Raw genomic sequence first — 205519 nt, forward strand, 5'->3', positions numbered from 1 at the left:
AAGCAAAGGAGCTGCTGAACATTAGCTTGGTTGAGGGGAGGAGGTAAATTAGATGAAGCCTTTCCCCTGCCTTCTCATGATTAGTCCTGCTTACCTGGTGATCGAGGGTTTGAAGATATGAGATTCTCAGCAGACAACAACAACAAATTACATTTGTCTAGCACCTTTCACATCGAGCGGACGTCCCAAGGCGCTGAACAGTCAGGGATTTCGACCTGAGCTGGGGTTGGGATCGGGGGTGGGGGCGGGGGTGGTGGAGGGCAGCGGGTAGGAGGGCGATCAAAGGTGTGGTCGGAGAGGAGGGTCTTGAGATAGGAATTCTTAAGGCTAATGAAGTTTTTTAACCGTGATCTTGAGTTTCATGAATTCCAAGACTTCAGGCCACCTCAGCAGAATCACATGTTGACCACTAAAAGTGATCTCTGCCTCCCAGTCCACCAACACTCTCTAAATATTATTCTTCCAGGGTAATACTTTTAAAAAGAGTGTTTGATTGATTCCCTTGTTGCCGGTATCCTGACAGTCGCTGTTTGCACAGGGTGTGACAGAGCCAGGGAGCCCACGTACTTGGTTACTAACCAGTAATCTCCAGATTCAGTAGACAAACAGAGAGGACGTCTCGGCCAGGTCACCCCAAGGACCCCGGTCACGGCAATTGCAGACTGTTTTGGAATTCTTCACGTTAGGAGAACTGATCCCCCAAAATATAGGATAATATGGCTTCGGATTACCTGTCATTTCTTTCCCTACTGAGTTCATGTCATCTGCAGATCTGACAGATTTTGAGAAATGGTCGTGTGTTAACATAACAGCTGCCCCATAAAAAGGCACCAAAATTGGTAGACGGCAACAAGGCTGACAACACATGAGCAAGTGATGAAGAAGAGGATAATAGTTAAATACACAAAGGCTGATTGCTGTGTCGGGGTGAACAGTAAGTCACACATCATGGGCAAAGATGGGCAGTCACACAAAGACTTGTGTTACAGGCCAAACCTAAACGTGAAAGCATTAAAACTATAGTTCAGTGAAACGTTCAACATTAACTTGCTTCATGTGGGGTAGCGCCTCCGAGCGTGTAGATCTGCGCTGAGTCAGGGAGATGGGGTCCTGAACTATAGATTTATAATAGATTAAACTGCGATGAAACAGGATATTTGGCCAAACTAGTCTGTGCTGGTGTTTATTCTCCACATGAGACTCCATCCACTCCTTATCCTGCTCATACCTTTCCCTCTTAAATGTATCTATACTATTTACTTCAACTACAGCTTGGGGGAGTGAGTTCCACATTCTCACTATCCTCCTCATGAAGCATTCCTCCTAAAGTCTAACATGGGACTTTGAACCCACAACTTTCTGACTCGGAAGCGAGTCCTACAGAGAGTTCTGCTATTCCCTTCTGCTTCATGTGTGTATCTAGCTTCCTCTTTAAATAGGTCTTAAGGTGGGCTTTAAAGTAGGGGAGGGAGGGAGCAAGGCACAGGGCCAACAGAATGGAGTTCCAGAGACAGGATAACCCGCAGTCACTATCTTATAACAGCTATCTGGATAGGGAAAGAAAAATGGCTGGATTCAGTGGCCAGTCTCTGGTTTATTCTACTGGGACAGTCAGATTGAGCGTTGAGAGAGGAGATGGAGGAATGAACCATGAACAATGCTGATTAATGGTTGCAGCAAGGAATCTGGAAGGCTCTGGGGGACACGTTGAAAATGAAACGGAACCATGAAAATGCGATGATTTTTATGGAGTTGACCTCTTCCTCCAGGGAGAAGGTGAGATTTGTCAACAGAAACATGCTCAGCCTGAGCCAGGCTTTAGGCACTCAATATGTACAAATTTCACGTTTTGTTCCAGATTTTAATTTCCACCCCGCCCCCTCCCGCTTTTGACGATGATCACATTCAAGGCAACACTGTCAACTGTTTCTCCAGTAAATCAAGGTCAGCCAGCTCTCTTGGGGTCAGTCTTTCTGGTACTTGAGGAGAGGCATAGTTTTTAGCGTTCTGATATGCAGCCCAGCTCAGCTTGGAGCCTCCTTGTCTCTGGATCTGAAGATCTTGGGTTCGAGCCACAGGTCGGAAGTTGATCGCACAGTACAGCCTGGCACTCCAATGCAGTACAGCAGCAATTTACTTTTACATATACTGTAGCACCTTTCACATCAGAGGGTGTCTTGAGGAGCTTCACACAACTGACTGGGAGCCCCAGCTGGGAGGAGGGTGATAATAATTATAATTCTTGCATTTGATAAAGCGCCTTATCACATAGTTGAGATGTCTTGAGGCACTTCAAAGAATAAACTGTAATGTGTAGTTGACTCTGATGTCACTTTGTGAAGCAAGGAACATCAGAAGCACTTATTATTATAATCCTTGCATTTGCTACAACGCCTTGCACATTGGGAGGACATCTCAAAGTGCTTCGCAGGGGTTAACTGTGAAGTTAACTGACTGCGTTTTGCAGGCAAACACAACAGCTAATTTGTCCACAAACAGCTGTGAGGCGATTGAGCCATTTTATCAGGGGTCTTGTTGACCACCTGGAGAAATTCCCTTCAGTAACCCTAAAATGATCCTTGAAAATCCAGCAATACTATCCCAAGCCGCCCAGAGAGCTTCTGAATGCCATTGACGTTACTCGCCTTCAATCAGCTCCTTTGTTGACCTGTCGCAGCCTGATTTACTCCCCATGGCTGTTCTGTACCCTGCCTGAGACAAGTTGAGGTCAGGTCAAGGAGGGAGACCATGGATGATTATAACTACATTACCGCAGTTCATAGAGTAATACTATCTCCTGGACTGGTTACTTCCTAGTGTGGTGTCTTTAAGTCATCTGGGTGGTAGAGAACCTCTTAAGCTGTCAAAGGTCATTAAGCCTATGGATTTATGGAGAGGAAAGGGATAATCACAACTATTTAAGGGGAAAAGGTGATGTTACTGTGCGGACCGTGTTGTACAGCTTTCTGCACACAAATATGTATGTGTGTTTGGAGATGGATAACCATTACTGATCTGAAAGATGAATTGGAGAACTTTTTGCAGAGTTAAAACTATTTATCAATTTTTTGATAAAAATTGTTTCAGCTGCACTTATTTCTCACGCAGCTGTGTCGACCTGTAATATTTATGTCAAATGTCTTTGGGACACAGACCTACCAAAGGGATTGTTAGCCCTGGAAAGCAATCCTCCAATCGACTAACAACTGGGTTCCAACTTACTGCTAGGTAAACAGGGGTGTGTGGAGTAAGGAAACTTGCCTAAGGTTTCGCCCTGCCCAGGAATAGAACCTGGGTCCTCTCACTTGCGAGGTGAGTGCTCTAACCAATACACTACAGGACTCCATTGAGCCATTAATGTTCTATCTGAACATTGATGGCTCACTTCCTTTATCCCATCAATTGCCGCCACAAGGCCCTTCACGAGACGTCCCTTTTCAAAGCTGGATTGTAGCATAAATTGGTGTTTCCAGACCTGATGCGTCTCCAGAGCTTTGTTTCACTGTTAATACCTGATTTGTGTTACGGCATTATAACCAACTCTGCACTGGCCTTTCTAAAGCTGCTCAACACCTGCCTGACCCAGGGGACAGTAGAAGTGTAAATATCCTCTGTGGCATTTAAGTACGGAGCCTCAACATCTGTACGGGTTAAATCCCCTCTGCAAATCCCGCTGCTTAAACATAAACATTTTCACAGATGACGAGCAAAACAAAAGCCCCCCAAAGTAAAATGTTAGCGTTCTCTGAAGGACCTTCTGATATTTCCCTGCTCTATAGACACAACAGCACGTGCAGAAGCAGTTTGAAAATACTTTCAGATCTCTCGTGTATTGTTCAATGTTCGGAGCGGGGACGTTTCATCAATTTGAAGCTTTAGGGATGTCAGCTTGTATTCGGGGCTTTGATAGTGCATGGGCTTCCATGCCAGCCTATTGTGCCATTTGATGCCTTGTTCCTACCTTTACCTGCTGTGAGACACTATTTCACACTGTCAATTAACATTCATCTCTCCTTATAATGTTTTAGTTCATCCACATTGACATGTCTCGCTCAGTGTGCTACAAAATATTCCCTTCTCGGTTCCACATGAGACAACTGAGCATAGGAAGACTTAGAAGCCTTCAGAATAGTGAATTATGTAGCACGAAAACAAGCCATACAGTCCTACTCCATATGAGGCTTCCCCCAACCCCCTTCTTTTTCTTTCTTTTCTACCTCTGTATTCCTTCCTCCCTTATATGCATTTAGTTTCATCTTAAATACATTGATGCTTTTTCTGTCAACAATAGCTTCTGGCAGCTCCACATGCTCGCCACCCTCTGTGTGAAAAAGTTACCCCTAATCTCCCTTTTAGATCTGTTACTGACTATCTATGTTGTCTCGCTTTGGACTCACCAGCAAGTGGAAACAAGCTATTTCTGAATACAATTTAAGAAGACACATCACCAAGAGGTATTGCACAATTTTATGTTCTTTGCTTGTAGGTCCACCATGTTTTCTTCTTCACAGGAAAAGTTCAAAGGAGCCTTACTTAGATTCAGCCTGAATAGGATAGAAAGAGAGAGAGAGAGAGGTGGACTAGATAGATAGATAGATAGATAGATAGATAGATAGATAGATAGATAGATAGATAGATAGATAGATAGATAGATAGATAGATAGATAGATAGATAGATAGATAGATAGATAGATAGATAGATAGATAGATAGATAGATAGATAGATAGATAGATAGATAGATAGATAGATAGATAGATAGATAGATAGATAGATAGATAGATACATAGATAGATAGATACATAGATAGATAGATACATAGATAGATAGATACATAGATAGATAGATACATAGATAGATACATAGATAGAGAGAGAGGATGGGAGCAAGGAAGGGTTTGCTCCGTGAGCCTTGAACTGAGACTTTAGAGGGATCTTATAGAATTATACAAGGTTCTAAATGGGATTGAGAAAGTTAACCCAGAACATTACTCTCAGATCTAACAAGGCAGCAGAAAAAGAGGGCACAGGTTCAAGGTTTTAAATTTCAGGGCAGATGCCAGGAAGCATTTTTTTTCCCCCAGAAGGTAATTAAAGCCTGGAATGGGTTACCAGGAAAGTAATTGAGACCAGGAATATCTGGATCATTTAAGAAACAGCTCAATGTTGCAAAGGTAGGGTGGTAGGGCAGATAGTTTGGAAGGATAAAATCAAATAGGACTTCTTCATCCGAACCGATCTGTGTGAACTAGTAGCGACCATTCATCCCATCAAGCTCACTGTGCTGTTTCTTTGGTTCAAGTTGACCTTTTTTCTTTGTTTCCTCCTTTTCCCAAACTTTTCTCCACCTTGTCTCTTCCTTCCTAACTATCTACTTTATTTCCCTTTTTAAACACCTCAATTGACTCTGTGTTGCTGGCCTCCTGAGGCGGTGCAGTGCACATTTACACTGGATGGTTTTCTCAGATGTTCTGTCAGTACAGATCAGGGCTTAGAGCTGATGAGAATTTAACTTAAAAGATTCCCCTTTACACAGAATGGATTCAGTGCGTCTCCCCTCATGTACCATCTTTTCCTGGCTTATCCTCTGCTGTAGGAAGGGTGGTGGTGTCAGCAAGGTTAAGAAGGGAGAAGCTGGTTAAACATAGAAGCTCTTTTATGATTTTGATCCTTCAGGTGACATTGTAAGGCTGCTTCCTGAGAGCGGAGGACTAGACGTCAATGTCATGCCCTCTCTCAGCGCTGTCACCTGCTCAATTACTTTTCTCTCTGGCCTCAGTGGTGCTGGTTTGTACATTAATGCCTTCAGGCGCTAAAGGTTAAAACACTGGCAAGTGAAAATACTTGTATCAAATAGACACCTTGCAACAACTAATCACCAGAGTAATACTTCCAGAAGTATGGGATCTATCACATGCCAATCACCAACTGATGATAATCCTAGAAGCTCTTACATTGAAAACATCTCAACATACTTCCCAGCACTTCCCCAACACTTGGCAACAGCAATGCAGGGAAGGGATACGATGATGATAATAATAGTAATAACCCTTGCATTTGATATCGTGTCTTATCATGTTTTTGAGATGTCTCAAAGCGCTTCACAGAATATACTGTAAAGTGAGTTGACTGCATATTTTGTGGGCAAAACATGGCAGCCAATTCCACACAGGAATGTCCCACAAATAGTCGTGGATTGAGTGACTATGTTTTTTTTAATGGATTATTACCCCGGAATAGTGGTGAAGGGGAAAATTTGCTATCAACAAAATACACAGTCAGTACACGTTACAGTAAATCCTGGGAAAGCGCTTTGAGACATCCTCCGGGCAGGAAAGGCGATGTGTCAAATGGAAGGATTATTATTATCCATCTTGCGCCCAATTTCTAGCCTTGCTTACCTTTCATGGTTGGTTGTTGGATGTTGCTGTGTGCAGATTGGGAGGCAGGATACAACCTGTGCCACCCATGCTCAGTTTTTCATCCTTGGCAATTGGCCATAGCACAGAGTCTAAGGGCAGAGATCAGAGGTGAAAAGCTAATCATACATTCCTCTGATTGACTTCCCCCCTCCCCCACCAACTACAATGACTTTAATGGCTTCCCAACAGATGTCACTGGACAGAAAGACTTGTAACTTGCAAGATGGGCAAGAATTTTACAATGTTGCGCCTTAGTAATAACCTCTTTGGGCAACCTGCCTTAAGGTAAAGTCTTGACTATTCTTCATGTGTTAATTGCAGCTGCCATCTTGTGTGTCAACCTGTCTCAGTTGGTACTGTTGTTGCCTCTGAGCTACGAGGTTGTGACTTCAAGCACCATGTCTGGTCTTCGAGTTCACAGTCTAGGCTGATACTCCAATGCAGTGCTGGGGAAGTACTGCATTGTTGGAGGTGCTGTCCTGTCGATGAAATGTTAAACTAAGGTCCCACCTGCCAGTTCAGTTGGATGTTAAAGATCTCATGGCGCTATTCAAAAAGAGAAGGGATTTTCCCCTGGTATCCTGGCCAACAATCCTTCAAGCTGGATAGGAAATTAACTTCATGGCTGTTTGTGGGATGTCACTTTGTGCAAATTGGCTCCCATGTTTACCTACAAAAGTACACTGTCATTGTACTTTGCAGTAAATGATGCAAAGCGTTTTGAGACATCCTCCTGACATGAAAGGCACTATTGGTGTAAAAATTATTATAATAGCTTGATGCTATGATGGGAGGATGGAGGGTGGATCTTTTGGAGGGGGTAGATCAAATAGGGAGAAGGGGCATCTCCATCTGAACCCATCCCGTGAAGAGGCAGATGGTTCTGTTCTGCGCCCTCACCATTCTATTCTGTGGAAAAATGACTTGTCCTTTCTGGACACCGTTCTCTCCTCCCTTGATGAAATAGAGAACTCGCTACTTAGGACCATCTCCAAAAAAAAAATACTTGTGCAGATTCAGTGTATATGTGGCAGAGGATCTCTACTGTATGAGTCTTGGGCGAAAGAGTTTGAAGTTCCTTAGACGTTGTGGAGGAGAGAGAGAGACAAAAGACTACGAAGAAACTGGCACTCAGAGGGTTAACGGCAGAGTGCCTGTGGGGTTGTAAACATGGTTCCACAGTAAGCGATTTGCTTCCAAGTTTCTTTTAGTCGATGTGCTCTTGCCTTTCACTTCGGCAGCTGGTGTGAAAATTATTTTTGAATTGGAAGCTTTCCAAAGTATCGGGCTCGTCCGGCACATTTTCTGCCCTGGCTTCAGGTTTCTCAGCCCTGCTTAAGAAATGTCTCCTGTAGCTTTGCCTGTAATCGTGGCTCATTAACCCTCTTGCAGGTGTGATCTTCCAGACGGTTAATGTTTCGAAAGACCTGAGGTTTCTCCACCAGCTTGCAAGCCTAGGACGTTCGTGCTCTGGGACCCTACCCTGCGTGAGAGGCGTTATATGACTGCAAGTTGTTGTTGTTGTAGCAAGGTGCCTGGCAGTGAGTAGGAACCTGGTTGTTAGTCGATTGGTGTATCACTTTCTGGGGATAATAATCCCTCAAAAAAAATTTGGTCACTCAGTCCACGAATGTTTCTTGGACACTGCTGTGTGTAATTGGCTGCCGCATTTCGCCCACAAATATACAGTGAATTCACTTTATATTCAGTGAAGAGGTTTGAGATGTCTAAACGATGTAATAAGGTGCTATATTAAATGCAAGGATTATTATTACTATTATTATTAACACACCTGAACAGCTTAATCAGTGAGCTGTTAAACTGAGAATCATTGAATGATGGGCTTCAAACATTTTAGCTGAACCACATTGTCACTCACAGTGGGGTAGAGAGATCCAGGCTTTTCAGCAGCCTGGATCCCGCTCTGTGTGACTATGCTCCTTGTGGGGGGAGGTAATTGGGTCTCAAGCTGACCTGGTACCGCAATGACTTGCTTGGCAAAAGGTCAGAATCAAGTCAACCCCCTGTAGAGGTATCAGTAGTCCAGGTGGATCTGCAGGACTCCAGAGCACTGCCTATGACACCACAATCATTGGCAGGGCTGGGCAAGGCAGACTGGTCATTGGGAGCAGAGATTTTTCTAACTTGGCTCCTGTTTATCCTGCAAGCCAAAGCCTAGCTGAATAGGGTAGCCCTGGCCGGACAAGCAATGGGAAGCTCGCCAGAAGTGTTCTCAATGGCAAGCTATACATAAACCTTCCATTTGATATAGTGCCTTATCAAATTATTATAGCCATGCAGTTTTAGTTGGTTAAACCTGTTCAGGTGGATGTTAAAGATCGCGTGGCATTATTGAAACGAGAAGGGAATTTCTCCAATAATTCCTCAGATCAAATTGGTCCTTCACTTTATAGCAGTTTGTGGAACATTACTCTGTGCAAAACTGTCTTGTTGTGTTCATCTACAAGATACAGGTCATTACACTTTACAGTACATCCTGTGAAGTGCTTTGAGACCTCCTTCCAATGTGAAAGGTATTGTCCCAAATGCAAGGATTATTATTATTTAGATCCGAGTCCTGTCTACAGCCCACTCATCTCTTTAACAAAAAATATTTCCCTGTTGACTACTGTCCATGGCCAGCTATAATCCTGTATCTTCTATTATAACCCCAACTCTTGGGCAATTGCTGTCTATAGCTCTTGTCTGTGGGCCAGAACCTTCCTTGGCCTGTTATATGCATCATTTCCCAATCCTCACCTATTGGCTTCAGTATCTCCAGCTACCTGCAGACAGTCCTCACCTGTCCTTCCTGTGGAAACCCAAGGCTTGTTCAGGTGCCTCAATGAATAAGACACTCAAAGAACTTCAGGAGTAGTTTTTATTTTGAAGTGTTTTATTAACAATCCTAAAAATCTACATCTTAAATAGCCCCTTTCTTAACGTCGACCTGAACAGGCAGATGGGGCCTCAGTTTAACGTCTCATTCGACGAACGGCACCTCCAACAATGCAGCGCACTCCCAACAATGCATTGAAGTATCAGTCTAGATCCAAGTCCCAACTTGAGGCTTGAACCCACAACCTTCCAACTCAGCTTTATCAAATGTAAGGATTATTATTAATAAAAAGTTATTTTGGGAGCAGAATACAATTTCACCAACTTGTGGTGCACAATGTCACCTGTGATGATACAGCGAACCTGCTAGACCTGCAGTGTCAGTTTTAAGCGCTCTGAGACACTATCCTGCGAGGAGGAGCTATATAAGTGCAAGTTGTTGTTGTTGTCGTCAACATAAACTTTTAGCTAAAAGTCTCCAAGGTGCTTCTGTGCACAGGAAATAGTTCATTTGACTCCTGCATGTGTCTACATCACACTGTCTATCTCTTAAGTTTAGATATAGGTTTCCTCAACTCTCTTATCGGGATACCATTGTGTAAGTGTATAATATAATACGCTTTGAGCATAGCACACCGTGCTTTAGGCCTTATATAAGCGCTCTGGGACGATACCCTGTGTGATGGATGCTATATAAATGGAAGTTGTTATACCTCACTGCTCATATGCACTTAGATCACCGAAGGCCATTTCCAGGTAATGTTGAAATTCACCTTTAATTTGTTCTGGAAAGTAGAATGAGCTGAGCTGAGATGTGTTTGGATGGGCCAGCCTTCCTTTCCCTGACCCACTGGTAGAGGAATGGTGTTTACTGCTATCAGGCAGCTGGCCCTATGACTGACTGGCATTTGAGCGTGCTTTGCTGCTTCTTTCCAGCTCGCTTCTGTTTCGCAGCCTATGTCGTCACGTAAACTGCAGCTGTCTCTGGGATGAAGAAGCTACTTTTGGGGTGCCAGCCAGTCTGACTGCCTGCAACAAGAGAAACCCAGGGGCCCTCACGGCCTTTGGAACACCATCCAAATCCTGCTGGGCTGGAGATTCAGCTCCCTCTACGGGTGGGTCAGAAAAATGTAGTAGAGAAGATTTCTCTATGAAGGCTCCATTTATAATCATATTAATAATAATAATCCTTGCATTTGATATAACATCTTATTACGTCTTAGATATGTCTCAAAGCACTTCAGAGAATATAATAAAAATAATAATCCTTGCATTTGATATAGCGCCTCATCATGTCTTCGAGGTGTCTCAAAGCGCTTCACAGGATATACTGTAAAGTGAATTGACTGAATATTTTGTGGTTGAAACGTGGCAGCCAATTGCGGACATCAGTGTCCCACAAACAGTCGTGGGTTGGGTGACCAAATTATTGTTATTTTGCAAGCGAAAGGACGCAGGTTGGATTCCCAGGCGAAGCTAAACCTTAGGCAAGTTTCCTTACACCACATGCCTCTGTTTACCTAGCAATGAATAGAAACCCGGTTATTAGTCAATTGGTGGATCGCTTTCTGGGGTTAATAATCTCTCAAAAAAATAATAATTTGGTGGTTGTTGACTGGTTGTGGGACACTGCTGTGCGCAATTGGCTGCCGAGTTTCGCCCATTCATTTCAAAGCCGATTTTCTGTACATTGGTTTCAAGGACTACAGGAAACCAGGTTTAAAGATGAGAGTGATTTCAACTAGTTGCCAAATTGTGGACGGCTCAGGGCAGATCTCTTCTGGCAGCGCTAACGCGACCATTTACTTTTACTCAATCATTTCGATTCCAGCTGAATCATATGGGAATCTGATCCATCTCACATGGTGGTTGGAAGGTGTAGTGAGGTGTCATGTCTCCATTACCTCCACCTGCGTAGTGTTGGCTGGTTAGGGAGGTGTGATAAATATCCTGGACATGGCTCTTCGTGAACTGGATTAGATTCTGCTTATTCGCAAACATAATCGAATCCTGTTTATGAGCACACAGTTGAGGCAGACCTGGAGGATGAAGTCATTGCATCATGCTCTGTGGATTTTCTACATAGTTAGAGGGAGTGATATTGTACTGAAACAGGCCCTTTGATCCAACTAGTCAGTACCGCTGCTTCTATTGCTGTACCTGAACTCAGAGTGAGCATGACTTGCTGGAAGTACCAGTAATGTTCCACATTGGGACTTGGAACTCGTAGTGTCGGCTGATATTCCAGCACAGTACTGGGTGAGCACTGCAGTACTGGAGGCGATGAGACGTTAAATCGAGGTCTGGTGTTCAGGTGAACATTAAACACCCCATTGAGTTTCTCCCAGTGTCCTGTCATGACCCCCCCCAACTGAAATTTGGTCACTCACGGCTGTTTTGTGGGACATTGCTGTGCGTAAATTGGCTATTGGGTCCAGCTACATAATGCACAGTCACCGCACCTGACGGCATTAACTATGAAGGGCTTTGACATGCCCTGACATTATAGGTGCTACATCAAATGTAAGAATTATTAATAGAACGTTTGTTGAGTTCCCCCCCACCTCCACATGCACACGTTGCCTAATGAAACATAAATAGGCACATGGAGTCTGTCTCAAGTTGTCATTAAACGTTTTAAAAACTGCTCAATCATTACCGTACGAGCCAGCGGGTGCTCTCTCCCCCTCACCTCCCCCCCAAAGAGAAATGTAACACTTCTACAAGTGTGCAGTGCTGGGCATTGATCATGGGGGCGAGGCGTACACACAAAGGCCCTCTTGAGTTGTGGCCAAAGCTGTGCCTCCCCCCAAGTGCTGATCTGCCAGGGAGATTTTCTTTTCTTCTGTTCTTTTCTTGAGTGCCTGGCCTGACAGCTGGGCCTTGATATTTTGGTTGCGGCCCAACAGGTTTGCAGACCTCAGCTGCTACAGTGACTCTCTACGTCAGCACAGCCTGCACACCGAGAGACGTGGAGGTTTGAGAGCGTTGGTTAACAAGGCCAATGGGCCTCATTGTTTCAACAAGAGACCAGTTGTTGTTGGTTGAAGGAGGGGAGAGGAGGGAAGGGAGAGGGAAATAGGATACAGGTTTGAATGGGAGGGTGTGTGTGCGTGTGTGTGGGGAGGGGGTAGGGTGTTGGGGAGTCTATCCAGCATTGTGTTTGCAACATCTCACACCCTCCACTGCCAAGTGGAAAATTAATTCATCTTCAGCTAACCCTGAGGACTCGAGCATAGCGTTTTTGTAAGGTTAAAAAAACATAGTGAAAATCAGATGAAAGATCTCCCAAACCACAGGCTGGCTCACAGAATCTCCGCCAGGCAACCAATTCAGTTGTTTTGCAAAACCTATCATCGCCCCGGTGGTGGAAGCATGAATTCTAAGTCCGTGATTGACGGGTGAGAGTTTGGCCTTTAAATCTGTTGAGCCCCAACTTTGTGGAGCAGAAGTTAGAATGATAGAATCCTACAGCACAGAAGGAGACCGTTTGGCCCATCCTGCCTGTGCCAGTTCTTTGAAAGAGCTACCCAATTAGTCCCACTCCCCCACCCTTTCCCCATAGTAACAACACCCTGCAATTTTTTCTTTTCAAGTAGATATCCAATTCCCTTTTGAAAGTTATTATTCAATTTGCTCCACCACCCTTTCAGGCAGTGCATTCCAGATCGTACCAACTCGCTGCATCTAACAGTTTCTCCTTAGTTATTCTGTCAAAACCCTTCATAATTTGAACGCTTCTTTTAAATCTCCCTATAACTCTAAGATAGTGTCAACAATTGCATTGAAATCAAAGATCATATAATTGTCATAGAAAATCGGAATTGGCTTTTAGTACAGTGTTTTTTTGATCAGCCAGGTGTCTGACATGTGGAATCCTATCTCCATCCAAAGAAGACTGAGAGTTCTATGCATCACACCTAACTACACATGAAAATTCCCACATTTGGAATGGGATCCGCACTTTCTCCCCAGTGGAATGCGTCCTACTTATTTCATTCCGGAGAGTATTAGGCGCAAATTGATGATGGCCAAGACTTGGGGATCCCAGAGTGTACGTTAGGGTATTCCTGGAGTCTAACCTGTTAAAACCATATAGCTTGCCATTGAGTGCATTGTCTGACAAGCTTCTGCGGCCTGTCCAGCTAGGACCACCCTACCAGTTAGGGCTTTAGTTTGCAGGGTTAACAAAGCCCTGAGTGGGAAGTATCTTTGCTCCCAGTTACCCTCCAAGACCTGCCAATTGCCAATGAGCCAGAATAGCTGGGCTGTCATCAGCAGTGTCCTGCAGTACTGTGGATCCACCTGTCTCAGGAACCGGATTACTGATCCTGCCACAGAGGTTGGCTTGTGTTTGCCTACTAGGACAGCTCAGGGGTGATTTAACTACATGGTCAGTGCAGATAAGAGGCACAAGACTGATCCTTATTGTTTAAAGGGGTGAGCTCTCAGGAGCGACTAGATAAGATAAGGTGTCATTTTGGCTCAGTTGGTGTTACTCTTGCCTCTGGTTGAGAAAGTGTGGGTTCAAATCTCAAATACGGACTTTGAGACTCATTGTTTAGACTGACACGCTGAGTTGAGCTTCTCCTAATGGAGGTGCAGTCCTTCAAATGTGATGTTAAATTGAAGTCCTGTCAACCTGTCCAGGAGGACATTAAAGGTTCTCCTGCTCTAAGTGGGTTTCTCCTGGTGTCCTGGCCAGTAGTCCTCCAGATAAATTGACCATTTACTTTATGAGTATTTGTGGGACATTGCTGTATGCAAAGTCACTGCTGTGTTTGCCTACAAGAAGATTTACTTTTGTATAGCCCTGTTCATGTCGGGAGGACGACCCAAGGTGCTTAACAAGTCAATACACTTGATTGGGTAGATATTCAAGGCAAGGTGGGGTTTCAAACACTGTTTGTCAAAATCTCTCTATCTCTCTGCTGAACCAACAACTACTTTCATTTATATAGCATCCTTCACAAAGACATGTCTTAGAGCACCTCACAGAGGCAGAGTGGGGTTAAGTCGAAGGGGAGGAGGTGATTATTGGCATTGTCAAAGAGGTAGGTTTTAAGGAAGGGGTAACTGGAAGAGAACAGAATCAGAGCCTTCTCAGAAGACAGTAATAATAATAATAATAATCCTTGCATTTGATATAGCGCTTTTCACGTCAGGAGGACGTCCCAAAGCGCTTCACAGAACACACTGTAAAGTGAATTGACTGTATATTTGTGGGCGAACGCGGCAGCCAATTGCGCACAGCAATGTCCCACAAACAGTCGTAGATTGAAAATGACCAATTTAATTATTGTTTTTATTTTTTGGAGGGATTATTATTAGGCGTGTGGAGTAAGGAAACTTGCCCAAGGTTTCACCCTCTGCCTGGAATTGAACTCAGGTCTCTCACTTGCAAAGCGAGTGCTCTAACCACTGAGCTACAGGACTCCACGAGTAGTTGAGCAAATTGCTGTACATGTGACACATGGTGGCTTTCAAGTGTAAATAAGGGAAAATACAGAGAAAGGTTGTGTGGTGCCCGTATAGACTAAATACGAGTGGCACTGGGTGAATGTGTGTGAAATCTGCTTCCGAACTGAGAGATCTTTATATCTGAGTTCTGGGGATCCTCTCGCCTGGCTAAGTGAGAAAGATACGTGATAGCTCATGAAACAGCTGTGGCCATTAGCCTCTGACTCGTCTGTCATGAAATAGAGCAGAACTGAGACACACTGCGGACTCGAAGTGAAACCATCAAAACAAACACACGGCTGTAAATGCCTCTTGTTTTGCTGGTGTCTATGTTCAGTTAGAATGTCTTCTTCGCAGCTTCCTGTTCCTCCGCACATCTCACAACTAGTAAAGTGCAGTCCCTGACGTTATTCTAAAAAGTTTCCACTTCAGATGATGATCCTGGGTGTGACACTTTGGAAAAGGGGAGGGAGTTTCGCCCAGTGCCCCCCGGCTAACAATCCACATTTCGTCCACAAAATGGACAGTCCATTCATTTTACGATATATTCTGTGAAATGCTTTGAGACGTCTCAACTAGGTGATAGGACACTATATCAAATGCAAGAATTATTATATTTATTATTATTATTGATAAATCAGTGTTCACCTCTCGGCTACTTGTAGGACCTTGTTGAAGCATGTGCCAGTCACGTTTGGTTACAAAAACAGTCCCTAGAGTGTTCACTGGTTCAATGTTCAAAATCTTCAATTGGTTACAAAAATAATACCAATCCATTTCACCGTATTAATAACCGCACGGACACTGCCGGATTATTGCCCAGGTCATGGTCATCTCTCTGTTGTTAGGGTCAGGATAGAAGTAAATGGTGATTGACAGCAACGGCAGATGTCTGTGGAGTGCTCCCAGTCGGGATTCTATTCCTCCACCTGTTTGCTGCCGCCTTGTATCACTCTCTGACCTGCTGACCAGCGGATGCTCCCTTGGGCATCTAAGTTCAAGCATCCTCTCACACATGGTCTCTGAGAGGCTTTGACAGCCTTTGAATTGCTGTGTGAAGACAGCACGGTCTGGTCTGCATTCTTGTCTGATAGATTCTTGTCTAATAGGAAAAGGAATCAACCTATTTAAGAGGAAACTTGATTCGTGCACAAGGGAGAAGGGAATAGACGGGTGTAGGAAAGAGGAATAGGAGATTTGGAGGCAAGGACTAGTTGGGCTGAATGGCCTGTTTCCGTGCTGTAATGCTCTATTTAATTCTACGTAGTGTAATCCTAAGTGTTTTACGACATAAGTGCTAGTCTTAGAAATATTTATATATAAAATATATATATAGAAAATATACAGTAAATTCCTGAAAACTCATCAATCCAAAGGAAAATACCTCAGTGACTAGTGAGCAGGAGTGGTGAGTTAGGCATATGCATAAATACATAAATGAATGTGGCTGGAATATTGACAGCATGATTGCTTAAGTGGTACTGCCAAGTTAAGCCATGGTCGAGTTATGAGGAGGTTTTACCAACCAGGAAAAACAAATTGGTGTCTTGTTCTACAATTAAATGTAATCACTTTATTAACATCCTTCAAGGAGAAGTATTAAATTCAAAAATATTCTTGATTTTTTTTACCCGAAGGGCAATGAATGACTGGAATGGTGTTAGTACCAAGGACTTGAGACTTTCAAATGCCTCCACGTCCTCGCTTCATTCTATCTCCGCCGTCTCCTCCAGCCTCACTCCCCCACCTACTCCTTTCTTTTTACAAAATCAGGCCTGAAGCATGATAACCCACATCTTCATTGTCAGCAGAGCCACTCTGTGCACACTTTCTCCCTCCTGATATCCCTCCTCTCTTTTTGAACTCTAACCGTACTTTCAGTTAACTCCCTCACAAGAGAGGTTTGGATCAAGAAGGCCCTTCATTTGATTTGATCTCATCCTTCCACAACACCCATCTGACCCTTTTCCTGTGCCAGCTCCTTCCCACTTTCATCGGGTTTCCACTCAGTTTCTCTAAAGTGCTTTGCGGTATTATCTTATTTGGAATAAGCTATATAAGTCCAAGTTGTCATTGGTGAAGATGTACGAACACTCTTTTGGGATTATTAGGAGCGAATGCACTCACGGGATGCTGACCATGTATCGAAGAAGCGAAGCGATGGAAGTGTGCGTTTGTGTGTGTGTGTGTGTGTGTGTGCCTGTGTGTGTGTTTGTGTTAAAAGTGGGCTCACCGCAGAGAAGTCCTCAGTACAAGGTGAGGGAAAAGACACTTGTGGTCAATACCTTCATGGCCTAGTCCCAGATACACTGAACCACCATTTCATTTACAACTTTCCAAAGCTGGAAATTTGAGCTGTGCTTGAAAATTCCATTGAGGATCTGTTATTCCCTAATTTTGGAAAGTGGCTTTGGTTGAGCCCAAGTGAGTGTGCTAGGAGGGCCTAGTGTGTCCCAATAACGCGAGGAGTGAGTGTTCGTGCAAGGAACCCGCTTCCATTCGGACTTTTCGTTTGTTTCATAAGCAGAAAATCCAACTTGTTGAAACGGAAGGGGCCCAATTACACCTCTCTGGTAAAAATCGCTCACAATATCAAGAATCTCCATCAGAGAACCATACATCAGCCAGGGTATTGTTTTACTCCCTGAAGCAGCACAATAGCAGCCAGGGGGATAATGCATTGGGTGCTAACACATCTCTGCATTTTAGTGAAATCAGCAGTTTTGTCTTACATAACAACTTGCAGTATTTTACTCCGAGTGATACACGATCTGGGGAAGATTTACAACGAGACCGGGAGCTGGGCTTTAGAGTGTACACGTAATGCACCTTTATTATTAGTTTGGGGAGGTCTGCCTGGCTCTTTCCATCAGGAGTCTGCTCCCGTACACTGCTCTGGGACTGACCCTGACAATCGTGTTAATTACCCTGAAAGAGTGGGTCCCAAACCTCAGCAGTGCTCACAAGATCGTAAGAGAGGTTTGAGTGAAGAAGTCTCGTTGGGCCATTTGTTATCCATCCTACCAACCTCAGGCAGTTGCTGCTGAAGCTCTGCACTCCCAACTGGTGGAACTGTTGCTCATTAAATAGGGTGTGTGTCCAAGCTGTATGTATGAGGTGTAATGCTCCGTCAGTATTTTCAGGGGCGCATGATGAATTCTTGGTATGTGCTATCCAACTAGTGAGGGTTCACACCTGTGCTTGTCATATGTCTTCCACAAGAAGCCAAGCCAGCTCCAAGGTGAGGTCTTTGAAGTCCATGGAATATTGGAATTGAGTTGATCCTCTATGATAATAATAATAATAATCCTTGCATTTGATATAGTTCCTTATTATGTCTTTGAGACGTCTAAAAAGTGCTTTACAGAATATACTGTAAAGTCAATTGACTATATATGATGGGCGAAATGATGGACATTGATCTCACAAGCAGGAGGACCTGGGTTTGATTCATGGGCAGGGAGAAACATTGGGCAAGTTTCCTTACTCCACACGCCTCTGATTGCCTAGCAGTAAATAGGAACCCGGTTGTTAGTCGATTGGTGGATCGTTTTTCTGGGAGTAATAATCCCTTTAAAAAAAATAATGATTTGGTCTATCAATCCATTGATGTGCGCAATTGGCTGCCGCGTTTCGCCCACAAAATATGCAGTAAATTCACTTTACAGTATATTCTGTGAAGTGCTTTGAGCATCTCGAAAGTGTGATCAGGCAGTATATCAAATGCAAGGATTCTTATCATTATGATTACTTTTATTGTCTGGCTCCTAAGCCAGGCATACTGGGTGTCAGCCTAGCGCAGTTGGTAGCACTCTCATCTCTGAGTCAGAAGGTTGTGGGTTCAAGCTCCAGCCAGGACTTTGAGCTTACACTAATACAAAAATGCAGTGCTGGGGTGGAGCGCTCCATTGTTGCAAATGTCGTCCTTCAGTTGAAATGTTAAACCAAGGTCTTTGCCCGCTGTGGCTCCAATGGCACTATTCAAAAAGGAAGGGAATTTCCCCCAGTGTCCTGGACAACAATCCCCTAAATAAAATTGGTTATTTGTTCCATGGGTGTACAAACATTGGGCTGAATGGTCTAGTTTTGTACTGTAACAGTCTGTAATTCAGTTGAACTCAAGAGCACACTTTACTGTTTATTTACCAAATGGCTGTTCCTCTCCCCAGTAAGCACAGTGAAGATTGGTTCACATGGGCTCTGCCCAATGCAAGCATCTGGTCCTGGGTAGATGAACGCGATGGATTCATTGTAATTTTAATCCTGCTCTTCCTCCCCTTTGAGATGCCCACTGCTCTGGACGCCCTCTAACATATTGCCTGTGATCAGCAGATGGAAGCTGTTAGCTCCGGTGAATGAAACCAGGGCACAGACCCGCTGCTCACCCACACAGGTTGGAACAATCTGTCATTTAAGTAGCATGACTTTCCTGTGGCCAATTCTGTAATCCCGCAGCAATGTGATACTGAACAAGGAATCCAGTGTTATCCAATCGGCCCAGCTCAGAAATTTCCCTGTTTGGTGGCATCGCTGCCAAAAAAACCTCCTCTCACTTGGTAGGAAACAATCCGAAACACGAGCCAAAATGACACTTCGGCTTCACAGATCCATGGGCTATCTGACCCGCGTTTAACACTGCTGATCTCCGCTGTGCTGGCGATCACCCTTCTAGTGTCACTGGCCGTTCCCCCGCACCTCCCCCCACCTTAATTCAACCGCCACCCCCACCACTCCTCCCGTCCGTCTTGTCGGAGCGGATGTGGGGGGAGGGAAGGAAAAGAAAAGAGAAAAGATTTTTTTAAAAAAAAGAGTGTTTGGGTTGGAAGCCGTGTGCATTGGCCTTCTCTGAGCTCGGAAAGCTGATCTGCCGTCAAGTTTTTGCTATTATAAACAATAGGCCCATTCCTCATCAGCACAGTTGCTGCTCCGCTGTCACAAGGCGATAGGTTCAAATTAACTCACTTCTCACTTGGCAAATAATCTTTCTGAAACCTGTGGGGGCAGTGCCGACATAATGCACTGCCCTTACATTGCACACTGGGCTTCAGATCTCTCACACTTTTTATTAATTCTAGTGAAATCCAGCTTGCGAAGTGTTGCGAAGTTAACCTGATTTAAAATCCCAACACAATAATCCTTTACAAGGAATGAGGTATGTTGGGAATTATTTTGCAATGTTTTTCAACTGAGCTTTAGAATGCATTCTAAACACAACGAGACAATACAATAGGAATCAGTGAAAGGTTTGCACCCATGTTGGGGGTTGGAATCAAGAGGGGTCAAGGACAAGGGATTGGGAAGATGACCGAATGCATGGTCGAAAAGGAAGATCTGGAGATGAACCTTGAAGGAGGCAAGGGAGGGGGTGAGGCTGAAAGGCTCTGGGGTGGAATTTCAGAGGGTGGGGGCAGAAAGGCTGATGGCCCGAACACTGATGGTAGAGCAAGCAGGGCGGGGGATGTGGAGCAGGTGAGTGCCTGCCAGGCGGAGGGAGTTGACAGGTTGATAAAGATTTAGTAGGTCACAGAGGTAGGGAGGTGCAAGACCATGGAGAGCTTTAAATGTGAGGTTTACAGGCGTGAGAGACAGATACTTAGGTTGTAGATGGATAAAGGGGTAAAAGGGCATTGGGATTTATAATAATAATCCTTACATTTGGTTTAGCGCCTTTCACATCAGGAGGACAAATCAAAGTAATTTACAGGATTTACTGTAAAGTGTAGTGACTTTGTCGGCAAATCAACAGATAACTTGCACATGCCAATATCCCACAAGCAACCACAAAGTGAATGATTAATTTTATCTGGGGGATTGTTGGCCAGGACACCGGGAGAAACTCCCTTCACTTTTCCAGTAGCGCCACAGGATCTTTAACATCCACCTGAACAAGCAGCTGGAACTTCAGTTTAATGTCTCACCCGAAGGACGGTACCTCCGACAATACAGTGCTCCCCCAGCACTGCACTGGAGTGTCAGCCTAGACTATGAACTCAAAGTCCTGATGTAGGGTCTGTAATGACTGTCAAGTGCTGATAGTATTTATAGGCAAAAGCAGTGGCCAATTTGCACCCAACAATATCCCACTAACAGCACTTTATTCTAAGAGTGTCACGTGACCTTTAATCTCTACTTGGTTCACAATGAGAGTTATTCCGTTAAAGTGAGGCTTTCCATCCTCTGCCTCTGGTTAGTCACAGATGGAGCTGGGGCTACAGCTGTGTGGTATTCAAAGACATAGCAAGTATTTGGTAGTCATAAAACTTTATTCCTCCATTTAATCTGGATTCTTTTTTGAAGGCTAATATCAGGCTAATGTCCAGCGAGCTATTTGATGAGGACACAACAGATTAATAGAAATCAAAGCTTAGAGAATGTGTGTGATACTCACAATGTGCCTGTGAGTTGGTTATGCAGGTTTGGAAGCGCTCTGGGACGCTACCCTGTGTGAAGGGCTCTATATAAATGCAAGTTGTTGTTTTTGTTGGTCTAGCTAGGATGAATCATTCAGGCTTGTCTCTGTAAAAAGGATATCTGATATACTTTAACCCATTCGCATGAATGGTAATTCATCTTTCAAATGGCGCCCATTGTAACAAAATGGTGTAAAATTCTTTATTTTCTTTATCATGCTTCCTACGTTTTAAATTTGTTTCAGCTTCCCGTTAATCATCCCACCTCCCACCATACTATGTCCCTTCCTGCCCCACTGTCATTTGCTCCACTCCCCAACCTCCCCCCATCCCCCAACTGGCTCTATGAGTTACTGGTTGAAAGGCCTGCTCCTTAGTTTTTTGTCAAGGAGTTCCAAATAACTGTGGCCTGAGGTTTCTTCCTCTTCTTCCCCTTAGAGATGGACAGAACTTCTCCTTGAGAGGCACACTGAGGACCTAGATACACTGTGTAAGGGCAGTCTTTGATCAGTGTTACTTCAGCCTGGCTGTAACTGTTGATAATTCCAATTGTACAGTAAAGCGTTGGTGTCAGAATTTCAAGCTTCACCTTGGGTTTTCCTATTCCCTTCCCCTTCCTCCCAATTTAGAAAGGATGACCCAAGATCACAGAACCTTTTTGGTATCACTTCATATGAACCTTGGAATATGATCTATCTGGCTAATCTCATTCCCTTTTGCTGTTAAAGAGTTCTTGCACTATCAGCATACTGTATTTTTGTTTGAAGTAATTGAAAGAAAGAGATTTGCAAAGACTACATTCTGTTTACTGCAGGAAGTGGCGTGCAAGTGCATCTCAGTCACATCTCTGAAATCCCCAGTGAGGAACTTCCAAACGTCTACAGATAACACTGACTTAGGAGGTAAGAACCCATAAGTGGATGGGGAGGGGAAAGATGACCCAAAGCGTAGTCTAAAAAGTCTTGAGTTGGACCTTGAATGAGGGAAGGAATCAAGTTGGAGGGACTCTGAGATTGTACTTGTGAGACGTGACAAATGAAGAGTGCATCATTTTAAAAGAACAGCCTCACCTTCCTTCAGTAACAGTACTGATCTATCAAGAGCCAAGTGTTAAATGGAGCACACGTTCTGCAATGCACATCAGAGTTCATCAACACTTGCTCTCACTGAAAGCACAAACTTGGGCTTGTCACAGACAGAGAGAGAGAAACATAGAAACAGGAGTAGGTCCTTCAGCCCCTCGAGCCTGTTCCACCATTCTATAAGATTATGGCTGATCTGTACCTCAAGTCCAATTACCTGCTCTTGTCCCATGTCACTTAATACCACAACCTAACAAAGTTCCACAAACAAATCACTGACCCACAGCACTGACCAGGGACTACCTGATTCCTCTTATCTGTGATGCACTTTGTTTTCCATTTTGTTTGTGTATGACACATGCGGAAACCCATCACCGTGCTTACGAGTATCCAAACCAAACAAATCCACTCCATTAAGCATGCCATTTCACTTACAAATGCATAGTCTCCACACTTCACAGTAAAACCTTGTGAAGTGCTTTGAGATGTCTTGACAATGATATCGACACTATATCAAATGTACAGAATATTGTTATTTAAATCTTCCTTTAATCATTCTGTAAACTCGATTGTAAATCGACAGATTTGGAAGTCTGTACAATACTGGCAGCAGGTCCCGATTAAGAAAATGCCCTATGCCCTGATATTACACTGACATCTCTACACCATGATATTAAACTGACGTCTCTATACCCTGAAATGACACTGACTAATCTGTACTCATGTATGACAGTGTAATCTGTATATGACCACCTCTGTACACTGTGCTAAATCCTCCAGTTGGAGCATCTCTCTGCGTATAGCCACCGATGGGAGAAAAGCTGCTCTGTGTTATGACAACATGGAAAAAGATGAAATCAAAGCCCAAGCTTCTTTAAGCAAAACAATTAATTAAGTTGCTGTTTGGAAATGTGATAATGAACATTTTTGCTGCACGATTGACAGAGCAGTTTTACAGAGAGCAGGATGCAGCCCCTCTGGGACGAGCAGTTTGCCATGAGGAGTTGAAGGTCACACAAACAGCACACGCAGGGCTCTGTTTTTTGACTGTTTTAGCTAATTCGGTCCCAGCGCACCTCTTTTGCTGTTCGTTAACCTGAAGTTTGACAGAGAGTAAGCCTGGCTCCCTGAAGAGCTTGGGGTTGAATTCCTGACCGCAAAGGTTAGCCCTGCAATGTGTTGCTGTTTATTGCACTATAAATGCTTCGCACTTACCATGTCCTTTGAAGTCGCTTGTGGAGGATTTTCACAGCACCATCAGCAAAAGCAAAACATTTAGAAGCAGAGTCCATCACTATATAATCCAAATATTTGCACTTCCCTCTTTATACTCTGGTATTAACACTGCCCCTCTTCATACCCTGGCATTAACACTGCCCCTCTTCATACCCTGGTATTAACACTGCCCATCTATATACCCTGATATTAGCACTGCCCCTCTTCATACCTTGGTATTAACACTGCCCATCTATATACCCTGATATTAGCACTGCCCCTCTTCATACCTTGGTATTAACACTGCCCATCTATATACCCTGATATTAACACTGCCCCTCTTTATATCCTGGTATTAATACTGCCCCTCTTTCAACACTTTGGGATGTCCTCCTGACGTGAAAGGCGCTATACAAATGTAATTTGTTGTTTGTTGTTGTGATACCTTGGTTTTAACACTGCAGTAACATAGGGACTACCCAGACTCTAGATCAGTGGTTCTCAAACAAATTGTTTTGGTGGCTTCAGTGTGTGGCCACCAACACTTATTGGTGGCAGTGTTGCTAGTTTTACATAAAATACTTAGTTAATCGTATGAAAAATAAAGGAAATGTCAACATGACACATCTCAAACAGTTTTCATTTATTTATGTATGTTTGACAAACTGCATTTGAGAAAATACTTTTTTTGCATATAACCTTGCACAAACAGTAACAAGATAGGAGCAGCACAATAACCGAAAACCATTTGAGATGCGCATACACATTATTATTAGGGACCAGAATTGTTGGTACAGTTGTAATAGGTTTAGTGGTTATGGGACCCATCAGATGGGTCGAAGAGCCATTTTCATCCAAACCGCTCATGATGTTTTAAATCAGCCGGGTGTGTGCCACCTGCGGGAACCCATCGCCATGTTTAAGAGCATCCAAACCAAACAGAGTTCTGCATCCCACCTATACATGGAAATTGCAGAGATAGATTATTGGAATGGAATAGTTGCTTGATCAGCACTATAAAGGACTTCAGAGTGGCCAATAGCAGCTGCACACCTCCCGTGGGGAGGAGCTGATGTGGGGCCAGTGTTTCCAATTTAGTGATTTTGTCGCTAAATCTAGAGACTTTTTACGTCTATTGGAGCCTAATATGCGTAATTTCTCTCCTTCTCAAGACAGCGGGGGAAAATGGAGAGGGAGAGAGAAACAGTGTCGCCAACTGCCACTCAGTGAAAGTTGTCAGATGGATCTTGTAAAGTTGGTAGATGAAGCAACAAATCTGCATTATCAGAGTGTCGGGTTGAGTATGTGTGTGGAGCACAGTGCAAGCTGGTCCTTGAGATTCGAGTGTGTGTTGGGCCCACTGCTGCGGAGGGGGGCAGCTGGACAATAGCTCCCAGGCAGTGCGTGAAGGTGGGTAGGCCATTGACCAGGCCGGCATATGTGGCATTTGTGGCCACACAAACCACATTTGAGAAACGTTGCCCGAGATCCGTGAGATGGATCTGATAAGAGACCAATGAGTCTGGTGCATGTGTGAGAGGAATGAACTGTGAGCAATGATTAGACGAACAAGTCTTCAAAAGTCCCATGTCAGGACTTGAACTCACATAATCTAAGATAACACTCAAATGCAATGGTAAGGGTGCATTGTTGGAGGTGGGTTCCTTCGGATGAGCTGTTAAACCGAGGCCGCATCTGCTTGTTTATGTGGGTGTTAAAGTTCTGATGGCACTATTTGAAATGAAAAGACCAATAAATCCCCAAACTAAAAATTGGTCACTCACTACATGGCTGTTTGTGGGACGATGCTGTATGCAATTGGCTGCCGCGTTCGCCCACAAGATATAGCCAAGTCACTTGACAGTACATCTTGTGAAGTGCTTTGAGTCATCTCACCAACTTGGTAAGGCATTATATCAAATCCAAGGATTATTATTATTGTTACGTTAGCGATAAGATGATTTGCAAAATATGAATTGCTGCTCCATCTGCTCTGACTTTCTTCGCAAAGAAACGAGTAAAATTGCAAACAATCGGAATTGTTTTAAATCATTTCTAAACTTTTCCTTCGGGAGTCGGTGGGGTGGAGGGAGGGTTGCAGAGGGGAGGAGGGGATGTTAGCATCAACTGTGGAAAAGTAAAGATGTCGCACATCAGACACTGTCAACTGCCTTTGGAGGAGGAACAAAAAAGCTGGGCTGACATCTGCTGCTTATCAAACAGCGAACGATTTTCCTCCCTCTCCCGCACCTCCCCATCCTGCTCCCCCACCCCCACGCCCTGAACATCGAGCCGCTCCAGTCCAGTCGAGCTCGGCTTTTATTTCAAACAGCTCCCAGAATTACATCCTTAAAATTTGTCAGAATCTCCGTGTGCAGTTGGAATTGAGAGTGGGCTTTGAAATCGGAGCAGCTCCCAGCCTGCTGGCGTGCCTGTTACAAGTGGCTGCTGGTGAAATGGACAGCGCTAATTAACACACAGCCACATTACTCTGGACTCCTTACTGCCCAGCCAGGCCTGCTCTGCATCTGTCTCCCCCCCACCCCAACTCCCTTCCTCTCGCCTCCCCTTCCCCTCCCTTTCTTTTTCTTTCGTTTGAAAACATTTTAAGGGGGCTTTTGTTTTTAAAGTCGCAGAATAATTGGCCGTCAGAGTGTTTTGATCTACATCTCAGACCCTGCACGTGCCATGCACCCTCCTGCCATTGGGTTGGTAGAATAACAGAAATTCACAGCACAGGAGGAGGCCATTTGGCTCATGGTGTCTGCACCAACAACAACAACAACAACAACAAGATTCCATTTATAGAGCGCCTTTCACGTCAGGAGGACGTCCCAAGGCGCTGCACAGTTGGGTCATGACCCGAGCAGGGGGGGAAATGGTCAGGGTGAGGGGAGGGAAGGGAGGGAGAGAGGAGGGGGGAAATGGTCAGGGTGAGGGGAGGGAAGGGAGGGAGAGAGGAGGGGGAAATGGTCAGGGTGAGGGGAGGGAAGGGAGGGAGCGAGGAGGAGGAAGAGAGTCGAGAGGGGAGCTGAAGGCACGGTCAAAGAGAAAGGTTTTGAGACCGGCCTTGAAGGAGGAAAGGGAGGAAGCAAGGCGAAGGCACTGGGGGATGGAGTTCCAGAGCCTCGGGGCTGAGAGGCTGAAGGCCCGACCACCGATAGTAGGGCGGTTGGGGCGGGGGACGTGGAGCAGACCGGAGCCAGAGGAACGGAGGGTACGGGCAGGTAGGTAGGGGGATAGTAGGTTGGAGAGGTAGGAGGGAGCAAGGCCGTGAATGGCCTTGTAGGTGAGGATGAGGATCTTGAAATCAATCCTCTGGGGGATGGGGAGCCAGTGGAGGCGAGCGAGGGTGGGAGTGATGTGGTCCCGAAGCCTGGTGCGGGACAGTACACGAGCTGCAGAGTTCTGAATGACCTGCAGCTTGTGGAGGGAGGTGGCGGGAAGGCCGGCGAGGAGAGAGTTCCCATAGTCCAGCCTTGAGGTGACAAAGGCGTGAACCAGGGTTTCAGCAGCGTGAGGGGTGAGGTAGTGCCGTAATCTGGCGATATTCCGGAGGTGATGGAAGGCGGTGCCAGTTGTGGTGCGGATGTGAGGGAGAAAGGACAGCTCAGGGTCGAACAAAACGCCGAGGTTCCTGACTGGCTTTGAGAGGTGGAGAGTGCAGCCTTGGATGCTGATGGTGTCAGCGCCTGAGGTGCGGAGGCGCTGACGTGAGCCAATCAGGAGGGCCTCGGTTTTTTGCACGTTGAGCTGAAGAAAGTTGTCTCTCGTCCAGGACTCGATGTCGGACAGGCAGGCTGTCAGGACATCGGTGGTCGTGGAGTTGAGAGTAGAGGAGGAAAGGTAGAGTTGGGTGTCATCCGCATACATGTGGAAGTTAACCCCATGTTTGCGGATGATGTCACCAAGGGGGAGCATATAGAGGGTGAAGAGGAGGGGACCGAGGACAGAGCCCTGAGGGACACCACATGAGACAGTACGGGGGGTGGAGGAGAAGCCATTCGTTGAGACGAAGTGAAGACGGTGAGAAAGGTACGACCTAAACCATTCAAGGACAGTGCCTTGAAAGTTGAGGTGGGAGGACAAGCGGTGGAGTAGGATAGTGTGGTCGACCGTATCGAATGCTGCCGATAGGTCGAGGAGGACGAGGAGACAGAGGGAGCCCTGGTCACTCAGATGCGGAGCACTCAGAGCAAGTTGTCCATTCAATCCCACTGGCCTGGCCTCTCCCCACATCCCTTCAAGCCTCTATCCTTTATATATTTGTCGACTTCCCACAATTTATTTTTGGTCAGCCAGGTGTCTGACACATGCGGAAACTCATCACCGTGATTAAGAACAGAATTGCATGCAACCAACCTACACATTGGAAATCCCAGAGATAGATTGTTGGAATGGAATGTGCAGTCTCTCCCTGGAGAGATGCATCCTGCTTGCCTAATTCCAGAAAGTATTAAGCACAGGTTGGCAAGAGCCAAGACTTGGGTACCCCCGAGTGTGTGTGTTGGAGTACTGCTGGAGTATACCCAGCTAAATACGCATAGCTTGCCACTGATAGCATTGTCTGGCAAGCTTTGCCCCCGGCTTGCATTGGCTTGTAGAGTTAATAGGAGCGTAGTGGAACGATTCCTTGCCCCCAATTCCTACGATGGACTCTGCCTCTACCACCTTACTTGGCGGGGCATTCCATATCCCAACAATTCTCTGTGTGAAAAAATTATCCTAAATTTCCCCTTTCATTCTTGCATGCTAACATGGCAGAAGATTTGAGCATTACAATGTCCCACAAACAGTCATGCAGTCATGAATTTTAACCGGGGGATTGTTGGCCAGGGACACTGAGAGAAACTTCCTTCTTTTTTTCAATAGTGTCGTGGGATCTTTAATGTCCACCTGAACAGGCAGATGGGACCTTGGTTTAATATCTGATTCAAAGGATGGGATTTGCACTTACAGAACATCTTAGTTTGGGTTATGGTTGCCAAAGAGACTGCAATGTGGCTAAGAGTCCCTTGAAGCCTTAACAACAGGCAGAGGAGGTTTGATGATCAAAACTCAGTCATTCTGGACATGGGATTGGTAAAGTTATTTAAAAAAATCTTCACTCTCGGTTCATAAGAAAATACACTACCCCGCCCCACAATGTGAACCTGAGACTTGACCTGCCTTATAATATTGAGCCAGACTGAAGTGTTAGTAAGGCACATTTGTTTGTTTGGGGTCAGCACTATTGACCCAGACTGGAGTGTTAGTTATTTGACCTCTCTGGTCTGTGGTCAGGACCATTGACCCTGCTTGAAGTGTTGGTGATTCCTGTTTGCTGTTCTGGGGTCTGAAGTGCCGGCCACTCCTGTTTAATGAGCTGGGGCTTGGTGCTGTTGACATTCCCCTGGTGGTTATGTGGTTCAGTTCCGGAGGGACTGCGGAGTGTTCGAAAGCAAGCCGGTCGCTTGTTTGCCATTCCCCAATTAGTGCTGCCTCTTATTGTCTCATCAACTCTCTCTTACTTGGTAACCGCATCACCCCCACCCCCCCCCCAAAAAAGCTGGAGCCTACAGGTTTCTTTGTGTTCAGGGGGCATTTCTTATGTAAAAGCAAGATGGTTCATAAAGATTAACACCCTCTATCCCACTAGAGGAGCCGGGTTTGCAACCGGGCCATAGGGGGAGGGTGTCAGTCATTCTCTCGATTCCACCCCTCCCAACCCAGACCTCCGCCATTGCTTTATCCTAGATACTGTATCATTGATGTTTGTGTCTTTGTTGTTCTGCATAAGTTCTTAAATAATCCCTGTGTTTCATTTAGCACCTTATATCGTCAAACTGTCTCAAAAGATTTACTGTGAAATGTAGTGACTTTTTTTTTGCAGGCCAACATGGCAGCCAATTTTTGTACAGAAATATCTCACAAATGTCCATGAAGTGAATGATCAATATTATTTGGAGGATTATTGGCCTGGGCACCAGGGAACCTCACTTCTCTTTTTGAACAGAGTTAGGGGATCTTTATTGACTTCAGGACAGGAGCTTGGTTTAACATCTCATCTAAAGGATGGCATCTCTGACAATTCAGCACATCTCCAGCACTCCACTGGAGTTTCAGCCTAGAATGTGAGTTCAAAGTCCCGACATGAGGTTTGAACCCACTGACTCGGAGGAGAGATTGCTACCGATTGAGTCAGGCTGATTCTGATATCCGATGCAATTGAGAAAGAGGAAGGGGGTTGCTGGAGAAAGACCTTGAACACTGCGCAGTGACACAGCGCTTACTTTGCCATTGATCATCTGCACATTCAGCCCACGATTAGTTGCAGTTGACTTTAGCTGCATGTTTCTATGTGTAACGACAGCTCAGTTCCCTCGGAGTACACCACCTCTGCTTCACAGAGACGTGTTTCAAACAGCTTGCAGAACTCAGGGAACAGTGCTTTGTACAGATGGACACGGTATTAATCTCCACATGGAATGTTTTGCTGTGTTGTGTGGAAGAGAAATGGTCGGTGTACCAATTGCACGATGGAATAAAGTGACAGAACAGGCTCGATGGGTTGAATGGCCATTGTTCTGAGCCTCCTATACATTCAGCCTCTTTGAAATTGCTGATGCCAGCTGGTTATCGATAATGCCAACCTTCAGATTAGATGTTAAACCGCTTTTTCACTGTGTATTATGTAGGTGAAACGTGGCAGCCAGTTTTGAGCACTGCAATGTCCCACTGACATGGCTGTCCGTGGGACATTGCTGAGCTCAAAACTGGAGCCTCGTTTCACCTACATAATATACAGTCAATCCACTTTCAATATATCCTGTGAAGCACTTTAAGGCATCTGAACAATGTAATAAGGCACTATACCAAATGCGAAGATTATTTATTATTATTTTTATTACTATATTGACTAAGAGTGAGTACGCGCAGCTGGTTAGTGGAGTAAGCACATTGGTAAGTAAATTCATGCTTGCAACCGTTCAATGGGCTGATCGTATAGATCACCAGTGCTAAACTGAGTGCTGCGGCTGGCTCACAGTCACCACTGCTCAGCTGTTAAGGATATTTCTGCTCCCCTCTTCCTCCCCTCCTAACCCCACTGTTTCTCAATGCTCCCCCCGCCCGACGTCAACTCAGCTTGAGATTCCCATCGCAGCGTGCACACCAACTTTCCATCAGGGTCAACTTCAAAGAGGAGGCAGCCTGGCACGCAAGCCCCATTGCACCTCAGAGAATACCCTCCACAAATTGTTTCAATAATTGGCTGCGGCGGAGGCAGAGAAAGGTAATTATCCTCACATCCCGACCCCTTTTATCTGCAGAGTGGAAGCATTATTCTTGGCAATATAAAGGAAAAAATGTTAATGAACCGATTGGCAAAGCGTGGATTCAGTTCTGAAAGCGATCCCCTAGCGGGATTAGAAAGTAATAACGAGATTTAAGAAAGGATGTGACTAATAATGATTTTTCTCCAGTCTTTAAGCCCCGACATCTGTGATCACCAATTGTAATATATTTACAATTAATTATTGCTTATGGCCAGCCTTTTATTTCATGAGAATATTGCCCGGGTGTGTTTTTCTTTTCTTTGGCCCCGTCGTATCATTTACACTTCCCACAGATGATGGTATGTAAGTGCGTTAGCCTGTCAGGCTTCTTGAAGAGCTTTGTTTCGTACTCCCATCCCACAAAGACTAAGCTCTATTTACACAGAAGTCAGTAAATCAGACGTAAGCAAAACAAATCGATGCCATTCGAATCGATCCACATCGCAGTGCACCACCGCACAGGCTTACTAGTTCAAAGCTGAGAAGGTGTTAGTTTCCAATCCTGAGTTTGATTCCACTGGAGATGATAATAATAATAATCCTTGCGTTTGATACAGCGCCTTGTCATGTCGATGAGACGTCTCAAAGAGCTTCACATAATATACTGTAAAGTGGATTGACTGTGTATTTCGTGGACATTATGTAGAGTGATCTGCAGATTTGATTGTAAGAGTGACAGAATCCCCCCAACCCAGATTGATGACAATCTCCCCCCACCCAACCCCCCCCCACACCCACCACCCAGAGTGATGACCCGCACTCACCTGGAGAGATCTTCCACCAACTCAGAGTGAAGCTTTCCCCGACTCTGTAGCTGACACTATTACTATACGAATTGTTGCTACCTTTGATTTATTGCTCCAGAGAACAATACAAATTTCTGTTCTTTATAGTCTGCGTCCAGGTGTGTGGACCCTTTCACCTCTCCAGCCTCTTGGTCATGCTTCGAAAGCTCCCAGCCCCTGTTTTCCGTGCTTTGGCTGCTCTGTGACCAGCAGAGGGAGCGCTGACACCAGACACTGCCCATCTTTCACTGCACCTGAATCCCAGCGTCCCGTCCTGGCACACACAGGCAGACCCATTGCAGTGAGCACTACGCACTTGATCCCACTCTTCTGACCAGAGAAGATGCGTTGCATTGCACAGTATGTACGTTGGACATGTAAATGGTCAGTGCCAAACAGCCCTGACAATTAAGAAGAAAAGTGTTGCATTTTTATAGTGTCTATGATATTAATAATAATAACAATCCTTGCATTTGATACAGTGCCTTATCAAGTCATTGAGATGTATCGCGTGGAGTCCTGTAGCTCAGTGGTTAGAGCACTCGCTTTGCAAGTGAGAGACCTGAGTTCAATTCCAGGCAGAGGGCGAAACCTTGGGCAAGTTTCCTTACTCCACACAGAGCCTAATAATAATCCCTCCAAAACCAAAAACAATAATAAATTGGTCATTTTCAATCCATGACTGTTTGTGGGACACTGCTGTGCGCAATTGGCTGCCACGTTCACCCACAAATATACAGTCGATTCATTTTACAGTATATTCTGCAACGTCCTCCCAACGTGAAAAGCGTTATATCAAATGCAAGGATTATTATTATTATTATTATTGCTTCACAGAATATATTGTAAAGTGGATTGATGTGTGTTTTGTAGGTGAAACGCAGCAGCCAATTGCATACAGCAGTGTTCCACAAACAGTCGTGGATTGAGTGACTATTTTTTTCCTTCTTTTGAAGGATTATAACTCCCGGAAAGCGATCTGACTAACAACCGGGCAATCGACTAACAGCCGGGTTCCTACTTATGGTTCAGTAAACAGAGGCATGTGGCGTAAGGAAACTTGCCTAAAGCTTTCACCCTGCCTGGGAATCGAACCCGGGTCTTCTCGCTTGTGGGGCCAGCGTGCTAACCAGTACGCTACAGACTCCACAGTGCATGTCTGACAATAATGTCTATCAAAAGCAACACTTGACAGTAAACCCAGTGAAGCACTTAAAGAAGTCCTCCAAGTGACTGCAGTACATAGCTGTTGTACAGATTGTGTATCTCAGTGACCTGTTATTGTAATCATGTTCCTTTATTTGTTGCATTTGATACAGCGACTTTCATGTCAGAAGGGCATCTCAAAGTGCTTCACAGGATTTACTGTAAAGTGTTAGACTGTGTTTGTAGGATGAATGTTCCGTTTGTTTATTTTTAACATGGTAGTCAATTTACTCTCAACAATGTCCCACAAACAGCCATGAGGTGAATGATCAATTTTATCTTTGGGCTAAAAGAACTCTCTTTCTCGAAATAGTGCTATAAGATCTTTAACATCTGCCTGAGTGGGCAGACAGACTATGAGCTCAAGGTTCCAAGGCAGGCACTCTTGATAACAGGACATTTTGCAGGATTTCAGCAATAAATGCACCATAGGTTCACGGGGTTCATACTGGAGATGAATTTGATATCAGTTCACTTTAAGCACCATCATCGTATCAGGTAACAGCAGAACCTCAATGCTCAGTCTGTTCAAACGCATCACCCAAACTTCACCTGATATATTCATTCTACCCCTAGTCTGGTGTTTCTTCTTCACACGAGCCACCTGCTTCATTGACTGCCTGAAATTCACCTTGTCTTAGCTATCAGACCATTTGGACTTTAAAATTGAGCATTGCTTGTTTGAGCAGACGTTAAATGACACCGGTGGAAAAGGGAAGGGAGCTTGTCCCGGCTAACATTCCCCCAGATAGAATTTATTAGTCGCTTCATAGCTGTTTGGGGAACATTTACTGTGGGGTGCAGATTAATAACAATAATCCGTTTTAGCCCGTTTGAGTGCGGTTCCCCCGTTCCCCCACCCCTGTGTCGCTTCCTGTTGGTTCAGTTGCTGCAAGCTGACCTTGGGGGTTTCAGTGTCAGCACAGGGAGTACATTTCCAGAACAGAGCTGAGCGCCTTAATATACGTCCATAAATTCTCAAAATGATGACGCCTGCTGATGGCATTATCGGGTTTCTGAGTGCGCATTCCCGCAGAACAGTGATTCTGAGCTGTCATTTTAAGCTTATGCAGTAAGCTCAGCCGATGCACAAATTTCAGCACTGCGAGCGAGCCACCGAGCACTGCACAGTGCATTCCAGGGCTGAATTATACTCGGCTTCCTCTCCTGCACGCTGACACATTTTCACCGCTTATAAATATCCGTGCTGGATCAGCTCCGCATTGTAAAAAAGAAACAACTTTGACCGGCTCAATGAGACTCCCAACGGTACCTCGCCGGCTAAGCGCTTACGGTTGAATATTATAATAGTAATATAATAATAATCCTTGCATTTGAGATAGTGCTTCCGGGCCGCAACCCCGCGTGAAGGGCGCTATATAAATGCAAGTTGTTGATGTTGCCTTATAAAGTCGCTGATACCTCTCAAAGCTTTTCACAGATTATAGTGTAAAGTGGATTGATTGTGTATTTTGTGGACCAATGTGGCAGTCAGTTGTGCACAGTAATGGCCTACAGACAGCATGGAGTGAATGAACAATTTTATTTGGGGGATTTGTTGTCCAGGACACCAGGAGAAACTCACTTCTCTTTTTGACTAGTGCCATGGGATCTTTAACATCTACCTGCACAGGCAGACAGAACTACGGTTTAACGTCTGATCCGAATAACAGCACCTCCGACAATGCGTTGGAGTGCCAGCTTAGACTGTGATTCCAAGTCCTGTTGTGGAGCTTGAACCCACAACCTTCTAACTCAGGGATGAGAGTGCTACCAACTGAGCGCAGATTGATAGTTTTCTGTATGTTGCTGTAACACACTGGCTATAAGCAAATAGGGATTTAATAGTTCCTTCTTAATCTGAGATGTCAAGACTAGAAAGATCCCAGATCTTAGCTGAGATGTTGATGGGATAGAAAAATTTGGTTTCAAAACAACCTCTGTACCATTCCCTCACCCTCTTGTTCCCTCTGCCCCCTCAAAGTAATGAAGGGTACATCACCAGCCAGTATAGAAGATTGATTGAGGGACTCAGTAGTAGTAATAAATAGTCCTTGCATCTGATATAGCACCTTTCATGTCAGGAGGATAATTCAAAGTGCTTGAAAGTGCAGTTACTGTACTTTTGCAAGGGAAAGTGGCAGCCAATTTCCACGTAGCAACATATCACAAAACTTCCATTGAAGTGAATGAGTGAACTGATATTTTTTCTCTGTGGGGATTGGTTGCTATGGGATCTTTAACATCCACCTGAACAGACAAACAGGATCGCGATTTAAAGTCTCATCAAAGGACGTCACCTCCGACAATGCAGCGCACCCCCACCACACTGCACTGGAGTGTCAGCCAAGATTATGTGAATCCTCACAGGATTTTCTGACGTGGAGGTGAGAGTGCGACCGACTGAGCCAGGCTGACACCTGACTCATTATGTTCATTGGAAACCTTATGTTATTTTGAAAGGGAGAAAGTGAGAGTGAAAATGTGCCTTCATTATGGTGACAAGTGTCTCGGGCGATTCTGAGGATGCGTTTAATGTGTGGACAAAAGAAAAAGTATTTTTAAAGCTCTGTACACCAAGGGCCCTCCCCTTTAAAGTGCAATTGAGTTCACCGGGCAGCCTCATGCCAAACAGCGATCAAACTTCTAAAGCATTTTTGCAACTACAGTCGCTTGTAAAACAGAACTTGAGACTCACTGTTGAGCATAGATTCTGCCAGTGCTGATCTGTGCACCATTCCCAACCTGAGATTAAGAGCTAATTATATCTTCCATCCACCAGTGAGAGACTGGGCACTTCACTTATGCAAAATACATTGCCTGCTACATATCTTTAACACAGCCTTTCTTTGTGCTTCCATCTGACAAAAAGGCCATCATCTTACACAATTTACATTACTTGTGTCTCAAAGTGCAAATTGATGCTCTGTTCATCCACGAAAACATAGTCACTACATTTCACACTGCTGGCCGGACAGCACCTCCGGCAATGCAGCCACATTCCCAGCATCGCACTGGAATGTCAAACTAGACCAGTGACGGCCAATCTTTATGGTCGGCCAACGCAATCAATTTTCTTTTGACTGAATGTTTCTTGGTTTATGCCATAAATCAAAAAATATTCAATCAAGAAAAAAACTGGATACACACTGACGATCGAACACGGACGTACCTAGACTCGTGTGAATGTTCGGAGAGCTGCTTCTTGATGGCCTGAAGGCCACTTCTGGCCCGCTGGACGCAGATTGGCCACCACTGGCCAAGACTATGGTGAGTTCAAAGACGCCGACATGAGGCTTGAACTCACAACTTTGTGACTCGGAAACAAGAGAGTTACTAACCAACCAGACTGGCAGCTGTTTAGGGGAGGAAGGTGATATATTTTGAGTAAACTTCTCCTCTGTATTTGCAATGTATAATATACACATATTTACAGGGAAATCAGGAATTTGCTGCTGAGCATACAGCAAGGTTTGCACAGGACGTGTGCCCTGCACTGGAGTTCCAACATAGATCAGTTAATGGAACTCACAGCTCTGCGTCATGTGGTCGAGGGTTCAAGTCCCACTTTGGGACTTTGTAACTTCAGGTGGGCTTGGCGAGGCGAATGCTGCTGACTTTTCTATCAAAACCAGACAACGAGTTAGAATTTCACTTCACAAAATATTGCCCGCTGTGCACTGCAGTGATGTAGATGGGGACCAGAGCTGTGAGTGTCAATACAATTAGCCTATGCTATAACACTGTAGACACTGCTCTTGCAATGACACGGGGGCCCTTAACCTCCAAGTGCTATTGCCTTGACAGAATTACTCCACTATAATTAATGTTGTTTTTCTGTTCATTTATTTGCAACCCAAGGTATTGAGTTTCGGAGTGAAGGGCCCCCCCTAATCCCCGGGAATCTCTTGCCCGGCCTCGTTCGTGGGCAACCCATGGCTGTAGCTGTAAGACAATCCTTCAAATTAGTCAGTTACCGAGGGATGGCACTATTTTAGGGGACGGGGAACTGATACCAGAGAAGTGAAGATTGTGTCTCACCATATCTCAAATAGCTCAGCATCAGGAAAAATGCACACTGGATGACAGAAATATGTTAATTAGTTTTCAAAACACAAGCCTCGCAGACATAGGAGGACTTGTAAGCTATTAGTACATCTGTCTCTTAGGCTTCTGATATTCTGCATCTGGTCTTTGGAACTCCATCCCACAGTCCTTTTGCCTCGTTGCTTTCTTTGCCTCTTTAAAGGCACGTCTCTAAATCCTCCTCTTCGACCACTCCTTCGGTCACCCTCCTATCCCGAGCCTCCCTGCCCTCCACCCCACCTGACCCTAACCTCCAGCTTGAGTCCAAATCCCTGATTGTCCAGCACCTTGGGATGTCCTCCCGACATGAAAGGCGCTCTACAAATGTAAGTTGTTGGTCTTCAGCATAAAGTGCCATAATATAGACCAGGGAGCCGTGTTCCCTGATCTGGCAAACCATGATCTCAAAGTCTTCACTCCATAATTCCCTTGGAGAACATGTGGCCCCCACAGGGTGTCAGTTTGGCTCAGTTGGTAGCAATCTCAGCTCTGGATCTTGTAGTTGAGGGTTCAAGCCCGACTTTAGGATTTTGAGCCTGTAGTCTAGGCTGACAGCAAAACCAGGAACTGGTTGTAACCCACAGTAGAGTGATAACACAACTACTCTTTGAGTGCGTCACCCTGGATCAGTAATAACCTCGGAGTCAGAGGTTGCGGGTACAAGCCGCACGTCAGGACTTGGAGCGTAAGTTGAATGCAATGCTGGGAGGGGGGGGGGGTCGCTGCATTGCTGGAGGTACCATTGGTCGGATGAGACGCTAAATTGAGGTCCCTTCTGCCTGTTCAGGCGCTGTTCGAAAAGAGAAGGGAGTTTTTTCCCAGTGCCAACAATCCCCCAAAATAAAATTGGTCATTCACTCCATGGTTATTTGTGGGACACTGCTATGTGTAAACTGGCTACCGTGTTTTTGCTCACAAAATACTGTTGAATGCACTTTACAGTATATCATGTGAAGTGCTTTGAGACGTTCTTGATGATGTAATAAGGCACTATGTCAAATGCAACGGTTATTACGATTATGAAAATATGCAATTGGTCCACTTTACGTTATGTCTTTTGAAACACTTTGAGATGTCTCCATGACGTGAGAAGGCACTATATGAAATAGAAGCATTATTATTAAAATAAGCAATGAATCCACTTTACAGTATATCCTTTGAAGCGCTTTGAGATGTCTGATGACACGATAAGGCTCTATGTTAAATGCAAGGATTATTTGATTATGATTATAACAGTAGAATGGTAACCGCAGTGAGATGCCACATGCCCACAAGGTGAGAGCGGCCTGATAGGAAAAGATACCAATCAGCCCATGGGTCCAGCAAAAGCCAGCAAGTGTACAGTGGCGTGTTCAAACTCCGGCCAATACACAGCCGGCTTCAGGACTGTTTGTGCAACTGCTCCACTTCAGTAGCAGCTTGCAGCTGAATAAACTCTGAGGCAGTTGTTTGAAATGGAGAAAGTGACTATAATTCGAGTCCGATTTGACCAGTTGATGCGATGGAATGTTGCTGAGCTTCTCCCCCTGTGGGTTCAAGCACTATGTCAGGACTTAGAGCTCAGAGACTAGGCTGATACTCCAATGCAGTGCTGGGAGGTGTTGCATTGTCGGAGGTGTTATCTTTCGGGTGAGCCGACAGACTGATGCCCTGTCTGTCTGTTCAGGTGGATGCTAAAGATCCAGCGACACTATTCAAAAAAACTGTTCCTGTCATTAATCCCCTTATGGGTGAAGGATGAGTGAAGGTTGAGTTTAAGCCTTTAACTACTACAATTTCAGCCACTGCGCCCCAAAACTATGGTACTCTTTCCTCAATCTCTCTGCCTTGCCTCCTCCTTCCCCATTTTCAGATCACAACTGAAGATCTTCCTATTCCACTTTGCTTACGGTCACCTCCCCCTGTTCCTCAGCTTGGCATCAAGTTCTGCCACTGTTAAGCGCTTCAAGGCACTGCCCTGTATGAAGGGTTCTCCATAAATGCAAATTGTTCTTCATGTTTGATGCAAGCCTAAACACAGGTAAACAAAATTGACAATGCAATGGGGAAAAGCCTCCAAAATGTGTGGAATCTCATTAAGACACATTCCACAATGTAGGTTTTGCCCACGAAATATACTGTCAATTCACTTTACAGTATATTCTGTAAAGTGCTTTGAGAAGTCTCAAAGATGTGATGAAGTACTATATCAAATGCAAGGATTTTTATTATTATTGTATTCCGCTTGCAATAGGAAAACAGGAGGCAATTCAGTCTACTGAATCTGTTCCACCAGTATCCCCAACCCCCCTTTTCAGCTCCCTGCACCAACTTGAGTTCCCGGCCACAATGTAAAGCACTCTGAGACATCCTCCTGACGTAAAAGGTGCTTTACAAATGTAAATTGTAAGGTAGAGCTTATTAGGTCTTGGCAGAGCTTTTAATTCTCAATGTCATACCCTTTTGCCATGGCCTTTAATACCTCCAGGACCCAAACTTCTGTCTATTTCTGTTTGTGGAGTCCTGTACTGCATTGGTTTGGAGCATTCGCCTCGCAAGCAAGAGGACCTGGGTTTGATTTCCGGGCAGGGCGAAACCTTAGGCAAATTTCCTTACTCCATCCTTACTCTGTTTACCTAGCAGTTGGTAGGAACCCAGGTGTTAGTCGATTGTCAGATGGCTTTCTGGGGGTAATAATCCCTTAAAAAAAATTGGTCACTCAATTCACCACTGTTTGTGGGACACTGCTGTGCGCAACTGGTTGCCCGTTTCACCCACAAAATATACAGTCAATTCACCTTACAGTATATTGTGTGAAGCGCTTTGAGATGTCTTAATGACATGATGAGTTGCTATATCAAATGCAAGGATTATTATCATTATTATTACAAACTTTCTGTTGAATCCGTCTCTACAGTGTGCTGGGGCAATGGAAAATGAGCACTACCCAATTCAACCTTGATCGCTTCTCAATTTTCTTGCTGAATCTAAAAAGCAAACATCACCGAGCCAGAGTATGCACCATGAGCAAAGTGTCCACAGGGTCATCAAGACTCCAGCTCACCTCCAGCTGTTATTTTTAACCGGATGAAACCTTAGCAAGCTGTAATGTGCGTAATGGCTCTTAATTTTTTTTGCCCGAAGTGTTAAATCAGCTTTCTAAAATAGATCCAGGATTCAGAGGAACACAGATGGCAGGAGCCAAGGGTTTAGAACGCGCTGACAAGAGAATAATCGAGATGGAAAGTCCCTATTACCCGAGAATTTCTCTCAACATGCCTCCGCAATTGAGCAGAGCTCATCTCATATTCGCCGGTGACTTTAAATCTTCCACAATGGCAGTTGAGTGCAGCCTTATCCACTGTGTTAGCACTGGATTTCTATTCCCAGAACCTCCTCATATTTTGCCACGTTACACTATGTATTGCCCACAAGAAAGAGATATAAATATAACTCGCAACCGATATACTTAGTGTAAATGACAAGTCGCTTCTCATGGTTCAAATGTTATGACAGAATTTGTTTTCTTTGCATCGCCAAAGTGCCAGGGCGTCCTAAATTCCACCTGGATTTAGCCTTCCAAGTGTTCTTTTCCCTAGAATTCTCAGATCTTAAAATAACTTGGAGAAAAATAGCTTCAAAGTTAAGGCTGGATTAAAGAATCTGCCACGTTCTGAATCCTATGAAATAATGGTAATAAATAATCCTTCCAGTTTATTCAGTGCTTTGTCACATCATTGAGGCATCTCAAAATGCTTCAGGAGACTTCACTGTAAAGTGTAGTGACTGTGTTTGTAGTCGAATGCAGCAGCCAGGCTGAAATGCTAAGCAAATGGAGAAGAAGCACTAATGGATTTAAAGACCCCATTATGGATTGCACGGCAGATAATGATTCTGCGCTATGTTTCGGTCCGACATCTGTAACAGGAATAGAGTGACGAGGAAGTTACTGGTATTGGACATTGTTACAATCGACTCATCTGCAACAGAAAATAAAAATTCATTTTTGGAAAAAAAACAGGTAGGGCGGGTAACAAGGCTTTGTGGACAATAACAGCACAGAGATACCTTTAATGAGTTGCTTAAACCAAGCGCTGGGAAAAATGCACCTTTAAGGATCCTCATGTGGTTTCTTTGTGACTGGAAGGAGTTTACGATATCAAAGGGGAGTTGTACCAGACCATATGGAGAAATTCCACCCGTGGATAGTTTGACTCTATTCATGTAGCATTTCAGAGCATCCAGAATTTTTACAGCAGTATATCATGTGAAGCACTTTGGGGCGTCTTCCTAATGTGAAAGGCGTAAAACCAAATGTAAAGTTATTATTAATTTTGAAGCCAATTTTTTAAAGTTTCTTTAAACCGCTTCCGGAAAAAGAAAAACAGCTTCAAAGTTAAGACTGAGTTCAACAATTTGCCAAATTCTGTGGACGTTCTGAAATGCGACCTAAATAGAGTCAATCTAGACTTGTGTGGAATTTCTCCCTCAAGTATCAGTACCTGTTGTTGTCCTAGGTACTGGAACCATGTACTGGAATCTCTTGACTGAATCCAGATCCAGCCAAGACTATTGCACTGTTCCACAGGCTTTTTGTCTCTCAGAGCTCAGTAATTCCTAATTGTAATCAGCAAAGTTTACCAGCGTGATCGGATTCAGTTTCCAGGAAAGGTCATTGTGAAAGGATTTCAAGGGTATTGGTAGCTATCGTCAGAGAGTACGTCACCACATTGCAAGACGTTGGCAGATGCAGTTATTTAGTTCAATGTATCTGGACGTTTGTTATTTTAGAACTGTTCATCCAATCAACAGATCGCATCTATGACTGATGAATTGACATCAGTCAGAAATGAGATCAATTGTTTAACCACCCTCCTGTTGCAACTCGCTCTCTGATCCTCAACCCTGACAAAATCAGGAATTCTACCAATGATCCTTGCATTTCACACACGACCGAGTGAGTCGAAATGCTACGAAGTGCTTCACAGAAATTACTGTCAAATCAATTGCTGACTGTGTATACGAAATAAAAAAAAGTAATCCTTGCATTTCATACAGAGCCTCATCGCGTCGTTCAGATTTCTCAAAACACTTCACAGAATATACTATAAAGTGAATTGACTGTGTATTTTGTGGGCAAAATGCAGCAGCAAAAGCCATGAAGGAAAAGACCAATTTATCTGGAGGGTTGTGGCACAAGCCTCTGGGAAGAACAGGCTTCAAATAGTATCTGAAAAGGTAGAGGGTACCTTAGCTTTAGTTATCCAGGTTCTGGTCAGGCTGCACCGGGATGAACCATCTTCTCCATTCAAATATTGTTACATAATAATTCACGGGTGAGGTTTTAAACTGAGGTCACATCCACCTGAGCAGGCAGAATGTGACAATGGTTCAATATCTCTGGTATTCAAAAGAGACATCTTAAAATTTACAATTTTAAAGGGGACTGAACAAATAAACTATGCAACAATGCTTTTGGATGCACCGAGAAACACAAAACAAGAGTACAAGAGGTTTAGAGATGTAAAGGGTAATTTCAGGACAGAAACTAAGGTAATAAACGACTAGAACAGGGTTACCAGGAAGAATGATTCAGGGCAGAACGCTGCATTCATTTAAAAAGCAACTTGATACAGTGATGGGGAGATTGTAGGGTGGGTATTTATTCACCTATGGTGGACTGTCGGCCGAGCCTTGAGGCCATGTCCTAATTTAGGACTTGAACCCACAACTTGCTGACCCAATGGTGAGAGAGCTATTGACTGAGCCAGGCTGACAGCCATTCTCTGAGCCAGTTGCCCTGGAAATGACACCCGATTTCAAAATTTAATATTCAAAAAGGGTAAATCCTGTGCGATGTTTCAGTGACGTGACAACAACATTTAGTTCACTTTATGCAGGGCAGCTTCGGAGCACTTATAGCGATAAGACCCGATATCAAATGCAAGAATTATTACTATTAATAATAATAGAAGTCTTTCCCAAATTAAGATTGAATTTCAGTTTTTTTTTAACCCCTTCCAAATCTGCCAATCTTGCATTTCAATGCAAATACTTTTGCAGGCTGCGTCTAGATAGAATCCCATTATAGTGGTCAGAGGATCTTCTGAATCTCAACACACTTAGAACCACGACGGCATTGCTGCCCACAATGCACAGGGTGTTACAAAGTCCTCTTACCCCCTCTGTTACAAAACAGCGATGTGAGACGACAGAGGAGCTGAAACAAGCCTTGGCACTCCATCATGGTACGGAAGATGTTGCACTGAACGTGATGACGAATCATGACCTGCCATGAAAATGATGGCAATCACTCACACTGATCCTCTGGACGTCTAAGTACAGTCAAACACTTGTACTGAATACAATCAAGTACTTCTAAGTACAATTATCATCATTCTTCCACGTGTTTCAGTTGTTGGTCAGTGTAATGTAGGGGGAGAGAGAAAAAAAAACAAGACTTTGTGAACACCTTGTACTTTGTTCACTAATCCACTTTTATTCCTGATGGTGCTGAGCTGTTCAGTTGTGACAGAAGCAGGGATGTTTTTTTTAACATAAATATATAATTTATGCACACAAAGGATTCATTCTTTGCGAGGAACGCTTTGTTTAACAGCTTGGGTCCATTGCCTTCAAAGCTCGGACCTTTCAAGAGTGTAGGCCGAGAGGTTCGTTGGAGTCGGGGTTTAAAGACATAAGCATTCTTCTCCCACACCGCCTTTCAAAATGTCTTTACGGTTTATCTTTTTGCTTAATTCTCTGCAGCTGTGGGGAATTTTTTAAAAAATTGTACAGAGTCAACACTGGCGGCACTGTAAATGCAGATTCGGGGGCAAGACTGAATAATTTTTTCATTACTCGCTTTCTGTAGATAATCCCCTTCACTGGCAGGAATCCCGAGAGCGGCCCATGACAACAGATGGCAGTAACTGATATATCCAGTAATTGTAGCCAGTTAATGACTCTGGGATAATAGCTGGATAAGGCCTGGCCGATCTGACTGGCTCAAACCACCTGCTGCATCTCACTGAATGAGTGAACGGTTTCTGGGGGGATTGGGGGGCGAGTTGCAGGAGAGAACCCTCCCCCGGGCGTTCAGCAATGTCATTTTGCGCCCTCAGTATTATCTGGGTGCATTCTGCTGTCAAAACTCTTGTGCGGACACCAGGGATTTTATAGGAAAAAAAAAAGCTGGATCAAAAGACAATGGAGAGGTTCCCTGCTCCTTCGTTCCCTCCAAGATGTGAAAGGGGACAATTCTTGGGTAAAATATGGTTTCGCTGGTATATGTGCACACCAGGAGCTGTCCACCTCTGGCCACTGAGGCAGCCATTTCCACCTCTACGCTTGTCCATACAGTTGCTCCTTCCTCAACAGTTTGTTACCGCTATTCGCTTTTTGAAGTTCCATTTGGTCCTAATGATTCAAAACTCTGCCGCCCGTTCCTCACATGCACACCCCAGGTCTTGACAGACCCCACTGTCTCCCTGTTGCAGAATAATTCGTTTTTAAGATCTTCGCTCTCACTTTCAAATCTCCTCACGGCCTCCCTAACTCTCTGATCTTCTAACACCGCACTCCACTGTCTGCCGCCTTCACTCAGTGGCCTTGGGTCTTCTGCACATCCCCCGTCCCTTTCACTGTGCACTATTCCCCAAATCTATGGAACTCCCTGAATCAATCCCTCCGTCTTTCCCCCTCTTTGCCCATTAGCAAATCACACCTGAAAACTTTTCTCTTCGATCGTCCCTTCGGTCATCTCCCTTCTTTCCAGTTTGGTGTCAAACCACACACACTGCCACCAGAGTGAAGGGCCTTATATAAATTGTTGTTTGTGCACACAACTTATTGTTACAAGCTGGGGCTCAGCCTGGCTCAGATGGTAGCTGTCTCTGAGACAGAAAATAAATAAATAATAATCCTTGCATTTCATATAGCACCTTATCATGTTGTTGAGAAGTCTCAAAGCGCTTCACAAAATATATTGTGAAGTAAATTGAATTGAATTTGACTGTGTATTTTATGGGGGAAACGGGCAGCATTTTGGGCACAGCAGTGTCCCAAAAACAAAAGGGGAATGAGTGACCAATTTATTTTGAGGGATTTGGGATATCTGGGGAGGACAAATTTGAAGGGCTATGGGGAGAGAGTGGGGGAGTGGGATTAATTTGTGGGATATTGCTGTGAGCAAAGTGGATAGTGACTACACTTTACAATGATTCAGGTAAAGTACTTTGAAACCTCCTCCTGATGTAAATGGTGGTATATAACATGCTACATTATTATTAATAATAATTTCATTTGGTAGTTCTCTCTATTGCTGAATAATTTTACTTTTAAAATTCTTATCCATTTCCCGTTCAAGTGATTCTTTTGACCCAGCCTCAATAACAACATTTGTTTATTGCAAAACCAATTTCAAGAAAGACACCAGGAAGTGTTTCTTTACCCAAAGGGTAATTAACAACTGAAACTATTCCCTTTTATTGAAAAGAAAAGGAAGTTTCTCCCAATGTCCCTGCTAACACTCTCCCGAATAAAATTGATCACTCACTTCAAGGCTGCTTGTGGGGGCATTTCTGTGCCCATTTTGGCTGCCGAGATTGCCTACAAAGTGCGGTTACTGCACTTTACAGAGTATCCTGTGAAGCACTTTGAGATGTCCTCCTGATGTGAAAAGCACCGTATCAAATGCAAGGATTAATATTTTATTATTTATGACATCCTTCCTGTAATGGGGCCCTTAAACCTGAACACGCAATTTCAACTGCAGCTTAACTGACAGCCAATGTCATTTCCACATGTCTTTCCTACTTTAAAATTCCATCTCTAATTTAGATATTCTGGATCCACATTTGTCTTTCTGATCACTTTAGTACCTGTTGATTGATCTACTAGAGGAGGAAGACTTAGAAAAATTGACGCAAATGAGCCCTTGTTAAAATAATTGTGTTGGATTTTAGATCTTTGAGATGAGAAGACACTATAAAAAGGAACAATAGGGATTTGTTATTTACAACTCCTTTTGAAAATTGGACCTCATTGTCTTTCCTCCACACACTTGAAAACTTGTCGCTCCAAAGGAAAAGGTCTCAGTGGTGAGTTATCTGGAATGGTGAGTTAGGCATATGTATGAATACATACGTATACGGCCAGGATATCGACAGCATGATGACTTAAGTGGCAAGTGACAAGTTAAGCCAGGGTCGAGTTATCAGGAGTTGACTTGTGTTCTCCTTGATTTCAGTCTCCCTGCATCACATAATGTTCCCTAGCCCTGGACAGTTAACCCACTCCCTGTATTTTGCCTACAAAATACACAGTCACTACGCTTTACAGTATATCCTTTGATATGTCCTTCCAAATGACAAAGGTGAAGGTGCTATATCAAATGAGTGCTCTTTTTAAAATTATTTTTAATAATAAGGGCCTCTGATAAAAATGCAATCTCACAAGATTAGTTCAGATGAAGAAGGCCCCATCAGCTCATTTGTTCCCATCCTTACAGATATACCCACCCATCACTACATCAAGTTTATTTTGTTTAAATGAGCCCAGGGTCCTGGCCTCAACCACCCTTTCTGGTAACCCTTAATTACCCGTTGGGTAAAAAAATACTTCCTGGTATCTGTCCTAAAATTGAGCTTTACGGCTCTAAACGTCGGTCCTCCTGTTCTGCTGACTTGGTGAATCTGACAGTGTTATTCTCAATCCTATGCAGAATCTTATTTACCTGTAGAAGGTCCCCTCTGACTGACGTGGAGAGATGCATAACATCTCCTACTGGATTTAGCAAAAACAACCCAGCTCCCCAGAAATGTGCGTTTTCACATTCTCCTTAATGTGAAAAGGATCTGTGACTTTCTCATTTCAGCCGGTTTCTGCAAACTGGTTTCTACCAGGATTGAAGCTGTAATTCTCTAAGTAGTTGGATGTCAAAATGGGACTGAACTGTAACAGTTGAGTCAGTGTACGCCTGTTTTAATTCTGAAACGCTTTTCATTAGCAGCGATGCGATCATTCCACTTGGCTATAAACCTCTGTCCAGATTCGCTCTACCCACACTCTTCCCCCCTCGCACGCCCGGGATGGTTCAGACAATAACCCAGTGCCGGCCTCACGTGCCCCAAGCTGGGCGAGCCGAAGGCTGCGGTTTTGAACATCTTGTTTATTCATTTGTTACGGACATTTGTCCGTGCAGCTGACTCCCCGCGAAGGACAATCTGCCTATGTTCCAGCAGCAGACAGCTGCAGTCCAAGTTGTAGCCGAGCCCCACTCCTGGGATTAAGCAACCCCCTGTGCAGTGTGTGCTAGGACAGTGCCACACTCTTAGTGCAACACACTACCCTCAAATGGCTTTATTGCCGTGCTCCTCCGCTCTGTGGTATCGCCTTTCAACATTGTCTCTGGAATCCCCGTGACGATTGTGATTCGATGGGGTGGGAGGGAGGGGGTTGCAACTGGCTTAAACATTCAGTTCAAATCATTACGCCACAATGTATGTATTGATTGGATAATACTTTGAACAGGAAGTGGCTTAAGCACATTACAAATATCATATCAGTAACTCAAATCTCTGCTCCAGGGAAATGGGATTGAGTGGTATTGAAGAAGACTGGCTCTTCCGTATGTAGTTAACACATTAGATCTGGATAAGGATGTTGTGTGAGCCTCTTCTTCTGCACATCTGACCTGACCTGAAATGCTGGACTGATGTTGTGTGCTACAATTCCACCTCAATGCCATTAACCCTTTGTTAAACGTTGGCCACGAGTCACGCCCCCCAACTGAATAATTGCTCTTTGATGGAGGTGCTACCAACTGAGACATTAAACTGAGATCCCATCCCATCCGCCTGTTTTCAAGTGAATGTTAATGATCTTGTTCGAAAAGAGAAGGGAGTTTCTCCAGGCGTCCCTGGTGCACAACCTTCAATATTGATTGGTTATTCAGCTCATTATTGTTTGTGGTACCTGAGGACGCCCCAATTTTCAAAAGAGACATCTCAGAGGGGACCTTGTAGATATATATGAGATTTTGAACGGGATTTATATTTCCAGAAGGCATTCAACAAGGTGCCACATAAAAGACTGTTGCATAAGATTAGAGCCCATGGAATTAAAGGAATATATTAGCATGGATTGGAGAGTGACTAACAGGAAGAAAACATGAGAGTAGGGATAAACGGGTCCTTCTCAGATTGGCAGGATGTGACGAGTGGAGTGCCACAAGGATCAGTGCTTGGGCCTCAATTATTTACAGTCTATATCAACGATTTAGGTGAGGAAATAGAACTTAACATATCTAAATTCGCGGACAATACGAAGATAGGTGGGAGAGTAAGCTGTGAGGATGACACGCGAAGATTGCAAAGGGAAATAGACAGGCTAGGTGAGTGGGCAAGAAGGTGGCAGATCGAGTATAATGTGGGGAAGTGTGAAGTTATTCACCTGGGTAGTGAAAATAGAAACATAGATTATTTTCTAGAGGGGGAGAGACTAGGTAGTGTTAGCTCAGAGGGATTTGGGTGTCCTTGTACACCAGTCACAAAAGGTTAGTATGCAGGTACAGCAAGCAACTAGGAAGGCTTAATGCCATGTTGGTGTTCATTGCAAAAGGGTTAGAGTACAAGAGTAGGGCAGACTTGCTGCAGTTGTTAAGGCCTTAGTGAGACCGCACCTAGAGTATTTTGTGCAGTTTTGGTCTCCTTATTTAAGAAAGGACATACTCACCTTAGAGGAGGTGCAGCGTAAATTCACTAGGTTGGTTCCTGGGATGAGGGGGTTGACCTAGGTTGAGTAAACTAGGCCTATATGCTCTAGAATACACAACAACAACAGCAACAAGTTTATATTTGTATAGCGCCTTTCACGTCAGGAGGACATCCCAATTATAGAAGAATTAGAGGTGATCTTATAGAAACCTATAAGATTCTTAAGGGTCTTGACAGGGTAGATGCCGTGAGACTGTTTTCCCTGGTTGGAGAATCTAAAACTAGGGGTCATACTCTCAAGATTAAGGGTCAGCCTTTTCGAACTGAGTTGAGGAAACATTTCTTTACTCAGAGGGTAGTGATTTTGTGGAATTCTCTACCCCAGAAGGCTGCGGATGCTCAGCCCTTGAACATATTCAAGACTGAGGTTGATAGATTTCTAAACGATAGAGGGATTAAGGGATATGGGGATAGGGCGGGTAAATGGAATTAGATTAGAAGATCAGCCATGATCTTGTTAAATGGCGGGGCAGGTTTGAGGGGCTGAATGGCCTACTCCTGCTCCAACTTCTTATGGTCTTATGGATTGAGAAAGTAAGCCCAGAACAATACTTTTGGATGCAGCAAGACGATATAAAAAGAGGTCACAGGTTTAGTTTGCTCTTTAGAATTGCAAAACCATTTCAGAACAGATACCAGGAAGTGTTTCTTTACCCAGAGGGTAATTAGCAACTGAAACAAGGTTACCAGGAAGTGTGGCTGAAACCAGGACATTGGACTCATGGGAAGATGGTAGAGTGGGTATTCAGGAAGGATGAGATCAAAGGGCTTTCTTCATTTAAACCCTTTGTGATCTTGTCACCTTGATATGTGCAAATTGACTGCCAACAAAACAAGAGTCACTGTACTTACTTGAGAAGTGCTTTGAGATATTTCAACAGGATAAGTTTTAAGGATAATAAGGTGTAAGCAAATTCTTTCCTCATTCTTGAAATCTGATCTTGAAATCTGAAATTAGCAGTCAGATTTAAGACAATAAATCTATATCTTTGCATTTGATATAGTGCTTTATCACGTCATCTAGATGCCTCAAAGGCACTTCACAGGATCTTACTGAAAATTTTGTAGGAAAATGCAGCTGCCATATTGCACACAGCAACGTCCCACAAACAGGCATGAAATGCATGAATATTTTATCAAATGTTTTCAAAGAAAATCAATCAAATGCTGTCAGAAACTGAGAGGGAGACAGCAGCAAAAATCCAGTAAGAATCTAAGGTTGTAAATTTCACGCAGTCTTTAACCTGAAAGACCACTTTTGTCTCAAAATTTAACATCACCATAAATTCGTGGAAAATTCTTTACTTCAGCCTTAATCTGGAAGTTGGTTCTAATTAAATGCGGAAAGTCTGCTTCAATGAAGACTGGATTTAACAATGTTCGTCTGACTGTGGTTACCATTGTATCACCAGTAGATAAAGTTAACCTGGGCCATCACAGTCTAAACCCATCACATTTCCTTTTAGTGGGTGAACAATCCGACCCTTGGTGATGTTTGCTTCACAATGATAGGAAAAGCTGACTTTGAGGAATCAACAGCCTTTCTACCAACCAGTCTTCCCAGGACTGTGGTTTCTGACATCTGCTATCTAACTCCCCAAATGATTGAGGATCTGAGCTGTTTTAACTTTTGGTCTTACAGACTGAAACTAGGTTGAATTTTAAGCCTTATAAATATTTAGTTGAGATTTTAAGGGAGACAGTGACCTGAGATACTGCATAAAAGAGAGTCTGAGGGCTGCATTTCATACACTCAGAAAGTTCTAAGGCACATTTGTAGGTGAGGATGTGGACCTGGAAGTTGATCCGCTGAGCCCTGAGTTGGTAGAGCTTTGTTCCCAGCACTGTTTTGGAGTGTCAGCCTAGACTGTGAGCTAGAAGCCCTAACATGGGATTTGAACTCACTATCTTCTGACTCAGAGGCGAGAGTGCTACCAACTGAGCCAGGCTGACATGCACAAAAAGGTTAATGGAACACAGTTAATGGTGCCCTAACGAGTGGACTTTACATGTGGAAATAATTGTATTGGACAGAAGTTGAATTCCTTGAAGCACAAGAACCAAGCAATGCAGTTGTGATTAATGTTTCACACGCACATTTACTGGTATCTGCACAGATCCAGAGAATGAAACGGTGGTAAGAAGATTTATACAGGACATGCGGAGGCTGATTCCTTGTATAATTGCCCGTAACTTTGCATGCTCCCTGCACACAGTCCTGGTGGAAACCCCTTGGGAGGCGAACCAAGGCTGATCTTCCTTTGTAATCGACAAAGCATTCAGCTTGGAAAACCGTAGTAAATTTCTGAATGAGTCTTTGTGCTTAGGATTTAGCAGTAAATCCTCTGCATGTGTTTGTGGTCTTTCTCGCTCTCCCTCTCTCTCCGAGTACCATCGGCAGGTCAGGCATTACATCAGTGCATTTTATTACACATTGGGTCTGATCATGATCATGGCATGAAAACAACACTTCTGAGTGAATGTAGCTATCTCTGAGAATGTTACGTACGGTTAAATAGAGTGATGAGGCACGGAAACAGACCATTTATCTCAACCAGTCCAAACTGATGTTTATACCTCCATATCAATCCCCTCACCAATACCTTTCTATGCCTTTCTCCCTCAGATATGCATTAAGTATGAAGGTGTATGGTGTTCTGGGCATATACTAAGGCACAGGCCATATCCATAGCACCTTGTTATAATACAGGTGTGCGTGGACACTTGAGAACTTGTCAGGTTTCTTGCAAACTGTGCATACACACAGGGAGTGATGCCAGTAGCGACCATTTTCAAAGGAAGTGAGATCCTCTTTGGCCCTTTTTTTACTGGAAGTTATGTCAGCAATGGCCATTTTCAGGAAACCAGCTGCCCCAGTCCCATGGTTCATTACTTATTCTCTTATCTGGCCCTAAAGGGAGTTTAACACTCCAATTCAGTATCGGGACATGAGTAGCGGATGAAATATTTAAACGAGTTGCCCTCAGCCTGTTCAAGTAGATGTTAAATATCCCATGCATTGATTGACAACCAGATTCCTACTTACTGCTAGGTAAACAGAGGCACGTGGAGTAAGGTTGATAAACCAGCTGGTATTTTATTATTAATAATAATAATAATATTTGATATTAGTGCCTTTCACATTCAGCAGACATTTCAAAGTACTTCACAGGATATACAGTAAAATGGAGTGACTGTATTTTGTAGGTAAAAAATGGCCCCTTCATTTGTGTACATCAAGTCCTACACACAGCCATGAAGTGAATGGTCAGTTTTATTTGGAGGATTGTTGGTCAGGACACCAGGGGAAACTCCCTTCTCTTTTCAGGATCTTTAATGTTCCCCTGGGCAGATGGATGGGGCCTCAATTTAATGTCTCACCAGAGATTGTTTTTGATGTGAACCAGACAGATTTTTGCTTGCATCTTGGATTTCTTATTAAGTAAATGTCGGCATCCGTAACCCAATAAGCAAACCCTCGCTGTTTGCAAGGCTTCGATTTGATGCAATTTATGTTCATTTTTAATCATCTAATTTTTTTTATTATTAATAGTATCCATATAGTGACTTACAGAAATTGCCAGCAAATCCCTTTGAAGAGCTTTGAGCTGTTTTGACAAAACAAGCGCGATATCAAATCCAAGGATCATTACAATCATTATTATTATTAGACAGGGGTAATCTGAGACAAACATTCACTGATTGGTAGATCAGTCAGGCCCAGGTGCCTCTTAACTCCCCATGTTCCCAGAGTTCAGACTCTCCTTTAGGAGACATCAGATGAAAGAACCCACTAATGAGACCCTCTTGACTTGCGAAGCCTCTGAAGCTGAAATGGTCACCAAGGAGAAAGGCTCACTTCCCTGCAATTCAATCAGCTTCCTCAAAACCCAGGCAGAAAAGAAGCCAGCTCTGGGGCCCCGGGAAGCTTTGAAGTGCGAGGGGATGGAGCGGATCAGGACGGTGGGGGGATACATTTGCTTCCGATGCCAATAAAACAGGTCTGCAGCAGAGTCTGACTGAACTCCACTGTGGACAGGACAGGCACAGCATTGTACTGCACTCAGGCCTGGAAAAGAACACACACTCAACCACTCAGTAAGTGTAGACTTACTTGTGAAGGACAGTTGTTGAGTAAGGCACTGCCATTTGTCAGTAAAACTACTCTTAGTCCATATAATCAAGATCCTTGTCCCCACCTTTAAAGCCTTCCACATTCTTGCTACTCCCTACCTATATGACCTATTAAAACTTCACCATCCTGTCCACTCCTTCTGCTCTGCAGGCACTGCCTTCTCCACATCTCGTGCCCTGCCTGCTCCATTATTTGGCAGTTGGGTCTTTAGACTCTCTGCCCCCACCCTCTGGAACTCCATCCTAGAGCCTCTCAGTCTTGCCCCCTCCCTAGCCTACTTTAAAGCCCATCTCAAGACCTTCCTTTTTGACTTTGTCAACGGTCATCTTCCCTCCTCCACCCACCCTTGCCCTCCACCCTCTCTGACTTGTGCAGGGACAGACCTGAAATATCTGTGCTGTTGTTTTTCACCGAGTCCAATCCCACTCTCCTGCTCGCTCCCCATTCCCTCTTTTCTAATCAACTATTTAATTCCCTTTCAGAAAAATTCATGGTTTTCTTCTAGGAAGCGACACAGAATAGCGATCAGGACAGCACTGACCTCCAATGGTCAGCATATATATAGGGAAATAACGTAAGTAAATTATAGAGTAATAGCAGACTTCACTTATGTTTTAGGGAATAGTATAAAACGACCCAGATATTTATAATCCTTGTATTTGATACAGCACCTTTCACACCTCAAAGAGCTTCACAGGATTTCTTGTCAAGTCTAGTGACTGTGAATCTTGTCACCAAATGCTCCGACATTTATATTGCTGGGACAAATGTGCACAAATGTAAAGAAAGTTTTAATTTATTTTATTGTTTAAATAAAGTGCACCGAAATATACAGCTGATTGCCAGGTTATGCATATGAACAAATCTACCCAGACAGCTAGTCTCAACTAGATTACTTTTTTTTCAGTTAAAGAGTTTAATTGTTGCCTGGTCTAAGTGTGATCTTACAAATTATTTCCAAAAAAAAACTTGTGAACAAAAAACAATCGAGCGAGGCAAAGGCTTCAGTATCTACGTTAAAACTTAAAAACAAAGGAAAATCTAATTTGAACAGAAAAATACAATATTCCAACACATCTGTAACAGCGATCGAAAAAAATAATCTGTACAAAACAGGTCCAATGCAGGGACTCGTGTAGAAATCTGCATTTTTTTTAAATTTAAAACTACTTTTTTTTAAGTTTAAAAAGAATTCTGCCAATGGGATGAGGTTTGGAGTGTGGGCCAAACCTTTCAGGCTCTCTCAGATTAAACAGTGTGGCACAGGTACCTGCTTAACAAGTTTATTTGATACTAGTTGTCAGTGTGACTTCTGAATGCAGTTTTCACTGTGAACTGTCCGTTGGTGAAGTTGAGGGTGTGCAAAGAGGTTGAATGGATGGGGGTAACGACACACACACACACACACGAACCACCTTTTCCTCATTAATTGAAAATAAAATAAAAATGAAGATTTCTACGGGGAGATCGGGGACCAGTGAAGTAGTGTGGGTCTGGTCGCAGACGACAGACCTTGATAAACCTCGGTGGCTGAAGTATCTTTTTAAACCAATCATTAATTATAATAATAATAAAAATCCTTGCATTTGATATAGCACCTAATCACATCATTGAGAAGTCTCAAAGCGCTTCATAGAACATATTGTAAAATGGATTGACTGTGTATTTTGTGGGCAAAATGTGGCAGCCAATTGCACACAGCAGTGTCCCACAAACGGTCATGGATTGAGTGACTAATTTTTTTGTTTGGGAGGGATTATTCCCGGAAAGCAATCTGCCAAAGGGCTAACAACCAGGTTCCTATTTACTGTGAGGTAAACAGAAGCACGTGGAGTAAGGAAGCTTGCCTAAGGTTTCACCCTGCTCGCGAATCGAACTCCGGTCCTCTCGCTTGCGAAAGTGAGTGCTCTAACCACTATCCTACAGGAGTCCAAATCCACTTTACAAAACGTTCTGTGAAGCGTTTCCAGATGTATTGTGAAGTGATAAGGCTTTGAATTATTCCCCACTCGGTGTCTTACTGGCCATGTTTAGGACCACTGACAGGAACACTCTGTCGGTTCCTGGATGGTGTAATTGACCCAGGTGGAGTTGCCGCTGCAGTAAAGCTGTACTGTGCGCTTCTGCAGCCCAATTTCCCGGCAGCACTTGCAGAACCTGGCGTGCGTGTTAATGCTGTAGTTGTAAATACTGGCGGAGGGGCACTTCCCATCACAGGAGACTATGTTCACCTGTAGTAAAAGGGAAAAAGTTGTTTGATGGTTAAATAGATAAATAGTAATAATAATCCTTACTTATTACATTTTGCCCACAAAATACACAGTTGATCCACTTTTAATAAGACAATAATAATCCTTGCATTTGGTATAGAGCCTTATCGCATCATTGAGATATCTCAAAAGTGCTTCACAGAATATATTGTCAAGTAAATTGACTATATATTTTATGTTGAGGGTGAAATGTGGCAACCAATTGCACAGAGCAATGTCCCACAAACAGTGGTGGATTGAGTGACTGATTTTTTTTTGAGGGATTATTACCCCCGGAAAGCAATCCGCCTATCAACTAACAACTGAGTTTCTACGTACTGCTGGGTAAACAGAAGCATGTGGAGTAAGGAAACTTGCCTAAGGTTTACCCATCCCAGGAATCGAACCCGGGATCTCTCATTTGCAAGGCGAGTGCTCTGACTACTTTGCTATGGGACTCTATTTTATAGTATATCCTCTGAATCACTTTTAAGACGAGAACATTTTTTGGTGTTGGGCCGACCGACCTTGTGTAATGGCTTGGGACATCCACCCGACATGAAAGGCGCTATACAAATGTAATCTTGTTGTTGTTGCTGTTGTTGTAACGACTGCTGCAGATTGTGCTGGTCTGTTTGATTTTAAAAACGGAAGCGGAGTGTGATGTAGGTGAGGAACGCAGTGCCTTTTAGCAGTGGCAGAAGCAATTGGGCTTCCCTTTCCTGGTTACTCACAGGTCTGTTACTCCTGCAGTCATTCTTCCGTATCGTCATCCGAACAACCACCTTCTGGCAAGATTTCACGTCTTCTTTACCTGTGAAGCACACTTTAGTTCCCATGCCTTAACCCCTGAGAATACAGCCCTATGTATTTACAGTAAGGTGCTCTTTATGCCTGGCTCATTCTCACGTGTGTAAGTTTTACCTACATGACAACATTCTGTATTCAATACAAGTTCATCACTTATTTATTTCCAGATCAGCGTCTTCTTCAACTGAGACATTGATTTAGGTGTTGCCCGCGTTGTGACCCCCACCTCCCACCCTGCATTATAAACACAATGGTTTTGCCTCATTTTATTAGCTTGTATTTCCTCCTTAATGTAAGTTCAGTCCAAATTCAAATAAATTGTTCACTCTTCTTACTGCTTGTAAAACGTTGCTGGAAGCAAACTACCCACCATGTTTGCTTCTGTAACAACTTTTACTTTGTTTCTCTGTGCACATTAATCTCTTTGTTGGTGCTCACCCCCCCACTGAAACACTCTACTCTAATCCCATTCTCCTGCACTCTCCCCATCGAGTCTGTGTTGGTGCTTGCTCCCCCACTGGGGCTCTCTTCTCAAACGCCATTCTGCTGCTCTCTTCCCTCCCTACTGGAGATCTTCCCTCCAAACCCAGATTCCCTTTAATATTACATTCCTTCAAATATCTATCCAATTCCCATTTAAATGCTGTTACGGACTTGGCCGGACTGTGTTCTCACATCCCAACAACCACTGTTCTTAGAACAAGGAGATCTTCAAGCAGTGATTTTTATTCCTGCTTTTTGATTGTATTTCACATTAAAGCTGGCGGGACCTCACTTCAGCACGCTACTGATTTGTACTGGGTTCAGATCAGTGCTTTTATTTAAACATGTACTCACAGCTTTTACAGCAGCCATGCAAGTAGGTTATGACTGAGCCTCCAATCTGAGGAAGAAAGATTTTGGTTTGTGTTGGTCATTAACAGAAATAGCAATAATAAATCTTTTGGTAGAGCAAGTTTCACAGCAGGAGGACATCTCGAAGCACTTCACTGTTGTGTATTTTGTAGAGGAACACAGCAGCCAATCTGTGCACAGCAATGTCCCACAAACAAAACGTGACAATGTGTTTTATAACATGATGCTATGTGTAAAAATATGATGTCTTGTGTCTGTGTTTGTGTGTGTTGGAATGTATTATCAATGACTGGAACAGGTAATCTGGAAGGGTGGTTGAGGCTTGGACACTGGAATCGTTGGAAAATATAGTTTGATGCTGTGATGGGGTTGCAGTGGGGTGGATGTTTTGGAGGGATGAGATTGGATGGGCTGAAGAGCCTCCTTCATCCAGACCAATCTTGTGTTGGTGTGCTTGTGCTGTGACTGACATGATGTGACACACTGACCTTCAGACACTCTGTCTCGTTGAAAGGAGGGCAGCTGAGAGGCGAGATGATCAAGGTGGGACCAGAAGCCATCTCGGTGCAGTTGTGCATGACACAATTAAACATCCACGATGCTCCGGGCTTGAGGAGGGCACAATAATAAAACGATGTCAAACAATAATTAGACATGGTTTGTTCCTGAGAGCAGTCATGCTTTCTTGGTAGTTGCAGGACTGTTCACTATGAACAACTTCCTGTGTCTTAGTGCTGGCATTTTACTAAACAAAAGAAATATGGCATCTCACTAATAAGCACAGGACCCTTTTATGTCAGGGGAACATCTCAAAACGTTTCCCAGGATTTACGGTAAAGTACTGTGTATTTTGTAGGCGAATGTGGCAGGCAATTTGCACACAATAATATCCCACAAAACTGCCATGAAGTAAATGATAAATTTATTTGTGGGGATTGTTGGCCGGACACCGGGAGAAACTCCCTTCTCTTTTTGAGTAGCGCCATGCATTCTTTAATGTCTTCCTGAGCAGGCAGATAGGACCTTGGTTTATTGTCTCCCAACTGAGACACACTACATTTTTTTTCAAAATCCCTCATTGAGGCTTGCTCCCCCCCTCACCTCGAACATGGCTGTGGTCCCATTTTCCATATTAAACAGGCAAGAAATGTTCTTACAGATTCCACAACACCTTGTCAGGTCCGTCGGGGGAATGTAAACCTGGTTCTGTTGATGGTAAAGGGAATGAAAGGACGAGGTTAACTGGATGTCATCTTGTGTGTAATATGCTGCTGCTCGTGCAGACAGATCAAAGCTAATCACTGGAACAAATGTGTGTTATTGTTACAACTGGCATTTGATTTAACTGCTTAAAAAAAAGGAGATAGATGAAGAATCCTGGAAATTCCCAACAAAGAGTGACACCAAAATGTGTCACTCCAACCTCCCAGTGGTGGATGGGAGAAGGTGGAAATCAAAGTTCAAGAAAAATATTGGAGTAAGTAGAAATTAGTTTAGAAATAAAATCACTGACGATAGGAAGAAAATCTGACCCTTGTCAATTATCGCCAAGTAGTGTTTAAAATGAAATTGTTCGTTTGCCTTAAAGGCAAATCGTGAGGGTTCTCAGCTGCCACTTAGACACGTGTGTTATTACCGTGTTACAATGTGACGAGCAGTTGACTGCAGTGACTATGAGCTGATAGAAGCCGGTCACGTTGTCATGATGATGTGTGCATTGCGTGGTGTGGCACACACTGTCCGCCATGTGCTCCACAATGGTCTGTCCGGGACGCAGCACGCCTCTCCCTCCGTCCACGCACACGTGGTCATTCACTGCGACAGACAAGACAATAAGAACATATAAAACCAAGCTCCATCTCATCCACCTTCCTCCTTCCTGGCGGTCGCATGCACATACGTCCCGATCTACCTATGTATTATATCCCATCATGTTATCTCCTAACCGAAAACTATCTAATCTGTGTTTGAAGGAATCAAGGTTTCATAAGTACCGTAATATGTATTAACACCCAATTTCCTGCTTAGAATTGAACCCCTCCAGTCTATGTTACATCCCATTTAAAAGTACTCGCTGTTGTGCGGTGTGGTGGTACCTTGTCGTAAACTTCTTAATTGTGGGTCAACTTCAAAATCCTCATGCTCACCTACTTATCCTTTCATGCCTTTACACCTCCCTAACTCCATGACCCCCTACTGCTCGCTGAGACTCCAGCCTCCCCCTACTGCTCGCTGCTCCACTCAGCAAACTCAGGCATGCTGCACTTCCCCGCCAGCCTCCCCACCCCCCCACCCCGCTATTACCAGTTAGGTTTTCAGTCACTATTCTCCCACCTTCTGGAACTCCCTCCATCTACCATTCCATCTTGCCTAATCTCTTTCTGTCTTCAAGTCCCACCTCATATCCTACCTCTTCGAACCTACCTCACCTGTGGCCCCTTCCCACCTTTCGCTTATTTGCCATCTCACCCCCTCCTTGCAAAGTGCTCCGCGATGTTACCCCATGTGAAAGACATGGGTAATGACATGGTGGTGGTGTTGTCTGTTCAGTGCAGATCAGAGCAGTAGATTGGCACCTACCACACTTGTACTTCGGGCAAACACACTGATCCACTGTGGTCTCTCTGTGCTGCTCGTCCATCTGCAAGACCTCACCCTACAAACATCAGACAGACTGTTACAACTCTGCACATAAGAGAGGCACGTTCAATAAACCAAGGCTCAGGATGCCTCACTTACCACTTGGCACTGAGGTTTCAGAAGCGTATCGCACGCACATTCTGAAAGAAAGGAAAGTGCACAAGTCACTGATGAGCTTGCAGCATGTCCTAGAGACTGCCAATCTGTTACAATGATAAACGCGACATTGCCATACCACAGGAACGTAGTGGACAGCACTGGTCGGGTCTCCAAGACTGGACCATCTTCGTTCCATGGGGGCATTTGAACTCCGGGCAACGATAGGTCTCGCAAACTGGAGAAAAGAGATTATGAGAGATGATGTGATTTGACGTACGGCATGTGGTTTGTGAAGCACACTGTTGAGGTCTCTCTTGGGAACGCGATTGATGAGCTGCGTTTTCAATGGTTAATGGATTAATCTTACCACAGTGATAGGACGGGCAGCACTTCTCAGTGGTGGTGTCGTTCACGGTGAGGATTTCACCCTCCTGGCAGCTGGGAATCTCATCCGAGCAGGAACCACACACTAGGTCAGAGGGGATAGACAGCACCTATTAGATCTACAGTCATTGCTACACTATTATCCATTTCAGGAGTCAAGTTTCCTAACTTCACATGTCTCTGTTTACCCAGTAGTAAGTAGGGAATCCGGTTGTTGGTCGATTGGCGGATTGTTTTCTGGGGATAATGGTTTCTGCCAGTGCGGTTAGCAAGTGGTCTAGTCTTCTCGGATATTCCTTGACACTAGGTTACACTGCTCGCTATCTACTAATGTGGTTGCTGTGCAGGCAGCAGCTTCTACACTATAAACAAATTCACACACGTACCGTGGTGTACATATTGTGTGAACAGCCATCCTTACATTCAAAGGGCAACCATTATTATCCATTTTAGGTTCACAAGAGGCTCAGATGAAGAAGGCCCTTTGTCCCAATTGATCCCACCCTACTGTCTTCCCTTGTATACTCTCAATGAGTCCTATCTTCTGACTATATCACCCATGCTGGTAATAGAATATAATACAATTGATATTTATATAGTGCCTTTCACACCATGGACGTCTCAATGAGCTTCAAGTAATTATCAATTGCTGGCACTATTTGCCTCCACTGCCTTTCCTTATTGATGTCTGTTCCAAAACAAGATGGGAGGATGGTAGGCTGGTTGTTCTGGAAGGATGAGAAGAAATGGTCTGAAGGACCTTTTTTTACTTCATCCAAACTGTTCTTGTGATCTTGTGAATGCAAGTGCGAATCAAAACAAAAGAAGCTATCAGAGGTTGCTAGTTCAGTTATTTATAAGTTATTTATAATCACACATGTGACTTACTGCAAATATATGCCAGGCAGCAGCTTCCATCGGTGCGGGTCGCAATCAAAGTTTGGTCCTCTTGACAAACTGGGATATCTGACTCACACTTGTCTGGATCACACTCTGCAGAGAGTACGCAGTTTGTCAGATCAGGGAATAATAATAATCTTGGTTTGATAACAATAGTAATCCTTGTATTTTATATTTGATCCAATGATGTCAAAATATCTCGGAACGCTTCACACAAATAAAATTGGTCACTCACTTTACGCCGTTTGTGGGACATTGCTGCGTGCAAATTGACCGCCACGATCATTGGGAAAATACATAGTGACTACACTTTACAGTGAAATCCTGTGAAGCATTTTGAGATGTTGTGATGATGTGATAATGTGTCAATGGGAGGATCACTGAACTATCGTAATTTTGACCCCGTTGTTCGTGCACGGTGGGGCTGAGATCAAGTCCTCGTGTTGACATTGTGAGTAAACTTACCGCAAAAGTAATCGGGGCAGCAGGAATTTGACTTGTAGAGAGAGACGAGCCTCTCTCCATCTCCACACTGGGGAGCAAAACGCTCACACACTGTCTGATTGCAAACTGAAGGCAGGAGAGAACGATGGTCACATTAGTGTAAGACTGAGAGATACATCGGCAGCAAACCCATGACAGCCGCACTTCACTGGCTAGCTTTAGTATTCTTTTTTATCTTAAAGTGGAAGGAGTGTGAAATACATCACTCCCTGACTTCGTCCCTCCTTCATTCCCTCCCTCTCTTCTATCCTTTACTCTATCCCTCTAACCCTTACTCTCACTTTCATTCCCTCCCTACCCCACTCTCTCCCTCCCTCTCTCCCGCCCTCATTCCCTCCCTCGCGCCCTTATTTCCTCCCTCCCTCCTTCTCTCCCTCACAGAGGAACAACTCAGATCACTGGTGACGTTGCTGGCTGATCTCTGTGGGGCTCCAGCATTGCTCAGTGCAGAGCTGCCCCACTGCTGTCTGAGCTGTGGATGGACCTTGCAGTCAGTTCCTTTTGCCTGCTCCTTCAGGCCACCCTCGGTGCTGCCCTCAGACACTGCAGACTTTGGGAAAAGTGCAGCAACAGCTGTGATCTGCACTTTCCCTGCAATCGTCCGCCAACACTCACGCATGAATAATGGCCAGTGGGGGAGGCTGCCCCAGTACACCTGAGGAAGGAGGGGGAGCTTTTCAGCAGACTTACCGCAGATTTTCTGTGGGCAGCAGCTTCTATCACTGGCCAGGTTGACCATCACCTCCCCTAAGCGGTGGCAGGCCAAGACGGGGACAGACGAGCAGTTCAGGTCCACCGTGTTGATGGTCCCATTCTCCAGACACCGGTAGGTGCAGCAGCCGTCCAGCGACGCGCTCCACGTCTCGCCGGCGGCTCGAGGAAGCCCCCAGCTATCAGTGCAGGCTGCAAATACACCGCGGGGCAGATAGATTAGCACTGTCAACCGTGGGCTTTCACCCCAAGACAGAGGGGATTTCACCCCAAGATAGAGGGGATTTCACCCGATTAGCCTTTTCGAACAATGTCACGAGGACACGCTCTCTGACCTCTGACTCCCGACCTTGCCAGGTCTCCAATGAAGCATCACAAATGTACAATATAATAAACAGCATGATAATAACAATAATAATAAAAACATTTGCCGCAGCCTGTGGGCCAGGACTGTCCCTACCGCACTTCTCCTCGGGCACGCAAAGGGTGGAGTCAGGCCGGTGGAGAATGGTGCCCTGGGGGCAGACACAGCCCTCACTCAGGATGGAGCAGGTCGAATCCTCCGAGGGGAAGAAGATCCTGTTCTGGCAGGTCTTGGCCTCACAGGTTGGCACGCATGCCTGGTACATCAGGTGGGCCGGGCACAGGAAGGCTGCAAAAGCAACAGAAAAGATTCAATCCATACACGTTTCTCACAGACAAAATCCATCAGTGACTGTGCTGGACTCTGTATAAACTACCCCAATTCCCTGCTCTTTCCCCATACTCTTTTAAGTACCTGTTAAATTCCTGTGAGACCATTTTGTCTTAAAACTTAAGAGCCATGTTAAATTTTCTGACCAAATAAATGACTAATTTTAATTGGGGGATTGCTGGCCAGCTTCTCTTTTTGAACAGTGCCACAGGATCTTTAAACTCCATCTGAACAGGCAGATTAATATCTAATTTGAAGGACAGCACTTCAGACAATAATCCTTGGTTTGATCAGCACGCCTTTCACATCAGGATGTCTCAAAGTGTTTCCTAGGATATACTGTAAAGTGTTGTGACTGTTTATATGTGGGCATTTTGTACAGTGCCCTTCACTTAGCCTAATGTCTCGAAGTGCTTCACAGTGGTGAGGTATGGACAGTGAGCTAGGAGGAAGGGGGTGTCCAGCTGTTACTTACGGCAATAATCCGATTTCCTCCACTCGATGCAAATGTTGAACTTGTTGCAGACCGCGACGTAGGCAGCGAGAGCCGAGCAGGGATTGCTCACGAAGACGGAGTCCCTCACCCAGAGTTCACAGAACATCTCGGGAGAAACCTGGTCATTGAAACGAAAGGGGAGCGTTCACCATTACATGACTTTGAGCTGTGTGAGGACTCAAATTAGCTGGTGGCAAGTTATAACAATCCTTACATTTGATACAGTACTTCATCACATCATTGAGACGTCTCAAAGCGCTTCACAGAATAGATTGTAGGTGGATTGATTGTATGTTTTGTGGGCGAAACGCAGCAGCCAATCGTGCACAGCAGAGTTCTACAAATAGTTGTGTACTTTAAAGTGCAGGATTTACTTAAGAGTGCAGTCAGTTTGCACACAGCAACGTCCCTCAAACAGTCATGAAGTGAGTGACCGGTTATGTCTGGTGGGGGGTGGATGCTGTGCACTAATTGGCTGCCACAGAACACACAGTCACTGCACAGCCAGTCCTGTGAAGTGTCGGGAGTTTGAACGCCGTTTGGTGTTTCAGTCTCGGGGTCAGCACCTGGGAGTGGCAGACACTGAAGGTCTCGTTGCGAAGCATCCTGAAGCACTCAGAGCAGTCGCTGGTCGTGCAGTTGACCTCAAGCCGCCGACTCATTCTCATCCCGGTTCTTGTGCTGGGCACCGTCCAGTCATCCACGAAGGTCACGGGGTCGTCCGTCTCCTTCAAGACCGTCCCATTTTTCAAGGTCAGGTCATTTGTGGGATTTCCATCGCAGTAACCTGAAAAATCATGTCAATAGGTTCAGCGAAACATGACAAGCTATGGGACAAGTGGGGAAGAAAATCCACCCAAAGCTAGATCGGCCCTATTTTTGTGGCATTTCAGAGCATCCAGAATTGATAGAACAATAATAATCCTTGCATTTGATATAGAACCTTATCATGTCGTCAATGCCTCAAAGCACTTTGAAGGACTCACTGGGTGACCACAGCAGCCAATATGCATTCAGCAATGTCCCCCAGCATTGTATTGAATCGCTCTTTCAAAGAGGCAGCTTGGACATGATGGGCCAAAGGGCCTTCTTCTGCGTTGTATATTTTTAAGGATGTAATGGATTTCCGTCCCAAACAAAGTGATGGTTGGTACATACCACACAGCCCCACGGTGGTGAGCTTTTTGTTAGGAGTGCCAGTTTCGATGACCATAATTCCTGTGCTGTGAAACCACTGGATGCTCACGCCAGCTGGGGTGAGGATGGTATACATACTCCCGGTGTCTACGATTTCAAAATCAAACCTCCGGAAGGGAGTGTAGCCGTAGCGCGAATTAACGATCAGCTGCAGAGAAACAGACAGAGGCCACCTTCACACACTGTTCATCATTAAGAAAAAAAACACTGAAGTTTTGCTCATAAACTTTAATGGATACTTTGGAAATTGCACATCGAGCACTGGACTGGAGTGTCAGCCTAGACTTTATTTCCTTATCCACAAGGTAATTCAGGTCTGGAAGGGTGGTTGAGAGCACCTTTGGGACAATGTCCCAAGTGTCTTCACAGAATATATTGTAAAGTGGATTGAATGTGTATTTTGTGGGTGAAACGTGGCTGTGGAATGAGTGACCACATTGTTTTTTGAGGGATTACCCTTAAAAGCAATCCGCCAATTGACTAACAATTGGGCTCCTATTTATTGCTAGGTAATCAGAGGCATGTGAAGTAAGGAAATCAAACCTGGGTCCTCTTGCTTGCAAAGCAAGCATGCTAACCACTAACTACAGGACTCCTTGATAACACACCTTAGTCAATAGCTACAGCAGAACATCGCTTACTCAAGTGATCACCAGTGCTAGGCTCCTTTCTGTGAACTTCAAATCTCCTCAAAACAGGCTGAGGTGGTTAGAAGATTGATTTTAATAATATAGGTGGTTATAAAGTAGAAACCCTTACCCTTCTCAGCTCCCGGTCGACAATGACATGGTTTGATCGATGAGTTATATTGAGCTTCGTTAGACACAGAGAGGTGGAGTTCATTAAGGACTGGTTTGCCGTGATCTGGTTAGGGAAAGAAATTGTTTTCCAATGAATACTGCGATTTCTGATTTTGCATCATATCATACCAGCAAACCACTTTTTTCTGAACACTTTGTACTCACAATGAGATAAAATGGTTGGATGCATTGCATGGAATAAGCGTAAATTTTAAACACTGTTGATTTAAGGCAGGTAAGTAGACAGCGCAATAATAATAATGATCAGAATAATACATGTGATACAGTGACTTCCTCATCAGGAGGAGCTCTCAAAGTGCTTCACAGATCTACTGTAAAGTGCAGTGATTGTGTATTTTATAGGCAAACATGGCAACCAATTTGCGCACTGGAAATGTCCCACAAACATCTGTGAATGACCAATTTTATCAGGGGGATTGTTGGCCAGGAGACTGGGAGAAACTCACATCTCTTTTTGAATAGTGCAATGGGTCTACCCATAACATCCACCTGAACAGGCAAACAGAACCTGAATTTAAAGTCATATCTGAAGGACAGCACCTACAGCTGCACACTTCATTGAGTTTCGGTCTAGGCTGTAAATTCAAAGTCCGTACACGGTTTGAACCCGCAACCTTTTGACTTGAAGGCGAGAGTTCTACCATCTGAGTCAGACTGACACCCATAACCTCTTTTATCCTGTGAAAAACTAGCAGGGGAAGATTTTGAGTGTAACTATAGTAATGCACTGTTTATAGGTCGGAGCACGCTCCAATATTGCTGAGGAATTACAAAAATGTATTGTATATCCTGTCAAATAAAAGGAAGGACGAAGTATTCACATAGAACTTAGACAAAACCTGATCTTTTTTCAATAAACCAGTGACTGTGTGAACGTGGATAACTTAATTAAAGGCTCCACATTTTTCCCTCGACAGGGTATCAAACTTCCCGTCTTTTTGCACAAATATTGGTAATGGATTCACAGGAATCAATGGGAGCCCCCCCTTCACACTGCTTTGTTACATTATACTAGACATCAGAGTCATTTAATAACACTCAATTAAGCCCTAATTTGCGCAGCGCACCAGATGTTCCTTCTAAGCAAACACGTCAGCGCTGAAACCAGGCTTGAACTGGTTTGGGTCTTGTTTAGATCAACCATTGGACGTGACCGTAACCCCTGGTATGAGGTCCCCTGGAAATTAGTCCCGCTGGAAATCAGGTCCCTGGCAATCTCCTCTCTAACAATCTCGTCCCTAGCAAGCTCACTCTTGTTAACATCCAAGAGGCAACTTCCTGCTGCTTGTCAAGCTAGGACCACCCTATCTGTTGGGCCTTTGGTTTGCAGGATTAACAACTTTATCTAATGTTGAATTATTTAATGTTGGATACTTTGTTACAAACAGTGCGATGACAGTTAATTTGCAGAGCAATGACAAAGCATTCGATAATTCCATATTCTTTTCAGGATTTGCTGCTACAGTTGTTGATCTTGTTATTCCAATTCTCAGTCTTTCTCGCTGAAGGTTTTAATATAGACAAGTTCACAAGTAAGTGGGTTCTGAAAATCTTGCTATTCAAATGCTTGCAAGAACTGTCCACGCACATTGATAAATTGACTGCTTTCATCAACATTAATCAAACTGTATTTCCTTGGGGGTTCTACAAAAGACTAGGAGCAGGGATTCTTTCCACTCAGCTCCAGTTAATCCTCCAAGCCAAAACCTTAATAGGCCCTAACTGGACAAGGCAGCGGGAAGCTTGCCAGATAGTGATTACAATGACAACCCATGTGGTTTTAAGTGGTTAAAATTCAGTAGTTATCGCAATGCGCACTCTGGGGTCTTCAAGCCTTGGCTTTTGCCAACCTGCTCTCTGGAATTAGGTAAGAATTTTGTTCCAGACAGGGAAATTTCCATGTGTAGGTGGCATACATATGTGTAGAACTCTCACTCTGGTTTGACGACTGTTAAGCCCGGTAACTGTTCAGATCCTTTATTTTACCTTTATTGTTTTGGGATTTTTAGCGACTTACTTGACTACAAAATGGCCGACTCATTACAGTAATAAAGCTATCTAGATGTTGAGTTCCTTTATTACTGTAATAGTGCTTTTGTCAGGTGCTGAACAGAGTAGTGTCTCTATAGACCTGTGCACAATGAAGCAATGCAGTTTCATGCATGCCATTCATTGGGCACGTGTGCAGTTGGCCCGAAGGAAACACTTCCAAGTTAGCCCCAATGTCACTCCCGGTGTGTTGCACAAGTGCACAGGAAGCGATGCCAGCAAAGATTGTTCCCACACAAACAAAATGGCTGACTTCCAGTTCAGCAAGCCACCACAGAGATCACGTCCTGCTTTGCGCATGGAGCGTCACATCCTGGCTGCATACAGTTTGATAACTACTGGCTGCCCTTATCAAGGTTTGCCTCAGCGCATACTGGCATTTTACGTTCCCGCTGACGGTCAGCACTCACCAGTTGCTGGGAGAAACAATTGCTGGTTTCGACGGTAACGGTTTCGTTCATCAAAGAGACAACAACATACGAAGCTGCTCCAGAGATACCAAAGTAGCTTCCGTCAAATGTGATCACGTGCAGGTTGGCAAAAATGGAACAGCGGCCTGCAGAAAAGAGGAGATCGGCGGGCATTAAAAGCTTGTAAATTGATGGAATGCCCTTTCATCTAGGATCAATGTCTCAAAACACATCCCAACAACTGGGATCACCAAGGTGGAGAGAGGGATATTGAGAGAGTTGTAACTATGAGTTGTAACCAAATTCACAGGCAAAGAGAGAATTCCTTACGAGGGTTTTTGAAAACCGGAGAATTATAATGTACATACATTTGAAATAGTGCCTTTTATGTCAAGAGGGAGTCTCAATGTCAACACAGTCAACTGGGCCTTAGAGCTGGTTCATGGTTGGTGTAGGGAAAGTAAATGAAAATACAGTCGAAAAAAGAAAGCATGGGTTTTGCTGTTTTCAAGCTGGGTATAATTTAGCTAACAGTCTTTGAAACAGCTCACAGAAAACTGACTTCAAAATGAATTTGCCAAATTCTGGACGCTACATAAATTGACTCAATCCAGACCTTTGTGGAATTTCCACCCTCGAGTACTCATAATAATAATACGCCTCATATTTAGCTCCCCGGCAACACTATGATACTGACAGCAAGCTGCCTTCCAACGTAGTTCTCAAAGTGTCAAGGGCTTTGATTTTGTGTTTCAGTAATTGCTGAAAGCTTTGAATCTCTCTGCGACCGACACGTTTCAATTAAGGCTGAAATGAGGCCCGGAACGCTAATGCCAACAGCTGGTTTAATAAACCGTGATCTTTCTCGCTATCTTTCATCGTGTCTGCCCAATTAGTTTGCAATTAAAAGTGTTTGTGGAAAGATGCCATGAATGGTATGTTCTGGCAATAATGACAATCCAGCCCTCTTGTGCACCTTCACTATGTGCTTGTTCTCTCAATAAACAATAAGGCAGAGAAATATCATTAGCGGGTCTCCTGAGTTAGTATTTTTTTTAAAAAAAGGAGGTATCATCAATGCCTAAAACACAACATCCAGTGTTGAACTAAGTAAATAATCGTTGAATTTCATACAGTACATCAGCAGCAACCTGACAAGCTGGAAGTTGTCCATTTTATAGCATGGGGAGCCAGCTAGCCATAGCCAGAACCCAGGTGTACTGCATTTCCAATGAGCACAGGCATGAGACACCAGGTGTACAAGCGAAACCGCGCTATGCTGAGGGGTAATAAACAGTGGCGCCTTGTAATTCTAATAATACGTGAAACTCTTAAGATTTAAAGAAGTGGAACAAAGCCAGGCAATTCTTACATGGGCAATCCCACTGTGGACAGCATTTATCACCGTTCACCTGCACAGCAAATCCCAGGAAGCCACAGCTTGGTGGAGTCACATTGTACTGGCAGTTCTGTGACCTGTTCACTTGGATTAAGTGCCCGTCTACACAAATGTGCTGAATGCAGTCGTCCTGTTGCTGGAGAAAGGGTGTCTGCAGCAAACATTTCAGACAAGGGGTTAATTCACAGCATTAACATCCTGAATTTATCTACTGAAATGTCAACCCTCAATACTCAACCTCACAGAACACTGAATTAACTAAAGACCAAAGGCAACAAGTTACGACCTTGGTTAAGGCATTAGGTAGAATAATACAGAATAATGCTTGCATTTGATACAGTGGCCTTAATATCAAAACAGCTCGTAGCGTTTCACAGGGAATTACTCTCAGTTGTAGTGACTGAATTTGTAGCCAAATGCATCAGCCAATTTGCGCACAACAAGGTTCCACAAATAGCCTTCAGCTCCCCTCTCGACTCTCTTCCCCCTCCTCGCTCCCTCCCTTCCCTCCCCTCACCCTGACCATTTCCCCCCTCCTTGCTCCCTCCCTTCCCTCACCCTGACCATTTCCCCCCTGCTCGGGTCATGACCCAACTGTGCAGCGCCTTGGGACGTCCTCCTGACGTGAAAGGCGCTTTATAAATGGAATCTTGTTGTTGTTGTTGTTGTAGCCATGAAGTGACTGACTATTTTATCTATGGGATTATCAGTCAGGTACCAGGAAAAATTCCCTTCCTTTTTTTCAAATAGTGTCACAGGATCTTTAATACTGACCTGAATAGCAACAGAGTGGTGAGAACATGGAACTTGCTGCTATAAACTGTGGTTGAAGCAAAGGGCATCGATGTATTTAAGAGAAAGCTTGATGCATACATGAGCGAGAAAGGAATAGAGGGGTATAGGCGGGGGATTAGGAGAAGGGGTTGTGGCTCATATGGAGTATAAACACACTGACTAGTTGGGCAGAATGTCCTGTTTCTGGGCTATATCATTCTATGTGACTATGTCACAGGCAGAAACAATGTGACAAAAAGGATTAAACTTATTCATATTTACACAATGGTGCGTTGCAAGTGAATTTGCGAGGGACAAGTTATTTGTTGACCATCATTCACTGCCATGTCACTTACCGTGCATGGACTGGTCGGAGGGACAGTCAAAGCTGTCATGTGAGTCGTTGAGTGTGTTGTTGTGCCTGCAACAGGTTTAGACGTACTCAAATAGGCTGCAGGACTAGTTTCACTTGGACGGGTGGCTCTGGAAGCTGTGAATGCGGTGGGCGAAGGGGTTAGGACAGTGCTAGGAGCAATGATCGTCACTGTGGTGGCATTAGGCAGAGGCAAAGCGTGAGGTGTGGAAGGAATGGCTGGTGAGGTGCTGATAGTGGACGGCTGCCACTTGGAAGCGACGGACGTGCTTGGGGTCTCTTTGTGTGACACGGTCCAATATTCGGAGGAAACAGCCCCACCATGACTCAAAGGTCGGGTGATGCTAATGAGCTGTCCAGATGTTGGGGCTGGAGTAATTGGTGTAACAGTGCTACGTGCTGCTGGCGCTGTGGTTATCTTTGCAATAGTTTTGATCGTTGTCAGGTACAATCCTGTGCTTCGGGATGTTTCGGTCACCGCTGCTGTTGAGGGTTTGGTTGCCACAGACACCCTGGCTGCAGGCTCTGTTATACCTAGCGGCTCCAATGCTGTGGCCACCCATCCTGGACGAGCGCTGGTGGTGACTGGTCTTGTGGGGGCTCCTGTGTGTAAAGTCCTCCCGGACAGAGAGGCCGTGGCAGACAGTGTGACCTTCTCCGTGATGGAGATGCTTGTGGAAGCAGTGGTGCCTGGGGTGCCCGGTGGTGATGACAATGAAACCCTGAGGGTGGCTGCACTTGTTCGACGTGGAGTGACTGTGACTCGGGACACCGTTGTTTTGGAGATGATCTCTGACGCGGGAGTGGTGTGAGGTGTTACTGCCGTTACTCCAGGCCCAGGCGCCACAGGTCCAACTGTAGCTTTTGCTTCTGAAAATGTAGTCGAGATGGTTGTCTCAGGCATCGGAGAAGAAGCATGGGATGTTTTCACAGAGCTCGGGGTTGCTGTGAGTGACCCACGTGGAGTTCCCCAGCCTGTTATGCTTGGACTCACAGCGGAAGTGCCCACGGTGGGCTTGGGTGTAGAGCTTGATTCTTTAGGTGTTGATGGTGGGGTTATCATTGTAACAAAGCTCAGTCCACTCCACACGGGTAACGCTGTGGAACCGGCGCTTGTCGATGGGATTGACACACTTCTCGTGGAGGAGCTTGTTTGTGTCCCCTTAGTAGACAATGATGTACGGTTTGAGAACGCAGGGTAAGTTTTAGTTACCCACATTGTTGTGAATGAAGCTGGATGGGTTTTTAGGGTTGTTGTTGTACTAACTCTGGTTGGAGTCGGGTATGTTGTAGCTGATGTGGTTGAGCTGGGTTTCGCTGATGTTGGGTAATCAGGGGTGGTAATCAAGACTAGTTCTGTGGAGCTTGTATATTCGACGCTTTTCTGTATTGAAGCTGTCCCTGTTGATCTTGGGTACCCTCTAGCTGGTGCAGACGTTGAGGCCGAATAGGCTGTCGATATTATTGATGGCGCTTCTGTCAAGAGGGGGTAGACGGTAGTTTTAGAAGGTGAGGGTGCTGGGGAGGACTCTTTGGTGGCTGCACTACCTTTGGCCATCGCTGTTGACATTGGATATATGCCACCTGGTGTTTGGGTCGTGATGGTGGTCCTTTCCGTCCCACCGGTGTGTGCTGTGGTTGCCGAGCTCATTTCGCTACGTTCTGCCGAGACCCTAGCAGAAGTGGTCACCGTCGCTCCCTCAGTGGTTGACCGCAGCATAGCGTGCGTAGATAAAGCCGCCCCAAGATAGGATGTTGGTGCTGAGGTTGTAAGCTTAGATGGTGGCTCTGCCTTTCCAGTGGACTGTGATGTGGTGAAAGGGTAGCTTGTCGTTTTACCTGTTGCAGATGTTGGATGACGGGAAGCCACCACTCCTGTGAGGGTAGGAACCTCTCCAGTTGATGTTGTCACTATTTCTGACAAGGCTGTGTATGCTGTAGTTTTCGAGGTGCTCGCGGATGGTTCCTTAGACGTTTGAAGTGCTGATGTTCTCGACGTCACTGGTCCACTTTCTGTTGATGGAGAGATTGCCTTGGTGGAAAGGGTCATCTTCTCTGTCAACGCTTCTGTTTCAGGAGACGTCGCTCTCCCTGGGGGAGGAACTCTTGACCCAGTTTCAGGTCTATCTGATGTTTTCCACCCAGCAATGGATGAAGACTGAGGCCGTGTTTCGAGCTTGGTTGGTGAGGTGGACTTTGTTGTGAATAGGGCAATGTGAGGCTCGGTTATAGAACGAGATGAAGCAATTTCCACTAATGTAAATGGAAAACCTGGCTAGTGGGCAGTTTGGTAGGACTTGTGCTTCCTGCTATTGTAGTGGGTTTCGGCAAGTGGGTCACTGAGGTGGTTATCACCTTGGCTGAAGAGGCGGCCGATTCCAACACTTGCTCTGTCGTCGGTCTTGTCTGTGACATTACCTTTGGAGATGTGAAGATTGTGGTGCCCGTCAGTTCCGGAGCGGAGGGAGAGGTGGTCACAGTAGAGAGAGACCTTGCACTTGTGACTGAGGGAGATTGTGTGGTTGCGGTTGAGCGAGAGGTAATGGAAGAAGGAAAAGCTCCCATTGTCTTTCCTGAGACTGAGGAAGAGCTTGTGGTCATCACGGTTGACGGTGAGAATGTGGAGATGGTGGAGTGAGAGGATACAATTGAGGCTGAGGTCGAGGTAGAGCTTTTGGTGGTCCCCGAGGTTGAAGGAGACCCCGTGGTAATGGTCACACCTGAGAATGAGGAAGAGCTTACGGCAGTGGTTGCTGAAGATGTGGGAGAAGAGATGATCTTCACCGCTGAGGATGAAGGGGAGATTATGGTTGTGGCTTTTGAGGTCGATGAAGATACAGCCATTGTGGAAGGAGAGGTTGTGGCTGTTCTGACCGAGGAGGATAAACTGGTTCCTTCAGGCACTACTGAGGTTGTTCCAGATTGTTCTGTCGGTAGCTGAGTTATCACAGGAGCTTCTACAATTATGGTGGAAACAAGAGTCTTTGAGGAGGTGGTTTCAGCGCTCAATGTTCCCTGTGAAGGTCCAGGCTGAGTGCTGAACGCAGGGGTTGTGGCAGAGGAAGTACTAGGAATCCTCGATGGTTCAACTGAAGCATTGAAGGCTGATGTCGTAGACGTCCCATGTAGTGAAGGGATGGGTGCGGAGGGTTGAACAGAGACTGCTGGCTCCACACCTGGGGAGAACCCATTATTCAGATTTAGTTTGTTTGTGATCCTTATCATTAACATGTAGGTAGAAGGTCATAGTTATAAAATATAGTAGACACAAGAGTCAAATAATAATAATCCTTGCATTTGATATAGCGCCTTATCACATCGTTGAGACGTCTCAAAGTGCTTCACAGGATATACCGTAAAGTGGATTGACTGTGTATTTTGTGGACACATTTTTTCACTCAGAGAGTTGTTGGGACATGGAACGGCCTGCCAAGCAAAGTGGTAGAGCCAGAGTTCATTGTGGGTTTCAAGAGTAGATAGGTATATGAAAGATAGAGGCTTGAAATGGTTTGGGGATAAGGCAGTGAGATTGAATGAACACCTTGCTCTGAGAGTCGGTGCAGACTCGATGGGCTGAATGGCCTCCTTCTATGATTCTATCAAGCGGCATACTTAAAACTAAGTGAAATGGAAGTTAAATATATCTTCAGTTTAATGTTTCATCTGAAGGACGATACCTGCACTGCTCCCTCCAGCACTGCACTGGAGCGTCAGCTAAGACTGTCAGCTCAAAGTCCCAACATCAGCTTTGAACCCACATACAATATACAAGGAACTTACAGTCCTCTGGATAAACACATCTTTGTGTATCTTCATCCAGCATCATGTTGTGTGGACACCGCGGTACACAGCCTTCAACACTGCAGGAGAAAAAAAAGTCATGTTACTCAGTTTCTCTAACATTTCACTTAATGTACGCGATTCAGATCAATACATACAGTAGTAGGTTCTCATCAACTGAGCTTCGGCGATCAATATTCAGATAATATCGGGGTTGGGTGGTGACGGATTCTCTCCTGTGAGTGACTTGGAAAATAGTTATGTCCCTCGTGTTGCAATCTATTTTTCCATCAGTGTAACTTTGAAATGGTTGTGGCAATGGATTGACGGAATCAAATCGTCCCCCCCACATGTGTCAGGCTCAGTAGTCCATTTCCTAAGCCAGATGGGACCAAGGCACTGCCAGCGCAGCTCATCAGTTGGACTTGGAGCAGCAGACCAGTTACTGGGGGTGAGGATTATTTCTACTCAGCTCCTATTAACCCTGCAAATGGATAGGTGATCCTAGCTATGGCAGGCTATATGGTTTTAGCTGGTTAGATTCTAGCAGTACGCAATGCACACTGTACAGTTCCCAAGCCTTGACTCTTGCCAACCTGCATCTAATACTCTCTGGAAATAAGTGAGCAGAGTTCATTCCTCCATGGAGAGAGTAGGCATCCCATTCCAGACACAATGTGTATGCAGCATATATATGTGGAACTCAGTCTGGTTTGGATACTCTTTAAGGACAGTGATGGGTTTCTGCATGTGTCAGACACTCATCTGACCAAAACACTATTTCCTGAGATGCTATTCTCCTGAAAGGCACTGTATCAGTGGTGGCCAACCAGAAAGTGTCCCCCCAAACATTCTCACGAGTCTAGGTAAGTCCGTGTTCGATCATTAGTGTGTTTTTTTTGATTGAATATTTCTTCATTTATGGCATAAATACAAGTTATTGTAGTTGTAATGTATCTCCTTCGTTGCTACTTGCCTCTTGGCTGTGCTGTTTATAAAAATCATAGAAAACTTCAGCACACATTTGCCTGTGCCTGTGTTAGCCTTCCACTGGAGCTATCCACTCTAATCCCTTTCCCCTCAAGGCCTACTCAAGGCCTTTATTTAATCTTTAGTCCATAAATGTTTATCTCATCTCCATTTGATTGATGCATCTCAAATAGCCACTGTAGCAAAGCATTCCACATTATAATACCTCAGATCCCAACCGCCCAAGCTTTACTTCCACTAAAAATATTCAGTTATATGCCCCCTCTGTGGGAAGAAAATCTATCACTATTTAACGCCTCACGCAATCTGGGGTCTGAAATTTCACCTGGTCTTACCCTTAAAACCATCTTTATTATTATTATTATTATCTTGTCTTAAAATTTAAGCTCGTGCAGAATTGGGGACGATTCTCAGTCTCCATTTGGAAGCTGTTTTTTCACTCCTTTTAATTGGATTAAGGTGAAATTTAAGAATTTTCCATTATTCTTCCTGATTATATTTTAATATTAACATGCGCATCCGTTGGACGAATTCCTCAAAGCGCTTCACAGGATGTAATGTGAAGTGTAGCAATTGGGTCATTTTTAGACGAAAGGCGTTTATAGCCTGACCTTTATAGGCCAGGTGGAATTTAAGCCTCTGAGCGTTTCCTTTAGATCATGTCTTAACCAGTGAGTACAGCCCCATTTCTTTGAAAACTTGCACCAAAACAACAAACTTGTATTTATATAACGCCCCTCATGCAGGGTAGCGTCTCAGAGCGCTTAATTGTATCTTTGCCTGAAATGACTTGTGCTTTGTCTATTCCGACTTTATTCAGCCATTTTTGATGGAAATATTCTGTGACTGTGCTTCAAGAGACAAGTGCTGGCAGATGACTAGAGGGCTTACATTACTCTCTGAGAGCCCAGAATAGCCCCCAAAAAACCACCGAGACCAGAATGAAATGCTGTGAATGTGCACAGATGCATGGGGGCATGGATCTGGCTCATGGTCACTTAAACCCCCTTAAATTCTCAGACATTGCATGAATGCATGCATACCATGCCTAAGGTTTTGTGTATCAATTTTTGAATCATGAGCTGAGAAAATTGACTTTGGATTGAGAGACTAACCTTGCAACTACTTTTTATTTGAGAGTGAGAAGAGCAAAATATGAATATTGGGGTGAATATTGTGATGTCCCATGATTATTACGAGGTAAATAAAATAAGTAATTAATCCTTGTTATTCGATACAGCATCTTTCACATTGGGAGGACTTCTCCAAGCGCTTTAGAGAATTTATTAAGTTTAGTGACTGTATTTTGCAGGTGAACACCACAGCCAATTTGCTCACAGCAATTTCCCACAAAGAGCTATGGAGTGAATGACCAATTTTATCTGGGGAATGGGGGGAGGAGGAGATTGTGCAGTTAGTGGCACTTACATAATAATTGTAATTATATATTATATAATTACATATTATATAATTGTGGAGTGGAGGGCGCTATATAAATCCAAGTTGTTGTTGTTGTTGATTGTTGTCCAGGAGAGTGGTGCTTTGTTACTGTGACTTTTGTTCCATCCCATTTCCCCAACTTACAAGAATAACTTTTTATAATGTAGAAGCCAGGATGACATTTTTCAGAACTTAAGCAAACTTTGAATTCCTGTTTTCTTGTGTCGTTATTTAAAAATTTTGGTTCCTCAGGCAGGAGGGGTTGGAGAGATGAACATGTTCCACCCCCCACCCCACCCCTCCTCTCTCTTATACGTACTTTGGTAGCGTTAGACAAGTCTTGCCTGTTGGGTCTCGGCAGGTTCGGAAACAAGGGCTGGCGCATGTCTCGTACCGCCACTCACAGGTGGAATGTGCTGGGGACAGAATATCTGCATCTGCAAAAATACACAGTTAACACTGATGAGCATTATAATCCTTGCATTTGTTATAGGACCTTTCATATCGGGAGGACGTCTCAAAGTGCTTTGCAGCATATAATAATAATCAAGTGAATTGACTGCATATTTGGTGGGCGAAAAGCAGCAGCCAATTGCGCCCAGCAGCGTCCCACAAACAGTCATGGATTGAGTGATCAAATTATTATTACTATTATATTTTGTTTTGAAGGATTACCCCCCGAAAGCGATTCGCCAATTGACTAACAACGGGTTCTTACTTATTGCGGGGCGTGCAGAGTAGGAAACTTGCCTAAGGTTTTGCCCCACCTGGGAATCGAACCCTGGTCCTCTTGTTTGCTAGGCGGGATGCTTTAACTAATACACTACAGTATTCCCAATTGACTGTAAATGGTAGTTTTTTGGGGTTTTTGCTTGTTGGTCCTAATCCCACCTCTTTAATGCACCCTGACCACCCCTTGTTCCGTGTTTATCCATTATTAAATGTGCATGGATATAGGCTATTCTTTTAGCATGTGGTAACAGAGGATTTATGCCCAGCACACAATGCCACAGCTGGAGTGTGGCGACCTGAAGCTGTGCAACGGTGGAAATGAATAGCATCTGTTCAAAAATATCTTCTAACGCTGCTCTCCATGCATCCCAGTAAAGTAAAAAGTTATCACCAAATTCATTCATCGTGGATCCTAATCTATTTTTAATACCTCTTTTGCCCTCTTCAGCACAAAATCCACACCGTTTGGGGTCTAAATTGTGATATTGGTAAAAGGAGTTCCAGTTTGGGCATTTTGCTCTTTTCGGACTTTACTGGCCTAGAATTGGCAGTTCGGAATTCTTCGCAATAATCCTTGCATCCAATATAGTGTCTTTCACATCAGGAGTACGCTTCAAAGGATATTTTGTAAATTGTAGTGGCTGTATTTTTTTAGACAAATGCAACAGTCAATTTGCACACAGCAACGTCCCACAAACATCCATGAAGTGAGTGACCAATTTTATACAGGGGCTGGGATACTGGGAGAAACGCCCTTCTCTTTTCAAACAGTGCCCCAGGAATGTATTTTGCGCTGCGTGCAAGCAATGTGTACAAAGGTAATTGCAGGAGAGACCGTATTTGTGTAATTACCTATCAATGGAAAGGGTTGGTTGTCAAATACAGAATTATAGATACATGTAATTTTCACATGATTTACACAAGGTGACAGTTGTTACACCTGGATTGCAAATCGTGTACCTATAACCACAGAATAGATTCCAGTAATTTCACAAACTTTAGGATTTGGGCCCAATGACCTTCTTCTGTGCTGTGAAGTTCTATGGGTCATAAAATACTTGGTTTGCACGTGGGTCACATGTAACCTCACACAATGCGAACCCAATAATATCACAACACATGATTGTGTTCTCATATTCAAGAATTATGCTGTACATCAGAGCTTGTTCCCATTCATTAACCTTATTTTAATTTCTCCTGGTGTCTTTGCCAACAATCACCCAGATAAAACTAGTCATTCACTTCATGGCTGTTTGTGGGATGTTGCTGTGTGCAAATTGGCTGTCATGTCCAACTGCAAAATACACAGTCACTACACTTTAAAGTAAAATCTTGTGAGGCGTTGTGTGATTTTCTTTCCTCCTGCCGTTAAAGCCATTATATATTTTGTAAGATTATTATTGTTTAGCAGGTCTGTTTTACCATCCGATAACATTACTCAATGAAATTTGTTGGGTACTTTATTAGACAGTGGTGGAGCTATTTTCTCAGGCACCTAAAAAGGGGGCCTTCCTGGATAAAAGTCATGCTACGATTTTAGCAGGATCTAAAAAGACATACGTATTGGAATGTAACAAAACCAAGTCTCGGGAATTTACCAAACCGTGTTGAATTAAGTGCTTTGTTACAGTTGAATTCATAACATATGGAAGCAGAGAAGATAAATGCTCGTTCATTCCTCATACCTCATTCTTCTGCCAAGATTACTGTGGAACCCGTGTAACATTCATTGAACTTCTGACCTTCTTTGTCCATTACGTCGCCCAGCTTGGAAATATAGCCGCTCATAGGTGCCTTATATCATCGAATGTTAAAATTATCTTGACACTATGCATGGACTGTACTCTCTACCAAGCCAGGCCCCACAAGCCCGTCAAACCACTTCCCCACCACCCCCATTCTTGCTCAGTTCCACTGGCTCCCCATTCCACCACCAACAACAACAACATGATTCCATTTATTGAGCGCCTTTCACGTCGGGAGGCCGTCCCAAGGCGCTGTACAGTTGGGTCAGGACCCGAGCAGGGGGGAAATTGTCAGGGTGAGGGGAGGGAAGGGAGGGAGCGAGGAGGGGGTAGAGAGTTGAGAGGGGAGCTGAAGGCACGGTTAAAGAGAAAGGTCTTGAGACCGGCCTTGAAGGAGGAAAGGGAGGAGGCGGCGAAGGCACTGGGGGATGGAGTTCCAGAGCCTAGGGCTGAGAGGCTGAAGGCCCGGCCACCGATGGTAGGGCGGTTGGGGCGGGGGATGTGGAGCAGACCGGAGCCAGAGGAACGGAGGGTACGGGCAGGTAGGTAGGGGGATCAAATTTGATCCAGTGGATCAAATTCAAGATCCTCGTCCTCGTGAACATTCAGTTCCTTCTGCAACCTCATCCCCCTTACCTTACTACCTTACCTATGCGAGCCTCTTATTCCCCCACCCAGCTTGGGCTCTCAGTCAGCTGTAATGCTTTGTACTGCAGTCATCGTGCCCTATTCTGGTGTCATTGCGACTTGTGTGATCTTTAGCCAGAGTTCTGCAGCAACCCTCAAGTGTACTGAGTGTACCTCTGCTCACCCCATCCGTCATTCAAACTAGTGGGGTTAAAATTCCACCTGAGTCTGGATTTAATCCATTTCCTGAACATTTCAGAATTGAACACAATTTGGGAATTCAGACTGAACTTTATGACGGTGGTTGTCTTCAGTTTTTCAAAGGAACTTACAGATAAAAGGAGCTTCAGAATTCAGGCGAACTCAAGAATTTGCCAAATTCTGGACATCCTGAAATGTGACATAAATAGAGTGAACCTGGACCTGGTGGAATTTCTACACGCTGATCACTTACTCTTCACCTTTCTAGATCCCAGCAAGTCAGGAACCATCAAACACTTCACAAGCAAATGTCCTGTCAAGCATTTCTTGGGGGTTGGGGGTAGGGTGGGGGAGTAGAAGGGAGAGGATCATGTTCTGTAGCCTCTTGTCTCACACAAGGCCCAAAATTCCACCTAGGTTTAGCCTCTAGGCTATTCCGTCTTCAAGTTCAAGTTACAGTAAACCTGGAGTTCAGCCTTTGGAAACTGGGTGTGGGACTATGTGTGTTTTGTGGGAGAACGCACTAGCCAGTTTGCACACAGCACGGTCCCACAAACAACCACGGAATGAATTTTATCTGGGAGATTATTGGCTTTGAGCTCCCTTCTCGTTTTGAATAGTACCAAGGGATCTTTAACATCCACTTGAACAGGCAGTCGGGGCCTCGGTATAACATCTCTTCCAAAGGACTCCACCTCCAACAATGAAGCACACCCCTAGCACTACGTTGGAGTGTCATCTTAGACAAGATGAGTCTCAAGTCCCAGCAATGGGCTTGAACCCACAAACTTCTGACTCAGAGGCGAGAGAGCTACCAACTGAGCCAGCCACAGTCTAGTGGCATTTCACTTCCACTTCTGTTTTGTCACAGAGGCATTTTGAAGCTCAGAGTCCAAGTTCAACAACCTGTGCAGCTCTACGTTATCGCATAACCTCCCAGCGTTTATAACAGCTGCGTCACATCCCCTTCTCAATTCCATTCAGTTCTCAATGTAACTAAGAGCCCGACATTCCAGAGCCCCTTTTGAACTCTTCCCCAGTCCTCTGCCGTTTCTTTCAAAGGTGCAATCCGAATTTCAGCTCATTTTTGTGGCAACAGCTGATGGCATCCGACAAAAGGTTGTTATTATTTCAGAAGCGTGCAGGCAGGTTAGAGTAAGATTAGGAGTTATTCCAGCAATGCCACGCGCAGTTTGCCGAGGGAATAACGAGTACAAAGCAGTGTTTCTAAAGGATGGCTTTGAACTCGGGTCCACTAATGTTTCAGAGAGCAGAAGGGAAATAATTAGGAGCAGACGATCGAGGAGATCATGCACCAGGCTGACATTTACTAGCCAATTCCACCCAGACTCCGTGTACTCGCAGGGGGTGGGGAGGTGGGCAACAAACCATGAAACATTACAACATGTACACTGCCATCTGCTGGCTGCAGATGAACATGACTTGCGTGGAACGAATGTATTCGATGCGACTGTAATAACTCCCAGTGAGAGTCGCGGCACACAATATTCATAGCACAGGAGGAGTACGTTCAAGTCTGTGCTGGTATTCACTCCCCTACTGGAGCTCTCTAATCCCATTCCCCTACTCTTTCCCCATTGTGTCTGAGCTAGTGCTCGCCTCCCCCTCACTAGATCTTCTACTTTAATCCCATTCACCTACTCATTCCCCACTGTGTCTGTGCTGATACTCACTCCCCCACTGGAGTTATTTACTCTTATCCCCATTTTATTGCTTCTCCCAACATATCTAGGCTTGTTCTCATCACCCCACTACATCTCTCTATTTCAGTTCCATTTCCCTATTCAAACTCCTTCAACATCATTTTTTACCTTAGGTATTTATCCAATATTCTTTAAAATCATGTTACAAACTCAGCCTCAACAGCCATTATAGGTCTTAAAAATATGCAGTAATGATAAGAATGGGTGGAACAGTGAGTACACATTTGAGCAAGCTTTGTTAAGAACTTCTGTAACAACCCCTGTTTGAACATGCGACTTCCACTTTCCACCACAACAACAACAACAAGATTCCATTTATAAAGCGCCTTTCACATCAGGAGGACGTCCCAAGGCGCTGCACAGTTGGGTCAGGACCCGAGCAGGGGGAATGGTCAGGGTGAGGGGAGGGAAGGGAGGGGAGAGCGAAGAGCAAGTCTATATTGAAATACAGACTTCAAGGCAAGACAAATGCTATTGAAAGTGACAGCTTTGTGTGTGTGTATGCTCATAACATCTTCTCAGAATTACTTTTTCAGTCTTCATCTTTCTACATCATGATAATCCTTGCTTTTGATATCACACCTTTCACATCAGGTGGACATCTCAAAACGCTTCACAGGATAGTGCCATTGGATGTTTAAAGTCCACCTGACCAAGCAGGTGGGACCCCAGTTTAATGTTTCATCCGAAGGATGGCACTTTCAACAGTACAGCGCTCCCCCAGCATTGTACTGGAGTATCAATTTAGACCGTGAGCCCAAAGTCTCGAGGTGGGGCTTGAACTCACAACCTTCTGACTCAGATGTGAGAGTGCTACCAACTGAGTTAGACTGTTACTCTGTTGTATTACATTGTTACAAAGGCAAAATATAAAAGTTAGGCTATTATATTATATATAGGGATTAATAAGTTTTCCATATTTATAAGCATGATGGTTTTAATACAATAGATCATTGGATCTAAGAGCTTTTGACTTGTGGAAGACCTGTCTATTATTTTGTTCATTGCACTCATCCCCTCATTGCCTTTGGGACCACCATTCCCCAGTTGGGCTTTCTCTGATCTAATATGCCAGGCATTCGCAACAGTCAGCATGAAACCCAATCTGTCGTTGCCTCTGCACTCTGTAGCCGGTGTAACTTTTCCATTAACTTAAACAAATGTTGCTGTATTTTTAGAATGTGTAATTACCCTGCATCAGCAAGCCAGGGCTGAGACTGTGTGCCTGCGATAATGCAGGGGGAGAGAGAGAGGGAGGGAGGGGGGAAATGAGTCAAGTCCGTTGGTGCTATGCTTATAAAATGCTAAAACCTGAAACCTTTGGAGGTGGTGATTAATGAAATGCCTCTCGACCATTTGATCTGATCCCAGTGGCTGAGGTAAATTGTTTTGGTTTTCATATGCGGCATAGATAGGATTTTTAACACGAATGGATGAAGGTCAAAATTAAACACTTTGAACTACATGAAGCCAGGTCCACGCAATGCACCACCACCAGAATTACAACATGCTCTTGGGCGCTTCATCTCAAACTTAAGTGACACAGGAACAAGTGTGCTTCAGCAACAGCTCAAGGCGAGCTGCTCCCTGGTGTTACTTGCCTCCTCTGCTGGGCAGCCCAGTAAGCAGGCAAAGCCTCCTCGATGAACGTCAACACTTGAAAATTCTTTGTTGCTGGACAACAGGCACTTAGCAATGACAAAAGCTGTCATTTCACTGAAGTTGGAGCGTGCCAGTCAACAGCTGTGTCTGCCTGCCATTCTTACGCACTGAAAACATTGTGAGGGCCACAATGCGACCATTAACTCTTCCGACTCAAGTGTTTTGTTAACATTGGAATCTTGAAGCGAATGCAACCAGGGCATTGAACCTAATCCTAAACTTTGCATTTGATGTTGCGCCTTTCACGTCAGGAGGACGTATCAAAACACTTCACAGGATTTATTGTAAAATGTAACAACTCCACCATTTGTGGACAAACTCGGCAACTAATGTGCGCACAGCAATGCCCCACAAACAATCATGAGTGAATGACCAATTTTAGCTGGGGGATAATTGGCCAGGACACTGGAAAAATTCTTTTCGAACTTACCTAACCTATATCTAACCGCCTTCCTCTTGCCCCCTAACCTGTCTGAACTTTTATAATGGAACAAAAACAACCTTTCCAGTATGCTGAATGCTGAAACCACCTCCCCCCAATCCCCCAAGGCCCTGAGTGGCTCCGCCATGACCTCACCTGCCAGCCGGAAGAGCGTGGAATGCCTGAAGCCCTCTGAGTGATTGTACCTCATGAGATGGAGTGAGGTTTTCATCTGGTGGACAAAGAACCCTGGCTTCGCATATGATTCGAAAGTATTGAACCCTGAGACCCAGGCGTCCCTGTGGATCGTGAACGTGGCCTCCCTGTGAAATGTTTGGTTCTTTTGCCACTTAGTGAGGTGCAGGCTCCCCTCTGACCCAGCGCGAAGGAAATAATTTGGTCTGTCAGCTGCTTCCAGTGAGACGAGAGATCCATCTGTTGAAATCAAACAAGAAAATTCTATAATACATTAACAATAATCCTTACATTTGATAAAGCGTCTTTCAGGATGTCCCAAAGCGCTTCACATGATATACTGTATACTATCTTTTTATGTGTGAATTCAGTAGCTAGTATGCGTACATGAATGTTCCACAAACAGCCATGAAGTGAATGATCAATTTTATCTTAATTATCTTAAACCTGGACTCATGGTAGAATTGTTCTCTCGTGTTTATGCATCAATGGGACAGATGGCAACCAAAATCTGTGAGATATGTAAAATGAGTGCTGGGTGTCAGTGATGTGGGTCTTGGAGGTTACAGGCATACTAACCTTGTAGTTTAGGTGAGTACAGTCCTGGAGTCAGCATAAATAGGGACATTATTCCTAGACTGGAGAATTCTCCTGTCGCTGGAAAAACACCACCTGACGAATCGGCCGCCACCACTGTGTCTTTGTCCAAGTAAGTGACCAGTGTGTAAGGACCATTTCCCAACACTGCAGAAGGAATAGAGTATTCAGATCCACTGGGAAAAATGAAGCACCCCATAGAAGTGGACATCATCTGCTCCTGCATTATTATGGGAATTAAGATTTTACTAACATTTTTCCCTTCCTAATAAGAACAAATCTACATTTTTTTAGCACTTTATCAAAGCCCTTACTGTCAAATGTAGTGACTCATTCTATAGGCACAGTAAACACCAACAAGGTCCCACAAACAGGTTTGTGGTAGATGATCATTTAATTTGCACATTGCTGGCCAGAACGACAGGAGACACTTGTTCTTTGAACAAGTCCATGGATCTTTAACATCCATCCGGAGGGCAGAGCTTTTAGTTTAAGTAAAACCAATTGTATCCCCTTAGTTTGTTGTGTTAATTTATCTTTCGGCATTGAAGTCTGGTTCCAAATCCATTGAGTAGCATACAGTTCTTTATAGACAAGTGCTCAGCTGCCTAGTTGTAATAAACAATGTGGTTTTAGCTATCGCTGTGTAGCTTTTCTAGTGGATCCTCAGCACCCTCTAGGGGCTTAGGCTGATCAGCACTCGATTAACTGATACTCCATTACCCAACATCTCACGTAGTAACAAGTTCACTTCAAAATGCATCTCTCTCTGCCTTGTTTAGCATTCGCTGACCTCATGTATGCAGTAAGGAACTAATATACAGTAGGGTGTGACCCTGAGTCAGGTTATGGGTTCAAGGCTCTCATTGCTGACCATCCAATGAAGTGCCGACAACGGAGATCAGTCAGAGACCTAAACATAGAGGTACATTTAAACCAAGATGATAGAAAACTGTGCAGGTGTCCGGACTAGCTCTCCGCAGATGAGTCTTACCTTTGTTATAATATTCGCAATCATAAGCTGAAAGAAAGGAGAACAACAGGTCACTTAATGGAGCAAGTTGGATTTCTCAAGTCTCGGCATTACTTTTCTCAATGTCAGGGCAAACGAGCCATGAGCAGCAATTAAATAAAATAAGGTTCTTCAGTTTTGAAAGAGGATGTCGCACAGGGGATGGGATTAAGAAAGTAAACCCAGAACAATACTTTCGGATGCACCGAGACAGTAGAGGCTGCACTCTCCACCTCTCAAAGCCAGTCAGGAACCTCGGCGTTTTGTTCGACCCTGAGCTGTCCTTTCTCCCTCACATCCGCACCACAACTGGCACCGCCTTCCATCACCTCCGGAACATCGCCAGACTACGCCATTACTTCACCCCTCACGCTGCTGAAACCCTGGTCCACGCCTTTGTCACCTCAAGGCTGGACTATGGGAACTCTCTCCTCGCCGGCCTTCCCGCCACCTCCCTCCACAAGCTGCAGGTCATTCAGAACTCTGCAGCTCGTGTACTGTCCCGCACCAGGCTTCGGGACCACATCACTCCCACCCTCGCTCGCCTCCACTGGCTCCCCATCCCCCAGAGGATTGATTTCAAGATCCTCATCCTCACCTACAAGGCCATTCACGGCCTTGCTCCCTCCTACCTCTCCAACCTACTATCCCCCTACCTACCTGCCCGTACCCTCCGTTCCTCCGGCTCTGGTCTGCTCCACGTCCCCCGCCCCAATCGCCCTACCATCGGTGGTCGGGCCTTCAGTCTCTCAGCCCCGAGGCTCTGGAACTCCATCCCCCAGTGCCTTCGCCTTGCTTCCTCCCTCTCCTCCTTCAAGGCCGGTCTCAAAACCTTTCTCTTTGACCGAGCCTTCAGCTCCTCTCGACTCTCTTCCCCCTTCTCGCTCCCTCCCATCCCTCCCCTCACCCTGACCATTTCCCCCCTCCTCGCTCCCTCCCCTCACCCTGACCATTTCCCCCCTGCTCGGGTCATGACCCAACTGTGCAGCGCCTTGGGACGTCCTCCTGACGTGAAAGGCGCTTTATAAATGGAATCTTGTTGTTGTTGTTGTTGTAGAAAATAAGGACATAGTTTTAGGCAAAGAGCAATTTTAGGATTGACACCGGGAAGTAATTCTTTAGCCAAAGGGCAATTAATAACTGGAACATGCTGCTCAGAACGATGGTTGAGACCAGGTCATTGGACACATTAAGCACATAATTAACAATGCAAGGGGACGATAGTCAGATATGTGGTCTGGAATGAGGAGATCAAATTGGCCAAAGGGCCTTCTTCAAATCTCTCTTGTGATCTCTGGTCATGGGTTTTTTAAGGTGCTCATTTTTCCCTTCCTCTCTGTAACCTACAGGCTTTCAAAACTCAAGCCAAGCTTGGTGAACTAAGCATGGCTTTAAATTTTATTGCTCCTTCTTTAGCATTTCTAGTGATGACACATGCTATTGGACTTGATCCTTTATCTAGGTCCTCTAGTGTGATCACACAATCTCAAGATTGGCTCAGACGAAGGAGGCCATTCTGCCCATTAGATCTCATCCTTCCAGAATGCCCACCGTCGACCATCATCCCATCCCAGCAGCAAGGTGTTATCTTAAATAAGTCCCACATCCTGGCCTCAACCACCCTTCCCATTAAGGTATTGCCTGAGTTCATTTATAACCATTTACAACCAATTATAAACAAACTCTCCACTTCCCAGCATTGCAGTACTCACGGCAGACTGTAGGTGATCTCCAGTCAATGGGAACGCCATGCTGGCAGCACAGATGGGCATACGCTAACACACTGGTGCAGAAACACTGGCAGTCTCCTCCCCGGTTGCAGGCACACGTGTCCGTCAGGCAATTGGAATAAAACCAGGTAACATCAACCTAGAGTCATAGAAAAAATACAAGTGAGGCACAATTAAATATCTGGGGAAGGCAGTTTTACTCCAGTAAAGTCCTATAAACAACCATGAGAAACTCACTTCTCTACCTACAAAAAAATAAAAAGAGCAAAAAGTCACATTGGCTCAATTGCTCAGCTTCCTCTCCCCCCATCTTTAGATTTCTGATGTCCCTGCAGTCAGCCTGGCTCAGCTAGTAGCACACTCGCTTCTGGGCTGGAAGGATAGGAACATAAGACAAAAAAAGACCAAGGTCCATCTAGTTCGCCTTCCACCTTCCTGGTGGTCACATGCCCATATGTCCCAAACTACCTATGTATTATATCCCATAATGTCAGCTCCTAAAAGAAATCTATCTAATCTGTGTTGAAAGAATCAACACTTTGACGTGGGTATGGGCTGAAGCTCCCTGTTGGTCCATGAGTTTACAGTGTAGGTCGCTACTCTAGTACTCTCAGTAATAAGGAGGGGGTGTGCTGCATTGTCAGAGCTGCTATTCTTCATATGAGACATTAAACCATGATCTCTATCTGCCCATTTCACATCCCCACTTATTCAAAAAGAGAGTTGAGTTTCTGCTGGTATCCTGGCCAACAAATCCTACAGATTAGCCTGTCTGCCAATAAAAAAAAGGCAGTCACTAGACTTGACAATAATTGCTCTAGAGAACTTTGAGACATTCTAAAGTATATAAGCTGCTATGAAAATGTGAGGTCTCTCTCTTTACTCAATCAATCAATAGTGCAATAATAGATGAAGAATAATAAAACTTCTCGTAATTGTGTGCACTCACCACAGGATGGCACAACTCAAAGGCCGAACTCAATAATATCCCACATTCCTTCTTGGCGAATGGCTCTCTGAGTGGGTTTACGTTGCATGGGTTGCGGATGTCTGGGCTGTTCACACACTAGAAAATAAGGAAATGATTGATTGGTAGTTTGCTCACTTTGCAATATCACTTCTGTGGATTGACAACTCTGACCCTGGACCATGTGATTGACAATTCTGATCCTGGTCTCGTAGACGTAGATTTCACAGGATTGAAATAAATCTATCCCATTGATTGTCTCACATCCAAAATTACCCACCATACCGTCATCTTAGATTAGGCTCCCGTTCCGTCTGATAAAGCATTTTGCAATATTTTCGTATATGAACCCCAAAACGCTATATCCCTTATTATTTAGGAAGGCATGAGTAGACTTGCATTTTATGTCATTTTGTCTGAAATCTATTTACCTCCATCGCAGTCCAGCTGTTGCCAAATTCCTGGGGGTTTGGTGATTCCATGTGGTCTGGCGTCTTCATTTCATTAGCTGTTTTTGAGTCAAAATTCCCACACAGCCCTGATAGCTTGCCCTGCCGAAAAAATAGAAGACTCAATGTGATTGTCACTGCCTGGGGGCCCTCTGTGTCCAACGCTTTCTCCTCTCAAGGCATCCAGATTGGCTTTCCACAAAGATAAAGTTCATCACTAACCAAACTTCCCATCCTGGCTGGCACTAAATTCCTGCTCAACATAATGAAAATAAAGTCCAGTGGAGTCCAGTGCTGAATATCTCTTACCTGCCACCTGGGGCCAACCTGAACATGTATCGTGGTCCCTTGGTCCCACAGTAAAGTGATCTCTTCAGTGGGGAAATGCACCACGGTGAAAGAACCTGCTTTCCACACGTGAACGTTCTCCCGTGGGTCGATCACACTGGAAGGATTCTAGGCAAATCCACACCAAATGATTAATGAAACATTCAATAAAGAGCAGGAATTAAAGAATCTTTCCCCCCGCCCACCACCACCACGTCCGCCCCTTTCCCCCACCAGTGGAAGAAAGAACATCAAGCCTGAGTTCCTATCCTGGATCTTTTTAGAATCTGGGGAAAAATGGTTTGTGACTATTCACTAAGTCCACCAACTGCATGTATTCCTCCCATGTTCAATGGGGCGGTAATGGGAAATTCATTAGAAACAGGATCCAAGCTAATAGGTCAAACTCTCATAAATGTTTAGCGACCAATGTTTAGTTCCTGATTGTATTCCTCTCCGCCAATTCCCAATTACAGGTTACTTAAATTTCCATATTTGGCTGATGGAAACAATGTTTATTTAAAGATGTTTTTGCATTCTGACCCTGTGAAAGTATCTCTGGCACATTCCAAAGATGTTGACATAAACCATAGGTTTAGAAAGTTGTGACACTGCGCCTCGCACATGGTTTCTGTTCGGTTTTCCACATCTTTACAATACAATACAAGCCTACATTTGTACAGAGCCTTTCATGTTTGGAGGACATCCCAAGGTGTTGAACAGTCAGGGATTAGGGATTAGGATCCGAGCCGGGGGCAGGTGGGCGTTGGGTTCAGGGAGGGTGGAGTACAGAGAGAGTAGGAGGGTGGCTGAAGGCATGGTCTTGAGCCGTGCCTTGAAGGGAATGTGTACTTACAGCATGTCCAGTGTCATCGTCAAACACCAGGAAAGTACGACCGATAGAGACAGACAGAGCCTTCCTACAAATAGCTCCGTTGTAACAGTCAGTGTTTTCAGAAATGATAGACAGGTGTGAATCTCCAAGGCTCTGAGAGAAGGAAAGTTCTTTGTTAGTGTGTGTTAGAGATGTGGGATAACAAGAGCACAGATCAATTTGTATGGTATAATTTACACTGTAGTGACAAGAAGATCACAATAGAGAGATCTAAGAGCTGAGCTGGATCCAAGATGATGTGCTTGGCAGTGGAATGTTGGAATCAAGTCAACCTCCGTTGTGATCTTGGTAGCCCGGTTCCTGAGCCAGGTGGGTCTGCAGTACTGCAGGCCACTGTTTATAACAGACTAGCCAGCCTGACTCATTGCAGTACTTGGAGGGGCAAACAAATCACTGAGAGCATTGACTCAGTTCCTGTTAACTCTACAAACCAAAGCCCTAAAGGGTAGGTTATGAGGGAGAGAAAGGACATTCCGTTCCAGACACAGAATTGTCCACATGTAGGTGACATACATTTGTGCAGCTCTCAGTCTGGTTTGGATGCTCTTAAACAACGATGATGGGTTTCTGCAAGTGTTAAGACACCCCTCAGGCTGGGCAAAATAAAAATAGATTAAGACTAGATGGAATTTTGAACTTCCATTAGTGTAAAAGGAATTGAGGGATGCAAAGCAACAATAATTCACAACCAAAAAAGTAAATCTTTTACCTTCACCAGATAAACCTTGCAAGCACCGATAAAGTCATAAAGGAGTCCATCAAAAGTCTTATAATGGCGATCACCATAAGCTGTACACATCGAAGGGCAGGGCTGAAACGTGCACTGGAATGTTCCCTGCTGGCAAACACTGAAAGGTACGTCACCAATAAGGAGAGTAAGTATTTGACTCATCAGTATATGTATTTTGTTTGTTGTTTACAGTGAAGTACTCGCTATCATTAAACATTTAGCAAAAGCGATCTTTTAATTGCGTCATGGGGGAGAAGGGAGTAGAGGCTTGGGAGAGAAGATTAGGAGTAGTGGAGGGCTTGTATGGAGTATAAATATCAGGATGGACTAGTTTGGCCAAATGGCCTGTTTCAATGTTGTAATGTCCCATGTAAATTTATGTAATTACGATTGGATGAAGTTTGAGACACTTCAGTATCCGAGTTGGATAATGGGGATTCTTTGAAGCATATCCCACCAAACTGCTGTTAGCAATGTGAGTGTTGCATATCTCGACTGCCTAGGCCTGAAATCCCAGCTAGTTTTGTTGGTCTTTACAAAGCCTGAATTCTGGACTTTGGACATTGGCTTACAATTTGACTTCCAAATTCACACTGGATTCAAGAATTTGCCACAATTCTGTGCCATTTTCAATTTGAAGACTAACGACAAGGTGGAATTTCAAGCCTTTTGTCCGTAACTGCTGACATGCTGAGAGTCTGTTAATCTCCCATATAACTGTGCGCGTCTCCACCCAATGTGAGGAGTCATTGTTGAACAAAAGCCCTGGCCCTCGCGTTAAAGGCAAACACTGTACTGGTTTAAGAACCAGCATGACGGAGCTACCACTGTCATTGTCTCACTTACCAGGAATGACAGGGTGATGTGACCAGGTCACCAGGAAAATATTCCTTTCCCTTCCACAGGCAGGGGCATTCATCTGGCTTAAAGCATTCATCTTCATGTCTCACGAGGCTGATAAAAGATACATGCAGCGCACGGTAAATAACAGGCTTATTTTATCCCTCCTCTTTTGCCGCCTACGGTGTTTGCCAATGTCACCTCCAGCGCAGGTAAATTTAACAAGGGAATTGGATCGTCTTTCTTTGAGTGAAGTCCTGCCAGGTACTTTTAAAGGGATTTGTCTACACGCATGCCTGAGAGATGGGAGAAAACTAGCCAATATTTCACTCTAGCAAAAAAATGTATGTGTAAATAACAAGCCTCTTGTAACACATGTCATGTGCCAACGTGCTCATGTGTCTCCCCTTCATTACATACATGCCTTGTTCACAGAGTGCTTTTGTATATGTGCTTTATGCAGAGTTGTCTCTATGTCAACTCTGCTCTTCTACTTGTGTACTCTTTCTCTTTCTCTTTCTAGCGATGTTAGTTCTATGTGACGATAACAGGGAAATCCCATTATTAGCTGACAAGGCACTGTGAGTACTACTGAACGGAATTTTTACCTCAGTGGTTTTAGAAAGCATACAGGACTTTCATTGCCCCAATCCACTGTGTTTGGAGCTCGAATAACTGAATTGAAGGGACTGTATCTCAGCAGCTCTCTTCAGCCACATCTAATCTTCCTGGGGCTTAGCAGGGTCAAGTTTGCCTTATTCCTTAACAGGATTCCTCAAGAAGCGATCCTGATTTGCCACTACATAGAGACTCCTGACAGTACATCTCCCCATCTCGTAGGAATTGGCCTCTGACTTAAATTATGCCTGGGATTCTAATGGAATTCCTTATTAAGGAACGCTGTCATTTAATGTCTCAAATTATACTCTTCTAAAGTCATGGTGATTTGAGCTCTATACATGCATTTGAGTCACAAATCACAAGGTCGGTTTGGAAGAAGAAACCCCTTTGGCGCGTCTGATCTCATCCTTCCAGAACACTCATCCTAACCATCCTCCCATCCCAACATCAACCTTTTTTTTAAAAGATTTAATCCAGTTTCCTGACCTTGACCACCTTTCCTGGTAACCTGTTCCAGTGATTAATTACCCTTTGGGTAAAGAAAACCCTCTTGGTGTCTGTTCTGAACTCGCCCTTTGTAAATCTAAACCTGTGTTCTATTCTTCTTGGTGCATCCTAAAGTAAATGTCATGTGTTAGGAATACCAGTCACCTCCACCGCAAGCTTAAAACAAAGGTGATACCAGATGTGCAGTATAACTTAACCAACAGTGGCCAGATGTTGTGGGAAACAGCATTATTGAGCTGATATATGTACAGTAGTGCTTGGGAATACATTTCACAGAACACAAATGTGAAACTCTTTGAAGTACACGATGAGTGAATACTCACCAGCCACATGTGAAAAGGCTGGTTTAAAAAAAAATCAGCTACATTTCTGCTTTTCATTTGCTCTCTTTTTTTTGGAAGCCATTCTTGCTAATAACCCAGGGACATTCAGTTGCGTTTTATTCCCACCGGTGTGTGACACTCAGGCTCAGAACTGTTCAAAGAATATACAGCAACACATTCAGAGAAGAAGCATAACACAGGAGTTTCATCTGTGTAATGTTACCCGGCAGATAGAGCAGGCATTAACAGATTCCTTTGCTAACAAGCCACCAAGATAGGATCACTTTCTGCAATCAAAGAATTCATAACAACTCCCCATTCACTCTGCCGCTGAGGCAGCAGATTAAACACTTCTAAAAAGATGAGAATGTTAAATCTAAGATTAATAACAAAAGTGCTTTGCCAAGTATGATCTATCAAAGAGCAGACTGTAACTTCCGAATCTGTGTGCAACTACATAGTATAGTATGAGCATGCGTAGTTCATGTAGTATGTGTCTAAGTGTCTGACATTTTGATCATTTACTTGGTAAAGGCCAGCCCATGCTTTGGCTACTGAATATACTACAGTAATAATACTACTACTACTAATTAATGATAATCTTTGTATTTGATATAAGGTGTATAATGCCGACAGGTCTCAAAGTGCTTTACAGTGCTTTACTGGTCGGTGTAGTGACTGTATTTGTTGTCTCTCTCCCTGCGGCTGAAGCTAAATCTAAATCCCTGCGGAGAAAGCTGTGATGCCTTGGGCTTGCTTTAATTAAACAGTGCTGATGTGCTGTGTACTCTTCCAGGATTCGGTTAATCTTCTTAGAAGCGACCTGATCCACAGGCTGCTTATTTGTTACTTCAGACAAAATATACAGCAACTTACTGAGAGAAGCTAATGGATGAGCCACGTCTCTCATTGCTGCTGGAATACCACATTCTACACTCGTAATACTAATAATAACAATAATAATCCTTGCATTTGTTGTAGTGCCTTATCACATTGTCAAGATGTCTTAAAGCACTTAGGAACATAGGAACAGGCCAACTGTCCAGCGCCTTGGGACGTCCTCCCAACGTGAAAGGCGCTCTATAAATGAAATCTTATAGTTGTTGTTGTAGGGCATTCAGCCCCTCGAGCCTACAAACTCACAGTCACTACAATTTACAATAAATCATGTGAAGCGCTTTGAGACGTCCTCCCAATATGAATGGCAGAATATCAAATGTTCAAATTATTATTATTGATATATTTTGGTAATAAAGACCCATTGTCTGTGATGCTAATCTTTATTACTTTGAATATTTCTCTTCATTTCACTTCCAACGATTACTCCAAGTTTCCATATCAGTGAGGAAGAGCAAAGGGACCACAGCAAAACTCCACTTTTCATCCATCAGCCTCTTCTGTTTACTATTCTCCAGCTCACTTGGCCATTAAAACCCTACACCTTCATTTAAATGCCGAATCCTATCAAATGCCTTCTGAAAACAGCAGTATATTATTTCCACTTGGTATTCCCGGTGCACTAATTAAGCCATTTTCTCAGAGAATACCAATGCAGTTGAGAATAATGATTCATTGTTGCCAAAAAGATGTTGCCCCTCTTTGTGGCCTCCATAGTCTTCAGATACAAGCTGATAACATTCCATAGAATGCTCCTTAGCATTTGCCCTACCAGCATTGTTGGACTAAATGATAAATTCCATACTTCAGTATGTCAGGCTAACGCAGGTTACCCTTCCCTCCACAAGGCTGCATCCGTGGAAGTTCATAGAGAATTAACCCAAATCCTCCTGTTCCTTCACTATGTGCTCCACTCTAAATATCCGTCCTTCAGATGAGGCAAGGTCTCATCTGCCTGTTCAGGTGGATGTTAAAGATCCCATGGCACTTTTCAAAAAGAGTTTTCTCACTCCCGGTGTCCTGGCCTACAAACCCCAAAATAAAATTGGTCGCTCATTCCACGGCTGTTTGTGGGACATTGCTGTGCGCAATTGGCTGCTGCGTTTCGCCCACAAAATATACAGTCAATTCACTTTACAGTGTATTCTGTGAAGCGCTTTGAGACATCTAGAAGACGTGAAAAGCGCTATGTCAAATGAAAGGATTATTATTATTATATCCTATGAAGCGTTTTGAGACATCTCTCAATGATTTGATAAAGCGCTATATCAATTGCAAGGATTATGATTATTGTTAACAGGAAAGTTAGAAATAAATGGAATTGAGTGGGGAAGAATTACAAGTATTTTCCTGCCGTGATATTTCTTACTTAAATTAAAAAGTGTTGATACCTCTCAATACTCATCCTTGAATCCCGATAAGCTTCTTACTCAATACCTGATCCCATAAGGCCGCCTGTCTATCACTCAAATTAAAATGGAAAGCAATTTATTGGGAGAAAACTCAATGTAATAAAGCTGGATCAAGTCTCATTATTGCTGGAATTCTTGTGGGTTTACTGTCAAGAAACGGAATCTAATTTTTTCTTCGAAAAGGCTGAAGAACTTCCTTCTAGCTTTTTCTGCTTAAGATCCTGGCACAGTAGAAGCACGTTCAGAAGCTTAATTTCATCACTTATTTCTTAAATATTATCCATTCTACAAAGACATCAGATAATTGCAGATTCCTTGTGTTGAGGCTGAAGTACTGGTCAAAGATCCTCCAGATAAATTGTCCGGGGATGTTTTGGTTTGCTGCTTTTGCCTACAAATACACTTGTCAGCAGTGACCTGTGAGGGGTTTTGAAACAGTTTGATGTTATAGGTGCTGTATAAAATGCAATGATTAGAACATGATGTTCTCTTGTCCAAAGTTCTAGCCTGGCTCAGTTGGTAGCAATCCTGCTTCTGAGTCAGAAGGTTATGAGTTCAAGACAAACGGATGGGTTTTGAGCACATAGCCTTGACTACCACTCCAATAGTGTTTTGGGGGTTAAATTGTTGCATTGTCAGAGGTGTCTTCCTTCACATGAGACGTTAAACCCAGAGAGTGCAAATTCTCTCCTCGGAGGAACTTATCTGTCTCACCTCATTTGGAAAATACTTGTCCTTCAGGTGAGATGTTAAACCAGGTCCCATCTGCCTGTTCAGGTGGACACTGAAGATCCCATAGCACTAGTTGAAGAGAAAAGTTTCTCCCACTGGATAAAATTGGCCATTCACTTCATGGCTGTTTGTGGCACATATCTGTACACAAAATGTACTTTGTAGGCAAATGCAACACCACTCATTACACTTTACAGTGAAATCATGTGAAATGCTTCAAGACATCCTGCTGATGTGAAAGGCACTATAACAAATGAAAATTTGATTTATCATTAGGTTAAGGCTTGGAAGAACCACAAAGTGTGTGTTTCGGTACTGCTGAAGTTTAACCATCTAAAACTGTATAACTTCCCATTGAGAGCATTGTCTGGTAAACTTGACCAGCTAGGACTAGCTTAAGATACGATTTGGGCTTGCAGAGCGAACAGGAGCCAATTGGAAAGAATCCCTGCCACCCCCCACCCCCCCCACCCCATAGCTGGTAAGTTGGGTGGGGAGCGAGAAACAAGATATGAAAAAACCTAGGTAAAGAACGTGCCAAGTACAAAGGTACACAGACCTAAGAATTCTCATGTGTAAGGTGGGTTGCACGCAGAAACATGAAAAGTGAAAAGTGAATCAGTTGTTACGCTGTGAGTTTCACTAACAATAAATTTGGTTCGCAGTGTACCTGTTCCATTGGAAACTGGGGATTGGGCACTTTGAATTTCAGTGCTAGATGTGTAATGTTGCCTGCTCCCTCTCTTGCCTGAAGCCCAACTAATTTCTTCATGAAGACTCGATCCTCAGGAGAAAGCAGGACTGTTGTCCTTAATCCGGTTATCACTGAACAGCTCGTTAACCCTTTCCCCTCCACGCACCGCAGACCCGCGGCAAGCATTTTTGAAAGTCTGCTGGAATTGTGCTTGGCTGAACAAAAGCCTACTGTACCAGTGACCAGCTGCTCGAGCATGTCTGGCACTTTGATGAAACCGAGAGAGCGAGGAGATCAGTTACAGTGGCCATCAGTGCGACACATTGATTCGGGACCAAAGTCTCTTAATCCATTTTCTGCTCTGGGTTATTGACCCCGATCCAAAACCTACCTCAAATCTCCCGCAGAGAGAGAGAGAAAAAAAAAGAATAAAAAAAATCAATTGTAATAAATAGAGTTCAGATCAGTCAGAAATAATCTGATGCTCCGCAATGCATTTAGTTCATGAAAACTATCCTTTCATTAACAAAGGCATCTCCATCCCAGCAAATCTGTGGACAAGATGGATACAGTTGGCATAGTGTTTATTAATTTTTCTGGTCAAAAGTGGTCATGTTACTTTGGCATCCTTCCAGTCTATTCGTGCAACCTGATGTCCTATTAAATCAGTCGTACTGGGCTCTGAAGTGTGTCCGAATGGATTGTGGAAACCTTCACAAGAAGGTAGATCATATTGATATTCATGTAAATTCATTTACTGCCTAGATTTCCATTGCTAATTGTGTCCAGAGAATGATCTCAAGGAATGCGTTCAGACAACCAGTCTTTGTCCCCGTGAAATCTCTCAAGGCTTTTTGCTTAGACATTTGGAGACTCTGTTTCACGTACATAGGTAATCGCTTACTCGAGCTTTAAAGCATTAATCTTTGATGCTGTAGGATTTGACTTTTTTTTCCCTTGTAATAATTGTTTTATTTTAAAAAAACATGCATAATTGGCTTCTGCATTTCACCTATAAAATATAGTCAATTCACTTTACAATATATTCTGTGAAGCACTTTGAGATGACTCAATAACGAGACAAGGCACTATATCAAATGGAAGGATTATTATTACTATTATGTTTAATGTAGTGAACAAATCTGGAAGTGAAAAAAATCTGGAAAATGAACAAACTGTTCAGAATTAAATAAAAATAATAATCCTTGCATTTGAGTTAGCACCTTATCACATCATTGACTCACCTCAAAATGCTTCACAGGAATTACTGATTTGTAGGCAGCCAATTTGCATGCAGCAATATCCCACAAACAGCCATGAAACAAAGGACCAATTTTTTTCAGGGACTGTTGGCCAGGACACCATTAGAATCTCCCTTAATTGTCCAGTGGTGCCATGAGATATTTATTGTCCACCTGAACAGACAGGTAGGACCTCAGTCTTATCTGAAGGACAACACCCTCTCCCCCAGCACTGCAACCCTGACTATCTGAGTTAAAAATCCTGAAGTGGGGCATGAACCCATAACCTTCTGACTCACAGGAAAGGGTGCTGCCAACTGAACCCAATTCCTATTTCATTCCTTTACGCAGAGAGAATGATGAGTATCAGAACAGATGACCAGGGGAGCTGGAGATAATATTGTGTCAGGAAACTGAAAGGATTAGGTAGCTATTTCACAAAGAATGTGATTGAGAGATGCAAGCAACACTCTTCAGTAGATCATATAAACTGAAGTAAAGCTTTAAGACATCTTCCCTATATGAAGGGCACTATAACAAATGGAGGATTATTAAAATAAACAATGGAAGATATTTTCAAGAACCTCTGTATGTGAAAGTTGTGTTCACCACTGGACAGAAGCATCTTAATGTCAAAGCAGAATTGCTCCAGTGGGCGAATTAGCACAGGCAGAATCATGATAGGGAACGAGAGGAGGAATGGAATTGTAGTAAAGAGTTCCATTGGGGGAGCGAGCAACAGCCCAGACTTCAATGGTGGAGGAACTTACTTCTATGCTGTGAACTTTCTACAAATCTATGAATAATGGAAAGTAACAAATTTGGAAGCAAGAGGTTGGTTAAAATTCTGATGATGGAACACACTTGACCTGCAAGAATCCACCTTTCTGTTTCTGATACACATTAAGCTGCTGCTTCGAGAATTTCCCTCAAATCTGCAGGGTCCACAGATTTGCCTTGTATCTCGGTTGGTCGGTGCACTTCAATTCACATCATCGATTGCACTTGCAACAGTGACAGCTCATCATGTTGTCAGGAGTCAGGCTGGCTCAGCGTAGCACCCTCACCTCTCTTCTAGCCACATCTCAAAATCTCTCTCTTTGACTCCACTTTTGGACATCCACCCTCCTTAGCTTCCACCCTCACCTCTGGTGTCCATCCAACTCTGAAGCACTTTGAGACATCCTCCCATAAAAGCCGCTTTATATATTGTACTCTATTTGAGTCAACTGAAAGCATGGCTATTTGATTAGTTTTATTTATTACAATATGCATTATAATTTTAAATTATAAGTCTATTTTCAGGGTTGTAGGGCAGGCAAAAGGTAAAAATTATATTGTACTTATTGAATACCTGTGTGTACTTCTGTACTTTTTATGAAAGAGTTTCAATAATAACAATAATGTTTACATTTGACATAGAGCCTTTCATGTCAGAAGGACATCTCAAAGGGCTTCACATGATTTACTGTGAAATGAAGTGACTATGCCTTTGTAGGCAAATGCTGCAGCCGAATTGCACCCACAATGTTCCACAAACAGACATGACAGGAATGACCATTTTGGGGGGGGGGGGGGGGGGGTTGGAGGGCAGTTGTTGGCCAGGACACTGGGAGAAACTTCCTTCTCTCGGACAAGCCTAATGGCCTGTTTCAATGCTGTAGATTCTATAAAACTATAATGTCAGATAGGAAAGTGCAGGGAAAGATTTCATAAATTAAAAGATATATATTTGAGAGGGATGTTAAGACATGTAATGCCTGAGCTGGTACTGTGGTGATGTACATTCCTTATTAGCTTTTAAGAGGGAGTTAGATAAATATCTGAAAGGGAGAATTATGAAAAGAGGGAGAATAGGATGAGCTCTTTCAAAGATCCAACACAGGCACAATGGGCCGAATGGCCTCCCTCTGTGCTGTAAATGTCTATGAGCTCTTATTATATCTAGTATCCGGATATTAACAGTGATACATTTTGGGGTCTCCATTGCCTTTGCCTTCTCCATAGTGAGCCTGTATGCTGTCTCTCTCAATCTCTCGCTCTCTCCCCCCACAACTCCCCCCCCCCCCCCCCCCACCCTCCGTTCGAGACAGACTGGCTTTTGTGTTACAAGAGCAATTCAGAAGGCTGACCTACTTTCATTCTTCTTTGCCTCTCCAAGGAATGCATTGGGTAAACAGGGGATGTGAGCTACCTGCAACTCCTATTACTCCCCCTCCCCCCTTGCTCATGAACACAGCAAAATAATGGATCCAACTTGGCAGATTACAGACAACCTTGTATTTGCGTTTCCCACTTATGCATGTGTCAATATTTTGGTTGACTTTGTGTCTGGAGCATCATACAGGATGGTGTTATGTCCGAGACTGTGGATTTTACTGTGATTTTCACTGGAACCTGCCAGGTACATTGTGACGCTTCAGGCAGTAGTAGATCAGGGCTGGTCTATCCAGCGTACATTGGAATACAGTGCTGCCACCTCAACAGGCAGACAAGACCTTGGTTTAACCTCTCATCCAAAGGGCGACATGTCCAACACTGCAACAGTACCCTTATGACTGCACTAGATTGTCAGTCTAGACTCCGATTTCAGAATCCCGACGTGGGGCTTAAACCCATGACTGACTCAGAGGTGAGAGCGCTCCCAACTGAGCCAGGCTAAGAGACCCAATGACCGAATAGTCAGAACAGGCTTCTCGTATAGTTTTAATAATCCTTGCAGTTGATATCGTGACTTTCACTTCTGGAGGACATCTCGACGTGCTTCAAAGGATTCACTGTAGTGCAGTTTGTAGGCAAATGGGGCAACCAATTTGCGCACAGCAATGTTCCCACAAACGGCCAAGAAGTGAATAAACAATTTTATCAGGGGAATTGTCAACCATGACACCAGGAGAGAAACTCTGTTTACTTTTCGAATAGTGCCATGGGATCCATAACGTCCACCTTAAATGATTGCTACCGTTAATCAGAGATTCTTTATCTAATGAATTGCCAAGGGAGCCTTCAATGAAAATCAGATCTGCCATCCACACATACAGAAATTAATAATAATAATAATCCTTGCCTTTGAAATAGCGCCTTATTGCTTCTTTAAGACGTCTCCAAGTGCTTCACAAAATGTACTGTAAAGTGAATTTACTGTACATTTTGTCCACAAAACGATTGTTTCCATTCTAAGGTCCTGGGCAATGTAACAAAAAATGCTAACTCATTTCCCTCCCATCTTGTTCCCCAACCCTGAAATGAACACATTATTTTGAGATGAGGTGGCCAGGGATCTGAAATACTTCAGCACAGGCTAGTACTGTACTTCACAATGCCTTGATTGTCCAGTCGCCAATCACCTCATCTTCTGCCAATTGGTCCTGAAGTACAGTATCATTGCTGGAACTTCCATTTCTACACAACCGCTTCAATTTGTGACATTTCTTATTACACCCTGTTGTCTTCAGTGAAATGTCTCTTGCAATGTGTTTAACAATTCAGACACAGCCTGTGATCTGTTGGATTTCACAGTGTTACATTACAGCACTGCTTTACATTACAGAATCAATCAGAACTCGTCAGTGAATGAAGTCTAGTACAGTATGGAAGCATCAATTATTAATATAAAGTAGGCGGCATTTTATACTGTTCCAAAACAACAGGAAACTCCGGACTTTTATCCCATTGTCAGCCCAGCAGCAATTATTTACAATTGCCAACATAGGTTGAAACAGGATGTGTGTTGGTATTTTCAGTTTTACTGCAGTCCAAATGTATCAACAAAAGCAATAACTCTCAAGAAAGCAGAGCACTGACAAACTCTAACACTACACCTGACTCCAATACTACACCACTAAGCCTACACCAGACTCCTATACTATGCCACACTAACAATGCTCTGCACACCAACAGTATCACATACAACAACAACAACAACAACTTGGATGTTATAGAGCCCTCCGCACCAGACGGCGTCTCAGAGCGCTTTACAGTAACTGTTCAATGTGCCTTATAGTATTATCACTTACCCAGGTGGACAAACACATCCTGACAAACACGGGGAAGGCTCGGAACAGGTGATGTTTAACAGCAGATTTTCGCACGTCTTTTTACATTCTGGTCCTCTGCTTAACTCCGTCTCACTGTGAGAGTGACTACAGTTAAAGTAGACTTGTCCTGGAGGGCACTGAATGTCTGTAAAATCATGAATAATTCTTATTGCTTACAGAAAAGATAGGCTCTTTACTTCTTACCAGACATACATCATACTGACATCAGGCAAGTCTTTTACACAAAGACATCACTCAGAAAGTGCAGTCACTGCACTTTACAGTATATCCTGTGAAACATTTTGAGATGTCCTCCTGATATGAAAGCACCGAGTCAAATGAATGATTATTATTGTTGTTGTTATTGTCTTGTATGATCTCTAACTTACCAAGGCTGGCACTCTGAGACTGCATGACACCTTCAGAACAAATCCTGAAAACAACAATAAAAACATGACTTTCAAACACTCAACTGGCGACCTGTCAGTCTGGGCTCAGTCACTTGCACTCTTGCCTCTGAGTCAGAAGGCTATGGGTTCAAGCCCCACATTGAGACTTTGAACTCACAGTTGCAGCTGACATTCCAGTGCAGTAGTGGGGGAAATCTGCATGTTCGGAGGTGCCGTCCTTCAGTTGAGACGTTAAAGATTGAAAAGTGAAGGGAGTTTTTCTTGGTGTCGTGGCCAAGGTCACCTAAATAAAATTGCTCATTTGCTTCATGGGTAGTTGTGGGACCTGATTTGCTCCATGTTTAGTTGTGCATAAATTTGTTTTCATGTGCAAGGTAAATTCTGAAAAGCACTTTGAGACATCCCCCTGACATTAATCAAATGTAAAGATCATTATTATTTTAATTATTAGATCGCAAAGATTTATCATCACTGCATCATTCAGTCTGCTCCACCTATTGGTTGATGACTTGTGTTTTCTAGACATTTCTTTTCTTGAATGCGTTTTGACCAAGAACATTTTTTGGAAAGGTTATTAGGATAATGCAAGCCATTGAGGACATTGGGACAGTGCAAGCCATGGCAGAGCCACACACGCATTAGCTGTGGTAAATTGCTGATAAACAACCGCAGTAACTCACCACATTCCTGACGATTGAATTGTCACTTCTCCTGGGGAGTATTCTGCACCCAGAAAATAACAAGGACATTCGCTCCTGTAACAACAAGATAATATCATTACAATGTTCACAATTTTGCAGTTTAGGTGATTTTTATCTCAGTGAAATCATTAAGAAAACCATAACTCTCGTTGAGATCTTTTACTGACTTAGTGACCTACTAGATAATTTACTTAGTGTCTTAGTTGCTTACTTTGTTATTTACATACTTCGTGACTTCCTTAATTATCAGTGACTTATTTAGTTACTTACTTGACATAATTAGTGATTTACTTAGTTCTTAGTGACTTGGTTGCTTATTCACAAACTTAGTGTCTTATTTAATTAATTAGTTATTCATCGACTTAGTGATTTAGTTACTTACATACATTAGTTATTGGTTACTTAATCACATACTTATATCCTTACATACTTATATCCTTGCATACTAACTTAGTTACTCATAGAAGTGTGACATTATAACTGTCTTGTTGTTTCTCAATCTTATGTTAGGATTAACACAAGGCAGAAGTGGGGGCCAGGGGTGGGAGGAAGGATATGGTGGTTACCGGAAGTGGGGCACAGGAACGCTGCAATCCACCCCCTATTGCAAAACATTTGGATATTTTCCCATTCAAGCACTCTAGGACACAACGCTGAGGGGTGCCTTATAAATTCAGGTTGTTGTTGTTATACTGTGTCAGAGCACAGTTCCTGTGGGTAGATATGAATCACTTCCTGGTTACTGGCCAGGTTCACAATCAGCAAACCCAGATACCCAGACTGTCACTTACTTCTTCACACAAGCGTGAGCTCTGCTGCTGTGATATGTACCATCAGGGCAGCTGCATCCTTCAGCACAATCCCCAGCACAAGTCTCCGGTGCAGAGAGAGACTGACACCTCCGATTGCAGAATGATACGCAGGTGCCGTACACCATTGTATCTGGACACTGAAGGGCTGCGGAGATTAATGTTACGCATTAAGATCAAAACGTTCGGATATTTTCCCATTGTAGGCGAACACAACAGCCGATTTGCATACTAACTTGTCAATGTTCAAAATGTTAGTACTGATTTGTGAGTTGTTCAGTACCAGGGAATCTTTAAGCTGGAATCCTTGTCAAGTGCTTTGAGACGTCCTACCAATGTGAAAGGCGCTATTATCAAATGCAAGGATTAGTATTATTACATCCTAAGATTTCTTTGAAACAAAGTAAATCAAACCCTCCTGATAAAAAAGACTCATTAACCACATTCCAACAGATTTAAAATGGAGTAAATCATCTGAGATTCAATGGATATCATGCTAGTCAAGTACTTGCTTTTGAATCGTATAATTGGCAGACTTTCAATATAATCTGTAACGAAACTATGCGTTTTGGCAGATTACCAGGGATCCAATTCACTTTTACATCAGTAGGTTCTGTGAAATCAGACCCACTGTGCTTAAATCGCATTTTTCATGACTGATAGTATTTTAAATTATGTTTTTCTAATGTTTTAGCGAAAAGCTGCTGCTGAATTAACCTGGAGAGTAATGGACATTGGCTTAGAAGATTGTGGGTCAAGCGTAACATAAGACTTTGAGCTCATATAGACTAAACTGACAATCCAGTGCAATGTTGCATTGTCAGAGGTGCTGTCCTTCAGATAAGACATTAAGCTAATAAAGTGCCATTTGTCCATTTAGGTGGATGTTAAAGATTCCACGTGCTGTTCAAAATGAGAAGGGAGTTTCTCCCGGTGCCCTGACCAACAATTCCCCCGCTAAATTGATCATTCACCTCCTGGCTATTTGTGGGACATTGTACCCCGAGTGAAGGGCACTATATAAATAGCAAGTTGTTGTAAATTGGCTTCCGCTTTCCCTCCAAATACACAGTCAGTACACTTTACACTAAATCCTGTGAAGCGCTGTGTGATGTTTTGGCATTATAGGCATTGTAGGAAAAGCAAGAATTGTCATTTGTATTAAGTTATTGTTGCCCATCTGAACGTGCATTCAATGTCAAGCAACTCACCACACTCTGAGACGTGCGGTCTGAAATCCAGCACGACACCGTGTTTCCTGCACTGCCGAGCATAGTGGGCCAGAGAGGAGCACATACAGCTCTCCCCACATTTACAGGTGTCAGCTTTACACTGATGGTGGTACAGCTCTGGGCTCAGGTACTGATGGCACGGGGCAAACAGCTCCCCAGTCATCATGCTGCACTTCTCTGTAGCGTAGGAGGCTGCAAAAGAAACACATCCTAGCAACTCTCTGTAAAACAAATCCTCCTAAAAATTCCCCTTGGGAATATCTTAACATTATATCTTAAATATCTTAAATTGACACTTCAATCATTCCACTATGGACAATGAAAAATGGATTCATTACTTCCCTATAGAACAGGGCCCTCAGAACACACTAACCTCCTGTTTCAATAGTTTAGCAAAACACCTTTTACCAAAACAATGTGAAACTGTGGCATATAACTTCAAGGGAAACAGACAATGTCACAGTGTAAGGTCTTGATAAATTAGCTACTAATTAAATTAAAATAACTGCAGTGAAGTTAAAAATTCAAAACATCTTGCAACTTAACTGTCCCACAAGTGCACACTTTATCTGAAATGCCTTTCCTGGACCTCAGTGAATGGCTAATATCTCCCGTTTGCTCTCGTGTGACCCTGTTGGTCAAGAGGTCTCCCCAACGCTCAATATCTGCGCCACGTGAGACCCGTTGATCTTCCAAACATCTGGTAGACTATGTCTGGTTATAATACCGTGGAATGTTAAGGCACCAAAACGCCCCGTTCTGCCACCATCTGCACGGTTGTTTCCCCTCCAGTCCTGCCACCCCCCACCCCGACCCCATGAGCCACCAAGTCTAATCTCCTGCTCATTCTTCATCCCTTTAATAGGCCTCTTACATAAACACTGATTCAAGTCCATTTTATAAGAAATTTTGGATCTGCCCCAGCAAGGGGTTGCTACATCTTATATATAAACCTTAATAACCCACAAATATCCTGTAACTTCTGTCCACATCCACACATAAGCAACACTCCTTGAAAACAGGTGGGTCAGTGACCCTGTGCTTGATTCCTTGTTGCTCAGTCTGCAGGGACTGAGAGTTTAATGGTTCAGCTTTTCACCAAGATTTAATTTGGTGTCTAAGAATACTATGTGCACCCACCTCTCCCCATCTCAAGTTGCTGTTTTCAAGTCGTCTGCAAACTGAAACAATACACATCAAGTTCATGCAGAGGGCTTTAGCTTGGATTTTTGTTGGTCAGCACTGAGCATTGTCTCAGTGCAATTTGACACTGCGCGTTGCCTGGCCTGCTTTGCAGAACAGGGACTGTGTTAAGTAAAAGGAATAGTGAAGTCAACTCTCCAAGGGGCACTTTGTCCCCATGAACAGCAGGCTTGAAATTCCTCCAGGTCTTAGCCACAGTGCAAAATCGTGGTCAATTCTTCGATTGCGCCTTAATTTGGAATCTGTTTTTCCCCAACGCTCTTCAAAAGAATCGGCCGCCAATTTGAGGTTGAGTTGAGGAATTTATGGCCACACTTCTGGCCTGGGAAGAAGTGTTATCCATCACTCACCAGCTTGCTGGTGCATGTCACACGGGTCCACCTCGGGAATGTTGGTGCTGGGGTTACAGCCGCCGGAGATTCGCCAGGAATTGGCAAAGAGCTGAGGTGTGCTTTCAACCATCCCTGCCGCCGACCTTGGGAAGAGGATGAGCAGGAGAGAAGAAAGGTACATCAATGGAAGAGCATTGCAAGGGGTCAGCAGAACTAACATGGTCCAATGAGGCAGTTGTAGTAGGTATAGTTGGGAACACATTGCTTCTCCCTTGATTGGCGTCCAACTCCCGCCAATGTATGCTGACCTTGACTCTGAAATGTTACCCCATGTGATGGGTGCGCTATAGTGCAGGTTGTTGTTGTGTGGCTGCTCGCCAACACTTCGGGGTTCCTGCTGATATCACTGAGCCCCAGTGCACTACAAGCAGGAAGCAAACCGCACCTCAGCATAATATGTAACTCATTTAAGATAACATGTCATTGAGATGTCTCAAAGCACTTCACAAGATTTACTGTAAAATGTAGTGACTGTGTATTTGTAGGTGAATGTGGCTGCCAATTTGCATTCAGTAACGTCCTACAAAGAAACCATGGATGTTGGATCCATTCAAATTTTCAAGACTGAGGTGGATAAATATTTGTTAGGTAAGGGTATCAAGGGATTTGGGGCAAGGGCGGGTAATTGGGGTTGAGGTACAGATCAGCCATGATCTTGTAGAATGGCGGAACAGACTCGAGGGGTTGAATAGCCTACTCCCATTCCTATGAAGCGATCAATTTTAGTTTTGGGGGATTGTCAGCCAGGACACTGGGAGAAACTCCCTTCACTTTTCGGATAGTGCCAGGGGATCTTTAACCTCCTAGGTTTAATGTCTCATTCGAAGGACAGCACCTCAGAATTCATTGCCTCCCAGCACTGCACCGGAGCCTGAAAGAGCTAAAGAATCAGTCAAAGAGTGAACTTAACAGTTTAATTACTATTGACCTATTTCGATACAAACTGGATCGAAACAAGTCAATTTCTAATGAAATTAAAGTAATTCCCATTCCTCTCAGGCTCAGGTTTCCCTGGTCTCCTGGGCAACAATCCTCCACATAAAATCGATTATTCACTTCATGGCTGATTGCGGGGTATTGCTCCATGCAAAATTGGTTGCTGCATTCCCTTGCAAACTACATAGTCACTACACATAACAGTAAAATCCTGTGAAGTGCTTTGGATGTCCTCATGAAGTGAAAGGTGCTATATTGAATATATGGATTATATTAGTATTATTTTTCAGTTAGACTGCCTGTAGATGTTATAACTGCAGCCAGTAATAGCTAACCTTTTAAGGCAACAATTTCTGAAGAGTTCCTTAAGGAATGTGCTTTAGCTGTCATTTCCGAGAGTACGGAACTGAGTAATGGGCACGTGCAAAGCGCTGGTGCCAGCCTCTCCAAGCTGCAGCCCCAGATGTGAAACAAAACTCTGTCCGCTCCCACAATAACGGTTCTGAGTTAATCCTTGTTGGAAAGAGACCCAGGAGTTGAGGTGCAGAAAAATTCCGATTGTGATTGCCGTTCATTGTGAACCAAGCCGCAATCAGTCACTAACTTCAAATTAAATTCCAATTAGCCTCAAAGCACGACAGGCACTCACAGGAAATCGTCCTGAATATTGCCATTGAACGTTCCACACAGCCCAACGGTGTCTTCTTTCCACCTCCCATCCACTTCGATGTACAGGCGCCTCCCCTCTCTGTCATACTGCAGGCGCAGTCCAAAGTCTGTCTTGACTTGCACAAACACAGAGGAGAGCTCAGTGACTTCAAATAACTCTGTTGGCGGACAGAAGAAGGATCTATCAATTGAGAACTCTGAAACGCCCAGCGGAACAAATTGGTCTTGTATCGAGCCAGACAAAGCCTGGTTGGACATCAGACCTAAAAGGCACTAAAATTCCACCCAGCTTTAGCCTGTGTAGCCCACTTGGTTGGAACACTTTTAAGATAGCACAGAAAAGTTGGGAAGTTTTTAAAATCCAGTCTTAATTTTGAAGCCGGTTTTCCACAGTTCTTAGAAACACTAAAGAGGCTAATCTCTTCAACCGTGCCTTCACCTCCCCTCTCGACTCTCTACCCCCTCCTCGCTCCCTCCCTTCCCTCACCCTGACCATTTCCCGCCTGCTCGGGACCCGACCCAACTGTCCAGCGCCTTGGGACGTCCTCCCGACGTGAATGGCGCTCTATAAATGCAATCTTGTTGTTGTTGTAAAGCAGCTTCCAATTGACCTCAATTGAAGTGCTGTCTATCAATCTGAGCAAACCTAAAATTTTAACTTCAAAAATTAGTCCTCCAGGCAAAGTCTTATCCTGAGATCACATGATTGGTTTGCTTAGAGCACAAATGGGATGTGGCCCAGGTGACTTGATGACTCAAAAGCTGACCTTTTTTTCTCCCCGCACAAGTGTGTTTCAAAGTGAGACAGCTTTCACTTTGTGCAGTGAATGCAAAAGTGCTGATGGCTGATGGAGCCCCACCATGGTTGAGATTTCGAGGAGCCAGACTACCACATTATAATGGGAAGCTACTGTATTGCAGGCACACATCACTGTTTCGTACCATCTCTGTAAGGCAGGCTGAGCCTGTACTGATTGCCATGGTACACCTCTCCTGAATGAGTCAAGGTCAGCTGTTGCTTGAGATCCTCATCGACCACAAGGCTCACTGACCGGATACAGGCACCGTCCAGATTCTGAGGAGAGAAGAAAAAAATCTGCTTCAGAGATGATATAATACATAATAATAATCATTGCATTTGACGCAGCACTTAATCATGTCAATTCATGATGTCTCAAAGCGCTTCACAAGATATTGTGAAAAATACAATAATGTTATTATTTTCATTGGTCTTCAGTGTAGTGACTGTTCGAAATGTTATGGAGGCGTGGAAAAATTAGCCTCAGCAGCAGCCTACAAAGAGCAGTGAGTTAAACGGTGAAGTGTAAGCGGGTCTTGTTGCGGTGAGTTTGGACGAGGGAGGAATATTGGCCCAGAGAGCCTTCTGATCTTCCTGCACAATGGGAGAAATTCAAGCCAACAATAATTCCCTGTTCTGATGAATTATCTCATTGAGAACTCTGGTTCAATCCAACTCAACAGGTGTTTTCACATCAACCGCTGCCTCTTTCACCAGCCACTTTACAAACCTCCCTTTTATCCTCGCCCACTCTTATCCCCCACACTATCAAAGACCTTGCTCCTGTCACCCGAGCCACAGAAGAGGGCTCAGCCCAGGCAATTCCGTGTCCAATTTACTGTCCGAGATGTGTTTGCCCATTTCACATGATTCGTAAATCAGGCTAGTCTCGATGAAGATCGCTGGCACCAGACGATTGCTGGCTTTGTGCTCAGAGGATTCGAAGCTTTACAACCTTTCTCTTTCTCTCCAGCTGAAACGTGATGGTTTTAGGTGGTGCAGTTTAGCAACAATAAGCTTGAAAGGCTTTAATCAAAGGGTACATGTATAGTATACTACGAACATACCAGTCACCCTTACGTCACTCTCAGTCCACATTTTAGTGTCTTGACTTCACTCAGTCCTGATTTATTAACCTTGTCCTGTCTGCCACCCATCACTCCCTCCCTTACCCTCTGTTGCTTAATGCACAAGGACAAGTGTAGCTTTCTTACTGTCCCACAATGAGTGTCCTGGAGGCTGATGGCAAACTTTCCAGAGTGGCGGCTCTTGGCTAGGATGTACTGACAGGTGGCCTGGAAGGTGTATGCCCGTTTATCAAACGTCATGAAGTGAATGTCGCCTGTCACAGAGCATTCCGCTGGGTGGAGAGAAAGCGAAGGAGGGAGGAAGAGAAAGGAGAAGTACAAGTCAATCCCGCAAGCAATTTTTAATAATACTAATCCTTGCATTTGGTACAGCGCCTCATCACGTCGGTAGGATGTCTCAAACGCTTGACAGGATCTACTGTGAAATGGAGTGACTGTGTATTTGTGGACAAATACAGCAGCACAATTTGCACCGCAGTATCCTACAAACAGCCATGGAGTGAGTAACCAATTTTATTTGAGGGATTGCTGGCCATAATACCGAGAGAAACTTTCTTCTTTTTTTTCCCCCTTGGGATGTCTTCCCAACATAAAATGCTCTATATAGATGCAATTTGTTGTTGTTGTTGAATAATGCCATAGTGGAATCTTTAACATCCACCTGAACAGGCAGATCAGGCCTCGGTTTAACCTCTCATCTGTCGAACTGTTCAATCCCAATTCTTTCCTTTTCTTTCTTTCCAGTATCTGGCAATGTTAATCATTCACTTAGTTGAGGGAACCATAGAGAAGGCGCACTGTGTATAGGAAGGACGTAGAAAGAGCACTTACCTGGACAGATATGATCCGTGCAATTCCAGGTGCCTCCAATGCAAATGCTGGGGTTTGAGGAAAATAAAAATCAGGTGAAATTACATTCACCAGTCTATATTTAGGAAATAATGATGGTAATGCTACATATGGTTACTTCACTTAGTGTTTTTACAGCAAAATAATCTGCATCATTTGAACAAGCTGAAAATGTACAAGATTATTATGAATTTGTATACATTAGAATAACATGGAATTGTGTAGTAAGAGGTGTGTAATGTGTACGAGTACATCACGTATATCTTTCTACCCACACTTGTGTGGACCTATATAATTGGAGTTGCCTCTTATTTAGGCTTCTCCAAATCTCATACGATGTTATACAGTAAAAAAACCTAATTGGATTGATTGCAAATGATTTAATTAGGTTTTTAGTGTTATGCCTGATGTGGTAGTTCAGCAATTTAAAGAATGTTGCACTTTATATTCCTCTCTTCTCTCTACCACTCTGTCTCGTGCCCTCTCTACCTATCTTTAAAGCCTGGCTTATAATCCTCCTCTTTCCCCCCCTGCCCCCCACGCAGCCGACCTACTTGGCATCCGACCCTGTCTTTGTAAAGCGTTCTGAGATTTTATCCTACGTGAGGGGGTCTATGTAAATACAAGTCAGTTATTGCACTTTAACTGAATTGGGAAACATGTCCTTGAAGGCCGATGTTGGTGAAAAGTCACTTACCAGCTGTTGCACACCTCCTGCACAGTTGATCCTGGTGCAAAGAGCTGACCGTGGAGCACGCAAGAGCACTCAGTGGGTCTCACACAGCTTCCATTTTCATAAATATAACCTGTGAGAAGCAATTCAGGTACATTTAGGTCAAAGTACTCTGTGTTCTCCAAGCAAATGATGACACTTAATAAGCGGAGATCTGGAAAAAAGGCTGAGAACATTATCAAGTTTGCAAAAAGTAAAAGAGAGAATGGGGTAATTTGTTGGTTCTTTCTAAGTCCATTTTCACCAACCCCCTCAATATCTATACAACTCAAACACAACTCTCTCCCTTTTAAGCATCCCTGTTGATTCTATCTCTACTGGGGCTGAGTATCCCTCATCTTCAAAATCTCCATGTTAGAGGTTTAATAGGGACCAATGTCATTTTTCATTCTTGTAACCCTAACGCTTAGCTTGAAGTAAGTGTTAAAGTATTGCATTTCTACAATGTAATGCCGCTATAACTCACCTCCCTGGTATTCTCTTCCCCAAAACCATTTTGCTTTGCAAGAACGATTTATATTATTATAGCAGTGTTTGATATAGTTCGAGACATTCCTTTGAGGTGAAAGAGGCCGTATGAAGTGCAAATTCTTATTGTTAATAGCTATTAATAGGGAGCCTACCTTCAGGGCAGTAGCATCCATCCAGACACTGGAATTCACTGTCGATGCACACCTTCTCATGCTCGCACGATGCAGGACAGCAGTCAATACACTCGCGGAACACAAATTCACCTTCACATGTCATCACTGCACAAGCAGAAGTAGAAAATAGTCTGTGATAAAGGTGACATCCATTAACTGATGGAAACAAGTCAAGGGGCTGGCTAATCTTCCTCCGGGGCTGTGATGTACTAGAGCACTCTCTGTGAATGTTTGTGCTGGTTAGGTGATTGGAGAAAGAAACACAACTATTTTGAGCACTCAGTATCAGCATCAATGCAGAATAATTTTCTCTTCTTCTTTGCTATCTGTTTCTCTTCTTGTGTTTGATGATGTTCTCACTAAAATCCGTTTTCACCCTGCTCCCCTTTCAGAATAATGGTGTCCCTATTCTCCACCCTTAACCTTAATCCTAATTTTTAGGTCTACCCTATTACAATGTGACAGCCTGACTCAGTTGGCAGCACTCTTGCCTCGGAGTTAGAAAATTGTGGGTTCGAGGCCCACGTTGTGAATTAGAACTCACTGTCTCGGCTGACACTCCAACGTAATACGTTGATGGAAGTGCCGTCCTTCAACTGAGATGTTAAACTGAGGTCACATCTGGCTGTTCAGGTGTACATTAAAGATGCGGTGGCGTTATTCAAAAAGAAATGGGAGTTTCCCCTGGTGTCCTGGGCTGCTGTGCCCTAACCAGTGTTCGTGTTTGCATCTGCCCACAATCCACAGTCGCTACAATAAATCCTGTGCCGAGCTTTGTGACGTTCTCACAGTGTGAAAAACTCTATATCAAATGCAAGGATTATTTTTACTGCATCAGTATAAATCACTTGCTTTCTCACAACAGACAATCTCGTGGCTTCTTAAAGAGAACTGCTGATGCATTTCCCATTGACTGAAAAGGTTTCCTACGTTTTAACAGTGAGTTAGCATCTAGTGCTGATGCCTTGCCATTGCCTCTTACCGCAGTGGCTGAAGAGCTTCCTCCATTCATGCAGTGGGTGATCAGCCTGAGCGCAGGACCTTGCATACTCTGTCAGCACTCCACATAGCGTTGCATCATCAGCCCCAAACCTGACAGAAAAAAAAGAAAGGGAGCCTTACAGAACGATTACCCCATCCCTGAGATTCATCTCAGCCTTTGTCTGCAACAATTTGGTCTAATTGATAATCTGAGCCCACCATTGTTCAGTCAGCACAAGAACAAGGAATATGGGTTGAGCACTTCATCAGAACTGTTTTTTCTTTCACATCAACATTAGATTTAAGGATTTCTTATATAGGAGAGTTTTGTGTTATTATTTTGCTGGGTTGATGTAACTTTTTTGGTGTTCCTTAATATTTTAAAATCAGCTTTAACTCTTTAAGGACTTAACTTTTAATTATTTCTTGGATGATTAAATGGATGAGCAAGTCGATGGAGTAATCGCCAACTCATGTCTGAAATGTTTAGTAGTTCCAACAAGACCCATATGTCTTTCAGGGAACTTTTTTTTGAGTTAGTCGGGTGTCTGACACATTCAGAAACCAATCTTAAGAGTATCCAAACCAGACTACGAATTCCACACATGTATCTCACCTGCAATTGGATTGCTCACTCTCTCTACCTGGAGGAGTGCACACAGCTTGCCTATTTCTAGAGACTATTGGAAACAGGTTAGCAAAAATCAAGGCTTCGGGGATCCTTGAGTGCGCACTGGGATAGTGCTAAAATTAATCAACTAAAACCAAATAAAAATGGCTATTGAGACCACTGGGAAGCCACTCGCTGCTTGTCCAGCGAGGACTACCTTACGCATTCAGCTCCAAGGAAACTCTGCTTAACCCCTCCTGCCCCCCACCCGGATAGTCATGAATTGGTTTTAGACTTAAAACCCAAATGTTTGTCTCCCAACTTCTCTCCCACAAACCAAATCAATGTAATCCATGTGTCCTGTCAAAAGACAAAGTCCAGGCCACAGACATATATCCCATGAAAATGCAGTTGTTCATCAACCGGCCACAAGATTGATGCCCCAAAGGTCAATTGCAACTGCAGACTTGGGAGCCGTTCAGAGTGGGATTAGAATCTTGGAATGAAATCCAGCAGCTCCTCAAATAGTGTCTGAGTTATTTTTGCTAGTTTAGTATGTCTCTTAAGTCCCCATACTCACATGCAGAGGTCATTCAAACAGCTGGCCACAAATGGATAAGGGCTGACATAATGATGGCAGCGGGTGAATGGATCCCCAAGAAGTATTGCACAGATGTTCCTTAGATTCTGCAGAAGGTTGAAAACCATTCAGTGCTCTTGTTGTCAAACAAAAATACATGAAAACAACTTACACTGATATATCTGGAATTACCTTCAGATTAACACGGCAATGCTCCACACACAACAGTAAACGAAAAGGGTTGTAAATTAAATTGACCCACCTTGATTATTTGGGGGTTCTGTTCAGAACAAGGCGGTGAATAGTTGATGGGGGTGATATGACAAGATTTCTGGCCCGGACTGTTCTCCATCCAGCTGTTTCCAAAGATAGCAATTTTGTCTGTTAATATACCTGAAAAAGAATTCAGTCATGTTGGATGACGGACGTTCAAAATTAGTCCTTGTGGGCATTATTCTATATCTTAAAGTCTGACAACAAATAATAATAATCCTACAATAATCTATGAGATGTCTCAAAGCGCTTCACAGAATATACTGTAAAGTGAATTGACTGTATATTTTAAGAGTGAAATGCGCAGCCAATTGCACAGAGCTGTATCCCACTAACAGTCATGGAATGAGTGACCAAATTATTTATTTTGTTTTGGGGTATTATTACCCCCAGAAAAGCAATCCGCCAATAAACTAAAAAACAGTTACTACTTACTGCTAGGTAAACAGAGGTGTGTGGAGTGAGGAAACTTGCCCAACATTTCACCTTGCCTGGGAATTGAACATAGATCATCTTGCTTGCAAGGCGAGTACTCTAACCACTAAGCTACAGGACACTGCAAACACTTCAAAGAGCTTCATAATATTTTCTATAAAGCGTAGTGACTATTTTGTAGACAAATGCAGGCGCCAATTTACACACAGCCATGTCCCATAAACAGCCTGAAGTGAATGACCAATTTTGGTCAGGACACTGGGAGGAACTTCCTTCTCTCTTTGAATAGTCGTATGTAATCTTTAATGTCCACCTGAATAGACACAGACAGGACCTCAGCTTAACATCTCTCCTGAAGGACCTCCTTACTCCACACGCCTAATAATAATCCCTCCAAAACCAAAATCAATAATAAATTGGTCATTTTCAATCCATGACTGTTTGTGGGACATTGTTGTGCGCAATTGGCTGCCGCGTTCGCCCACAAATATACAGTCAATTCACTTTACAGTGTGTTCTGTGAAGCGCTTTGGGACGTCCTTCTGACGTGAAAAGCGCTATATCAAATGCAAGGATTATTATTATTATAGGCTGCAGGTTCAAAGTCCTCAATGTGGGACCTAAACCCACAAACCTCTGACTCAGCAGCAAGAGTGCTACTAACTGAGCCAGGCTGGCACCTATATACCCATAAGCTATGAGAAGCTACAATATCAAATTCAATATACAGAAACTGTGTTCACTGTTTTTATTGTGGTGACTTTGCATCCTGCACTTACCATAGCTGGTGTACAGGTCGTCTTGCATATCTCCATTGAAATTACCACACAACCCACATGTTCTTCCAGCGTATTCTGGGGTCATCTTTATATACACCCCCGAAGTGCCGTCCCATGCGAGCGAAAATTCCCGGTGCTGTGTGGCTAGTATGTATCCAGCTATCTTCTCAAACTTCACATTTCCTCTTTCGAAAGGTAGCTGAACACTGGGGGGAGTCAGATCAGAACTTTCAGACTTATCAAGGACATTTAGGAATAGGAGTTGGCTTTTCAGCCCATCAGCCCTATTCCACCCTTTTATTCAATCATGGTAGATATTTTAATCTCTGCCTTTCCTCCCTTCCTATTAATACACTTACTTCCGCATTAGCTCTATCTCCCTTTACATAATTCATCCAAACCTAAGATCAAAGTAAGAATCATACCCCTCACGATGCACACTGCTTTACAATTGCAACAATATGTACTAACAAAATAAACTTTGGACTTGATGTAGAGCCTATAATTTTCCGACATCTCAAAGCGCTTCAGAAAATTTCTTTAAATTGTAGCGACTGTATATTCACAGGTGAATACAGCAGTCGATTTGGACAGCAATGTACAACAAATAATCATGGCCATTTTTATCTATGGGATGTTGGCCCGGAGACCAGCAGAAACTTGCTTCTCCTTTCAACTCAAACCATGGGATCTTTAACGTCCACCTGAACAGATAGATGTGACCTTGTTTAACGTCTCATCCAAAGGACAGTAGCTCTTGACAATCCAGTGCACTCACAGCACTGCACTGGAGTGTTGGGATGTGAGATCAAAGTCCCAACATTGGACTTGATCCCACAAACCTTCTGACTCTGAGGCAAGAATGCTACAAACTGAGTCAAGCTGACATCTAATTAACCAGAACAATTTGTTGTCAAAGTGGAAGTAATCACCTCTGACCATCATGGATGACTTGGTAGTTTTGCAGAAGAATTTCACCCTCATAGGGAAAGTATAAACTGACCGATCGTTGGCAAGAATAGGACGACGATTTGCAGGCTGGGTCATTGTGTATCTGCGAAAGAAAAGCCACAAGACATGCTTCAAGGGTCTTGTTTTGCAAATAATTTTTGCTCAGTTTTACGGCAAGGGAGAACAGACACAAATATCCGTCACTCTTCACTACCTTTTGGAAACCCAAGTGCATGTCAGGTTCAGGAGAAAGGAAATGAAGTTTTTCTTTTATTGCCAAGGGATTAAATGACGCAAGTCAATTGAGTCTCACCCTGTTGATTTCATAATGAAACCATTCGAATACAACAAAATGCCTTATGTTCAGGCAAACGGTCATTGCTCTGAATAATCACTAGGGAGTGGGACCGCTATGTTTTACTGGAGAACATTTCCCTTTGTGGACAGAGGTGTGTTTGTCAGACAATGTACCCCTTATATGATTACTTCATCAAATAGCTAACTATCTCCTCCTTGATTGTTCTGGAAACTCTGCCTTGTGCCACCTCCCTTGCTAGCCTACAGTTCACTTTATTGAAGACAATTTGCCTCCAAAATAGTCACTTCACTTTACAGTAAATTCTGTGAAACACTTTGAGACCACCTCCCACTGAAAGGCACGCTTTATCCCTTATGTCTTGTTGGCCAGAAAGATTGCAGTTTTCTACACGCAGAGCACTACATAGCCTGAATGGGACTTTGGGGGATCTGAACTCAACTGATTTGGCAATGTAATCAAACATCTGTTTCTTGTTTATTACACAATCACATTGTTTTGATACAGCGAGCAATGAGTCTACTACCCCTAGCTATCTTTCACCAGTGTTTCCTTTACCCAGAGGGTAATTAATGTCTGAAACAGGTTGCCAGTAAGGTTTGATTGAGGTCAGGAGAATGGACTCATCTAAAAAGCAGTGGTGGGAAAACAGTAAGGTGGTTATTCTGGAGCGTTGAGATTAGATGGGCCGAAGAGCCTGCTTCATCCCAACTAGTTTTACGATCTGTGGTGAAGCAAGTTGTGCCTGAGAGGAGTTGGAGGCAGGGCTGGGCCTATGATTTTCATGGAACATTTCCGATCTTCAGGACGTGGGCACATAATGGAGAAAATAATCGAGGGTGGGTGGGCTCTCTCAAGCCTCTTAGTAACTAGTTACGGATTGACATTGGATGTCTATTTGTGGCTCTTGTCCAGCGATCAAGCATGGTACAGAGAAACCAAAATAGAGAGTGAAACTAAACACACCTTGAAAATAAAACCCCAAAACAGGTACATCGCTTTCACGTATAAATAGTTTCCTGAATATAATCAGGGTGGAAATACTTGGTGTTAGTGTAGTAGAACTAATAGCCAGTTCACCACAGGCATCTCGCTCTACCCCTTACCTGTATTAAAAAGCTGTGCTCACTTTGCTGGCATTCCCTTACAAGTGTGTAGGTGCAGTTTCCAGGGTAGTAATAGTAAAGACCATCAAAAGTCTCGTAGTTATACTGACCCCAAGTCCGACAGATTAAATCACGGTTGTAGCCTACATTGGGAACTGAAAGAAAAATTGCAAATATCTTTCAGAAAGTGTATCAAATCCATTTTTCAACCCCCCCAAGTAATGAAGATTTTGTTGCATTTCTTTGAGTTAGTCATTTATTTTATCTGTGATTTACAGTTACTCTGGTTAAACACCCAGTGAGTCAAAGATTGATGAGGTTAAATTCCAGCTGGGTCTAGATGTACTATTATTGATGTAACATTTCAGTGTGTCTAGAATTTGGCAAATTGGTGAATTCAAGTCTTACTAACATGTCTTACTAACGTTTGGAGGATATTGCCACATGCAAATTGACTGTCTGCCTGTTCACCTACAAGTGCACAAGTAAATCCTGTGAAGTGCTTTGAGACATCTCAAAAACACTACAAGGCATTATATCAAATGCAAGCCAATTTCAACTTGGAATCTAATTTTCTTCTTAAAAGAAACCTACACAAAACCAGCTTCAAGATTATTTAAGAATTTGCCACATTCTGGACCCTAAAATGTCATGTTAATCTAGATCCAGGTGAAGCTGTATCCCAAACCATTCCCATTCGCTCTCATACTGCATCACCCCAATGAAGCAAGCCTATGCCTCCTCACTTATGGTATAGAATTCTAAGGACAAATCTCTTCTCAGATACTCTTGTATTCATTTCCAATGGATAAAACCAATTGACATTCATTCATTTCCACTTCATCTAAAAAAAACTTCCCATTTTCATACATATCCATCCATTTTCAAACTCAAATGAACCGCTCTCTTCTAATGTGTGGATACTGGAGAATGAACTGTCAAAAGAGACAGGTTTCAACAATACTTTTGGTTAAATATATTGCCTTAACGCTAAAATATCCTGGGGCACAACATGTCTATTTGATTCAGTAACATTTTAACAGTTGTAACATTCATTAAAAGGTCTCAGTTTTAAGTGGGAAAAGGATTTAAATATTTCTGAAACCAATTCATTTTCAAAAATGATTTTTGGTCAAGTACCCCTTATATTTACAAAGTTACTATATAAAGCTATATTAGTTTTTATATTAAAAAAACACCATTGCAATTTCCATTTAGTGCGATCGTTACCTGTTTGACACCGCGTTCCATTTGCTCCTGATTCTCTGCAGTCGCACTTCCCCCTGTTTACACAAACCCCTCCATTGAGACACGGAGGTGAACAGAGCTCTATAAAACAACACATCACATTTACTCCAGGATTTCACTGGGGATAATTGTTACATATTTCGCTTTTCTGCAGTTCTTATCAAGGCTTACAAATCATAACAAAATGTAAGAATGTCATTTGTTTAAGATTTACTTTGTGGGTCCAAGCCCCACGTTGAATCTTTGAAATCATATAGTGCATAAGTTCTTGGAGAGAACAGCATGATTAGACGTTAAATCAAGGACCCGTCTGCCTGTTCGAGTGGATGGCATGGCATCATTGGAAAAAGAGAAGGGAATTTCTCCCAGTTTCCAGGCCAACAATCCCATAGATGAAAACTGATCATTCACTTCGTGGCTATTTGCTGGACATTGCTGTGGGCAAATTGTCTGCCATACAAAATCATTATACAGTACAATAAAATCGTTTGAAGACAGAGGAGAAATCTGAGATAGGTGGAAAATAGTGTTGACTAAAGGCAGGCTGAAAGAGTTAAGTTTTTTTAAGAAGACTCAAAAAAAATTTAAAACCTGTCGTCACTCAGGCCATGACTGTTTGTCAGACACTGCTCTGCGCAATTAGCTTCCGTATTTTGCCCCAAAAAGTCAATTCACTTTACAGTACATTCTGCAACGCACTTTGAGACATCTCAACAATGTGATAAGGTGGTATATCAAATGCAAGGATTATTATAAGAGTCTTAAAAACAGAGACAGCAGGTGTGAGAAGAAGAGATTTCGGGAAAGTGTTGCAGAGAACGGTAGCTTAAAGCTTCCTCGTGGGCAGAGTTTAACATGCTCTAGTTGCAATCACCTGGTTACAGGAAGACAATATACAATGTTAGAGATTTATGTTCACTGAAGTCGGACCAAAAGTACAGTGGAGCATGATGTGAACCCACTCCAAACGGGCTAGTACACTTCCTATTGTCTCTAACGCCTTATTCCCTTCCCTCCCTTGTCCCCATGATTCATGGCAACATGCTGAAGAAAATATTATTGATCGTTGAGCTGATCTTTGCAAAAAGGAAGTTTGTTTAAGACACAAACCACAGGCTCTGTATAGCACTGCATTTGTTGTGTGAGCATACTGCAGAATACTCTGTTGACGCAAATTGGCTGAGGTTTCATTCTCCCAGCAAGTGCTTCATATTCAGGCTCATTGAGCCTTGAGCTACTTCCTATGGGGTAGAGGTGATTCGGTTCCCACAGGAGGTGCTTTGAGATTGTGACTGATTACAGGGGAAGCTCAGTCACACTGTCATCCCGCAAACACAAAGGGAAAATTATTCTGTTTAACATCACATGACTAAACTGTAGTTCCCTAGTTTTTGGCTCCGGTCTCCTGCATTTCCCTCGTCCCCTCCTTTCCACCATCGGTGGCCATGCTTTCAACCACTACGCCCCAAAACTCTGGAACATTCTCTCCCTCTCAATCCTTCCATCTTGCTCCTTCCTTCCCCATTTTCAGATCACGCCTAAAGACCTTTTGCTTCATCCATGCTTACAGTCACCTCCCACCTCACCTGGCTCGATGCCAAGTTCTGCCACTGTTAAGCTCTCTGAGATGCTATCCTGCATGAAGGGCGATGTATACATGCAACCTCTTAATATTATTATTAAGAGCATTTCTGAACATACTGAATGTATTTTTCATTTAATTGTCATGCCTGAACCTTCATGGGTTTGAATATAACGTAGCTCTGAAAGGTGCTGTATAAACAGAAACATAATAAGCGCCCACAAAATACACAGTCACTCCATTTTACAGTACATTCTGTGAAGTGCTTTGAGATATCACGACGACATGATAAGGATCTATATCAAATGCAAGGATTATTATTATTATCATCATCATCATTAATGAACTTTGTTGTATTTGTATTAGAGTTCAATCATTTTGTCTCGTGCTAAGGCGCACAATGAAAATCGTGTTGGTCCTCACTTACTCGGCAATGCTCGTAAGGATGGTGCTGATCTCCGCACAACAGATGAAGTTGCAAAGAGGGAGGTCGGAACAGCCGTGATTCCAAAGACCTAAATAATATTTTTGTCAAGAAGGTTTCAAAAGAGATTTGAGGCAGTATGAAAGCTCAAGTAACAAAACAAATATTCATGACATTCCTAAATCAACAACAGCTAAAACAATACTTGTTTTTTTTTTAAAAATAATAAACCCATAAACGGGAATCCATCTAGTGAATTAAAATTAAAAGCGAATTAATTACATTTAATTCAAATGAAATTGAAATGTAATTTAATTAAAATTTGAATGATTCACATGTAGATTTCATGTCGCTCCAATTTGAAAACAATCTGGTGTATCTTTCACGCATGATAAGATGTTATATTACTGTTAGGCTGATGCCTTCAGTTTACAACACAAATCTCAGCCTCTCACTCACTGCCCGGCCATCATTTCGATAAGGAATTTTCTTCCTTCTTATTGCTGACAAGTTACTGATTTCCTGAAGCTCAAAAGCAGCCTCTAACAGGTTGGCGATGGGGTCGAGCGCTCACAAGTGCAGCAGAGCCGTGGGTCTGCATCCCTCTCAGTTTATTAAATGTTGCTGGGAGCTCTGTAATGTGAGTCAATGCCACATTATGATGGGAAAAGCCTGTCTCAAGGTGAGCTGTGCATTTGCACGCCCATGTCAGGCAGCAGGAGCTTGTCTGCTGCGGTTGTTGAGCTCTCTTTAAATTTTATATTTATATTTAAATATATTGACTGTTTGTGGGACACTGGCTGCTTCGGTTTGCCCACAAAATATACAGTCAGTTCCCTCGACAATGTACTCTGTGAAACGTTTTGAGACGTCTCGAAGACGTGATAAGGCACTATATCAAATGCAAGGATTATTATTATTATTCTGTTAAAAAGAATTTTGTAAAGGATTCCAAAAGGATTGCAATAACAGTAGAGGGTAAAGACACCACAATGGTGCATTTCAGCACCTTGGGACGTCATCTCGACATAAAGGCACTACAGTATATAAATGTGATTTGTTGCTGTTGGTATTCAATTGTTTTGATTTCCCCCTTTTAATTCAACAACAAAAGCAACTGCCCCTCACGCAAGGTAGTGTCCTGGAGCACTTGACAACGGCGGAGCACGATGCCGAGGCGAATTTGCCGAGCACAGCGAGAACAAGGGACCAAGTGAGGATGTGAAGCAGAGAGCTGGCGATTATCGCCCAACTATGTGGGCGCATTCTTGCACCTTCCGCTCGCAAAGACTTGCAAAATCAAGTGGCGAACTTAAACGTGAATCGCCTGATGCAGGTGGAAGGAAGCTGCGCTCGCTTAAATCTCAAAGCCTCCTTTTGTTTGTTAAGCTCTTACTTTCCTAGAGCAGCGTCGCCCGGCACATTGCATTTTGCAGAGAGGTCTAACGGTTACACAGAGGCTCCTTCCTACCTGGAAGCTTGTATCTCCTTTCTGCCTTATTCCACTGGCATTTGTTCTGGTGAGAGAACAAGGGTGGGTTTGTTGTGTGCAGGTAATAAGCACCTTCGTTGGTAACTCATGGCGCTACATGACTAAACTAGCGGCAAAAGGATCAACACCGCAGGTCCCTCCGCTCAATCGTACACTTTAACATTCACAGAAAAAACACTTTGTAACCGTTTAATATAAAAACTGCTGCGCGCAATTGGCTGCCTTGTTTCGCCGAAAGATACAGTCCATCCACCCTGCGAAGACCTTGCAGACGTCTCGACGACGCCGATAAGGCGTCCAAATCAAACGCAAAACTTATGAGCGTTAAATTAAGATCTTAAAATTAAAATCGAAAATGTTATTCCACGGAACCTCGGCCAAACCCTGGCATTTCAACCGGAATTTCTACGGTCCATTTCAGACGGTTCCTGAAAGAAAGCCGCAAACCCTACCAAGAAAAGAAAAAGAAAAAAATCCCTATTCTTATCCCTTTTTTTTTAAAAAAGCAACAAGAGTTGTTCGCCCACCTGTCCGGACTGTGATCGCCTCCTGAGCTCCAGACCACCAACACTAAAAGGGAAACCGCACGTTAATCGGAGGTCGCGTTTCCAACGAGTGAATGAATGTCCCATCACTTTGCGGACTCGCGCAAAATTTTAAAACTCCCCCCAAAAAAAAAAAAAAAAAAAAAAAATTCGCATTCGTAATTCAACACAGACTGCGAGACCCCAAACAACGTTTTTTTGCTTTTGCTGTGAATCCGGAACATTGGATTGAAACCATTAGAGGGGTTCGAGTGGAGGGATTAACAAAGACGCGAATTAAAGTTCCTGAACTGCTCCAAAAATATTTTTAATAAACTTTTTTTTTCCCCCTTTCACCCCCACACCCCCCCCCCCCCCCCCACCCACCAGAAATAAAGTGCGTCGAAGCAACGTCTTTTTTCCCGCAGGCGCCGTATTCGATTCGATAAGGTTAGCGAAAGGCGCATTGCCTCGCGTGGAAAGTCGCCTTACCTTGAGACGCCGAAACAAGCGCACAACAGCACATCGAATAGAAATTGAGGTCGATTCTGCGACGAGTGGGGACACCCATGGGTGCTTCCTTCTGCTGTCACCCAGAGAGCGGGGGGATCGCGACCCTCTTCTTTTTTTTTCACCTGCGCATGATTCGAGATATTACGACGTTTCGATAACTAGCGCCAGCGATAGCGATAGCTCACCTTCCCCTCTCCTTTGCGTCCTCCTCCCCCCCCACCCACCACCACCAACACCACAAGCTGCGGGTTAAGAGCGAAAGCGTATGCAAATCCCACCCCGGCGTTTCGTGTGCAAACCAACACCGCAATATAAATCCAGATTTCGATGAGTATTCGTTAAAAGATTTGATAAACTATATTGCTCACACACACACCTCCCTCCCTCCCTCCCTCCCTCCTCCATCATCTCTCCTCCTCCTCCTCCTTCTTCCATAGTTATTGAGTTTGCACATTAAATGCAACGAATTCAGTGCAACACTTTTCATCGACAATCTGATATTTTTTCCCCCACCAACTTCTCGACTTGTTTCGCTTCGCAAACTTTGATTTTCTTTTTTTTTAGCTGCAAACGAATCTTCCGTTCACCAGGTAGAAGTTCCACGTTGCTCTTGGTGGGGATGTTCTCTCCTCGAATGATTTCATTTAAATCATCCGAATGATTAATACACCGCGGTGCACACTTTTAGACCGTGAAATATTTTAATAACTTAAATTATTCCCGTTGTGAAAGTTCTCAGGTGACCTGTACAGTACTGCATTGCAAATGCTTTATTCGATTGAATAAACCGGATAAATTGAATAATCTTTGTAAACTGGAAGGGGAATTAATAATAATACTAATAATAATCCCTGCATTTGATATTGCACCTTATCACTTCTTCGAGCCGTCTCAAAGTGCTTCACAGAATATACTGTAAAGTGAATTGACTGTATTTTTGTGGGTAAAAATACATTACAGGTTGATCTAAACCCACTCTTTCATCTATTACAACAACAACTTGCATTTACGTAGTAACCTTTAAGCTGGACGGGGTCTCGGAGCGCTTGATCTATCAATCATGAATCTATTAATCGTATAATCTATTAATCACATAAATCTCTTTGTTTGCCGTAGTTGAGCGTGTTTGTATTGTGTCAGAGAAAACACTGAGGGAAAGGGACTCAGGAGGTGCTGGTTCTGAAGGTGTGCCCTCACAGCAGGGAAGGAAGGGGCTGAGAAGGAGTCGGTTTGGTGGTGGTGTCGCCAGGGGGGTTGCTGCCAGGTCCCACATTCAGATGTTGCATGAATCCTGCAGTGAAGTCCTTATCGCCTCTGGGCAACAATCCTCCAAATAAAATTGGCTATTCGTTTATGGCTGTTTGTGGCCGTTGCTATGTGTAATTATGCTGCCAGGTTTCCCTACAGGTACACAGTGACTCCATTTTCATAGTAAAATCCTGTGAAGCACTTTGAGATGTCCTTCCGACATGATAAGACGCTACACCAAAAACAAGGATTATTATATTAATGACTGGAACGGGATGGAACAATGACTAAGGCCAGGATGCTAGACTTATTTAAGAAACAGCATCAATTTGTGATGAGAGGAGGCACTATGGCATTATTCAAAAAAATAAGTGAGTTTCTCCCTGTGTATTGACTCCTATTTGAAGTTCAAACCCAGCAGCCAGTTTACAAATAGTGATGTCCCATAAGGAGCAGTGAAGTGAGTGACCAATTTTATCTGGGGGACTGATGGCCAGGATTCCAGGAAAAAAATTCATTTCTTTTTTCAAGTAGTGCCGTGAGATCTTTAACATCCAGTAGATAGGATCTCTGTTTAATGTCTCACCTGAAGTCTGTAAATAACGCTGTTCTGTATACACGGCTTGTGTATGTTAAGCTCCAAAAGGAAGAAGGAGCAGATCTGATGATATACATTATTCCTTTAACTCAGGCACCAGATCAGAATCCATCCTATGCTTCTGAGATACAAGTCTCCTGGACAGTCGTCTCCTGTCTAGTGAATGTAAACATCTTCTGTGAATAGTAATTAAGCAGTTCGTTTTCTCAGATATATTAACAGTTCACTTTTTCTAGTGTATTATATTCAAGGTAAATGTGTATGTTTCTGTTTCTACTGGATGTTGTTGGGATCTGCTATGCTGTGCTAAGTCCTGACATGTCGTCTTGACCATGATGCACATCTCTCTTCCACTAGATGGCGATACGGAGTCCATAGAAAATTTGAGTCAGTAATATTACACGCAAAATTGTGTTAAATATCGTAATCTATGTGTATAATAAAAGGTCACATTCTACATAAAAGGGGATGACACAATATAGAATAGCTGGATTATTATGTGTAAAAATAAATGAAACAATTAGACGGTTAAAATTCTGGTCCACAAAAATTGAAAGAGTTGATAATAATAATAATAATAATAATAATAATCCTTGCATTTGACATAGTGCCTTATCAGGTCGTCCAGGCATCGCAAAGTGCTTCACAGGATGTATTGTAAAGTGGATTGACTATATTTTGTGGGCGATACACAGCAGCCAGTTTGCATACAGCAATGTCCAACAAACAGCCATGAAGTGAATGAACCTATTTTATTTGGGGGAATGTTGGCCAGGGGAGTTATTGTTATTTGGGGGAGTATAATGCCTTGGGATCTTTAATATCCACCTGAATAGGCAGACAGGACCTCGGTTTAACGTCTCATCCAATGCTAGTTGTGGGGTATTTTTGTGCTGGTTCCAGTGTTCTGTGGGAGGCACACATCTTCTCTAGCAAGTGGGGAGTGGCATTGCCAATTACAAGTGGGCAAGGTGCCCTCGGACAGGGCAAGTTTGGCAGCTCAGCAAGGTTGTAGTACTTAACAACCAAAGCTTGTGATCAGTTACCCACTCCGCATGGGAACAAGCATTTTGTTAGATATACTGAACATGGTCTGTTTGCTTTCTGAATTCACGCTCTCGCCCCCTTGCGTACCTAATGGACGCAGCAAGGGACACATCGCTCACTGTTGATTGCATCCTGCTAATCGTCTTGTGGTGCTCCAAGGGACTGTCCTGCACGAAAAGCGCTAAATAAACTTGTTTGCGCCCAGAAAATATACAGTCAAGTCAATGTTCTGTGAAGCGCTTTTTAAGACGTCTCAAAGCCGTGATAAGTTGCCCTGTCAAATGCAAGGATTATTATTGTCTTATCATTGCGGTTATGGTGCCCTCTCACAGTTCAAAACGCACTTCAACCCCACCTCCCCACCCCTCTATTTCTCCCCTCCCTCTTTCTCTGCTCCCTCCACCCAACCCTCCCTCCCTCCCTCTCTCTATTATCCCCCAGTTCTCTCTATCCCCCCAAACCCCTCTATCTCTCTCTATTCCCCCCACTCCTCTGCCTCTGTCTACCTGTCTCTCGGAGTGTTGGGAGGGTTTTCCTTGGTAAAGGAGTCCCCCCCCCACCCACCCACCCACCCCACCCCTGGCTGTGGGGACAGAGGGCTGAGTGTGAGCTGAGCTGAGCTGCCCAGTGTTGGCTTATCTCAGACGCTGTGCCAAAGTGGCCACTGAGTGCGCTGCGCACACACAGACACACACACACACATAGAGGAGGAGGTGTGGGGAAGGTGGGGGGGGGGTCAGAGGAGAAAACAACAGCTCAGGTCTCCACCAAACAACGCTGGAGCAAAGCTGGGGCGATGGAGAAAAAAGTGGCCAGAGAATTCAGGCACAAGGTAAGGGACTCCATCCACCCCCCCCCCCCACTGAGCTCTTGAGCCCCCGCTGTCTCTGAACGGTCAGAAAGTTGCTTTCTTTCGTTGCGCATTTTTTTTGCGCGACGTTGTGGGGTTGGGAAGTGCGTGTCCTTCCACAGGGAAGGATCAAGTCACAGAGAGGGGGGGAAGGGCGTTGCGTTGGGTTAGAATTTCCCTGTGTGCCACAGAGAGCCCCCGGACCTTCGGAATAAAGCGCCTCTCTCTCTTAAGTCTGACTCAGGTTAACCCTTCAGAGAGTCTGTGGTCGGGTCTGTAATATAATAATGATCTTTTGCATTTGATATAGCGCTTTTCACGTCGGGAGGACGTCCCGAAGCGCTTCACCGAATACACTGCGAAGTGAATTGACTGTATATTTGGGGGCGAACGCGGCAGCCAATTGCGCACAGCGGTGTCCCCGCAAACAGTCGTGGATTGAAAATGACCCATTTTTTTATTATCGTTTTTGGTTTTGGAGGGATTATTATTAGGTGTGTGGAGTAAGGAAACTTGCCCAAGGTTTCGCCCTCTGCCTAGAATTGAACTCAGGTCTCTCACTTGCAAAGCGAGTGCTCTAACCACTGAGCTACAGGACTCCACAATAGGCAATAGAAGTGCACAGAGCCCCCACTCCAAACACACACACACACACCTCTCAACCCCAACCCTGGCAGAACCTCCTTCAATGAGATAGCAGGTAACTTGTCCTCCCTCACCCCCTGGGACTGACTGATCCCTGTGTCCTTTTTTGCGTGTTGCACTCACTGCGAGAACCCAAACTCAGGACAGCGGATTCCTGCGATAAAACCTGGTAACATTACACTCCAAAACAGAGACGCTTGGCCTGGAGTTGGCCAGGCTTTGCAGCTTAAGGCAGTAAAAACATCAGCTGCATCTAAAAAGCAAAGGGGTCGGTCGGTCCCTTTTAAACTGGGAAACTTCCTAAACTGTGGATTCAGGACAACTTTAAAATGCTCTGAAACAGACTTGATGCTCGTTATGCTAATGGTTGGAGCGGATTCCATGTGTTTTTTGGTATATTACAGCCTGCACACCTACAGATTATTGCACTGTATAACTACGCTTTCGTGTTTTTTTCCTTATACAGTAGCACCCATCTGTTTTAGATGCTCACTGTACATGTCCCACTGGCTCTGTGTGTGTGTGTGTTGGGGTTCACTGGCTCTGTGTGTGTGTGTGTGTTGGGGTTCACTGGCTCTGTGTGTGTGTGTGTTGGGGTTCACTGGCTCTGTGTGTGTGTGTTGGGGTTCATTGGCTCTCTGTATGTGTTGGGGTTCACTGGCTCTCTGTGTGTGTGTTGGGGTTCGCTGGCTCTGTGTGTGTATGTGTGTGTGGGGGAGGTTCCCTGGCTCTGCGCGTGTGTGGTGGGGGGGATGGGGGGTTCGCTGACTCTCTGTGTGTGCAGGTTCCCAGGGGTTTGTGTCAGGGTTTTCTACGGCTTTTTAATAATAGTAAAAATTATTCATGATTTTGGTTCTTGCTTTAAGAATTCTAAGCGAGTATAAATGGGCTCAGATGTGTGGAGTGACGAGTGCAGGTGGGTAACCAGTGCAGGTGGGTAACCAGTGCAGGTGTGTAACGAGCGCAAGTGTGTAACGAGCGCAAGTGTGTAACGAGTGCAGGTGTGTAACGAGCGCAGGTGCGCAGATTGGCACAGGTACGCAGATTGACGCAGGTGTGGGGGACAAGCGCAGGTGCGGGGGACGAGCGCAGGTGCGTGGGACGAGCGCAGGTGCGCACATTGACACAGGTGCGTGGTTGGGCGCAAGTGAGTATCAGAAGGTGCTCGATGGCAGGTGCAGACCACTCTCTCAGCCCATGTGGGGAGGAGTGACGCTCTGCCGGCTGACATCATTCCACCTCAACATTATAACATCCGCTACCAGTGTTGGGGATTACCAAAGAAGAGGCTGTCTATATACGCACTGGACGAGGTCAGCGTAGTTCTTGGAAGAGTGCTGTGTAGCAGGTATTGATTTTGATGCCATGGACCGTGCCCGTTGTAACTGAGGTGTGAGTGGTCTGTATTTTTCAATGAAGAATTTTATATTATTGTGTCCCGTTTTTCTAAGATGAGAAGGAAGATGACAAAGCAATAACAGCATTGTGTTTGGTTTCACATGAAAATCTACCTCTTCAATCGCTCCTATGGTCACCCTCCTCTCCCCCCAACCTTTCTCTGTTGCTCAGCCAGCCTCTTTGTAAAGCACTTTGCGACTCATGAATTGTGCTGTATAAATGCAATTTGTTATGTTCCAATTTTCTTTGCTCTGACCTTTTAAACACCAGGCTGTAACTCATGTTCAAATCAATATGTTTCTCAGTATCCACACTTTGTACGCACCCTACCGACCCAGCTCCTTCCTTCGCTCACCTTTCCTATGCCCCCTGCCCTATCTGCCCCACCATCACTGGAACTCCCACCACTTCACTATTCGGGGGGGGGGGGGGGGGAGATAGTTTCTTCTGGTGTCCTGGCCAACAATCCGACAAACAAAATTGGTCATTTGCTTCATGGCTGTTTATGGAACTTTACTGTGCGTAAACTGACTGCTGTGTTTTATCCACAGAACACACAATCAAAACCACTTTACAGTATATCATGTGAAGCACTTTGACATGTCTCTACGATGTGATTAGGCGCTATATCAAATGCAAGGATTATTATCAAAGCTCACCTTGACACTTTGACTTACTCTCATCTCCCCCACCCTCTTTAACAATAAACCCTCCCATTTCCACCATCCCCCAAGCTGAGTGTTTGCGATGTCCACACACATAGTTTTAACTGTTTCCCAGGAACAATTGGTGGGCAGCAATAAACAGTGGGAGCTGTATATTATGTTTCCGCTCTGTAAAATTACATTTGGAGGTCAGTACCCCAACACACACTCTGGATTCCCCAAGCCTTAGCTCCTGCCAACCTGTGCCTAATATTTTCCAGGATTAGGTAAGCAGGTTGCATCCCTTCAGGGAAAGAGTGCACATTCCATTCAAACAATTTCTCTCTGAAATCTCCAAATGTAGGTTGCATGGAAATCTCAGTTTGGTTTGGTTCCATGATTACAGATTGTGTGCAAGTGACCTCAATACTAATCAAGTAGAGATGAGTTAGCATTGTAAGGTTATCCATCCAAATCAATGCTCGTTCCAACCTCATCCAGTCATGAGTCAGACTTCATAAAAACACAGCCCATTATTGGGACATTTGCTGGGCAGTGACATGCAGCTCCCACCTGTGTCATTCCAGATAGGGACATAGTAACAAGGTCTCTCATTTTATATGAGAGGGAAAGTGGCAAATGTGAGCTTAGATAAATAGTTGGAAATGCTTTCTTCTCTGAGTCAGAAGGTTGTGGTTTTAATCCCCACTGGACCAGTAAAGGGTTTGCATTCGAGCTGAGGATTGGAGTCAAAGGGTTTGGAGGGCAAAGTGGTGGAGGTGGGAGATTGACTGAAGACTGTAAAAGAGGAAGTCTTGATAAGGGCCTTAAATGAGACAAGGGAGGGGTGGAGGGGCTTTGGGATGGAGTTCCATAGGATCAGGGCAGAAAGGCTGAAGGCCCGACCACCAATGGTGGAATGGGCAGTAAAAGGGACATGGAACAGGCCAGTGCAGTGCCTCCAAGCGGAGGGAGCAGACAGGTTGGTAACATTTTACTAGGTCGCAGAGACGGTCCGCTGAGATCCTATCTGTGCCTATTCAGTTGGACGTTAACAATCCCATGATGCTATTTGAAGAAGAAAAGGGAGTTTCTCTCTCTGTGTCTTGGTCAACAATCACCCAGATAAATTGATCCTTCACATGGCTATTTGTGGGACAGTAACTACGAACAATTTGACTGCCATATTCTCCTACAAAATGCAGTCACTACATTTTGCTACAATTGCTGTGAGATGTTGTGATGTTATAGGAGCTGCATCAAGTACAAGGATTATGTATTATTATTTTAAACTGTGATAAATGAAGATGTTAAGAAGTCTGCTATTAAATCACTATCTAGTAACACAATTAGTTTTGGCCCTTCAGATCACTAAACAGCAAAGAAATTTGATCTGGAACCAAATAGCTAATTGGAAAATAACTTTGTGGCATGAGTCAGTGAGCTGTGGCACATTGAGCTGAAGTGCTGTCATCAATCAGGCACAATTATAGCAAAGGGCAGCTTAAAACTGTGTTTTATATAGTGTGAGCCTCACGTAATTACACCTCTATGCTGCATCACCCTGAAACTCTGGTGCTCGGGCATCATCATAAATGTGTCTATAAATCTCTCTGCTTCGGTTGTAATAACTCCAAGCAATTGCAACAATAACAACACTTGCATTTCGACAGGTTTTGAGATAAACAGCATCAGCCTGGCTCAATAGGTAGCATTTTTGTCACTGGGTCAGAAGGTTCAAGCTCCACATCGGGACTGTGAGCTCACAGTCCAGGCTGACCCTCCAATGCAGTGCTCGGGGTAGACTGCCTTCTCGGTGGTGCTGTCCTTCGGGTAAGCTGTTAAATCAAGGTCCCAGTTGTGCCTGTTCAGGCAGACGTTAAAGGTCCCATAGCACAAATAAAAAAAAGCAAGGAGTTTCTCCGTGTGCCCTGGCTGATAGTCACTGGCGTAAAATTGGTTACTCACTTCATGGCTGTTTGTGAGATATTGCTGTGTGCTTGCTGAATTCGATCACAAAATAACAAGTCACTCCACTTCACAGTAAAATCATGTGTAGTACTTTGACAACAGCACTATTTCAAATGCAAGGATTATTCTTATCATATTATAAATAAGCAAGAGTCTTTATTTTGTGCTGCAGATGTTTGGCATTGTAAAGCATTGATTATTGCCATCTTTGCTCCATTCTTCCAGCAGCTTGTGACTTGCACAGGGGGAGGATGGGGATGGGTGGAGGTCACAGGAATTTAATCAGAAATTAGGTTTGGCTGAAGGATGCTTATAAACCTCTCATGTTAAGAGGGGGACTAGCCATTTCCAGTGTAGTGCTTTTGGCTTGTGTGATAAAGGTGAAAGAGGGACTTTCAGTGATGAAGAACGCAGTATTGAATTCAACATTCACCAGTTCTTGGCTGGCACCCGACACATGTCCAGAGGAACCCGTTCTCCTTTTACTGGCCGTTCTGTAATCCACATGCCCCCTTGTGGAGCCAGGTCAATGCAACATAAAGCGCTCTTGGAACCTGAGGAGAGGAGCACTCAACCATGCATATATTTTAAAGCTCATTGGAAATACCTTCAGCTCGGGGTATATTGTCAATGAATCTCTCTTCCTCGTCACTGTTTAATCTTTAACCTACTAGCAGTATGGCATAAAAGGAATTACTCCCTGCTGCTTTATTGTCACAGCCTTTTGCTTTATTGCTTTGCAATTGATCTTTGATCCCTGCTTATTCTTAGTAACGCCAAAGGAACTTTAGACCACACTCCGATTGGTTTGTTCAACGGGCTGACGGATATTAAGGTGCATTTCACTATGTGGTACATCTAACATATGATGCATTCCTCACGCTGTGCATTGCAGACCTGACCTATCCCAAGCATTGAACAATATTTATACCTTACAGATGAGAGGCCTGAAATTCTACCTAATCTCAACTTGTTAAGACCATGTTGTGCTCAAGTGTAAAGTTTGGGCACAGTTTGGAAGCTAGTTTTCTTCAGTTCTTAAAAGGGAACAGCTTCCAAATGAAGAGTGAATTGTACAATGTGTCCTGGCCTCTCATCCTGGCAACCTGTTCCAGATGTTAATTACTCTCTGGGTAAAGAAATAAGTTGCCCTTTGCAACCCAAACCTGTGTCCTCTTATTCTGTGATTTTAGAAAGCTGTCTTCAAAATTATAATTGATTATCTACAATTCTGCGCTACCTTAAATTTTAAGATGAGATCCTCTCACAGGCTCAGGCTGAATGGCATTTCTAGCTGATGGGGATGGAGTTAGAGATCAGGTACAGACATGGACTGGATGGTACTAGAATGGATTTATACACACACAGTATGATCAGTCAGTTAGTAAATATGGGGAACAAATTCCTGATAAAATCCGTGAGCAAAGCTGACTGATGATTTGAAGTTTGTTTTACATCCTTGGTTGCCTCTGGAGGTGGATTAAATCCGGAGAACAAACCAGTTCCATTGAAAGAGTTATTAGGATGCAGCAGCATAGTATAGGATACAGTTCAAGATAGCAACGGTAGGAGATAGCAAGAGACGAGGAATTTGTTGTTTTGACCAGACCAAGAGCAGCCCGTTGATGACTGTTCTGGTTATATGTTGTTGGGTGTTTGAGCGTGACAGCTGGTGATACCATTAATTGGGTGTTGTAAATCAGAAGATTCAGAGGTGGTGCAGGCAGTTGCATCAGTGATGCAGGAGCAGGAAGGAAGGGTGCGGATGGTGACACAGAACAATCTATTACTTGTCATCTCACAGACTGTTAGTACACAGGAGTTGTACTGGCATAGTTACTCAGGTCTGTGGATTTATTACTGCAGCTGTGTCATGGGTAACATTTGAATGTTAAATAGCCTTCGTCTTCCTGGTTCAGTTGGTTTCATTCTAGGCTCTAGATCACAGCATTTAAGGTTCAAATCCAACATTAGCTCCTAGTTTAGGCTGAGGCTCCAGTGCGGTGTTGGGGGAAGCAATGTATTGCCTGAGGTACTGAGATGTTGCAATGAGCAGATAATGATGCCCTGATGTTATTCAAAACAAGAGGACAATGTTTACCCAATGTACTGGTCCAAAGAGGGAGACTTTACAAAATTTGGTGGCTTAAATAAACAATCGCAACACAACAGTAATTGCTGTGAAGACAAAGTTACCGTCAGTTTAGAAATCCAGTTCTCCTCTTTGCGATTAAAATAAAGCCACGCTCATTTTCGCAGTATGGTCACATCCAAATTGTAATAATTGTAACACTGAATATCAGTGGGTACCGGCTTGCTTCATGTCCCCCTCACTGTCTGCTCCCCTTTGTCAGGGGGATCTTTCAGCCTTTTGGCCCCCACTCTCTGGAACTCCATCTCAGAGTCCTTGTGATTCACTTCCTCATGCATTTAAGGTTTGTGTCAAGACCTACCTCTTTGACTGTGCTTTTGGTCGTCAAGTTGAGGAATTCAATCAGGAAACCTCAATTGTTGAAGGAACTAAGAAAATTCCCTCCTGTACAAGAGGATTAGGTGAGAGCGAGCGCATTGTAAATTGACACTAGCTTTGAAGAATTTCTTGTCAGCAAGTGGGATAGTAGCTATTAGCAGCCAGCTCCCTTGAGCAGCAGGTTGCTGCTCATCCTCTGCTGCTCATATTAGGTGCACTGGACTATTGAATACCGTTTTGTACACTGATTCTAGGTCAGAAGGAATGTGCTACATAAATGAATGGCCCAGGAGGTTCCTGAAAGTATTTATTGAACAGCTCAGCAATCATAAGGTACATGGAACCTCATCGACCAAATGCTTTCTCAGACCATTGCTCTTTTTCCTTCCCCACCCACCCCATCCCTAATTGTCTGTGCTGGAGAATCGGATTGCGTACATCACTGTCCTCCAGCAGTTTGTTGTCAGCATACTGTTCATGAACAAATGTAAGCTTAAAGCTGACACGGCTGTGTGTCTGTGATGAAGTGGCAAGATGTTTCAGGACTCCGCATAGAGGACTGAGCTAAATGTTATAAGGATAGCAGGTGAACAAAGCAGGAGAGGCTGACTGACAATACAGAAGAACACCTTTGGCTGCTGCTGTGCATTGACTATCGGTTCAATCTCATGCGACTGGCACCGTTTCTGTAAATAATTCCAGCTATATTTGTGTCTCCTCAGGTTGACTTGTTGATTGATAATGAAGCGGAAAAGGACTACTTGTATGATGTGCTACGCATGTACCATCAGTAAGTAAAATGCCAAACCTCCTCCCCTCTAACACTTGCTTGCGTTCTCTACTGTGTTATTTTTTAATCGACTGTTCGGGAATCTTTACTTGTGTTAAGAACAGTGTGCAGACAATTGCCAACATTTCGGCAACTAATTGAGGTTTAAAAGCGTCTGAACGTTTTACAGAGCAGTTTATTGTCAGTCCTGGAAGAGTGCTAGCCGTCACACAGATGAAGACCGTCTTCTCGAATGTTTTTTTTTGATTAGTTTGGTTTGTGCTGTCACATTTTCATTGCAGTCCTTAACCAATTGATGTGCAGGTGAATAAGAGTTTAAATAATTCTGTTCAGCACTTCACCCTGCAAATCCTGTTAACAGCCAACATGAGCCAAAGGCAACATGTATAAAGCTGTTCGGAATTTTAACCAAACACTGTCTGTGTTGATAGTTATATGGTGGTTTTAACCATCGCCCCTTAATACTGAGTCCAAGCATGGATCTGCACTCATTACATTGCTGTGCGCAAATTGGCTCTCCGCGTTCGACTCCAACATACACAGTCACTACACGTATCAGTAAATCCCATGCAGTGCTTTGAGACTGTATACCGACGTGAAAGTCGCCATATCAAATTTAAGGATTGCATTTATTATTCCTATTGATGCAAAGTGCTTTCTAATCGTTTAGAAAACATGGATCTCAAGCACAGTTTGAAGTGAGTCATAAAATAGACCCACTTGGAGGTGTATTGAATGGTGCCCCTGCACATCGCTACTGAACATTTCAACAATGTCAGCCTGGCTTAACTAGCAGCATTCGCGTCCCTGAAGTCGGATGGTTGTGGGCTCAAGCCCCACGTTGAGACTTTGAGCTCATAATTCAGGCTGATATTCCAATAAAGTGCTGAGGGAGCATTGCATTGTTAGAGGTGCCGTCCTTCAGGTGAGATATTAAACCGAGGTACCGTCTGCCAGTTCAGGTGGACATTAGAGATCCCGTGACACTATTTGAAAAGGGAAGGGAGTTTCTCCCAGTGTGCTAGCTGACAATCCCCCAAATAAAATTGATCACTCACTTCACAGCTGTTTGTGGAACGTTGCTGCTGCGTTCACCTACAAAATAGAGTCGCTACACTTTATAGTGAAGCCTTTTGAGACATTTCAATGAAGCGATAAGGCACTATAATCAATTATTATATGAACTACCCAAACCCAGCAAAACATGAGGCAGAATGGAAGCATTTGTGAAACATTATTTTGAACTCAGCTAATGGGCATTCTTGCGCTGCGACAGAAATGTTTTTTTTTTGGCAGGAGATATTGTGTCCTTTCATGGTTTCAATAAAGGGAGTACAAAGAGGCTGAAATGTAGACGCTGGCAAAGTTTCCATGTGATCTTAGTGAAGAGGAGCGCTTTGTTTCCCATTGGCTGTTTTTGTGATTCAGTTTCACTGGGTTTTGTCTAATTGCTCTGCGCCATTCATAAAGTGAAGCCGCCTGTGTTTGGGTCTGTCGTGAATCATCATTTGTTAATAATTTAATGCCTGTGCCGGGTTACTGAAATTCACAGTTCTAAATGCGGGAACTTCACTGTTCTGTGTTTTGTCAGCCGTTGTGGAATCTATCAGGTGCATTTACTTTTGAAGTAAACAGTGAAACCACTTGATTTCTATCATCATAATAATAATAATAATCCTTGCATCTGATATGGCACCTTTCACGTCAGGAGAGCGTCTCAAAGCGCTTCACAGGATTCACTGTAAAGGTCAGTGACCCTGTATTCTTGTAGGTCAATGCAGAAGCCAATTTGCACACAGAAATGTTACACAAACAGCCATGAATGGTGGTGGTGTGCCATTGATATGGCTGTTGTTCTTCTGAACAGTGGCGGTCAGAGGGTTGAGAGAGGCTAGCAACACAAGGTTGGTGAGCTGCTACAGTGAGCACGCAGCCACAATGCTTAATAGAAAGAGAAATAAATAATAATGCTTGCATTTCATTATCGCGTCTTTCACGTCGTCGAGGCATCTAAAGCGCTTCACAGGATTGACAGGAAACACAGTAGCCAGTTAAGTGCCCCGCATTGTCCCACCAGCAGCAATGAAGTGAAGGCTGTTTTTTATTTGGGGGATTGTTGACCGTGGTAGCAAAGCCCTCTAATCGGGACTTACCTAACTCCCTCATACCCTAACATCACATTGAAATGAAGGGAAATCTCTGCAGCTAAACTTTTTTTCTTGTGCTTCTCTCTGTAAGGTCGATGGATCTCCCTGTTCTTGTCGGAGACCTGAAGCTGGTGATAAATGAGCCAGTTCGTCTGACGCTGTTTGAAGCCATCCGGCCCCTCATCCCACTAAAACACCAAGTGGAGTATGATCAACTCACTCCAAAACGCTCCAGGTAAGATGGAGAGATTGGAAGAGGGACAGATTTGCCTATATTTTTTTTAAAAAATGTCCTTGTGCATCAATGAGATGTTTGCAAACCAGGAATTACCGTCTGTAAAAAAACAAATAAATAATAATAAAAATAATAATCGTTGCACTTGGGACAGCGTCTTTCGCATCAGAAAGACGTCTCAAAGTGCTTCACTGTTAAAGAGGAGGGAGTTTCTCCTGGTGTCCTGGACAAGAATCCCTCAGATAAAATAGGTCATTCACTTTGCGGCTGTTGGTAGGCCTTTGCTGTGCACAATTTGGCTGCCATGTTTGCCCACAAAATCTAATCACTCCACATTACAGTACATCCTGTGAAGCACTATACCAAATGCAAGGATTATTGTTATAAATTTGGGCATTCATTTCATGGCTTTCTGTGGGACATTGCTGTGCAAACTGGCTGCTGTGTTTGCCTTAAAACACTTTGATGTTATAGGTGCTGTATGAAATACAGAGAATACTATTCTGAAATGGAATCTCATGTGGCTTCAGCGCTGCTAATTTGATAATGAACAGGCTGGAGATTGAGTTCCCCACCACCTGCTCCGAGCCCAATTTCACAAGCAGTGCAGTGTTCAGTGACACAATGGAGAGACTCACACTGATGTCTCTCACCCATGTACACCTGGAGCTGGGTGGACTGGCTCCAATAGGGAATCAGATTCTTCATTATTTAAGATGCGTTTCTTCTCCCCAAATGTACAGCCCTGAAAATTGAGGTTGCATCCGATTTACATTCAAGATCAATTCATATTCACCTGAAGGTAGTGGGTTCAAACCTTATGTTGGGACTTTGAGCTCATTGTCCAGGCTGACAATTCAGCACAACAGTGGGGGGGAAGGCTTCTGCATTGTTAAAGGTGCCATCCTTTGAGACATTAAACCGAGGTCCTATCAGCCTGTTCAGATCGATGTTAAACATCCAATGGCACTATTCGTAAAGAGGAGGCAGTTTCTTCTGGTGTCCTGGACAACAATGCGCCAGATAAAGTTGATCATTTGCTTCATGGCTGTTGTGGGACATTGCTCTGCGAAAAATTAGCTGCTGTACTCACCTACAAAATCACTGTCCCCTTTTTAGTAAATCCTGTGAAGCACTTTGAGATATGAGAATAATAATATAATAATAGTAATCCTTGCAGTTGATATAGCGCCTTATCACGTCTTTGAGACGTCTCAAAGCGCTTCACAGAATATACTGTAAAGTGAATTGACTGTACATTTGTGGGCAAAATGCTATAATAAATGCAAAGATTATTAATACTATTTATTATTATTAACAAATCTTTAGGTTGTATGAGATGCAGACTGCTAAGGAAGGTAACAACATTGTTACAATCTTGAAGGTCTGGGAATGAAAGAGTTAAAGCAGGAAATGGTGCAAAATGTTTTGATTTCAACACAGTGAGAAGGAGCAGGGAGGAGGATGTCAGGCAGCACGTCAGTGGAAAGGTCAGCAGAATTAAGTTCATGTGTACACTTGCATTCCTCCAGTGGACAAATTGAGCTGAGCAGCTCTGACATTCACCCACAAAATAATCAACCAGTTTCACTGAGACAAGTAGGTTGCACGAAACTCAGGAAGAGCCAGTATCCGAACAATGGCATCAATTGTCATCCTCACTCAATACTGTATGTCACACATTGCATGGGATGCATGCAGTGGAACCACCTTTCTGCAACAAAGTGCTATTTACCGCCTGACAAATGTCAGTCAAAGAGGCAGTTGACCACCCAATGATGCGTCTGACTGATTGCCAGTAGGCTGAGGTTTCAGGAATTCTCTGATTATAAAAGGAGCTTCCTTATGACAGGGTCTTGCTGCATCCCCTTTAAACACGTCAGCTGACAGTGGGATTAGTGAAAGATGGGTTTGTGTACAGGTCACAAGCTGGGGGCTGAGTGGAGCCAGTTTAACTCCTTGAGTTCTTGGTGCCATTTTCAATAGTTACATGAGAATGATTCTATTCATCTCTCGTGCTGCACACCCGATTATTAATTATAATAATAATCCTTGCATTTGATATAGCACCTTTCTTGTCGAGAGGACATTTCTTCGGTTTCAAGACTCTTAAGCGTGCAGTTAGATTTCTGTGTGTATCAGACACTTGGCTGACCAAAAAATGATTCAGTGACGTTCTGGATGTCTGTTGTTATAGCGACAAATGGGGGACTGCACATTGAGTTTGTGTGTAGAACATTGTGACGTATGGGAAGGGAACCTCACACTGCTTTTGCACTTTGGACAATTATAGACAACTTTTAATGCTACTTTAACTTAAATTGGAACTAAATGGCTCAAGGACAGAGGACTTTAAGGTGACTGATCGAGGTGGATGGGGAGAAGGGGATAAGAGCAAGAGCTTGTACCTTCAATGTTAATAAGTCCAGTGTGAGGGATTGGCAAAGGATTGAGGACCACATCTTCAGTAAATCTAACCACAAACAAGCCTCAACAATCACCCGAAGGGGAAGGCGTTTACATTGGAAAATAAATAACAGAACCACAGGCTGACAAAATCCACATAGAGCACTCGTGCAATGTAGACCAATGATGAACCTCATAGGTTCTGAGGACAACCAGAACTAAGAACCATGGGCTATTAGCCCAGCCCATATTATTGCGTGTCAGCCTGGCTCTTTTGGTAGCACTCTCGTCTCTGCGTCAGAAGGCCGTGGGTTCAAGTTCAATGTCGAGATTCACAGTCTAGCTGACATACCACTACAGTGTTGGGGGTGAGCTGCAATGTTGGAGGTGCCGTCCTTTGGATGAGACATTAAAATGAGGTCCCGTCGGCCCTATTCGGGGGAACATTAAAGCTCCTGCGGTACAGTTAGAAAAGAGAAGAGGGTTTATCCTGGTGTTCTGGTCAATAATATCCCAGATAAAATTGGTCATTTACTCCATGACTGTTTGTGGGACATTGGTGTGGGCAAATTGACTGTTTGCTTACTAATACAGCCGCTACATTTCATATTATATTCTGTGCAGGGCCTCAGAATTAGTAGGCATCATGAAAGAGGCTAAATGAAATGCAAGCATCATTTTCATTATAGACGAGTTGAAATGAACTTTTGTTCCCCAACAAAGGAAACTGAAAGAGGTACGTTTGGACCGAACATCCCCCGAGGGACTTGGCCTGAGTGTTCGTGGGGGACTGGAGTTTAACTGTGGCCTGTATATCTCTCAGATAATGAAAGGAGGTCAGGCCGACAATGTGGATCTCCAGGTGAGTTACAGTATTCAGGAAACGTGTAATTTTGTTTCCCTGCATATCTGCTGAATGAAATTTCCTTAAAACTAGTATTTTTTTTACGAATATAAATAATTGAAACGCATTGGGCCATCATTTTTAGGTCATCCCATTAGATTAGACATTCACATGTCTGCCAGTTTAGGTGGACGTTACAGGTCCCGCGATACTGTTTGAAGAGAGAAGGAAGGTTAGATTAATTGGTCCATTGTTTCAAGCCTCTGGTGGGAGCTGATTGTGTGGCCTTTCATAGAATGCCACAGTCACCTACAAAACCAATCACTGCACTGCTTACCAAGCCTGGATTGTTAAGTACCTTGAGACATCCTCCCGATGTGAAAGGCACTGTATAAATGTAAATTTGTTGTTGTAGATGTTATGAAACACAAGGGTTGTCAATATTCCATTAAACTCCTGCTAATTTGACACTGGCTTAACTTGTCACTACCACTTAAGTCATCATACTGTCAATATCCCAGCCACATCTATATATTCATACATATGCCTAACTTGCCACTCCTGATAACTTGTCACTGAACCCTTTTCCCTCAGAATGTCAAGTTATCAGGAGTTTATTGTATATATTGCAGACGAAAGGACACTATTTCTTCCACTGTAACCTTTTGAAATGAGGTGTCCCTTGAAATCACCCCCTCTCTCCCCTCTCTTCTGTGGTGACATCTCAATTTGGTTAGGACCAATTCCAATGCAAATGCTGAAGGTGACCTTTGAAAATGTTCGGATGATTTCTCCCGTCTCAGGACGGATGCCTGTTTTTGGTTGCCAGAATCCACGGTGAGACGGCAAAGTTGTGAATCTTAAGTTCATTATTGAAGTCGTGCAGAAACTGATTCCATGGAATACACGCTTTAATAGCCATTTCTCATTTCCTCCCTTCTTTAATGTGGTACAGTATTATAATCCTTGCATTTGATGTAGTGCCTTATTACGCTGTTGAGACGTCTCAAAGCGCTTCACAGAATATACTGTAAAGTGGATTGACTATGTATTTTGTGGGCGAAACGCGGCAGCCATTTCCTCACAATTCCCACAAATTGAGTGATCACATTGCACTGCAAGTCTCCTCAGGCACCAGAACTGACGTCAGTGTACAGTATATCGGAAACATCAATTGCTGTGAATTGTGATCCAATCCAGCTCCAATAACAGATTCAAGGTTCTTCCATCATTATGCCAACAGGTGGCACTAAAACATTACTCTGGCTCCATAATGACCTCCCACGGACTGTACCTATAGAAAGAAGCAAGGGTAGGGGAACAATAGTTTGTTGTGCTGGAGAAAAAGGAATAACCAAATGCGTTTCTTAAAAGGTTATGAAGAGAGGAACTGCAAAATAGTGCATCAGCCTGTCTCAGTTTGATCATCACTCCTCGCCTCTGAGTCAAGGACTCTTAGCCTTACGTTGACTTTGGAACCATAAGCTACACTCAAATGGAGCGCTGGGGGTACACTGCATTGTCAAGAGATCTCATCCTTCAGATGAGATGTTAAACTAAGGTCCCGTCTGCATATTCAGGTGGACGTTAGATCCCATGGCACTATCCAAAAAGAGAAGGGAGTTTCTCTTTGTGTCCTGGCCATGAATTTCCCCAAATAAAATTAGCCATTTGTTTCATGGCTATTTGAGGTCATTTCCGTGTGCAAATTGGGCTGGTGCGTTCACCTACAAAATAATCACTACACTTTACAGTAAATCTTGCATAGCGCTTTGGGACGTCTTCCTGACATGAAAGGTGCTGTTTCAAATGCAAGGATTATTTTATTACTAACAGTTTTCGAGTTCAAAGTGAGAATGTTTTCAAACCTGAAGCAAGGGAAAGTCAATTGTCTACATTGCGGTCAAAGAAAGTGTCCAGAATTTGGGAAATTCTTACACAAAGCCTTAACTTTGAAGTCATTGTTCTGTGTTTTCTCAGAAGAAACATGCAGAAAAATAGCTCCAAAGTTAAAATTGAATTCAACCACGTGGATTAAAGCTGCATCTTAGCTTCACTCCACTTGTACAGCCTATGGTGTGTGTGAAGTGGGAGCGCCTAGAGGAGGTGCAAAGAATATTCTCAGCATCAATAACCTTCAGCTGGCTTCACAAAACAGCCTCTGAGGAGAAAAGTGCAAGTTGTATTGATTTTAAAGAAAGCGTTTTATTTTCTCTTTAATATACTGTTGCTACTACACAGACCACACACACACACAGGGAGGTCAAACTTTGCACTAAAATAACAAATACTACTACCAAGCTGACCTTTTTGAAATGAGTAGATACATGGAATGGGTTATTACTGACTGGTTACAACCCACTGGCTTTCTCTGTAATCACACACTGCAAACAGTATCCACCTCTACTGCGTGACCAGCTGCTCATTCCTCTGTAATTCTTAAAACACAATGCCGCCCCCGTGTGTGACCTGTTAATGAACACACGCTGCTTCGAAAGGACAAACTGAATACAACTCGTCGATTTCAATTGAATTACGGCGAAGGAGGCCCTTTGTAATATGCTTGGCATTCACTCGGGGAAGGGCAAACAAAGACACCCATTGCTAAAGTTCTTATTGCAATGTGGATCTGTAGCGGAGCGCTTCGGAATGGGATTGGACCATCGGTCTTTCTACGGTTTCTTTTTACTGACACCAAATGTCACCCTTCCCCAGATGTTCAACCTGAAGGGCTCAATATCCCCCTGTGGGGTTCTGATTGAGTGCTGTTTGGTCACAGGCTGATTGCCTCTGGTACTCGCCTGAAAGCAGAGAAGCTAATGCCTGGTATCCAGTGTCTTTTATTTCCTTGCATCTGCAAAACTAGCTTAAAACAAATTCATAGTAAATAACAGTCCTTGCATTTGATACAGGATTTACTGTAAAATGTAACGACTGTGTTTTCCAAGTGAATGCAGCAGCCAGTTTGCAAACAGCAACGTCCCCATGAAATAAATCTGTGTATGTGTGTGGGTGGGCAGGGGAGGTGTTGGTCAGGACGTTGTGAAAAGTTCCTTCTCATTTCAGTAGTACTGTGAGATCTCTAATAGCCACCCAAACAGACAGTCAGGACCTTGATTTTAATACTTCATCTAAAAGACACTCCACTGAGAAGTGCTTTGCGCCATCCTCCCATTCAGCCCCTCGAGCCTGTTCTGCCATTCTAGTCGATCATGGATGTGAATTCGATGTGAACGCCGCTAATCTAAATGTAAGGAATAATTATTGATTGCATTCTGACTTTGTGCTAAATGAAAATCCATTTTCAATGCGTTTTCAGGTTGGGGATGAGATTGTCCGAATTAATGGCTATTCAATCCTGTCCTGTACCCACGAGGAGGTGATTAACCTTATCCGCACTAAGAAGACCGTCTCTCTGAAAGTCAGACGTAAGTGCCAAAGTGTGGCGTTCATTGTCCCAATGATTCACTGCGGAGGAGAGACTCTGTTCTGTGTGTCTGAGAACCCTGTATCTGTGTTTGCAAAATCTGATGGAAGTGTTGATAATAAGGAACAGATTCAAATTATGGGTTAAAAAATAAGATAGGTTTTCAGTTGAAGTCATGAGGACTTTGTGCTGGAGTGTTGTCTTCAGCAGGGTGTGCTTGGCAAAGGAATGTCGGAATCAAGTCAACCCTCTGTGATGGTCTTGGAATCCAGTTCCTGAGCCAGGTGGGTCCATAGTACGCCAGTTTATTGTGTCTGATTGACAAGCCAGCCTGAGAAATAAAAAATAAACCATTAGAGGAGAAGGTAAAAGTGATGGAAAGTAAGATCAACAAGAGTGGACATCTCAGATAGCAGTGCAAAAGACCCACATATCTCCCTTCTGTGCTGGATATTTCTGTTATGTATCATTTAGAGTGCTTGACACTGGTGACTGTTTAAGAAGCATTAACCGTACTCTCTTTTACAGATGTTGGAATGATTCCTGTCAAAAGGTAAGAGACTGTTGTTGCTTGACTAATTTATAGCCCGGGAAGCATTCAAATGAATCAAATTATACAGTCACTTTATAGTCAGAGATCCCAGCACTAACAATGTAAACCTACCCAAGGAATATTCAGCTGAGCCTGGACAGTAACAATAATAGATTTGAAGGGATAGACATGGGACGTATCGGAGTAAAGTGTTTAATATTGGGGTATTAAGAGGGATGATGACAGGACATTGGGATTAAAAGATCCTCTAAAACCTAATAAATTGGTGGAACAGCTTTGAGGGGCTGAATGGCCTCCTCCTGTTCCTGTTTTCCAATGTTTCTAATTAATACGAGGAATGAGTTCTGAAATGCCGTAATCTTTGCCCCATTTTTCCATTTGTTCCACCAATTTATTCCCAATTTATTAGGTCTTGTCAGATATTTTAATCCCAATGTCCTGCCCTTTCATCGGCAGTGGGGGGTTGGGGAAGAAAGGTTGGCGGAATTGGATGTGAAATCAAACTTTCAATTATGGTCTCTCTTTAGTTCTCCTGAAGAATCTCTGAAATGGCAATTTGTGGACCAGTTTGTTTCAGATAGTGGGGTAAGACCTATATTTTTGTTACCTTTTATTCAGCCCCTTTTTCATTCATTTGTGGATCTATTCTTACATTCTTCCTGTTCATTTATTGATTTTTTTTCTTCCCTTTCCCACTTTGGCGCAGTGGCTGTTCATAATTATTGGAAATGCCGGGAGCTGCAAAATCTCTTTTTGCTTTGAAATTTGTCTGTTCAAAGTAGCTTTGAATTTGATGTGTTGAAGTAGCAGAAACATGGCTGAGTCATCAGGAGTGAGTGGTGCCAGTGGCACTTTCAATGGGGAAGAGAAGGATACTCCATCCTGGCTGTCAGCCTGGCTCAGTTAGTAGCGCTTTCGCCTCAGAGTTAAAAGGTTGTGGGTTCAAGCCCCACATCGGGACTTTGAACTCACAGTCGATGCGAACACTCCAATGCAATGCTAGGTGGGTGCTGTATTGTAGGAGGTGCGGTCCTTTGGTAAGATGTTAAACTTGGTCCCGTCTGCCTGATCAGGTGGAGGTCAAAGATCCCATGGCACTATTTGAAAAGAGAATTTCTCCGAATATCCAATAAACTCCAGATAAAATTGATCAATCACTTCATATTTATTTGTCCATCATTGGTGTGTGCAAATTGGCTGCTGTGTTTGCCTATAAAATAGACTTACAATAAACAGTCACTACACTTCCAGTAAGTCCTGTGAAGTTCTTTGAGACGTCCTCCTGACATGAAGGCCAAATGTAAGGATTATAATCACTGCATAAGAGATGTTGTCAAAGATACAATGGTGACAGCACAGTTTCCAGAGTGAGAACCCCTTTTCTGGAGAGTAATTATTCATTATTAAACAAGATATTTACTCCACTGAACTGTGACCTTCATTATAAATTAATGAACAGAGACTCAAGGAACTGGTTCTATTTTCACTGAAACAGAGAAAGTTACGGGAAGATAGAGGTCGTCAAAATAATGGGAGGTTTTGATAGTTGACAGGGAGAAACTGTTTTGATGAGTCAGTGACTACAAGGCATCAATTTAAAATAATAATAATAATCCTATAATGATCTTTGCATTGATATACGTCAAGAGGAAATATCAAAGTGTTTCATGTGATTTAGTGTAAAGATAAATAGCAAAGGAGAGGATATATGATTTCACAAAATATATAAAGGAAGAAGCCATTATGTATATGTGACCACAGACAGTCAGTGTCAAAGTTACAATTTTTCTGAGTTAATAATAATAATAATCCTTGCATTTGATATATCGCTTTTTACATCTTCTAGACATCTCAAAGTGCTTCACAGAATAGACTGTAAAGTGAATTGACTGTATATATGGTTCTCATGTTTTGATGATCCTTCTCATTTTTCTACAGGACGGGAAAAGCAGTGTAGCCGGACTGACCTCTTTAGGAGGCAGGGAAATCAAGGAGAAGAAGGTCTTTGTCAGTTTGATTGGTACCAAGGGCATGGGCTGCAGGTGAGTCTCCCATCTTCTGGCTCATGTGGGGGTCCATGTTTATAGAGGCAACCTATGGCCTTGTGTGGCTCACACTGTGCTCTCCTGTCTTTCTGTTACAGCATCTCCAGTGGCCCCATCCAGAAACCAGGCATCTTCATAAGCAACGTCAAACCAGGGTCTTTGTCTGCAGAGGTCGGCTTGGAGGTGAGCGAGCCAAATAGAGAGGGGGGCGCTAGTAGAAGAGCGGGATGGGCAGAGGAGCAGGATAGGCAGGGAAGTGGAGCCAGCAAGAGAGCGGGGCTAACACAGGCAAGTGGTTCATTGCCAAAAGTGGCTATTGAGGCTGGATCAATAGAATCATAGAATCAAAACAGCATTGGCTAAACACCTGAAATTATTTTTTTTAAGGATGTAACAAAGGTTACTCGCAAAGGTTATGAATAATAATAGTGTACACCTAGACTTTTTCATGGGAACGTATGGACTGAGGGTTAGTGGGTGGAGTGATGAATGTATACCTGGCTAGGCTCATCCTGCACATCATTTAATTAAAAATAGAATACGTTCTGAGGATGGTTTTGTATTTTTTTGGCTGTAGATTACTGAGTTCCTTTTGTTTATGATTCTGTTTTATCTGCAGATTGGAGATCAAATTGTAGAAGTGAATGGAATGGATTTTGGAAATATGGATCACAAGGAGGTACGAGCAGTCTCACTTTGTGTGCTGATAAATGATTCTAGCTATCATAGAATATTACAGCACAGCATATTATAACTCATCTTTCCAAAGCAATGACTTTTACAGGGACCCATAGGAAACCCAAAATTCCATCTGTCTCAGCCTGTTCTGTCTTACCATTCAATTTGTTGAACATTCTTCCATTCAGTCTGATTTTGGAAGTGGATTTCTTTTGAAGAACAGGGGATTGGGTTCCAAATTAAGAATTGGATTTAAGAATTATCCACAGTTCTGCACAATCTTAAATTTTAATGACAGAAGTGACCTCACACGCTAAGAGTAGATAGAATTTCAGGGCTTTTATGCCTTGCAATGGCCAGGCTCAACTGACTGTTGCGCAATTCTGCAGAGTGTGCAGGGTGTCCATAAAGTCCTCTTACCCCTGTTACAAAATAGCTATTATTAGACTACGGAGGAGCTGAAACAAGCTGTCAGAGATGCATTTTACCTCATCACTCCATCCATATTACACAAGATGTCACACCAAACAAGGCAACGGATCATTATCTACCATCCTTGGGCTTTCTAATAGAACTAGTTTTAAAAGTCTCCTGTAACTTTTTCCTCCCAAACAGGCTGTCCGAGTGCTGAAGAGCAGCCGGACTCTGACGATTATTGTGCTCACTGGCGCTGTAAGTATTTTGCTCGTAGAAAACAAGGGATTGGGGGTGAAGATTGTGACGTGAAGAGAACAACGCCACATATTAATATCTAATTAGTAAATGTTTTCAGGGTGAAATATTTCACTGTGGTCTATAACAATTAAGTACCAATATGACTGTGTTTTGTCTGTGTCTTATTGTCTGACATGTGGAAACCCATCACTTTGCTTAAGAATCTCAAACCAACATACTGAGAGTTCTACTTATCTGTGGAAATTTCCCTGAGTCTAATATGGAGTGTCGCTCTCCTCCTCCTTCTCCCCACCCCTGGGGATGTATCCTGCTTACCTAATTCAAGAACATTGAAGGGACAGTTTAGAGTTTAACCAGCTAAAACACAACCCAGCTTGCAAACCCAGGCAAGCTACTTGGCCAGCTAAGACTACGGATCTAATTAGAGCTTGGGCCTGCAGGGTTAGCAGGAGCCGAGTGGGAAGCATCCAGCCCCCAGTGACTAGCTCTTGATAGAAACAAGCTCAACAGCATCATTGAGTTGATTCAGAACACCTCCAAAGTTAGTGTGTTTCTATCACACCAAATAACACTAACTTCTATCACAGGTCCTGTGCTGTCCCTGAGACAAGGAGTTGAATGTATAATTGAAAGTGATCAATCACTGACTTGCGGAATGCAAGTTCAGTTATTTTCTAAAGTGAGCAGGCAAGCAAATCGGCCCTTGGTTCCACTTGTGTGAACAAGGAGAAAGAAGCAATTCTTTACTATTGGGATCCTATAATTTTACTGAAGAGCTAAAGTCACGACACATTATTTTTAAAAATAGTCCTCAGTCGCTTAACCTTTTTGAGGTATTTATATTTAGACGTCTGGCAGTGTTCCGTGGGATTTTTATCATTTAGAAAGGAAGAGGTCAACACGTGAGCAGTTTTTTTTTACAAAAAAGCAAGTTATGGGACGTGGGGAGAGCTGGAAAGTTGGATTAATAACTGAAAGTCTTATGTAGGTTAGCAATGGTGCCCTCTCCTGGTGGTTTCTTTCTGTACTGAAATTGTCTACCATTCCATCTACAGAGAAGTGGATAGAGGATGAGCAGTGAAAATGTAAATTCAAATTCTTGTCGTTTAAAGGTCGCATAAAACCGTGATTTATCTTTGCTGAGTTTCACAGCTCATTATAATAAGGGAGATTTATTCATTTTAACACTATTCCTGCAAAAGAATAATTAGTGAGCTACAGATTGATATTACTGTTATGTCTCCCTTTTATCATTCATTATATATTTCATAGAGTTATACTGTACTTTCATCCTGAATGATCGGAAGTACATTTGGTTACACTTGAGGAAATGAAGCACTGGTGTAGAACCATAGAAATCAGTTCACAGTTGTGGCCATGTGTGTCAGCCTGGCTCAATTGGGAGCACTCTTGCTTCCTAGTAAGAAGGTTATGGGTTCCAGCCCCATGTCGGGACTTGGAACTCATATAGTCTAGGTTGACACTCCCAACGTTTCGGTTTGATGAGGAATCATATCATACATAACGATTGTATAAATTAGAATGTAATAATTCTTGCATTTGACCTCATCACATCATCGAGGCATCTCAATGTGCTTCACAAGATTTACTGTAAAGTGTAGCAGACTGTGCATTTGTAGCTGAACAGGCAGCCAATTTGCATGTAGTATGGATCCCATAAAGAGCCATGGAATGAATGAACAATTTTATCTGGGGGGATTGTTGGCCAGGACAATATGGAGTATTGGACAATATGGACAATAAGGTGAGAGAAACTCCCTTCTCTTTTTGGATCATGCCCCGAGATCTTTAATGTCCATTGAACGGGCAGACGGAAATGTAATGGTTTGTGTGTTGCCGGTACCTTCGTGGCTCAGTTTGCGCTGCTCCTTTCAGGGGAAAGAGTTGTTCCAGACAGAAGACGAGCGTCGTGCTGAGCGGTACCGTCAGGAGCAGGAAAGACAGGAACTCATGCATCAGAAAAAGTTAGCGATGGAGACCAACAAGATATTGAAAGAACAACAGGAGAAGGAGCGAATGTAAGTTGTCGCCTTTAAACTTGATACTGTAGATGTTATTATTATTATGTCTCAATTATACAATTAGCTTTTAAGGGTTCAAAATAAATTTACCCTATTCATTGAAACTTCATGGTGAAACACTGGCTTGAGGTCACTCTGCATGAGAGCTGCCACCTGAGCCATTGGTCTACTGTGAGGGCAGAGAGGCACTGTTTGCAAGCCTGACACCAAGATATAGGGGGGGTGGGGAGGGGGCTAACCCAGGCCCTCAAGGCAGTGCAGAGCAATGAGGATGACCCTAGTGTTACAGGGATGAGCTATGAGCAACGATTAGACAAGCTAAGGCGCTTCAGTCTTGAACAGAGAAATTGTAGGACACATTGCAATGCAGAAGTTGAGGTGCACTCCACTGTTAGAGTTGCTGTCCTTTGAATGAGCATTGATATGATGCCCTGTCTACCTATTCAGGCAGATGTTAAAGATCCTATGGCACTATTTGAAAATAGAACTGTTTCTCTCCTTACTTTCAATCTCCAGATAAATTTGATCATTCACTTCACGGCTGTTTGTCGGAAATTGCTGTGTACAAATTGACTCTTGCATTCGTTTACAAAATACAGTCACTACACTTGAACATAATTCCGAATTGAGGTGACGTTATAGACTCTGTATCAAAGGCAAGGATTATTACACTGATGCGAACATTATTAAACCTCTGCTTTTTTCGCAAGCTTTTAGTAAATTACCTTTAGCGTAACATGAAATTCCTACAATAGTCTTGTTGAAGTGTAATGCTGATGCTGTTGAGTTCATAAGGACTTGTGAATGGTTTTGGAGAATAAATGATGAAGTATTGTTCCCATTGTGATCAATTAGTAATGAGAGTACAAGTTCAGGTTTATTATAGCAAATTTAAAGGGTGGTTAAAATGGCTGAAGAGACTTATGAGAATGTAGAATGCTTTGCCATGAGTGGCTGTTGAAATTGAGAGCATAAGAACACCTTAAACAGAAAGGGTTAAAGCACTCTGTTCAGCCTTTGGGATGTACCTCTCTCTAAGCAGGAATATCTCCTTAGTGGCCCACTTGTTAAAAGGCTGAAAGGATCTCGCCCAACCTCTCAGTTGAATTCAGATTATGTCCTAGGGAAATAAGACGACAAAACTAAATAGAACCATGAGTTTAATAAATAACAATGATTGATATAGCTCCTTATCACACATTGTCACATTATCACAATATGTCAAATTACAGGATTTGCTGTAAAATGTAGTGAATGCATTTGTGATCTTTGCCTTTGCTATAGTGCCTTTAATGCCAAAGCATCTCAGTTTTACAGGTATTTCTGTAAAGTATGGTCAGTGTGTATTTGTAGGCGAACGTGACAACCAATTTGCACAGAGCAATGTCCCGCAAACAGTCATGAAGTGAGTGACCAATTTTTCCTAGAGAGACAATTTTGAAGGTAAATGTCCTCACTACAAGGTGAGTCTAAGGAAATGACATTTGGAAGCTGAGTACTGAAGGAAACCCAACTCTCAATCAAAAGTAACTGCCAGATGGAGAGACAGAGAGAAAGGGAATGGAACTATTATTAAACCACTGTTTTGTTTTTGTGTTCAGGAGGAAGTTAGAGATTTCACAAAAGACGAATGAAGAACAAGAGAGATTTCACCAGGAAATGGAACAGTAAGTCTCCCACCTTCCTCCAAAGAATCAGTTGTGTTCTTTTCCTTAATAATGATTTACAGCGTGATGATTAGTTTGAGAGATGGGAATCTCATGTATTGAAGAGCCCAGCGGCACATGTACAGTTTCACTGTGCAGCTCTGAGGCTGATTGAGTCCGGCAGATTTTGAGCCTTGGACACCAGAGAACGCAATAGCCAGGCTTTACCAGTTCGGTTTCTGTTTGATACCCATGTCAACAGGTTTTATTTGCAATGGATTCAAACATTCCTGATAATTGGAGGTTCCATCCTTCGGATGAATCATTAAACCGATGTTCCGTCTGCCTTTTCAGGTGGGCATTAAAAATCCCATAGCATTATTGAAAAAGAGAAGGTAGTTTCTCCCGGTGTCCTGGCTAACAATCCCCCAGAAAACAGTCAGTCAATAATTTCATGGCTGTTTGTGAAACATTGCTATGTACAAATTTGTTGATGCATTTGCCTACAAAACACACAGTCATGATATATTACAGTTTTCCTGAAGTGCTTTGAAAGGTCTTTCCCAATGTATCAAATGGAAGGATTTTTAATTGATTATTATTACCTTGGTATCAGTGCAAGAAGGTAAACAGCTTTGTCTTTAGACAAGTGACAGCATTGTGACTAGGTTTATAAGTGCAGATACTGACCCTGTCGATGTATATTATTAATTGCTGCCTTCTTCCTGAAGATGATAATTGAAGAGCAAGCAGAGCAATTACTCCAAATCCTGTTTTACAACCAACTAAATCAGTAACATACTGAGTAACAAATGTCCTGACAGGAATAAGTGAAAACTGTACAGTTGAGAGAGCAGCTCCAGTCAGCACTGCCTCTCTTCTGAGCAGCAAAATGAATAAAGCATCCTTCACTTGACTGGCTTCAGAACTGTTTTGAAGTGTCAATGTCTTAGCTTTTGAAGCAGTTGGCAAGGAGGCAATTTACATTCATTAAATGAAACGTGGAACATAGGATTCAAAATTGGATTTGAATAGATTCTCTTAAGTGATCAGTTGTATGGGATTTTTTTTGGACAAAAGTCTAGGCTAACACTCCAATGCAGTGCTGGAGGTGTGCTGCATTGCCAGAGGTGCTGATCTTTGGATGAGATTGTAAACCGAGGTCCTGTTTGTCTGTTCAGGTGGATGCTAAGGATCCCATGGAACTATTCAAAATGAGAAGGGAGTTTCTCCCATTTTTCTGGCCAAAACAACAACAACAACAACAAGATTCCATTTATAAAGCGCCTTTCACGTCAGGAGGACGTCCCAAAAAAAAGAAAAAGTCCCCCAGATAAAATTGGTCACTTTATGATTGTTTGTGGGACATTGCTGTGTACAAAATTAGCTGCCACATTTGCCTACAAAATAGATAGTCAGGAGAGGAAAGATTAGCTCCCACGCATTCAGGTAGATTTATATTCAACAATTACAGAATTACTTAAAATACATCTTCAACCCCTGCTCCTACCAGTTGAGAATAACTCGGTGCATTTTTGGCAGGATTAAAGCGGAGGAGGAGAAATTTAAGAAGGAGTGGGAAGAAGATTGGGGGCAGCAAGACCAGCCCAAGAGTTCATTCGCTGTTATGGCTGATGTTCATCAACCTCCACCATCAAAAAATAGAAGTAAGTCTTTCAGTCCTGTTTGATTGTTTAGTTATAGAAACACTATTCCTTTTGGTCCAAGCTGTACGAGCTGTTCTATAGGAACATTTTAGCATTTTATTCGCACACCAAGCTGGAGTTGCCTGCAGATAAAGAAGGTCTCATTCATGTGTCACCTGGCTCAGTCAGCAGCGCTCTCACCTCTCAGTCAGAAGGTTGTGGGTTTCAAGCTCCATGTTGGGGGCTTTGAGTTCACAGCCTAGGCTAACACTCCAGAGAGTGCCGCATTGTTGGAGGTGCAGTCCTTTGAATGAGATGTTGAACCGAGGTCCTATATGCTTGTTCAGGAGGATTCCAAGTCACTATTTGAAAAGAGAAGGGAATTTCTCCCGGTGTCTTGGTGAACAATCCCCCAGATAAAATCAGTCATTCGTTTACTGGCTGTTTGTTGGATGTTGCTGTGCTCAGATGGCGTTTGCCAGTAATTACTCTACAGTGCTTTCAATGTTGTATGTGCTGTGTGCATTGCAAAGATTGTTCTATGTCTTACTGGCATTTCCTTAATGAGGAATCTGAATCGCGCGAACGGGGACCCTTGTGCACATCAGCCAACGGAAACCCTGTCTCAGCCCCATTCACTTCTGTTGTGGAGTTCTGTAACAACACAAACTCAGCACAGATCAGGAATTGAACTAAGGACATTCCAACCCATGTACAGTTCACCTCATCACTGAGTAAATTTGCTGAGCCCCTAAAGCACACCTTTTCTTTAGATTAATAGCCTTACAAAGAAGTATTGAGTGATGATGGGAACACAAAATAATGGATGTGAAAGAGGAGAATGACTGGTGACTTTGAAAGAACGACTGCAGGAGCCTCGCCTTTAACCCCTTTGTTCCTTCGAGTGAAGATTAAGTATTCGGCTGCTGAGGGTGATACATAACTCTGTTCTTTTGAGACGCTTTCTGCTTAATCAGCGTAAGTGAAGGGTTTCCACACGTGTCCGACACCCACTGAACAAAAGAAACAACAGCTTGTGCTAACATGTACACGTTCTTTCCCAGAACACAAAGCGAAAGCTGACACCCAGCAGGGGATTGGACCTGGCACGGAGCAGGAGGAGCAGCAGGTTTGACAGCCGGTGTCCTGTATTAGAGCTCAAAGGCGCACATGTGTGTGCTTGTGTGTGTGCTTATGCGTGTGGCTGTGTGTGTGACTGTGTGTGCTCGCCATCTGTCAATCAAAAACAAGACTGCCTGTGAAACACAAAGAGAAGCTAAGATACTCAAAGCCACAAGGTCACTTAAGGTCACCAAACATTTACAATATTTCTAGCTCTACTTTTACCTCCGGGCAAAAATACAAAATAACCACAAGAAGATTTAAGTTGCGACATTAAACCAAGGTCCTGTCTACCTGTCCAAGAGGAAGTTAAAACACCCCATGACACTGTTCAAAAAGAGCTTCTCCTGGTATCTTGGCCAACAGTCTTCCTGTTACATAGGTCACTCACTTCAGGGCTGTTTGTGGGACAATGCTGTGCATAAATTGGGCTCCCACCTTTACTGAAAAAGTACACAGTCACTACACTTTACAGTTAATCCTGTGAAGTGCTTTGTGACGTCCTCCAGGAGTGAAAGGTGCTGTGTCAAATACAGAATTATTTTTAATTTGCAGTTTTATAATAATAATCCTTGCATTTGATATAGTTCTTATCATGTTGGAATGACGTTTGAAAGCACTTCACGGGATTTAGGAGTGGCTGTGTATTTTGTGGGTGAACACAGTAGCCAATTTCCACACAGCAATGTCCCACAAACAGCCATGAAGTGAATAACCAATTTTATTTAGGGGATTGTTGGCCAGGACCCCAGGAGAAACTTCCTTCCAATAGAGCCATGGGATCTTTAACATACACTTTAACAGCAGACGGGATCTCGGATTACAATCTCATCCGAAGGATGGGGTGGAAAGGATCGACAGCATGAACTCATCAATGTGATAAGGTGTGATAGTGAGTTGAACTCAGGCTTACTCAAGTTTCATTAGAAACTAAGTAGAAAAAGACAAAATCCTACGCATTTACATAGAAAAGCAACTCCAGGTAAGTTGCAGATATTGGAAGGAGACTGGAAACTGGGAACTTTGTTATTTGTAAATGTTTGCTCAGTGTTGTGCACAAGTGGTGAATAATCTTCATTTCCAGGACTATCTTCTCTGGAGAAGGGATGGTGATTTCAGGATTGACAAGATCTCTTCCTCCAAACCCCATTCCTTGCCAGTATGGTGTGTCTTTAAACTGGCTTCCTTGCTCTTGAGTTGTCCTAACCACATGATTCTCCACTTTATCCCCAGCATTTGGGTGGTTTTACCAATACGAAGGCAAATTCCCCACCATCCGTAAGGTAGCGGGTTTGAGCTTTGTGGTGAATTGCTTTTCTTTCTATCTGTGTGGTTTGCATTTGCCTCTATGTCATTGTCCTCCTGACGTGAAAAGCATTATATAAATGTAAATCGTATTGTAAGACTGAGGACTGCCTGCTTACTGTGGGTGATAAAGATCCCAGGACACTGTTGTAAAAGAGAAGGGAGCTTGTTTTGGCTAATAGCTGGTCATTCAATTCATTTGTGGGGCCTAGTTGTGTGCAAAATGCTGCCGTGCTTGCCTGGAAAAAAACAGTCACTACATTTGATGCGAATGCTTTGAGCTGTTTTAATGTGAAAAGATGCTCTAAAATGCAAGTGCTTTTATTCCTACTGTTTTGTTGGCATGGATTGGACTGAGGTCTGTGCATGGCTTGAGGAATGAGCGCTGTTTTGGTGGAGTTTCTGTTATTTTCCATTGCCTGGGACGGTTTAGTTTGAGGAGAACTTAAAGCTCAGGCTGTGGCCACCCCCACGAAAACCCGTTTCAACCGTTAAACCCCACTAGAAAGGGAAAGAGAGGAAAAAATCCAAGAAGGAGACATTGTTCGACCAGAGGAAGAACAAGAAAGAGCTGGAGTTTGAGCAGAAGCTCGCAAAGGAGAAAGAGGAGATGCTGGAGAAGGAAAAGCAGCTGAAAATCAATCGTCTTGTTCAGGAGGTACATTGACAGCAGGGGCAGAACTCAACATATCTCACACTCTACCCTCCCAATTCTAATTCAGCTTCAGACAAGGTCTAGCTCTTATACCCTGGGAATATTGGGTAATCACGAAATATTCCTTTGCTTATTTGGGATGGGACGTTGGGACACCCTGTGTAGTTACTGATATTTTTAAGGATATCTTTGTTTTTGTGGCATAACATAATGGCTAGAAAAGCTGTTTGATTGCTTGCTCTGGGACAGTAGATGGTAGCGTGTACAGTCTAATAGTCAAGTCCCATTGCTCTGTTGAGTTCTTGTCCATCTTTGATAGCCAAGAGTCTACCAAACGAGATAATGGGTTGAAAGTGAGATGTTTGCAAAAGACAAGTGGTTTTATGCTTTAAGGCCTAAACGTCACACAAGACCTGAAGTAAAGCTGGGGTGAACCACTGAAATACAGATCAGACTTGGTCAATTGGTTTAAATAGCTATAGCGTCTAATAGCTATCTGATTTAGACAAGATTTGAGAGATTCTCTGTCACAGTAAGTGCCCATTCTCACAGGACAATGTACTTTTGATCCTGAGACTTATTTTCATTCAAGGCTGACACTCTGGGTGCAGGACATGCTGTGTTGTCAGAGCCCATGTCTTTCAGATCAGACAAAAAGCCAAATCCCTTCCAGTTTGTCTTGAAGCATACAAGAAAGATTCCAGCCCATCTGTAAAGAGCAGGGACTTTCTCCACAGAAGGGTTTAAATGCTCTGACTAACAATCTACTAGATTAAATGGTCATTCACCTTGTGTCTGTTTGTGTCCCATTGCTGGCACAAGCAGCTGCCGCGTTTGCCTGCAAAAAATGCCCCTACCCTTCAGCGTGGTTAACTAATGAATCTCTGAAATGTTCCGACTTGATGAGAAGCTATAAAACTACAAGTTCTTTTTACTCATTGTAACTCTCAGTCGCACTGTAAAGTTGCTCATCTAAAGTCATTTTATTCAGCTTAAGTCAGAGGGTTATTTTGGTTGGTTTATTTACCGATGGGGAGTCCTTCTTTCTTCATTGGCATCTTAATCTGTTGCTAGATTACACAGCTCCTGCACCATTACACAGCAACAGATATCATCCACAGTGAACACTTCCATTCGATCTGCTATTGCGCGCTTTTTACTGTAATCATTCGTTGGTAAAAGGTACAGTGCACAATGGTATCTTTATCTGGTGAGTGATGCAGCTGTAAAGCATCCAGTAATGTTACTCAGAGTGCTTGATGGACTGCTGCAGGTATCGGAGACGGAGCGAGAGGACCTGGAGGAATCTGAAAAGGTTCAGCACTGGGTGGAGAGGCTGTGCCAGACTCGGTTAGAACAGATATCTTCAGGAGAGAAAGAAAGTCCTGAGGTAACGAGAGTTGTGTAAAGTTACCGGGCAACCTTCAGTCATGTTGCCCCCATTCCCTGAATCTCTCTGCCTCACACCCTCCCTCTCTGCTTCTAACGCCCTTACCCTTTTGATTGCACCCACTATCCCACTCTGCTCTGCCTCCCATTCCATCTCTGTTGAGCACTCTTTGACGTCTAACTATGTGAAAGGCACCGTATAAAGTCCAAGTTGTTATTGTTACTGTCCCTGTGTCAGGAATCTGTGAACTGAGAGTCAGGTGAGAGACAGGCCATTTGAACCAAATAGTCGGTGTTGATGTTTATATTCTACATAAACCCCGGCATATCCTAATCTTTAAATAGCTATAGTGTTAAATAGCTATCTTATGTACCTCCCCATGCTCCTATATTCCCTTCTTTTCACTGAGGAGCTCATTGATGAACAATAGTTTCTTCTCTGTATATTGGTCGGGACTGTGCTTGGGGCAAGCGAGGGATGAGGAGAATTAGAGTTCGCAGTTAATTGTTTGGAGCGGAGTTTCTGGTTGTAATGGTTGCTGTGCAATTAAGTTGGACCTCTTCTCCACTAACAGACCCCGGTGCGTAGGTTTGCTGGTGGCCTCCAGCTGCACACCACGGACTTAGATGATATCAACTTAGACCAGATTGACCAGCCAAAGAGGATGGCCCCTCCTCCACCCTCTCCTCTGTCAGTGTCACCGCAGCCATCCAGGACACTCTCACCAACTGTCCAACCATTGCGGAGACTACCAGCCCCACCACCACCTTCGGCACGGCATCTAACTCCAGCCCTGGCAGGCTCCAGGCTCCCACCTCCACCCCTTCCACCACCTGCTCCTCCACTCCCCACCTATCATAATGCCATAGCACACTCACAAGGCACCATTCCAGAGGAGCATGAAAGCATCTCGAGCTATTACTCTCGGCCTGGCATGGAGCCCATCAACGAATGGGAGATACAGAATTACAGATCAAAAGCTGGGTACAGTGTTGTTATCTCCTCAAATGGTGACCATTCCTATCCAGCCAGCCCGAAGGTATTGCCTCTGTGTTGCAAGGTGTGCTTTGCTGTGCTGTTACCCTCCACTTTACCCTTTTCTGACCTCTTACTCTCTCTGAGTGATCAATCCCAACCTGGACATATAGGATCATTCAAAAGGTCACTCAGGGACAGCTGGCTGATCCTAGAAACAAATCATACAATGCTCCAGCTATTGATATTCCCTCAATCAATTTCTTTGCCAGTTGGGTTGTTCCCAAGTGCATAACATTTTGAGAACTTTACAAAACTGCTGTGATACCTTGGAATCAGCCCCGATATGTCTCTGACTGGGAGATCCATTAGTGAATTCATTATCAAGGTGTTCTAAGTTTATTGGAAGCCTGGCATGACTTGTGCTCTCTCTGGTGAAGTATCCAGCCACATTGGCACTCCTGCAATGTGTAACAACTCGTGTATTATCTCGGTCTTAAACCTGCAGCTCAAACACTGCAGGGCACAGATACTGCACTCTTTCTGCTGTCTGCTTTGAATGGACAAAAATAGCCTTGAAAAGACGAGTTCGCCATCAAATGAAGAGCAAGCTTAAAACAAAGCTGTTCATTTGTTGCCTGTGGAAAGATCTTATGCCCAGATCTGCCATGTGAGACTCAACAGAGGAAGGGAGAGGAGGCCATTCAGCCCATCAAAGCTGCCCCACCAGTTTATAAGATCTTGGCAGATCTTGTATTGGTCTTTCTTGGTGAAAAGCCAATGCCCTGCCCTTTTGACCCTTAACATCTCTACTACCCAAATACCTTTAGTCTGTTCAGGTGTGTGCTTTACTGTTATATGCATGTTTCAGTCTGCTTGTGTGTGTGTATAATGTATTGAGATGATCAGGACGTCAAAGATTGCACTCAGCAAGTAAGAGTAATTAAGCCTGCTTTAATAGAGTTCATTAATTTAATATTAAGGCTATTTAATGAGGTTTACCCCTAGGCACACGTGCCCTTTTCTCCTTTTAAGCAAAGAAAAACCTGGAAACAGCATGTTCTTGGCTTTCATATCTGCACGTGTTTAGTGTAGCTTTACATTTGTTTGATGGCTCATTTGGTTAACTAACAATAATTGGGAGCTGATTTATTTGCCTCAGGTTAGAAGGAACACATCTCATGCCAGCAGAATCTCTTCTGTATCCATCAATCCGTTGGTACGTGACAGTGTAATGGTTCATCCGTACGTGCGTGCGTTTTTGCCTGCGTATTGTGGAATAGCATTTAAGGTTTTTTTTAAGTTAGCTTTTAGTGTGTTTGACCCATTGCCAGACATACGAATATCCAAACCGAACAGAGAGTTCCATGGGTCCTGCCGGTTCATGGAAATTCCATTCTGTACCTAAGAGTGTATGGTATACACCAGGCAAATATCAGCACTGGGACTCATCTATCACCAGAGGCTCATGCCTTTGGAGTTTGAGAAGAACACAGTTTGATTGAATGAGCTCATCACCCAACAGAAGCCCTGAAATTCTACCTCTTCTTAGCCATTGAGATCATTTTGTCTTTAAATTTAAAATGAGGCAGAAAATGCTTACATGCAGCCTTAAGTTGAGTCTCAAATTAAGACTGAATTTAAGACTTTCCTGCAATTCTGCACCATATTAAATTTTAAGACTGAACGGTTTTACTGGTTAAGATTAGGTGGAATTTTGTGCAAGTTTGTTGGGTATCTCTCACAAGTGTCTACTCTTTGGTTGTTCTGAGGTAGAAATTATTGTTTAATACATTTCTTATTATCTTGGGTGAGGTGCTACAGGTGTATCAGTTATATTCGAGAATAGTTAGGCACAGAGCAGAACCAGGCTGTCACTTATTCACATCAGTACAAATCACTATCCTTGAACTTGCCATTGGAAAGCTCCTACTGCTGGAATTGTATAACTGAGCATGTGTGCAATCATGGGCACGGATGCCCAGCTCATTTTGGGGGAGGAGGGAAGTCTTGATAAACATGCCATGCATGTGTTTATTTGAGGAGCGGCGTGCTGGATGTGTGTGTTCGTTTTAGATCTAGTTGAACTTGACTGGTATCCAATTTAGTGGAAGGGGTAAATCTCACCTTGTCCAATGTTTGTAACCTTTATGTGTTCATTCTGCTTTCCCACTTTGCCTCTTCTTTTTATCATGTGCTGCACGCCTACCCACAGCAACTTGCGCCAAGCCCACCATCACAGAGACGGCCAGTGGGGCCTCTGGCTTCCAAGCCAGTTATGTTGCCCCCCAGTCCTAAGATTCAGCACAGGTCAAGAATCAAATCCGAGCAGCTGGTAAGTGTTCTCTCATTCTGCACTCTGCTGGCGTTGGACTATTTGCTTCTTGTTATTCCTTTACTAATAGCCCCCTGCAGTCCGGCATCTAATGCTGCATTTTTGAAGCGGTTTGAAAAATACTCATTAGCTCAGTGTGACTATGAATTAGTTAAGAGGTTCAGATGCTAAAGTGCTGCAATCAAGCCTACTTCCTTCTTTACCAACTTTTTTAGTTAAAAATCACAGGCGCTGTAGGATTTTTGGGGTCAACCGGGTGTCTGACGCGTGCGGAAATTCATTACCATACTTAAGAGTATCTGAACCAAACCGAGATATGAGGTATGAGTAATCTGAGGCACCAGTGTTACTCAGAGTAATTCAGTTTCTGGAGAAGTCCTCAAACCAGAGCTTGTGGCTTAGCCTCTCCTGAACCTCTTGCGTCAGGGTTGCAACCCACTGACAGCCCTGTGTGGGACCTCATGTGGAATCTACCATAAAATATTTGTGGAAGGAATCAGGCTGGGATTGAAGAATGGAGATAGAATAATATTTTCCATTTCCCAATCTCTCCGACTTGCTCCGTCCCTCACCTCACTCAAGGTCCATCTCAAGAAGCACCTCTTTGACTGAGCCTTCAATAATCTTTCCCCTCCCCACCCGCTTTGGCTTCCACCCCCAGCTCAGGTGCCCAGCCAGCAGTGTTCAATGCTTTGAGATATCCTTCTGAAAGGAACAGTGCTATGCAGAATTAAATTGTATTTTGTTGTATTTTTGCTTGATTTTTGGAGTTAAGCAAGTGTTTATGAGTAAACATTACCTGAAGTGAGGATGAGCAAAATCTGTGATAGGTAGGACTTTGTAGGGTCACTGTCCTTTCTAGGTCTATACTTTAGCCTCGGGTCTTGTGCCTGCATTATAATCTTTTCACTCCTGTTACTGGATTGGCGTCACACTTATCCTGCATTGTACTAGGAGAACAATCAATGTAAAATATAAAGAACAGCAAACTGTATGTATAACATAGCAATATTTCAAATTCACTTCCCGATAACATACAACCTCACTGTCCCTACTCATTCCTGTGAGCGTTGATCCCAGTAGAACTGCTCAATCAAATTAGTGTCTTGTAACTTATTGAATACCGTCTGCTGTTACATATTGATCACATTTTCAGCTGAGATGGCAGTGAGGCCACATATTTGATTCTATTTATCTCTGCTTTATACAGTACATTGCTTAAGACCAAGCAAAAGGACAGCATTTAGTATAATATCATTTCCTTTACAATTATTATTGTTCCTAATTACACTTACATATATGTATATATATATATGATAAATGCTTGGATTACTTTTTTAAGAACTGAGAATAACTTTGAATTCACTCTCAGACAGATGATCTTGCAACAAAGGCCCACAATAAGTTGAAAGCACTCTGAATGTCACCAATCATCATAACTACTGGGTTGTCCTGTCAGATCCTCATTGTACTACACACAGATACAGCCCACTTTGCACTTTTCAACCGTGCTTCATAATTCATTGTTGTTCTTTCCAGTTGTTGTACCTCTTATCACTGGGCTAACAATTTTATGGATTTATAAAATAGCTTCCCATGATTAAGACTCCTTAATCCAGTTTAAAATCATATAGGATTTAGTGATGATTCTTGCTGGCTGTGGGTTTGTCCAGGTTGTGAAGTAATGTAAAGTAAAATCAAATTTGCTGACAATCATGAACCTTTAATCGCACGAATCTTAAAGAGATTGTGGAATGAATAGATGCTGTTTGGTCCATTAAGACTTCTTATATTATTTCTCCACAGTTCCTGCATGATAATCTTAATGTCATCCTTACCCCCACTCCCACCTATTGATTTGCAAGATTCAAGGTTGTTAGACTGCTATCCTGACTTCCATGGTAATCAAGCCAAAGGTGCAACTATTCTTGTTAGCCTCAATCCCTTCTGTCAGCAAATCCTGATTTAGGCCCTTTTCAAAGGACTTAACTACTGTATATCATCTAGGAAAGCTATTTCAAACATCTACACTTTAACAGCCCCCTCTCCAGTCTCGATCCAATTTTAAGCAGTTTTCTTGATGACCTGCAGACTTTCATTCTGCATACAAATCAAGTCTCCTGCTGACATCCTCCTATTTATAACAGCATAGCTTTTAACAGGTTCTTGTCAATCTCTTACATAAAGAGGTACTTTGCATTGGATTTGCAGTACGTAATATGTGTGGAATTCATTGCCTGTGCCTTATCTGAACTCTATTGTTGGTCCTAAATGATGATAATCACTCTTTAGAAAGATTAACCTAAAGTATTCAGTGTTGAAACCTTTAAGCTTTCGTTTCTTCTGGTGAACCACAGGAAAGCATTTTGTTTTGGGGCAGCTGTGGATCTGTCACATGCAGACACCCATTACTATGGGACTGAGAGATCCACATACGTGTGCCACTTACTCATAGAAATTTCCCTACGTCTGGAATGGAATGTACACTCTCACTGGAGGGACGCATCCTGTTTACCTCATTCCAGAGAGTATTAGGTGCAGGTTGGTTTAAAAAGCCAAGGATTGGGGAACCCAAAGTGTGCATTGGCAACTGCTGGAGTTTAACCAGCTAAAACTATATAGCTAGTCATTGAGAGCACTGTCTGACAAGCTTTGCATTGCTTGCCTAGCTGGGACCAGCCTATCCATTAGGGATTTGGCTTGCAAGGTTTACAGGAACTCTGAGACTCCACCCTGTGTGGAGGGTGTTATATAAGTGCAAGTTGTTGCTGTTGTTCCGCTAAGAGGGAAGAATCTCTACTCCCAGTGGCTGGTATAACTCTCCAGGTAATACAGAAATGGCCAATTTACTGGAGGTAGCAGATGGTGCCTGTGTAAGTGAACCCAGCATGACTCAGTATGTTCAGCAGAGGAGGGTATGAACTGCAAAGCAAAGGAAGCACAATGGCATTTCTCATCTCTGATGAACCAGAGCTACCAGTCAAGGCCACGAGATGACTCATTTGAAGTGCTGATTTATTTATTATACGCTGACAAGACCCCTAAGTGTGATTCTTGATAATGCCATACAACTACGGATGGGAATTAAATGCTAGAATTAATGTCCTTATCTCGCTCACTAAACAACATATTACAGTGAATTACATAGGGAATAACAAAAAGCTTTTGTTGCACTTGCTCAGTGAGGCAGGAGGATGGATCTTTCTTTTCTTGCTTCCTGCACACCCAGGGAGCTCTTATTAGTGAACACAGCCGTGCACAGTGGGAAGAATATATCTGATTAACTCTGCTTCACAATGTAAGCTCTGAGAAGGATGACGCAGCAGGCTGGGGAGATTATTGTCTTAAAAAAGAGCTTGGAATATTATAATGTCACATTTACCCAGAATTACGTATAAATAACATAGAGCGAAACAGGCAATTTGGCCCAACTGTCCATGATGGAGTTTATACGCCACAGAATCCACCCCTCCTAATCCCTTCTTCTACACCCCTCTATTCCCCTTCTCATGGATGCATCAAGTTTCCTTTTAAATACATTGATGCTTTTTACTTCTGGCAGTGAGGTTTGGTCACTTGGAAACATTTCCACTATGCCCAATGGAAATGGTGTCAGCAACTTGACCGGCATAAGCTGAGCAAAGTTTGCACAGTAACATTCAACTGAATGGAAATGACTCTTGAATCCTTAAAGAGGGTCAAATGGAAGAAGTAATTGTTTTTCAATGCTGCAACAATACTTGTTTGTGATATAACATGTCACTGGTCTGAGTGCATTTCAAACAGCAATTGCTGTTGAATAATAATAATCCTTGAATTTGATATAGCGCCTTATCACATCGTTGAGACATCTCAAAGCGCTTTTCGGAATACATTGTGTAGTACATGTTTATTTTGTGGGCAAAGCACGGCAGCCAATGGCACACATAAAGATTGCTGATTTCTAATTTTGTCCACAGCAAAGCCCGCAAGGAACTCAAAAATTAGTAGCTTCACAATTCTGAGTGTTATTGAAGGGAAAGTAAAGAGTCAGCAGGGATTTAGGGAGAGGGAGATAGCAGTGAGAAGATTACCCATGAAGGATCGGAGAAGTAGATATTAGAAGTTAATAGGAGTTTCTAAGGTAACTGTGTGCACAGCGGGATAGCGTGCAGCCAGAAATTAGTAGCAGAAAAAGGAATCAGTTGTTATGTCCTGTTGACCTGCCCTTTAAGCTGATGGGATAGAGTTATACTGGCACCCTGCAAATAACAGTGTCAAGTGCAATTCAACACGTTCAATGTGACTTACAAAAAGGATGCCACGAGACCCAGTGACTGATAATCAATCTGACAGCTTGCATAGTGTGAGCTGATGTTTCACGTGGTCCGATATCTGTTCCAGGCTGCAACTGAATTTGAGCTCATAGCTAAAGTTAAACTCCAGTAGCATCCCAACACACATTGTGTGGTACTGAAGTCTTGGCTATCACCAAACTTAGCCTATATTTTCTAAGCTTGGGTGAGCAGGGGGGAAAGAGTGGTGGAACTCTCAGCAGTTTGGTTTGGAGACTCTTTAAGTACAGTAATGGGTTCCATATCCAGCAGATTTACAGGCAGTACAAAGCAGTGAGAACAATTATTGCCGCATAGAGTGGAGATTGATTGAATAGCCGATGTGACGATTGGCTGGATGGAGGCTTTGCTCCACAAGTTCTGAGAATCAGGGACAGTGGGCAGAAATGTGTGAATTTGTGTTTCAGCCTGGCTCAGTTGGTTGCTCTGTCAGAAGGTTATGGGTTCAAGTCGCACATCGGGACTTCAAACTCAGTCTAGGCTGACACTCCAGTGCAGTGCTGGGGATGTGCTGTATTGTCAGATTCACCATCCTTTGGATGAGATGTTTAATTGAGATCCTGGCAGCCTGTGCAGGTGGTCGTTAAAAATGCCATGACACAATTTCGAAAAGAGAAGGGATTTTCTCCTGGTGTCCTGGTCAACAATCCCCCAGTAAAATTGGCCATTCACCTCATGGCTGTTTATGTGACATTGCTGTGTGCAGATTGGATGCATTCACCTATAAACACGCAGTCACTGCACTTTGCAGTGTATCCTGTGAAGTGTTTTGATGTGAAATGCACTATATCAAATGCAAGGATTATTATTATCTATGAAAGTCGTCCTGTGAAACTATCAAGGCTGAGAAACTATTGAACTTCCTGCAATGACTTATTGAAGTATCGGATGAAGTGTGGTTACTAAGTGTATTTCACCTACAAAGTACACATTACAGGAACACTGTGAAGCATTTTGAGACATCTCGACGACGTGATGAGGCGATATTTCAAAGGCAGAGATTATTGCAAATCCTTGGGAAGTGCATTGGATTCCTACCAGCACTGTACTCTGTTTGGAAGGGAGAGATGTCACGATCACTGTTTGCAATGATATGGCTGATCACAGTTACTGCCTCTGAGTTTCCAATCTGCAGCGTGCTGTTTTTATTAGGTCAGATGCCAGGTTCCCACAGTGAATTAATAACTGCACTGAAGTTCATCTCTCACTCTGCACTTGCACGCTCTCACATTGTAGCTGTAAAGCACACATCCATTTTTGAACAATGTATTTTTTTAAAAGTCTGGCATTTCAAATGGCATCTATACACCACTATGCTTCAGTACATCTATATGTTTATACTTTTATACATCTATGTGCCTTTGTCCTGGCCAACAATCCCCAGGATAAAATTGGTCATTCTCTTCATGGCTCTTTGTGGGACTTGCAGTGTGCAAATTGACTGCCGTGTTCACCTACAAAATATAAGGTCACTACATTTTACAGTAAATTCTGGAGCGCTTTAAGACATCTCAATTACATAAGATGCTATGACAAATGAGTCATTATCTGTAAACACTGATGTCATTGCAATGTCAAGGCGTCCATGGTACATCACTCGCCCCAGGTGGTCTCCAGAAGCCTGGTGGCTGTGTGGACTGCCTGCCCCTCTATTATTTGCAGAGTTCAGGACTGTAGAAGCACCTGGCCAAAGTGATTCAGGTCCATAAAGGGGATAAACAGCTGCTTGGAGCATCGGTCCTTCCATGGAAATGCTTACAATGTTAAGAAGTCGATATATCGATCGACTTAAAAGAGCTGCTGTGAATCAATATGATTTTAACAGTAGTTTGGGTCAGTCAAAGACTGAACACAAAAAGCATGATAAACCATTGATTTCAACTCTTAACTTCTCTGTGTCTATTTATTTGACCACAGCTCTAAACTCATCTGTTGAAATTACAGCTTGCATTAAGTTGAATGGTTTGAATCCTTCAGTTAACTCTTAATGCTTTTAAAACACACCATCATCATAATGGATGGCATCCTCATATATACTCTGCCCACCATCCATCACAAATTTAACCCAAGCAGTTTGGAGTGAAGTAAGAAAATGTTAATAATGAGAACAGCCTGCCACTACCCTGAATAAGAGAGTAGAACACAACTTTTTCTTATGTAATGCCTTTCACATACAATGACCATCACAACTGTTAGGTAAATTTGTTTCAAGGCTGTTTGAAGGATATTGCTGTATGCAAATCGGCTGCCACTTTTGCTGATAAATATACAGTCACTACACTTCACTGGGAGTGTTGTGAAGCACTATGAGATGTCTCTTTGGACGTGATAAGACACTACATGATAAGCAAGTATTATTAATGGAAGGGAGAATTCAAAGGCAAGGTCAGAAAGCTACATATTTATGAGGCATTTGAAGACAGGGAGAAGGGAGTATCTCCAGGTGCCCTTGCTAAAACTCCTCTAGCTAAATTGGTCATTCACCTCCTGCTGTTTTCGAATATTGCTGTGTGGAAATTGGCCACCGAACCCATATGCAAATAAAAATTACAGTATGCAGAGTGTCGTGACACTTCACAGAGAATGGGAGCCTCAGTGTGATAAGGTACTATATCAAATGCAAAGATTATTATTTATTCATGTGGTCTATGCATGTATTTCCCAGCTGGGAGAAAAATTGGTCTTAAATGCGAAATCTATTTAAAAATGAACACTTCCCATGTTTTGAGATAAGTTATATTTATGAATATCGACCATTTCTTACATTATATAATCTTTGTACATGCATTATTCATATACTCTTGTCAGCGCTATACTTGCTGATTCTGCTGTACACAAAATATGTATTGTTCCAAAGTTCACGATAAGCCTCTTTCTTAAAAAAAATCCTGTCATCTAACCAGTCAATATGCCAGGCTACCACTTAAGATGAGCTAAAAAAGCAGTATCCTGTTGGGAAATTGAAGTGACAAAAGTTCTGACCTTTTCAAAGCCTCGTTGGTTCTGAACATGCACGTCAGCAGGTGGCTTTTCAACAGAAATGGGGGAAAATTAAAGTGGAATTTCTGCAAGAGAGGGTCAGAAAGTGCTGGCCTTCTGCTCTGTTAAAAGGTAAAGTAATCAACAGTAGTCATCTGGAATGAAGGAGTATGTGGTTGTTTCCCATTTAATGTCATCTATTAAAATGAGAGTGATTCGTTCTACAGAGCAATAATCTGATGTGCACGGAAAGTGTTTGGCAATGGGCTTTGAAATGGATGGTGCGAGGTGAGCATGTTTATCTGTAGTTCTATCCCAGGCTCCAGACAGAATGAAACCAACGCTCACTCCTTCTAACCCCCAGCTGGTGAAAGGTATTGGATTAGATCCTTGTGACCTTGCACAGCTGGAATCAGAGAACGCTCGGAAATAATATAATTTCCATTGTGACTTTTGCACTAGTTCAAGCAAGTATCACAGGGTCTGAACCTGAGCTGACAGCGTCCAGTCCTACTTCTGAATTACAGAGAATGATACACTACCTAAACATGCTATTCAGCCCAATTAGTCTATGCTGGCATTTATAGTCCACTCCTCCTTTCCCAATTAACTTTGCCAGATGTCGCCCTAATTTTTCACATAAATCTGTTGCGTTAAAGTTCCCACAATTTTAATCAATGTGTTTGGAAGTCTGTGAGCTCCCTACAGTGTTCTGTGCAGCTACAGCAATAGGATTTAACCAGCTTTATGTTAATGCGGATTTACAATTCCTAATGGTGAAGATTACTGCAGTTGGATGTTCTCCAACTGCTCTCGTGCTGTGGATTGAATCCCTTTCACATTTGGGTTTTCTGACTTTGGCTGTATTCAAACACAGCAACCCTCTGATTTTGGGATTTTGGGATTGTCCTGGCCAACAATCCCCCAGATAAAATTGATGACTCACTTCACGACTGTTTGTGGGACGTTGCTGTGGCCCAAGTTGGCTGCTGCGTTCGCCTATGAAGTACAGTCACTACAATTTGCAGTAAATCCTCTGTCTTTTGAGATGTCCTCCTGATGTGTAAGGTGTCATATCAAATGCAAGGAATATTATTATATTTTAAATGTGTGAATCCACACCTTCCCATTCTGTGACACTTTGTGTACAGTCATAGGAAGGAGGCCATTCAGCCCATAAGCAGCTCATAACGCTTGCAGTGGAGCCAGATCCTCTATTCTCAATTCCCTGCACTTTCCCCGAACCCTTTTGCAGGGCGCTGGGGTGCTCCAGTAAAGCTGTGCCACAAAGCAGCACCTACTGAAATTGGTTGCAGTACAAAGGCTGCAAGGAGAGCATTCAGGCGTGGGCTTGAAATTCAATGGCAGTGAAACCTGAACAGAGGCATCTTATCTGCCTGTCCATGGATTCCAGCATGAATAGGATGTCCTATCTCCATGTCCAGAGGGACAAAGCTTTGCTTAGGAGCATCCATGCGTGTAACAGGAATGACAGCACTATTGTTGGGACTTGGTGCAGTTTTTTATTAATATAAGGAGTTGCTGTTTATAAATAGTGCAGGTCTCTCAGAGTCCACATTGTTTGTGTTACGGTTGCACTTTGGTGAATTTGGGAATTTTCCCCAGTAGGAGGTTTTCAGATTCTCTTGACCCCCAGCGAGTCTTCACTTTAATTCTGTTCGCTTTTATCTCACTGTTACACTTAAATAACAAGGCAAGTCACATCCCTGAGGGAAAGCGAAGCTGTATTTCTGTTGAGGCACTTTGTTAAGAAATACACTTATTTTTTCATTACGGAAAAAAGCTCACAAAACATGACAATTTTGTTATATTGGCAGCGCCTTACTGAGGGAGTTATTAACAGGATTCAGCTGCACAAATAATAATCTTTATATTTGATTCAGTCCCCAAAATGCCTAAATATCTTTGAAGCACTTCACAGCGGGTTTTGTTCTGTAAAGTGTAGCGACTGTTTTTTATAGGTGGATGCAGCTGATTTGAGCACAGCAATGAATTGAATCATCATTTTTTATCTGAGAGATTTGTTGACTTGGGAGAAACCCCTTTCTCTTTCCTAATAACATTATTAAATTACTAATAAGAGCTTTAATCTCCATCTGAATAGGCAGACAGGTGCCTCAAGTTAGTCACATCCGAATGACTTCACCTCTGACAATGCAGTGCTCCCCCAGCTCTGCACTGGAGTGTCAGTCTAGACTGTAAGCTCAAGGTTCCAACACAGTACGGTAAAACCAAATGATTGTTCTGAACGGTGGTTCCCTTGGATTGTGTTTGCAGAAAAGGCAGCATGAGCAATTTGCAGCAATCGCTAATGAATGAGTCAACTGCTCCCATTTATCGGATCTCTTTAGTTGAGTATGGAAGAAAGCTTTCAACATTGATTTGAATCTCTGTCTTGCCTCTACGACTAACCCCATACATAAAGTGCGCCACTTGGCCGGTGAAATAATTTCACTGAATCTTTCACACCCGAGGCAGGTTCTGTCAATGTACAAACATGATGCCTCTGATTTAGTAAACTTTTGGGGGTGAAATGTATCATCAGTTGTCATTGCTCCACATGTTGTCATTGCTGCAGTAAATCGCTTGTTCTATTAGGTCTGCAGTCAATTGGAATTTGTTATTTAAAAGGCTTGAAACTGTTTGTAACAGGCAGAGAATCTCAGAAGCTGTGTTGAAAGTGGATTAACTGTACACTGGCTGCACTGGCAGTTATAGATCTCATACTGTGCAACACACAAGTTGCTTTTATTAACTACTAATAATTAAATAATTATAATGAACTACTAACAATTGAATAATAATTTCAAAAACAGCAAGTGGCAAATTTTCAGATCTTTGCAATTGGGAAATTGGGAAAAGCAATGAATTCCGGGGAGAGGTCGGGCATTTTGCCTCTTTATGTTTAAGGTCGGAGAAGCTTTCGGCCCCAACCTTCTCGGATTCTGTGACTAAACTACATATATCGAAACCGGTCGATGTAAAGCATTACCATGTTCCTCCCTTCACAGCAACCAGAGATGCTAAAGCGGATGGTGGTCTACAATTCATCATTTCGATCTAGAGGAAAGCATGTAAATAACCAGCAATGCATATCGCCACTGCTTTGATTCTTTCCGTGTTCCATCTGGCTCCGTCCGCCTTGCACAGAGCTGTTTTTTGCATCCGTGTTCTCAGTTCCTAACCATTGCCGTTGCTGAGGCTGAAGTGGCTGATTGTGTATTACTCTGGTCGGCTTTACTGGGCTTGGCTGTGTGTTTAGTGTGTGTGTGTGTTCAGTGCTGGCATACGCCTCATTGCAGATCCTGACGTCAATTGCATTTTGAGTAGCAGGAGTAGACCATCTAGTTGGCCGTCCAACTTTCTGAAAGATTCCTTCGACCCAAGCATCTCATCATCTAATCAATTATATTGTTGAGCTTTCCACTCTTGCCTTGATCTGAATCAATACCTTCTGGTGTTTCACAAGCACCTGTGTCCTTTCAAATTCCAGCAACTCTTTCCTTGATCCTAAAATAGTCATTTGTTCCACATGCCTATTTCCTAACTCTTCCTAATCCAGCACCACTAGTGTGTTGAGATGTTGTGATGATGGTTGTACATGCCTAAGATATATATCACTTGCTTGAAGTGCGAGTTGAATTCCATGTAACTCGTGTAACAGCCTTGTTCAATTGGTTACACACAAAACCTCTGAGTCACAAGATTATGGGTTCAAGCCCCAGTCAGGACTTGGAGCTCATAGTCCAGTTTGACACTGCAAAGCAGTGCTGGGGTAGGCTGTATGGTCTGAGGTGACTTCCTTCAATTTAGAGGTCCTGTCTGACTGTTTAAGTGGATGTTAAAGATCCCATGGCACTATTTGAAGAGAAGCAAGATTCTCCTTGTGTCCTGGCCAACGCTATCATAGATATAATTGATTATTCACTCCATGAATGTTTGTGGACGACCCTGTGTGCAAATTGGCTGTCCTGTTTGCCTACAAAATGCAATCGCTTTACAGTGAATCCTGTGAAACACTTGGAGACATTTCAAATGCAGTAAATGCAATAACAAATGAAAGAAATATTATTATAACACTGGAGAAGATCGATTTAGATTAACTATAGCGGAAAGGCCAACAACTTGTTATGAACATTTTATTAACCTCAACTTTTCGGAGGTGAAATAATCCTTGGAGACATATTATGAGCAGCAGTTATCGTCCCCATTACAGTAGTGGGATCCATTCTCCTTCCATGTCTGATATGCTGAGGTGAAATTGTGAAGTAGAAGAGTAGGGGAATATGTATTTTATTTTGCAAATGCAAGACTGAATAAGGGTATTCCTCCCTTAATTTGTTTTATCAAATCAAATGTGAGGAGATTTCAAAAGAATTGCAAGACTCTAGCAATTTTTCATGAGCTACAGTGAATGTGAAATGACCTTAAATGATCAGTGATCCCTGTGGAGAGTATGAATGCATCATTTTGTTTGAATTCAAATTCATTTAAACTTGAGGACTGAAATCCAACTTAGTCTTAGCCTGTATGACCATTTAAATTGCAGACTTGCGGATAATTCTTAAAACCAGTCCCAATTTAGAAGCTGGTTTTCTGCAGTTCTTAAAAAGCAAACCAGTTTCCAAACCAGACTGAATTTGAGTGTTCCACAATTCTGACCAACTTAAATTCTAAGGCAAAAAGATTTCACAAGCTAAGACTTAAATGTAATTTCAGGCTTTTAGTCAGATAAACCAATTGCTCTATGTGGACATGAGCTAAGTTGCTCGCTTAACTCCTATTCACTGAGACAATTGAGACATTAAACTGGTCATGTCTCCAGTTGTGAAAGGCTATGATTCTTGTTTTCCCGCACGTCTGGTTTTGGTTGACAGGTGGAATCTCGGTTGATGAAGAGCAGCGCACTGGAGGATATGGGCAAGTTCATCCTTTCTTTACCAATTAAAACAGCTACAAGCCTTCAGTTGGAGGGTGCGCCATAGTCCTAGTTCCAGAACTGCTCACAGACTCAACGTTAAAGACTACTGTCTTTTTGGTTAAGATGATGCAGAATTCTTCAATTTGGTCTCAATTTGGATATCGGTTTTCCACAGTTCTTTCAAGATCTTCCAAATCAGGATTGAATTTTAAACTTCTCCAAACTTCTGCACGGCCTTAAACAAATGGCCTTAAGTTGGTGACTATGGTGAATTCGGGGCCTCTGGTTTCAGATCTTATTAAGATCTCTGGTGCACTTTCCCTTGTCTGAATTGTGTTTGGTAGAAGCCGATTTGTATAATAACCCTCGGGGATATTCAATGTAACTAAACTTACTGGGTTTTGTACTTAATAAGTGACAATAAATCCTTTGCTGTAGTATTGATAGTGCCCATTATTCCGCCAATGCTAAAAGACAAAAAGCTTGCTTTTCATTACTTATGGATTCAAGTGCAACTCTCGATACTGTGTTAACACAGACAATGATTAATGGGGAAGGAGCTGATCTCATTTTGAGTGCTTGCATGTGCAGCAAATGCAATTAATACAAGGCAAATAATGTTTTTTAAGAAGCAATTAATACAAGGCAAATAATGTTTTTTTGGTGTTTTTTAATTGCACCAAAGTTAGTGAACTCACCGGCGATCAGACCATGTTACACCTTGATTTGTTATTGCACCAAACTGCTTCTACTATGTCCGAATTGGGGCCTTTAAATGGTCCAATGTAAAATTTAACCTGATTTGGTTCCTTGTTGCAGGGCTTCCAGAAATATGTGGAGGATTTTGATCCTTATTCCATGGTGAGTAATGCATAAAATAACAAGGCACGGAGAAGTTATCTCCCGCGCAATATGACAAGGGGGTGAGAGACGACTCCTATAAATAAGCTGCATAAGCTGTTTATGCAGTTCTTTCCAACTGAGTATCATGTTTGTATTATAATTACAGGTTTAACCTTCTGTGCTCAGTGGAGCAGGTAATATCTGTTATTACAGTGTCTGTTTCTTTATTGATCCATTCTTTGAACTGTCTCTGTGCACCAACTCATTGCGCCAATTTTAACTGCACAACAAACACTTTGTTTATTCCTTTCTATTCCCCATTTATCTCACACACTGTCACGGGCACTGGTAGCTCTCAACATAAGTACTGAAAATTTTCTATCTACCTCATCCCAAGGTTATTTTCACGTGTGAGAGCAGACACTAAAGGCATGAAATTTCACCCAGTCTTAGTCTGCGATTTTGTGTGAAATATAAGATATTCAGAATTGTGGTAAACCCTTTCGGTCTCAGTTCTACCAAATGAAAAGATTATCATTATTATTAATAATTTAGATACCAATTCATTTTGCAAATTGTGAAAAAAAACACTTCTGAATTCAAATTGAATGGAGGATTTTCTGCAGTTCTTTGTTTTATATTTGAAAGCAAAAATGTTTGCACTGGCTGACATAAGGTGGAATTCCATGCCCTTGGGATTATTGTATCATTGAACCATGGAGTGCACCTGAGCCAATGCCAGTTCTCTCCCGAACCTGGAGTGGATACACTGAAGAGGAACAAAATGAGAATTATGGCTGATCATGTTCCCTTTTGGTTAGGATTGGGGAGTGGGAGGTGATTCAGAGCAGGTTGAATGGATTGTGCAATGTGGAGGAAATAAACATGGCTTAAAAATAATAATAATAATAATCCTTGCTTTTCACGGAACACACTGTAAAGTGAATTGACTGTATATTTGTGGGCAAACGCGGCAGCCAATTGCGCACAGCAATGTCCCACAAACAGTCGTAGATTGAAAATGACCAATTTATTATTGTTTTGGGTTTTGAAGGGATTATTATTAGGCTCTGTGTGGAGTAAGGAAACTTGCCCAAGGTTTCGCCCTCTGCCTGGAATTGAACTCAGGGCTCTGTCCTCGGTCCCCTCCTCTTCACCCTCTATATGCTCCCCCTCGGTGACATCATCCGCAAACATGGGGTTAACTTCCACATGTATGCGGATGACACCCAACTCTACCTTTCCTCCTCTACTCTCAACTCCACGACCACCGATGTCCTGACAGCTGCCTGTCCGACATCGAGTCCTGGACGAGAGACAACTTTCTTCAGCTCAACGTGCGAAAAACCGAGGCCCTCCTGATTGGCTCACGTCAGCGCCTCCGCACCTCAGGCGCTGACACCATCAGCATCCAAGGCTGCACTCTCCACCTCTCAAAGCCAGTCAGGAACCTCGGCGTTTTGTTCGACCCTGAGCTGTCCTTTCTCCCTCACATCCGCACCACAACTGGCACCGCCTTCCATCACCTCCGGAATATCGCCAGATTACGGCACTACCTCACCCCTCACGCTGCTGAAACCCTGGTTCACGCCTTTGTCACCTCAAGGCTGGACTATGGGAACTCTCTCCTCGCCGGCCTTCCCGGCACCTCCCTCCACAAGCTGCAGGTCATTCAGAACTCTGCAGCTCGTGTACTGTCCCGCACCAGGCTTCGGGACCACATCACTCCTACCCTCGCTCGCCTCCACTGGCTCCCCATCCCCCAGAGGATTGATTTCAAGATCCTCATCCTCACCTACAAGGCCATTCACGGCCTTGCTCCCTCCTACCTCTCCAACCTACTATCCCCCTACCTACCTGCCCGTACCCTCCGTTCCTCTGGCTCCGGTCTGCTCCACGTCCCCCGCCCCAACCGCCCTACTATCGGTGGTCGGGCCTTCAGCCTCTCAGCCCCGCGGCTCTGGAACTCCATCCCCCAGTGCCTTCGCCTTGCTTCCTCCCTTTCCTCCTTCAAGGCCGGTCTCAAAACCTTTCTCTTTGACCGTGCCTTCAGCTCCCCTCTCGACTCTCTTCCTCCTCCTCGCTCCCTCCCTTCCCTCCCCTCACCCTGACCATTTCCCCCTCCTCTCTCCCTCCCTTCCCTCCCCTCACCCTGACCATTTCCCCCTGCTCGGGTCATGACCCAACTGTGCAGCGCCTTGGGACGTCCTCCTGACGTGAAAGGCGCTCTATAAATGGAATGTTGTTGTTGTTGTTGTTGTTGTTGCTTGCAAAGCGAGTGCTGTAACCACTGAGCTACAGTACTCCACAAAACGCTGCAGAAAATGGTTCAGACGCAAATCTATTCTTCATCTAGATAATGACCAAAAACAAATTCTGGTCAGAAACAACAAAACAAAATTACATTTGCATAGCGCCTTTCACATCAGGAGGACGTCCCAAGGCACTGGAGAGACAAAGTTACAGACCCGAGCTGAAGGTCGGGGTGGGGGAGGGTGGAGGGCAGGGGACGGAGCAGGGAGAATGAAAGCACGGTCGAAGAGGAGGGTCTTGAGGTGGGTCTTGAATATGGCGAGGGAGGGGGCGAGACAGAGGGACTGCAGGATAGAGTTGCAGAGGGTGGGTGCAGAGTGGCAGAAGGCCCGCTCACTGATAGTGAGGCGAGCAAGGTGGGGGACGTGAAGCAGGCCGGAGACCGTGGAGCGGAGGAAACCAACAGGGTGGTAGGAAGTTAGGAGGTTGGAGAGGTAGGGGGGAGCAAGTCCATGGAGGGCTTTGAAGGTGAGGACCAGAATTTTGAACTGTAGCCTCTGTGTGATGGGAAGCCAGTGGAGTTGGGCAAGGATGGGGGAGGTAGGGATGTGGAGCCTAGTGTGAGGGAGGATATGGGCTGCAGAGTTCTGGATGATCTGGAGTCTGTGGAGGGAGGTGTTGGGGCAGCCAACAAGTAGTGAGTTTGCATAGTCGAGCCATGATATAATGAAGGCATGTATGAGGTTTTCGACGGCCTGCGATGTGAGACAGTGTCGGAGCCGAGCAATGTTGAGGAGGTGGAGGAAGGTAGAGCGGGTCATGGTGCAGATGTGGGGTAGAAAGAATAGTTGAGGGTCAAACAATTGTGGGTTTTGTTTGCTCTCCTAACCCTCTGTTAAATGTCAATCCCATTATTTTCTGTAATGTCCTCTTAAGTGCCAACTGAGTTCAGTATGGGTAAAGTGTCACATTTGAATGTAAGTAAACGTGCTTCGTAGGGCTTTCTCCTTCCTCACTTAGGCATTCATTACCCTTGCTGATGCCTGTCTGTCACCCTTCTTGATGCCTGACTCAAGGTCAAATTACACATAGGTTAAAAGCAAGGTCCAAATGTTTCCGCACAAATCTATTCTGCAGTCATTAAAAGCAGGTGGAAGTGGAAAAAACCTTCCCTGGTTCCATCCATGCTTTCTAACTACCAGCCCATCTCCAACCTCCCTTTTTGTTCCAAGGTCCTTAAAAGAGTTGTTGCTTCCCAGCTTCAATCATTCCTCTCCTACCGTTCCCTTCACAAGCCCCTCCAATCGGGTTTCTGTGCTGCTTACAGCACGGAAACTGCTCTGGTCAAGGTGTCGAACAACATCCTGTCCAGCTGTGACCCAGGCTCCTTCTGCCTCCTGGTCCTCCTCAATCTCTCTGTTGCCTTCAATGCCTTGAGGAGTCCTGTAGCTCTGTGGTTAGAGCACTCACTTTGCAAGTGAGAGACCTGGGTTCAATTCCAGGCAGGGCGAAACCTTGGGCAACTTTCCTTACTCTACATGCCTAATAATAATCCCTCCAAAACCCAAAACAATAATAAATTGGTCATTTTCAATCCACGACTGTTTGTGGGACATTGCTGTGCGCAATTGGCTGCCGCGTTCGCCCACAAATATACAGTCAATTCACTTTACAGTGTGTTCTGTGAAGCACTTTGGGACGTCCTCCCGACGTGAAAAGCGCTATATCAAATGCAAGGATTATTATTATTATTAATACCGTGGACCACTCCATCCTCCTCCACTGCCTCTCCTCTCACCTCAACCTTCAAGGTTCTGTTCAGGTCTTATCTCTCACACCATCTCCAATTTGTCTCCACCAACGGTTTCTCTTCCAGCCCCCGCACAGTCTCGTGTTCCCCAGGGCTCTGTCCTCGGTCCCCTCCTCTTCAATCTTTACATGCTCCCACTTGGTAACATCATCTGCAGACATGGGGTCAACTTCCACATGTATACAGATGACACCCAACTGTATCTCTCTGCCTCCACTCTCGATTCCAGTACAACTGACATCCTGACAGACTGTCAGGCATCAAGTCCTAGATGAGAGCCAACTTTCTACAGCTGAATGTCAGCAAGACTGAGGCCCTCCTGATTGGCTCACACCAGTGCCTCCGCACCTCAGGCCTTGGCAGTATCAGCATCCACAGATGCACACTCCACCTCACCAACTCTGCAGCTCATGATCTCTCCTGCACCAGGCTCTGTGACCCCATCACACCCACCCTTGTCCCCTGGCTCCCCATCCCTCAGAGGATAGAATTCAAAATCCTCATCCTCACCTTTAAGGCCCTCCATGGCCCTACCCCACCCCACATCTCTGACCCCTATCATCCTGACTGGTCCCTCTGCTCAGCAGGCTCCAGCCTGCTCCATGTCTCCCGCCCAACCTGCCCTACCATTGGTGGCTGGGCTTTCAGCCTCTCTGCTCCTACCCTTGGTAATCCATCCCACAGTCCCTTCGCCTTGCTCTCTCCCTTACCTCAATCAAGGCACAAGTTAAGACCCTCCTTTTCGACCGTGCCTTCAGCCACCTTCCTACCTCTCTGCCTTCGCTCAATCCAAACCTGTCCCCCCTACGCTCGGTCCTGATCCCCGACTGTTCAGCACCTTGGGACGTAAACCCAACGTGAAAGGCACTTTACAAATGTAATTTTGTTGCTGTGAAGCAAAATAATCTGTCCCACCCTGTCAACATTAGCAAAGAAATTAATCTTTGCACTGTGAAGCTAATTCCTCAGATTGCAAACTCGCATCTCATCCAGTGTCATTCAGTAATTAACACTTGATCCAAACCGTTGCTCACAGCATAGTTTACTTCCAGATGAACAGGGCCATTTAAGCTTGACATTTACTGCTGATTTGCTATAATTTCCTTTCTGCTAAAAGTGTGAAGGCAAGATACGGTTTAGGGGCATTGATGGTTCCAGAGCTCTGGAATCTAATTGATGCCTTGAGTGGGGTTGGGGAATGGAAGATTAGAGGTTCTTAGTGTAAAAAGAGTGAGCTTAATTCTTTTCAGAACTAGTCTTGTGGCTGGCTCCTTTAATAACATTATACTAAGGTAACCAGTGTGCGAGGCCATTCAGCAGAGGGTTACACATGTCCAGAGTTCCCAACCAATTGGACTTCACAGCGGGAAATACTTATTAATTATTATGATAAATTATGTATGCTGAGTACTGACATTGCGGCTTGATGGATGATATTAATGTAAATTATAATTTCCTTCCAGTTCACCTCAGACCAGATTGCTGGAAGAGATGTACGCCTCTTGAGAATTAAAAAGGTGATAAGAATGACTGTACTGTTAACCCTTGCAGCCATACTAGTGGATAGAGTGGTCCTAGCAGTGCAAAGCTTGCTGGTCAATGTTCGCAATAGCAAACTGCATGGCTTTAGCTGATTAAAACTCCAGCGGTTATCCCAACACACACTCTAAGATCCCAGACTTTGGCTCTTGCCAACTTTGAAACTGGTTTGTTCATTTTCCAAAGTTTACATTCGTTGTACAACATGGAAACAAGGCATTAAGTGTTTATGCTCCGTATAAATCTAAAAACTACAGCTGAACCCCAGCTGTACAGTTGAATGATGATCTGAATTGAGAAAAAAATCAATGAGTAAATTTAAGCTTCTCATGAACACCTGGATCAGAGCTATTATTGAGCAAATAACTGTATTTTATGTCTATGGAAGATTAACTTCAGAAGTTTAGTTGAATCCATACTAAGAGCATACTTTTGCAGTTTGTCCAAGTTACTAGTCTTGTCTATTAAAGCGAGGTAAAACTTTTTGAGACTGATTCTTCAAGGTTTTGAAATAATTGCTAAAGCACTTTAGGTGTTGAATTTAATGACACTTTCAGTCACAAGCAATGGTTGGCTGAGTGAACCCTTGAGAGCTGGTCTAAGATGTTACTTTGGTTTGTAATCATCCCACTTCTTGTCAGGCTCTGCTTTCTGGCAGCAGGTGTTAAAGTAAGTTAGTTATCCTGGGATAACATCATGTTGATGCTATCCCATGTGAAGGGAGCTATTTTAATGCAAGTTGTTGTAGTTCAGTGGCAATTGATCTCCAGACTGACCCGATCATGTTCCTCTTACACAGGAGGGCCCGCTGGACCTCGCAGTGGAAGGAGGTGTTCAGTCTCCAATTGGGAAGGTGGTGGTGTCTGGGATCTACGAAGGTGGTGCAGCAGACAAGCATGGTGAGGTTCCTTTCCCATGCACTGAAAACACTCTCCAGCGTGCCCAGTCGGTGCATAAAACCTTGACATCCACTTTAAGGATCATTTCACATTGCTAGCAGAAGGGAGCAGCAGGTAGCACTGAGCGCCAAGGGGGAAATGCCATTCAGGAACTCTATAAATGCAGTGTAAATAATCCTTTCAGTCCAAGGGGTGGAGAGGTAGAGGTGTGAACCAAAGCTCACTCTTTAACATTGTGTTTCATGATTGTGCAGTCTGTGTGTCGCTCCTTTTCGCAGGGATTAAATCAGGTTAGTGTTGCAGATGGTGTGAGAGTAGTGATGGAAGTCTCTGCATTGCGGGCCTTTCGATTAATTCTTGCAACCCCTACCATTGCTCCCGATAGATGATCGAGGCAACATTGACTGAATAACATGCACACATTGTAACAAACCGTGAGGCAGGCAACATTCAAACTTTAGTTCCTGGATCGATTCAAATTTTAACTGGACCTAAACCAGATATCATAAAAAGACAGCACAGAAGGGAACAGAGGACGTGCAACATGTCCAAGTTAGCCGAGCGGAGCAGTGGGGTAGGAGAAGATTGGGAGGTAAGGAGGTACAGGATGTAGAGGGTGAGTGTGAGTGTGAATGTGAGTGTGAGGACCTTGAAATATATCTGCAGGGAGCCAGTGGAGTGTGATAATGCAGGTGGTGGAGCTTATATGACTTGGGACTTATAAATGGTGGAGGGAGGGAGACCCCTGAGGAGTGGGTTAGAAAGTGGGAAGTAATCAAGTAACGGGAAGTATTCAAGGTGCAAGCAAGTTTCCAAGGAAACCACTCAAGCCCGATCCTTCACGCGCTCAGTTGAGAATTCAACCCAATTCCTCCCAATGCCTCCCGCCCCCTCCTCCCACATATACAGGCATTTGTGTACTAAGTACTAAGGGGTAATAGTTTAAAACTCTGGCATTTCTTGGAGCTGCTTTGGGATTGTTGAGTAATCCAAATCATGGCTTTGAATAGGAAACGTGATCAGATGTCCCGGGTCACGAGAGAGAAAAAAAAAGCATCAGGTGACTACTCAGCCCCCGTGAGCGAGGTGATGCCTCAGAGATCATTACCGCTAATGACGCTTTTACTTTTCTGCTTCCTGTTGATTGCAGTGTAACAGCTGAGCGAGGTCAAGTTACACGTAACCGAATACAGTGTTGTGAGCGTCCAAGAAATGCTCGCATATAAATCAGTGCTATATTTGGTAGGCAGTGTAGTAGTTATTATGACTAAATCATTTCTGAGCAGTATATTGAATAAAACTCTAAAGATGCAGCTTACACATCCAAGAGTCCTTGACGCCTCCGCTAAAATATCTTCCTCAGCTGGTGTTTCGGTTGCTACAATGCTGGTGCGTGGGCTACATGTAGTTGCCGCTTTGCACTGCAGAGCTGTTCTGACATTCTCTATATCAGCCCCAGAGGGCACTGAGCTTTCGTTCTACTCCCCGAACACACACACACTCCAATTGGACACAGGACATTTTTTTTGCCAGGTTCTCTCTTCAAGGTAACATCCATCTAAGGAGAGGAGAGTGGTCAGGAATACAGCTGGTGATTTTTTTCCAGTGATCTGGCCAACCATCCCCAAATAAAATTGGTCTTTCACTTCCTGGCTGTTTGTAGGACATGGCTGTGAAAATTGGCTCTTCTGCTCACTTACAAATACCCAGTCACTACACTTTACAATAATTTCCTGTGAAATGCTTTTGAGAAGTCTCGACAACACCAATGTTAAGATGGTATATCAAATGCAAGGATTATTTAAGATCATACGATGCAGATCAGATTATCTTACCGATTTGTGTTGTAAGAGTCTTGATTGCACTAAGATGATGCACCGACTTGAGGAGCGCAAGAGAACTGAAGTGGAGGGATTGAGAAGCATTGGACTGAATTCTTATTTGAACCATCTAAGGGCTGGGCTTGTGTGCATGTTGCATCCTTTGTCAGACAAGGTCCTTGCCTTCACCAATAAATCCGTTCACACCCTAGCACCCAGCAGGTCTTGATATATGTCATCTGGTGCCCTCTTTGCCATTATCGGTGGCCCAGCCTTCAGTCACTATCCCCATCTTCAGCTCACAGGCCTCTGCCTCGACCACTCTCTATCTGTTTTAAATCCGCCTTAAAAACAATATCTTTGAATTCACCTATAGTCACCTCTTCCCTTCTCCTTTGCTCAGTATCTGACCTCACCTCTTTGAAGTGCTACGTGAAGAGTGCTGTATAAATGCAAGCTGGTGTTATCATGCTGTGTTGCTGTGAAATGATCCAAATTCTTTATCGTCTGTAAATAACATATTTATGGCTCTTTCTAACTTTCTTCTCTAGGTGGAATAGTGAAAGGAGATCAGATAATGGCTGTCAATGGGAAAATCTTGACAGACGCCACCCTGCCTAAAGCCCAGGCTTCACTAACAAAGGCTTGGAACAGTGGTGGGGTAAGATTCTGTCCTTCATTCTGGTGCATTTTCTGAGCTCACAAGAACTGGATTTGGTTATACCTTGCTTTACATTTACAGATTTATGTCTGTAATGTTAACTATTTCCAAGGAAAGTTTTTTTTTTTTGTGTGTGGCCATTTTAACTTTGTTTCCACAACACTGACAACAGCAGCAACAAGTTACATTTATGTAGCGCCTTGAATCCCAATATGAAAAAACAATCACTAAACGCAGCAAAGGAAATTGTCCACTGGTCGATCCCTACTTTTAACAATGAACTTGTCATCTCATAGTGTATTAAACTGTGTAGATTTGTAGTCGGAAGTGCCGCTGCCAAGGACTGTGCCACACAAATTACACTGCCCAGTTTCTGTGAGCATGTGTTTAGGCTGCAGGTGAATACAAACTGCACAGTCTGGCTCCGATAAAATATTCAACTCGTACAATAATAACCCTTGCATTTGATATCAGCACCTTATCACGTCATGAGATGTCTCAAAACGCTTCACAGAATATACTGCAAAGTGAATTAATTGTATATTCTGTGGGCGAAACACAGCAGCTAATTGCGCAGAGCAGTGTCCCACAAATAGTTGTGCATTGAGTGATCAAATTATTATTATTATTTTATTTCAATGAAGGGATTATTGCTCCTGGAAAGCAATCTGCCAATCGACTAACAACCAGGTTCCTACTTACTGCTAGGTAAACAGAGGCATGTGAAGTAAGGAAACTCACCTAAGGTTTTGACCCTCCCAGGAATCAAACTCAGGTCCTCGTGCTCTAATGAAAACGCCACAGGGCTTCCTGTGCACCCATATAACCATACACTCACTGATTTATCTTTTGTATTCCAGTCCAGCGCCTCTTGATAAATGCATCGAGAGAATGATTAAAATACATTGTAACCTTGCTGATTGGTAAAAATCAAGAATTCCTCCCTTTATAATGTCTTCAGGTTGGGTGATTATGGCAGAGTGGCGTCTGAGTGATCATGAATAATGCAGTCTTCAATTTGAGCAAATCTCTCCTTTCCTGACCTCTGCTGTAACCTGCTGCAAACTCCGGCTCTCTCTGGCTAGATTGTCTGATTTCTTGCCCTATTATCCTTCGCAATTGGCTTGAAATGTCTTTGCCCTGAATGCATTCAGTCAGCAGCTGTGTTGTATATCCTCATTCAACAAACTGAAGGGAAATCCACTGAATCTACTCTCAGTGGACAAGGTGGCAGCGAATGTGTTTGCCACCTTGTAAATAAAGCAGCGATGTGAGCCTTCTCACAAGGCATGGTTCTGTATGTCGTGGGACCTGGGTTGGTTCTGCTTCACTTTCTCCTGCCCAATCCCACCTCACCATCGGTGGGTGAGCTTTCAGCCATTCTGCCCCTTGCACTCTCAAGCACCACCCCAGAGTCTCTTAAAGCCTTGCCTTTCCCTCCCCACTTTCAAAGCCTTGTATCTTCATCCAACTGTACTGCTCTTTCAGTCACATTTTCCCTATAAAACAAAATACACAGTGACTACACTTTACAGTATATCCTGTGAAGCGCTTTAAGACAACGTGAAAGGTTCTATATCAAATGTAAGGAATATTTTTTATTATTATTAATTCCAAGCCGAAGCTACTCTGCGAACAGGGGTCAGGAAAGGACAACTGGCATCTTTTCGAGAAGTGAATTGCTCATCAGAATTCAGAGCTGATATTGTGATCAGATTTAAAATTCATCTTCTGTATTAAATCATTATCCAATCTGTAAACTATTTCCTTCCTTTACTTCTTCCTCTCTGTCCACTACATCGTCATGAGCTGTCTTGGTGAAGGAGACAGACAGATTATAGTATATTGTAAACAGTGGCAGGGGAGACTAGCTGATATGGTGGGTTTGGAAACTTTCACTTTTGGGACCTGGTTTGTATTCTTGCCCAGAAGTATAAGATAGCTGCTTTTTCTCTCACATGGTTCTAATCATACAACAATATTTTTAAAAATTTAATACATCGCCTCAATCATCAAAACGGCTTAAGCGCTGCACAGGATTGAATTTAAAGAGTAATAACTATGTATTTATAGAAGAACGTTTGCACACCCTTCAACTGAGCATTAAATCGAGATCCCGTCTGCTAGTTTGTCAGGTGGATGTTAAATATCCTGTGCCATTACTGCAAAAAGAGCAGAGAGTTTCTCCTGGTGTCCTGGCCAACAATCAAACAGATAAAGTAGTCCTGTAGCTCAGTGGTTAGAGCACTCACCTCGCAAGCGAGAGACCCGGCAGGGCAAAACCTTGGGCAAGTTTCCTTACTCCACACGCCTGATAATAATCCCTCAAGAAAAGAAAACAATAATAAAATTGGTCACTTCAATCCACGACTATTTGTGGGACACTGCTGTGCGCAATTGGCTGCTGCGTTCCGCCCACAAATATACAGTTAATTCACTTTACAGTATATTCTTGGAGTCGTCTAAAGACATAAAAAGTGCTATATCAAATGCAAAGATTATTATTTTTATATTATAAACTGGTCATTCATCTCCTGCTGTTTGTGCATACAAATTAACTGCTGCATTTGGCTAGAAAAACAGTCACAACATTTGAGACTGATTATTGTAAAGTATTTTGATGCATTTTGTCTTTCAAACAGCAATAAAAGCTGATCAGTTTAGTGGCACTTTGTGCACCTGCAATCCATATTTTGTCAGTCAGTCGATTTCCCCTTTAACTTGCTCACCAGCGAGAGAAGCTAAGAAACAGGACAGGATGTAATTGGACTCGAGCTTGTTAAAACGATAACTAAGTTACAAAATTATAATAACTAAAATTACATATCTCCAGGGAGCGATTCTGACCTCTGCTCCCAGCCTGTGAACAGCAGTGCAGTTTATGGTAAGCTCGCAAGGAGCATAGCTGTGTTGGAAGATGAGCAAGGTTGGTTCATAATGTAAACATAATGTGCTCCTTGTGTTACAGGACTGGATCGACCTTGTTATTGCTGTGTCCCCACCAAAGGAATATGAAGATGAAGTGTAAGTTTACTGACAGGGCTGGGAGTTAGAAATAAATCATAGCTTTTTTTGTACCATTCTACGTATTTAGCGAAACAACATTGCGATAATCTCTCAACAAATTGTTAAATTATTTGCAATTTGTTTCCATTTTGTTTACGTTGTTCCACCCAGCAGCATTTCTCAGGTCAGAGCCCAGCTCATCCTCTGATAGTGCTGCCTTCGGGTGACTTGCCTCCATGGTCACAGAGGCTATTCAGTGCTTGGTGTCTACTCTATTCTCCTTTCTGTAGAGCACTCCTGATCATTGTTTGTCCTCCTCCCTGTTAAGATGAAACTTAGCACATTGTGAAATTGCTGGAATCTACCCATGTTCCACCTCTGTGAGGAGAAGCACTTTATTCTTCTACGCTGTCATTCTTCCATACACTCTCTCTCTCACTAAACTTGTAAATTGGACTTGCGTCCAGGAAATGTACCCTCTTATTACAAGTGAAGAGGTGTTGAGACCAGGTCAGTATTTGCGCAGAGGTGTCATTAACTTACATATGCCTGTGAACAGGAAACTCATGAATTCATTGGTGAGCGCACTTGGAAGTGAAGAGTTTTGATATGTATCTGCTTAACCAGTAACTATATTCGTCGGGAATGAAGGAGGTTCAATCAGCCTCATTTATATTCCCCGCTCCTCAACATGTTGGCCAAATTTGTTTAAAAAAAACTCCCCCCTGCTCTCAGAATTCAGTACATGCTCCACAATGGAAAGCTAGTTTATTTCTTATATATAATAATGTCATCACATTAATGGTCCCTTGAACGCTTATGCTTTGTCCATCAAAGCAGCAAAGAGGCTTCAGGGGACCAGGGGGTATCGGATAAGCAATCCCCTCACATCCAGTTTATTTTGCTGTGGATTGCTAAGCAGTTGAATCAAAGTACGGCATGATTTGTGGAGCTCTGCTGGTCAGAGCACCTTTAGAAGCAAGGCTCCATCAATCACTATGAGAGACTGCAGTATAAATTCATTGAGTATCCAATATATAAACACAGCCTCACTGTTCTATAACATAAGTGTTCTTCCTGGGAACTTAGACACTAGTTACTTCAGGCAAATTGAGGCTTCAGTAATAAGGCTTCAGTAATAATTCAGTTGATTCCTTGGAGAATCATTTATTTGACACATCTTGTTCTTTTAGTGGTCTGGCTTGACTGGAAGTTCAGCTGAATAGGGAGACACTGTAAAAACAACAATAGTTTTACATTGATATTTATATTATATTCAACGATAGTTTGATATTTATATTATTATTTATATTCATATTGGGAGGACATCTCAAAGTGCTTCTTGGACATCGTAAAGCTCCAGCTGGAAGAGGAGCTGGAGGTGTGGAGGAAGCAAAATGGTAAAATAGGTCTTGCAGCAAAGGTGAGGGAGTGGATTTGGATATTTACCCCTTAGCACTTAAGGGGGCAACCACTGCCTTCATGAGAAACCATTCAAACTTTTCCTTTGTAACTGGAGAACAAAAAGAAAAGACGGTTAGACTTCAAGACATGCTCACCTCATGCTGAAATGACATTTCAATATGACTCGTGCCATTGTACGACACGATATAAACAGAAACCGCTTGATCGAGAATTTATCGTAGTGTTCCTTATATTAATTCTTGCACAATGTCATTGAAGCCCTTTATAGGATTTATTGTAAAATGTAGCGGCTAATGTTCCACAAGCAGCTGTGAAGTGAATGACTCAGGAATTGTTGGCCAAGACACCAGGAGAAATTCCCGTCTCTTTTTAAATGCGTTACAGGATTTTTACCTCCACCCGAACCAGCAGACAGGACCTTGGTTTAATTTCTCATCTGAATAACGGCACCTCTGACAGTGCGATCATGCTCCCCAGCACTACGTTTGGGGTGTCAGCCTAGTCTGTGTGTGCTCACCAAGCCCTGATTGTGGGGCTTGAACTCACAACTATCTCACAATTGTATTTTTATTTGGCCACTTCCCATACTGGACACTTATCTCCCACCCCCCAACCCTCCCAAAGGCAAATAGGCTCACTTGTCAAGACATTGGAAGTGTTGCATATATTTCATGGGAATAAATGAAGAGGATTAATACGACCACAGGAGTTCACAGTCACTTTGGGTGCTTAAATGCCTTGTTGCAAAAACAACTCAGAAGCGTTGCAGTCAAGAAAGCGCATGTTAAAGTCAAGAAAGCGCATGTTGCAGAGAGTTAGTTCTTCCCCTGGACTCCAGCATGGGTAACAGCAGCCAGTGTAAACCATCCTGCAATAAATGATTGATGCGTTGGGCAAATATTTTAGGAAGTAGATAAAGGCGACTGTGTCTCTCGGAGGGTAGGGGAATTTCTGATAGCATTGGGTTGCACTGAGTAATGCTGTTCCATTCTATATGTAGCCCCAAGGCAGCTTCATCAGCATCTGCCAATCTCAGTGCAAGCAGGAGGACTGACGAAGGCAGCGCGCCAGTACACAGAGAGGGGTACCTCCTGCAGCTGTAGCCTGAGCGTAAAACTCCAATGGTAACTGAACTCAGCTGAGCTTTGGCATGGACTGCTTTTGAAGAGATCATGTAGCTTTAGAGGACATGTGTCTGTGCTTGTCTCATCTGCATCTTCATTTTTAGTACGTCAAAATGCCTTCAGTTCTTTCTGGACCTGGTTAAGAGTATTCCATTGGATTGGATGTTGGGACACTTTTTCCTTAATACAATTGCTTCATAAGGAATCCTGCTTTTTCAGATGGACGTTAAAGATCCCATAGCACTTTTCGACAAGACAAGGAGTTTCTTCTGGTACCCTGGCTAACAATTCACCCACCCCAAAAAAATGGTCATTCATTTCTGTTTGTGGGACATTGCCGGGCAAATTTGGCTGCTGTGTTTGCATAGAAAACACACAGACTCTACACTTTAGAGTAAATATTGCAAAGCGCTTTGAGATGTCCTCCCAATGTGAAAAGTATTATGTCAAATGCAGGATTTTTTAAAATTCACGTCCTGCAAATGAGGAAGTAGCCAGTGCAGTATTCTCAACAATTTACTGGACATGAAACCTAATAGGATTTTGCATGAAGAAATCCATTCAGAAATTTCGCTATTTAGACTCCATTATTCAAACCTAATATAATTGTTTCTTGAGTGGCTCACACCTAATTTACAGAGCTGTTTAATGCAAAGTACTTTCTTTCAAAGTCGTTCACTTAGGCATAGAGCCAAGAAAGTCTATTTATACGTATATGAATATGGTTCACTTTTAACAATGGGTTCATGGTTCTCTACAATATATGGGACACATTTCCCGCATTCCTCACCACTGGTGATATTTCCAATGGAAGGGACCCAAGCGCTTTCCAAGTATCTCTGTTGAGTTTAATAGCAAGAGCTTGAGAACAGTTGGCCTATGATCAGAAGCTCCCTGACCCTGGAAAAGCACAATAATAATCCCAATAATAATCCTTGCATTTGGCATAGAGCTGTTCATGTCGGGAAGGCATCCCAAAGTGCTTCACGTGACATAGTGAAGTGTAATGGTTTATAGGCAAATGCCACAGCCAAATTGATACAGTAATGTCCTAGAAGCAGCCGCAAAACAAATGACCAACAGGGTTGGCTGACTCTCAGGTCTGTCCGAAGATCCTGCCTCCATTAAAATCAGTGCAGCCAACGCCAGATCTCAAGCGATTCCTCCCATCAGTGCAGTCACTGGAGCAGGCAGGTCCCAGGCACTAGATAAGTGATATTTCAACTAAATGATAGTTTTACAATATGTAACTTTTACCTTTTCCAGAGAGTGTTCTGTATGTGCTCTGACTGTCAGCCCTTCATTATAGTATTGTCCTGTAATGCAGAATTGTAGGGAAATTGATTTATGTTGACAGTCTCCCTTGTGGACCGTTACAGATCTGTCATAGTTAAATTCCTAGGTCAGAGGCTCGCTTTCCTTGCTTCCTCTCCTGAAGGCGGACAACCCTGCTGCTTCCATCTGTCCTCTGATACCTCAGTACCAAGGCCAGTTCCTCATATGGGAAGCCAGACAGTCCTTTCTGAGGGGATCTCAATGGAGTCAATGCTGTCCTGACCTAACGTCCACACACACGTGTATTTTTGGAGGGTGTGGGGGGCTGGGAGGTTATTGAATAGCAAGGAGTCGTGGCCGTTGTCCCCTCATTTCCCATTCTTCAGGGCTTTAACCAACAACAAAATTACATTTGTATAGCGCCTTTCACATCGAGAGGATGTCCCAAGGTGCTAAAAAGCTTAAAGCTTGTTGCAGGGAGTCCAACACTGATTACCATTGCTCTGGCTTGCATCAGATGACTTAGATCATTAGATTGGGACCTTCCGATGAATACTAAAATGGGCACTGCTTTTAACCAGGAGAACCATCAGAGGATACCTGTCCAAATCTCCTTTGGGTGAATGGAGAAATCTACTGTACCACCTTTAGCTGAGCTGCATGTTTCAGAAATTTCACGACATAATAATCACGTGAATATTCCAGTATCCACTTTACATTTACAATCATGATTTACATTTATACAGCACTTTTCATGTCAGGAGCACATCTCAAAGCTTCACACAGCTGACTGGGAACCCGAGTGGGGGTATATGGAGGGAAAAGATATGTGGTAAGCATGGAGGGAGGGTTAAGGTGGAGAGACAGGGATCCATTGCCAGTAGATTGAGTTCCTTTGGCACTGACACACATTCAGTTTTCTTGCTCTGGTTTCTAATTTCAGTGCATTAAATGAGCAGTTTATTTTTACAGACTTGAAGATACATAAACCTGTTCAATATTACTTATCTTCTGAGTCCAGAACCCTCTCAAAGGAATACAAGAGAAGCATAGCCTAAGGGCACAACCTGCTGCTCAGAGGAACTGAAAGGCATTTGATATGTCATGCATTACATCCTCATGGCTGGGACTTTCATGTTAAACCCACTGTTTGTGTTTTTGAGGTTTCTTGCCTTGTTAGCTACATAACATTTCTAAATGTATTCACATCCCATCAAGAGTTGTACAACATTGCACAGGCTGTATAATATATTTCTGATCAAATAGTAAATTCTAATACAAGGTTCATTCTGACCTCTATTTGCCAATGTTACATAATGGTCCTTAGAGCATTACTGTAAAGGACACTTAATATATTTTTTATTTATCAATAAATTTAGGATTGTTTTACAGTACTGAAATCACAATTAGATAGTTATTTACAGCAAGTATATTTAATTTTTTGTGTATTTTTTTAACCCTTTTAAAACATATATAAACATGATATTATTTGACGTTTCTGGGTCAAATATTAATTTGAATGCCACACTACTGAACATCGTATTGAAATTTGATGGTGTATTGGTGACCCAAAGAGCTTGATGGGAGAACAGTCGGGTTTTCTGGAGGGATGAGATCAGATGGCTTGAAGTGCCTTTTCAGCCGAACTGATCTTATGAGAGGAAGGGAATGAAGATGGGGAGAGCTAATCATTCAGAATCAGACTCACAGCATAGCCCTGGCTCCAGCCCATAGGCAGCAACTTGAGAATGGGTTCCCTTCCAGGAAGCACCAAAGCAAAATCCTTTTATGAAGGAAACATGCCAAGAAAAATTGGAAATCTAGTTAACATGCCTTTTTTTAATATTGTTACAGGACATTCTTTTGATGATGAAGATATCCATCCACATAACGCTCCCACTCGCTCACTGGATCCCACTGTGTTTTCGTACAAGCCAGAGTTTTAATAGAAACAAGCAGTGATGCAGGAATCAGATTTACTTTGATTGCTGCCTCTGAGTTAGAGTAAAGGTGACAATGTTGGCAGATGTTGATTGACAAACCTGCACAAATCCAGAATCAAAATCAACACATTTGTGTATTTTTTAAGTCCAATAACAGCATTTGGTTGAAACTTTTGATTTTATGTGTCAAATTAGCTTAATTAAAAGCAAACACGTAACAGTCCACACTGACAGGCCTCACTTCAGGAATCATTCCCCTTGCTCCTTCCAAATTAACCTTTTCTCCTAATCATTGCAGGAGCTCAAACGTCAAGAAGACTAGGCTTTTGAGAATAGATTTACTCATGTTTATCAGTCCCCATCACATTATAACAATTTACTGTATCATCGTAAAAGTCCTCTTTAACACTGCTCTCATTGTGCTGTTTGATTGATTTATACACCAATAAGTTAGTTGAACATATGTGTACAGGACTTGTTGAAGTGATCTGCGCACACTAAGCTCTTGTGATTCTGTCCCTCGCCAGAGCAGTAGCAGCCTGTGTGCACAACAACCTAGAGTGTTGCTGTCTGATGCTCTGTGCCAGCATTATGAAGCTGCAGCTGTACTTGACCAAGGGAAGGGAACTGGGCACTTTCAACAATATTTTCAGGATTAGCCTGATGGAAGTTGCAAAACTACTGTCAGCTTTAACAAAGTGAGAATAATTTCACAAATTACACTGAAGAGTTAGCTGATGAAATAATTAACTCTTGCACTTGCATAGCTTAAGCCTTATAACATCGCAAAGCGACTTACAGAGAACTGCTGTCAAATGTAGTTGCTGGGCTTTGCAGGGTGGAATGCAGCACTGATTGCCATTTCTGAAAATAGATATCACAGAACATAACAGTACAGAAACGGGCCGTTCAGCCCATCGAGTCTGGTGCTTTTCCCTCTGAAGATGCCATTCATTCTGAATTCACAGAAATCGTTTTGGGTTCAGCATGTGACCCTTTCCTGCAGAATTGCCACTCACTGCAACTATATGCCTTGACTGAAAAATCGCAATAGGTTCATCTAATATCCCCTTTGTCATCATGCTCTGCCTGTGAGACATAAGAGAACAGCACGGATATGTTTCTGATTAGTTTCAAACCGACACCACAACCAGATAGTAGTTTTCCACCAAACATATTAATGTACAAATTGTAAATTGTTTAAAATCTTTTGGTCATGACAATTTTCAGAATAAACCCCAGTTGGTAAACTGCTGAAATCAAGCATCTTTGTACGTGTGCTGAAATGCATATTAACAGTTGATTTAATTACCTGGCAATTAATAGTGGGATGATGTTTGTTGTTATGCCTTCTACTATTGAAGTGTGTGTTCTGGTACAGGTAAGCAATAGTAGTTCTGGGCTGACAGAATACATTTCTGCTTTGCGCCAGTAGTTTTGAGTGAGGTGAAGAACAGGCAAGGTGCAGAGAGGATCTTTTGTACTATTCCAACAACTATTGGCCTCAACCTCTCAAAACACCCCTAAAGCTTTTACTTTTATTTCTTCCCAGGCATCCATTTGATCATCAATGAGGAAATAACCAATTTACAGGCAGATTTGTAATTAGGGATTATTATTATGATAATATTATAATATGATGATTGATTATTTTAATTTATTTTAATCAATACTGATTAAAATTAGTTGGAAAATAAAGAAGCCCAGATTTTGTGAGGTGCTTGTGAGCCTTGTTAGAATTTATATTTTTTGTATAATATTAGAATCATGATAGATGTTGCGAACAGGTTAACTTTTAAGTTAAGTATGGGGCAACCAGACTGAAACCCATGATTGACCCTCAAGATCACGTGAGTGTCTCAAGGACAAGATGTGTACTGCTGCACTGCACGTACGCTCGAGATAACGTGAGTGTCTCAAGGACAATATGTGGTTGCTGCTGCACCTACACACCATGAGATGTTCACGTGAACCCAATGTGATTTGGGCCATGTGATCCAATGTCTGAATAATAATTGGATGTAAGTGAGCATAAAAGTCCATTCAACCCTTTGTTCGGGGTCCCTCCGAGACCGGGTCTCCAAGACAATATCTACTGGTGATGGAAGACTGAAAACTAGAAGGTAGCTGCGGTTGAAGGAAGACTGAAAGCTTAAACATTGAAGGAAGCCTCCGTAGTGAAGACCTCAAGGAAGACTTATAAACTGGTAGTCTTGTTTTGTTGGTGGATCTATGAATTGTACTTACTTGCCCATGCCCATCGGGAACTTGAATGGATCCTTGAATTTAATAAACACCACTCTGGTTGCAAACAGTAGTTGTGCTTGATTGAAACGTTTTTTCTAACAGCCTTATTAGGATTAGTATGACTGAAGGGCCCATAATATCTGACTCTACCAAGGCTATGCAGCAGGAAGGAGGCTGAAAGATCATCAGGTAATGGGATCATCACAGATGAAGAAAGCCTTTGACCATTTGATCTCATATACTTTCAGAATAGTCACCCTACCACCTTCTCATTTACAGATCAAGCTGCATCGCGAATAAGTGCAGAATTGTGACTTCTGTTATCCTTCCTTGTAACTTGTTCTGCATTTGAATTACCATCAGTGTTTGCACTGGAATTGCCTTCTTATGCATTTGCTTCAGTTTTTTTCTCTCGGTTTCTACTGCCATGAACCCTGTACACATGCCTGAAATATTTATTTAATAGGTTGAATTACATGCGATCTTTGTTGAAACTGCATTAATTTCAAATAATCCAATGCAATGCCTTCCAAAGTCTAATAAATGTGACTGGTTGCAGACAACGGCCATCTGCTTAAGTGTTCTTTTATTTTTAGAACAAGTAAAACAGAATGTTTAGTAATAAATTAAACTTTTCAAGAGATGAGTAAAAGCTAATCTCCCCATTAATCACAGAGAAGCTGACTTGCCCCAATTCATCTTGTGTTGCAGTAGTGTTACACACAACTATTATGAAGGTAATCAATGCTTGCTTGCTGTGTGGTAGCACTATTGAAAAGTTTCCAACATTTGGGTTGCATTGCATTTGGGGATAAACTTCAGTGAAGTGACATCCTCACCCAAAGATGTCATGCATAGTTATTAAACGTTCAAGAGATGTTCAAGGCAAGAAAACAGGTGAGTCGCAATTTTGTTGCACAGTTTTTTTTGTGCTGATGGTTTTGTGATAGTGCCTTGGACAGGAAAGAACAGCCACAACTTGCACTTACACAGTGCCTTTCATGCAGGATAGCATCTTGGAGTGCTTAACAGTGGCAGGGACTGAGGCAAGGCCTGGCTTAGTCTAAAATCTCTTCCCAATGACTATATCTACCTTCCGTCGTTCAGTCCTGTTACTCTGGCCTACCATTTCCCTTTGGGAGCACATCAATTTCATTCTGAAGCAATGTACCAATGCAGGGAAAAATGCAGAGTAATTTATGAATTCAAATCCTTAGAAACCATAGGGATTAATCGCATCCTGAGTAATTATGATGATTTTGTCTTTGTAATTGTTTCTTGCTGGTAATCTTGTTGTACTTACCTTAGATGCTCATTTGCATGGATATTGATAATGGCCAATTTTTCAATGATTTTGCAATTTTTTCCATGGTTATAACATTCACTGCATTACAAACATGCAATATTATAATATATGATCCTGCATTGAATTTGGTATTGATGCAATACAGAATTCTTATTCAATACCATTCCCCACATCACACATCTACTGACAGCCTTGAGTACTTTTGATGTAGCTCTTTGGCACACAATACAGCCAGAACTCGCTCTTCATGCATTTCCATCCTCTCAACTTGCCGATGCTCAGTACGCACTCCATTGCTGTTCTGGGTAGCCTTTTCACATTAGTCAAGTGGTTTACAGCTTTTTTTGCTCTTATCACAAGCCTTACTTAAGAAGGTAGTTGAATCCTAATCTAATTTCATGAAAGCGATTGATTGATTCTGCCACTAAATGTGAACATTCAGAATTCACTAACAGTCCATGCTTAGCTCTCTCTCCCTTACACCCAGCCTTTGCCATCTGACCTCAATAATGAAACTTCGGCTATGTTTCACAGTTGGAATTATAGGAATACTACATAGTTTATTGGCTGAGATATTAGACCAAGGGAATAGCTCCGTGTCAAACTGTGCCATTGTTAATTACTCCGAGATGCCAGCCCATGTGCAAGTTGTCTGGGGAAGCAATAATTCACCATTTCCTTTCTCAATACCATAGTTTACACTTGTTAATGCCCACTAAAGGATTTTCATTAGCGCCAATAATATAATTTGAATTGGAAGTGAATAATTGTCTGTCTGAGATGGTAGCTATGATTTGACTCTTAAATTAATTCGAGATCTGGTCTGTCAAATGATATTTTTAAATTTATCAGGAGTCAGTTTTTAAGCAATTTATTTTTAAAAAAAAGAAACTTGGAAAATTATCTGGCTTCATTGCCCTAAGGGCTCAGTGTAATTGCACAGGCAAGAAAATAATTGATGTAGCAAGTTTTGCCTGTATTCTTGAAAAAAGAATAATATTGCGAAAGCTGTAACACATCTCAAGTGAGATAATAAACTGCTAAATTTCTACTTTCCTGCTAGACAGAAATAAATCCAGAAAGGTATTCCTTTTTTTCACATATCCTCAAGTTAGCCATCTTATCTATATACCTGTCTTCCTCCCCATTAACTTAACCTGTCTGTCTATCTCTACTTATCTACCTCTCTCTACTTCATTGTCTGTCTACATAACTGTACATTTGTATCTGTCCATCTATCTTTCCTCTCTTTTCTCTTTATTCTTCTCTGTGTCCTTTTCTGTCTCTCTTAATCTCTAGCTTTCTATCAAATCTACCATAGCTTATCAAACTCATCTCTTTTACCTATCACTGAAGGTCTGTCTATTGTAGCTTTTCATGCTAAGAACACTAAATTTCCAAGCAACATGACCCAATTCTCTAGAATGATACATTAGCATAATCTGGAACAGGACAGCTATATCCAGTGACGCCACATAAAATCAGATGGTTAATAATGAATACAGTACTTGAATACTGTGTCTGGAAAACTGTATGTGAAAAGGTTCCAATAACAGAGCTGCGTAGAGAAATTCCACCTGGGTCTAGATTTACTTCTTTTGTTCTGGTTAACACACGTTCAGATAAAATTGGTCATTCACTTCATGGCGATTTGAAAGACATTGGCGTGAGCAAATTGGCTGCTTCTCTACAAAATAGTCACTATTTCCTGTCACTACAGCTTACAGCAAATCCTGTGAGACACTCTGAGACCCTACAAAAGCCGTGGAGTTCTGTAGCTCAGTGGTTAGAGCACTCGCCTTGCAAGCGAGAGACCTGAGTTCAATTCCAGGCAGAGGGCGAAACCTTGGGCAAGTTTCCTTACTCCACACGCTGTGCGCAATTGGCTGCCGCATTTGCCCACAAATATACAGTCAATTCACTTTACAGTGTGTTCTGTGAAGCGCTTTGGGACGTCCTCCCGACGTGAAAAGCGCTATATCAAATGCAAGGATTATTATTATTATTATTTATCTGTGATGCTTTATAATCCCTTTGCAATCGGAGAGTATCAGACAGCTTCTGCCTTGACAAGTTTGAACCTTGGTGAACAAAAATAGGGTAAATAAGTAATGATTTAGTTAAATATGTACGAAGCTGGTATCAAGCCAGCCTTGTGAGGTGCTTCTGTCACGTTGGGATACTCGATATACTTGGGTCGCCTGCGCTTGGATTGTAACCCAACAAAACCCACACTGTCCTCTAAATGGGACGTGGCGTGTTCTGTGTGCGGCTCAGGGAACAAGCGGTGGAGCTGGTCAAGGAGCTGAGAGGACAGGGGAGGTGGTCCCGAACCGCTTGCGCTGCGGTCACGTTTTCGTGCAGTGACACGAGACGGGAATCAATCAGCGAGGTTTGAGAGAGAGAAAGAGAGAGATAGAGAGATAGAGAGAGGGGGGGGGATAAGCTTGTGATGCGCTTTGTGCAGTTGAACAGACGAGAATCCTTTGTTAGTCTCTTACCAGCGACTGTCAATCCAGTACCACGGAGAGCGCCCGAGGCTCCATCCGACTCCAGTCAACAACACCTCCTCCCAAGAGGCTCCCCATCACCTCTCACCATCCACACAAGTCACCCTCAGTTTTCGAAGGGGGTGAAATAATTCTCCTGGAAATGAAATCCCAAAACGCTTTCCCCTTCATCCTGAATCCACAGGCGGGACGGTGGGACGTACACCCGGACACCAGCAATTAGAGGGATATCCTGGGATGAGCACATCTACAACCTCGACCTCCTTTCCCCAGGTTTAAGGAGAAAATGCTGTTCAGATCTCAACAGGGGATGATGGTTTTCAGGGGCAATTTTTTTTCTCTCTCGTTGCTGTCACGGTTCTAACACGTTGTAATCTCCCCCGAGGGCTTTCTCTTCTATGAATGCGCGTGTGGGATATTTTATATTCCAGGAATATCTCATCATATTTCCAGCAAAGCCTCGTATCCTCAGGTGGAAAATGATCACCAGATTCAAAGAGGTAAGTTTCTTGTTTTATTGTGGAAAAAAAAGAGCTCTCTGTATTTTGGGTGGAGGGTTATTGTAACGTGGACTGAAACCGTGTTAATTAGAGATTGCAACGTAATTCGCTTTGTCCTTTACTGAGAGCATTTCAATGTCTTATCCCACAGTTTGAATCCCACGAGAACAGCGTTAGATATGAAAGGAACCAGTTAAGATCAAGAAAAAAAATAACCTGATTGGGAATGAAACACGATTTTGCTCCTCAATTTCCTGGCAGAAGAAAGGGGCATTTTATCCGTGGGAATGCTGGAATAATTTTTTTTCTTAGCAACTAATGAAATCGGGATCTTTCCAATGAATGTGTTGTTGAAGTGCAAACGGTGCATCTCAACGCATTGTGTGTACATTCAGGAGCTATTGGCGTCCTCTCCAATTGATAGGTTGTGCAATCTTTAAGGACAATTGGAAATGCATTGCATTTGCCCAGAGTTCAGTTGATTTTGAAATCAGTCCAAATACACACCTGATTCTCTCTCCCCCCCCCCCCCATCACCCCCTCCTCTCCCCGGGACGGTCAACCCCAACGTGGCCCTGTGGAGGTTGATTGAAATTGACATGTACCCATGGAGGAGCTCAGTGGGTCAGTAGGAACCAATGATGTTGAGGCAGTGGGAGATGTTGTGGTCGCTTGTTGGTCAGCTGTAGTGAGAAGGAGGTCAGGTTAGCTCCTCGGGGGATAACTTTAACAAAGTCACTTTTATCTGTGACCGATATAACATTCCGGAGACATCTGCATGGTCCAGAACATACACCAGAGACGATGCCTTGTTATTTCTGTACGTCGAGGTGAGGATTAGCCTGATTTACTTTTGGGGGGAAGGGTAGATCCTCCAGTTCCTCGTCAATATTTTAACCCGTCCAACCTATTCACCCTCTTCTTTCTGAGGAAAAGCTAATATGTTTGTGTTTAAAATCATCGTTCCACTCGGGAATTGCATGCTCTTAAATTTTGGTTTGTGCTATGGATGGATGAAAGAAGTGAGCCACCTTGGCCATCATCAAACTTAATCCAGTCTTTTTAAATAATGTATGCAATCAGGAAAGTAGAGTAAGGATCCGGCCGAAAAATGTAGGATACAACCGAACATGGTGTAGTGCAACGATTGGGGCACAAGATGAATTAAGTTGGGAGGGGCACTGAATTTAAACTTTAAATCTGTAGGTTGTCGGAAGGTAAGACTTGAAGGGGGTGGTGATGATGGGAGAGAGAAGATTTGTAGGAATGAAAGAGATTAAGTAGGAGATGGTACATTGAGTTGTAATTTCATGATGATAACAATACAGGGCACATTGCACGATACAATAGGTTATAGTAACAACAGCGGACTGGGGATGGAGCCTCAAATGGCTTCACACAGCTGGACTGGATTAGTACCTGTTTGGTGGAGATATCAATGACTCTGGCAGTATTGAGTGAAACAACAATAAAATTACATTTGCATAGTGCCTTTCACGTAGGTTGGACGTCCCAAGGTGCTGGACAGTCAGTGTTTCGGACCCAAGCTGGGGGTTGGGATCAGGGAGGGTGGAGGGCAGGGGAAAAGGAGGGCGAATCAAAGGCACGGTCAAAGAGGAGGTTCTTGAGATAGGTCTTCAAGGAGGCAGGATAGGGGGCAGGCAGAGGGACTGCGGGATGGAGTTCCAGAGGGCGCGGTCGCGGTGCCTGAAGCTGGGGCACATGAAGCATACTGGAGCCCACTGAGCGGAGAGAGTGGGCTGGTTGGTAGGAGGTTATGAGGTTCCAGAGGTAGGGGGGAGCAAGGCCATGGAGGGCTTTGAAGGTGAGGACCAGGATCTTGAACTGTATCCTCTGTGTAATGGGAAGCCAGTGGAGTGAGGCGAGGATGGGGGCGATAGGGTCATGGAGCCTGGTGCAGGAGAGGTCATGGGCTGCAGAGTTCTGGGTTATCTGCAGCCTATGGAGGGAGGAGTGGGAGAAAAGAGGAAAGGCAGAGCCTGAAGTGAGAGAATTATCATATTTCAGCAGGTGTTCCCACTGAGAACCCATAATCAGTACAATATGGCCTTCAGGTGTGTGGCTTTCATACCCTTTATAAACAGTTTACTGCCAGCACCCAACTACAACTTTTTTTTACATTGCGACACATGTACTTCTCTATACGTCTTTCACATTTTTACACATTTACTTGTTTTACACATGTCTTTGCTGCACTAGGGCTGTTCTGTCAAAGGGATGAAAAAGACCTTTGGTGTTGATAGTGTAAATGAGAGCAGCAATTGGTAATTAAGAAAAAAGTGGTCTGATTTGGAATATCTATTGTATTGGGGCTATAAATGTTTGCTGGAACAGTAATCCTGACCAGTCAGTGGTAAAATTCACTCTTAATTTATAAAGCAGTTTCCCTCACAACTTTTAAGATTTAGAGAAAAACAGTTTCCAAATGTATTTATTTTCCAAAAGTTCAGCACTATCCCTCATTTAAAGACAATGGTATTAAGCCTAAAACCATGTGAAATGTCAGGTCTCCTGTGTCATAAAATAGTTTGGTCTAAAGTACATATCGGCCACACATATGTAATCTCTCTTCAATAACCAATCATTTTGGATGTCAGTGTCATTGAATTGATATCACTGTCAAATGGGTATATTACTATTAACAATCTGCGATGGGACTAAAACTGCAGGCAGTTTGTTTACACATTTGTTTAAGGAAATTTATATCGCATGGGGTGCTTTTCTTTGGTAATGTGACCAGATTGCGGAGAAATGTAGCAAATGTTTCCTGATTTAGTTCCATTTAGTTCCCTTTTTAGATGCATTTAAAGCTAAGTTGCTAAGTTCAACAGCAACAACAAATTGCATTTATATAGCGCTTTTCACGTGAGGAAACAAAGTGGTTTCCACCTGAGATGGGGGTTGGAGTCGAGGGAGGGGGGTGGAAAGTAAGGGAGGTGGGATGGGAACATGACCATAGGCAAGTTTTGGGATGCGTCTTGAAGAGGGCGAGAGAGGTGGTGAGGCAAAGGGACTCTCGGATGGAGCTCCAGAGGGTGGGAACAATAATTAATTGCATGGTTGCCTATGATTACCCAGTCACCACACTTTACAGTAAATCTTGCAAAGCACTTTGAGATGTTTCAAAGACCTGATAATGAGTTATATTAAATGCAAGGATTATGATTACTGCATTTTTCCTGGGTTGATGCAGTGAATGTAAATGCAATAAAGCTTTCACCCTGCACCATTTCATCTGTTTTACATTTGTTTAGTCCAGTGAAAAGTTAACTCTACAGGTGGTAATTAACACTTGAGTCCTTTCATTTGTGGCTTGGACGGGGGAGGCCTTAGTATGCAAACAGCTGCAGCTGTCTTTCACGCAGAAATCACAAAATCTTAACTAGTGCTGCGGCCAAAGGGAATTGGTTCCTCCACAATGTTAAAATACCCTTGGATAACATTGGTATGGATTCTCATGCAATAGGTGTCAGCCTGGCTCAAGTTCAAGCATCTTCACCTCTAGGCCAGAAGGATGTGGGTTCAAGCCCCACATCAATAATTATAAACTTGTGGTCTAGGCTGCGCTTTAGTACATTGCTATGGGAGTGCCGTGTTATCAGAGGTCAGTCAATCAGGTGAAACATTTAAACCAAGGGTCCCCTCTGTCTGTTCAGGGGGATGTTAAAGATCCCATGACACCTCTTGAAAAGAAAAGTGAGTTTCTTCTAATGTCTTGTCAAACAATCCTCTAGAGAAGAAAAAAAACTGATCATTATCTTCAGACTGTTTCTGTGATGCTGCTGTGTGCAAAATTGGTTGCTGTGTTTGCCTACAACAAAGAATCACTGCACTTCACAGAAATGTTGTGAAATGCTTTGAGACCTTCTTGATTTATAAGCATTATGGAAGGATTATTAGCACAGCCAGGAACCTTGAACTATAATGGAGTAGGATTTGCAAAACTTAAAGCACATACAGTCAGTTGTTTTGGGTTTACTTAGCCCTGATAGGTTGCAGTTGTGTGATCAAAGAGCCTATTAATATGGACTCTGGCATAGTGGGGAAATTGGTGAGTTATTGTTTCTTGTTTTGATGAATGTTTATTTCACTTTGATATAATACTTTGCAATAATTCAAATTAATTGTACCTGCCAGACTATTATTAATGCTGTGTATCAGACTGAGCTAATTAAAGGGGCAGGCTCCGCCAGGGGAATTTTCTGCTCCGTGTATGAGGCATTGATCTGTTTTTCAACAATTATGTTGGCCACTATGGTATACAATCAAGAAGGAGGCTCAGCCAAGACTGAGTTGTGGTCAGTTGTGACTTGGAGTTTAAGACCATAACCTTGTAACTCGGAGGTGAGAGTCTGAGCAAGTGAGCCGGGCTGACACCATATAACATTCACTTCATTTTCAATTCATCTCCTACCAAGAATTGTGTGCCCTTATTTTTACACGAGAGGCCCTATCCAAATTTAAGTTATCATAGCTAAAAGTAAGGAATTTTAAGAAGGTCTTGTGGTTTTGACTCATGTAAAAACAAAGCCCGATTTTGGTGCTGTGTGAGAAACTTCAAGCTAATGTACTGTTCTGGGCAGTGTGGCTACTTTGGTTTATAAGAACTGTGAATTTTCACAGTTTAAAGAACGGCCCATTTGGCAGCTCAAACCGACAAGATGTATGGGCAGAACACGAGAAAGGTGCTATTCTACAGTCCTTTGGACTGACGAGCCAGCAAGTTATTTTGAGAAGCAATGGCTTTCCCTGCACTGAGCTAGGATCAAATTAACACTTGGTGCAAATGTGCCTATGTGAGTCAGCCACCTGTCAATGCCTGTAGGTAGGGGCGTGCTGTTGAATGTGTGTTTAATCTGATTAAAGGATTCCTTCAGGTTAGTTATCCGAATTCTACTACATGATGATTAATGGGCCAATGACCTTTTTTGAATCTGATAAATTAGTTTTTTTAGGTTAATTTTAAAACTTTTAAAAGCTTGCATTGAGTGTTGCAATTGAAAGGTGTCTGCATGTGGAAACTAAAGTAGGGAATGAAATGCTTGTAATTTACTATCAGTCAATCATTCGGAGGGTCCCAGTGATCTGCTTCTTCACCAGGAAGAGGCCAGTCAGGAATATGTTGGATGTAACTGGAAACCTAAAAGTGGTGTCTTGTGCAGCAAACAGAATAAATGGAATATGATGCATTGATTCCGGGGCAGGGCCAATAAATGGTAGGCAAGTTTACTTATTCCACGTGCCTCTATTTACCCAGCAGTAAGTAGGAACCCAGTTTTTAGTCAATTGGCAGATTGCTTTTTCAGGACTAATAATGTCGCACAGCCACACAATGCCAAGGCTTTTGTGGAATACAAATATACAAACCAGAAGGCAAAGAGGCAATAGAACATTTTAGATGTAAATAGTTTATGCATAGAGTGGCCAATATATTGAACAGTTTGCCCCAGAGAGGCAATGAAGAGTGCTACCATGGATGGGCTGGAAGGAATTCAATATTTTTTGGCACAGAAAGGAGATTTGAAGGGGGTAAACAATTTACACGTATATAGTTCTTACACTTTAGGAGGACACCCCAAGGTGCTTAAAATGGCGGTGGGGGGGGAGACCAAAGTGCAGGCAAAGAGATAGGTTTTGAAACAGAACTTGAATAAAGTGAAGAAGACTGAAGTCAGAGGGTCTCTGGGATGGAGTTCCAGAGAATAGGGGCAAATAGACTAAAAACCCGTTAAGTGACATAGGAAATGGGACAGCCCAGTGGACTCTTGGGTGGTCCTGGTCCTCGACATTAATATTCCTATATTCGTAAATCCCTTTGTAGGTGTGCACACAGGGAGAAGGGAATAGAGAATATGCAAGAGGGGGTTATAAAGGGAGTCGACCCATGTGGAGGATAAACATTGGCAATGACTCGTTGGGCCAAATGGCTTCCTATAACATTCTATGTAATTTTAAGTCGAGGGGAAACAGTGGGGAGGGAGGGAGGAAGACATAAAGCAGAGGGACGGTCCTTTAGGTCTGTTCTCACACTAATCCCATCGTTAACCCTGGAGGGTTCTGTCCTGCAGAGTGTTACTGCTCTCTATAGATGCGACAAGAAAAAAAGAGTAATCGTACAGTGAGTTATTTTGTATATTTGCGGTACAGTATTTTTTTTTCCTGCGTTGCTACTATATTGATATGGTGATGGAGTTGTGCAATCATTAATTCCCGGTGCCATTTCCCGAAGCTGCCTTTGTTTTGGGGACATTCCTCGTGAAAAAGGCTCTTTACGAATGCAAAATGAAAACTGCTGCAGACAACCATCATAATTGCATCAATTTAGTTCCACATCGGGAGGACATCCCAGTGAAGGCTCCTTAGTTGGGGGGTTGGAGTCAAGAGGGGTAGAGGGCAAAAAGGGGGACGGGGGTGG

At 43.3% G+C, this 205519-nt stretch overlaps 2 protein-coding genes and 1 long non-coding RNA gene across 4 annotated transcripts; 1 reads left to right on the forward strand and 2 right to left on the reverse strand.

Moving 5' to 3' along the window:
* Positions 1 to 54631: 54631 nt before the first annotated feature.
* On the reverse strand, positions 54632 to 118969 carry otog (otogelin). Its single transcript, XM_042341569.1, has 54 exons — positions 118885 to 118969; positions 118098 to 118252; positions 116657 to 116778; positions 115725 to 115930; positions 114500 to 114630; positions 114238 to 114344; positions 113049 to 113158; positions 112046 to 112171; positions 111387 to 111495; positions 110672 to 110718; positions 109967 to 110112; positions 108896 to 109028; positions 107934 to 108111; positions 106307 to 106431; positions 104733 to 104945; positions 103504 to 103669; positions 102692 to 102766; positions 101991 to 102034; positions 101581 to 101746; positions 91144 to 91251; positions 90277 to 90415; positions 89529 to 89660; positions 88655 to 88801; positions 88328 to 88447; positions 87879 to 87995; positions 86912 to 87068; positions 85182 to 85208; positions 84170 to 84334; positions 83552 to 83830; positions 76603 to 76720; positions 73843 to 73933; positions 72429 to 72942; positions 71622 to 71912; positions 70057 to 70943; positions 68900 to 69077; positions 67528 to 67673; positions 65007 to 65111; positions 64209 to 64395; positions 63617 to 63837; positions 63030 to 63168; positions 62321 to 62512; positions 61840 to 62052; positions 61111 to 61215; positions 60634 to 60738; positions 59729 to 59830; positions 59498 to 59596; positions 59362 to 59402; positions 59203 to 59278; positions 58259 to 58437; positions 57724 to 57828; positions 57111 to 57230; positions 56605 to 56650; positions 55692 to 55771; positions 54632 to 54939 (listed from the first exon to the last, which is right to left on the reverse strand). The coding sequence occupies exons 1-54, from the start codon at positions 118967 to 118969 to the stop codon at positions 54739 to 54741; spliced, it is 8376 nt and encodes a 2791-aa protein (XP_042197503.1). The 3' UTR covers positions 54632 to 54738.
* Positions 118970 to 121385: 2416 nt separating this feature from the next.
* LOC103174888 lies at positions 121386 to 123894 on the reverse strand. Its single transcript, XR_487404.1, has 4 exons — positions 123860 to 123894; positions 123371 to 123413; positions 122823 to 122868; positions 121386 to 121442 (listed from the first exon to the last, which is right to left on the reverse strand). It is a non-coding gene; the product is annotated as an uncharacterized LOC103174888 (long non-coding RNA).
* Positions 123895 to 127502: 3608 nt separating this feature from the next.
* On the forward strand, positions 127503 to 193784 carry ush1c (Usher syndrome 1C). 2 transcript variants are annotated; one of them, XM_007887492.2, is made up of 21 exons: positions 127503 to 127605; positions 135474 to 135541; positions 137780 to 137923; positions 141053 to 141191; positions 144493 to 144601; positions 145129 to 145153; positions 145681 to 145738; positions 147092 to 147195; positions 147297 to 147381; positions 147818 to 147877; positions 148492 to 148548; positions 150448 to 150590; positions 152195 to 152260; positions 153782 to 153906; positions 154950 to 155014; positions 174742 to 174783; positions 180292 to 180345; positions 181167 to 181266; positions 183638 to 183747; positions 186716 to 186771; positions 192432 to 193784. In XM_007887492.2, the coding sequence occupies exons 1-21, from the start codon at positions 127570 to 127572 to the stop codon at positions 192442 to 192444; spliced, it is 1659 nt and encodes a 552-aa protein (XP_007885683.1). In that variant the 5' UTR covers positions 127503 to 127569; the 3' UTR covers positions 192445 to 193784. The 2 variants fall into 2 exon arrangements, with proteins under 2 accessions (XP_007885683.1, XP_042197439.1); XM_042341505.1 differs by lacking the exon at positions 192432 to 193784 and adding an exon at positions 189179 to 189303.
* Positions 193785 to 205519: the final 11735 nt, after the last annotated feature.

Source organism: Callorhinchus milii, unplaced genomic scaffold (genome assembly GCF_018977255.1).
Source record: "Callorhinchus milii isolate IMCB2004 unplaced genomic scaffold, IMCB_Cmil_1.0 Scaffold17, whole genome shotgun sequence".
Classification (NCBI taxonomy): Eukaryota; Metazoa; Chordata; class Chondrichthyes; order Chimaeriformes; family Callorhinchidae; genus Callorhinchus; species Callorhinchus milii.

Excerpts from the sequence above, each read along its gene's own strand:
- otog (XM_042341569.1), bottom strand. The coding sequence starts at position 118,969 with ATGTATGAAAATGGGAAGTTTTTTTTAGATGAAGTGGAAATGAATGAA. Across the intron at positions 84,335-85,181 it reads TTGCGAATATTATAACAAAG|TGTTGGGAAATGGTCCTTAC; the intron begins GTAAGACTCATC and ends TTCCTTCTGCAG. Across the intron at positions 64,396-65,006 it reads TCGACCGGGAGCTGAGAAGG|CTGATCGTTAATTCGCGCTA; the intron begins GTAAGGGTTTCT and ends GTTTCTCTGCAG.
- ush1c (XM_042341505.1), top strand. The coding sequence starts at position 127,570 with ATGGAGAAAAAAGTGGCCAGAGAATTCAGGCACAAG. Across the intron at positions 137,924-141,052 it reads CTCACTCCAAAACGCTCCAG|GAAACTGAAAGAGGTACGTT; the intron begins GTAAGATGGAGA and ends TCCCCAACAAAG. Across the intron at positions 150,591-152,194 it reads CAACAGGAGAAGGAGCGAAT|GAGGAAGTTAGAGATTTCAC; the intron begins GTAAGTTGTCGC and ends TTTTGTGTTCAG.